General features: G+C 33.4%; 4 protein-coding genes across 5 annotated transcripts; 1 reads left to right on the plus strand and 3 right to left on the minus strand.

Moving 5' to 3' along the window:
- Positions 1-68526: 68526 nt before the first annotated feature.
- Positions 68527-96141, minus strand: LOC149417829 (uncharacterized). The gene is made up of 7 exons (XM_089639467.1): positions 96045-96141; positions 95843-95964; positions 94822-94988; positions 92509-92744; positions 77390-77577; positions 75270-75441; positions 68527-70218 (listed from the first exon to the last, which is right to left on the minus strand). Exons 1-7 carry the CDS (start codon positions 96045-96047, stop codon positions 70114-70116), a joined length of 993 nt encoding a protein of 330 aa, XP_089495593.1. The 5' UTR covers positions 96048-96141; the 3' UTR covers positions 68527-70113.
- A 3320-nt stretch (positions 96142-99461) lies between these two features.
- On the plus strand, positions 99462-114120 carry Tace (ADAM 17-like protease Tace). 2 transcript variants are annotated; one of them, XM_089639464.1, is made up of 15 exons: positions 99462-99603; positions 99680-99919; positions 100505-100626; positions 100778-100916; positions 101912-102153; positions 102751-102810; positions 103249-103383; positions 104034-104187; positions 107260-107495; positions 108992-109130; positions 109242-109311; positions 110410-110648; positions 111933-112048; positions 113223-113488; positions 113983-114120. In XM_089639464.1, exons 1-15 carry the CDS (start codon positions 99546-99548, stop codon positions 114017-114019), a joined length of 2253 nt encoding a protein of 750 aa, XP_089495590.1. In that variant the 5' UTR covers positions 99462-99545; the 3' UTR covers positions 114020-114120. The 2 variants fall into 2 exon arrangements, with proteins under 2 accessions (XP_089495590.1, XP_089495591.1); XM_089639465.1 differs by lacking the exon at positions 104034-104187 and adding an exon at positions 105172-105310.
- A 1679-nt stretch (positions 114121-115799) lies between these two features.
- Positions 115800-117367, minus strand: LOC149417831 (protein N-lysine methyltransferase METTL21D-like). The gene is made up of 3 exons (XM_089639468.1): positions 117046-117367; positions 116720-116918; positions 115800-116048 (listed from the first exon to the last, which is right to left on the minus strand). The coding sequence occupies exons 1-3, from the start codon at positions 117306-117308 to the stop codon at positions 115809-115811; spliced, it is 702 nt and encodes a 233-aa protein (XP_089495594.1). The 5' UTR covers positions 117309-117367; the 3' UTR covers positions 115800-115808.
- A 5763-nt stretch (positions 117368-123130) lies between these two features.
- On the minus strand, positions 123131-213432 carry cysu (peroxidase homolog). Its single transcript, XM_089639194.1, has 15 exons — positions 213173-213432; positions 203211-203372; positions 183331-183407; positions 176180-176270; positions 157438-157629; positions 155455-155651; positions 152349-152522; positions 139573-139651; positions 138889-139034; positions 135544-135785; positions 134038-134170; positions 132220-132382; positions 127161-127460; positions 126306-126452; positions 123131-125617 (listed from the first exon to the last, which is right to left on the minus strand). The coding sequence occupies exons 1-15, from the start codon at positions 213181-213183 to the stop codon at positions 125473-125475; spliced, it is 2259 nt and encodes a 752-aa protein (XP_089495320.1). The 5' UTR covers positions 213184-213432; the 3' UTR covers positions 123131-125472.
- Between the last annotated feature and the right edge of the window lie 74926 nt (positions 213433-288358).

Below are 288358 nucleotides of genomic sequence, written 5' to 3' on the forward strand. Positions count from 1 at the left end.
CTGTGCATGAGGCTCTGAGGAAAATAATTTTCTGTAGAAAGAAAATTATTTTGGGAATGCTATGTGGAGTGTCTTTTTGAGGAAAGGAAGAATATGCAGTTCTGTGTAATATAAATGTGTAATCTATAAATGTGTAATCTGACTTTAAATGCTGCAAAAGCACAGGTTTTCTGCTTAGAGCTTCTAGGTCTTAGCTTGTATTTTCATCCCGAACGTCATTTTCATCACGATCTATCTACATTATTTTAACCATAAAAAAAAAAATCATTTCCTCAGATGAATTATATCAATTATCACTGCTCCATATTGTCAGTCACAGAGCGATACAAATAGGTGGAGGTAGGTACCGTATGAAAATAAAAATGTGATTTTCTTTATTTAGGCACTTCACCAGGTAGGTATAATAAATAAATGTGTATGTAGTTACCTACCTAACTTCATCATTGGGTACCAATCATTCAATTCCTCAATATATTGTAATATAATATTTTTTATAGGTAATATTATAAGATTTATATATTTATTTTCTCTCACTTAGGTACCTATCCATCATTTTCTACTATTTGTTATTTTTTTACCGTTCTGTTCTATCAGAAAAGTTTCTAAAAACTCTATTTTCCTACGTTTTTCGGCCTTTCCCACATGAAAATTTATATAGTGTAACACAATGTATTAGACAAGAAAATTATGTTTTTTATCTGTTGTTGGTGTTATAAATTATTTATTAAATTTAAAAAAAAAACTAATTAAACTTTTATCAGAACGTTACACTTTTTAAAAATCTTCCTAGATATAAGTAGGTATAGCCGCTTGAAATTTCATTACGACATAATTCAACACGCAAATATGAAAGGACAGGAACAAATTTTAAGTTATTTTAACTAACAATAATTATTCCAATATAACTACTCCATTTTTGAAACATTGTCCTTTCATTCTCGCCTCTCCATCCTGCAATCTCCTATTATATTATTTCGCGGGCGTATTTTTGTAACTGCTTTTTTATGTTTCCGTCGGCCGCTCGCCGTCGGTAAAAAAAACAGACATATTTCACTACAGCTGTCAGACCGTTAGGGAGGCCGGCCAATGGGAGGCCTCCGTGGGTCTATCCAAGATGGTTCCCGCTTCGTTTTCCCGCCTTCCACCCCGACCTGTCAAAAGATAAGGCATCTGCAATGGGATATCGGTTTCATTCGATTAATTAATTATTTATTCCTTGGAACGTTGCAGGACTCCGTCTTTTTATGTTTGTTTTGTCCGCTGTATCGGGAAGTTAACATCTTTAGTTGTTTTGTATTATCTGCATCGGAATATTTATCTTTTCTGTCAACTGTTTATCAATCTAAATAATATGCCTTACTTTGTTTTTTATTATTATTTTATTCAGTCGTGAAGGTAACTCATACAGGATTTTTACATAGAAACATCGTGGGAAAGAAACTACCAACACAAGATTTTTTCTGGCACCGATTTGAGTAAAACCAACACTACAACACCCCGATCGGTGAGCTGACCATAATATTTGATTTCTGATACCAACCCTCGGAGTGAAATACGGAGAATAGGTAAATATGATTTTAGTGTCCATGTTTAAAATAGATGATTTAACTGGTCCCAAAAATCATATTATCCTATTTTTTTATCGTACGACAGATTATTCATCCAATTACAGAACAATCTTCTCATTTTGACACTCTCAACAGCTGTGAAGATACTTACACTGAGTTAATTTAAAGAGGAATTTAATACATGTAATTTTTGTCATGCTCTCTTGTGCTTAAACATATGTTCTGCCATGTGATATCATGAAAAAGTCGTGGCGATGACTACGACTGATTTAATTAATGAATGCTGTATGAGATTCATATCGTGTAGGTAGGCTACCTATGAAAATGTAATGGAACAATATCTAATTGCAGATCGATTCATAATGCATATGGACGTCGTGTGCCCGACGAGGTACCTACCTATTTACTGCAAAAAGTGCTTAAAAATTAAATAATAATTTTCTCTAAATCAGCAATTCCTACAACATGAATCAACGACTTTTACGATTTTATAAAAAAAAAACTGATTATAAAGATTAATACGTATATTATAACTACTTTTGTATATAGCCATACCATACCATCATCAGGTGTTCAATGAAACTAAACAAAACAAACGATGTTGCTTAAATCATGTATTCCATTAAAACCTTATTCAGACCTTATCTTCCAGATGTATGCTTTATATTTTGATCTTTCTGATATTGCTTTATTCATGTGTTAGTATGCATTAGGTAGCATTCTCTTATTTGTCATGTAATTTGATTTTATTCTTATTCGAAAAACAAATAATTTAAAAATTTAATTCTTAGGTACCTACCTGGACGTTTGTGTGCCTATTTAACCTACCTAAATTTATATTTTGCACCACTTACAAAGTAGGTAGATACACTGTTTTCTGAAAGAAGTAAAACCTCTACAGGTTTAGTTCCTTGTTTTAAATTTAATAAAGACGAATCACACAATAGATTTATTTCTGCAGTAACATTTAATCATTATAAAACCATATTATTATTAAAATCGTATATTTTAATTAAATTCACATTTTTCTCCAACAGATCTCCAGGAACGGGAGTTAACGCCAGTAAAATTCCTCGCGGGCAGTTGCAAGCTGCGGAGAAGGGGAGGGGAGTGGCAGTGAAACCGGTTTCGGATACCTGCGCCTGCGCCTGAGCACGAACAACAGGCCGCGCTAACAACGGCACTGTATCTCTTAAAGAAGAAGTACTATCTTTCTGCATGAAGCTGAGGTCAATGGGCGACACACATCACACATGGCTTTAAAATATAATTACATACCTACCTTATAAAGGATCTGGCAACTGTCAACCGAGTAGGGAATGGAAAAGTGATTATTAGAAAATAACATTTAACGTGGAAAATAAATTTCTAATTAACAAATAATTTTGTTACAGGGAGAAAAATGACTATTACTAATTTATTATATTTTTTTTTGGAAAAACCATTTTCACAATTTATTCTTTTAAAATACATAACATATAAAATCATTTATAATATTTTTAGAAAAATACATAGTGAATGGCAAGAGAACAAAAAATTGAGAAAATATGTTTTTAGTATTTCTACCCCAATGATGAGAACTAGCTCTTGAGTTTAGTGTAGGAGTAAAAAGTAATATTATAGAGTGTATGATAGATAGTACAAGATGTGGTAACATTATAAAATACAAATTTGGTTCGAAATGAATTTACTGCATTTAAAAAAATATATATATAAATAAATATCATAATATTATATTTTATCTACCCGTAGTCGATAATATTACCCAAAAATGCAACAGTTTAGGTAAATACAGTAAAACTGCAACTTGATACCTACATGTTGTATTTTTAATTGCCGTATTGCTTTTCCTTCTTTAATCAACGTTTCGGACTGCGTTCCAGTGTCCATCACTAGATAGAAAAATATATGTCTTTTTGAGTGAAAGATATCAGTTTTTTGTTCTGTTCTTAGCTTTTCTCGTAATAAATTAAAGAAAATAACGTAGTTTGGAATCTCCATGGAATCGTCTAGCAAGTATCTATCAAGTTTTCATACAAGCTCGTATGACAGGGGGGCAGGCAGTATAAAAGAATTGTTGTAACTTTTGCTTTCATGGCTCCCGGCAATGCTATCGGCTGCATAAAAAGAATGACTTTTTAAACCCGGCACGGGACGACATAAAGCTCTCAATGATGCTAGATAGGCCATAAACGCCTTCGCCCGAATTCTTTGGCATCCATTAATCCCCGGCCTTAATGGCGGATAATAATAACAACAATAATGATGATGGCTAAACTTATTTAATAAACGTAAAAGCTCTCGGCAGCACACTCCTTGGACTTTGCCATAAAAGGCTCCATCGGAAGTTGCGCACTTAATCCTGTTCCAATGGATTGCTTTCACTCCAAAGATGCTTATGAACATTAATTTCTTTGTTTAGTACTTATTTATATTGTTTGGAAGTAATTATGTTGCTCCAGTAAGTGCTTTTTGCAGTAAGTTAGGTATTAAGTATTCGTATTGGCGGATATAAATAATACTCTCGAGCCAGGTATATACCTACCAACTTATTTCGCACTCTTGGGCAAAATCTTTAAAGAGAAATATCCAGAAGTTTAGTAAATACCAATTATCATGTTTTTTTTAAATTTAAGTTAAATACTCCCTTCGAATAAATAAACTGCACTTTTTATTGAATACCTACCTTAAAAATAATAATAATAAACACTTCAGGATAATTGTAAATTCAGAGTTCGATTGCTACGAACTCCTTAGTCAAGTCAATATAAGAGCATAAGGACCTTTTACAATGTCACTGTTCCCAAACAAGTTAGGAAGCAAACTCTCCAATTCCTCGCAAACAAAGTTAAGCAAAACGAAAATTGGTAAAAATGTTTTCGACATTTTTAACGTAACAAATCCGACGTTTAAAATATACACTAAGCATTTTTTATGACAACATAATTTGAGATTATTATTTTTAAATTTTATCCAATTGTAAACCATGTAAAACCATTGTTAATTACTAACACCTGTGCAACTAGTAGATATAAATAAAAATTAAAGTAAAATTGGTATCATCAATCTAGTTACTAATATCTGAGTTATACTTGAAAGAGCTAAGTGAATATTAAGAGACGCGAACGCTTTGTGATTTATATAGGGGTACCTGAGTGACCCCACTTCGGATCTTACGTAATTTTTTTCCTTTATGTAGGTAAAGGTTAAGATTCGCTTATTAAAATATGTTACCTAATTGAAAAAATGTCACAATAGCTTAATATCTAGCAATTGAATTATAACTAATACCTCTACTATTAGAATACTTCATTTTCAAAAAAAATAATCTTTTAAAATAGATGCCAACGTAAGATAATAAAGACTAAATATACCATCCCTAGAGATTTGAATGGAAACAAATTATGCCACTGATATAGTGCATTTTGGTTCTAGCACATTTAGCATTCGCTCTGTCTCGCTTACCCTTGCCTGACATTGTATTTTGCCATCCCATTTGAATTTCATAATTATGCTGAAACACATTTCTGCATATGAAATTTATTTATTACATGGTAATTTTTGTGTTCTTATGTGATTATATTAGTATAATTTTTCAGTAATTTACGCCATTTACCTGAATCATAGTTCAGCTATTTTAAAAAACCTATTATCTAAATTCTACCAATTATTTTAAATCGATCGACTTATAATTATTTTCCCACAAACATTTTGAATTGAATACGATTTATGACACAAGGTTTTCATAAATCTTCCACAGTAGAAATCAGGCCATGTCCGAATCAATCTGTGTTAATTACGGGTTGCTGATTTATGTGTGGGTCTTCTGCTAACTGTGTACCTCGGCTAGACAAACCAACCCACGTAAGAGCCAGTTTAATAAAAATAATAATATTTTCATTATTGTTTTTATAAAAAATCACCTCAAGGGCCCTTACTATTTTTGTGTCAATAATTTACTACAATAGCTTATATATTGTATAATATTATCACATAATTAGGTGGATAAGTTTTTGATACGAACTAAGAAATTTAAAAAAAGGTTGTTGTGATAAAACGAGAATCTTATTCACGAAGGAATTTTTTTTATTTACTTGCCTTTTTACCGGGCTTTTTTCCTTATTTTTACAATTTTGTAGGTGGGTACCTAAAAACATTTATTCATTTCATAAGTCCGTGGTAGGTAGGTAACTATATTTCCTCCGTTCGAAATCGGAAATAGCTTTAGCCGTGTTAAGTAGCCAGATATATACCTATACTTCATGTTCCCCATCTAATCGAAATGTTGCTTAAAATAACTACTAAGCTGTGTTCACTAACCAGATCTGAATAGCAAGGTTTTTTTTCCCATCTCATTCCCCTCCAATAATCAACACCAAAGTACCCCAATTAGGGTTGCCATAGATCCACTGACTCTGCGGAGCATTTGCGACTCTTACTAGTTATCCTCGACATTTATTTAATACAAGTAAATTAAACAATAGATAAATGCGTGGTTTTGACGAATGTTAAGACGAGAGAATTCCTTAAAATAAAGCAAGAATCTTAAGTGTAATTTTATGTTCACGTAAGTGAATCATTTAATATTGAGAGGAGCAACATAAACCATAATCGAATACCTACTAATAGTTAAAAATAATTTACCTTTGCTGGAGATAGTATATCTTAAATCGAAAATAAACCGATGGTAAAAGAATAATTTCTGCCCGTGACAACGTAAATTTAATACCACTTCTAGTGATTTGGGTATGAAGTTAGTTGCAAGTGCATCATACGTTTTACAAAACAAAGCATTGTTACGAATGGACATGGCACTACCATATATAAAAGTGTCTTCAAAACGGGGGCTGGTTGAGGGTAACCGAGGGGTCGGGGTCACAAGGACTCCCCCTAAACACAAAGCATGATGATCGCATTTTTTTAGAAGAACCAAATCTGATTTTATTTTCGTGGCACATTTTTTTTAAATACCTACCTGCTTGTGGGTGATGTTCTGCTATTTTTTTAACAAAACTTAACTCAGAATAAGTACTGATTGATGTCGTGGAAGTAGATAAACAGAGAATAATTATTAAAATAAAGATTATCTAGTAGCAGTCCAATTTGCGTGCGATGAAAAACAATGTTGATGATGTAGATGTGTTTACAATTTTGCAGTCATAAAATATGGTTCCCGCATGCGCTCAGTCTTGGGCCATAACCTCACATGGTTCTCAAACCTGCTGAAAAATTGAACATCTTTTTCAAAATAAAATAAAATCGTAATATCTAAACTGCAATATCTTACTTGGTAGTTTGTTTATCGTCTGAAATCGAGAAACTTTCTTTCTCAATTTGTTCACGTATAACACAGCGTCACTGTATTGCTTTAACCATAAAAAAACCACTCACCATAGATCGATATCTTCGGACTTTTTGTATGAAACAAATTGGTCCTAAAAAACCATAGATTTTCCAATATATATATATATATATATATATATAGACAGTACAATTCTAATTTGGAGTCTACTTATTAAACTATACACCAATGAAAAACTCTGAAAGTTTATTCCATAGACTTTCAGAGTTTTTCATTGGTGGATATAGTTACGTAATCATATAACGTCACAATATTTCGGTTCCAATTTTCAATCGGAGTTATACCCACCTGGCTCTAATGTTAAAAACCTTTGCTTCTTTACCGATGTGATTTGATGTAACTCTCAGTGTCTGTGGAAATCTTAGCATAGTTTTTAACATTATTTGGTAAGCATTTAAGTTTAATAATTTTAACAATCGCATATATGGAAGCTTAGAAAAGTGGCATAGGTATTTCTTTAGTGTAATTATTGTTCATGTGTAAAATAAGAAGCTCGTATATCACCAAGTTAAAGAGATACCTATAGTTTTTTTTTTTCATAAGACTTTTTCTTTTTACGTCTCATATAAAGAATAAAGTTTAAAAAAACTAATAAATACATATACTTGTATTATTAATTTTTAAACAAATACTGTACTATTGTTTGGTACTTATTAATCGTTAAATAATAGAATTTGCTGTATTTACAGACTTGTCGTAGTTGATGACAAATATCGATAGACATTAATATAAGTTCTAAATGAATGTTCTGGGCAGGTACTTCGTTTAAAAAACAATAATATATCAATAAATAGGTAGGTACCTAGTCATTTTAAGAAGACATTTATTTTAAATAAAATATGTGACTTCGAAAACAGTTTTATTGATAAATCTAAAACATTTTATTATCTAAAAACTTTTTTAATTCTACCTACGCTTTTGTTTTTTTAATTGTGAATTCGGAGCTCAACTGTTGCAAACTTCTGAGTCTAGTCTATTTAAGAGTACCTACTAGTGCTTCAATGTTACCATTTATAAACAAATTATGTAGCAAACTCGCCTATATATTTAAGAAAATAAATTTACCTACCAATGATGTTGACATTTTAATGTAACAAATTGGATGTTTAAAAAATATCTATTTAAACAATTTTATTTGTGTCAAGATATTATTTCTGAAAATTTCAGGTAATTAATTTTTGGAATTTTATCTAGTTGTAAATCACTGTTATGTAAGAAATTATGTTTTGCAACCATTGTTTATAATTTATGTAAAAAAACATTTCAATATACCCAATGTAAAAGCCACGTGGACGTTAAAAAAATAAAAATAATCAACAATAAAAACGGCATGGAAATCTACTTACGCTTCGTAGGTAGGCACCTAATTTTGTCCTATTTTGGTTCGTGGAAAACAGAAATAGTTTGGTGAAGAAATTTGTATTCAAAAATGTTTAATTTGTGGGCGCGATGTTCTTATACAGAAGCAGAGAGATCAAGCAGTTTAAGATGCTCAGGTTAACAGTTACTTTGTATATCTTCCACGTCTCACATGTTTGCCTGTTACCTTGGAATAATAAACAATTTGCACTATGTTCATCTCACAACGTGTGCAGATGTTCCTAGACTCTGCTGCACAAGCTGTATTATGAACAGATCTGCGCTTTTGTTATTGGATCTGCTCTCTGATCATGTTCGCGTCGGAAACAGAGTATTTAATTTACAGAGTTATTTAAAACCGATTCATGTCATCCGGTGTTACAAAATTAATTTCTATTTATTTAGATTGGAACAAAGATACGTAGAGAGAGTATAAAACGAATTTGAACAAGTGCTTTAAAATTTTACAGAATAAAATTGTTGTGTTGTGTTTGAAATTCTAAAAATTCGTCGGTTTTCAGTATATTATTTTCAGATATAACTTATTATTTTTTTTTAAATCTGGTTAAATTGTTCGTTTTCCTGTTAAAATTGAAAGTGGAGGCCTGATTTGAAAAATTCCATAACAAACTCTCAGAAAAACACGAATATGTACATCACTGGTTAATGCAATGTGTAAAATGTCATTATTTGAATAAAATTGTAAAACTATTTGTTTCCCCAATAAACTAATTAAAAAAATGTTTTGAGGAAGTTGGAACACGTTTTCTTCAAAATGAAAATAGTTACGTGTCTCGTCCATTGCATTTGTTCGGACAAGGGCACCTGCGTGAACACGTGTTCAGAGATATAATTAATATTTTATTGGGAAATCTGATGATTTGTGAAATCTGACGATCACTGCATGATTGCAGTCACATTTTTAACAGTATCTTGATTTTTCTCCGGGTAGTACCTAACTACGTACATATCAATATTGTTGGAGTAAGTACCTAAGTAATTTTCAGTGGTTGGGTAGGTACCTATCCATCTATTTGAAATTTAAGTTGCTTTGTTGTACGTTGCACTTGCAATCACTTGGTTCCTACGACATATTGTAACTTACGACAAAATATGGTGATGTTTATTTTTTTAAACTATTTTCATGATTCAGACCAAACAAAATGGCGTCCTCAACAAGATGGCAGACGAACAACGTGAAGTTCTTGCAAATCCTTCAGACTTTAGATAACCCCCCTGCTTGGGACAAGTAACAGTGGACTTGTGGTACTTAGGTAGGTACTTCATTCTACTCTTTCACTGAAGCTGCAAACAAATAGGTTTTGTTTTTACGTTAGCTCTATACAAGAGGCCATAAAGAAAATAAGTTCCCTTACACGGAGAAAAATGATCCTGTTAAAAAGTGACAGCATGCCGATTTCCTGATAAAATATTAGTCATCCAGAATATTTCGGGAAATATATATCAAAACGGAGTGCGAGAATCAGTATTTCAACATAAATTTCACCCAATTCTGAAAAACTCCGCCCACTCTTACCCCTCCCCACTTCTTCCACTGTTCATTTGTAATCTATATATTTTTTTTACTTTAGTATATACTTGCTCCTGATGAGGTGAACTTTTTTCATGAAACATGTTTAGGTTATATATGTTAAAGTGATGTAAACAAAGTTATTTGTGTTTTAATATAATAAATTTTAGTATTTGTATGAATACGCGTTTTGCCGTCCTCATAAAACACTGGTTTTAACAGATACTTTGTTAGAAACTCTGTCAATTCATTTGTTAAAGGTCTGCAGTCCCGTTTTTAACACACTTTTTCCATATTAAAAAAAAATCACGTTATTTTATATCAGTAAATTTTCTCCGTGTAGGGCCTATGTCATCTTTGGGGATGCCGAGTTGAAATTATTTTAAGGAATTGAAAAAGAGGAGGCTTTAGGAAGGAAAACGGGGTAGGTAGGAATCTGGGGGCAAGTGTGTCCAAGAGTGACAGACGTACTAATCCATCCCTCCCACTGCGGTGCAAGGCATTACCTCCATGGTCGAGAGGCTGGAGAGGTGAGAGGATCTACCTCAACGGCCTCTCTCAATCCGGCCTGCCACGTTCTTGGTGAGCAGACGCTTCCGAGACCTAGACAAACCTTACCCTATGAACGCGGGCACTCCTTCTAAGTCACTAAACGTAACAAACACTTGAGGTGACCTATGACAGAGATGTATGTTATCCATGAATGATCCCGGGCTAGCGGTGCCAATACCCGCCTCCCAAATTGTAAAGCTGTAGAGGTTAACACATAACATTGCTGCTTAATCTGTTTGCAAAAAAAAAATGACAGACATTGTTATTTAAATTATAAAAATCACGTGATATTATAAATGTCAATTATGAAAAAGACAATTTAAATAATTTACCAGCCTACTTTATCGCTTATCTGAATTTGGTCAAACAAAGAGTTCCAATTTTGAAAATGAAAATAAAATTCGAAACAAATCCTAGTTCTATCTGGAGTTTATTAAACACAGGTTCAATACAATTCCGGTTCACACACAACCGAAATAAGTACCTATTTTTAATATGCAGGTAGGTACCTACCTATATATTTTTAAATTATTATATTATATTATTATATTATTTTTTAAATGATACATAAAATAATTGTTATTTGAAAACCGTTATAGTAAGTACCTACCAACCTACCTGCCTATTTGCTGGCAAAAGTTTTTCATCGATTCAGGCCAAATAAACATAATAATCAGTCTTAGATTGGCAGAAAATGTGGAAACATGCACGAAGAAAAATGAGTAGGTACCAAATTTTTTAAAGAATTTCTTCAAATTATTGGTAATCTGGTTAAGAATGGGATTTTAAACCGTTTCCTGAAAAACTTTTAGTAAATTCTTAATATATTGTTACACGTGTTCATGCACTTGCATGTGCCTTGATAAAAGTTTATCAGGAAATCCAAAAGTTTATCAGTCATTCGTTGAGGGTCTGCAATCACGTTTTTAACCGGATTAAAAATAATTTTCTTAATAAATAATAAACATTAATTTTTTTATTCATTATTTTTTACCGCCATCTTGAATGTTGAAGCTTATTCTTACTGGGCATTGAAATAGACTGTTTTTTTTCACAAAATCCACTGGGTCTTGTTGGCTGTCAAGGGAAGAGAGGAGGGTCGTGCGGTGAGCCCGGAGCCCGGCAACATTATTCTCTGACATGATTTACGAGCAATTGTAAAAAGCGAGAGAGGAGTCGATAAGCACTCCGCGGCCGAACGAGTTCCGCAGCTTTTAAGACGCTGTGTAAAACACTTAACTCACAAAGTTGCGAGATGCCCAAACCACTGGCTGATACCTACATAGAGTACATTCACGTTGACGTGCATTTAGATGCCTGGAAATAGTTTGCCAAGTTTGTAAAAATGCTCATTATATACGACAAGCTTCTGATTTTTTTATTAGAAAGTGAATTGAAAAACCTCTTTAGATTATTTTTTTTTTACATTTATATTATATGCCCATACGGTCTTTTGCTAACATTTGATATAGGATAATAGTTCGGTAGACATTATCAGGAATTAAAATGCTATTAGTTATATATAAACTCAATGCGGAAGAAAAGCATTATGCTAACCTTAACTATGAAGATTATTGAAGTATGTTATTATAGCCTTCTTGTTACTCCATCAGTTGAACACATCTATTATTTCAACTGCGTTTAAAACAGGTACAAGTGAATATCTAAATAACTCAGTCCTGATATTGTCGCAATTAAAAATAATTTTCGATTAACCGAGTTGGTATGTTGGAGGTGATTAGGCTGAATAAATCAGGTCTGTCTATAATTCCATCAACAATTTAAAAAATAAAAGTCAAGAAAAACCGAGTTTTCTATCTGAGAGTTTTAATAATTTTAATTCTTTCAAGTGGTGATAATTTATAGTTTCTATTGGTAGGCCGAGTTTACAGTTAATATATCTGAGAAGTTTATGCTGATTTTTTCAATGGAATTGGAGTGAATTTTGAAGTGAGTATGAGATAAAAGAATTATATTAGAATTGACTTATTGATTTGTATATGAAAAGTTTTCCCTTAGGCATTTGGCATTATGACGAGGCAAGGAAGCACTAGATGGGAAAAACTTGTTTACCAATGGTAGTCTTATATTCAGGTTTTTTTTATACCTAGATAGCTATCTTCACAAAGAGGCGAATTTCTACAAAATAGCTATACAAATTATCAAATCATAATTTTTTTTAGCTTCAATTGTGAATTAATGCTGTTGATGTCAGATATAATGCATATATTACTAGCTGAATTATTCTTAATTTATTTATTAACGCCCTGAAGGCTTTTTCATGTAGGTGGTACAATTTTGATTTCAAATTTTGAAACATGAGAAAGTAATAATAAAAATAAAATTACAAAATTACAAAGTTGGCCTCTCAGAAGCTGGGCGTACTGTACAGGACCCGCAGATACTTTAATAATACACAACTGCTGACCCTGTACAAATCGCAAGTGCGCCCTACTGTCGAATTTGGCAGCCATCTCTGGTCCGGAGCCCCTAAATACTTGAAAAAAACCCTTGACTCTGTGCAAAAACGGGCGGTCCGTTTGATAGATTCCCCAATCTTAACAGACGGACTGCAATCTTTAGAGCACAGGCGTCAGGTAGGTATGCTGTCCTTGTTCTATCGGTATTACAATGGAAGATGCTCTGAGGAACTAACGTCATTGATCCCTTCGGCACCGGTGCGTAGTCGGGATACACGCCAAACGCGCGCCCAACATTTGTACACAGTTGACACTTGTCACATGAGAACGGGTCGCTTCTACGATTCGTTCGTAAGTTCAACAGCTCGGCTGTGGAACGAACTGCCGGCCTCTGTGTTTCCTCCCTCCTACAACATGGGACTCTTCAAGACCCATGTTCACTCCTTCCTCTCCACAAAAAGACCCTCCACACAGCATCCCCAAAGATGACATAGGCTCTGAGGGAAATTATTTTCTTCAGGGCCTCCTGTGTGGAGTAAATATAAAAATAAAAAAATAAACATTAAAAAATTATATGTGCAAGAAACAAAAATAAAAACCAAACAAACATATTTTTTTAAATTTTAATCAGATATAGACAGTAATTTTTCCTCTTATTTTGAACATAAAAGCATCAAAATTCTGCTTTAAGGGATGGAAAAGGGGTGGGAGTGGTTTTTCTAAATCGCATATAAACAGTAACCTTCCTCCTGTTTTGAAGGTCAAGTGTGCAAAATTTCGTCAGTCAAATAAAACTGTGTGACAGCATACTCTTAGGATAATATCTACCTTTTTACGTGCCTACTGCCTATTACGTACTACCTACCTACTACCATTAGTAAAAAAATCATACTGTAAGAAATATAGCTATTTTTTTCTCGTTTTTAAAAGATCTATGTAAATTATTTATTTATAGCTATTTTTCTGATTAATTTATTTTATTATGAACATTAACTTAATGATGAATTAATTTTAACAAAACAATTTAGAAAATAAAAGCTATTCCTGACTCATTTTAGGTAGGGTTAAATGTAATATCTATCATGCTAGGTATAGAGTATTGGTAAAAATAATTGTTTATTTATTTTTTTATGGGAAAATATCTTATCTACATATCTTAAAAGAGGCACTTGTTACTTAATCACCCAATAAAAGTAATCATAGTGTATAAATTTGAAATAATTCTCCGGAAAAGTTGTCGTTTTTCACTTGTACTCTTCGTGCTTAGCTTTATAGGAATATTAATTTCCTTTGTGATGAGTTGCTATGTTTTAAAAATATCAGAAGGGAACATTTTCCGAGGTTTCATTTATCATTTATCATTTATTTATTGTTTCTTTTGTCCCCCACCCCATTCAAAACCCACCCATCCTTATTCTTACCAGAGTTTTGCAGTCGTAAAATCTCTTTTCTCATTATTTTTGTTTCTGGTTATTTTCTCCCAAGAAAGCTCTCTTACTTCTAGGTCGTTAAATTGCAATGGGAAAGTGAGGCTTTGTTCAGACCATTTCTTTTCACGTTGGTTTTATGTAGTTTTTAGGTTTTTGTAAATTACTTTTTTTATTACATAAACTTAATACATAATTTCAGTAACTGCTTTAGTATGGACGCTTCAGCATGAATTAAACATCATCATGTTGTGTAGTTCATGACATTAATAACACAAGCAGATGAAGTAGACAGATAATATCCTGCGAGTTCGAAATTATGATGGATTTATTTTTGGTTCATGTACCTAATTAACACTCATTTTATGCATAGATCGTATTCCAATTTCAACAAGTCTCACAATATTTTTGTGTATTCAAATTGTTTCCTTTTCAATTTATTGATACAACACGTGGGTACCTACCTACCTACAAGTCTACACAAATGTAAATTGCTGTAGTTATGTATCTGAATTATTCCTGTTTTTAAACTAAAATGTAGGTACCAATTATATTAAATATATACATATTTAAGTCATATTCAATCCAGTTTTGTGTCTGTATAAATGGTATCACCATTAATTATTTATTGAGTGGAAGATACTCTCGGTATCACCTTGACGAGACTTTTCACAAAACGGCGCCGTACAAATTATCCATTAGTATTATCATACATCATATCAAAAAAAAGGAAATGTCGCTTGAAATGACTTTAACCATATTTACTGACTAAATCCAGATAGCAAGATTTAGAAGGACATATCTACCAGCCTTTTTCCATCCCGTCCTCACGCCGTTTTCCCGCAGGGTTAGGCAAACAGAAAGACCGCCAAACAACTCGGTCTTGGCACACACTCCTTGCTTCAGTCACATTCATACATCGTCTCACACATATCCTCCTATTATTGTGACTCTTGACACGGCCCGACTCAAGGATTGATGAAGTTGATCTTGTCATGTCTTCTTAGACCATGCACATTCGCATAATTTTTTTTTTCTTTCATCACTCCTTTCTTTGTCCATTCGCTCTACACCCTCAAACTATGTAAGCTTCCCTTTCTTAATTGCCTGACTTTCTTACAAGATTGTGGTTTTACTGCACAAATGCCTTAGGAATCTCATCTCTATCGCATTGAGCCTAAAAACAATCCTAAAGATGGGGATCGGGGATGCGTAAGCTCCATCAGCATTTAACGCATTTTTAAGTAAAATATTTAGGTAGGTATTATTGTAATTTATTCAATGATCACTTCTTCAATAATAGCATTAATTTATTTTCATAAAATTATAATAATTATTAGATATGTAGTTTTTAAATAAAATATATTCTTCACATCTTTATAAATGAGGTGCCCTATTTTATGAACAAAAACGTGAAAAAAATCAGTCCTCAGAAAAGCAAGGTTTTTGTAAACATCACATAAGCCGAACGACAAAAAACTTCGGAACCCTCGTAAAACCAGAATTCCTCCGTACCGCTTCTGCGTGCTCCCTAAAGATTAGGTTAACGAATGTAATAAAGGAACTTTTTAATTGCCCCTCGCACTCGACCTACAGTAAAGCCTTATCTGGCGTTCAGCATTCAACGTTCAACGATTTCGGTAAATATATAACAATTTTGATAATGTAATGAGAACGCGCTTTCGGCATAATTGGCCGCGTCTGATGCGATAATATTTTAATAGGCTCTTATTGTTAAGTAAAGTAAATAAGCGGCGGCTCGTTAAGTGTGTTGATTTATCGACCTGTGAGAATTAGGCTCTATATTTGTTCAACGAACTGAACAGAAAATTCCTAGAAAGCGTCATGTACAATTCTGATTTGAAATAAAACTCCACTGAAAGCACCACACAGGCCAATAAAATTGAAGAATTTTGATATATATTGTAGATATATTCGCTTGTCTCTGGAGATTTAGAGTCAGGCGTAAATCGGGCTCCTTGATAACTTCTTTTCACATTGCAGCATCGCTTATCATTGTACATATCGTATGTTTTTTGTCTATTAGAATAATTGTAACAGATCTATACATTTTTTTCATGTGCACATTTTATCATTACGATAATGTTTTGTAAAACACCCAATCGGACGTAATAAATGTTTGTTAATTACAAACGTGCTTTACAAAAAACATGTCATGTTTATTTTTATAATTATTTTAGCGAATTTACTTTATTATCTTATTATATTACTAAAAAATACTTATCGAACTCTTTCCTAAAACTCGATTTGTCTTTATGTCTCTCATACTTTTCATGTGAACCTTTCATCGCTGTACTGATTTGGCTGTATTCTGTAAAACATCCAATCTGGCGTAATAAAGGTTTGCTGAATACAAACGTACTTAGACAACAAGATGCTCATGTTTATTTTTATAAATATCGACAAAGTTACTCCACATTACTCTGTTACTATATTCGCAAATTTTATATTATACAATCATTATTGAACTCCTTTGTACAATAGAACTCTCTATGATAACTTGTATTGTAATAATAATTATGATGATTGGATTATTTGTTTTCATGAAAAAATCAGCTCAATGGCGCTTAACAACTTAATTTATGCATTTAATCTATTCCTATAACTTAGAATTATTATTAGTAGCTTATTGCAAAGTTTAATAACTAGTTACTTATCACAAGTGGCTTATAACTAAGATTAATGTCTAGTGATTTGCAATTAAGACTTTTAATAGTGACTTAAAACTATGCACATGTTTACGACCGAGTGGGTATTTAAACAATACCGCTATACTATGACTTACAACTTCGGTTTAAACTAGAGATTTACGATTAACAAACATATTAGCGTTTACATGCGATTTCTGCGCCTGGTTTCAGTGGTAAGATATAAAAAATATTACTAAAAAAACCTACGTATATCGTTGATACTCAGTGTATAGGCATTTTACACTTCAAACAAAGTGTAAACTATAAAATAACTTTAATAGGACATTCATAGAACTCGCAAATGAACGTTGAGATTTGATGAATTATTCAAATTCTACGAAACAACACATCTTTAGTATTGTACTCCTGAAAAACTTACCTATAACAATGTATACATGTAGAAGCCTTCAAGACGTGAGTAAATAATAAATAAATTAGAAACATTACAAAATATTTGATCAATTTCACCCGAAGTAAGATAAAATCGACCTTACTTCGGGCAAACAGAAACTCTTACAACACACTTCTATCGGTTTATATCTTAAGTATTTTAAATACTCCTTTAAGTCTTTAGTAGGTATGCCTGTTTGGTACATTGAGTCGATTGTGCGGGTCGTTTTAATTGTAGGCATACATACACAGTAGAAAATTTACATACATGGGGCTTAATTACTATTTGATTTACCTATTATAGGTAATTAGATTTACATAGATTTCTAATTGAAAAGCTTGTAGGTAGGTGTAATTTGTTTTGTATATATCAAAAAATGACTTTCGTATGTGAATATCACACAAGAAAACATACCAACTTTTCCCAACAATTTGGAGTAACCCAATGTGTGTGCCATCCCCAATTCGGATTGAGGCTGAAGGTAGTGAGAGAAGGAGATGGGGAATATGAAGATAGGAATGTACCTACCTTGCTTTTGAGATCTGGTCTCCAAACACGGCTTATGCCATATATCACCCTAAGTGATTCACTACGTTTTATGACTTAGCAGGGGTTACTAGGTTCATTAAGTGAGGTTTTTCCAGGTCTTGGCGACGGATGCGTGGGAGGGATAGATTCATACGTCTGTCACTCCTGAACACACTATTCAACAGATTCCTACCCACCTCTCATAACTTTTTAATTAAAAAAAAATTCTCCTTCTTTTCCCTAAAAACACCCTCCATACAGTATCCCCAAAGATGACATAAACCCTGAAGGAAATTATTTTCTTCTGTGTGGGGTTGGTTTAAATAAAGCAACGTTTCGATTTTGAATGATGGTAACCTATCACTAATAGATACTTCATAGGAACGTAGGCTAATATGCTATATATCATATTAAATTAGTAAATTCTGTTATATCGTTGAATTTGAATCCGCGACCTCTAAATTCGAAGCCGAGAGTCGTAACCACTCAACAATGGAGACTTTCAAATGTACACATTTTGTTATTAAACACATTTTTTTATTTAAAAAAAACATTGTTTATTTTATATATAAAATGATTTAAACAGGATGTTTTATTTTAAATTATAATGTTACATCACAGTGTATCTGCTTCATCTGAAAATACATATTTTGAATTTATCGTAGAACGATTTCTGAAGTTGGACTAGAAGACATGCTCTTATTAAGTTAATCAATGTAATCGATATAGATATTAATGCTCATTAAGTAAGTATCTAGAGGTATGTGTTGGTATTATTTGAGGAAGAGGGAGGAATTTGCCTCATAAGGTTGATATAATTTGTAATACACATTGACTTGTCCATATAAACAAGACCCCTCAAAAATATAGGGGTCTTGAACATAACTAAAATGAAATGAGAAAGGAAGAAAACAATAAATAAATATATTGGAAAGGGTGTTTCATGACTAAAGGGGGATTGATCAAGGGATGATTTAATTCAATAAACATAATCAGGTTATTACCGTGCTCTATCATGGTCGTAAATACATATCAAGCATTAGGGCTGCAGGAGATAGGTTAACTTTGCTGCTAGTACATGGCTAAATTATACCTTCATATCAAAGTGAAAACAAAATTTGTTTTTTTTTTTGTTTGTGATCTTTTTGAAAAGCTTTGTGAAAAGCTTCAGTCAGGCAATAGTGCAACGCGTACCATCGGTTGAACGACGATGTAGCGCTAAAGAGCTGGACTGATGGTCCTCGTATGCAGCGCGTGGCACTACATGTCTTCATTCTTTCACATAAATCTTACCGCAAGCGACCGACGTATGCGGTACACTATTTCTAGCCCCAAAGCTTCACAACTTTCTCTAAATAGGGAAGATTTTCACTGGCTCAAATCAGTTAGGATTTATACAACATTAAATTTTCAAATATTATATTAAAGGTTCTTATTTACGGCCAATGTCCTCAAAACGTTTTAATGATACTAATTTATCTTATGTAAGTATTCTGTAAGTACCTACATATCATGATATTACAGACCTTTAACAAATTAATTGTCAAAGTTTATTCATGTCTAGCAAATTACATACCTATCCCTCGTTTCAAAATATGAAATAAATCTAAGTAGGGAACCGTGTTTGAGGAAGCGGATATAACCTTTAGGGAAAGTGGGAAAGCCTAATTCCCCTAGCCACCCCCTGTAAGAGTGTGCTCTATTTACTGAGGGGTTGAAATACAACCCCAAGGTATTAGCTGAATCCTTCTATGTACAAATTCTTGGACAGATATTCAGATAGAGTGGTAATGTACGCACAATATTATTATTATCAGTATTATTATTATAATATTATTGTCATCATCAGCTGTTCCCCGTGTTTGAGAAGCATAAAAATGTGCAGATATTTCTTACGCGGAAAACGAATACAAGATAACCCAACTGATAATCCAAGGTAAGATTAATAAAAGACGTGTTAGAGAAATGATTTCAGAAAAAGATCTAGGTATGTATGAATACATAGGCTTGTAGTTTACCTAGGTAACTAACGCAACCATAAAACATCGGGCAGGTGTATCTATAACGAGTAGATTTTCTGGAACAGAATATCTGCCTACCGATAGACCTTTATACCTGATAAGTATTTTATGTAGATTTGCCATTAAAACCGGTAATATATAGGTACTTATCTGGGTAAAGTTTTAAAGAGCTTTATTTAAAGCCTCCCTTCCAGAGCTTTTGTTTGGGTATCGCCCGTAGAATTTCCTCGTAAACTCGAAGCACCCACGTTCATGGTGTAACTGGGACTGGGGCTGTTTCAACCCTCGAGCTTTTATTACCACGATATTAACAGGGATGAGCTCGTACTATTATTTGAACATATACTTTTTCTTAACAAATTCTTATAATATATATTATATCGTCGTCAAACTTGAGCTGATTTTCAGGCAGATATTTTATCCTACTACGTTTGGGAAATAGTTGTATACTTATACACAGATGTTATATAAATTGCGCTCGTGTTTTCTGGCTGCTTATGTCAATATTTTAACTTTTTTTTATATTAAATCCTAAAAAGAGGACCTGAGGAAAATAATTGCCTCAAGGGCCTCTTTGGGGATGCTGTGTGGAGAGTCTTTCCTTTAATAAAAGGAAGGCGAGGAACTTCTGGGATGGAAAAAATGGCCTAAGGAAGGAAAAAACCCAAACGGCCACTCCCGGTCCGGTCAGCCACGCAGGCGCATCTACCACCATGACCTCAACAAACCTCACTCTATTAACCCATGCAACCCTGCAAAGTCACTAAACGTAGCAAAATACTCACGTTAAAGCAGATATTTAACCTAGATGTATTAAATATGTCATTGACACGTAAGTCACTACATTATAAAATAAATATGTCGCCGAAAGGCATCAGAAATACATTTTACAAAATAAAGGATTGGTACATTTAAAAAGTAGCTAGTTACTAATTTTCAGATTGAAAAGCACTATACCATTTTGTACTGTTCATTCAAAATAATTGCACTGTGACTTCCCATAAATTTGTAACAAAAAATATATCAACCGTAAAAAATGTCTTCGTGACACCAGCAACGCACCGATCCGCACCCAAAATCAATATAAACAATTAAATTAAGTAGTTAAAAGGGTAAAATAAAGTGTATAAATATAATTGTGAATATAATAGTGTATTTTAGCCTTTTTATCAAAGAATTAGCCCTTTTGACGGCATTACCCAGTCTTCCATGATGATATTATTTGCTTTTAGTTACTCGTGCTGAGTTATTAATTAAAAATATTCCCTGTGACAAGCAATTATTTACGCATTTATAAAAAAGCGAAAAAATATATTATCGGTCACGAATCACCTCATACATTCCTTTTACCCTTTTGCCACAAATTTATGCAGTAAAAGTAAAGGTAAATATGCGCCGCCCTTAAAAATAATAAATTATTGTTTTTATTTTCTATAAAATCAGTTAAGTTATCAGGTTAAGTTAAAGGTTAAAAGGTAAGTATGAATACACCCGTTAAAAGTATTCTAGTAGGTAGGTACCTAACCCGTTTAAAAAAAATAATAGGCAGGTACTTACCCAGTGGGCATGCACAGTAATAAATTCCTAAAAATGTTACATGATCGAAATAACATGAATATTATCTGTTAATATCTGCTTACAAAATTCATCGGGACATTTCAGAGGTGAATGTTTTTCAATCTATGAAAATAATTAAATGTTTTTTGGCAACCCTGTCCGTCCCCCAGAACGAGGTTTGCTGGAGTGTGCAGATTATATACGAGCAGGAGGGGAGGGATTGGAAGCAGAGGGCGGAAGCACGAGGAGGGAAGAGGGTGGAAAGCGGATCTGGATTTAACGAGCAGCCAGGATCCAGGATAAGCCAAAATATCTCCTCGCAAGCAACGACCCCGTTCCTTGCTCTGCGAGGCAAGGTTTTTTAAGCATGTCATCTTTTCAAACACGAAGAAATAAAAACATTGTATCGTCATTAAATGCCACCATTAGAACAATATGATAATAATACTGTAGACAAGAAATACATCACAAGATATGGATTTTTTATATTATTTTATTTTTTAATGTAAAAGTAAAAACAAATAATTTAATATATATTTTTTAAATGTCATATCATCAGATCAGATCAGATCAGATATAGACCACCTTAGAAGGGAACTATAGTGATATTACATTATCAAATAAGAGTGAAGTATTTTTGAATTAGATACATAAGTACACATTTTGGAATGTTGAGGGTGCACAACCGAAATTATATTATTTAATAACAAATGAACCAACCCATGTTTTGGAAAATATTAAATGCTGATTTGATGTGTCTTTTTCATTTACCGAATTTTTCAGGTACCTAAGCAGCTTTTATTTGATGTTTATACAAATCTACGAAATCTTGAGCTTCAAAACAGGAGGAAGGTCTGTCTTTTTATATTTTATTAGATTCTTTGATACTGTAGTCATATTTCGTATTCTAAATATTAATAAATAACTACTGAATTTGGCTGAAGCGGTTTATTATAACATCCAAAAAAATAAATAAACGTAGAAAATACAACAGAATGTTTTACGAAAGGAAGGTTCGAGAATGTTCTGAAGCGCGTCACGTAGGCGAATAATTCGAATTCGATGTCAAGGTTGCTGGTACTGTACTGTCGATTTCCTTCCCGCTTTCGCTTATATAGGTGAAAAATAAAACGTTCTCGAACATTCCAGTTGCTTGTTTGGCAAAGGCCGAAACTTCTAGAATGACGTCCGACTCAAGTAGTGGCGTAACACTACAATACCACAGAAGTAACAAACCATTATAATTATTTTATAAGCTTGTCCGTTTGCATAAAGCTAGCTTATTTTTCTCTACTTCTAGTTCTTGAGAAGAATTTCGTTTATCGAAAGTCTTTCGTGGACAGATAAATCAGGTAAATCCCGAGCAACGTTGGGCTTCAGCTAGTACATGATATATTAATTTAGTAAACGAAATTTCAGTATTTAAAATGTCTGGCGTAGATACGACTTTTTTCTCTTCTTTTTAGTCTTTTTAATAAACATATGTAGTCTTTTTTCTTTGTGCCTGTGGTTGCATTTAAGCTATTTTTGTAAGAAACTTGACTTGAAAATCCTGACTTCAGTAACAATTCGTATAAATTCAAGCCGTCGAGCGTTGGCGTCGCTCCCCTTTCTTTTGTTATGTTTGAGTTTCATTAGTTTTTTTTATAGCCAATGCTTGAGAAAGTGGAATTTGTACGAAGCATTTCATTTGCTGAAATGTCCCAACTAGGTATCTACCAAGAGCAAATAATAAGATACTTGTTTTCCTAGAGATTTGATTGGCTGAATTCATTTCATCGCCCCCTTGCAAGAATATTAATTAAAGATTTTGTCTAATGAAATAAACCAATACTCTAATACTTAATGTTGCTTGGAATGCCTGTAAGTAGAAGAAGAATATTTGTATTTTTTATGTGACACCTCATAAGAGCGCCCCTGTCTGCACAGTGTAAAGGAAGGGGAGCTATGTCGCCAACCGGTTGGGCACTGTTGTGAGGCGGATTAAGGTAGGGCTGTAGGAAGGAAAAACAGATGCCGGAAGCTCGTTCCATATATGAGTTGTCTTACACAAAAACGAGTCGTAGAACAGTTCTTAAGAAGCCAACATCAACTGTGAACGTTGTTCCACTCGTGTACGATACGATATGTACGCTTTATATATTTTATTGGGGTAAAACTACAGACATAGGAATTAATAGACGAGAAGATAATGGCGAGGGGTAAAATCAACTGTTGAAGAACGAAGGGAGTGAAGCTGACTGTGATTCGTCAATAAATCAATCTGACAGTAAATAGGCATCTCGCATTATAATATCACCATTTACTTCTTAAAAGTAAAATCTGCTTTTGAATGAATAGACATTTTTACATGGGAGCGCAAATTACTCGCCACGTTATGATCAAATTTGCGAAGTCCAAATTCGGCAAAAAAATTCGGTTCAATGTTCAGAGTAGAATATGTCGTTTAAGTATTTAGTTAAGACACTTTTATAAATGTTCATAATTAACTTCCCAGTAACCAACCAGCTTTGTGTTTCGCGTCCAGACGTTTCTCGATGTGATAGTAACAACTGATTCATATTATACGATGTGAATATGCTTAAAATAAAGTAAAATAATGCTTATATATGGAATGTAATAGGTACGACAATTGGGTTTATTCTCTTTTTCACATCTATTTTTACAAGTTTTCATAGCACAAGTCAACATTTTGCCGTGTTATTTCGTAAAATGAACCGATGATGCCTCGACCATAGTTCGCACAAGAATGATGACGTCACGTTTTCAAATTTCACTTGAGGCCATACGCGAGCACAGCCGGCTCCAATGGAACCGGTATGGGGAGTGGGGATAATACGCTTTTAATCACTTAGGGCAGGTCTACTAATATTCATATGTCTATGGGTAAAACCGACTCTTTATTCAACCTGCCTCGTGACTACTGGCTCTCTTCGCCCGGCCGCCAAAACTCTGTGTGGCATATTTGCTTCTATTTTCACTAAAATTAGCAATAGATCTACTCTAAATGATTTTTTATTTTGTAATATTTTTCATTGTGTATATTTGAGTGATAAATAAATTGTTTTACTATCAAAAATATAAGGACTGGTTACTTTCATTTTGACTGTCTACAATAAAAATCAATGGAGTTCTGGAGAGGTTCTTCGCTTTTCCGGATAGCTCTCACCCTAGAAAATGATATTCGTAGCTCTCACTCCGTACATGACAGCGTGCATTAATATTGTCTCGTAACCTCTGATCTTCCATCAATATGATAAGATGCTTCCACAGCCGTTTTGCTCACATGATGCTTATCCTTAAAAGTCGGCGATGTGTGAATGCGGTGCGGTGCAGACCATCAAACATATGGTCAACGAATATCCGCTCCCGAACTCCCAAGGGCGTAGCTATTGCATATAGGCCGATGGGGTGGGGGGGTTGAACCCTTAACCCCCTCCTTCATATACGCCCTTGCCCGCTCCCCGTCAGTCAGAATTATAAATAAGTGTATAAATTTATTAATGAAACAATGTTTATAACTTTATTTGAACCACTCTATGTTTTTCATGTACGCCCACCGGTTTCGGGACAAACATTCTTTCTTCAGGAGAAAATATACTAGATTAACATTATAAAACAATGGATATTACTAAGTGTTAAAGTTTATTGAAGCGTTACTAGGGATTAGTGAAAAATGGGGGGAGAAGAAGGAACAGACTGTGAAATAGAACATGTAAGATAATATTTTTTGTTTATTGATAATGTACTCATTATATTAAGGGATTTCTCAATCAGTTAGGTATTCATTATTTTGTTATATCGATACAATACATAATTGTTATAACAGGTAGGTAAATAACTTATTTGCAGTTATCTTAGAATAACACGAGTAATGCCTTGTTGACGTATTTCGTGATCCAAATATTTGCCCGATCGGGGCTTAAATTTCTAACACAAAACTGTGTTTTTATGAAATTCAAATGGGATGGATATCTTCGATGTCAGGCGAGTGTAAGTGAGACGCAGTACTATAGTGCTAAATGGAACCTTTATTTCCATTCAAATTTGTATGGAAATAAAATAAAAAGTCAGATTTCTTCTTTATTCTATGGCAGCAATAGACACAATAGAATGGAATTGACATGATTCCACTCAAGAACTTGATACGCCTCGTCGTGAATGCCTTTAATATTTTCATCGGAACATATCTATTTATTTATATAAAGACAAAAAGTGATATTGCTTGTTAAACTCGTCGTCGGCGCTCTAAAATAACAATTGATTAAAATCGTTTGGGAAATGAAATATATTAACTATTTTGGTACCTTCATTAAATTTGCGTGTAATCGACAACACAATAATTATATTCGGTGTTAATCATCTAAACATTATTATTTAGCTTTAATACGTATCAAAATTTGGGAGGCGGGTTTGGGTATCGCCGCCCCGGTAACCATTTATTGGATAACCAACACTTCTGTCATAGATCACCCAAAGTTGTTCGCCACGTTTGGTGCCCGGGTTCATCGCGTGAGGTGTGTTCAGGATTCGCCTGACCAGCACCTGCGTGTCGTACCAGATCGAGAGAGGCTGGGTGGGGGAAACCCTTTAACCTCTCCAACTGGTCTCTTTTGACCCATTGCGGGAGGGATACATTCATACGCCTATCACTGATCACTGATACACTGATCCCTAGATTCCCAACCACTCCTCATACCTTTTTGTATTACCAGAACTTGCTCTCCTTAAAAGATCTTCCACACAGAATTCACAAATTTTAGGCCCTGAGGGAATTTTTTCTCCCGTGTTAATGTAAAAAAAACACATCATTGCAGAGCGTAAATATTTTTTTCCATGTTAAATTAAAATTAAATTACATTAAATGTGCATATACGTTTTTAATTAATACTATTATTTAAAATAAGTTCATTCTGAATCATTGTAATATTACATAGGTCGGTATCTGTCGGTATATAATATTATTGTTTTCTGTTGGTAGCTACGCACCTACTTCTTTGAGGAAACATAAAATACAATTATTAATAAAGCATTAAAACTAATCGAAAACGGTTAAAAGCGTGAAGCATTTAAATCCGTTAGCTCAATTCTTCTTCCATTGAAATTAATCGCTGTCTTCCAGCGGCCATATTAGAGGCTTATAAAATATATTTAATTTTATATGTTAAGTCCAATCATCGAATAAAGTTAATAAAATGTACATTAAATTCAAAGTTCTATAAAATCATGGGGGCTGTATTAAACTTGCATCAATCTTATTATTTTATTATTTCACCATCCTCTTGATATCCCTATCCAAAGGATAACGTATATTTTTGATTAATTTATTTATTAACTTCTTGTCTAATATTTGGTTTAGCGCTTACTGTAGTGATAGTAGGAGATTTTCATATTAGGTTATTCGTAACCTGGAAATGTTCGTCTTCATTTAAAAAATACATGAAAAAAAAATCTCTTCAATTTATTCTAATCCGGTTAAAAACGGGATTGTAGGCTGTTTCCTGATAAACTTTATGTAAATTCCTAAAATATCGGAACAGGAGTTCATACATTTGCATTTGCCTTGATAGTGTACAGGATGTTAAGAAACGCACTTGACTTATTTTGACGGCCGGTATAGTCCAGTGGTAACGCATTGGACTGCCATTCCGAAGGTCGCGGGTTCGAACCCGGCGTGCGCAAATAAATTTTATTTGATTAATTTGTGTTATTTCACAATTAATTAATTAAAATAATATTTATTATTTTTTCGGCACGTTCCAGAGTGGAAGATACTACCAGTATCGCCAGTATCAATCAGAATTGAAACGTTGCTCCAAATGGCTTTAGCCGTGTTTAGTGACTAGATCTGAATAGCCAGGTACTTCCCCACCTTCCTCTTTCCCTTCCCCACTTACTTTCAGCCTCACAACATCCCCCAATTGGGGATGCCATAGTCTCACTGGCTCCAGACGGGAGCAGTTGGGACTCTTGTGAGGTATTCACTATAAAAAAAAATTAAAAAAAACAGTTATTATTTTGAGAAAAAAACGTAAATGAAGTTTCGGAATCCGGTGACATTTGAAAAAAAAACAATATTTATTAATAATTGGTAGGTACACGGAGAAAAATTAATGATATTGCTAATTTATTAAAAATCTTGTCAAATTATTTTTCTCCTGTTAAAAACGGGACTGGAGGCCTATAACGAATGATTTGACCAATGAGTATTTTGATTTTTTAAAAGCAGTACCTACTCATTTTTCTCCGTGTACATGCCTACCTGGTAAATGTTCTTTTTACAATGGTTTATCGCTGTTTAAAATTTATTTTAAAAAAATTAAAAAAAAAAAACAGTTGGAATTGGTTGGTAGGTGGATATAGGTACTTACCCCTAATAGTTATCTACTTGACTTAATTTTCATCAACTAGCATTGAGATTTCAAATTGATTTATGTGAATGGTAAATTGAAATCTTATTTAAGGTGCCATAAACTCGGACTGTTTAAAGAGCAGTAAACGTATTCTTATTGTTCTTTAATTTTAATACTGTGTTTAAAACTGAATAAAACTTTTCCTCTTGTATAAATGTATATAATGCTGTGTTTCAAATGGCCCGCAGCTCTTATTTATTAATAACTCATATAATTAAGAATATGACACTCTTTATTCTATATGATTATGTACTCAATCAACTGCCATACCAAATAATTTTAAAATGAATTTGGTATGTACTTGAAAATTAAATTAGATATACGGGTAGTGTGAAAAATAAAAAATATAATAAGCGGTAATTGTTGATTGAGGTACTAGTACATATTGAATTATTTGGCGGGTTGGAAATAAGCCGACATAGCTCAGTGTTTCAGAGCACCTGACCGGACATCAGAAGGCGCGGGTTCAATTCCCATTGGCAGCATTTATTTTTACTAGGGAGATATTTTCAATTTGTATTGAAATTATTACTTATATTTATTTGTTATCCCTTATTCTATGCATAAAACATTGTCTTATAAACATCAGTTTATCATTAAAAATAATTATTATTTGTAACTCCTCTAGTTTATATTTAGCTGGCACTTACATCAACGATATAAAGCAATAATATACCTTTATATATTATTAAATAAATTTTAATTTTAAATCCTTTACATAGGTAATACCTAATATTTATAGCACGTTAAAAAATATTTTCATTTAGGTAATCATTAATAAAATAGCTCTGATAGCTTTTACACAAATCACTTGCGATGCAAAGACAACAAAAGTTTTTTATGTAAATGTGGTAGATATAAAGTTACATTAAAAGGTGAGATAAGATGAAGAAAAAAATCAGAAACCAGTTTAAAATTGAAGATGGCATATCAACAATAAGAACAGCTTAAAATATAAACTATCACTCTTATGCGATGCTCCTATATAATAATGAATGCATAACAACAGCATTCAGGTATCTCTTATATTGTTTTTTTTTTACACTAAAAGCATGTTTGTGATATTTTTTCACAAAATGTTCGAATCGAATCGAACAACATATATTTAATTCTTTATTCTAAATAAATCAATTACAAATTTTTAACGATAAAAAAATGTAATTTGAATAAAACAATTTTGTTTGGTCACCATTTCTTTGAGTACCTATAAGTATAAATTAATATATAAACTATGCTCAGATTTTCATTTAAAAAAAAACTAAAATAATTACAAAAGTTCGTTGCGTAGGAAACCTGTTGGTTGGTTTATATTTTAGAGTGCAAATGCTTCTAACCATTTGGAGCCAGTGGACTATGACATTCCAAATTTTGGTATAATGAGGCAGAATTATATTGTGAGGCAGAAAGAGAAAGGTCGGCAAGTATTCAGATCTGTTCACCAAACACGGCAAAAGCCATTTCAATTCTGAAAAGTGGTCTTACACCAAGGCCATGCTTAAAGTATTTTCCACTCTGGAACGTGTCGCAAATATAGGCAGATACTACATATTATTTTGAATTAATTAATTATGAACTAACACAAATTAATAAAATAAAAATTAATTGTGGACGCCAGGATTTGAACCCGCGACCCGGGGATTTGACAATCACTAGTTGTCAGCCTTACCCCTCGACCAAAGAGGTCATTAAATATATACTTAATAAAGTGGTGTCCAAACAAAGATAATTTATTCGAATTATAATTATGTATAACCACAAAGTTATTGCAACTTAGTTAGGTACCTTTTCGCCCTTGAGGTGATTTTTTCACCAAAACGGCCCTATACAAATAATCCAACCATTATTATTATTACCTGTAAAACTTCAAATAAATATTATAGTAATTACTAGAGGTAGGTACTTTATTGCTTCTCTGAATTCTTCATTCAACGGATTTCAATTTTGAAAACGACACTTAAATTTCAGGCCAATTTGAGTTCATTGAACCAAATTTCATGGGGACAAACAACCACGCACAGACAACTGAAATTAGTGTGTTTGATAAAGATAAATTTTCTATTTCCCGATATTTTTTCAATATTTAATTAGTGTCCACCTACACAAGAAATCATATTGGAATTAATACGATTTATTATGAATTCTTTCCAAAATATTAAAACTCACATTTCTGGTTTATTCTTAACTGGCTGACTGGCTTCACACAGAGTTTTCAGATGTAGACAATGGACAAATAGTGTGCAAAATGTCATCAATTTGTACGAAAAATCAAACTTTTCTTTAAATACATATAGATATTCGTAAAACCATAAGTGCAAAAACACGTAAAAAAAATAATATTTCGTGTAGAAAATAATATTCTACAGTGGAAAATATTTTTTTTTGGAAAAAAAAACGGAATTTCAAAAAAGTAATTTTTACTTCTACCATCATGTAGAATCACCTCCCGAAGTGTGTGCACTTTACCCCCGGACACCCTGTATAAATTACCCGAGTAATTAAAAAATATTGTGGCTGGCCATTCGCCTTGAATGGAATATTATCATTCTAAGTTTGGAAAATACTAAGGACGGGTTGTTTCGGAGAATTTGAACAATTCATCAAATTTCAATGTTGATTTTCAAGTTCTGTGAAGGATTTTTTAAAGTTCTGTTTTTATTTCAGTTCTGTCAAGCAACTAATCTATAATGATATACCTACTATCTGAACGTGAATAGGACTTTCACAGATCCCGAAAATGAACGTTGAAATGTGATGAATTGTTTAAATTCTCCGAAACAACCCGTCCTAAGTGGTTTATTATATAATGTGAGACGAATTTTCACGTGTTTTATTCTTTTATGAGTGAATATTTTCAGTAATCTCACGTTTCTGATATGAAATATTGTTGATTTGTCAAAAATGTGTTCAAATTGTTCGATTTCCTGTTAAAAAAGTGACTGCAGGCCAATAGCGAATGATTTGACAAATGTAAAGTCAGTAAAGCACGAATATGTTATGAGGAAGTCGGAATAGGTACGTGTTCTTTAAAATAATAATACTTTCGCATCTCATCCATTGCTGTAACTTTGCGAATTTTGTGGATCACGTAAAAGATCTATACAAAAACTATTCCTAAATAAAAGTGTTATTTTTATAAACCAGTCAAATCGCTGTATTTTTTAATTTATGTTCTTATCCTCTTTCTTGTATTTCTGTTTCTTACATTTATTTTTTAATGAAATTTTATTTTTATTATTTCTTTCTTCTGTTAAATTGTCTGTCATCAAAATTGTACCACCTACATATAAAAGCCCTCTGGGCTTTAAATAAATAAATTACATTTATTCAGACAAAGCCGCCTGCGTGAACACGTGTTCAGATGTAGGTAATCGGAATGTCTAATATTCTCTTAGGAAATAGTAACGCAGTCACATTTTTAACAGTTTCCTGATAAATAAAATAATACTCATTTTTCTCCCAAAATACGATTTTTTGAATAAGTAGCAATTTCGGCTACGGCAATGCATATTAAAAATGACATATTTACCAATCTTATCATTGATACTCAAAAGCTGCGAGCCGCTACTGGTAGATATTCTCATTTCCTCGAACTTATTCCCTATTCAATATTGAATAGGTATTGGCGCCATCTGGTTTGGAAATATCGCCCTGACTTGGGTAATAAATTTTCCAATTTATCGCAGCTTAAAAATGAAAGACCTTCATAAGTATTCTTAAGTGCGAGTTTTTTGTTCATAAATTCTACCAAGGTACCTATACCCAAGTCATAACTTCGGCGGGAGGACTAACCCGGGTTTTAACGTTCATGAATAATTGATGTTCTCGAAATAATAATTCGTGTAAACCGACAAACTTTATTGGTAAAAGATTCCAAAAACTTAAGAAACAAATGTTATGTAGGTACGTGAAATTGAGAGTTCCATTATAACCAAGAAAAAAAAAAGAATGCTTACAAAGGAGTTTTCTAAAAGTAGGTAACTATTGCTAAAGGAAGAAACAAGTTTAAGTAGGCATGAGGTACGAGTCAAAATTATCTGTTATGAAAGATGATTGTTATTTGTTACGATTTATTTTATGCTGCGTTAGGGGTAGGTACTAATAGGGCATAAATAAATAAAAAATAATTCGTGTTTTTGAAATATCTACACTATCTACCTACCTAAATGGAAAATAAATCTTCTAATATATGTTTGCAAATTGGGGTAATTGCTGTAGCAACATAGGCAAACATTTTAAATATTTTTGTATTAAATTAAAGGGTAAATCTAATTTTTCAGGTATATTTTTCGATCCAGACAGACGAAAAGTGATTTAAGCAATGTTTCAAACCAACACGAAAGAGAAATCTTTCAATGTAACTTCAATGGGGCATCCATCTGGCGAATTCCCTTTGAAGCTTTTATTATTACGTTTCCATATTCTATATTGTGATTGTAAATGTTTGTATTTATGGTTTGCGTCTCGGCTTGAAGGAGAACTACTTTTGAACTTTTGGTTCGTAATATTTTTACAGGGTAAGTTTGGTAGTGCAACCGAGTGCCCCGTCGCAACATCAATTTCTGTTACACGAATCGCTTATGAGAAAGAGGGAGAGGTTAGAACGGATCTATCAGCGGTATGGTTGCCGCTACGATCAATAAATTTTACATTTTATCGTATGAATTGTCGTAACGGTCTCGGAATCGTATTGATCTTTTAAAGAAATATTTTAATATTGTTAGTCTACGTACCTAACTGGTCTATAAGCAAACAAAACACTATCCGATATTATTATCAAATATCCTGGAGTAATAATACTACGCTCTGCAGTAAAATATTGGCAGTATTTACCCAACATTCGCCGCTAGAGGCGTAAGTGTAGCATGTTGACTTATTGATATTCCCTCCAGAATAAAATAATAAACCATCACAGAGTAGAGGTGGGTCCTGGGAGTACTTTCCGTTACTAGGTACAGTGAGTACAGGTACAAAAATACCTGGTAAAATATCGGGTACAAAATACTTTCAAGTATTTTATACCTACTTTGAGTATCTGAGGACTGCGGACGGAGAATGACGGGGACAGGAGGCGTGCTGAGGTACAAAATACTCTTAAGTATTTTATACCTACGTTAAGTATCTCGAGACTGGGGACGGGGAGTGACGGGGACCTGAGGCGTGCTGAGTACTGAGCAGGGAAGTTAAGGCGTAGGGATGGGAGTAAAAAGTAGGAATAAAATTACTTAGAGGTTCAAATTGTCCATAAGACGTAAAGAGAGACTTTACAAAGAAACTACAAAAAACACTAGACATAAATATAAATAACCATTTTAGAGAATACAAAAATAAATAAGCTTATCACATAAAAAACACTAAAGAAAAATACTATAAAAATAAAGTTGATGATTCTGAAAACGACAGTAAGAGAATTTGAACTATAATAAATAAATCTTGGAAAATAAGCAGAAAACTAAAAATAATACAATAATGAGCATAGTACAAAACAATAATATAATAAACTGTATTGGGGAACCTAAAAAAGCAGCAAATGCATTTAATAATTTCTTCGCGAATGTCGGAAAGAATCTAGCTGAAAAAATCAAAATTCAAAAAAATATTACTGAAAACCTGTACACAGAAAATAAATTTTTCGAACTAACCAATCCGCCCAAAGTTGTACAAATTATATCAAAAATGCGAGGTGGTTCGGCCTCGGGTATCAACGGTCTTTCCGTAAAAACACTAAAAAGTATTAAAAATTACGTATCTCTCATATATCTCTCATATAACGTGCGCGAAACTCGACGGACACGAACTGAACACCCGTTCAAGGTTGACGTTGGCTTCATGAGAACGGGCCGTTTTTACGACTCGTTTTTGTGTAAGTCGGCTCGTATGTGGAACGAGCTACCGACATCTGTTTTTCCTCCCTCCTATAATCCGAGCCTCTTCAAGGCCCGCATTAACAAATCCCTTCCTACAGCCCCTACCTTACTCCGCCTCACAACGCCGCCCAACCGGGTGGTGACATAGTTCCCCTGTCTGTGCACTGCACAGGCAGGGACACTCTTGTGAGGTGTCACATAAAAAAATAAAAATAAAAAATATAATAAATAACAGCTTCAAGACAGGAATTTTCCCCAGCATCTATAAAAAGCCATAATTACTCCAATATTTAAATCCGATAGTCCAGAGGACGTTTCTAATTATATACCTATTTCACTATTATCTAATATATCGAGAATCTTTGAAAAAATTGCTAAAAAAGACTTAAGACGATGCCATACGTATAGTAATGCAAAATCATGTCTTTTTGGTTTGAAAATTTGGTCGACTAGAAATGTTTCATATGCTTTAATTAAATACTGCGAGTAGAATACATCTTGGCCTTTGAAATAATCGAGTATTTTTTAGATAAGTCTTTTTATAAGCCCAGAAAAAAATAATGTAAAGGCCTATAACTGCTTTAAAGTTCAAAATCTCCTTCTTACGAACCCATTTTCGGTTATGATTTTATTGTATAATGTGGCAAATTAAGTTATTTATAAAATGATCGAAAAAAAAATATTTATACCATGAACATCCACAAAATAACATAAAAGGCACTTTTTGGCCATGTTTTTTTCTTGCATAAATCAAAACAGTGGTGTTGAGCGGGAATTTAAACCTTATCGCCATCTGCGTAAGGGTTGTTATTGATAGCGGCTCAATTTAAAATATTATCGCCTTAATGCATTCATAAAAAAAAACTCAATCATAAACGAAAATCAATTTGGATTTACAGAGGGAAAAAGTTCTCAAGATGCCATTGCAAAAATCTCATCTAGTATTCAAAGTACCCTTGACAAATCATATAAATGTATAGGAACTTTCATTGACCTAAATAAAGCATTTGATAGCATTTCCCATGAAAGACTTGTATTAAAATTAAAAGCAAATGGCATAAACCACATAGCCCTTAAATGGATAGAAAGCTACTTAACAGAGAGACCTTAAATTTAAAAATTAAACCAAACATTTAGTACATCACTAACGAGTAAATTTGGCATTTCTCAAGGAACAGTTCTCGGTTCATTATTATTTCTAATATATGCAAATGAAGTAAGCTGTAAACTGTAAACAAAAATTTAAAAAAACTCAAATGAAACATTACATTGAAAAATCTTTATTCTATACAAAAATATTATTACAACATAAAACCTATGTAAGAGTCGTGGCTCCTTTATTAGACACAAGAACTCCTCTTTTCTGGTAAGGTATACATATCCAATGATGATCAAAAATGTAATATTTTTAAATATTTATGTATCTATATTCCTTAAAGGTATTACAATAAAAAAATTTCGTACTTTCGACTACTTCGACTAGTAAGGTAGGTTACATAATATAATATAATAAAGTAGGTCATACATAGGCACCACTTTTGGGTAGTTTTAAGTAAATATATCCATTCAAAATTAATATTGTATTTAAATGTACGGTATTTTACAATTGGGGTGTACGGAACTAGTTTTTCTCGCAGATATTAAAAAAAAAGGGTATAATTTATTTTATATGAAAAAAATACTTTTAATAAATAATATTTTTTTATAAATCATTTTTGAAACAACCTCTAGCGAGTTAAACGTATTCAACAGATAATGCGATTGAACTGAAACTTATGTATCGTAAATTATGCTTACTACCGTAGGCTGAATACTTATTACTGTCCTTTTTCTTCGTACACCTTTCTAATAGGACCGAGCAAAAAGGCATCAGTATTTTACAGTGCGACGCATCACAGCAACATACAAAGTATATCTTTCCCCCTTTCGTGGATTGAAGAGTAAATCCCGAGAGTCAGAATATTTCCATTCCACTCCACTAAAGAAATACCGTAAGCAAAAATACTTCTTCGTCCCTTTTCCCCATGCAACTTTCTAACAGACCAGAGAGAGAAGTCAGTAGTATTTTGAAGTACGAAGTACTTCAAGGCCTGTGATATTTACAAATACTTTGGAACCAGGTATTTTGGAGATTTGTCGCAAGTACAAAGTACGGCATTAAAATACCTGGTACTTTTACTGGGTACGATAAATACGCCTCTCCTCTATCACACACAGAGCGCGAGCTGCGAGGCTTACAATCCTAATAGCCTAATTTGTTTTATGCATAAGCCAAACAACAGTAAGGTCGTATGAAGGTTATCCAACATATATAATTTTTAAATCTATAATTTATTAACTTAAAATAATAATAATAATACATTTATTTCACATAAAAATCATACAATAAAACATGCGGAAACTTTGACTAGCCAACTAGGAATAAATCCTGTTTTAGGCCAGTCAAATTGGTTAAAAAGTTTAGTTCATATCATAATTTAGCACTTAAAATTTACGCTGCTAGGTATTGTAGCATACTGCCATCACTCCATCAGAATGTATGCGAAATATCAGAGACAAGCATTGTCTCTATTTTAGAGTGTTTGAAATTATGTAACTACCCACACCTATTTAATTAGTAAGAAAAATTAAGTTTCTTAGGGATGTTAATGTGAGTTGTATGGCCTCGAAGGACGTGAGGAGAACCCCCACAGTGAAAAGAACGATGATTTGAAGGGATCATTCGTCCAATCCCAGATAACATGAAGTAGCAACTACTTAACCACTCATAACTACGCGGCCAACGTATTAATTAAAGTACGATGGTTTTGGAAAATTTTCCTATTGCTGAAAATCTTCGAACAATGAATTTATGATAAAATGGAAATTACCACTGAGTGTTATCTTGATTAATTTTTGGTTTATTGTGCCGTGTTGCCCTTCCTCTCTCTTTTTTTCTGACAGCATTAACCATAGTGTCCATCAACAGGCAGATGGGTGTGTTTTATTATATCTTGTAAGCAGAGAAAAGGGGACCAATTTTGATTATTGGTAATTTATTAAGAATCTATGATTTAAGATTTTCAAGGCCAAAAGTATTTTTGCTATTTGTTATTGGGGTGGTATGCTTTATGGGCTAAAGAAGGAGTTAGCGCAACACGGCATAACACCCCAATAAAAAAATAATAAAAATATTAGGAATCTCTACAAATTATTCTTAATCCAGTTAAAAACGGAATTCCAGGCCCTTAACGAATAAATTGATCGGTTTCTTAATTTTTTTTTAGTACAAATCGAATGTATTATTACGATGTCGGAACACGAGTTCACAAAAATTCTAATATTTTCGCATTTCGTCACTGTATATTATCAAGGCAAATTCAGGTTCATGAACACAGTTCAAATATATTATGAATATACTAAAAGTTTTTCAGGAAATGGTATGCAATCATTTTTCGTTTTTAACCAGATTACTAATAAATAATCGGGAAGCACGCCAAACGCCATTTGTCTCTCGAGAACGGGTCGCTTCTACGACGGCGTTTGAGTTCAACAGTTCGGCTGTGTTTCCTCCCTACTACAGCATCAGTATCTTCAAGAAAAATGTTCACTCATTCCTCTCCTCAAAAGCAGCGTTCCCAGATATGTAATAGGCCCTGAGAGAAATAATTTAAGGGGATACATTAGAAATAAATTTAGGAGGTTTTTAGTAAATTAGCAATACTCATTTTTCTCCGTTTGTCAATTGTTGCAATTCAACCTTTTAACGATAAATTAAAATAATAATAATCTACTCTGAAATAGTATGTAAGTAGATCCTACTACATAGGTCGTAAAAAGCTTGAAGGAAAGCAGGTATCTTTATGTAATTGGTTAGAAATGCAAAAATGAGAAAAGATTTGCAACATGTAACCAATCGTTAAATTGCACTCAAAGAACTCCATGTGCAAAGTAGAATTAATTTTAACATTGCCTGATTATATTTCATCAAAAACGTTTTATTGCCCAACAAAGGTAAAAGACATAATATCTTCTACTGTTGTAGTTTGAATACTATTTCTGGGTAGGAGTAGATTTTATTGCGAGCGCATTGAAATGCCTCACACAAAGTTGGCGGTTGGTACTAAAGGCAAAAGGGTTGATGATTTATGTCTCGAAGTCGCTTGCTGTAATTCACACAATGAACCCGCCATATTGCTTTTCGTGAGAATCAAATGAAAGATACAAACTGAAATATATTGTTGTACCTACAAACATTTGAGTTTTCAGAACCTCGCGAAATAAGTGTAAATAGGTAGAAAGATACCTAACAAAGTCAAAGTTATATCTCAAGTTCGAAAAATTCCTTCGATCATAGTTCATAAATCCCAAAATCTTGGGTCTTAGCTTTATGTACGTGAAAGAACTATGTATTGGAAAAATATCATTATTCAAGTGTCATAGTGGGGGAAGGTTGCGATCATTGGATCAATGGACCGCAAGGAGGTGGCGGGTTCAAATCTCGGCGTGTGAATCTCGTTATTTCACAAATTACCTACTCATTTAAAATAATATGTCGTATCTTTGAGGTACGTTCCAGAGTGAAAGATACTCTCAATTTCGTCCTGGTGTAAGACAAACATTCAGAGTTCCTTCAAATGGCCGTGTTTGGTGATCATATCTGAATAGCCAGGTACTTCCCCACCTTCCTCTTCTTCATCTCCTTCCCTACCCACTACCTTCAGACTCACAACGTACCCCAATTGGGGAAGCTTTAGTCTCACTTGTTTCAGACGGTTGGGAGCAGTTGGAACTATTGTTCGGTATTTACATTTAAAAAAATGTAAATGGTTTTTCGAGCAATCAATAATTACAGGTACCGGTAACAAGACGACTAAGGGGGTATTTCAACACCCCCTTGATGTTTTTTTTTACTTTAACCGCACACAGGAGGCCTCGAGGAAAATAATTTTCCTAAGGGTTTTGTCATCTTTGGGGATGCTATGGGGGATCATTTTAAGAAGAGGAAATAGAGGAACTTTTGGGAAAAACAAAAATTATGAGGGGTGGGTAGTAATCGTATAAATGTATCCCTCCTGCGGCGGCGCAAGGCGATGGGTCGAAACACCAGTTAGGTCAAAGGGTCTCTCCAAACCAGACTCAGTTAGGTCAAAGGCCGGGAGAGGCTGCTTTGGAGAGACCCTGGTTCATCGGGTGATGTATGGGCAGGTGCATCCTGAACACACATCACCCGATGAACCTTGGCACCCCTGCTAAATCACCAAACGTAGCGAACCACTTGGAGTGACATATGGCAGAGGTGTTGCTCATCCAATAAATGGTTCCCGGGACTGTGTACCCAAACCCGCCTCCCAAATTGCGAATTGATAGCTCGATAGCTTAGACACAGGATAACGTACAGATATTGATAAAACTCGCAGTAGGTAGAAAACTCGGATAATTTATCCGATATCTAGCCACTATTCACGGGTTCGAGAACCGAATAATAAACTCGGACTCTATAAATAAATAAACACTATCCTATGGATAAGCTATCAAGAAGATGGTGAAATATCCCCTAAATCTAATATGTCTAAACGCTTCGGCTGGTGCTCTGACGTTATGGGTATCCACCCGAAACATTTACATTTTTACTCGGCACAGGAAAATATTTTTTTTATTGCTTTGTGGACGGTCATTTTGAGAAGATGATGTTGTTTTTGGGTGTAATCACGCATCTACCCTGATGTTGGACATCGTAACAGTATCCGAAATGTTGGATAAAAAGTAGGTAATGCAAGACCGCACAATACCCCAAAAATAAATCAAGAGAAAATACTTTTTTAACTACACATCACGTTTACCAGGTTTATGTTGTTGACCGTGGAGTGAATAATAATGTGTTTTTGGAAATTTCCGCTAAGTGGAATAAACATGCCACTTAGCAGACATTCAAAGGAAACATATCATAGGTACCCAACATGAATTATCTTATTCCTGTATATTGTTTCATGTCTGTAAATCATTTACTGTTTGTTTCTATAATATAAAAAAAACAAAAAATGGCTGTCCCTATGTTGTCCTTTAAATGTTCGACGCCTCCGTTTACATATATATTCATCACAGGACAGACATTTGTACTTATCTTATAAGATGGTAGTTAGTTATCCAAGGAATCCAGAAATATATTGTAATATATTTCTGGATTCGAAATATTGTAATAGAAATACATTGGCGTATTTTTTTTTCAAAAGGGGACAAGTAAACAACAAATCAAATCAAAACTCCCGTCAGTAGGTAATTAAAATTGCAGATTATAATGTCATGTATAATTTTTGCATACAAAAATAAAGACACACTAACTCAATATTAAAAAAACCACGATAAATGTCGCCACGAAAAATTGGCTTCACAGCACGCGGGAAATGGCGGTTTTTCCTGAAAGGATTCATAGAGCAGGACTTTGAACTTCCCTTTGCTAGGGATGGGCGGCCCGCTATCCGCTATCCAGTAGGTAGGTACCGTAGGAGGGCCTCCAGTGATGTCGTGCATGCGTGCCAAAACCTACATCATTTTTTTTAATGACGTATCCCATTCCTCGTCTAATGAAATAATACACAAAAAAATCATAAGCCGTTATAACTGCGTTAACAACACAAACATAAAATAACCACAGTTCACTATGGAGCATTTTGCATACAAATCAATTCAAAAGTTAGTAATACAAGATGGCTGCTAGGCGATTTCCCCTCACTCTAGATTTGGCTTCAATGCCATTCATACAAAATTGCACTAATACTCTGTCCAGCGACTTTTAGGTCTATGGGTGTCGTGGCAAGGCGGCAACATCGGTTCGCCAGAAAGGAAGAAAACTAGGATTATTCATGTGGCTGTGGACTCGAGGTGAAGAAGTACTTGACCACTGGGAAAGAATTTCTTTACGGACTTATTACATTATTGATGAAAACTTTGAAAATCGAATGTTGATGGTTTGCATAGCATACACGGAGAAAATTGAGTAAAGTCGATTTATGTCTCTTCAAATTATTCCTGATAAAGTGTTAGTAAATTCATAAAAAATATCGGAACAGGTGTTCATGCACCTACGTTTCTGTTAATAATATATCATGACGAAATGCCAAAATGTTAGGATTTTTTGGAACACGTGTTAAACGTGAACACCTTGACAAAACATTGTTATGTTACTTAAAGTTTATCACGATACCTATAAAATTATTTTTTAATGACCTACAATCCCGATTTAACAGGAATACGAATAATTTGAAGAGATTCTTATTAAATTAGCAATATTTTTATATCAATAAGTTTTCTACGTACCTATATGTAGGTATGTAAAAAATATCACTAACCTAATAATAAATTGACCGTTTTTGAGTTTTTTGTGTTTGAATTTTTGAGAACAGATATTGAACGTTTTTTACGGAACGAAGAAGAAGTTCTGGGAATGAAAAAGGTATCATATATAAATAAGGAAGGGGTGGGTAGGAATCTGGGGGTCAATGTGTCAAGGAGTGACGGACGTATAAATCTATCCCTCCCACTGCAGTGGGTCGAGAGAGTCTGGCTGGAGAGGTTAAAAGGTCTCCCTCAACCAGCCTTTCTCGATCCGGCCCGCCACGCAGTGGGTAAGCAAACGCATCCGCCGCCAAGACCTAGACAAACCTCAACCCATGAACTCGGCACCCCTGCTAACTCACCAAACGTAGCGAACCACTTGGGGTGACCTATGGCAGGGGTGTTGGCCGGCCTCTGTGTGTCCTCATCCTACGACGAGAGTCTCTTCAACACCCATGGTCACCCTTTCCTCTCCTAAAAAAATCCCCCTTCATAGAATCCCCAAAAATGACGTAAGTAGGTACTGAAAAAATATATTTTCTTCGGGGTCTACTACTAAAAAAAATGTTTTGCGATAAATGTTGGATACCCATGTAGGTAGGCAAAGCCGAGAAAAAGGGTAAAATCAATCTATAGGGTGACGTGGTGTGAAAAATGTGTTGGTGGCGGGGATTCATTATTCCAGGTCTTGAATTCCTTGCTAGGGCCTTACCACTAAAGTACCTTCCTACTTTTGTACGGAACTTCTTTGGTGTTACAGCTTTGCACCCTTTATTGACAACTGGCATCTGATGCTCGTTAAAAAAATAAAAGGCTATGCTTTATTTTAACAATGGTCTACTAACCCATTCACTCACAATAGATACTAAACGTAACTTTAAATTCACCTCTAAACATTAAATTTCCATCGTAAACTTATTATTGTCTGAAACTGGTGTCCATTTCAAAGATCATACCGTTTAAACAAAACTACCTCAAGGGTTTATATCCCAGAAAATTATATGGCCGTTGTATGAATGATTATCTATTGAACATTGTTATTAGTTTCGACTGAAGAAATGTTAATGTTTTATGAAAAACCCAGATGCCAAAAAATATAAAAAGAACAGCTTTAAAATTGTCCATATTTAAGAATATCAACAACGTTTTATACTCGATCAATATGCTCCATTAAGACCTCATTAAGGGGTATAATATATTAATGATTTGGAAGAATCAAACAAAAGTAGAGGAATTCTAGATTTTCACAAAGGGGACTGTGAATCTGTGTGTGACCATGGTAAGATCATCTGTAATTAGTACATTGAATTTTATAGCTAATATCAAATCTAAGATTGCGCACTTTAACAAGAGTTTAGCCAAGGTGCTGTAATAACTTACACCTATACCGCGCCCTTGAGGTTTTTATTAGCGTTAAGTGACTTTTGGCTCAGCATTGATCACTATTGTGGAGGACTCTTAAAAGGATTGTCATCATCAACATTTTTAATGTGAATACAGCAAAGAGTTTCAACTGCTGCAAACAATTCAGAACCAATAGGTTTATTGCATCCACAAATTGGTGTACCTATGCTACGAGGCTTAAGGAAGTGGGGAAGGGCTGGAAATATTGTAGAAGAAATATGGGTTGGCAAATACCTGGCTCTTCAGATCTCGTCACTAAACACGGCTAATTCCATTTTGAACAACGCTTCGATTCTGAATGGTATTGTTTCATCGGTGTGATGCGAATATCTATCACAGGTAGGTAATTATCTGCAAATAGCGCTTTAAATAAATATAATATTATAGTACCCAATATCTAGGTAGGTACCCATATATAATTATTTCATTTGTATGCTAGGTACTCCTAAGATTCAAGTGACGTGGAGGTATCCAAATGGTATCTATCGGCAACAAGAATTTCCTAAATCACCTGGATTTTATTGCCCAGACAAGGAAGGATCGCGCTTTGAATGGGAATTAAGTTTTATAGTTTCCACAAAATTACAACAAAACAAGGATATAAAACTTTTTGGTTGTAAAATGCGGATTTTGAACTGATACATCAATGGACTGACGTTATTTCTAAATCAACCGTGATACGAACACGTCAAATATTTTGACACGCGCTTTGAGTTACATTAGTCAAAGAAAATCGGTTATAATATATCGTAACGTGAAAATTTATATGTTTAGTGGTGATTTATCGTGTGAAGTGAAATTATGGAATTCGATTTATAATACTCTTTTCTCTTTTCTAAAAAGTTTTTGACAGATGGGGTGGAACAATAAAGTATCCAGAACTAGTGTTTCAGAATACGCTTCTAGGCAGCGAGCAAAATTTAGACGATTTTCCGCCATTTGTGATGTTAGTTACAAGAAGACAAAACAGAAGACGCCTGACAGATGTGAAACATCAAAATTTATTTTTATTGAAGGAATTAAAAATGAAAGAAAAACAAGTCAGTATATTTTTGATAATAAAACAATTATTTTATAAATATTCAAATATACACAAAGAAATATAGGTACTATAAATTAAAATTTCATCATAATTTAGAATAGATCTGTTACAAATTTGAGTAATAATGCACAGAGTTTTGGCGGCCGGCCGTAAATAGCTGACGAGTCACGAAACTGAAGTGTCATCCCGTCTTGCAACGCTTGCTACGCAAGGGTCGGTTCTAACCCCCTGGGGGCGACAAAAGCCTGTTTAAATAAAAGAAACATTGGTAACCTATTTTTAAAAAAGTGCTATGATTGCGTTGAAAAGTTTAGTAGTTTTAATTGCATAATATAAAATTAACATCTAAATATTCATCTACTTTCAAAAACAGTACTTTATTTTAGAATAAGTTCAAAAATGGAAAATTAGTTTGAAATTGAATGTCAAGCGGGAATATTTAATGACATTTTATTTTGTTAATTTTTGTTTTTATTTTGTCTAGACCCGGGGATTAAAATGTTACCACGGCTCACATAATAGGCATTTTTAGTATAATATATTTATATTATATATATTAAATTTTTAGCAAGGTCCTGTAATACCTAACACCTAATACAGCGCCCTTGAGGTTTTTACTAGCGTTAAGTGACTTTTGGCTCAGCGCCGCCCCTCGATTTAAAGTATTTAGTAGTGAATATTAATCCGAATTAATCTACGCGTTCCTATAGGGAGGTAAGTAAGTACAGAAAATAATTTTTTCATTGATATGCAAATATCACCGTTCGGATTTAGTATTGAATTTGACGTAGAGTGTTCACAGGGTTTGGATTATTTGCTCTTTTTCGGGCATTAGCTGCCACTGTGGGATTCTGTGATAATTTAAACAGTTTTTAATAATATGATACCCTATATTACACAACTGCTGACCCTGTACAAATCGCAAATTGGCCTCACTATTGAATTTGGCATTTGGTATGATGTCCTAAAATACTTGAAAAACCCATGACGCTGTGCAGATACGGGCGGTATAGATTCCCATATCTTATCAAATTTCAATTTTTAGAGCACATGCGTCAGGTACCTAGGTATGATGTCATTGTTTTACCGATATTGCAATAAAAGGTGCTCCTAGGAACTAGCGTCATTCATCCCTTCGGCACCGGTACATAGTCTGGAAGCACGCTAAATGTACGCCAAACATAATATACACTGTTTACATTTGTCACATAAGTAAAGATCGATTCTAAGACTCGTCGTCGCATGGAACAAACTTACTGTTATAAAAATACTTTTAATTTATTAAAAATCTGGTCAAATTATGTCAAACGGGACTGCAGGCCTATAACAAATGAATTGACAGAGTTCCTAACAATGTATCAGTCAAAACCAATTTTTTTATGAGGACGGCGGATCACGTGTTCATACAATTATTGATATTGACTTACCTACTGATATTGTCGCATTCCGTCGTGATATTTGATAGGAAAAGAACATGTGTTTTTTTCGATATATTTTGAATGACAAGTATTATATCAGGAAATTGGAATGCTAACACTTTATTAACAGGATCCGTTTTCTCAGTGTGAGTTCAAAAGCTTTGGCTGTGGAGCGATTTGCCGGCCTCTGTGTTTTCTCCTTCCTACAACCTTATATCAGGGCAAGAGGAAGGAAACAGAATGAAAACGCAGACCCATGTTCACTACTTCTTCTCCTCAAAAAGACACTCCAAAGAACATCTTTAAAAATGACATAGGCCGTGAGGTAATTTATTTTCGTCGCGGCCTATTGCGTGGAGTTAATATTAAAAAAAAACACTAAATTTTCCACAAATCCACAATTTTCTTATTGGTTGAAATCTGTGTCTTACAGTAGGAAATATTTTTTTTTCTTTCGGTGGTAGAATAATGTTAAACTTACTCAATTTTTCCCAATATAATATTACATTAAATGAAGCTACCAAAACTTTTAAAACATAATTTACATAAAAATAATTTAATATTTCAACAAAGCCATAAAAATGCCACCATTTCGGAAAAATTCTGCTTCCCCTAATCGAATGTTCTCTCAGAAACATGGTGGCTGGCCGTTATCAGCTATTTTACTGGGGGATGGGACTCTCACCCTTTGTGCGCCAATAAAACTCTATATTACAGGACGGCCATTGCAAAAGGGGCGGGTATTCCATAAAAGAAATGACGAGAACTGAGGGGGGGACCTTTCTAAAGATTGTAAGGGTAGGTTAACTTATAGGTATATAATATATATTCCATTTTGTTTTTCCCGTCAAATCAGAAATCAAAGAATTTTTCATTAATTTACTGTGGATACTTACCGGTAAATCTTTTTAAAGAGGACAAGTTGAAATATATGCACACAACGATAGAAATCGAAAATGTTTTTGAACTAGTTTGGAACACTCGCGCGCAGTCTACTCCGCATATGCCCAAAGAAAATGGGTGCGTAGCAACGTTTATTAATTCTGTTTAAATTTTGGACGGGTTGTTTCACAGAATTTTAACAATTCATCAAACATCAAAGTTGTTATTCAAGTTTTTTGGAGGTTCTATTCATGCTCTATTATTATATCAGTATTGATCAGTTACTTCACAAAAATGTAACAGTAACAGAACTTGTATAGAACATTCACAGAACTTGAAAATTAACTTTAAAATTTGATGAATTGTTCAAATTATGTGAAACAATCCGTCCTTAGACTCGCGATTCCATTCGACATTGTTCTTTCTACGTGTTTTTGGTTATTCTTCATCTTCTAACAAAAACAAATTGAATACTACTTAATTTAAACCTTAACTATAACTTTTTCCATCCAGTAAACCACTACAAAAACAAGGATATTTTAAGAAGATTTACCTTTACCTATATAGGTACAGAAAATCTTTTCAGAGCATATATCCGCCCCCTCTTAGAACACGCGCAGAAATCTGGACCCCTTTCTATCAAGCCCATATTGAAAATATCAAAACAATAAAAACAATTCAAACACAAGTTATATACACTTTTCAAAATTACATCAAATCCGTTAAATTACACAATTCTACTCCCTTCATACACGACGTTTAATTTTTTATCAAAACTTATATTTTTAAATACTGAATAATGGCGTGGACTCGCCAGAGCTCACCAATTTAATAAAAAAATCACATTCCGTCAAGATCAATACGACAAACCAATTTATTTAATTTTTGAAAAAAATCCTCAATTCACCTTAGGTGTACGCAATATAACACAAATTTTCACAATATAGTCATTTTTAACAATAACCTTCAGAAATATCAAATAGAAGTAAAGCGTACGATCGTAAATTAATACGTGATTATGGAATGTATCTCCTATCCCTATTCTATATTCATTTTCTTCTCCACTTTAAGTAAAATATTAAGCCACAATAAAACTCCATTTTCAAGCAACTTTAGCATAAGAAACTTTTTTTCCTTAACTTCAATTAACATAACATATATATTTATCTCTGTATTTTGTGTACAATCTGTTTGTTTTTTACAAATCTATAAAAATCGACATTAAAAATACTTTTAAGGGAGCTTAAAAACAAAAGATTTGATTGAGTAGACCTACTTATTCAGAAAATGATAGGTATAAATGATTACTTGATTCCTGCATGGTTTACTCAAGTTGATTGCGTTATATAAAAACAAATCACCATAGTGTTATTTCCGTGTTATCAATAATTTATTATTAAAATAATAATTTTTCTACCCGAAAATCTATAATATGTAAATAGATATAGGTAGATACATAGGTTCTTTTCTACTGATACAGGGTTTTCCAATAAGAGGTGTAATTTTTAATAGCCCGCTATTTCAGTAGATGTTACTTTTGAAGCTGTCATTTTTTTGACATTTTACAAGTAAAAACTACGTCACCAATAAAAATGGAACGATACACGCTCCAAAAATGCATTGAAATTATTAAAATTCACTTGAGTGAATCAAATGCAGATCATCTTGAGTGATGAGGCCCATTTCCACCTCGATGGCTTCGTTAACAAGCAAAGTTGTCGCATTTTAGGCTCGGAAAACCCAAGAGTTATTGTTGAAAAGCCTCTCTATCCTCAACGTGCGACCGTTTGTTGCGGTTTATGGTCCGGCGGAGTCATTTGACCTTACTTTTTCGAAAATGAGGCTGGACCAACAGTTACGGTGAATGGATTGCGCTATAGAGAGATAATTAATATTTGTTATGGCCGTAATTGGATAGTATTAATGTGGACAACGTTTACTTTCAATAAAACGGCGCTACGTGCCACACAAGCAACGAAACTATTGGTCTTTTATGATTGAATATCAAAATAACACCTCTTATTGGAAACCCTGTATTTTATTTGACTTCCATATAAACATAGAAAACCAGAATTTCTCAAAGGTAGGGACGTAACTAATATATCAACAGATTTAATTAAATTAACTACCGATACAGCAGTGACAAGCATTACAATATGACCAAATGTAGGCTGTGTACCTACATTTTTTCATATTCGGGTAGGTAATAGGTAGATAAATAATGTGAATCGAATATTTCATTTGGTAGGTAGATACTTTATTATCAACTTCCACTGATTTTTGTGGATACCTAAATAAATGAGCCAAATTTAAGGAAAAATACATTTTGAAATTTGTCACATTTTAAATATTATTCTGCTTTCTTCTTATGCTTCGGTTTTCTTAGTATAGGCAGAGTAGGCACATCTTTCCAATATTTGTGGACAGCGCGCTATTGCTATACCTACAGGTAACATTCAAAAGGTTAAACATCAACATTCTAATTTTTTTTGGTTAATTTCAATGACTAAAAGAGAAATTTTACTAGTAGATACAGAAAAGCTTTCATTCAGAAATGGTGTAGATTGATTGACCAAACAAATAAATACAATAAAAGTGTAGGCATCGTATCCCTCAGATATTACAAAATTTCTACACATTTTCAGTTTAGGTTGCTATAGGCATCTCTAAATAGTACATAACAAAGTCACTATCCGCGTCTGTCTGTTTGTGCGCTTAGTTTCTTTTAACTCCGCAACGGATTTTGATAGAGTTTTCAATATCATTTAGATAATTTCTCCCGGAAGGTTTACATATATAATACGTGCATATTATATTAAGAGAAAGTAGAGAAAAGTCAGTGTTTAAAAGTCGTAAAAAAATATTTTCGGGCGCAATATTCACAACCACAAAACCTTACACAAAACCATTCACAACCCCGAATAAGACTGGATACACGTCAGCTAGTACCTACATTGGGTGATCAAATAATTATTAGGGATTCTGTGCAAATTTTGCATATTTAAAGTTTTTTGATGAAATTAAGACAAAGATGCTCTCCTAGGTTCAGAAGGCATGTTTATGCACGACTCGCTCCTTGCCATTAAGTCGAAACTGTGACAAAATATATCCAGGACTAACAAGTGAATTTTTTCAAATGGCTTGGTAATTCGCTAGACCTCAACCCCATAGAGAATCTATACGACGATTATAAATCAAATTTCTAAATAATTTTGACAAATTTAATGAGCGCTCTATGGTCGAGCGTTGATAAAAGTTTGGCGTAGAAGGAGAGAAAATATAAAACAACTGGGCGAAATGCGCAAAAAGCATTATAGCCGCAATTATACTACCAAGAACCTACTTTTCATAATTAATTTTAAAGTAAGTAAAAGTATTTTTAAAATATATATGGGTAATTAAAATGTAGGTAACAATAAAGTGTCTTAATTTTGCATAGAAGAACTAATAACATAGTAGGTAGAAAAAAATGGTCGCGAATAGGTACCTACTTCGATTGCAATCCAAATATTCCCTCGTGAACCAAAATGCCAAGATGTTTGTTCTCCGGGGAAATAAAAGGTTTCCGCCCTTTCTAATAAAGTGCCTTATATCCGGAAACACGTACTCAATAAACATAAAAAGCTCATTTCGGTTTGTTTGCGGGAGATAAACTTAATGAGAGCCTCCATAAATTGGCAAAAAATCATATATTTTATCATTTCGTCGTGGGTGACATAGGGGAAAGTTGTTCGATAAGGTTGATTGCAAATATTGGAGAAAATGGGCAGTTAATAATACGAGGCTCTTTGCCAAAATTTATGGTAGGTAGGACCTATAAAGATCAGCAAAATAAGATTAAAAATGGAGTCATTTGATGACTCATAACGCCTCATAAATAACGCAGAAACATGGCAATATGTATTTTGCGCCTATTGTTCAGTGAGTTTGCTTCGTGAGTAGGTACCTGATAGTATCTACATATTTAACGTCAGCCATAACTATGTCTCGGCAAGCATAGCTTCAGCAAACAAGTCAGGGTAGGTAGGTACTTCCTGTAAGCTATTGAAGAATCGCCTAATTCGATTATTTAGCTTCGGGCACGGAGGAAAATGAGTATTGCTGATTTATTAAAATTCTATTCAAATCATTAGTAATCCGGTTAAAATTGGATTGCAGGCCGCTTCCTGATAAACTTCTAGAAAATTATTAACATATCGAAACCCGTGTTCATGCATCCGCATTTTCAAACCCGTATTGATGCATCCGCATTTTCCTTTATTTCTTAACATATCAAAACCCGTGTTCATGCATCCTTTTTTTTTTTTTTTACATTATTTCTGGCTTTCACCCTTCAAGGGTGTTCTTGGCCATCATATAAAATTATTGAGAAATGAAAGGTGAATTTAAATATTAATTTTATTTAAATGGGCAAATTTCAAAATTATAATGAAAATTGGAGTCGAGTTCAGACTTAGAAGAGATGAGATGTTGAATGGAGGGGAGGCAATTTTAGATAAGGCTTGATAGAAGAGAGGATATTTGTTTAGAGAGGGACAACCAAAAAATATGTGATCTAAAGTTCCCACTTCTAGACCACAGAATGTACAATCTGAGGAGTCAACGACGTGAATTTTAAAAAGATGGGAAGGAACGGAACAATGTCCGATCCTCATTCGAATGAGTGAAGAAATTTCTTTTTTGGAAAAATGAGGGAATTGCTGAAACCACGGTTTTGATGGAATAGTCCTTTGTATTGAGGCATAGCAGGCTCCCTTGGATTGACTAGCATTCATGCATCCTCTTTTTCCTTTATAATATAGATACAGTGACGAAATGCGGAAATATTAGGATTTTTACCAACACGATACATATACAGCGATAATTCGTTCGTATTTTAATAAAAGTGTGTTAGGAAACCTACCAATTAATTCGTCAAGGACCTGCAATAACGTTTTTTACTATTTTGCGAATAATTTGAAGAGATTCTTAATAAATTTGCAAAATTCAAATCATAATGCGTTAGCGGCTTCTTCTTTCCTTTCCCATAATTCGTGGTTCGACTTGTGCTTCGGTTCGCAAATTCATAGGTACGTAGAATTACATATTACGGATCGGAAAAATATTCATTGTTGTTAATTAACTTGAAGAAATAGTCGCTTCATAATAAAATACCTAATAAAGACAATGTACCTACATCTAGAATCAGTGTTGCGGATGCATGGTTTTTATCATCATGTTTGTATGGTTTTATACCTCCATGGGTTTTTAGCGGTCGCCAAAAGTATGCACTCAAAAATTGGCATTTATTTTCCGTGGCCGCGGTCGAGGGAAAACAAAAACTGTTGTGGCCCCGAACCCAATATATTTAATTTTGTCCGATGTTATAAAAACATTTGGTCGCTGGAGTCCCCACTTTATGGCTAATCAATGTACAATTATATAAAACACTAGTATCGGTATCCAGATTGTTAATTTTCTTCTAGATGGCTTCGATTTCCATCAACTATTTTTTTGTTGTGGATACCGCACAAAAGTGCCAACTCTCCGAAGCCAGTAGGACTATTGCACTCCCGAAAGGGGGAGGTTAGGAGCATTAGGAGACTGAGTCCTAATGAGAATGAGGTGGAAAACAGATGGTTAGGAAGTATCTAGCTATTTAGAACTAAAACTACATATATACTAAACACCCCTAAAGCCATTGGAAGCCACGTTTCAATTCTAAATGGTGGTCATTTGCCAAGGCGATTCTGAGAGCATACACCAGACTGGACTTTACCAAACTGGAAATAATAAAGCATATTACTGTCGATTCCTACAAACTGTTTGCCGCTGACGAATAATAAATTGCAGGTGTCATCGTTTTGATTGGCTCGTAGGTATTTAATTATTTTTATAGAAAAATTACAATAATAAAACCTTTGAACATTGATACATCAAGATGATGAACTCTTTAGATTTTACATGTTGGTTGTTATTGATAATGCGTTTTGACAAAAAAAAAAACCAACGCAAAAAGAACACGTTAACCACCCTTTTTGTTATGAAATGATGTTATTTTGCAAAGGGTAAAGACCATTGTCATTATATCTGTGTGTTTTGTTTTTTTTTTTATTTATTGCGTAGTAGGTTTTTAGTATATTGCTTTGTAGCCCAATAATTATTTCTGTGTGTTCACAACATTTTGTTTTGAAAGGTTTGTTGGTTTTTTTATGTAACAACGAATTACTTTTAGGGCCTGCGACAATAAGGTTTAACGAAGGTAGGTTAGTTACTATACTATACTGTAGCGTATCTACTTATATGTCGTAGATAAAGCCTGTATTTTTGTCTTTTAATCTTTATTGTGAATACTAGCCGTCATTTCGAAATGCAGTGAAAGTAAACGCAAATTTATGTTTTCGTTATTCATTATTCTTCTAATAAAATTAAAAAGAACGAATTTCAGGAACAGAAGATATTCGACGTTTTCAGGTATAACAGATTTTCATGTCAGATAGAAGGATCATATATTTTAAAAGAACCAAAATAATTTAACTCGATGTTTAATTTAAATTTCAAGACACAATCTAAGTCAGTAGGCACAATCCGGAACCAAATTTGTTTAAAATTGTAACAACCATTTGTGGTGCTAATAAACATTAAGTTAAATTTATTTTGGTTTTTAACCGGATTACGAAAAATTTTAAGAGATTTTTTAATAAATTAGCAATACTCATTTTTCTCCGTGTATAATTATCTATAACAACAAATAGTGGGAACACTTCCCGCAGATTTTTTGGTAACCCGGAAAATTCTGCAGAAATAACGTGCGTTTACAAAAACTTTATTCAAAGGTTTTCTGTTATACAGGATAAAATTTATTTACAGCGGTATGCAATATTTGGGTAGTATTTGGGAAATATGTTCTCTAGAAAGCAGCGTTATAAGTTTGTGAAAGTGGTGTTCTCTGCCAGCCAGCATTCCATTAATCTTAACTCATAGGGCTGAAGAAATTCATCGAATGATTTTGCCGATTGGACTGTAATTATTTAATGATATTCAAAGAGCCAGACAGAAAGATTACCGAGGATTCTGAAAGCATGAAGACCGCTTTTCCGACTTCGGATCCGTTTTGTTTCAAGTACCGGGAATATGGGTATAAAGCAGTCATCGTCGATGTTTTATCGATTTCAAAAGAAGTAAGAGAAAAGGTTTAAAACATTTCAATCCAACGTGGAATCATCGCAACCCAATATAGAACCATCGCAACACAACATCAAAAAAGGGTATGTTGTGAGGCTGAAGAACATGAGGAAGGGAAGAAGATTTGCAGGAGGGAAGATGATTATTAACTCAAAGTCATAAGGTATGCGAGTGTCATAATCTTTCCTATTAAATATGTGGACTGTGTTTTGGTAAATCCTTCTAGCCACATTTTTTGTTTCATATGGAATAGTTTTCATAGTACCTACAACATTATTTTTTTTTTAAATTTAAATTTCCGACTTTATGTCCGGGTTAAATCTTCCCCACTGGAAAAACTAAACCCTTCCACACACTTTTCCGCAAATAATCATCTAGTCAATCCACATTATGCAAGTGCATTATATAAGCAGAATAAATACAAAATAATACAAAAACAACACGTCAAATCACCAAAGATCAAAGGGAAAATAATTCACTGACTCCAGATATTTTCATATCAGAGGGTTCGGCTCGGTAGAACTTCTAATTAGACCTATAAATCCTACTGATCCCTCGATATAAACATTTAAAAAATCTTTCGTAATCCTACATGTATTTAAAATGACTGATTTTTGCACTTTTATATATAAATTCTTTGACAGATCTAATAAGCATAAATTTTGAATGAGAGAGCTAGGTATAATGCCAGTAGCCGAAATAACAAATGATAATATTTTTATAGTCTGAGAATGCCAAATTCTTTTAATTTCATTTCCTAAATCTGTGTATTTTCTTATTTCTTCAGAAACAGATTTTTGAATATTACAGGAATTTGGAATAGCGACATCAATGATATAAGTTATTTTTTACATTTTGTTATTTATTACAAGTAATTCTTTCTGATGGAATTTTTATTACTAAAGACTAAATATATACATTTTTCAGAATATTTTGAGAAAATTGTAGATGAAATTACTCAATCCTCTTAAAATTATAAACAAAATTTCAATATTTTACATTAAAATTTTTGAATACAAAAAACCACTTTCAAATAAACTTTTTAATAAATTATTTTTTAATTGGTTCTACAAATCCGTAAATATTCGTTTTTATCGTCTCGTGTGAAGTTTTCAATTAATGTCTTGAATGGTTTTACCATACCACAGTCGATATACCTACCTACCCACAAATCGAAATTAATTTTTACCTACATTTGTAACGATTCTTTTTCACAAACTAATCACAAAAGTTTTTTACTCCTTTTTAAAAAGTTTTTAACTTATTTAGCTTTCATAGAAAAGACATTACGTAAATCGTTATGTTTCAAATACTTAAATTAAATAGTTATCCTTCAACATATTCTTATTTTGTTGATCTAGGTTCTAAGTACCTACCTACCTACTATGTCCTTTATCAAAACAAACCGTGTCCTTTTCAACACTTAAATTAACTTAATAATTGTAATAATGCCATTAGAAACCAATAAAATGCTAGATATAGGTACTTAATATATAATTATCCTATGCCAATCTCTAAATAGTTTAGTCTCTATCCGTGTCAGTGTGTTTGTGCGTTGATAGGGTTTTAACCGGTCGGTGGCCGAGTTGACATCGCGTTTGGGTCCCACCCAGGCGTAGTGTGTTCAATTCCTCGGCTGGCTAAGTCCTCCATCACAACACAAGCAACATTTTCAGCTTACTGTGGTGGTAGTAGGAGATTTTCAAATATTGTCAGGTTATTCGTAACCCGGGAATGTTTGTCTTTCTTTTTAAAAATTAAATAAAAAATTAAAAACTATCATTTAGAAATTTTCTTCCGAAAGGTTTCTATATATATAAGATAAGCATATTATATTTAAAGAAAGTAGAGAAAAGTCTCCGAGCAAAGACAGGAACTCGTCATAAAAATATGAATATATTAAAGAAAAATGTCCGTTTCATTGAAACTCTCCCAGGTGTACCACGTAGGTACCTACTAAAAATATTTTTTTAAATATGTTTAGTAGCTAGGTATTTTTTAGCCATTGTTAAATTAAGTGTAGATAGATATTGATTTTATAACAAGTTTTTAAAGGTATTATACCTACTAAACATATTTAGAAGAATAGTAGGTTTTAATGTCTAGCTGACGTGTACCCTGCTAACTAAATAAATACTAACCTACAAATCAAAAAATCCAGTTTTTACTGAGCAAGTAATATCAATAAAAAATTACTTGATGATTAAAATGAAATTAAGTGAAACTTTGTAGAATTTATTTCATTATTAATGATAAATAACATTTTCATCAATACAGCACTAAATACACTTTATGATCCAATATAATCGAAACCGTTAAACGAAAAGTTTACTGCAAGGAAGAATTTTACGTTTATTTTTTCTCGAATATTTTTTTTATCGTGCGTATGGCAAAGGAAAAGCGGAGATGAAGCTTGAAAGAAACTGTAGTTGACGTAACAGCGGAGAAATATAATCTTCTATCTGTATAAATAAAATTGTAAATGATCGTTAGTTCAAAATCTTAAATATCCGAAAGTTTTTCAATGATTGCTTTGAAATTTTGACATAAGGTTGCATTCGAATACGCTTGTGTTTTTATATACCTATATTATGTAGATGTGATAGGTAAAAATATGTGTCATCTGTTGGACGTAAAATCAACACGCGCTAGTGTTTCTCTATCTGCACAGAAAGACTGAGCCACGGCAACTGCAAAGCTTAATTTATGTTTGGTTTGTAGGTAGTACCTAATTTAATATTTAGCCCTGAGGAAAATAATTTCCTTGGTGGCCCACGTTATCTTTGAGGATGCTGTATGTAAGGTTTTTAAAAACTAAATGAAGGAGATGAAATTCTTGGAAGGAAAAAGTATGAGGGGTGTGCAGGAGTTCGATGGTCAGTGTGTTTAGGAGTAACGTATGAATCCATCTCTCCCTCTACGAGGGAAGGAGGGACGGATTGCGAGAGAGTCAGGCAGGATAGGTCAAAGGGTCTCCCTCCACCTGTTTCTTCCTCCCTCCACTTCCTCTTGGGGTGACCTTTGGCAGAGGTGTTACGGGTGAAAATGATGTCGTATTTTTCAACCCTAATATTCTAGGTCACGAAAAGTCTATAACCGCCCTTGTTAGTTATCCACTGAATGGTTCCCGGGGCGACGGAATATACCCATAACCGCCTCCAAAATTGATATTTATATATTTTTAAATTTGTTTTGACTCTTAATATTTTTCTTCCGAGACTAACACTAGGAGCGCGATGTGTGGACAGGGCCAGGCAGAGCCATTGAGACGAACGCGGGATAAATTATAACAATGTTAAAAAAATCTTATGTTTTTCAATGAAAAAAATATATTTCAGAAAATTCTTTTTATATTTACTCCTGTGTAGCCACATTACCAAAAAGATGATTATAAAAGAAAATTGCAAAGGCGCATAAAACCCATTTTTATAGCTGGATCGTAAAATTCGCGTCATAAAAATGTCCTTTCGCCATTGGCCGAGGGGATCTTATGTGTAAAACTACCCTCGGAGAATGTCAACCCCCATCAAACTGGTCTTCCCTCTTTCGTCTCTCTGGCAAGGGGTACAAATAAAATATAAAAGTCCTTACGGAATTACTTATTCCCACACTACCCCGAATATTCGGCAAATTTACGACCCTCCGACGTCAAAGGCTGAAACCGGGAGACTTATATTTCATCATGAAATGGGGTGGATTCTTAATACAAGTGAAAAGGATGGCAAACAGTCTGCATTATAAGGGTGGAAGTCTGTTCTGTGGTTGGGAAAATTCGTTCATTTTTATCTTGTTCCGCACACTCGCCTATTCCTACAATATGCGGAACTAGAATGTGATGTCGTAAATTGACTTTTATTACTGTCTAATAATTCGTTCTTCTGTGAGGCGCTCGCTATTGGTTATTCGGATATTATATAGGGGTGCTTTGGAGAAGGGTAGTTATATGAGAAAATAAGAGTCAGGGTTCTGTAAAAATTGTACCAAGGTAGGTACCTACGTTTCATTTTTGTTTATATTAACTAAATAAGTTTATAATTATTTAAAAATATTTTGGTGTAATAATTTGCAACCGTGTCACCGACTCAATAATTAATGATTTGACTAAGTTTAACCTTTATAGATCAATTCCCAGAAAGTAGGTAAACACGGGTAAACAACCCAGTGAGGCCAACATTACTGAATTGAAATATGAAATATTGTAAAAAAAAAAATATATCAACAATAAAAAAAAAATAAAAAAAAAATTGTAATTTACCTTTTATGACAGTTTCTAAATCATTACCTAAAGCAACTTGCGCAGACCAACGGTAGTCTCTCTTCATATTTTTGGTAATCCGGTTGAAAACGGGATTGCAGGCCCTTTTCTGATATACTTTTATTAAATTTCTAATATATCGAAACACGTGTTCATGCACCTGCATTTGCCTTGATAACATACACGGGGAAAACTAACTGATATGAGATATTGTTAATTTATTAAACATTTGGTCAAATTACTCGTATTTCTGTTAAAAAAGAGACCGCGACAAATGATTTGACAAATTTCATAACAAACTATCAGTAAGGAAGTCGGAATATGTCTTCTTCAAAATAATCATATTTTCGCACCTTGTCCATTGTATGTATTCGGATCTGAGTTGAACACGTGTTCGGATATATTCTGAAAGACTAATATTTTATTAGGAAATGGTCATTCAGTCACATTTTTAACAGTATCTTAACGTATTGCACTCCGATAGCCAATATTCTGGCTTCTGAGGATTTGGTTGCTAGCTCCGATAGCCAAAATAGTGGCTTTCCCAGGCGGTAACTTTGAAGCTCTGTTTTCCCCATTTACCGATAACATTATGTGAATTTTATTTCACAATGGTGTACACAAAGGATTAAATATTCCTTAAAATGTATTCATAGTCAAAATACATTAAAGGATTAGCTTATATAGTGTTTCTTAGAATTTTTGGCTTTTTTGACCTACTTTGTATTTTTCTGTGTGCCGTTTTATTTGGTCAGTCTGTATCGGTACATTGTTCGCGGCGGAGCTCCTCCTACTATGGTGACCATTATTCTGTGAACGTTTCAAAACTAAAATAACAATTAAATATTTTTAAATATATTCTTATCGCCATGGATCAATTTAATGACTATTTCGAAGAAAGTAATGATAACGATGTGTTTAGTAATATTAACGAACAAAGTGAAATAATAAATCAAAGTGTAAATAATATTGAATCTTCATTGAATAATGCTTTTGAAAACATTGAAGACTTCCAACCTGACTGTGATGACGACCTTTTGATATTTGATAACGTTGACTCTATTGTGAATAATTCTATGCTAAACGGTAACGAATCAGATAGTGGAAGTGATATCGAAACGCGACCAAGTAAAAAAAGGCGAGTTGTTTTTTCTGAAAGTGAAAGTGAATCAAACAGTGATACCTGGGAAATTTTAAGTAATATTTTTCAACCAAAAATTTATGATTTTTCCATTGGTAGCAGACGCGCTGGTCCTAATATCCCATCAAATTGTAATGAGCCGCTAGATTTTTTCAAATTGTTTTTTACTGGTGAACTAATAAAATCCATAGTCAGTAATACTAATAATTACGCAAATAATATTATTTCAAAAACTCAAAATTTAAGTAAAAATTCTCTTTGGCATTCTTGGAGAGATTTGGATGAAGGAGAATTTAGAGCTTTCTTGGGAGTCATATTAAATATGGGAGTGAGACCACATCCCAATCTCCAAGATTTCTTCTCGACTGCTTTTGTCGCGTACTCCCCATTTTTCAGAAGTGTTTTTAAAAGAGATCGTTTTTTACAAATATTTTGGATGCTACATCTCAGATTCAATGAAACAGATAACAACGAAACACTTGAAAAAAGAGTTGATAAAGTAAATGGATTTATGCAACATATAGACAGTAAATGTAGAGAATATATGATACCCCGTAAAGAAATAGTGGTAGACGAATCTGTTGTCAATTTTAAAGGCAGGATTTGTTTTAAAACTTATAATCCAAACAAACCAAATAAATGGGGCATCAGGATATACATTTTGGCGGATTCGGGATCTGGTTATATTTATTCATTTGTTCCGTATTATGGTGCCGTAACCACGAATAGGTTAATTAGACCTGATCTCCCATTTACTTCAAGAATTGTTTTACACCTATACAACAATTTATTAATTTCCATTCCTGAAGCTGAAGGCTTTCACATGTTTACTGACAGGCTATATACAAGCCCGCAATTAGGAGAGGAATTGATGAAGTTAAAAACTCATCTAACTGGTACAATAATGACGACTAGAAAGCATATTCCTTTACCAATAAAAAATGCTAAATTGAAGTCAGGTGAAACGATTACATGTGTCAAAAACAATGAATTGCTTCTTGCTTGGAAGGACAAGAGAATAGTTACAGTATATACCAATCATTATTCAAACGATTTTAAAATTGTAAGAAGAATAATGAGAGGTGGCGAAGAAGAAACCATAATGAAACCAAATATGATTATAAATTATACAAAATATATGGGAGGCGTGGATACTGCAGACCAGTATACTGCAGCCTACCCATTTTTGAGGAAAACATTAAAATGGTGGCGAAAATTATTTTTTTGGGGTCTTGAAGTTTCTGTTGTTAACTCATATATTTTATATAAGGAAAAACAAAATGAAAAGAAACTTAAGGCTATGACACATCTTGAATTTGTTGACAAACTTATCATTCAATTAGTCGGAAATCACAGAGAAGGATTAAATAGTACTAAAGGCAGACACTGTCTCGATCCAGAACAAAGGTTGGATGGAAAATTACACATACTAATGCCTCAAAATGAAAAAAAATGTCGTGAGTGTATAGTGTGTTCGGATAAAAAACAACGAAAAAGGACCATATATTTTTGTAAAACTTGTGACAATAAACCTGCTATGTGCGTTGGAGTGTGTTATGAAAAATATCATACCTTAAAAATTTACAAGTGATTAATTTCAATATGACAATAGACATTTATAGTGTTAAGTTATATATATGTTTTATTTTTTTCAAATGTGTGTAAAACTGTTTATACTTGTCTCTTCAAAAACACCGTGTATCTGTTGAGATTCTTCTACCTACTGGTCCGCCTTCTTATTTTACCAGCTCCACCTCCTGGGACGATCTATCTTTTGTTTTCGGTGCCATTTTCAAGTAAGTAACACCAACTAATCCAAAACTAGAGCCAATGAATTCTTTAGGAGGGTAGGTATTCCCGGAATACAAAGACCTAGTAAACCATTGATTTACAACCTTAGCCGGACAAGCAATAGGGTGCTCACGAAAACATCCTTACAAATATATTTCAAATCTTTCGAACAAAAAATACACCTCTTTTACGAAATAAGTACCTACAATTTTGTAAGAAATATATTACTCGTAATTTAAATGGTTTACTAATTATCTTGACTTTAAATAATTGTGTTTTGTGACTTTTTTCGAATAATGTCGTTCTAATATATTATCCCGCTGCAATGGTCACCATATAGGAGAAACAGGTTGTCCAAAAAGAATGAGTAAAATAATGTATTTTTTTAATCTTCTAAAAAAAGTATGTTTATTTTTTTCAACCCCAGAGTAGACTACTGGTCATTAGTGAATCCAATAGGAGTGCAAAGTGTTAATAAAAAAATCCGTACTCATTTTTCTCCGTGTACCTCATCCTTTGCAGACCTAACCATTGCAGCCGTGGCTACTTTAAATAGGTACCTAACTACAATACACAGATAAAATGTTTGTATTACCTATATAATATATACATCCAGGGCTGTGTTAGGCATTAAGTATTATCAGCACCTTGGCTCCTTGGCGACTTGGCAAGCCGGCGCCCGGAGCGGACTGCTTCAATTGCGCTTACACCGAGCCGACCCGGTCTACATGTAAATTGTTAACATTATAAAATCACTCATTATTAATTTTCTTGCTAATAAGAAACATTTCTTGATCAGCGATGCAAAATTTTCGCAGGTTTGCCAGCTGATTCTATTTTCGTAATAACTCTATTACCTATATTTTAATATGTATACGAGTATATATTTTTTTATTATCGAGATAATGTGTTTATATATTTATAAAATAGAATATAATCTACCATAAGTAGTTTACCCAGGATAGCTAGCTAGGGAGGTATATTCAGAAAAATGATTTATTAATAGTACCTACCTATGCTTCATGATACGCTGAAACCTACATAAATATGTTCTATTTAGGTACACGGATTACTTCAGCCCAAATGCCGGTTTAGTGAAGACACGCAATACAGGTTTGTGATAATTTTTTACCTAGAGTTCAAAATAGGTGAAATTTCGACGACGAGCGACAAATTTTCACCACGCTAGAAACATTTTAAAACCCTCAAAACAAACTACTAATCTTAAGAAATTTTTGTATCTACTCAGTTCGAGATTTTGAAAATTTTATAAAATTAATCAAAACCGCCGGCCGACATGGCAGCGGCTGTAGTTAGGTACTTATTTAGTCGGTATTTGATTAACCGGACGCAAATTTATTCAATTTTAAGTACGTTTCAAAATGCTTGAAATTTTCATTTCATCAATTTTAATAAAAATCCAAAATTTTATACGATTGTGTCACTCTGACCAATAATAGAAAACCGATATGATAAAACAGCGACTTTGCATATAGAATATCATGCAGAACGCTTGCGATTTGCCAATAAATTTAATAAAATTCAAGTTTTTAAAACTCATCGAATCGTTTATAGATCATCAAGCTCATCACAAATCAAAAAAATCATATCATTTTTACCATTTGAAGTCGGAGAAAACAAGAATTCGTGTACCTTGCCCTTCAAGTTTTGAAAAAATTTTCTTGAATCGTTTGTACGCAGCAGGTAGGCATCTATCTACTAAACATCCAGAGTCTCAAAAGCTTTCTTGAATCGTTTGTACGCTTCATGCAGGTATCTATTTACTAGACATCAAGAGTCTCAAAAGCTTTCTTGAATCGTTTGTACGCAGCATGTAGGTATCTATTTACTAGACATCAAGAGTCTCAAAAGCTTTCTTGAATCGTTTGTACGCAGCATGTAGGTATCTATTTACTAGACATCAAGAGTCTCAAAAGCTTTCTTGAATCGTTTGTACGCAGCATGTAGGTATCTATTTACTAGACATCAAGAGTCTCAAAAGCTTTCTTGAATCGTTTGTACGCAGCATGTAGGTATCTATTTACTAGACATCAAGAGTCTCAAAAGCTTTCTTGAATCGTTTGTACGCAGCATGTAGGTATCTATTTACTAGACATCAAGAGTCTCAAAAGCTTTTTTAGAGCTCCTAAACTACCTAAGCCTTGTAATATTGGGTTTTCCTGACTATGTATATTGTGGAAACACAATTTTTTACGTTGATTTAAAAAAATCCCGTATGATTTTAAGCATTATGAAACTTTGTTAGCAGGCTAGAAACATTTGAAAACCCCAAAACGCTCGGACCTCAAGAATTTTAGTAGGACTTGAAACATTTCTATCAAGACTGGTCAGTGGTACAGGCGTCTTGAGTTCATACTTACACAAATACACACCAACATGGCAGATTACATGGAATATATAGATTCGGACAATCAACACTACTGTGAAAGTACAAATGATATTAACCTCTGGACCAAATTCACAAAAGAAAAACATAGAATCAATATATTACACCAAAACATTAGATCGATCAATAAAAATTTTGATGAATTTTTTATATACCTCCAACAGCTTGAAAATAATTTTGATGTCATTGTACTGACAGAATGCTGGTTGAATGACAACTACATACCAAAAACAATCAAAAACTATAATACACACCATACAAAAATACACAAAAACCAAAATGATGGTATAGTTATATACGTCAGTGATAAAAATAACACAACCATTCAAGAAATAAACATAATCGACTCCAACTGCATACAAATTACATATAGAAAAGAAACATGTATCCTAGCTATGTACAGATCTCCATCCAAAAACAACATCACAAATTTCTTAACTGATCTTAACAATACATTAAATGATCTCAACAAATACAAAAATATCATCATCATAGGAGATCTTAATATAAACACTCTACAAAACGGACACCCACAAAACATAGAATACCTAGCAATACTAGCACAACACGGACTGGAGCCAATAATAAAGGTCCCAACACGGGTCACACAAAACACTAAAAGCTGCATAGACCATATAATGATCAAGACAAAACTAAAAACCAAAACAGTAGTACTTGAAAGCACAATCACTGATCACTACATGAATATGATAGCAATAGACACCGAAAACACTACTTCGAAACAACATAAAATATTTACAAAAAAAATAATTGACTACTCAAACTTAAAAGAAAAACTCCAAAAAATAAACTGGAATACATTATACCAAATAGATAATGTCGAGGAAGCCTGGAATACATTTACAAATACGCTAACGCAAGAAATAAATAATTACACTACAGTAAAACATATAAAACTTACACACAAAGCAAAAAAAATTAAACTATGGATAACACAAGGAATATTAAACTGTATTCGTAAACGAGACAAAATTCACAAACAAACTAAACAAACACCGTATGACATGGAACAACTTAATTACTATAAAAGATATAGAAACATATGCACGAAAATTATTAGAGTAGCTAAGGAGATGTACTACAAAGAAAAACTTAAAAAAGCAAACAATTACCCAAAGGAAATATGGAAAATATTAAAGGAAGTTACATACACACAAAAATACAAACAAAAAAATACTATCGAACATCTAAATATTAACTCGAAAAAAATAGATGCCAAAACAAATATAGAAATGATGGCAAACCACGCAAATAACTTTTTTGCAACTATAGGGAAAGTTTTAGCGAATCGTAAAAAACACAGCACAAACACACTAACACAAACAAACAGATCAAACATCGATACCCAACCAACACAACACAGATTTATATTAAAAACAAGTTCGGAAATGGAAATTAACAAAATAATAAATACATTAAAAAACCAGATTGCTCCTGGATTAGATGAGATAACAACGGATTGCATTAAAATAATAAAAAATGAAATATTAAAACCTATAACACACCTAATCAACCTTAGCATAACACATGCCTGCTTTCCTAATACTCTTAAAAAAGGACTGGTAATCCCTATGTATAAATCCGGAGATAAAATGGAAATAACTAACTATAGACCAATTACTTTGTTAAACTCTCTATCAAAGATTTTCGAAAGACTATTAAAAAACCAAATAATAAAATACCTGGAAGAAAACAAATTAATCTCGGACAAACAATATGGATTTAGAGAAAAAAGAAGCACAAAAGAAGCTTTAGCAAGTACAATAGATTATATACATAGCAACTTAGATCAAGGGTTTAAATGCATAGCGATATATTTAGATTTGGCTAAAGCCTTTGATTCAATATCCCACAAAACACTTTTTAAAAAATTAGAAAATATGGGTATCAAAGACAAAGAACTACAACTATTAAAAAGCTACATGAGCGACAGAACACAACAAGTCAAAATTAATAACTATACTAGCAAACCACTGCCGATTACACACGGAGTTCCACAAGGAAGCATACTAGGGCCCGTTCTTTTCATAATTTACATAAATGAACTTTGCAGCATGGAAATAGATGGAGAAATAATTAGTTACGCAGACGACACAGTTTTATTATTTAAATCTAAGGATTGGAATAAGGTTTATAACATAGCGAATCTAGGAATCACGCAAGTGAAAAAATGGTTGGACTCAAATACACTCACACTAAACATATCGAAAACAAAATTCACAACGTACAGCATAACTAACACAGGACAGCCAAAAAACAATACAAACACCATAAAAATACACGAATGCATAAACACCAACATCTGCGATTGCCCCCCTCTAGAAAAAACAGAACAAATAAAGTATCTAGGAATCCTAATTGACCATAATCTTAGATGGACACATCACATCAAACAAATCACAAATAGACTCCTCAGAACAATACACATTTTCCTAAACATAAGAAACATATATAAAATAAAACAATTGAAAACAATATATTATGCACTATGCCAATCAATAATAGAATATGGAATAATTGCTTGGGGAGGAGCGACAAACGCAGCTATCGCTCAAATAGAAATTGCACAGAAAACGATATTAAAGGTAATACTCAAAAAACATAAACTAACCGACACAGACCAAATATTTAAAAGCTGTGACGTACTTGATATACGCCAATTATATGTTAAAACACTACTAAACTACATTTTCGACCAAAAAAACAAACCCCAACAAACACAAAATATCACTAATAGACCGGTCAGACAAGCGTACAAAGAAAACATAAAAACTCCGACGGTAAACACTACCTTTGGACAAAGACACCATAAATACCACGCTATTAAAGCATTCAACAGTCTTCCACTTGAAACAAAAATTGAGGAAAATAAAAATAAATTCAAACACAAAATAAAAAAATGGATTAAAGAACAAAAAGACATTATTACCAAAATACTATAACATAAAAGAATAAAACATATACACGCAACACAAAAAAAAATATAAAACACACAACACACACAAACACATATATCATTATAAATGCCGATTTACATTCTCTTTTGATATTTTTCTTTTAGTGTTATAATTATATTTTAATTTTTAATCTTTATTTTTTATTTTAAATTTATCTTTATTTTAATGTTGTTTTTCTTTTCTTTTATTTTTTTTAAATGTATAAATTCTTAAATTATAACATGGGGGCCTCAGCACGGGTAAACAACCCAGTGAGGCCAACATTACTAAATTGAAATATAAAATATTGTAAAAAAAATGTATCAATAATAAAAAAATAAAAATAAAAAAATTCCTCGACTGGCTCCGTCACGACATAAGCAACATTTTCTTATTTAAAATTTATTAAAAATCTCTTCAAGTTATTAGTATTCCCGTTAAAAATGAAATTGTAGGCCATTAACAAATGAATTGATAGGTATCCTGATAAACTTAAAATTAATTAAAATAAAATACCGAGCTAACTCTTTTTGATGAGCCGTATTCGTACGAGTCCCAGTAAATCGTACCACGGCTCAATTGAACAGTTACTCTTCTTTACCAGGAGATATTTAGATAATAATGGAGAAATTTTTTATTTTCTCAATAATATTATTACGGAAAAATTGGTCAAAAACATTTATTTTTTGCATATTGTGTGAAGTTTAGATATTTTCTATGATGGGAAATTTTTCTGAAAAAAATTCTTCTTGGAAAATTGGTCGGAATTTTTTTTGGAAATTTATGTAAAGTTTGGAAATCTTTTAATGTTGGAAATCCTGTAAAATTATTTCTCGGAAATATTTCTTACGATTTTCATCGGAAAAATTGAAAAATGATGGATGGAAATTGATGGAAAATGGTTCGGGATATTGCGTAAAATTTTTTGAAACTGAGACATTGTAAATTTTCTCATCAGAGATTCTGCTTTTTTACAGATCACTGTTATTTTTGGAAATAACAAAGGACGCCACTTCCGTTTACGACAATCCCAAACAGTCAAGATGTACAATTTAAGATTTAGAGCAATTTCATGACATCAGCAGCGACCTAGCAACAATTTACAATTCAGCGATGTGGCTAAAGTATATCTATAATTTTTTTTTTTTTTTTTTTTTTATTAAAACACAAATAACTTAGTTTACATCACTTTATTTCGATACAAAATCTCAACATGTTTCGTGAACCAAGTTCACATCATCAGGAGCAACAAAATTGATGTAAACTAAGTTATTTGTGTTTTAATAAAAAATAAATAATGCCATCACAAAGTGAAAAGCAGTTAGAAGAAGTTTTCTTCGAAAAATTATATCTATAATGTCGTAGGTTACAAAACATTGTTTTAAATGTGAAAATCACAATTTACACAAGAAACTCATTGGTTTTTTAATATAAAAAGCAACATCTTCAGTAACCTATTTTAACAACTTAAAACAAGATAATCACAAAATAAATCTGTTGATTCTTGAAAAATAGGTACTATTTCGTACAAATTTAGTGTTAACAAATCTCATAGGTGCTGCGCACTCAGGCAGCTAGTAGATTCCCGAGGTTTTCAGGTCTACTGCTCTGGCGCCACTAGTGTGTTTTGTACGAACCTACAAAATATGGCATAAGGTCCCATAGATGCTGATGTTCATAATACACATTTTATATACGGCATTTGTGATTCATTTCGGACTTGCTCTTGGGCAATCATAACTACCATTCGGGAAGGTAGATTTCTTAGGACGGGTTGTTTCGGAGAATCTGAACAATTCATCAAATTTCAACGTTCATTTTCAAGTTCTGTGAAAGATTTTTTCAAGTTCTGTTTTTATTTCAGTTTTGTCAAGCAACTAACCTACAATGATATAAAAACAGAACTTGAATAAGTCTTTCACAGAACCCGTAAATGAATGTTGAAATTTGATGAATTATTCAAATTCTCCGAAACAACCCGTCCTTAGTATGGAATTTGAATAGAGCGCTGTTTAAAGTTTGGTAAAATTATAATACAAGTTTGTATTATTTCTTTATATTTTTTGTGAAAGTATAAGTATTCACCAAGATGAAATATAAGCATGCACAAATTTTTGTAAAATTCTTTAGAATATGTATGATCTAATCGATATAAGTCTCTATTAACGATTATAATCCGTCTCTTTAACCTTTCCGGGAGTAAGTTACGTAATTCTGGCTGTGCTCTGGGGAGTGAGTTTTTTTACATAAATAAAGATATATATTTTTTGATTAAATTTTATGATAGTATGCAAAATAAACAACAGCCGATATCTCTGTCGATAATGATGTAAAATGTTTAAAATTGGTGTAGTCACAGGAATATGCCCATAGATGGCAATACGATGCATATTTACAGAATATGCATCGAATATGAATATGCGACCCCTGTCGTCCATATTCCTTTGGCGAAAGTGTGTACCGTCGTTCATTCGCGTCCATACTCCCGGAAAGGTTAATATTTTTATGATAGTTGCAAAAAATATTTTTTCTTACTGATCAGAGATGCGGAATGTAAAGGATGGGAACAATGTGGCTAATTTTGAGTTTTGGAGGCACTAATTCTTGACTTGTGCAGAAACCGGCGGACCGTTTGATATTCCCAATCTTACCTGACTTAACAAACGGATTGCAGCATATGGAGCACAGACATGAGGTGAGAATACTGTCCTTGTTTCTACCAGTATGTCAATGGAAGATGCTATGAGGAACATATATCAGCCTTCGGTCCCAGCAGATACGCCAAACGCAGCCCAACATTATTTGTACACAATTGGAATTCACCACGTGAGAACGGGTCGCTTCTACGACTTGTTCCTGTGTTCAACAGCTCAGCTGTGAAATGATTTGCCAGCCTTTGTGTTTCCTTTCTAGAACACTTTTCTTTTTTTTCACATAACGCCTTTTCAAGACCCAGGTTAACTCCTTCCTTTCCTCAAGAAGATCCTTCAAACATCACCCCCAAAGACTGACACATAATAAAAAGCACTTATCATGTTTATGTTTTAATTTAATACAAATATATTACATTACATTATTTTATATAGTTACAATTATCTTATTATGTCATTATTTTCTTTAATAATACATAGGACTAAAGGTGTCCCGAATGCGACTCACGGCTAAAACGCTCATCAGCATACGATAAATTAAAAACTGTACATGTTTATTTAGGTAACGATAAAAGATGGAAAAAACATTTTCAGGTAAAACTGTAAAGTTTTAATGAGAATAAATGCACAAACGAGATGACGAAATTCACCACCAAATGTAAGACTGTCTTCTTTGGATACCTACAAGATTTATGGAAGAAGAGGACCAGGAAGACGGTAAGACAGTATAGAAAATGGATGGAAGACAACAAGTGAAACAGCATGCCATAAAAAGAAATTAAGGGGCCGCAGATGTAATTTAATTTACTAGTTAGTCACTGATCATTTGATGGTCCACCTAACAAGCTATAGCTTCAAAAACAAGATGTTATCACAACACGTCTAAAAATACGAATTTTAAAATAAATACCACCAACACCAATGTTTGGAGTGCAACGGGGACTTCTCACCAAAAATGCTGTGACAAAAATGGCCAAAAAGCAAATAACCAAGAATACTGTGACAACAATGGCCACAAAGCAAAGAACCAAGAATGCTGTGACAAAAATGGTCACAAAGCAAAGAACCAAAGAAATAGCAATGCTACATATCTTGTTACGAGATAGAAAGACAAAGTAATGGATACAGAGTAAAGCAAAGATTAATGACATTACGACCACAATCTTCAACCTCAAGTCAGACTATGCTGAGCATGCGGCACGTCTAACAGATTACCATCGGATAGCGTCCTTGTTTCCACGAGAAACAGATGAGATGGGCTGACAATCTAAAAATAACCGCCGGTCTCGGTTGAATGAGAACCATCAAGAATATTAGAAACTAGAGACACGTCTAAAGCTGAACGCCAGAGTTTATACCAAGAAGAAGATTGTTAATGCTTACACTTGATGACAAAGAATGATATATCAATTTCAATTTTAGTTCTTCACTCTTGCCACGTACCCTTCAATTACGTAATGCATTCTACGTATTGTAAACAATCCATACAATATTATTTTATTGAGATCGCCAAATATTATGTATTCATTATAAATTAATCTTTCAACTCAATAACTTGAAATACTGAGCCATCTTCAATTATTTCTCTTGCGATTTACAAAATTATTTTAGAATAACTAGTTTGGCAGTAGACAATAAATTACACATTAGCTAAAATTAGTAAATATATAAAAATAAATGCTAAAGTTTTTTTTTAAATATGAACCATATTATGAAATGTGGATACAAAGAGAAAAAATAGCAGAAATTGGTATCTCTTAAAAAGTTTTTTAATAATATGTGTCATTGGATAATTTCTATAGTGCCGCTTTTGTGAAAAATCACCTCAGCAGCGCTGTATATATATGAGACTTGGGGTAACAGGTTCCGTTTTAGGTATTATAATAATTCATTTACAGGCAGTCATTGGAGGCAATCATTTGTTATTTATTAAGTCGAACCGTATGCTAGTCGATCAGAATCTTCAATGTTTAAGATTTCAGATCAAATAGGAGTAACTCCCACAGGGCAGTCGTACAAGTTGATGGATTTATCTTCCGATACGGATACCAGGCGATTGCTGTCAGGGTTGAATTTTGCACACCACACCTGGAATAAAAATACATATTAGCAATATGCTTTACTATTTCTCAATCAATATTTAACTGAGCAAGAACTGTCTCATTGTTTTGAGAACTGTCTCAATTTAACAAAACAATAAAGTAAGCAATCTGATTTTCTTTCAAAATACTTTCATTTTGAAGGATTGTTATTGGATCATTTTAGTGATAAGATTTCTAATTTGATCCTTTAAAATTATAGAACCTGTTACGTACATTTAAGAACTATTACATATCAACGATCCAAAAAGCGTTAAGAGGAACAACTGCACGGTCTTTTTTGTACAAAACTTATGTTTGGATTTGAGCACAGACTAAATTAGACTAGACACGGCATATTCATTTAAAAATAACCCCAACACAATTTTGGTTTGGTTCACGTGCACATTTATAAAAAGGCCCACGCATTGTGTCGCAATGCGAAATGGATACTGTGCGTTGTGTTTTACCTTTTGTTGGTCTAGAGTAAGCTAATTTGCTTCTCAGCTATGATGGGCAAGTTCATTTTTTCATCACAAAAATAATCCAGTTCCAAATATTTAAATTTGAATTATGTCCATATTACAACACCTCTGACAACAAATTCTTCGTGGTTTCGCTTACGAGTTTGAACGCTCGTACAAGGAGTTTAAACAGAGTTGGGTTGTTAAGTTCATCTCCATATTTGTGACGTGCGCTAGGTGGCGTTATTTTTAAAATGAATTTAACTAGACAGGGCTAATCTAGTATAATACATCAATGGATTTGAGGCCAAAATACTTAATCAGGGTGGCCACAAAAAACGGATTTCAAAATTCCCTGATAATTCCAGGTTTTCCAGGGCAGTTTCTATATTTTTCCCTGATATGTTTTATTTGATAAGGACATATCGTTCAAAATTTTATTTTTGAAACACGATTTTCATCTACGTCAGAAAATTAGAACAGATACATAAATAAAGGGAATTCCGTAATCTAAAGCATTTATTATTTCCTTGCACCACAATGATCTATTCAAAACGAAATACACTTATTACAAATTTATGATATTTCGCCTGAAGACAATTTGTGTACAAATGAAAAGACCAGACAAAAATAGACAAATAAACAAAAGTAAGTACAGTAGAACCCCGATAATTCGAAAAAACGCGTAATTCAAAATTATCGCCAAAAAAATTTCCGCAGAAAAATTTTTTCACACAAAATTTTTTTTAATTCGAAATTCGTTAATTCGTAATTCGAAATTTATTTTTTATTTTGTCCGCGCACGAAAATTTGTTCGTGAAATTCGAAAAAATTTGTTTTTTGCGAAAATAAATCATAATATTTCGTAAATCTGAATCTAAAAGTCAGCCGTGGCGGTAAAACGCCGAAAAATGTATTTTTACGTGGTTATACATCGTCCTAATTAGTATTATTATTTTGTAAATCTGAATCGATTTACACTGGAATGTTGTATTTTTTCAAATTTATTTAGAATATCCGAGTTTGAAGGGCCGAGAAAATACGTTTTACGCGGATATATGTCGTAGTTTTAAGAGTTTACTCCAAATATCTGTATTTAAAAGATCGGCCGCGAAATTTCGATTTACGCGTATATTTACGAATTTATTTCGAATATTTGAATTTAAATGGCCCGCTGCGACGGAAATCGGCCGCGAAATCTCGATTTACGCGTAAATATATCGTATTTTTACTAACTTTACTTCGAATATCCGAGTTGAAAAATACGGCGCGACGGAAATCAGCCGAAAATTTTCGATTCACGCCGAAATATGACATATTTTTACAAATTTACTTCAAATATCTGAACTTAAAAGGCCGGCCGCGACGAAAAACTGCCGATAAATTTCGATTTACGCGGAAATATTTCATATTTTTACGAATTTACATCAAACATCTTAATTTAAAGGGTCGGCCGCGACGGAAATCGGCCGCGCATTCTCGATTTGCACGGAAATATATCGTATTCGACGGAAATCGGCCGCGCATTCTCGATTAAACGGAAATATATCGTATTTTTGCGAATTTTTTTCGAATCTGAATTTTAAGAGCCGGCCGCGACGGATTACGGCCGCGAATTCTCGTTTAACGCGGAAATATATCGTATTTTTACGAATTTAAATTCAGATATTTGAAATAATGGGCCGGCTGCGACGGAAAATTACTGCGAAATCTCGATTTACGCGGAAATATATCGTATTTTTACGAATATCTCAATTTAAAGGGTAGGCCGCGACCGAAATCGGCAGCGAAATCTCGATTTACGCGTAAAAATATAGCATTTTTACGAATTTATTGCGAATATCTGAATTTAAAGGGCCCGGCGCTGCGGTAATCGGCCGCGAAAATATATTAATAATAATTGGTATCAATACGAATTTACAACTAAAATACCACCCGGATTTGAAGAGGCGGCCGAGAAAATCGATTTTCGGCATATTTTTTTTTTTTTCATAAAAATTCGAATTACGTGGGAATGTTAATTCGAAATTTGATTTTTGATGTCCCGTGGATTTCGAATTAACGAGGTTCTACTGTATTGACACTTTGTAAAAATGTTGATGATGATGATCTTTAAATTTTATTACGACCGTACTGGGTGTCCGACCCTTTTGACACTTTGTTGTAACTTTGCTAGCTTTTTCTTTACAGATTTCGCACCAACAGTATAGGGGAAAAACCAAGGCGGGTGGTTTACAACATGATTGTGTTGCAAGAGCTATTTACGAAAATAATAATAAAAAAATACCTACTTATCTAGTTTGTCTTTGTCGGCATATCTTTTGTTACACACGCCGCAAGTAAAAGTAATAAAATACAACTTTGGGACTTCACAAATCGTAAATAACGAATTTCGTTTTATTTTTGGAATTCCCTGATATTTTAAGAATATTTTTAAATTCCCTGACATTTCCCTGATAATTCCCGGTTCGGTAAAATTCCCTGATAATTCCCGGTTTTCCCGGTTTTCCAGGTCTGTGGCCACCCTGTTAATACATACCGAACTGAATAATTATTTTTTTAAACAAAAGGTATAGCAAATATCTAGTTTTATTTTAAATAGTAAAAAAATGCCATTAAATAATTCAATTTTTCGCTATTTTAGAGGCAACTATGAAAATTTTTTGTTAGTTGATAGTAATCCTCCTAAAATCGCAAAAAATCGATTTATTTAATAGCTTATATTTTATAATTTGAAACACAAATAAATAAAGCAGAACATATTCGTACTAGATATGCTATACCTTTTGATAAAAACATATTTTGACCCCAAATCCAAATTTTAATTTTGTACGAAAAAGGCCACGAAGCGTTCCCCTTAAAAGAATCCAATCATTTAATTGATGTCTTTTATTGTTTATTGTTGTTGTTATACGCCCATAGGGGCTTTTACATAGATTATAAATAAGTTTTACATAAGTTATCGAGTTAGAATTTATACTAAGAGTTATAAAAGTGAAGAATTTTAAAAAAATATACAAGTAGTTTTTGAAGAATATGGCGTAAAGAAACATTTTAAACAACATAATATTTAACAATAACAAAGAACAAAATATAATATAAAACATTACAATAACATATCTAATCGTTAAATCTATTACAATAATTTGTATGATTCCACAAAGTGTTGGTTTAATTTGAATTTAAGATTATAAAGGGAATCATGGAATATATCTATAATACCACCAAACTTGTTGCCCAAATCATGCATCCTATTGGTAAGTGAGTTTGACTGATAGTTGGTTTTATATGTGTCGCAAAAGAATGTTGTATTTTGTCTAGTATTTCTTGTCGGTACATAGAGTTTAATAGCAGCAACGATGGCAGGGCTGTCAATAAGGTTGTTCATGACTCTGTATAATAAAATTAGGTCTGAAATGGTTCTTCTGTCAGACAGCGTAATTAAATTAAGTCCATTCATCAAATTTACATAATTAATGTTTTCTATTGGAATTTTAAGCTTGAAATTTAAGTACCTAAGAAATTTGTGTTGAACCCGTTCTAATTTGTTAGAGTGTACTTTATAGAAAGGAGACCAAATAGGTGAATTATATTCCACTTGGCTTCTAACTAGTGAAATGTAGAGTGTTTTCATGCAATCCAATGACTTAAAATCAGTTAGGGTTCTACAAAGGAAGCCAAGAATCTTTAAAGCCTTATTAGTTATATCATCTATATGCGCTGTGAATGTTAAGTTTGATTCGAATATAACTCCCAAGTCACGAATTTGTGATACTGGTGTTAATTTAACATTATTTAAATTATATTCATGTAAGATATGAGAATGAGTTCTGGAAAATCGTATTACTTGACATTTCTCAATGTTCAAAAATAACATATTTTGTTCGCACCATTTAAAAAATTTATCTAAATTAGCTTGTAAAATTAGGCAATCATATATATTTCGTATTCTTTTAAACAATTTTAGATCATCTGCAAAAAGTAGGACTTGTACATCTTTAAATATGTTTACAATGTCATTAATGAATATTAAGAATAATATTGGGCTTTGTTTCATTATGTATTTTATTTAACACTAACTTAATGAACTCTTACAAGTAATAATAAAAATGCCTAGTGTCCGGGTAAAGAGTTTTAAAAGATTATTTACGTAAAGTTTCAGTTTCGGCTAAAAATACAATTGAAACTGAACATCAGTTTCGGTTTCGGTTTTGAATGAAAGTCTAGTTTCGGTTGGTCAAAATTTGGTAAAACTTCAAAATTATTTCCTGAACAGATAATCGATTTCATTAGCCTGTTTGAGGCCTAGGAGTCAAAAGTTCTTATGTAAATTAGTGACACCAGTTTTCTTTCAAATCGGTATAAACCAACCCTGTGCAGGTGCAATTGGAGCAGTCCACTCCGGGCGCCGATTTGCCAAGGCGCTAATAAGACCTAACACCTAACAAAGCGACCTTGAGGTTTTTACCAGCGCCAGGCTCCGTTTGGCTCTGGGCCAGCCCTCCCAACACGGAACAGATAATATCAAGTATTATCTGTTCCGTACATTCAATTCATTACATTAAAAAACAATGTACATTATAAATGATGTATATACCTGATCAGTGTGTTCGCTGAATGTCTGTATGCATTTCTTGGAGCCAACCTCCCAAATCTTCACGGTTTTATCGGAACTGCAAGAAGCAAAATGCTTTCCATCCGGACTAAAGGCCACGGATAGCACCCACGAGGCATGACCAGAGAGAGTTCCCGCTACGTTGGCGTGTTGTCTGCAAAATAACATGTTTCATTAATCACAAACACCTAATATTTTATGAAAACCGCAACAGTTCTACTAGCAATTTATAGATGGTAGCACTTCTGTTCATATCTAGCATGTGGAGCGAGTGTGTACGAAAGTCGGCAACAGTTCTACTAGCAAATTAAAGATGGTAGCACTTCTGTTCATATCTAGCATGTGGAGCGAGTGTGTACGAAAGTCGGCAACAGTTTTACTAGCAAATTAAAGATGGTAGCACTTCTGTTCATATCTAGCATGTGGAACGAGTGTGTACGAAAGTCGGCAACAGTTTTACTAGCAAATTAAAGATGGTAGCACTTCTGTTCATATCTAGCATGTGGAGCGAGTGTGTACGAAAGTCGGCAACAGTTCTACTAGCAAATTAAAAATGGTAGCACTTCTGTTCATATCTAGCATGTGGAGCGAGTGTGTACGAAAGTCGGCAACAGTTTTACTAGCAAATTAAAGATGGTAGCACTTCTGTTCATATCTAGCATGTGGAGCGAGTGTGTACGAAAGTCGGCATCAGTTCTACTAGCAAATTAAAGATGGTAGCACTTCTGTTCATATCTAGCATGTAGAGCGAGTGTGTACGAAAGTCGGCAACAGTTCTACTAGCAAATTAAAGATGGTAGCACTTCTGTTCATATCTAGCATGTGGAGCGAGTGTGTACGAAAGTCGGCAACAGTTTTACTAGCAAATTAAAGATGGTAGCACTTCTGTTCATATCTAGCATGTGGAGCGAGTGTGTACGAAAGTCGGCAACAGTTTTACTAGCAAATTAAAGATGGTAGCACTTCTGTTCATATCTAGCATGTGGAGCGAGTGTGTACGAAAGTCGGCAACAGTTCTACTAGCAAATTAAAGATGGTAGCACTTCTGTTCATATCTAGCATGTGGAGCGAGTGTGTACGAAAGTCGGCAACAGTTTTACTAGCAAATTAAAGATGGTAGCACTTCTGTTCATATCTAGCATGTGGAGCGAGTGTGTACGAAAGTCGGCAACAGTTCTACTAGCAAATTAAAGATGGTAGCACTTCTGTTCATATCTAGCATGTAGAGCGAGTGTGTACGAAAGTCGGCAACAGTTCTACTAGCAAATTAAAGATGGTAGCACTTCTGTTCATATCTAGCATGTGGAGCGAGTGTGTACGAAAGTCGGCAACAGTTTTACTAGCAAATTAAAGATGGCAGCACTTCTGTTCATATCTAGCATGTGGAGCGAGTGTGTACGAAAGTCGGCAACAGTTCTACTAGCAAATTAAAGATGGTAGCACTTCTGTTCATATCTAGCATGTGGAGCGAGTGTGTACGAAAGTCGGCAACAGTTCTACTAGCAAATTAAAGATGGTAGCACTTCTGTTCATATCTAGCATGTGGAGCGAGTGTGTACGAAAGTCGGCAACAGTTCTACTAGCAAATTAAAGATGGTAGCACTTCTGTTCATATCTAGCACGTGGAGCGAGTGTGTACGAAAGTCGGCAACAGTTCTACTAGCAAATTAAAGATGGTAGCACTTCTGTTCATATCTAGCATGTGGAGCGAGTGTGTACGAAAGTCGGCAACAGTTTTACTAGCAAATTAAAGATGGTAGCACTTCTGTTCATATCTAGCATGTGGATCGAGGGTGTACGAAAGTCGTTGGATACAATAGATTTTAAGTCATTCTAAAATAGATTTTATTACATTAACAGCCTTACTAATGAACCTTTTTTAAATTTGTACACAACTGATAAACAACCGTTTACTATACATAAATGGTTTTGTTATCAGATGTGTAAAATTTATAACACGTTTATTAGTAAGGCTGTTTAATCCAGTAGGCCGCCCCAGACAAAATTTGGGAAATCAACTTTCTTTCATAAAATATGACTTTTAGTTTTGGTTTGTGATATGTTGATACTAATTGATGATGGAGAAATTATCAATGACTTACACATCGTAAAGCTTGATGTGGCCATCGTCAGAAGCGGTGCAGAGCAGCTGTGAGTCGGGTGAGAAGCAGAGACCCCGGATGGGCATGGCATGGCCTTCCAGCGTGTGCACCAGCTTGCCCTGAGCTACGTCGAAGATGTTGATGATGCCGTCGATGGCGCCACTCGCAATGTATTTTCCATCTGGACTCTGAAAGACAATGGCAAAAGCATAGATACATATTATATGGAGATTTATTTATTTATTAATTTACGGACAATATGTCCATTAAAACCATAATATTGACACAAATAAGAAAGAAAAAAAAGATGACAGTGAATGGAGAGTACATGAATGTGAAGGGCAAAGACAATGTAAAATAGAAAATGTTCATATAGAAAATAACTACAAGTCATAGCATCAATAACGATTAAGTTGTGAAAAATTACACATTACGTATCGCTTTTTGAAAGTCATTTAGACTTACACCAAAAAATTCAATGCTCTGACTTGAGTTTACAAGTCTCGACATTCTAGACAAAGAAGAATGGTACCCATAGTTAGTTGAGTGGTGATTGAGGAACAACAATTCATTATTTCGGAGTCTACGGGATGGGGTGTTGAATTGAATGAGTTGTAGCAGTTCAGGTGAGTCGGTTATACTGTTGATTATTTTAAATATGCAAATTAGATCGGAGTCTTTTCTACGTTTTTCTAATGAAGATAGGTTTAAAGTCTGTTCAATTTCCTCATATGAGTAATCGCCTCTTTCAAGTCCTAACCTCCAAGCAATTCGCCGTAGGAAGCGATGTTGGACAGATTCGATGTGACTAATGTGGACAGCATAGAAAGGAGACCAAATGACACTGGCATATTCAAGGTGAGGACGAACCAACGAACAATATAGAGTTTTAAGTGTTCTTATATGTTTAAATTCTGAGGTAATTCTATGAATGAACCCGAGTAGCTTCAGTGATTTATTTACGATGTTATTTATATGATTTCGAAAAGAGAGATTGCAATCAAGAGTGACCCCAAGGTCCTTGATGGATGTGACAGTTGATAGACAAGCACCATTTAGTTTATACTCAAACTGAATAGGTTTATTGGCTCTGTAAAAGGACAAAACTTTACATTTATCAACATTGAGTTCCAAGCAGTTTAGTTTGCACCAATCGTTAAATGAATCAATATCAAGTTGAAATAGTAAACAGTCATGAAAGGATTTAATTATCTTAAGGATCTTATTATCATCAGCAAAAAGCCAGAAGCGTGTGTGCGAAAAAACTTTAGTTAAGTCGTTAATAAAAAGGTTAAAAAGAAGCGGTGCCAAATGGGCTCCTTGGGGAACACCGGAAGTTACATCAATGTTAAAGGATTCAAAGTTATTTATTTTAACTCTTTGTTTTCTGTCACTCAAGTAAGATTGAAAAAATGATAACATAGGGTTTCTAATACCTATGGCATAAAGTTTGGCCATGAGTATTGAGTGATTTACTTTGTCAAAGGCTTTAGAGAAGTCGGTGTAAAGGACATCAGCCTGAGAGTTGTCTTCTAAAGCTTTAACAATGATGTTTGTAAAAGACAGTAAATTAGTTGTTGTAGATTTCGCTGATCTAAATCCATGCTGTTCCTCAATCAGAACATTTTTGAAAATAGGAGTGATTTTCTTTGTAATTGTTGATTCAAATATTTTCGGAACATTAGATATACAGTGAAACCTCTATCTATCGTTCCTCGAATAATCGTTTTCCCGGATGTATCATTTATTTCTTCTAGTCCGAATTCATTTCATACAAAAATAGATCGCATCGATCGTTTCTATGTCCACCATTTTCCCGCATTCATCGTAGGAATTACGTCACGTATTTGACATATTTTGTCTGTGTTGAAACGGCGCCAGACGGCACTCGTTACGATGCGCGAAACTTTTCAGAGAGAAAGAGAAAGAATAACAGTTTGTCGCCGCCATCAGTAGCTAGTTGTCGTCACTCGTCAGTTGTTGCTAGATACCCGAACTTAGTGGAGTGTGTGCAGTTATCCTTTTTGAACTTTTAAACTATCTTCGAAATGAGCCGTTCGATAAAAAAAGTACGTACTCTTCAAGAAAGATTGAAAATTATCAAAGAGGTGGAAAAAAACCCCGCTGAAAAACGTGTCGATATAGCCAAGCGTTTAGGAATCGCGGCATCCACGTTAAATTCTATTTTCTTGAAAAAAAACCAAATTCGGGAGCAAATTCAAAAGTGCGGAAAATCTTCGAAAACTAGAAAAACCAAGAATCAAAGTTTAGCGAATTGGAAAAAATTCTTTTCTCTTGGTACCAACAATCTCGTGCCGTTAACATTCCGATTGATGGGAGCATTGTTCGAGAAAAGGTAAAACAAATTGCGGAGAGACTCGGCATTAACGATTTTGCAGCATCGAACGGGTGGATAAGTCGTTTTAAAGATCGCCACGGTCTTGTGTACAAGAAGCTCGCAGGAGAGTCCGCATCCGTAGATCTGGAAAGAACTTCGCTATGGATAAATGAGCTTCCAAAACTGTTGGAAAATTACGAGCCTCGGAATATTTACAATGCTGATGAAACAGGACTCTTTTATAATTGTCTGCCCGACGGCACACTCACGATAAAGGGTGAGTCCTGCCATGGTGGTAAGGGGTCGAAAGAGAGGATCTCTGTGTTATTTTGCGTTAACAGTGATGGAAGTGACATGCGCGAGCCACTCGTTATTGGCAAATCGTTAAAGCCTAGGTGTTTTTAAAACACAAAAACTTTACCAGTAAAATATTACGCGAACAAAAAGGCATGGATGACCACAAACATTTTTAATTTGTTTTTAAGGGACCTTGATGCGGAAATGCGCGTAAAGCAACGAAACATTTTATTGTTCATAGACAACTGTGCAGCGCACCCAACTGAGACGAAATTTTTGAAGAATGTAAAAGTTATTTTTTATCCTGCAAACTGTACGAGCGTTTTGCAACCATTAGATATGGGAATTATCAAATGTTTCAAAGGATTTTATCGGAAACAACTTGTGCGGAAGGCTGTGTGTTTGATGGATTCGGGCACTTCAGTAAATAAGGCCACTTTAAAGATTGACATTCTACAAGCGTTGCATTTCACATTGACTGCTTGGCGTCAGGTCAAACAGACAACAGTTGTAAACTGTTTCAACAAATGCGGTTACAATAGAGTGTCAGAATCTTTAGATGAACAACTAGAACACGTTGAGGTTTCTGAAGATGATTGGCTTAGATTAGATACTCAGACAAATTTTAACAATTTTGTTACTTTCGACGACAATATTCCAACGTGTGGGATAGAAACTATCGAAAGCTTGTGTGACGCAAGATTGACGGAGACAACAAAAGAGGTGGATATTGATGAAGAGGAGCCGCTGCCTGTACCTTCATTTTCAGAAGCATGCACACTCTTTGAAAGATTGAAAACTTTCTACTACGCACACTCAATATCTAATGCTGAAAAAAATATCATTTGCAAAGCTGAAAATATACTGTTGACTTGCGGAAATAAAACAGTAAAAAAACAAATGTCGATGAAAGATTATGTATTTACAATGCAATAAACTTTAAACAAATTTTGGTTCTGTTTAGCTTTGTATTTTTTTAAAATAAATACATTTATTTAAATCTAAAACTTATTTTCTTCTTATAATTTTAATCTACCAACGGTTATGCAGATTGGGAGGAAGGTATCTTTACTGGATCGTATCTCCTTGTGTTTTGTCCTCTTAATCCCGCATTCATTGTTTTCCCGCATTCATCGTTTATTTCAATAGGTCCCTTTAAAACCAATAGATAGAGGTTTCACTGTAATTGATATTGGTCTGTAATTTCCAATATTTGATTTGTTCCCAGACTTGAAAATGGGTCGAATATACGAAATTTTCCATGAGTCTGCAAAAGTTCCAGATGATAGTGATAAGTTGTACAACATACAAATTGGGTTAGATAAAGTATATTTACATTCTTTTAGTAAGATTTCTGGAATGCCATCAGGTCCGGAAGTTTTTTTATGAGAAAGATTATTTAAGGCTTGGTATACCTCTACAAGTGATATTTGGCAATCATTCAAGTCAATATTTTGGTCATAGTTAAGTGGAGGGATGGTGCATGACGCATCAGAATATACAGAGGAGAAATGTTTTGCAAAAAGGTTGGCGATGTCATGACTATTAGTAGCATGAGTTTCATTAAAATACATACTTGAGGGGAGATCATTATCAGCACGCTTTTGCGCAACAAATTGCCAAAATTGTTTAGGATTTTTGAGTAGTTTTGTCTCTGTATCTTCAACAAAGGATTTATAGCATTTGGCTGATTCAATTTTGGACAATTCCCTTAGCTGAGAGAATTTTTGATAAAAGTTTAAGTTTCCAGTCACTTTAAATAACTTATGGGTTTTCTTTTTTTCAATTATATTGTTTAAGTGTCGAGCTAAACCAATTAGGAAACTTGGGTTGACAGTATAATCCCTTAGGAATAAACAAATCAATAGCACGTGATAAACATTCATTAAATTTATATACAGCGTCATTAATATCAGAATTTAAAAAATAGTGTTGACCAGTTAATCTGAGAAAGATAATTGTTAAAATTTGAATAATCACCATCGAGAAATTTGTAGTGATATGAGACATTTGGTTTCAATGAAGCGAGTTTGAAAAAATTTGAGATGTTAATCGAGAGAGGTGGATGATATCTATCAATTGGTAATAAGGAGATATCAGCTTCACTTACTATGACATTTTGTATACTAGTGAAAATTAAATCCAGGCAAGAACCCTAACAGTTAGTGACAGCATTTACTTGAAACATATTCAAATAGGCAAAACAATTAACAATTTCAATAGCTTGTGAGGAAAGATTACTAGTTAGAGTGTTGACACCTTTATTGTCATTTAGCCACAATATTTTAGGCAAATTATAATCACCACAAATAAACAATGAACCAGCGTTTCTAGATACATGCTCAACTAAAGCAGTATGTGACTTGTAGACTTCTAACGAGGAAGACGGGGGAATGTAAACACAACCAAGTACAAGTTTTTTGGTGCCAAATAGAACACACAAGAATAATTGATCACAAACATTGTTGGATGATTCTAGAATATGGCAAGGGTATTTTTTGTTTACACATATCATCACTCCACCTCCTTTTGACTTCCCAGAAGTAGTAGAACGGTCACTACGAAAAATATTATAATCAAACAGTCCAAGTTCAGCAGATGCGACATTATCAGAGAGCCATGTTTCGGTAAAGAATAAAAAGTCATAATGACATACACTGACGTTACAGCGAATAGTGTTTATTTTTGTATTTAGGCCACGGACATTTTGGTAGTACGTCGAGAAAGAATTTTTCACGGAATGATTGTTCAGGTTCAACCTAAAAAATTTGTCCTAGAAAGTTCACGTCTCTCTGCAGCTTGGCGGGCGGGGCAGTCTTGAGCTCCAGTGTTGTGGGAAGCCGGTTTTCTAAAGAAAGTACAGGTGGCACATACAGGAGATTTCTCCTTTTTGGGGCAGGCATCTCGATTGTGGCCAACTTTGGCACAGTGAGGACAGGTGGGTAAGTCTGCTTGGCACTTCGAGGCAATGTGACCATACAGTTGACAGTGGCCACACTTCAAACTATCTACCCAGTCTCTTACCCGGTGTAGCTGCCAGTCAATGGCAAGTTTAGTGCGAGATATCAACGAGTGGCGCACAGATGGAGGAACTCTGAAAATGTGGATGCAATTTCCTGTGCGGGGGCCAGATTTATGAGAAAATGTCATATTCTCCTTTAAACATTCTAAAGATAGACCTGTATCGTTGGTGGAATGATGATAAACGGCACTTATAATTTCATCAGGCGAAATATTTTGAGGAAGGTCGTGGATAGCAATGCGAGGGAGGCGGTTTGGGGCGATGGTTGCTTTTAGGCCCGCTTCAGATAGCGCTGGAGCATTTGCCAATTTTTTCGCTTCGGCTGAAGTGCTAGGGTGGATTAACACCCCACCACTTTTTAACTCACGCAACCCCGTCACTTGAATGCCCAGGGTGGCAGGATTTATGGCATTTTTCAGTGTTTTTAGGGTAGCTACAGAGGTGGACTGTGAATTTTCAGCTGGAAAAACTAAAACTGAAGGTCTAGCAGGGCCAGGAGGAGCATTGTTCCTGGTTATAGGTGGCAAGCGGGGAAGTTGGCTACTTGACTGAGAGTGGGTAGCAGCAACAGTATTCCAGGCACCTTGTGGTCTTTGATCTACTTCCGACAATTTGACTTCCAGGCACTTTATTTGACTGTCCTTTGGGGTCTCGAAAGACAGACACTGAGTTTTATTGAATTAAATGAGTTTTATTGCCATAAAAAGATATTTCAGTTTAGTTATGCACTTATCAGTTAACCTTATATAGTGACACGGAGAGCACACTCAATTTTACGCTTAACACAATTTAATATTTTACAGTATTTTTAAACAGTGAAACTAACAAGTTAACGAGTCATTGAGAGACTGCAAGTTTAATGAAGTCGGAGAGCAATCCTGCTGGTTCCTAAATTCATAACTGAGTGAGCATTGTCAATATAATTAAAAGTCAAAACATTAAGTATTATTGTCACCCAAACTACTACCGCGCGGCTGGGTCCCTAGTATCTACTTCAAATCACTCCACCTTAAATACAGGCTGACCCATCCTCCATTTTTCCAAAAAAAAAAAAAAAATTTTTAAGTTAATAAAATGGATTCCCAAGGATTCATCAATCTGGCGAGAAACGCGGTTGAGGCCCTCACTGAATTAATAATTGACCCAACAAGCAAATTAAACAAAGATCAAATTGCAAAAATGGTACCAAAAACAAATGCTATTCTCGGAACCATTGCTCAAATGGCTGCCAAAATGGCAGCACTCGAGGGTGAGCTGTCAGCTTTTAAAGCATTATCCAATAAACCTAACTCAGTAGTATCTACTTGTGAAGCAGCCGACGAACTCGAAGAATGAAAAAAAAGAGCAAATAATCTAATAATCATAAATATTCCTGAAAGCTCTAAGCTCAACCAAATAGAAAAAATACAAGATGACAAAATACAAATTACAAATATCTTGAATAAGATTGATAGTAACATTGAAATTAACTCTATCAACACTTTACGCCTTGGAGCAGTGAGGCCGGATAAACCTAGGCCCGTTAAGGTTATTCTAAAGAACTCCACTGAAGCAATAAATATCCTCAGGAGAAAGAACTTTTATCTGACCAACTCCACTGTTAAAATCTTTTCCGACCAAACACCGAACCAACGAAAATTCTTGTCGGACCTCCGCCAAGAATTGGAAACTCGGATAAAGGGAGGAGAAGTTGGGTTAACAATAAAATATATGAATAACAAGCCCACAATAATAAGGTCAACTTCAAAAAACTCAAACACATCATCGGATACGGCCAAAATATCCGAGGCTGCCGTACCAAACTCATAGAGCTACAAACTACTCTTCCACTACTCCAACACATTGAAGTTTTTCTTCTTACCGAAACTTGGCTTGATCCTGATATTCACACCGAGGAACTTGGATTTTCATCTTACAACACCTACCGCCTTGACAGAAATCCAGCCACTAGTACTAAAACCAGAGGAGGAGGAGTTCTTATATCCGTTACAAAATTACTGCCATCCACTCGATTAATTTGTAAACATCTGGACGTGGAACAGGTATTCGTTTTACTAAAAACTAAATCAGGCAAAATTCTACTGGGATGTGTCTACATTCCTCCTGGATCCAATATCACAGTCTACAGAAACCACATAGATGACCTCGAAACCTTTAAAAATAAATACCCTGATGCCAGAACAATTTTATTTGGTGACTATAATACCCCTTGCATTGATTGGATGAATAAGGACTCTTATCACAACTTAAGCCTACCAGAAAATGCCCGCGAAATAATAGATATGACGAACTTACTCTCTCTACATCAAGTCAATCAAGTCTACAATAGCAATAATCGGCTGCTGGATTTAGTATTCTGCAGTGATACCTCAGTCCATATTGCAAAATCAGTTGACGAGCTTCTCCCCCTAGACTGCCACCACCCCGCCCTAAGCATAACCATCACTACTAATAACTCACTAGATGACACAACTGTTCTTCCTAACCTTACTTATAATTTCTCCAAAGCTGACTATTCTAACATGAATCAATATCTTGCAAATGAAGACTGGTCATTTCTTCACCATAATAATACTATTAACTATAATCTTGAATTATTTTACAAAATTATTAATAAGGCCATTGAAAACTTTGTACCACTTTCACACTTCAAGGAAGCGAAGTTCCCAAAATGGTTCAGTGGCGAGCTAATTAACCTAGTTATCTGTAAAAAAATTGCACACAAAAACTTTAAAGAATCGAACTCTCTTATCGACTACAAGATATTTCACAACTATAGAACTCAATGTAAAAAACTATCAAGAAATTCATATTTCAATTATATAAATGGAATCGAAAACTCTATACCTTCTAATATACAAAACTTTTTCACTCACGTTAACTCTCTTAGAAAAAACAAACAAGGTTTACCCCTTTCAATGCACTTCAAAGAAAAGAGTAGTACTGACATGAATGTAAAAGTTAACTATTATGCTGATTATTTTAAAAGCGTCTATGACGAAGATATCCCAGACAATTATATACCACCTTCGTCGCTTAACGAGAGCATACATATCCCTGCCATACACATCAACATAAACGATGTTATAAGTAAAATCAAATCCTTAGACAAAAACAAAAAGGCTGGACCTGATAATGTACATCCCAATATCCTGATAAATTGCATTACTTCACTGGCTGAGCCGATTTTTCTATTGTTTAATCAATCCCTTGACACAGGGTGCTTCCCTGATATTTGGAAACGTTGTTATCTAACTCCTATATTTAAAAAGGGTAATAAAAGTGATGTTACTAACTATAGACCAATATGTAAGCTATCTGTAATTCCTACACTTTTTGAAAAACTATTACTTGATAAAATTTCACCATGTATTAACCATCTCATTGTTCCGAATCAACACGGATTTTTGTCAGGTAGATCAACTCTGAGAAATCTCTCGTTATATGAAAACTATATATCAAACGCATTAGCTAACAGAACTCAAGTCGATTCCATATATACGGACTTTATCAAGGCCTTTGACAAAGTATGCCATAAAATTCTCCTGATCAAACTACGTAAGCTCGGTATTGGCGGAAAACTTTTAGAATGGTTTGCTAGCTATCTAACTAATAGAGTTTTACTTGTAAAAATCAATTTGTTCATTTCCAATCAATTTATAGCTACCAGTGGTATACCACAGGGGTCTCATTTAGGCCCAATATTATTTTTACTGTTCATAAATGATATTGTAAATATATTTGATGAAGATATTAATACGTTACTTTTCGCAGATGATTTAAAAATATTTAAAATAATCAAAAGTGCTGAAGATTGTATCTGTCTACAAAATAATTTGAACAGGTTAATTAATTGGTGTTCTCTTAACAAACTTCATCTGAACATAAATAAGTGTTATTCAATTAAATTTTACAGAATAAATCAACCAATTATTCATTCATATAAACTCAATAACTCAATCCTTACCTCTGTCGAAGAAATTAATGACCTGGGGATAACTTTCGACTCTAAATTAAACTTCATATTGCATATAAATAATATTAATAATAAAGGAATGAAAATGCTAGGCTTCATTCCTCGAAATTCCAGAGGTTTCAAGAATATTTCAACATTAAAAATTTTGTATACATCCCTGGTTCGTAGTCAAGTCGAATATAACTCCTCGATCTGGTCCCCCCACTACAAATTACATTCAGATTCAATCGAAAAAATTCAACATAAATTCCTAAGACACATTAATTTTAAACTCGGTATTCCCATTGAAAATATAAATTATAATTACTGATGAAAAATCTAAATTTATTAAAACTCTCAGATCGAAGAATTATATCCGACTTAATATTTATGTTCAAAATTGTAAATGGTAGTATAGACAGTCCTGATTTAATTAACCTCATTGAATTTCATATATCCACGAGAGCTACTCGTTCTAAAATTTTGTTTAAATGCAACAATATCAGGACTGAGTATTCCAAACACTCGCTTGTACCTAGGTTGCATGAAGTTAGTAATAGATACGCAGATGTGGCAGATCTATTTAACTGCACGCAAGGTAGGTACAAGAGGGCTATGCTATCAAATCTTTTCAATCAATATTAATTTAATCTAATTCTACCTTATTTGCACTATACAAACTTATGTACTTGAATCTCTTGTTTACTTACTTACCTACTTACTCTCTAATATCATTTCACAATCAAATGCCACATATATTTGTAATTCTTTTTTTAAAATATTTTAACTGTGACATGTTATCATTGTTTATGGTATATTTATACCGTTGATATTAAATAAATAAATTATTGTCAAAAGTTATCCTCCGTACACTGTCAAATTTTTAGAGATAAATCACTTTTTTTAGCATTAATCGGTAGATATCGAGAAGACAAAGATACCGGGCGACAGCCCGAGAAAAACTCTACACTTCAACACAAATTCGCTTCGATTTTACACTGTTATAATGATTTTTTTTCTTAAAAAACGGGAGCAACAGAAAAAGCGACAATTTATCAAAGTTCTTAACCTTACTATCTAAGATAAACAAGTCTCAAAATATGTCGAAGTAAACATGAAGATTAGGAAATCTTAAGAATTATAAAGAAACAACAACACCTACAGTCAACAAACATGAAGATAAGGAAATTGACAAACATGAAAATGAGGCCTACAAACATGAAGATGATGAAATCAACAAACACGAAGATGAGCTTGACAAACACGAAGATGAGGAAATCATGATGTAACACCAACACAACTTGGTAGTTGACTTCAGGTACAGTCCGCCTCCGAACAGGAAATCCAAGTGAAGAGGACTGTAAATAATTTACTACTATACTTTGTATTTTAATAGTCGTTAATAAAAAAATAATATGTATTAATTACAATTACCCAAAAAAAAAATTATGTTAAACTGCACAAGAGTCACAACTGCTCCCAACCGTCTGGAGCCAGTAAGACTATGCATCCCCACTGGGGTATGTTGGGGGGCAGAAGGTAGTGGGGAGGGGAAGGAGATGGGGAAGAGAATGGTGGGGAATTACCTTGCTATTCAGATCTGGTCACCAAACACGGCCAAAGCCATTTCAAGCAATGTTTCAATTCTAAATGGTGGTTCACACCAGGGTGATTCACGGTGACAATTTGGATGGGTACATTGGGTAGGTGGGACAATTGCAGGATTTAATATTGAGATTTCCCATCCACCAAGTCTTTGCGAGAGTATTTTCCACTCTGGAACGTGCCGCGGCCTGTACTACATATTATTTTAAATTAATAAATTGTGAAATAACACAAATTCATTAAATAAAATTTACTTGCGCACGCCGAAATTTGAACCCACGACCCTCGGATTGCAAGTCGAGAGCCTTAACCCTCAACCACACAGGCCATCGAGTATACCTAAATGAAAACAGAAATCTGTTTTTGACATATCAAATATTGTCCATGAGCATTGATGAAACATCTCACTCAAAAAAAATATTACGATATTTGCCGTAATTCGCATTCCCCTTGTAGTTTTTAAATTATTGTTTCGATTGAAAATATCTGAATAACAAATATAGACTGCTACGAGAAAACTTTGCGAGTCATTTATATCAACTTTTATTGTTGACAACATGCTCGTCAACATGCATGCATGCAAGCAGGGAAGCGATCTAAAAATAAGTTGGTTAATAGGTATGCTTTGTTTGTGCTAAAAAATTAAGTTATTTTACCCTAGAGTGCTTCACTGGTTTTGCCCCAGTTTTACCGTGTCCTAGTAATTAGGTATATCGTACATGGTGGCAGCATTATTTATATTTAAATGGGCCTCGCTTAACACAGTGATGTCCGGTAATGTTTCTAGAAGATTTAATTTTAGTACAAACTCGTCCAGGTTTTTATGTAAACTTGGAATGTTTTGGTGTAGAAAAACAAATGCAGTTGGGACTTTATTTAATAAGTATTGTGTTCCCACAAACAGTTCTCCAACTCGTCGCGGAAGGAGATTTTAAATAATTGGTTCTTTATGTTAAATCAGGGATTTATTAATACTTCGCGTATTACAATGGTGACTCGATAGTCGACCTAACTAGGAGCTGGCTAAATGAGATCTGAAAACACCAAATGTGTCTGGGAGCATTCTAACTGGTCCTGGCGACTACTGGCTATTAGCTGCCATCTTGCGGACTTCCAAACAAGCTCTATGCACTGCCTTTTATGAGTGCATCTATGAAGCTCTTACTTCCCAGCATCAAGTTATTACATTGTTTTGATTCATCGCAAATGAACTAAGAAATATCTGTTAATTTGTCAATTTTCTCGGTTAGAAACTCATATTCCATTCATAGACGATTCTCTGTTGTGCTATGATGGGCATTATTTTTCGGTAATGGCATTTTTCACTATTTGCACCATGTTCAGTATAATTATTGTTTGTCTCAAATGCATTGTTTCTTTCGCAGTTATAGCATTCTACGATTTGTTTGGCTTTTTCTCATTCACTAAAATAATCATTTTTTGCAGTGTATGCATCTGGGCTTGTTCAGGCATTTTAGGGAAGTATGTCCGAAACCAAGGCAGTGGTAACATTGCATTAGGGGATTGCAATCTTCTATATGCGCTTGGACAAAACCTATATTATCCCTTTGTTTATCACGTTAATATGTTTCAGATTGGGCCTGTTGTTTCCATTATTACATTGTGTCACTTTTTCTATTTTTCAAAATTTTTGTTAATTTAATAGATTCGTTTAGGGCATCATTTAGTTCATTGTTTTGCAGAAAAAGATCGTTAAGAAAATTATCTTCATTGTACTCCCCTCCTGCACCTTTAATGATGATGCACCATATGTTGCAGATGGTTCCATGATAACTCAACACAGTGACAATTCAACACACTTTTAAAGTGATATAAAGTCATTAGAAACAATGAAAAAAAAAATAAAACTAACCTAACATAACCTACTTATCCCAGTTAATAAAGTTTTTGTTTCATCACTTTCAATGACTTTATATAACTTTTTAAAGATGTGATGAATTATCATTTTGATGAGTTATCCGGTCACCGTTGCGGATATGTATTCTGATTTTATTTTTATTTATTTCTGTTTTATTTTTATTTTTGGGGTCTTCTTTTTTCAAGCAAGTCTTAATTATTTTATTGTTTGATGCTTTTTTGTTCCCATTTATACACTAATTCCTATGTTAGGTTCTTTGATTGTTTTAGTAATAATGCTCCCTATGTCCTCAGATGTTTCCTTGCCTTCAGCAGTAATCATGACGGCACATTTGGGATCTTCGATTTGTATTATTCTTTCTTTTAGTACCATTGCGTAGGATTTTGGTATTTTTTTTTTGTTTAGGGATTTCTCTTTTTTTGGAGATCAATAATTTGTTCCTGGAAATTGTTTCGAGGTTTCTTCTAACAAGTTTATTGTTAAATCAAGATTCATTCATAGTGACTTTGTAGCTAGTTGGAACTGTGTGTTCAGAATTTGGTTTTTTATCATTTTAAAATCAATAATTACGAATGTAATAACACGTTTTTAGTATGACGATAAATGGAAAAAATTAAATTTATTATCTTCCGCAAATTTTTTGGAGTATTCTTAGGGTCTGAAAATACCCCATTTCACTTCTTCAGACCTAAATGGAAATGCCAGAGTTCCAAAAGTTCCAAACAGTCAGAACTCTACAGTGCAGTATCAGACAAAAGAAAATATTAAAAACCTAGTATGTACACCTGCTTTCCCACTACCTAAAAAATATTATTTTAAGTACCATATTATTCAATATGAAGCTCGACGATTTGAGATTTGACTAGCATTAAACCTCTGTAACTCTTCATAAAAAGTCACAGATAGAAATTAAATCTTAAAATGCCAGAAGGCCTCGGCACAAAATACTGGCGGCAACTTCAGAGGGAAAACTTCTAGTCGGTCGCTTGAGACAGAGTAAAAGAAAAGTAACTCCAGAGGCTGTGCGTAGAGACGCTGGCTCTGCAATAGACAGAGGCTGCTGAAGTAACCCAGGACAGGGACGCCTGGAGGAGCCTTGTCGAATTAATGGGTTTAGCATAGATGGCTCTGGTGCTAGTAGTTTATAGAGTTTTACAAGAGATGTCTCTAGTGTATAGGATTGCCCCATCATGTTCAGAACTGAGGTGGGCTAGCAGTTAGTTTCTAGCAACAGAGAGATTTTGAGAGCCTAATAGAGAGGATTTTGGCCCCCGGGCCACCTAACATAACCTAACCTAACACCCTTTTAAAAAAATTGCTGCTCGCAACAATCTGGAGCCAGTGAGACTATGGCACCTCCAATTAGGGTATTTTGCGAGGCTGAATGTAATGAGGAAGATGAAGGCAGGGAAGTAACTGGCTATTCAGATCTGGTCACCAAACACGGCCAAAGCCATTTCAAGCAACGTTTCAATTCTGAATGGTGGTCTTACACAAGGGCGATACTGAGAGTATATTCCACTCTGGAACGTGCCGCAAATAAACAGTATATTAATTTAAACGAGTAATTGTGAAACGCCACAAGTTAATCAAATAAAATTTAACTACGCATGCTTAGTTTTTTTACCCGCGACCTCCGGCTTGCTAGTCAAGAGCCTTACCCCTCAACCACGGAAGCCGCCCTTAATAAAAAAAGGTGTTATTAATTTTACACAACTGGTAAACAACCATATACCATACATTAATGGTTGCTTGACAGTTATGTAAAATTTAAAACACCTTTATTAGTAAGAACCAAAGTGTTTTATTGTGAAGAATGCATTATTCTTAACAAGAATATATTCACAACAGTAAGATGATGATGATGTTATTTTGGTGACTGGATAACTTATCAAAATGACAATTCAACAGATCTTAAAAAGTGATAAAGTCATGAAAAGTAATGAAACAAAAACTAGATCAAATAGATTACGTAGGTAAAGTTTACATGTTAGTAACCGTTATTGTATATTATTTAACTTACGTAAGCTATGCTCAACGTGAACTTTCCGCTAGTATCCAAGGTCTGCTCCTGCTTTCCACTTTCCACGCCGTACATGGAAATCTTTCCAGCGTGGCTGCCGGATATGACGTGCTTGTCGTCAGGGGAGAATTCCACGGTCCAGACGTCCACTGGACCCGTATCCATCGTCGTCAGCTTGTCTCCGCTCGTTACATCCCAGATCATGAGCGAGGAGTCTAGCGAACTGCTGGCAATGGCTGAAAAATTTTGTATTAGAATGAAACTATCTTACAAGTTTTTCCAGGGGACCGAAAAAAAAAAACTTGTATGTGGGATAAATTAGACCATTTTTAATTTAATGCTTCCACTGACCAAAAAATCAAAACTTCTTTTGTTGGAACTTATTAACTAGATTTAACATTAAAGCAAACATAATCAGTTTAGCTGAAAATACCTTTGTATTATTTCAAGAAGAAAACTCGACGGAAACATTTTATGTGGCTGAACAAGGGCTTGGTACACTTCAAAATTGGCTGAAAATTAACTTGTTTATCCTTAATATAAGCAAAATTTAATATATAACATTTTCAATGAACTCAAGGGGCCAACCAGAAAAATCACTTGAACTAAAATTACAAAAATGCCAGAGAAATAATGTTCAATGTCACTGCCCAGTTATAGAAAAATCTCAAAGCATAAAATATCTCGGGGTTGTTGGAACCTACATATCAAAGGTGTCACGGAAAAACTCACAAAACTCATACAGGGTGTCCGGGGGTAAAGTGCACTAACTTCGAGAGGTGATTCTACAAGATTTTAGAAGTATGTAGTTGAATGGTTTGTATGGGAAAATATTTTAATAATAATAACATGGCATTTATATAGAGCAGTTTAGTGTCTTTTCACTTCTCATTTCATTGTGGTTCACTTGTTTGGTGACTCAGCAGGGGTACCCGGGATCATGGGTTCAGGTTTATCTAAGTCTTGGCGGCGAATGCGTTTGCTCACCTACTGAGTGGCGGGTTGCATCGGGAGAGACTCGTTGAGGAGAGCTTTTGACTTCTCCAGCTGGACTCTCTCTCAACCCATCACTTTGCACCGCAGTGGAAGGGATGGATTCCTACGTCCGTCACTCCTGGACACATTGACCTCCAGATTCCTAATCACCCCTTGTATCTTTTTTCTTCCTAGAACTTTCTCTCTTTCCTTTCCCTAAAATGCTCTCCACACAGCATCCCCAAAGATTACATAGACCCTGAGGGAAACTCTTCTCAGAGCCTCCTGTGTGGAGCAAAAAAAAATACAGTGTGTGGCAAGCCTACGCACGACGGAAGTGAAACTTTTAGTATTCTTCTCTCTCTCTTTTCATTTCATTCTCTCTTTTTTTCTGTCTATTGACATATTTATAAGTAGCATGTGATAAAAAAAAATTAAAAGTTATAAAAATATGGGATTCGAACCCGGGTCCTGCATAACGAGTGTCGAACGCTCTGCCTCTAGACCGCGAGGAGAGATATTTCGCGCGACGCGGCGTTATCGGCCTTGATTAGTAATTTTAATGATTCAAAATAAAAATAATTAATCAAAATACCGAGCGACTCTACCGGCACGATTTGTAAGCTATATTTCGACCAAAATATCATATAGGTACCGTAAATTAAAGTAAAGGTAAATTAACAAATTTATGTAATTTTTTACTACATTATTACAAATTGTTGATAAATAAAAATAATTAATCAAAATACCGAGCGACTCTACCGTCTCGATTTGTAAGCTATATTTCTCGACCAAAATATCATATAGGTACCGTAAAGTAAATTAAATTTAAATTAACAAATTTATCTAATTTTTTACTACATTATTACAAATCGTTAATAAAAAAATTTTTAAAGTTATAAAAATATGGGATTCGAACCCGGGTCCTGCATAACGAGTGTCGAACGCTCTGCCTCTAGACTGCGGTTATTACGTATTCGACCAAAATATCATATAGTCAAAATATCTAAAAGTCGCAGCACGAGAGCATTTTATCACTTTAAAAAAAATTATTATTAAAAAAATCACAAAAAGAAAAAAAAAAAAATAGTTAAAGGGGGGATCGAACCTCGGTTCTTCACGACGACAATCGGGCGCTTTGCCTCTAGACCGCGAAGCTGAGTTTGGAGAGCGACCGAAAGTAGGTATATAATATTGGCTAGGCTTCTATAGCGAAATGATCACGGTTTTTGATGACGGTCATGAGTTGGTTTTACTCCGGTCCTCGAAATTGCATAACGCGCGTAAAGAAGTTTCACTTCAAAAAAATTAAATAACTAAACTATAATGAAACCTTACTTCTTCCAGTGGAGTTCACAGCAATAGATACAACTCCAAGAGAATGTCCTTCTAACTTGTGCCTCAGTTCCAATTTATCATTTCTGACTTGCCAAACTCTGACGAGATCATCCAGTCCCCCGGTGATCACATAGTCTGTTACTCCTTCAACAGAAGCATTGGAATCTCTGGAAAATAAATCAAAGGTAAAATTCAAATGGATATTTTTGAGACATCATAAACAAAATGGTTCAGGTCAAACAACAGTAATGCTTAGAACGAAACTATTTATTTTTGTTATTTATTTAAGATTTTCACATCACATCCTTGTCATACTCTTGTTTCTCTCAACGTTTTGGAATCCTACAACACACTTCAGCCAGTAAAGGTAGTTCTACCTGTTCGGTCGATTGATGGTTAATGGCTAGAAGGGTAGATCTATGTTTTGCGCCGGCCTCATTTCAATGGCAGAAAAGACGGAATTATTCAATGTTTTAATATGAATATTGTATACCAATCTCTTTGTAAAGGTACCATCTATGTGTGCATAGTTATCGAATCGTAATGAAATTCTTCTTTTTATACTTATCCTCGAGCCTTTCGTTTACATCGGTATTTCAACAAAAGGATGGTATATAATTATATATATATATTTGTTATTTTAATAATTCAATTGCTGGAATGACGGTTTTTATGACCGTGAAAACCAATTCGAATTTCTAACTCTGTTCCGCCTCACTCAACTCCTATGTGCAAACGAGCGAGGGATGTCGTGCGAATTTAAAGAAAGCAGGTATGGGCAAATACCGTTAGGCGGACAGTAATAAACATATTACAAGGTTAATTGAGTTGCATTTCTTTACTCTATCTCTATTTTTACTGTTTTCTGACATGTTAGCAATAAAAGTTTAGGATATGACACAAGAGAATATTATGTATGAATCAAACGAGCAAATACCAAACATGAAATAGATTATAATATAAATCAAAAATAAAAATGTATCAATTTAGGCAATAATAATATTGTTAGATATTATCTAACCTCCTTGAAGAACTTTCGCTATCTCTGTCCTTATCTTTGCTAGATTTCTCCCCGACTCTACTCCAAGCACAACTCCAAATTGCGTCTTCGTGGGCATTATCCTTCTTGTGCAAAAGGGCATACTGAAACCAAACATTATATTAGAATACCGTACGAGCACTTACTGATAATAGATATATTTTTACCGGCCTTCCGCACTTACCATTCTATTATTTATGTTTTGCTAAAAGTAAACTCAACCATTAAGTTTCAAACCAAAAACGTGAAACACCGGGCTTTTTTGACAACTTGGCCATAGAACTCTAAGGTTTGAAGAAGGGGGTTGACAGAACCAAACTATGCATTCAGTACTTAGTACTTACCGCGCCGGTACGACTATACTTTTTCGCCTTTTGCTTGCTCAGGGTAATTATTTACTTAACCGCCGCACCTTTGGGCACAGATCATATAAATTTTACTTTGTTTCAACAATTTCTACAATAAACAACTATTTTCATGCACAACATAGGTTATTAGGTTCTTAGTTTGGGATAGTTAAGTTATTTTTTCATATTTAGATTAAAACGAAACTTTAAGTATTTAAAAATTCCAAAGGGATCGTTTTATATGGTAAATCTTGAACTTTTAATAAAAATGGAATTATAATGTAACTTTTGCCATTTATCCCGACATAATTTTTTGTTTCTTGTAGTAATTAAGTTGAAACAAATTGTAATTTTCATAATAAAAAAAGCTAAAAGCCCTGCTTTTAGGAAAAAAATACCTTTTTCAGTTTTAATAAAAAAATATATTTTGCAGTCAGATGAGGTAAAAGAGAGTTTTCATAATTGCATTTTATATATATGCACTTTTAAAAGTCATAAATAATACACACCACAGAGTGACAGTGCTGAATAGGATTGCCAATTTAATTGGGAATGCCACAAACTGAGGATTTTCAAAGATTTTTCAAGAATTGGGTATTTTGCAAGGAGAACAATTTGTCGGGGAAATGCAGAAATTTTTGGCAATTGATTAACCAACCGTATTGAAAAATAATATTCACAATAATTAAATTGTGAGAATGTAAGGGCCGTCTGTTTCAACGCTAGCTATAGTAAAAGTAAGAGTAAAAGTAAATGCTAAAGTTAAATTTCACCAAAATGCGTTTTTCAATCAATTTAACTCCTGGTTTTACGTCACTATTAACTTTTGTTTTAACTTCCCGAAATCCGAGAGTTACTCGCGAGTTATTGGCGATTCTCGAGTTACTCCGCCATTTTGACATATTTGACAGTTCTATACGTAAGGTTCTTCTGTTGAGTGTTGTTACGAAACGATTATTAATCATAATTAATATTATCGAAGATGACAGTAGTGAAGATGAATTCGTCAAGCAAAATGTTTTACAGTGAAAGCCAAAAACATTTCGACCCCGTGTTAATAATATGGTCATTTGGGATGATTCCGAATTTTTGGCACGGTATCGCATGTCGAAAGAGCTTGCAAAAGCTTGTGACGGATCAAATTGAGGGAGATATTACGACTACTGGAAAGTAAATTATATTTTTTCCGTGTAATATCGTATATATTATAATAGGTCGTCATTTATTTTTAAATACCACAGAAATATTTTTCTAGGAACAAAACAATGTAATAAAAGTATATCTTTTTTCATAAACTTTGGTATAAAACTTATTATTATATTAAACCCTGTATATAATGTTTCAATATACATATTATAATTGAAAAGAAACTATGTAATAAATATATAACTTTTTTTACAAAGTTTGGTTGGAATTATTAATCAAAGGAAACTAGCCCCTCCAATACTCTCAAGAAATTATTCCTAAAACTATAAATCGATCTTCATCATGTAAGTAAAAATTAAATTCTGAAATAAAAAATTCGAACACAATAACAAACAAGAAGTCGGAAGAGGTTATAATGACGCACAACAAACTTCTGTATTTTGACACTATTTGACAGTCACTTAACCAGAGATCATATTTAATCTTCGGTGTGGCCGTACCAAAAAATAATGCCGTGCGTTTTTCCACGTAATTTCGAGGAATATTCTGCTTTTTAGACTGGCCACACTAGTAACTGTTACTTTTGCATAAAGGCACTTGAAACAGCGCGCGGTCCGATTTAACATCCTTGTTACTTTAACTGACAGTTAAATTTTTAACTTAGCTCACGATTTAGCATTCTGTTGAAACAGACGGCCCTAATAAAATTTAAAAAATAACTTTTTATGCATCGTGAACGAAAGAAAAAAACCCGAAAATGACTAGTAAAAAATGATTATTTCCATAGAATTTTGTTTAATTTTGAAGGTAAATGAACTTGTGCGGATTTTGAACATCTATTGTGGGTATTTTTGAACATATGCGTTGGCAACCCTTGTCCTGACAGTTCCCAGTGTTGCCAATTCAGCTCCTTTAGAGCTAGATCTGGCTCTAAATCGACGTCGTCAGCTCCAAAAAGAGTCATTTAGCTTCTTAGCTCGTTTTTCTGATTTTTCAGCTCTTATTCACGTGCAATAATATTAAAAAATATATATATTTGCAGTAATATTCCAAAATAACGAGGACTTCCCAAAAAAAGAGATTCCCCGAACTCCTGCACAAGTAAACAGTTACTAAAAATAGCGCCGTTTACACGCACACTTCGGAGCGACCGAGTCCCGCGACCATAAATGAACCACTCACACACGACACTTCAGGCCGCCGCGCAAGTCTCACAGTGAACTACGCTGTAAACCTATCGATCTTTACTTTTCTGCGAAAGCATCGCACCTCTGATGAACGGAACGGGCATTTCTGCAGATATCATTGCAAAAGCTGAAGTCCAATGGTTCAAGATCTCTCTAATACCTTGGAGAAGCACATCAAGCACAGTCAAGTTTTGAGCTGAGGTTCTAAAGTATCGTGATGCCGCTGATGAAAATCCTTTCCACGAAATCAGCTCTTTCGCAGTTTCGGTACTTGCTCTGCCGTGGTCAAACGGAGAAGTGGAACGAGTTTTTAGCCAGTTAAATATAGTCAAAAATAAAACTACAAATAGACTTGGCAATGACATGGTTAATTTGATTTTAACAATTCGATCGGGGCTCAGGCGACACAACAAATGTTGCGAGGATTATGAACTTCCCCCAGAAGTTCAAAAAAAAAAATTGAAACAATGGCTGTATATGAAAAAAATTCTGATGAAGCCGGTCCTAGCAGTGCGATGGTACAGGAACTGGAACCGGATGACTGCTTAGATTTTTTAGAGGACTAGTCGCTGCCTAACAAAAAAAAAATTATAAAAAAAACAATAAAAATATCCTGAAGACTTCGATATTATCAAAAATAATTGTTGTTTGAAAATTATAAAAACAAACAAGTGTATTGTTGAGTGTTTGTTATGAGTTGTTCAAAAGCAGCCAACAAGAAGGACAAAAGGTAAGTTTTTTTTTGTCAAAAATTCTGCAATTCCCCGAATTTTTCTCCTCTGAAATCTAACAACCCCCCCCCCCATGCTTTATGTCACTTTCAAAATTTTAGCTCCTTTTTGGCTCTTTTTTGGGTTTCGCCTAGCTCTACTTTAAAATTCGAGTTGGCAACACTGACAGTTCCTTTGTAATGACATTTCATCGGGCGCAATTGGGCGGTATTGATTATGTGTAGTGGGGTGACTTGTTTCTTTTTAAATAAAAGATAATATTCACAATTCAATCATGCTGTGTCTACATTTTATGCTTTTTATTGTGTTCACCCTTTCGATTCAGATTAATGGTGGGATTTATATGGTTTCTGTACTTGATAATGACATTACCTTAACACACCTATATAAAACGATTGTTTATTTTAGGTTCTATTCACAAAAACCTGAAGTATTTTGAAATGCTGGATCCCTCAGCCCTTAATCATCACGTGGTAAAAAGAGGAGCCAAGCCCTCAAGTCATCCCTTTAATACAATTAAAGAAGTTAAGTTCAGGACCCTTGGCAGAGACTTCAGATTAATACTACACCCCCATCACACTGTGTTACATTCTAAATTTAAGGCATATGCGGTTGATGGAGACGGACAAGAAACAAATATCCATCTAGGTTTGTAATTTCAATCTTTCCTGAAATTATTAATTGCTGGTGCTAAGAACTCTGGGTAATCTTTTAGAATCACTGGCCACGCTTAGTACGATTTCTTTTTTGGTAAATATTTCCATAACCGCTGCACTTTTCATAGAATTTTTTTAGTGAGGAGAAATTATTTAAAAATGTTTTTATCTTTTTATGTACTGTATACCTTTTAAAACGATCCCTTTGCCACCATGTTGTCATCTTAATATACATATATTACTCAATTAACCTAAACTAAGAACCTAATAACTTATTTTGTTCATGAAAATAGTTGTTTATGTAGTAATTTGGGTTATGGGAATAATTACCTTTTTTTGAAATAACAGTGTAATTCAACTTAATTATAAAAGACCACTATTCACATCCGGGAAGTGGAAAATACCACATTTTGTTACTTTTTGAAGTACATAATTAAATTGGAACAAAGTGTTATTTCAATGATTTTTTGCATAAACCAAAGCGGAATTCTAGAATTTTACTTGAATATTTTTTCTACATTCATATATTATGGGTTTATAATATTTACACATATCTTTTAACTTCTTTTAACACCAGATCGTGAAAACTTTTACTCTGGGCGAGTTTTTGGGGAAACTACATCAGATGTGAGAGTTCATTTAGAGGACGGAGTGATGACAGCTTCCATACATCTACCAGATGAAACATATCATGTTGAGGTATTTAATCTACACAAAAGTACCCCCCTCTTTCATAACAAATCTCACCTTTTGAAATTTCATAACAAATCTCAACTAGACTTTGAATTCAAATTTGTAATCTCAGAACTCTTTATCATTACTAATTATTGACTGTTCATTTTTCTGTTAGCCATCTTGGAGACATCTTCCCGAGATGAATAACAAGTCTATGATAGCTTATCGAGCATCAGACATCAAGTTGAGTTGGGAGGACCGAGTGGAGGATGGTATTGCACCCAGAACATGTGGATATATCAAAGAGGGACAAGGTAACAAATGATAGATACATTTCCAGGTAAAAAATAACCTGACCTACTCCCACCATTATAAACGTAAAATGGGGTTTGTACAGTAATGGAGGACTTAGCTAGTAGAGAATTGAATCAGAGCCGGATGCTAAGGATGGGATGTTTCACAGACTTTTAACAGTTCATCAAATTTCAATGTTAATATTCAAGTTCTGCAAAAGTCCTATTCAAGTTCTGTTATTATAAAAGTACTACAAAACAACCGGCCTATGATGAAATAATAACAGAACTTTAAAAAAGCTTTCAAATAACCAATTATAATGAATATTAACTTTGAAATTTGATGAATTGTTCAGTCTGCGAAAAAACCTGTCCTAAGGTTGAAATTTAACACTTTGGACCACTCATCTACTAACTGGTAATCTGTTTGTCACAAAAACTATCAAATGTTCTATGAGCACATGGCTCAGATTCACATTTCTTTACATGACGGATTTTAACATTCGCCAATATAATTAAGGCCCTTGAAAAACAACATACGAGAATAACCTATGCATCACAAAATATTCGCAGTTTTCAATATTTTTTTTACTATAAAGCGGACATCTGATTGCCCGAGGTATTAAAATTCCTGCCCTCTGAAATTTGTTCAGCATTTCTTGTTCAATTTTATTTTTATGATGAGCTATGGAACTTTTAAAATAATCTATTTAACTTGTCATAATATATTACTAGAAACTGTTTTGTTTATTCCTTGTTATTTTTCAACTGTTCCAAGAGTGTTGAAACTCATGTGAAGTCATTTAGTAATTACTAGAAAAAGCTAATTATTCAACAAGTCTTTAACTTAAGCATATGTGACCCATGATCGTCCATACCTTTACGCTGATATCATATATAATATGATCCATGAAGTTTCACTGAACAAACATTGAAATATATTTCATTGAATCGGCAAGCATTGTAAAGGATAAAGAGATTTCTATAATTGACAAACATTATTTTCACATATCTAGAACTTGAAACTGACGAAGATGACGATTTGGAGACTGAGCAAGAACAGTCGGAGAAAGATAAGTACAAGGAGAGTGCTGGCGGGGAACCAGAATTGTTGGCTGTTAAATCGAGGCCCAAAAGACAAATAGACCAGTATGAATATACCCCAACTAAAACAAGATGCCCTTTGCTTCTTGTTGCTGACTACAGATTTTTTCAAGAAATGGGCGCTAGCAATACGAAAACTACTATCAATTATTTGGTGAGTAAGATTTTTCAGCATTTTTTAAATACATATATAAATTTTATCTATAATATTATTACTATCTCTCCTAATTTTTTCATTATGCATGTATATTCCCCCTTACTTATAATCATGGTGTAAATATTTATGACGAAATAGTAAAACACTTGACTTATTACAACGGTGTAGGTATCGTTAATACGACCTTAAACTGGACTTAAGGATAATTTTATTATACCGAAAAAGGCGCGTAAAAACCTTATAAGTTCGACGAATTATTACCATGTTAAATTTATTGATTTCGATATCACAAAACTTATATGTGGTGTGGTGAATTTCGCCTGAAACTCCATTCGACGTAGGATGGATGCGTGAACAACGTTGTGTGCTCTATGTACTTATTTATCAAATAGCTGCAGTGTCAAAAAGTGATTTTTCAATTTTCAAAGTAAAAAATTCAAGATAGTAAAATTCAATTTATAGTTGGTTGGAAGTCAAAAACCGTTTATAGAAAATATTCATAATAAGCAAATCCTTGAGTTGTAGAGACATGTTATATGAAGCTTAGAATGTAGTATTTTTGTATTAAAACTACATCTTATTTAATGTTTTCAGATCAGCCTTATTGACCGAGTGCATAAAATATACAATGACACCATTTGGCAAGACAGACAGGTAAACTTACAAGGCATTTTACCATCAGATATTTATGAGTGTTCCTTACCTTAACTACTGTAAAACCGTTTTGTAAGGCATGATTTAAGATTCTCACGGCCAGAAGTATTAAGCCGATTTATTTCTTCGTCATTTAGTCAACGTTTCCAATAGTCTTGCAATGTCCATCACCAGGGCGCATGTCGGGGCAAATCAGCTCTGATGACAGGCACTGCAAGACTGCAAAATAGGAGGAAGAACAACATCCCCATTATTATCCCAAAAATTAATCATAATTTTTACAAGTTTCATAAAATTTTTATAAGCTTTTTAGCCATTTTTATTTGGGTGAACAAGCAAACAGTTCATCATACCGGTATTACGTACAATAATCTGATTTTCTTAAGCGTTAATTTTTTGGTCTTGTCTTTATAATTTTATGATTAATATTCTTTCCAGGAACAAGACGGTTTCAAAGGAATGGGTTTCGTCATTAAAAAAATAGTTGTTCACTCAGAGCCTAGCCGAGTGCGGGGAGGAGAAGCACATTATAACATGATCAGAGAGAAGTGGGATGTCAGGAATCTACTGGAGGTTTGCAAGATTTAATGCTACCAGCTTTACCAAGAAACATCTTTCAGTTTTCCAATTGTCGTAAACTATAAAATATCCAACATTTTCTCACCAATGTCCTTCCCATTGAAAAGAAGAATTATGCAATAACTTTTCTAGTTGGCTTATTATATTTTATTACAACAACTGTCAGTTGATTACTGTTTTGTAAAGTAGAATACTTTTTGAGATTCAAATTTTAAATAGCTTTCTAAAACCTACCTGAAAGTATTTGAATCAAATAGTATTTGATGTGGAAAATTCCATTGGTGTAGCGTGTGCCTTGATTGTATTTTTGATTTTCCAGCACAAAAAAAAAACCTGGTACAATTTTGTTTTTGCACATTATGTGATTTCCAAAGCCTTCTTCATATGTATAAACTTATAGAAAATAATCTTTTTTCAAAGATTTTTTTTTTCAGAAAAATCTCAATAAGCAAAAAAGTTTCAGCACACCACTTTGCCAAGGAATGTTAATTTCATTGCATGTCTTTGATGGTGAAAGAAAAGTAAATAATGGGGTATTTATTTTGTCTTGTGTTTTAAGCGTTAGAATTAATGTGTTGTACACCTTTCGATTCATAATATTTATTGCATACCATTACATTCAACGGTGCATCCCATGTAAACAGATATTCTCTCGCAACGTGGACAATCATGACTTTTGCCTGTCCCACTTGTTCACACACCAGACCTTTGTTAGCAAGCGAAGCACCATCCTCGGGCTGGCCTATATCGCCTCGCCGAGACTCAACTCCCACGGAGGCATCTGCTCCAACACACACGGTTCTCTTCACCATCATTTCTTTCTAACTAACTCTACTCACCTACTGTAAAATTAACAGAGAGATCTTAACATTAGTAGTTAGGTTAAACCTACGATGTTTCCGACGAGTCTACAACTCTTTACAGTTTTTATTTACATATAACACAATATAATTATTTTTAGTAAATGAGTCGTCTCTTGCATGAATTTTCAACTGGCTTTGAAAAATTCAAGTGAATGTAATACTATTTAAATTCTTGATATCAATAGAGTGATAATCTTCATTCTCTTGTGGTTTCACTGAGCTAGGTCTCGTAAGATACTTTTTAGCAGGCGGTTCACATAGCTATTTCATTTCTATACACATATCCTTATAACGGTGCTACATTTTTTGTTTGATCAGTATGAATATAACGTGTCTTGTATTTTTTAATTTCTTTGCTTTAATCAGCGTTTTTAGCTTGTGACTATTTTAAAGCTGACTGTGAATTTGGCGATTTTAGCTAGCTATTGTTTTAAGAATTTGTAAACTAAGCTTTTCCAAATTATTTCTGCAAAAATATACTATTATAATAAATTTATTCGATTTAAAAAATATATATAACTCAGTTTCGGTTATGTAATTTGACAGTTTATTGACAACTTTAATTATTTAAAAATTTTGGGGTTTTTGAAATTTGCATTACTGTTTTAAGGACCTACAGGATCACTTTCATATTTAATAAAATTACCTATCAAAAATGTAATATTTTCAAACATATGAACCTACTTCTATCAAAAAGTTTTCAATACTCAGTCTTAGAAATGGTTCCTACTCTGAAAAAAAGACTACGCAAGAGGATGATCGCATGTGCAGGAAATACATAAACAGGTGGCAGGTGTAAAAGTGGTGGTCAAGCAATGTCGTAATTAACCGCATCCGTATATAATCTGAGAATAAATGAATGTAGATTTAATATGTTACTAACCCTCTTTATGTACACTTTATCTTCCTATTAACAAAGGTATTTAGCCGGGAGTATTCTCACAAAGACTTCTGTCTAGCCCACTTGTTCACCGACCTCAAGTTTGAAGGAGGCATCTTGGGGTTGGCTTATGTCGGATCTCCGAGAAGGAATTCCGTTGGTGGAATTTGCACACCAGGTAGTTAACCTTGAAAGACTTCGTCCGTCCAATTTTATTACCTTTTTTGTAATGTTTCATCCATTCAATTTTATATTAGGTTTTGTTATTACATATTATTTCAAATTTAATACAGTCTGTGCAATTTTATGTTTGTTGTTGTTATAAGTCAAACATCAAGATTTGTTGTATTTTATTTTTACTCTCTAATTTTTCTCAATTCTAGTCAAGATTGTTCGTAGCTTATTATGTAATATTATTATAAATTCCTTTTTATGTTATTTATTTATGTTTATTTATTTCAGTTTCTGGTGATGGATTAATGATCGTTGTGAGTTATTTATTTTGCTTTTAGATTGTCCTAACCACTCGAGCGATGGAGATTTCCAGGTGTTCGGTTTTTGATTCAGCCATTCGATTTAATTAATATCATACCTCCAAATATGAATACGAAAACATATGACCTGCTTAGTGCGATTTAAAACCAATGAATTCAAATAGATCTCACCTTATATCCAATATTTTTGGTGTTTATAAAAATAAATATTTTTATTAATTCATAAAAATCACCTACCCAAATTTGGGTACCTATCGCTCGAGTGTATTTGTGTTTTTCCCGCATTCCTTAGATCTGTTTATTTCTCCCATTTCACTATTAGTTTTTCTACTTTTTTATTGATGTACACGACAGACAGGGGTTAACAAAAGAAATTACAAAAATTGACAAGTACCAACAGTCCAATAACGGTATACAATAATATGTAAATATAAAACAATAATGTGTAAAACAACAATCATAAAAAACAAGAGAAAATAAAGTTTAAATCAAGTGAAGTCAAGTTAAAACGGTTAAAATTTTGTTAAGTTCTGAGGGCTATCGCTAAATATACCTGGAATCTTGCCACTGCATTGAATGTCAAATAGTCGACACATTCTCGAAAGAAATATAGAAAGTTTCCAGGTTTCTTAATAGGCGGCGATTGGTATTGATTTTAATTGTGGCCAAAAGAGAATATTCTACATGGTTACTTGTAATTTTGAAAAGAAATTTGATGTCATTTTTATCACAAATTTCGTTGAAAGTTTGTAATTTGAAATTTTATGTTAGTTTATTTTGGGTGAGCCACGTTGTGCTGCTCAAACAACAAACAGTCAAACTTAATAAAATTAAATAAATTTGTGAACAACACACTTGTTTGCAAAAATATAAAGTTACAACTCTCTAATAGACAAAACATGAAAATTATAATAGTAATTTAATATTCAACCCTTCATTCTGTTACAAGCCTATAATAGAAAAAACTTGAAACATTAATAGTAATTTAATATTCAACTCTTCACCCAGTTTCATGCCTTTAATAAACAAAACTTGAACCAATAATAGTAATTTAATATTCAACTCTTCACCGGTTAGTGGGAAATCACAGAGTTCTAATCCCAGTCATGGAAATAACAATTCTCTTTTCATATGATTTGCTTATAAATTTTCTTTCCAATATTTAAAACCTAAAAACAATTCACTTAACTTCTTGATCACCAATGCAAAATTTTCCCCGTGCGCCAGCTGATTCTATTTTTGTAATAACTTACTTGTTTTTTGCAAAATGTTTTTTTTGTAAATTTTACCAGATAATTTGTTTATACATCTATAAAATTAGTGAATAATCTACCATAAGTAGTTTCCCCAGAATAGCTATTATATTCAGAGAAATTATATTATAATAGTATCAAACCAGATGTTAAGCTGAATTGTCTTGAATAATAATTATGTTGAATTTTGCAACAATTTCTTTTTCAGATTACCTAAAGTTTATTAAAGTTAAGTTAAAATTCAAATAACTGATCCAAAAAGATTTACGTAGGATTAAAACTAATCCAGATAAAAATTTCTCCTTGATATGATCCATTTTAATAGAATTACAACTAAACGAATGAATAATAATCATTATAACCTTTTTTGTGTGAAACAGAATACTTTAAGAATGGCTATACTCTCTACTTAAACTCTGGACTGAGTTCGAGTCGTAATCACTACGGTCAAAGAGTAATCACAAGAGAGGCAGACCTGGTGACGGCTCACGAGTTTGGCCACAACTGGGGGTCTGAACATGACCCTGATATACCCGAGTGCTCTCCCTCTGCTAGTCAGGGCGGAAGCTACCTCATGTACACTTATAGTGTTAGTGGATATGATGTCAATAACAAGGTAAACTCACTTCTTGCAAGATTATGTATTTAACATAATATTATGATAAGACATAATTTTATGGGGTTTTTTTTATTTATTTTTATTTTATTTTTATATTAACTCCACACAGGAGGCCCTGAAGAAAATAATTTCCCTCAGGGCCTATGTCATCTTTGGGGATGCTGTGTGGAGGATCTTTTTGTGGAGAGGAAGGAGTGAACATGGGTCTTGAAGAGTACCATGTTGTAGGAGGGAGGAAACACAAAGGCCGGCAGCTGTTCAAAGCTGTTGAACCTAAGAACGAATCGTAGAAGCGACCCGTTCTCATGTGACAAATGTCAACCGTGTACAAATGTTGGGCGCGCGTTTGGCGTGTATCCCGACTATGCACCGGTGCCGAAGGAATCAATGACGCTAGTTCCTCAGAGCATCTTCCATTGTAATACCGATAGAACAAGGACAGCATACCTACCTGACGCCTGTGCTCTAAAGATTGCAGTCCGTTTGTTAAGATTGGGGAATCTATCAAACGGACCGCCCGTTTCTGCACAGAGTCAAGGGTTTTTTTCAGGTATTTAGGGGCTCCGGACCAGAGATGGCTGCCAAATTCGACAGTAGGGCGCACTTGCGATTTGTACAGGGTCAGCAGTTGTGTACTATTAAAGTATCTGCGGGCCCTGTACAGTATTCCCAGCTTCTGAGAGGCCAACTTTACTCTGGCTTCGATGGAGCCCCCGTACCTGAGCTGGTCACTTATAGTTACACCAAGCATATCAATGGAAGGCCTGTTCGGAAGATTGCTTCCGTTGAAGGAGACTAGATTATCATTTGGAGTACAGCTAGTATTAAAAGTAATGTACGTATTAGTCTGAAGATGTCTGTAGCAGAATGATAGTAGTCCATTGAGCAGAATGATAGTAGTTTGACGGCCGGCATAGTCCAGTGGTAACGCATTGGACTGCCATTCCGAAGGTCGCGGGTTCGAACCCGGCGTGCGCAAATAAATTTTATTTGATTGATTTGTGTTATTTCACAATTAATTAATTAAAATAATATGTAGTATATTTGCGGCACGTTCCAGAGTGGAAGATACTACCAGTATCGCCCTGGTGTAAGACCACCATTCAGAATTGAAACGTTGCTCCAAATGGCTTTAGCCGTGTTTAGTGACTAGATCTGAATAACCAGGTACTTCCCCACCTTCCTCTTTCCCTTCCCCACTTACCTTCAGCCTCACAACATCCCCCAATCGGGGATGCCATAGTCTCACTGGCTCCAGACGGGAGCAGTTGGGACTCTTGTGAGGTATTCACTATAAAAAAAAAATTAAAAAAAAAGTCCAGTCCCAAATAAATAGACCGAAGGTACATTTTTTAAATTTAAGAATTCCACCACAAATTAACAGTATTAAAATATTTATATTACATAATATATGTTTGGCATCTTATTCAATTACTCCTTTTGAACATTGATGTAAGCGAGTTTGACCAATTGAAATGTGTTTCATTTTTCAGAGATTCTCCCCTTGTAGTCTTCGGTCCATTAGGAAAGTTCTTCAGGCCAAGTCAGGAAGATGTTTTTCAGAACCAGAAGAGAGTTTCTGTGGTAATCTTCGCGTTGAAGGAGATGAAGAATGTGATGCCGGTTTGCTTGGTAATTATTTGAATTAAATGTAGTAAATTATTGTATTTTAATTTTAAATTAACCTAATAATTATTATTATCGATTATCATTATAAATTGAATAATTTAGTTTTCTTATCAGGTACTGAAGACAATGATGCTTGTTGTGATAAGAATTGCAAACTGAGAAGAAACCAAGGAGCAGTTTGCAGGTATGTAATTTTAAATTTTTACCCTAAAAGATGTCTTGCCTGTATTCTTTATCAGGAAGGCTCTTCATACACAAAGATCCTTACAAGTTACGTGACTGTAACACAATAACAAGTAGCCTACCGATATGCTACTCTTTAAAGCTGGTTTCCGTACACTGCGCTACCCGAGTTATACTGAACTTGATCATTTTTTCAAGTGGAGCCGTTGAATTAATACGATGTCAAGTGACTCTACCGACGATGGCGTTTCACCCATACAACCAAATTAATGTTTATCGTAGAGCATTCGTCGCCGCCAAGAAACTACATGAAAATAATGTTAAATGGACTCTTCTTTCTAAACTCAATCCACTTCTTCTTCGCTAAATCCTCTATTAAGTATTCCGGTAAATGATACTTATATAAACATGGATATTTTCCCACCTCCAGAACAAATTTAACATTCAAATCATGTTCGGATTTCATTTCTGTCAAACAAGTAGTAGTTTAAGTGAAATGACACTAAACTGCGCTACATAAATGCTATGTTATTATGCTCTAAAAATGCTATGTTACAGTGCTACCAGCACTGTCAGTAGCGTGCATCTGACGTCAAACCCGTAGTAAACGCGTCGCGTCGTGTACGAACACCAGCTAAATAGTATGGTAGATACTCATGAGTGGCACGTCTGTTACGCGCATAAAACTTGAGTTGCTTGTAAGTATCTCAGTATAATGGTTGAAGGATCACGGGTCACGTTCAAGCTTAATTAAAATTGATTTCAGTCAAGTACATATGTTGTCAACTGAATATTATGTGATGGTGATGACTATCTCTTATTGCCATTTTAAAAATATTTTACAAAAAGTCTAATGCCAAACAAGTTAAGCTACCTTTATATTCAAATTTAGCGATCAAACGCACAATCTTGGTGTCACCAACACAAAGACAATTTAGAGGTACATGTGTGCTAAATTAAATGAAAATTGCACTCTTCTACATTGGTGACAAAGAGATAATAATTTTGAGCCACATATTTACAAATTACAAAAAAATGAAGGCCGAAAATAACGAAAGCAGCCGCGAATCACTTAATTTATTCCAACTTCCCATTTTAGCGACAAGAACTCCCCCTGCTGTCTGGGATGCGCCTTTGTGGCGGCGGGGGCTGTCTGTCGCGAGGCAGCCTATGCCTCTTGCGAGCGCGAGGCGCGCTGCTCAGGCGCAGCAGCCGCATGCCCCCGGGCGCCCCCCGTGGCTGACGGGGCCGCCTGTGCCGAGCGGGGGCGCTGCCGAAGGGGTAGGTGTGTCCCGTACTGCGAGACGCAGGGCATGCAGAGCTGCATGTGTGATGTTGGTGAGTAACCTCAGTCAATTTAATTGGGTTATAAGGCTAGCTTTAGACTTGCAAGTTTTTTCGTAAATTTACGACTTCTAGCCAATGGGCATATTGCATTTTGAAAATCCAATATGCCCATTGGCTAGAAGTCGTAAATTTACGAAAAAACTTACAAGTCTAAAGCTAGCCTAAGACTAGCAGCCTTATTAAAAAACGTGGTGTAAATATTATGCGGCGCGTAAGGTCAGAATAGTGAAAAATGGTCTTAAACTAGATCGAGGCCTGATTTACCACACCAACGTTGAACGTATGTGTAAGAATCTAATTAGTAAGACGGTTAATGTTTTCTGTTATATAATATATGGACACAAATAAAATTTAAAAAAACATTATTGCATTAATGTTTTTTTAAATAAAAACGTTTGTGCATTAATTTTTAAAAGAAAAAAGTTTCCTGTATTAATTTTCTTTGAATTATAAGAAATAATATTTCATAATTTTTTTTTTCACTGTTTCTCTTGCCCCAGTCACATTTAAAAATGAAACTATTTGGAACTATTTGAAGAACGAATTGAGCTCAATTTTTCCTTACTACAACTGAAATTGGTCAAACATTTTCAAATCTTAACTTCGTATCTCATTCCATTGCAGAGATAATGCGTTAAGTCTTCCTCAGACGTCCACGACTTTTTCTATCATTCAAATCACTCTCTAAACACTCCTGGCACTGATAAGAACAAACTAAACCAGTAGTTTTTGAGTCTATAGGGGACAAACAAACAAGCATTCATTTATATATATATCAGACTAATCTTCCATATATATATATATGGAAGATGAGTCCTGCTGCTGAGTGTTCTGTTATAACCTCTATTTGTTAAAATTTTATTCATTATCTTCTTCCCCTTGTCCTATTCAACATGGCACCTACAGGAATTCCGGTTTTTATTACTTTCATTAAAATTGTATGTCTATCTCGATTCGCCGTCGACTATATCCACTGACGTGGTGTCGATCTTCAGCCTGGGGAATTCATCACGTCCACCAACTGTGTCGAGCGTCGGTTTGAATTCATAGCAGCAATAAACACTGACTTCAATAAACACTGATACCACAACTCCTTTCATTTGTATCACCTTACCATCCTCAAACAATCTATGAATTCGTAATTGTAAAAAAAAACTGTTATTTAAGTTAGAAGGTGATTGAACATTCGAATTCCTTATTGAGGCTTGCTTAAAAATGCTGTTCAATATGAATCCCACATTCTCTAACTTCAATTCATGGTAATTTTGTCTGTAGTTGCGGATGCTTGTAAACGATGCTGCCGCATGAGTATGAATGAGACTTGCTTCCCTGTGGACCAGCAAGACATCCTTCCTGATGGAACTCCGTGTATTCAAGGCTTCTGCAATAAGGTGAATTAAAAAACCAAGTACTTTGAATATATTATTTATTTCCTTTACTGGCGCAATAAAATAAGTTGACAGAAATCTGTAATAAAGGGGATTTTCAAAGGCATTTCTCAATCTCGATATGAGTTTGTAATTCATAATGCATTTGACAATTTCATGGAATGTATGTATTTGTTTAACTGCTTTACGTGGTTTTATCATGCTTATAATTAACTAGGAACACATTAAAATTTAACAACACTTTTTTAACTCAACCCCTAGAAAACATGAATTTTAAAATTATTCAGAAGAAACAACAATAAATATTTTAATTAAATGAAAGTATTAAGTATTCCCAAACAGAGCTCGTATCCACCTCATCAAAAGCATTCAAAAGGAATGTACGGCGTAACTTGCTTCTTATAAAATTTATATGCATATACATATATAATTTTTATACCTATGTGAATCCTGTGCGAATTTTATTACCACTGTGTGCGTCTTATGAAATAAAGCTTAAATATTATTTTGCTTGTTTTTATATCTGGCAATACCATAATATGTAGTTATACAATTCAAAAGAAGCATACATTCGCGAAGTGTCTATAGGAATATTAATATTTGTAGTGGTTAATTAATATTTCTAGATTTCTTTGGGGTGGAAAAGGAATATTATTAAAGACATTCTAGTATCTTCTGTCTTTTTCGTTTTCATACAATACATGTGAGAGGTAAGGTTTTTTTTGAACGGCTTGTACGACGATGATTGATGACGTGGATACGATTCTCCCTGGGACTAGTAAAGACGTGTTTCTATAAAAGTCATGAATTTTATAATTTTGAAATTCCCTTGAGAATTCCAACCTTACACATATTGAACTGCAATTGTAAACAGTGGCAGTCTAGGGGTTAATTTTATTCAAATAAAATAACACATAGGCGGTTGTGTCCGCAATTTCATTTTATAAACTTGGCGTTTAGCTACATATATTTAATAATTTCAATTATTTAAGAAATTGGTATTTAGCTACATAAATATAATAATTTTGATTGTTAACAAATTGGCATTTAGCTAGGTATAAAGAGTTAATAATTTTGATTGTTAACAAATTGGCATTTAGCTAGGTATAAAGAGTTAATAATTTTGATTGTTTTAACATTTGACTAAATAGCTTTATTAATTAATTTAATATTTCAGGGCCTTTGCGAGAAGACAATCCAAGATGTGGTTGAACGCTTTTGGGATATAATAGAAGATATAAATATCAATAAAGTGCTGCTCTTTCTAAGAGATAATATAGTTGGCACAGTCATTTTGGTCACAGCGATTATTTGGATCCCGGTCAGCTGTGTGATTAGCTACTTCGATAGGAGAAAGATGAGAGAAGATGATAAACATTATATTTGGAATAGAAAGGAAGATCTTATTCACCCGTCTCAACCAAGGAGGGTCATCACTACCAGGTTACTCTTCTAAATATTCATTTTTATGAAACACTATAACTTTGTGAACACCACTTTAATGAATAACCAAAAGTCAAACTGATATTACGCTGCCCTAATGAAGGCCCGGTTGTGTTTGAAGCTACAAGTTGTTGGCCTGCTGTTATTGATTTAAGTGATGTACACAAAATTATAGTTTTGCATTTAGTAATCAATTTAAATGTAACACTACAACTTTACCTACGTCCCTTTTATGAATAACATGAAGCCGACTGTTATTATGTTGCCATGATGAAGGCATGGTTGTGTTAAATGGTTCGCGTGTTGTTATCAATCTTAGTGGTGTACACAAAGTTATAGTGTTTCATTTAGTAAAGCTCCATCACAAAGTTAGTAATTTTACACACTATTGTGCGTAAAATTCTGGTCATTATTATTCATAATAAATCTTAGCATCTAATAAATGTATATTTTTTCAAACTACTTGATACTTTAACTAATATTTTTTTTTTCAGGGTTTTAAGGCAAAGATTTAACGTACCTAGTACGTAATTACCAGTGGGAGCCTAAAAATTGCTGTAAAGTTCAATTTGTATTATTAGTTTTAAACAGTGAACTATTATTAAAACATTACAAATCGAATGCACAGTGCGGCCATCATAAAGAATACAAAATACAACAGTCTTTAAGATTGTGATTTTAATAAACTGTTGGAATTCCAAATGGCATTAGATTTATACAAACACTATTTACAAGTTTGTTTATTTAATCAAATTATTATCCGTGATTTTAATTTGCCTGACAGGGTTTTTATCAATTTTGAGTTTTTTATACATGGACATCTACAAAATAATTAAACGTTTTATATGTTAGTTTATAAATAGCGTATTGCTAGAGACCTGAAAATTTTGTATTTGCTATAATGCAATTTTTTTTACAAATTTAGCCATGGTTTTGTTATTCTGGTATTTTAAAATAATATTATACTTTCTGAATATTTATTTGTCTATAGGTTTGACATGTTTAAATGGCCATAAAATGAGCTCACTTTCGTGAATTCCTTTTCGATTTTGTAAAAAAAAAAAAATGGCATTCCACCATTTTTTTGCTGCAATATAATAAAAAGAGTTAACATGACATAACTTTTATTGCATTTTACTACCTCTTTTGCAAAAAAGTAACACCGTTTTACTCATAAATTTCACAAAACAAACATAATGCGAATTTTCCCCAAAAACAAAACATTTTTTTCAGGTCCCTGTGTATTACACATACTTACCCACCCATCTTCTAAAAAAATATTAGTTAATTATTTTCTTCTTCCTATCAATGTAAATAGATATATAATTGTGTATAAATGATTGTTACCAAATAAAGATACATACCATAATGTTATGTTAGGAATTGGAGTGTACCTTGCTTTAATTATTATTTGTGCTTTGTTAATACTGTTTTTATAAACAATGCATCAAAGATAGTTTTCTTTGACTGATTTATAATACATATGGCTATGTATCTTCAAACGTAATAAAAGTTAGGTGCATGACAAGTCAAAGATTTAATAAGTCGGCATTAATGATTTTATGAATGCTACTTTTCAAAATCACTAAATGTTAAAATAAATGCTGTGATTTCACCCAAAAGTCATTACTTGTACATTTGTCACAATTTGTTGTTAATATTGGGTAAAAATGCATAAGATTACAACACATGGTGGTAAAACACTGATTCATTATGTGACTGTCCCGCCTTGATAGAAAAAAATGCTCAGATGCCCTCACGGCCCGTTTGTGGCACCAGGAGACATCACCAAACATCCAACGACAACCACTTGTGAACATGTTAAAAGGACTGGGCTATTGTAAGTAAATACAGTGAGTTATAGGAAATAGCACAGTAAGACGGCTTTGAATCAATTTTATTGGAATAACTTTTGAAGGTTATAGCCATTAATTATACTACATATTTAATTGTTTATTTTTAATTAGGTTTACTAAAAGTTAACTAAAGTTTTAAATAAGGCAATATGTTCGGGTCCTCTTTACGATTTGATCAACTAGACATCTTATGCATATTTACAAAATATTGTTAGGACATCAAAAAAACATTAATTTAAAGTTACCATAAAATGTGTCGTAATTATTCATTGTTTATTAAAAAAAATGTTTCAAAAACAATAATATATAAAAGATATCTGAAGACTGTTTTGTTATTATGAATGTAATTATCACAGAAAAAACATGAGGATGAAAACTATTGTACGATAGTATGGCTATGAGAAAGCATCTCTTATTATTGTGTTAAATACATCGATTACCTAAAGTTCTGAAGGCTTCTGGCTTTATGTCTCTTCCTTCCTGGTGCATTCAAGAATGAGTATATCATCACTGAAGTACTGCGGGTGTTGTTCACTCGGTGGCACTTCTGTTATGTGATAGGACTGCTCCAGCCTTTCGTAAAAAGTCTTCCAGAGAGTCTTCTGAACATCTGAGTCCCTCAGCTCTTGGGCAATGAGCAACTTGGGTTTGTGTGGCACGGACTGGTTGATGTGACAAATGGTCAGCATCAATGGATCAATGGACTGAAATAGGATTTGACCAAATGAATCTCAAATCTTCTCGATGCAATAAGCTCTTCAGCGATATCTATAAGGTATCAATCATAACAAAGACAACAGAACGAAATGCCTTTGATAATCTTTGGCATGTTTCATTCTCTTGTGTACTGTACTTACTCGATGACAGAAAGATTTAACTTTGTGACATACAATTTATTTATTAAATTTAAAAACATTACAAAATTGTTAATTTTGATGCATTTTTAAATAAATTCATTAAGGAAAATTCTTACATAAATATAGACAGTGATTATATCGACTATACTAGTAACATAGCTTGCCTTTTAAAGGCAACGTCATTGATGCTAAAAATGTGGATATCCGAATTGATTCTGTTCAACAACAAGATTGCTCTCCCCACCGGCATGACCATAGGCAAGTTAGTCCTGCAGGCCGGGAGAACAGTCTATGCTGTCGGTGATGGAGATAATCACCAGGAACATAGAAATGAATGCTCTCCATGATAGCCGAGTTTTCAAACCTTCCACAAATCAGTCTGAAGAAATGTGCAGCAATATGCAATGAAATGCATTATCCCTGCTCTATGAGTACCGATGAATTAATATTATGAAATCAATATTGTGATGTAACACCGAGTATATTTATAGCATGCAGAAGGAATAAAAGACACAAACCTCTTCATAATATACACAGTCCGCCATAACAACGTAATCAAACGTCATATCTTTAATGATATCCGAGTCAATGTCTCCCCATGAGAGAGATTCAGAGGTAGCAAAACCTCCCTGGCTCCCAAGGATACCCTTGTTCTCAGTTATATTGCATCTAAGTAGTGGGAGCGTGTCCGGTAAATCCGTCAGTATGACCTCCGCTCTACGGTAAAATCAATACATTCTAAGAGTTTTTGTTTACATACGGATATAAATACTTAATAATGACCTTTTTTCAGCCAATGCTTAGCGCAAATGTATTAATGCTTGGTTATATTCAATGAACATACCCTAAAGTGGCTGCAGTTAATCCCACGCAGCCAACTCCAGCTCCTAATTCCAAGATTTTGAGACCATTGAGCAAATTTTCGGTCTTTTGACTCTTAACCTCCAAATACTTCGAAAGTACTATAGAGGCGTCCCAGACCACACAGCTTACATCACCCTCCAATTTTTGGTAGAGAGTTAATGCTTTTGAACACACTTCGATATCCAGAATTCTGGGATATAATTCCCCGTGAGAAACACTTTTTTGAGTTTTATAAACCGACATAATGACGTCGTTTCAACACAAGTTTTATGATGTTTATGAAGATGAAATGACGTTCGTTTGTGACGTTTTGTTTATGTCGGATGTCCACCAACATCTATGGAATGGAATTGACTTCTCTATGGCTGAAAAAAATGTTACTAGACAATCAAATTATCAACGATTTTTGCGGTGCTTGCGTACATTGCCCAACAAATTAATAATGGCGCATTGCGTTTGCTCTCAGCCAGAATTATTGAAACCATTTTTTTTTTCAATTATGTTTTTTATTTATGAAATACGCAGCACTTCGCGGTTGTGTAATCATGACCGGGACAAGAGTTCCAGGTTGCAGCCTCTGGTGAAATTTGACCTGATAATGGTTAACCTCCGATAACAGCAATATGAAAAGTTATTCATAAAAAAATGTTGGATCCTTGAGTTTTTGTAATAAATATCCACAGACATTTATTACTCTCCCAAGTGCCTGAGTGTCAATTAAAAACTTCAAAAGTATATATTGTCTTTTACGGATTCACAGTTGGGATTCGCATAGGGTTGGCAGCTGGCACTAATGTTAATTTGTTTCCTGACAGTGAAAGGAATAAAACTGGGTCGTAAATGAATAAACGAGTTAGTTTAAATTACTTTATTTCTAAAATTATACAAAACATAACGGTTATCTAACTATTTAATAATTTTGACAAACTGTAGATGTATTCTGGTAGTATTTTTTTTAAAGTTAGGTATGCTATTAGCATTGATAGCAAATAATTTCTATTTATATATTAATTAATTACGGTCATCGTATATTGTATTTGGTCGATGAATACAGAATTCAAAATATGTCAGATATCTGAAAGTATTGATAATAATAACAATCTTGTAATCCACAGCATTGATAATTATTATTGAGAACTACATTTCAATTTATGACAGTGGTACTGTCACAAACTTCACGTTCTAAAATGGTTTCGCATACGGCACGGCGTCAAAGATGTGCACGAACATTTTCCGTACATACGCAATATGAATATGAATAAGTAGTTTTGTTCGTTTAAAAACTCAATCCTTTCGAGAAAGACATACAAATACAATATTGTACCCATGATTCAATTCAAAAACCGTTTTTAACCAACGCCATCTATGAATACGTAGAATATAACGAGCATCGCGTTTAACTTATGTTTCAACTTCAAAACTCACAAAGCACTCTTTTCAGGGTGAAATGCCTAAAACCAAAAAAAAAACTTCAAAACATAAATGGTTACTTTTTTAAATAACAGAGGACGCCACTTCCGTATACATCAGTCAAAACTGTACAAGCAGTCAGATACTTATACTATTAGATTACACTTTATGCTCATGCGTCCTCCTGGTAAATTTTTCATATTTTAGGTGGTAAAAAATCGACAATAATTTATTTTGACGTTTTTAATATATGTTCTGCAAAGTATAAGGTAGGCGACACAATACGCTATACGCATCATAGCTTTGTCTATTTCTTCATATCTCTCACTATACATAACCAATGCGAATGTATGGCGATCGATACGCTGAAATTAATAATATGCCAATCCATGAAAATATAGCGCGCTTATACAGACCTAAGGTAAGCGACAAATTACGCTGTACGCATCATGGCTTGGCCTATTTCAGCATTATGTACGCCAGGCATAGTTTAAAATAATATTTTACCTCTTCAGGTTCATGTGCTCCAGGTAGATTTTACCAAATTTTAAATATATTCAGTGGTTGGTTCTTGTATATCAATGTCTTCTTGTATGTCAATCGAAAATAATTTTACATCGACGCCTTTTTAGATGTGATTCTGCTAATACTGAGATTTGAAGATTGCAAACTTGAAATACGCCAGGCGTAATTTAATAAAATTTTACATCGTCACGTTAATGTGCTCCTCGTAGATTAGAAAAATATTTAATGCCTTTTTACATTCGGCCGTGGTATTTTAGAGTTGTGAGAATTGCATACTCATAATATACCAGACGTACGTTTTAATAATATTTTAACTTTTCACGTAATATTATATACCTCAATGGCTCCTGCGAGATTTTTCTAGTGACAAAAAGAATTAGATATTTTTCATGTTTCGTTTGAAGTACTTTTAATGTTACTTCTTTTGCAATTGCCACCTGGCAATAGTCCAGTCTACACGTAATTCTATTTGAACTTCATATTATTTGAAGTGTTACTAAACTAATTAAATTACTAAATAAATAGTTTTATAGCACATTCCCGTCTCCACTTAAAAGTATATTCTGGAAAATAATATTTTCCACTATAGTGCTAACGTCTTGTTTGAATAATCAGGTAACTTCCCGGGCAGTGAGTATCATTTATGTTGTGATAAACAGTGTTGCCACAATGATTCTTAAAATCTTTTACGTTAAAGATATTGATTTTAAAAATAATATTTCCTCCAAATGTTGTGGTACACACGTCTAAATGTTTTTTAATAGAAGAGTATCTATTCCTCATTTTATTTTGATTGCTTCTGACACAACATGATCATAAAATTTGTAAGAATTACTAGGTTTATCATTTGAACTAATTTAAATCGTTTATAAAGGGTTTCTAAAAACAGAAAACATTAAGAAACGAGGAAAATTTTTAATAGAACACAACATGCCATTAATAATTTTGATTTTTCAGTCTTTCAGCTAACATATTCTTTCACAAGGTCACTGATGTCTTTTTCGTCATGGGGATTATTTTTCAAAACCTTACTATTATTTCGTCTTTTGTTTTTAGTTCGTACTTTCTTTATATTATCATTTTCTTTGGCAAGATGTATTATTACCGGAGAGACTTTTGTGTCCGTTCTTTCGTGCTCATTTTCATCAATATTTTCTTCGTTATGATCTTCCTCCTTTTTATTTTCATCATGTTGGGATTTCTTCTCACTACTCTCGTCGTTAGTATTTATTTCATTGACATTTTCAGTGTCATTATGTCTTCTATTCTTTTTTTTAGAATTACGATTGTTTCTTCGCTTTTTGTTTTTGCGACTTTTGTAGCGACGGTTCAATAAGTATTTATTCTTGTCGTCATTTCTTGTACTGTCATTTCTTGTTTCTTTTACATCGGTTTCATCTTTTGTATTTGTCTCGTCATCATTATCCTCATTTTCGTCTTCCAGATTTTTACCATACCGAATTCTGATGTTAGAATTTTCCAGACTAATGTCCCCTGATAAATTTTCATCCGGATTATAATTTTCATCCGTCCTATTATTTTTTTGAGAATTACGATTGTTTCTTCGCTTTTTGTTTTTGCGACTTTTGTAGCGACGGTTCAATACGTTTTTATTATTGTCGTGATTTATTACATTGTCATTTCTTGTTTCTTTTACATCGGTTTCATCTTTTTTATTTTTCTTGTCATTATTATCCTCATTTTTGTCTTCAAATTTTTTACGATACTGAATTCTGATGTTCGGATTTTCCAGACTAATGTCCCCTGATGAATTTTCATCCGGTTTATAATTTTCATCTGTCCTATTATTTTTTTGAGAATTGCGATTGTTTCTTCGCTTTTTGTTTTTGCGGCTTTTGTAGCGACGGTTCAATAAGTTTTTATTATTGTCGTCATTTATTACATGGTCACTTCTTGTTTCTTTTACATCGGTTTCATCTTTTTTATTTGTCTCGTCATCATTATCCTCATTTTCGTCTTCCAGATTTTTATCATACCGAATTCTGATATTCGAATTTTCCAGACTAATGTCCCCTGATGAATTTTCATCCGGATTATAATTTTCATCCGTCCTATTATTTTTTTGAGAATTGCGATTGTTTCTTCGCTTTTTGTTTTTGCGTCTTTTGTAGCGACGGTTCAATAAGTTGTTATTATTGTTGTCATTTATTACATTGTCACTTCTTGTTTCTTTTACATCGGCTTCATCTTTTTTATTTGTCTCGTCGTCATTATCCTCATTTTCGTCTTCCAGATTTTTACCATACCGAAGTCTGATATTCGGATTCTCCAGACTAATGTCCCCTGATGGATTTTCATCCGGATTATAATTTTCTTCAAAGTCGGGCGCGTGACTCTCATATTCTTCATGCACATCTGTGTCGGAACTACGTTTATAGGGATTAAATCTACCATAGTAATGACCACCGTCTTCTTCTTCTTTGTCTTCTACTTCGTCTTCTACTTCGTCTTCTATTTCGTCTTCTTCTTCGTCTTCTTCTTCGTCTTCTTCTACGTCTTCTTCATCATCATCCTCATTTTCGTCCTTGTCTACATGTACATAATCAGATGGTTTCCCTCTTTTATTCATCCTCCGTAAACTGTCGAAATAATTATGGTTATAAACTTCAAAAATAATTTTAGGAAGGTTAATTTCTGGGAGGCTAACACTAGTATCGCCTAAATTTAGTTTAGGCAATACAATTTTTTGATCTTCGAATCGAGATTTGAGATTTTGTTTTTTATTTTCTTGAACTTTGTCATGATTGTAATCTAAAGGCACATGTTCAAATTGTTCTTTTACATTTTCAGACTCAAGATTTTGTTTTTCTGATGCTTTTTTCTCAAATTGATCTTCTTCCTCTATATCTTCATCTTCGCGTTCGCCTTCTTGATCATCTTCGTATTCATTCTCCTGTTCATCCCCGTGTTCATCTTCATATTCGTCACCGTGTTTATCGCCTTGTTCATCTTTCTGTCCATCTCCATCTTCTTGAAAATCTTTTTCTTTTGTATTTAGACGTTCCATGCTTGAACTACCAGTTTTACGAATCCCCTTAGTAAGTTTTGCATTACGCCCAGAGCCATTGACACCACTGGTGGCACCATCGGGACCTCTGGCACCAGTTCTAAACCGTCGCTCTGGATCACCGTTGGAATGTCGTTCTTTAACTCTGCGGTCGAACTCGTCGGATTCGTCGGCAAATGTACCTGGAAAATGTGGTTGGTACGCTCTGTCTTTGCCAAATCCCATGCTGTGTTTTCCAAAGCGCTCTTTGTTATAATTATTTTTCTTCCAGACGTGGTTGTTGAACTCTTTGGTAATTGGTTGGCTTCCCTCTTCTTTTGTAATCTTGCCATTTTCTTCTGTATCTGGAATAAACTTGTAATCAGTATCCACATTTATATTGTGATTGACAAGTTTTAAATGTTCTCGTGGGCTTTTCTGACTTACCTGTTGTTTGTCGTCAAATTTGTTTTGGAAGTACCTATTTCTAAAACCAGGGTCTGAATTAGTATCTGTTCGTAATGTAAACGTTTGTGGAGCTGTTTCATCTCTTTGGTCGTTTGGAACAGTGGTTTCTGGCAAATGTTCGTTTCCCGTATTGTGGCTCCCAGTCACCTCAGTCACTGTGATAGCCGCCACTTCCGAGTCGGTAATAACGTCGGTATGTTTGGTCGTGTCAGTAGTATTAGAAGTATTTATAATGTCATTAGTTTTGTTTGTATTATTGACGGTCTCTTCAAATGTGCTATTAGTATTAAATTTTAGGGTGCCACGTCTTTTCCGGCGTAACGAATTTTTGTAATGTCCCGATGATTTAGGTTTTATTAATTCTAGTAGGTTTATAGTAGTTTTATTCCCGGTATCATCTGCAGTGGTGTTGTCTGGGGTCGTTATATTTGGATAGGTGACTTGTGTTTCTCTTTCCTAAAAAAATCAAGAAATTATGAGTTATCGGTTCAAATAATTAAATCATTTTGTGCACCATCTTTATATAATTATACTTACAAATACTACGTGATGTTGATGATTTGGTGTAGGGTGTAAACCAATAAATTACATTATTTCTACATAAGTGTAACGGGCATAAGTGAGGACATAATAAAACAAACATTTTCTTGTATAAAATATATGTATATTAGATATATTTACATTTTACGTAAAATAATGTACATTGCAGGTTTTAATTAATTAAAAAAAAAGTACCTGCACAAATTTTGCAAGTGGCAGAGATGGGCAAAATATACTGAGAAAGTATTACTTTTAAAATATTTTTAATACACATTTCAAATAAAAGCTGTCATTTGAGAGATGTATTTTTTTCTGCCCACCTCTATCTATGTTCAGTGACTTTGCAGATCAAAATATTAAATGCAAAAAATGGCAGCAACGTATATTTATACATGTTTATTATCTAAGATGAATCGACAAAGCAATGGTTGTGAATGGTTTCTACAATACAAATGAAACTTAAAACTACTTTATAAATAAATGATACATAATGAATAGAGTTTTCCAATAAACCTTTACAATAATAATCTTCTATTTATCTTTATGGTAAAAATTGCATTTATTGAATAAAAATGCAAACAATGGCAGTTTTTTTTAAGACTTCGTCTCAATTACATATTTATCGAAAAACATTATGTAATGGTGAACCAATGAGTACAATGAATGATTATCAAAAAATGACACATGTGAATGAAGTTTAAATAAGAAATAAAGAGGTAGAAAGGGCACAACATAAGAGAATACGGGTGCGGAAAAATGCGAAAAAGTAGAAAGTGAACCTTATAATGATGATTGTTGTGAAAAGGTTTTGTGCACCGGAAAGACATAATAATAAAACGTAGACAGGCCGCAAATATTATGTTTTAAACTATTGTATTTGAATATCCAAAGAGAAGTAAAATTAATGTTAAAGTGAATTAATAATATAACAGAGTTTAAACTAACCAAATAGGAAAATAACATTTCAAACAAAGGTACGGCATGTCTTTCATTATAATATTATTATTGTTTGGTAGATTGAGCGATTTTTTTGTGTGTGTTAGAAGAAAGGTGAAGTGCAGTGATATGAATGAAGTGGTGAAGAAGCAGCATTTCTACTTGAATAAATTTAGATTCTCAGCTTCATCCTCAACTACTTGCTGTAAAGAAAGAAAGCTTGTACAATGTGGCATGACATATGAAAAAATTGAGAAACATGCAGAGATAATGTGAACTTTAGACTACAAAAATAGTACGGCCCGGTATATCAGTCTGTCCGTATCTTCGCAATGTGCGACATTTCTCGCGAAAATTGAATTGGTAAGCTGCAGAATAGTTCTCTCTTTAGACACCGAGGCGCTAGCAGAAACAAATGTCAAATTTGACGTTTACGTACTCAAATGTCATCGAAATATATGCAAATTGGATAAGTTTATCAGTATATACTGTTACATGGGGGGATGTTGATGTTTTTAATTGATAATCAATCTAAAATATACAAATAATCTGGTAAGGTTTTATGTGAGGAATTTTTCATGAATAGTGCATTGACCACAGCAAGACAAATATTATTTAACATTAGTATATTGGCGTATGTTAGAAGAATAGATATACCACTTACGCAGCATAGAGAATCAAATACTTTCCTCTAATAAAATCATAGACAATACGTGTAATATTGCTGATATCTAGGCTTCCGACCTATGTACGGTAATGTTCCAAGCCGTGCTAAGCTCAACATTCCAACCAAGCCAAGCTTATAATCCTGATATACCGGGCCTAAGTGAAATATGGAGGGTGCTGTAAAAACTTTAGTGTTTATTTAAAAACTACGGTGATAATTTATTAAAAAAAACTAAAATGCTTGGGATAGAAAATCGAGACTAAACAAATTTATGGCATGAAAGAGAAAGATTCTTTGGGATAATAAATTATTTTTGTGGGTTTTACGGAATTTTTAGAATTAGTGATGAAGAGAAAAGAGTATGATGAGAAGTAGATGGCGGAATTGGGAGAAAGAAATAGATTTTCTTGTATAAAATGAAGATTTACAAACTAAATGACTTTTTAACCTATGATGAAATTCATAATACATTATATTAATTATTGTCAACTGGAAGATATTGATTCCAATACAATTTTTAATATAACTGTGCAAATTGTTTTTAAATGCTGTTGAGTGGTAGAATTGAAATGTTTAGCAAAACTTCGATGACAAAGTCAACAATTTTCAAAAGATTTAGAACATATTTGAATATATCTTTTGGAAACTGCTATTAAATGCAAACCAATTAAAAAGTGGCGCAAAACATTGAATGATAAACGTAAATGAAAGTTTCTGAATAATCCTTGGTAATTTTAAGAAGTACTGATAATAAGATATAGCTACAGGTAAAAATGGATAATTCCTTTGAACTGACATACGAAGTACACTGTTTCTAATTAAATACGAGCCTTACGAAGAGTAAGGAGGAAGCCCTATTTCTTGCCATGACTGAAGGGATTCTGGCCAAAGTTACTCACGTAGGGGTTGGATGGTATATTTTGTTGGCCTCCGTAATCCGCCCACTTGGTGAAGTCCATGGAAGGCATTATTCCACTTCTGCAGGGTACTCTTGGATTGCTAAATAAACAGTCAAGTAATGTTATACAAAAGTTCTCCTTCTGCTGGTACTCTCGGATTTCAATAAATCTTAGTTGTAAGTTTTTAGTTAGATGTCTATTTATTAAATAAATAAAGTCATAAAGCGCCCTTGAGATGATTTTCACACAAAAACAGAGCTTTCAAAAAAAAAATCAAATCATAAGTATTACTGGTTAATATAAACCCCGTATTAAAAAAATAGTAAAAAAAGAGTTTGCGAAATCCTGTTTTGGAAGGTAAAAATAAACAATTATGAAATACCTACCTCAAACAAAACATTACGATGCCTAAAGTGAAAGCCAAGATATTAACAAAACATGGTTTTTGGTGCGAGCAAACTGTATAAGTTAGCAACGACATTAATCTCTAAAAATGACGAAGTTATGAGTTTTCAAAGTGAACATTGGTAAAAAGTATGCAATAGTGTCCCGTGAAGTCACACGCAGGACAGTTCATTATTGATAATTCACATGGTAGTGCTGCAGTACCGCCGCGCAAGTCACATGCTTTTCGGCCGGCCGCAAAAATCTACATTTTGACAACTAATATCTGACAATTCGGAATTTTCCAAAAATTCTTTCTTCTGCATCATCTCACTTTATACATCACATTTGTAAAAAAAAACACGAAATTCGTTGTAGGAGACAACCTCAAAGTAATAACTTACATTTCATGATCCGGCAGCACCATAGGATACACCTGAACAGTGTCGATGATGTCAGTGTTATCACAGATGACTCTGGAGAGGCGAGCCTTCTTCAGCTCGGCGAGCTGCTCGGGGGTGAAAGATGAAGGTTGATTGGGGAGTTCGTACCTGGTCAGGAAAATACGTGATAAAAATAATTTATTTGAAAAGGTTAACTACGCAGGTTTAAAAACTAACATGTTTGGTTTGGTGAGCAAGAAACTATTTTGAGATTATGTAGGTCTCAAAGACTGCCAGGTGGTACTTTTTACACCGATAATCTTCACTAAAAGAATTTCCTAGGATAAGCCCCCTATAGGCAGACCAACAAATGGGTGTTCTGAATACGTGGAAGAGGATTGAATCAAGGTGGAAGAGTCTTAGAACTGGACGTGAATTACTAGGGACTGATAATATTTATGGAAGTAGCTAAATTTCACCTTGGTGAAAGTTATTTAGTATTTTTACTTAGAAAGCAGTAAATGTTATTAGGATTGACGAAAAAATCCAGGATTCAATTTGAAGGAGTCAAAAGTCTAAGCATTTGACGTCACCAAAAAGTTTTTATTTCGCGAAAGATTATTTCAATGGTGACCTTTTGGGTCTTGTAAGTATTCTCTCTTGTTGTTTAGAATCTAGATGTCTCTGAAGGCGCCATTACAATCGTGCTAGGAATTATTACAGTGTCAATGCAACAGCGAAAACTAACTTTTAAAACAATATATGTTGAAGTATTTAAAATGTAATAATTTCAGAACCTACCCACATTATTTTTTCCCCAACTTTCTCGGGGACAAAATATACAAGTACGCTTGTCATACGTTTAAATTAACTTACCAGAAACGATCTCCTCGTCTTGAATAGGAGAACTGCGTAGCAATGACGCAGGCGAATGTGGGCCCGAGCATGGAGCCTGGCAGTGGCCTCTCTGAGACTCCGCCCGACCAGAGGTCCACGTCGCTGGGGTGCTCGAAGATGGACTCGTATCTCTGGATGGTCTCATTGGGCATGGATCCGAACAATTCCTGGAAGGAGTTGGCACCGGGGAGGCCGCAGAACTTGCGGAACTCCATGTAGCCGGGCAGGCCAAACTCGCGGCCGCGCTGCATGTTGAAAGATACTAGATCCATACCGAATCTAATAAGGCAAAAAAATTACGTCAATTCATTATATTAATTTTAGGGTATCTACTACCTACATATTAATTTTTACTTTTAGAAAGGTTTGGGTACATACAATGGTGACAGAAATCATTAATAAACGAAATCTCTTTAAAAAAGTTGAACAGCGATTATAAATCTTAATCGTGTTTAGACTGATTAGTTAGTTTTATTTGTTTATCAACATTTCTTAAATATACTAAAAACTTTCTGGGTGAAGGTCGGCAGACCAAATCTTCGTTGGTTTCATTCACGTACCCACTAACGGTAGATATAGGTAGATAGTATTTTTTACTCTATTAATCGACCCTACGAGTATAACAAAACATTTGGGTTCGTGTTTCTTATGTCTTCATTTAGCGATAAAAAGTAGTTCACTTGAGTGTTCTGTGACACTCTACAGACTGCACAGAGGCAAACTGTTTTTTTAAGATTACCTACGGCTGGAAATAGTGAGATGCATAGTGTCACGCGCTGCGTACGAGGCCCTTTGGTCCAGGGTATCGATTCTCCAATCTAGTCGGCTCGCAATCGCCGTTGAAAGTACATACATTGGTTTTTTTTATTTTATTTTTTTTTTATTCTAGATATAAGAAAATTACATTTTCACTTATTTAACTAGAAATAACATATATATTACACATAAATATATTACACACCGATATTATTCACTTTCATTGTTTTGTTGATTGAGCATAAAACTTAACAATTTTTTTTTAAATGTACCTACCTATACTTTTGTTCATGTTTAATTTCGTCTGGGAGGCAATTATATATGTTACTTCCCTCGAAACCAATGGATTGCTTGCCATAATGAGTATATATGGTGTTTAAATGTATTTTATCGTGTTGCCGTGTAAAGTGTGTGTGTACTTGGGACGTTTTAATGAGTTCTGTATTTGTATGTATGAGTTTATTATTTATTTTGTAAATAAGGAGACATGTATTATATTCATATAATTTTTTTAATTTTAATAGTTTTGTTTCAATATATAATTTTTTTGTTGATGTTCTAGGTTTGAAGTGAAATAGCTTTTTGATTACTTTGTTTTGTGTTACCTGTTGTTCGTTTATATATGTTTCAGATGTATTTCCCCAGATTTCAACCAAGTAGTTTAAATGTGAGTGTACGAGGCTATAATATAGACCTTTTTTAATTTTATTTGGTAACAGATATGATATCCGGCTGAATACGCTAATTAAGGGGGTGATTTTATCTTTAATATCTTGAATATGCTGTTTAAAAGTTAGGTGTTTATTAATGCACAGCCATTATAAGATATTTCTCCTGTATCAGGATTTGCAGGTTGTTATTTTCAATTTTTAAGGGTACATGAGGAGGAATTATTTTACGAGTTGAGCTTAAAATCATGTATCCTGTTTTTTTTTACATTCATTGTTAATATATTTGATTGGAGCCAACTGTTAATTTTGTCTAAGTCACTCTGTGCATTTTCTAGTAAGATGTTTAAATCTTTACCCCAGTAGAAAATTGCAGTATCATCTGCATATAAAAAAATATCACCGTTTAAATCTAATTGGGAGATATCATTTATATACATTTGGAACAGAAGTGGTCCTAGTATGGATCCTTGCGGAACTCCGTAGTTTATTGGTAGGTGGTTGCTATTTTGATTATTGATGCTAACGAATTGCTTTCTGTTGCTAAGATATGATTTGAATAGATTAAGAGCAGGACCAACTACACCAATTTTCTCGAGTTTCTTGAGAAGTATGTCATGGCTTACTGTATCGAAGGCTTTTTGAAGTTCAATTAGTATGGATAAAATATAATTTCCACCATAAATGCTGCTTCTAAGTTTACTGATTAAGTCATTTATTGCCGCAAGTGTGTTTGATTTTTTCCTAAAGCCATATTGTTTTTTATATATTATAAGAACGATTTTTTTTTTGATAGAAAGTTGTTTAATCTCTCGTAGATTACACGTTAAAAGGTTAACGTTCTTATTCTTGAGTTTTGTCTAAGGTACATACTTAAATACGCCAAACGTCAAAATTCATTCCACTCGAACAACGAGTGGGTTGAACTACTCGTTGTTCGAGTGAAATGACTTCGTCGAGAATCGGGGCCCAGGGACTTATGACGTTTGGCATACGTACGTGTGTATCTTCGACGAGACTCAAGAATAAGAATTTCGACCAATTTATGTAATTTTGACGGCAATTACGAGCGGCCTGGATGGGAGAATCGATACCCAGCTCGTCAGCGCTACGTCGTCGGTCGACTGGCGGTAGGCGTGTCACTAGCTTAGAGTCGTGCTTGGTAGGCTCGTAGTCCATAGTTACAGTATTCCATGAAAGCACGACTAATATTTTTTGATCTTATAGTTTATGGTGCATGGTCAAAGACAATAATAGTTATTTTTTATCGCAGACAATCGAAATTTCCTTGAAATTCTTTTATAATATGAACAGATATTATAAAAAACGTACTAGGTACTTGTTTTTGTATGCATTTCTTTCCACATTACTAGGTCAGGTGTCTTACAATGTCCTTGTCACCGGCCAAAACAACGAAGTTTCAGAACAAGTTCCAGAGTCCGAGGTAACGAATGCAACGAGATCAACAAGGACGTTGCATAATAAATAATAACCCAGAAAATAACCTGTATCCAGCCGACCATGAATGGGCGAGGACTTGCAGGAATGGCATTGAACGTCCAATCGAATAATGTATAAATGTTTACCTGACGAAACAATGCAGAATTATAATAATGAAATGGACTTAATAAATCGCTAATACAACAATGCTACAGCTGCTAAAGGAGAAAAGATCGACCTTATTCGTATATTTTATCTCGTTTATTTTAATAGTGTTTCTTAAAACCTGCAACAATCTGTAAACAACATATTAATAATCTTTTTAGGTAGGTACTACCGCTTACCATGAGACAATTTTTTTAACATTAACTCCATACAGGATGCCCTGAGGAAAAAAATACCCTCAGGGCCAGGAGAGGAAGTTCCGAGAAGGAAAAAGGTATGTGGGGTGGGTAAGAATCTAGGGGTAAATTTGTCCAGAAGTGACATACGTATGAATCCATCCCTATACGGGCCTTACTAATAAACGTGTTTTAATTTTTTACTGATGAATTTTAACTGATAAACAACCATTAATGTAGGGTAATTTTTTTTCTGTCTTCAGCCTTACTAATAAGCGTGTTTTAAATTTTAAACGACTGATAAGCAAATATCAATGTAGGGAAAATGGTTATTTATAAGTGGTATAAAATTTAAAATACGTTTATTAATAAGGAATATTTGTTTAAAAGTACATGCATTTATTTATTTATAAATTATCTCTTAGGACGGTACAATATACAAAAACATAATTTTGCAAAAAAACACACAGCTTAGGGGTTTAGTAATTATTTTTTCAAATGCGAAATGATTAGTAATTAGTAGATAGGTATTTAACTTAAACGGGAAAATTAGGAACATACTTTTTTGGACGTAAAGTCTACACTGTTTACTCAACTACTAATATCTACATCATCATATGTACTACTAAGGTTAGTTTATTTATTGGTTGCAATTTGTTCCAACTAGCTTAAAATTTACACTTATTTTAACAAACTGAAAAAATATTAAACATTTAAAAAATATCAAACATGGATTAAAGTAATGTTTAGTAATGTCCAGCCATGCAGTCAAGACAAGGATGGTCGCTGATAAGGATTGTGATAGACCAGAGGTTCCCAACCTTTTTTTCCTCGTAGACCACTTGCCAAATTTTTTTTCCGTAGACCCCCTGCCTGCCGAATATTGAATTTTCCTGAGGCAGGGCACCCTTGTGAGGTATTACACCAAAAAAAATGAAGCAGGATAAGCAACGGGAATTTCTTTCTGTAGCAAGCCCTACAGAACTGCCCCTTAAGTTATTTGTCTAATTCCGGTCAGTTCTTCTTGTCACATGATATCCGATTCTTCAATGTTGCATTTCCATAGTCAAAATGTCCTCAAACTTATAACGTAGACTCTATTTATATACTTCAATTAACAACTTTACGAAATATAAAAATACAATTATCAAATAAGTAATTTCTCAGTCTATTATATTTGTGTTAGGTCTAATGTAAATACACGTAACCAATATACCAATATAATTTCTCAGTCTATTATATTTGTGTTAGGTCTAATGTAAATACACGTAAACGATAACAACAATTCAAATACAAAATAAAATATAAGAATCATTAATTTTATATAAACCCCTTTGTAACTACGTCCTCCAACTAAATGCATTTATATTACACATATATCTACAATATTGTAGTACCTGTACCTACTCTTTCTATTATCTATCTATTGAATCCATAGTTTATAATGTATACAACTTTGTAATTTGTATTTTGATTTTGATTTAGTCATGCATGTAAATATTCTTTAAGTATCTGAATACGTCTGTCTCGACACAGGTGTACCCTAGTGAGACAGATGTCGATAAATACAAGTAAAAAACTTTATATTTATAGATAAATAAAATAAAAAAAATGTGTCATTTACGGAACTCCTAAATGTTGACTTGAGGTAAATGGGGGTTCACTCGTATGTACCCCCATTTGAATCTCGTGGACCCTCAATTTTTTTCCCCGCTGACATAGACCCCCAGCATGCCGATATCGACCCCTGGGGGTCCATATAGACCACTTTGGGAACCTCTGTGATAGACAATGCAAAATTTGGATAAACTATGTATTTGGTTAATAGTTTACCTCGCTCCAGGCTTCTTGAAGAGATGATTGGTGACCTCCTGAGTAATGGAGTCATCCATGGCCTGAGCCACTTGGTTCATGAGACCCATCAGGTACTCGTCGAAGATACCGGCGCGGTACAGATCGAAGGGACGACGAATCAGATCAGACAGGCGCTTGGAAGCTGAAACAATTATTATTTTTATATTAAAAGGGCATATTCATATTAACAGAGGAAATCAAAACTATACAATACAGAATACGTATGTATATGAAACTGCTTGTAATCCTACTAATTATATAATACGTATATATATTTCTAAATTATTTTAAAACATAAATTTTACTCGTGTGGGAACTTGTTTATTTAAATATTTTGAATAGATATATTTTAATACCATATTTTTATTTTCTTTATTCGGTAGGTACCTACCTATTATCTTATTCACTTTATTTTATTTTATATATTATTTTTAGTCTTGTTATTTTTCTCTTTTAATTTAATAGTTGTACCTATAATGTATATATCTGATATGATAAAAAAATGTAAAATATATTATGGTTTATAATTAAGTACCTAAGTAGGTGTTTACGTACCTACTTACAAAAATTTAAGAGGAAATTTTGGTTTTAATTTTAAATAAAAAAAATTAAAAACACACATTTTTGGAAACGAAGGTTCAGAGAACTACTGGTTTTAATTATTCCCTAGACCGGAAAAATCCCATTTGAATTCTATGTATAAACAAATGAATTTCGCAGAGATTTAAATTTGTGACTTGAGCCTACACGGATAAAAATGAGTGTTGCTGATTTATTAAAAATATCTTCACATTATTCGAAATACAGTTAAAATAGGGATCGCAGGCCGTTTCCTATTAAACTGTTAGTACATTCCTAATATACCGGAACACGTCTTCATGCACCTGCACTAAGCCTTGATAATATATAATGACGAAATGGGTAAATATTATAATTTTTATGAACACGTGTTCCAACATCGCGATAATCTAACTGAAAGTCTAACAGGAAACAGTCCCGATTTTAACCGGATTACGATTAATTTAAAGAGATTCTTAAGCCCCCGCAACCAACTCTTTATGTTTGGAAGTTCCAAAAAAATAAAATTACTTTTGAAGATAATAACGTTAATTATATGAAATTCCCTCGTTAAAAAAATAGCAAAGTAAGTTCCGAAAATTATTAAAAACACGTTTTGATTCATAAGTCATTTAATATGATATGGGCATGAAAAAATACACAGTGTATCTTTAAATGCAACTAAAGCATTTGTAGAAAGATTTTCCTCTATTTCAAACTAGTCGTGTTTTATTAAATATTTTCTCCATTTTCGTTTAATTATTATCGTTTTTTTAATATTAGCTCGCTCCCTCTAACATTCGTATTTACACATCTCCCTTTCAAACCATCTTTGAACGCTTACTACGGGGCCTTAATATTTTTTATCAGTAAGTTTTCTCCGTGTAGAGCAACAGCTCACACCACTCTGCAACGAAACTTGCCAATGACGACGAGATAATTGTAATAACATGTCTACATAAAATAATGAATGGTCACTTACCAAAGATATTAGAAGAACGAGATATGCTATGTTGGCCGCCGGACCGTAGCCGGAGTACTACCTAATTAGGGTACTTTGAACGGTATCGGGACGTGTACGCACAGAAATCTGTTCTATGTATTAGTGCGGATACCTTAGCGCAAGCGAAGGTGTGCAGTAGTATTGGTGAACAAAACCGGCGACACTCGGCAAAACAATTCCACTCAGTACGAACTGCGCATAGCACATCTCGTTCTTCTAATATCTTTGTCACTTACAGATAAATTTGTGGGCCTTTGACCATCTCTCGACGGCCGTTGGCAGCAGAGAGTGACCGAATCTGAAGGCGGCGGCAGAGAAAGCGTCGATTACACTTGGGTTGACGTTCTCATCGTAACCATCCCAGTGACCCTACAGACAATACAACTCATTATAAACACAATACAATCAATCAAAATTAACACAAAACATCCAATTACAAAAGGTCTTAGAAATGCGCCGGGACTTATTTTCCTGCTTCAAGTTTTTTCACAACAGAAAGCTTAAGGCGAAACTTATTGCTAAATCACTATTTTGATTAATCTTTATATCGAATTGGTGTATATTATGAATACAAAAAAATATGTTTTATATAAATTGAAGGTTTTACTATCGTTTCACTTGAGTAGAATATAAATAAAATACTCAATAAAAAATATAAACGTAAACTACTAAAAAAAATATTTTTTCAATAGAAATGTATGAACGCATAAAGGAAACAACATAGAAAAAATACAGTATTATAGCTAAGATTATCTATGACAGTTTCACTTGATTAGCTTTTTTGCTTTCTAATAAAATTATTTACAAAATAAATAAAAACTAGTTTTGTGCTTGAATCGAACTCGAGCAATTTTAATGCCTATTACTTACAATATAAGGTACATCAAGAATATAGACATTTTTGGCTTGTAGCTTCCTCTTAAGTTGTTATTATGTACAGCATAAATATTCAAACTTTCTATCAAGGAAAAGACTGAACTTTTACATACGTAGCTAAACTGTAGCTAAAATATTTTTAAAAAAAGTCTCCATACTACTTCCTTGGAACAATAGTCGTAGTCGCCTTTTAGTATCTACGTTGTTTTAATTTCTACAGGACCGTGGTCTATTGAAAAAGTTGTTATGTCACATATCACGTAAATTTACGAAACGCTGGAATTATGCTTGAAGATCCAACATATACAAAAATTCAATTAAATACATTTGTTTATTGAAACCGTTTCAGAAGCCGGAAAATTTAAAGGAGATGCAGAGATTAGATATTTATGCCCGCTTACTACGTAGGTATTTAGGGCAAAAATTGTTTACATAACTTGAACAATTCATCAAATTTCAAAATTATTTTTCAAGATCTAAAAGTTCGATTCAAGTTCTGTTAAACAACTGGCCAATGGATAACAGAACTTGAATCGAACTTTTACAGAACTCAAATATTGAAAATTGATGAATATTTCAAGTTTTGTGAAACTACTGGCTAAAGAAGCACTAGCTTAGCTAAAGTAGCGCTGATGGAAAAACCATAGCGTGTCTTTATTTCGGGCTGCATTAAAATAATTCAAGATGTCGTCCAAGCAACATGAAAACTAAAAAAAATAAGTTTTAGTACGTATAATCGCTTAAAAATATGAATTGCCTACCAAAAATTGTAATATTGAAGAGCCAATGCAAAAAATGATTACAAAAGTTTCACTGTATTGAATGTTTAAGTAAGTAATCATTTTATAATAAATGTATTCATCTACCTCCTTGTTCAGCAGTAGTCCGAACTTCTCCATGACTTCCTTCCCCAGTAGGATGGGCAGGAACTCGTTGTAAGTGATGTGCTGAATCTCAGCGATGATGATCCTTCGGGACTCCTGGAAGACGGTCTCGTCGTCCCAGTGAGGGTTGACCTCCCCCAGTCCCCTGGCCACCCTGTTGTGTTCTCTAGCCATCAGGGTATGCATGCAGGTGAGGACCAACTGCTCGTTTACTCGGATCTCACCTGGGAAAAAAAGATTTAATGAATCGTATTATATGTTAGACCAGTCTAGGAGGGAAGATAAGAGAAGAACATGAAGATTAATTATCACTAGCATCTGGGAAAATGATATCCATGGCTCTCCATCTGTAACAGGATCATGCGAGGAACCTTTTTCACCAGAGCAATTAGAATGGACGTCACTCTCCTTAATCCCCAGCAGTGAGGCAGAGACTCGAAAATAACACTGGCATCATTTGGAAACACTAGAATACTTACAAATTTAAACCCATCTCAAACTTTATAACTACTCCTATACGAGGTATAAAGGGAACAAGACAGAAACAGTATATATTTCTTTTCCAATTTTTCACGCAACCTATTTCGTGCCACTATCGATGATGCTAATATTGAAGTCAGTCATAGAAAAAACAAAAACCTTTATTATAATATGAACTTAGCGTATTTTTAAATTTAAAAAAAAAACAAAAAAAAAACTAGTCATTTCTGAATGGTTATCGCACAAAAAATATTATGTGAGCTCGGCATCGGATCGCCACCTCCTCGCCTCATTTCACTAGCTTGTCCGAGGCGAGACGAGGTGAGCCGATCCATTACGATCCCTGATTCACTGCGTTGAAGTATCAGTTTAATACAAAGAACTGAACTGAACTGAATACTGATCTGGTGTCCAGGTGATATGTGTGCGATAACTTTTAATACATACCTTCTTATTGCGCAATAATTGTCCTTTTTCCACTTGTTGACACTCTACTACTAGCGTAACTTTTTTTGTTGTTGTTTGAGATATTAATTTCACACGCGAGGATATGAAGTACACCTCGGGGTCTGTCATAATTAGGGATGCTCTGCGGACGACAGAAGGAAGGGGTTCCTTCAAATTAGAGTAGCGTTGGTAAATTAATTTTAATGTTTTGTCTTATATGTAGTATTGTTGTAATTTTTTTTTTAATTTATGTTAATCTAATATTGCTTCACATATAGTTATTTTTTTAAAATTATTTTTAATATTTTCTCATTATACTTGTAATCACAATTATACAATTTTGTATTTTGTACCTATTTTAAAATGGATTACATCTATTTACTGTCAGTATCTCCCGTATAATACAGATATTCTCATCTTTTTAAAGTATATATAAATAATTAAATAAATTGGTGAAAATTGGTCTTAAAGAGACCTATGTTGCAGGAGGGAGAAAGCACAAAGCCACCAAATCATCCCACAATCAAACTTTTAAGCAATCGGAAAAAATCTAGACTTTATTTTTTGATGAAGAATAAGTTCAAATATGCCAGGGTCGAGAATAGGTTTTCAAGAAAAAACTAAAAATATATTTAAAAAACCCAGCCGAAATCATTGCATAGTAGCAAAACTTCCATTTCCTCATACTCATATGTATAGTGCATAATTTTATTTCAAATGATTCTACTATACTTTGTTGAAATGTAAGTTGTAATTAAGTACCTACTATTGTTGGCTTGTATTTATAACAAAATCATCAATCATTTAACAATATCTATAAAACACTAATAAGTATTTACATACTTTTGTAATTTTGGTATTCATGTTTTCATATATTTATTACATTAGTTGATATTTTTAAAAATTTTATTAAGACTGTTATATTTGTTTTCATTGAACTTTTTTTTTATATCGAGCACTTATTTTAAGCACGAGCACCGGTTTACACAATGAAAAAAATATTGCGAAAAATTGTATTTTGAAAACTGTTATTTCATATAACAGTTTTCTATTATATATATATATATATAATAAAAATACTACCTAATAAAAGAGGTAGTTGGGTTAGGTTAGGTTGTAGTAATGCCGATGAATCTACGTTTATTGAAATATATATTTTAAAATTTTGATACAAAAACAAAAAATAATGCTAGTTGGTATACCGTAATAGATTTTATATATAATGTAATTGTTTGACATATACTGGAATATACATTAAAAATTTTTTATTGTAATGTTATTACTTAGGTACCCTCTTATCATAAAGGCAGGGAAAATGTCGGTATACATTGAACACTATTTAGACATTTATTTTATGGTACCTATAATTAATAATGTACCATTTTTGTATTCGGCATTTAATAAAAACATTCATTTTATCGTACGTTTTTCAGCATTTTGATATTGGACATTAAAATAGCACACAAAGTTAAGCAATTATTCCAATTAGATTTCAATAAAAAAATCACGGAACTTTCGGAATACTCGCTCCGCAATACGTTTGTAATGCATTGCACAAAGCACAAAGACATTTGAGTGATTTGATATGCAAATTCTCTAGAATCTCTCCATACGTAATGGTAATAATTACAATCATTAAACCTCCCAGACGGATCGTGAAATAGGCAGGCAATGAAATAATAACATCACGTAAACGTGGGTTCACTTGTCTTATAGAGAGAAGAGAGAAAAAAGAGATTAAATGAATATAAGATTGGTTAGACTCATGAATTTTCTTAGTTATAATTTGAGTCCACACCCACATACTTGATTTTCGACTTTACATGAACGCTTTCATTAATAATTTCCATAAAAAAATTAAATCAGCAACGATTTGTAGAACCAAAAAGCATTATAGTTTGTTGTATACCTTATATCGTAAAGTTATTACCTAATGCTAGGTATATAATTGTAATGAACGGAGGTCTAAATTATGAAAAGATAGCATGATTATGACGTCTCGTATAAATGGTATGTCTGCTTTTGTTTCATCTCTTTTTACCAGTAGCTTCCTTCAATGTAACATTTATAAAGTGTAAATAATGTACCTAAATTATGTATTATTCTAAGTCAACCCATCATTATATTATACAAAGATCATCCACTAATCTCTAAGAGAAGAACCACAACAAGCTGGTGCAGTCAAGTTTCAAGATCACCACAGTAATGTATTTTGAAACAGTAGTACTTATGAAATTTTAAGAAGCGTAATTATCTAATACTATATTACCATGATATGCCCAGAATTAATGTAAGCAGGTACTTACTTATTATTTCTTGATCGTACGCGTCAACTGCTAAGATGCAATATATCATGTATGAATTATATATACTATAAGTAGAAAATGTATTTATGCTTACCAGCTTCGAAGCAATACATGGACTTGTTAGGTCTGGTGCATCCTTCATCAGGGATGTCCAACTTCAGGGGAAGAAGGTCTTTAAGGCCATACTCTTCAAATACAGGGTTCATGCGCAGCAGGCCTCCAACTCCTGAACGAAGCTTCCTGCAAGGTCAAAGAGGAATTCATTTTTAAATATTTTTTTTGTAATTATAAAGTTTTTATATTACATATCAAATAAGAGCACCCATGCATAAGGAGTAAAGGTAGTGGAACTATGCTACGGCGCGTTTGGGCAGCGTTGTGAGATGGGTTAAGGTAGGGGCGGGATTTTTTAAATGCGGCTCTTGAGCCAAACGGAGAGTGACGCAGTTAAGAACCTCAAGGGCGATGTATTAGGTTTTAGGTATTATCAGCCTCTTCGCTCCTTGAAATCGGCGCAAGGAGCGAACTGCTCCAATTGCGCCTGCACAGGGCCGGCCCTGTAAAACCTCTAGAATTATATATATAAAAGATTTTTGTAACAATGCCAAAATATCTTATTTAATAGCTGTGGTCCTGCCGCTGAGAGCCCCGTTGTTATTTTCCACCCAATTTTACGAGAAAGAGGCAAAGGTTAGAATGGAGGTATCAGTGTTATCCTTTTATCTACTTACGTACAATTATCATTTTAGTGTCACGGGGTATAGAAATGTTTTCTTACCTAGAGAACTTCTCGTTTACTCCGTATACGGTGTTGCCGTCCAAAACTCCGGTCAGCGTGTTGAACTGTTGACGAGAACCTGTGTGAAAAGATGTATAAATTAGTTGCATTCAAGAAGATTCCAAAATAGTTGGTTTAAGACAACTACCGTATCATAGAGGACAAGCTTTGTCCATTGCTAAACTATCAGCTATAATGATATAACAGTCTTCAAACCAAACGTTGTTTATAACTGCCCCTGTCTTCCAATGACCACCACTTCCAATGACAAACGTCTATGACTTTTTTTTTTAATAAATTAAAAAGTATCGTACAAAAGATACGGTTTTGCAAGACATCACACCATTCTTGTTTTAACTGGACCCCTATGAATTTCGTATGTCTGTTAAATTGTTTATGCGTTCGTTTACATTTCAAGATGGTGGCCGTTTTAATGTTTCAGTAAAGATTTTATTTTCAAATATGAAATATAATATTTATTTGGCAATTTTTTTTTCAATGTTACAGTACCTACCTGTCTGAAGAAAGTTTGAAAAAAAAAATATTGTCATTGGGATAGTGACGTTTTTTGGACAAACTGTAAAAATCTTTTTTTAAATTAAAAAAAAAATACATAAAATATATTGTTTATAATGAATTAGTTTAGTATTTAAGTACCTTCTTACGAATCTTATGTTTTCAGAACTAATTTCGGTTTTTGTTTGGGTGATTTTGGCATATTATGCCGAGTTTGAAAAACGTCTTGAGTGATCGCACACCATTATATGCCATTTTTGACTCGCACAAATCACACATTTAAGATTTTTTTATAAATCCTAAAAATATCGGATAAACAGTAAAATATAAGTGAATTCATTTTTTATATTGCAATATAATCAGTTTATATTTCTTCGTATTCAAATTTAGAGATATGATTTTTTTTAATTTGGCGAGAATTCGAACGCCAATAACTCATTTCCAGTTATTGACGCGAGCACTCGAGTGGGGAGGAGAACATTAGACACATACGTTTTTGGACGCGAGATCTACTGTTCAAATAACTGCAAGTTTTAACAATATAAACACATATTCATTTCGTAATTGTAAAAAGCATTCACTTTGTGGCTCATCATAATTTACAATAAAAACACATAAATTTGTTTTTGACCACTATAGTTTTATTTTCACTCTACCGGTTTCGGAAGAACCCTTCCTTCGTCAGGAGAATATTAAAAACTGATCTACTACACAAAATTTTGACATATATACACAAAAATGTTAAGTGTTTGAGGGAGGGGTGGACAAAGTGGAAGGGGTAATTACGGGAATTCCAGGAAGAACAGAGCGGTTAACTGGAAATATGTCTAGAATAGGACTATAAGACAGATTAATTTGGTTATTTATTATACTGGAGTTATTATTGAGGGATTTTCTGATTTCAAGTGCTTCTAAATTATCTAATTTTTGCCTTTATTACTACGGTGAAGAATTTTAACCCCTGTATCTTTACTAAAAGTATGATCGGTGGAAATTAGATGATTGGCAAACTCTGAAAAAATAATAACAATAATTTTTCATCACAATAACAAATAAAACAATTACTTGTAGAAATTAATAAAAACATTATTAAATTTTATTTACATAAAATTTTGATTTTATTACATTGTAATTTATTCTGACAAGCCACAAAGTTATTTAATTTTAGATTTTATCTGTTTCAGATTAGAGAGAAGGATGATAATTGCTACGAAATATTGACATACTTGTTACTCCATATTTTAACAATTCCTTATTTCATCACTTTCGTATATTAATTTGGTAAACCCTTTAAAATATCAACATATCGAGCCAGATTTAAGGTTAGTTAGTAAGTTTGTTATCTACGTAACATTACATTACAAAATCGAAAAAATATTAAGATTAAAATCAAACGTTACACCTGCAATGGTTCGAACGAAAATAAATTATACATATTGCATTAGTAAGCATATATAGGCGAAGGAATTGGGATTAAATAATATATGCGGCTTTGTAAATTATTGCACATAAAATTTGCATTTGCAACAGATCGTAAAATCGACAAACAAATTCAAATAACTCAAATCTAAATTGATAATGAGAACCATTGATTTAAATGGATCATTTAAATTTATGGCACACCTCATTTTTTTGATCGATCGAAACGAGCGAATGCATTAAAATTCATATTTTATATGTTGATAGATTGGTAAATAAGTGCAGTATTTCTAAGTGCAACCGTATTCATTATATATGATGCACTTATAAAGCAGAATGAATTTAATCGCAAAAGGCTATTTCGATAGGAATAATATACTCAACTGCGGTCGTGTTTGAAAACTGCTTCGGGCCTAAAATACGATCTGAGAAGAAACCAATTATTGATCTCGAGGCGGTTTTTCGCCTAAGAATAATCAGGTTGCTACATAATTTATACGACTTGCTTATATTCGTGAGTTGTATCATATCGGAACATTGGAACTTGGTTATAATGACTTTTTAAAAATATGCATACCGTAGACGAGTCCCATATGCTCCCAACCATCTGCAGCCAGTGAGGCTATGGCACCCCCAATTGGGGCATGTTGTGAGACTGAAGGTTGTGGGGAGGGGAAGCAGAAGGGGTAGAGGAAGGAGGGAGGAGTACCTGGCTATTCAAATCTGGTCACCAAACACGGCTAAACCCATTTCAAGCAACGTTTCAATACTGAATGGTGGTCTTACACCAGGGCGATACTGAGAGTATCTTCCACTATGGAACCTGCCGAAAGTATACTGTATATTATTTTAAATGAATAAATTGTGAAATAACACAAATTAAACAAATAAAATTTACTTGCGCACGCCGGGATTTGAACTCGCGACGTTCGCCTTGCTAGTCGAGAGGTCGAGAGCCTTACCCCTCGACCACTACGCCTATAACTAGATCACAGTTGTCACGGAAAAAATAACTCAAAGAACTGCCAATCAACATCCCGCTAAACTTGTATTGCTTACAAGGAAAATATTATACATCGCAAAAGGAGCCCCCAATTCTTGGAATAATACGCAAACATGAATTGCTATTATCTGTCTAATATCTCTGATTGCAGATTGATTCAGGTGATGACAAAATTGAGATTCGGCATACACTTTTCTTTAGGCTGCGTTAAATTGGCGTTAGTAGCGGTTGCCTAATTGATTGCGTTATATTGGACAAATTCAACCACTCTACATTCTAGATATCCAGGCATTTTTATAATCATCATAAATATCTTATCACTCAAGATTATTGAAAGATGAAATCTATGAATAATGTTATTCATCGCGGATAAAGCGACAAATTGTTATTTCGACATCCCACATTGCTTGTTATAACTTATATTATGAAAGTATCATTAATATTATAACATACACTCGCATACATGCGTAATAATATTACCATTAGGGAGAGCTGAGTCTATGTACGTTGATATTCGAGCAACAGATTTTTTCCCATGCCTGGCTTTTAGCATCTAGTATTTAATGACTGATTATTAGAAATTTTCTAGAATTCAGTTAATAACGATTACCAATTATTTGTACACAACTTGGCAAACTTTGAAGGCAGCTGCATGCAATAGATTTACTCTCAAAACCCATATAGAGCTTAAGAGACCTTTAATTAATTGTCTCGCCTTATAATTTTTAACGACCGAGAATTCTCACATGGCTACTAGTTATTCGCTCGCCGCTCGTATGATTATGCAGATTAGTGGAGCTATCAAAAATGTCCCTATTGCAAAATACTGAAAGGTTCAATCCGGTACTACGAAGGGCAAACCTTCATGGCAAACCGCAACAGGTTCTACTGGCGTTATTGAAGAATTCTTATTTCCCTTACATGGTTAAAATACATGCCTACCCACTTATTTGGCGCTATGCGATCATTTAAAACTTGCAGTTACGAATAATAACACATGAATTCAAATTTGGTATCTGATTGTTGCCTAAGAAGCTAAGTTTGAATTTAGAAAAGTTTGTACCGCATTTCTTGGAATTTATTTTTACAACTAGAAGTCTAGATTTTGCCAAACTTATTTGTCTGACTGCCCTATTTATAATGGAGTTTTCTTTATTCAGCGAATTCCACCAAACTAATAAATCTGTTTATTAAAATTAAGGTTAAATATGAATAATAATAAAATATATATTTATTTAAGAAAGTTTGCACATTACAACTAAAAATGCATATTATGATGTATATTGTACATTGATTTGCAACTTCTTTTTAAGGTTATAAAATTAACAGAAAAATACAAGTAAAAACTTAAACTAGACGAATATGAAGAAAAAAACAAAAGCAAAGAATTATTGATTAAACAACTTCAAGCAGAAAATAAAGAAATAAAACTACATATTAATAAAATGGAGCAAAATGAAAAACAAAATAACGTCGAAATACAGGGTGTTCCTTTGAAGGAAAATGAAAATATCACAAAAGTATTTAATAATATATTGGAAACACTCAAATGTGATAAAGAAACTATTAAAGTGGCAAATATTTTCAGAAGCAAAAATAAAAACCCGAACAAAAATCCTCCCATAGTAGTTTGTCTACAAAACAAAGATAGTAAAGACGTAATCATAACACATAAAAAGAAATATGGTATTTTATGTGCAAAAAACATAAATTTTGAAGAAAACAACACAATATATATTAACAAACAACTGACCCAATACAATAAACATCTACTTTACCTTGCTAAATCTTCAAGGCTTGGGTACAAATTTATTTGGGCAAATAACGAAAAAAATTTTTGGGAAAAATTTGGATGAGAAAAAATGAAAAATCTCCCATCATACAAATAAACAGCACAGAAGACATCCCCTCCGAATAAATAATAATAACACCACATAGCAAACACCAATCAACCTTTAACATGGCTGAAGAAAACCATATACATGAAAATTATAAATGTACAAACCCAAATGAACTAAATCTACTTTGAAAAAATGTTAATTACTCTATTTTAAATATGAATATTAGAAGTTTAAGGAAACACTTCGATGAGCTCTGTATCCTTATTAATAACCTAGATTTTTCTCCAAGAGTAATTGTTTTGACTGAAACACAAATGAAAGATGTTATTCCATATAACTTATCAGAATATACCACAATTTCCTCTGCCTGTAAGCATACTGGTCATGATGGAGTCACTGTCTTCTTTCATAATACTCTGAAAAATGTTGCCACTGAATTTATTGAATTTAAGTCAGCCAATGCAATAAAATTAACCTTTTTTCAAAACAACTATAAATATCACGTACTAGCCATATACAGATCCCCATCATTAAATGATTTTTTATTTGTAAAAGAACTAAAAACTTTTGTTAGAAATCTTGACAGAAACAATTTTACTTTTTCCATTTTGACAGGTGACATTAATATAAATATTAATGATAACAATATAAATGTAAATTGTCAAAATGAGTATCTAGATTGTTTATCAAGCTCTGGATATACGTCATATATTAGCTCACCAACTAGAGTAACCTTAAGTAACTCTGCATGTTTAGACCACATATTTGTCAAGTCGCACAAGGCGACCAATATTATCTCTTCAATTCTTGAAACTAATATCACAGATCATTACCCGACCTTTTATGGACACCATTTCAAAAATACACCTCTAAACCAAAATTCTGTAACTCTAGAAAAAGTAGACATTGATTATAAAACTCTAAACTCTTTACTTCAGTCAGAAAACTGGGAAAATGTAATATCAATAGAAAATCCACATTTAGCATTAGAGAATTTCTATAATACTCTTAGAGAGTATATTCTAAAAAGTGAAAGTAAAATAGTTGTCACTAACAGAAAATATAAAAAAATTAAACCTTGGATTACAGTTGGATTAATTATATCAATTAAACAAAGGGAAAAAATTATATAGAGAAATGATAAAATATCAAATGGATTGCCAAAATAATAATCTCAGAACAATGCCTTATCTGAAAACAAAATATCTAATGTACCGAAACTTACTAAATAGACTGATACGAAACTGCAAAAAGAAATACTATTGTGAACAAATTGAAAATGCTAAAAATAATACTAAAAAAACTTGGAATATTATAAATGAAATTGCCAACAAAAAAATTATGTCTTCAAATATTGTAAATGAGGTTAAAATAAATAATGAAATAATAACTAACAAATCGACCATTGCAGAATGTTTTAATAACTTCTTTACAAATATAGTAGACGAGGTACTTCAATCTTCCGGCATTAATGTTAATCATGATTATATGGAGACATCTCCTCAATTAGACTCTAATAACGATTCAATTAACTCAATAGAATATTTTTCTCCTATTACATTTAATGAAATTGAAAAATATATTGATAACCTAAAACCATCCAACTCTAAGGGAAATGATGGCCTATCATGTGATACATTAAAAAAATAAAACAACATGTATTAACGCCATTACAACATATCTTTAATATATGCCTCAAAGATGGTCATTTTCCAGAACAGTTTAAAATCTCCACTATAATACCTATTCATAAATCTGGGGATACGCAAAAATTAGACAATTACAGACCAATATCCCTTGTTGCAAACCTATCAAAAATATTCATCAATGCATCAAATTTAGAGTCATTGAACACTTAGAAAAATATAAAATTCTATCGATAAACCAATACGGCTTTCGTAAAGATCTAAGCACTGAGGATGCCATATATGAATTGACAAAAAATATTTATACATCTATCGATAAAAAAAAGAAATGTCTTGCCATATTCCTAGATTTAAGAAAAGCTTTCGACACCGTTAATCATAATTTACTCATTAAAAAAATAACTCAACTGGGCTTCAAAAAACACACACTAAAATTACTATCAAACTATCTTAAAGACAGAACACAAAAAACAAAAATTGGGAATAATTATAGTTCAGAAACACAGATAAAAAACGGAGTTCCGCAGGGAACTGTTCTTGGCCCGATTTTATTCTTAATTTATATTAATGATTTATGTAATTTTGTAATCCCTGGTAAAATTGTTTCTTACGCCGATGACACGGCAATAATAGTGGATGGTAATAATTGGACAGAAACTTTTTCGAATGCAACTGTATGTATTTCACTTGTTTCAAAATGGTTAAAATACAACAAACTTGTCTTAAACTACAGCAAAACATTTTACTTACCTTTTTATAAAAACATCAAAAACAAACCAAAAGACAACCTTAAAATTAGAATCCATAATACAACTTGCAATCAAGAAATGTGCTTCCTGTGCAACGAACTCGCTAATGTCAAAAATATAAAATATTTAGGAGTATCAATAGATATTAATCTTAATTGGAAATCTCATATTAATCAAACCACTTCAAAACTAAGATATCTAACCTACATATTTTATAGACTCAAGGAAATTTTAAACGCTGAAAAATTGAAAATGATCTACTTCTCCCTGGTGCAATCTGCAATCACTTATGGCATAATAGGATGGGGTGGTGCACCTGATACATTTATTAAGCCTCTACAAATAATTCAAAAGCACATAATTAAAGTCATATATAACAAAAATAAAACATTTTCGACCGACCTATTATACAAGGAACCTAAATTATTTAACATTCGTAAATTATTTATATTACAAACTATGAAATATCTATTTAAAAACAAAAACAATTTCAAAATAAATGAAAACAGAATGAGCAAAAGAACAAATAATATATTTTACACCCCCCAAACCAATACTAAATTAATGCAGACGCATAGCAGTTTCATTGGTCCTCGTACATTTAACCTTCTACCACTACAAACTCAAATGATAAATAAAAAGATAGAATATATTAAAGAGGTAAAATTATGGCTGATTGACGCAGATATTGAAACGCTATTACTATAAATTTATTTATCCTTTCTACAACTCACTTGCTGAAACTTTATAAATTATTGTACATAATGTTTTTCTCTTTACTTTTTATAATAACTATAAACAAAAAAAAACTTTTTCTACTAATGTATATTATACTTTAGGTACTTGAAATATAGTAATCGTTTTATATTACCCACACTCAGGCAGTCAGTGCCTTAGTGGGTTTTCATTTCTTTTGTAAACTATTTGGTATTATATATTATGTTATTTTATACTATCTATTAATATGTATAATATGTGTAAAGAAATGAAAATAAATAAAGTAAAAAAAAAAATTAAAAAAATATGATGAAGGTAAAAAAAAATAAAAGTACAGTTAGTTGAGGTTTCTCAAATACCGCCTCACTAGGCTAGCCTGTGTTGAGGCAGAATTTTTAAAGTTACTTCCTAATACCTTTGAACATATCTATACTTGTATTAAGATGTATTTGTTCAATCATGTGGTTACTTCAATAACTTCGGATCTGTGTGAATGCACCGGGAAAGGCCCTATTCTTATTTTTGATCCAAGTTTTTACATTGTCTTTAAAATTTTTTTGTGAATCACATTGTTTTATATTGTCTGCAAGAATGTTGTAGAATCTTGTCGCAAAGTAGGTATTTAAAGTTTCGTTGACCAAAACTAGTATGCGTTATCGGTATTTGTAGTAAGTTTTTGTTGTTGCTTCGAGTACATCGTGTATTTGAACTTTTTTCGTAATAATTATGTATATTTGTGTAGAGATGAGTTAGGATAGTTTTTTTGCATAAAGCTGCCGAAGATCAAAGATATTCATAATATTAATGATTAGGTTCGAGTCTGTAATTATAGGTAAAATAGAATTTTTTTAAAAACTGTTTTCCGAGCCTTAATGATTGGGTCTACTGCAGATGAAGTGCCACCTCCCCATGCTATGATACCGTACTCAATAATAGATTGGCAAACTGCAAAATAAATCATTTTCAGGTGTTGTAAGCAGAGAAATTTTCATGTGATTCTGAAAAAGTGGATGGTTTTTCTTATTTTGTTTGCAATTATTTGAGTATTAAGATTCCATTTGAGATATGGATCAATGGTGAGGCCGAGGTACTTCATCTGAGTAGAGCGCTCAATGTAGGGGCACTGACAACATTCATCGGAATTCAAACATGAGTGTATTCTAATGGAGGCATCGTCAAGAGGTTCACCAGTAATATTAATGCTTGATGTGACATATTTAGTTTTTTCGATGTTCAGTGTGAGCGTATTTATATTCAAACACTTTTTTACCATGCTTGTCCGTTTCAGATTTTTCATAGACTGCTAGCCAAGTGTCAGTTTCAAAAACTAAGACGGTGTCATCGGCAAAACTAACGATTTCCCCCTGAATATTAATGTTGCATAAGTCGTTAATATACAAGGAACAAAGACGGACCTAATATGCTTCCTTGTGGTATACCGTAGTTAGATGAACAAGTGTTACTAAGTATATTAAAAGTGCATTCGTAGTCCAAGACCTGGGGTCTTGAAAATCGATTGCTTTTAATGTGCGTGTTATTCCTTCGATATCAGCCACCGATCGGGATTGATAATCGGTGTATGTGACTTTGCATAATTTCAGAAGCGTCAAGGCTTTCTAATTTTTGTCCCTTTAATTTAAATAATTAATTTAAAAATGAATTGATTAACTCTAATTCATGCTTTTCGAGGTATTTTGAATGAAAAAAAAAACAACTAAATGGGCAAAACTTTCTTTATTTTGGGCAATTTTGTTTATCTTTAATTTGATATCGTTACGTAATTTTGCCATAAACCAAAGTAACGTAACATTAAGTTTGTTTGCCCGAAAAACAGAATAATTCACACTAAAAGGCGTGAGATCTAAGCAGTCAATCAATCATTAATTAAAAATCATGAAAGCAATCGTTTTGTTGGATTGATTTGGATTTGAACAATCAACTTGAAATTCTTAGTAGAACATTGCAATATGATTTCAGTGATAACGGTTATATTAAGCTTCCCACGAGAAGAGATAAACCGATGGTTTCAAATGTTTCGCAAGCGATATCGCCTAGTTTGAGAACACAATAACAACCTGGTGATGTCACAAGAGTTACTGTTTGTCACACCGTCAAAATTAATGGATTCGGATCACGTAGAACAAATAGCTCTGATCAGTGACGTAACGGTAAACACCGTGGCCCCATGGCAGGATTCTGAACCACTCGCAATCCTGGAGAATTATTGCAAATATGAAGAATGTTGATAAGTTATTCTATTTTTTTAATATTCCATAAATGTGTGATTTTTTAAACTTCTCCCACCGCTCCACATAAAATAATTTTTTTTAAATTTTGATTGAAATAAACTCATCCCGAAAAGAATTTAGGATTTTAATTACGGTCGTGACTGTCTGTACCTTCTTGTGACTCTTTCTGTAATTTTTTGGCATATTATTCCAAGTTTGCAAAAACGTTTTGATCAATCGTTTGCCATAGTGTGTCAAATTTATAAGGGAAAAAATAAATATATGGGATAAACAGTAAAATCCATGTGGATTGTTTGGCTTTAAACTGCAGTAAGCAGTTTTATGTTTCCATGTGAATATTTTGAGGAATGGTATTAAATAAAAAAATATGATAAATGTAAATATATATAACACCAATCGCTCGAGCGGATAATGTATATTAGGGTGTATCGATTTTTAACTTTTTTTTTGTTCAAATTCCAAGTTGAGAAAAGGTTGCTACTAGGTACCACAACTTACCACAAAAAGTTTTGGACTTTTAAAAAAATGTTTAGGTCTCCCGCACAAGGCTTAAAGTTTTAATTTTTTTCAAAAAATATAAAAAAAAATTTAATTTAAAAAATAAAATCGTAACTTTTGTGTTCTGAACTCATTTTATGCCTTCTGTAAGAAAATTAAAATTAATTCCTGTGGTGTAAACTTAAAAAAAAAAACATGGTTCATATATGTACACAAAATTACAAAATTTCATCTAAATTAACAAACTTTAGGGCTTGTGCGGGAGACCTAAAATCCATTTTTTATAAAAAAAATCGTTTCTTACTTATTTTTATGCCCTAATATTACTGTTTTTTAACATGGAATAAACACAAAAGTTACGATTTTATTTTTTAAAAATTGGATATTTTTTGAAAAAAATAAAACTTTAGGCCTTGTGCGGGAGACCTAAACATTTTTTTAAAAATCCAAAACTTTTTGTGGTAAGTTGTGGTACCTAGTAGCAACTTTTTCTCAACTTGGAATTTGAAACCAAAAAAAAAGTTAAAAATCGATACACCCTAATGTATATACGTAAGGAACTATCACAGAATTATTTACAGTTCTGGTTTTATGCTGCCTCTGAGCGGACTCATTTAAGGTCCGCCCCGGATGGTTGCGCAGGTAGTCCCTACGCCACTGGAAGCAGATAATGTAGTAACCGGTGAAAATTGTGCCGATTGGCCAAGATAAAATGGACAGTAATTGGTCAAGGACGTCCGTCTGTAAGATTCTATCTCGTTGAAATTAGAATGGTCCGATTTAAACACGGAATTAATTTGCCAGATGGAAAAACTATCTGATACATGTATTTAATTCGTTTAAAAAGTATGAAAAGCAAATTTTGAAAAAATCTGTTGAAATTTTACTCTACGTTGGTCAACTCACATAAAATATACAGAGCAAGAATAAACGGAATGCATAATACAAAGTAATTCACGATATTATATTGTGAAAACGAAATACTGAAAAGTATTTAAACGCTGCAAAAAGTTAACCTAACGTAGTCCCCGAAACACATAAAAATATCTGTCTTACCTCGTATGGTAATAAATTAAACGTGTATTCGAAATACGTGTTTTATTTCATTCATATGTGCTAAAATCTGAATGGGATAGTCAGTAGTTATAAAGTCGGGTTGCTTTTTTTTATGAATTCATTCATCGATTCCATTTAATTTAATATACGGTTAAAATAAATGTCCGTAGCACCAGCCTTGAGCTAAATAGCACTTTTTGGAGTTTGCATTAAAAACAAAACTTTTAATAACGTAAAAAGCGATATGTTATGCTGTTAAGCTCAGCCTCTTTCTACCATTGTTTTGCTGTTCTATTCACAAATAATGCTTGTCATTATTACCTATATGCACTTGTCAATCGGACTTTAACCCTTTACCCACGTGTAAACAAGAATTATAGTACTATGCATTGGTAAATCAAGCAAGTGCAAGTGGATAGGAAGCCGACTTATTTACTAATCGACAAGTCCCCACCATAATTCTATTAAGACACTTGTCGTTTGAAAAATCGTGTGTCTAGTGTTTAGTGACAATTTGTATTTGAACACCAACTTGTGAATTATTGCTTGTCACTTGTTACCCAGCAATTTAGTACAAATGATAAGTTCTAAATACAAGCAATAAGTTTAAGAAAATATATTGTAATAAAGTTTAATTTTTAGAATTACATTTTGTTAAAAAAAATACTAAATATGTGTAAACTATAGACAGGTTAGATTATTTATGTTATGTATGCATATCGACTACGGCTTGGTAAAACCCTTTAAGCCACAGAATGAAAACTTTACAGGAGATGATAAAAAACAATATTTACGGATTCATAAAACTAATTACAAAACCTCGATTTGTTTTTCAAAATGTTGATGAAAAGTATTGCAATTCTTTTTATAATTTTTAGGGTAGATTAATTTCATAGTTAATTTTATCGAAATAACCTAAAACACATATTACGCATAAATTCGGCTTTTAGTATCAAAAATGAGTTAGTAAGCAAAAAATTCTTTACAATAAAACTATTCTATAAGAAACTACTGAAAAGTAATATTCCCAAAAAATGAATACACGTTCGTAAAATTTATTTTTATTTGGTTCAATTTCTTACCAAGTCTGCACCCAGCTCTTGGCGATGGGAATCCCCTCACAAAGTCAATGCATTTGACGTTGAAGAGGCGGTAGAAGTAATCGTCATCAGGTATCCTCAACTCGTTGCAATAGGGGTGCTTCCTGTGAGGGGGTCTGTTGCAACACTCTTCGGGGTCGTTACGGTTACGGGGATCTAAAAAATACATACACGTCACTTATAATAATTGTGAAATTAATGTTAACAATGCTAAATTATATGAATTTTTTTAATGTTTACTCAATCAATAAAATGTGTTAAAAACAGATGTCAAATCTACAATGTATACATCGCAGACCGCAGAGTGGCGAAACCAAGTAAAACGTATTTTATTTTTATTTATTTTATGTTATAGAAACAAACAGTACATGATTTACAGAGATGAAACAATATACAGGAATAAGATACTTCATGTTGGGTACCTATGATATGTTTCCTTGTAATGTCCGCTAAGTGGTATGTTTATTCCTTAATTACCAGGTGACGGGTGTAGTATATAGGTATTTGTGTGACGTGTGTAATGTATGTGTGAGTGTTTGTGTGTGTATCTGTATGTATGCGCACTGAACAGTTTAAATTATTGACATGATGCCACGTTTGAATTTGGTCTGTGAATCCGAAAAAATATCAATGTTAGAGTTAAGACAAATATTATTTAAAGTATGAAGAGCTCGTATTAATTATTGTTTCTACTAATTATTTTCTATTTTATTTTTTTAATTACTTGTGATGCATACGACCTTTACAACCAACTACTATAAAGCTCGTTAATTATTCATTAATATGACTTATTACTCCTTAAGAGTGATGTTTCTGGCCTTTAATATCCCTCTGTGCGTTAATAAGATAACAAAGAGGTTATTAATGTACATGTTGCAATGCACAGTCCACGCAAATATTTAGGCCATTACTTTGCCGAGTAGATATAGTCGAGAGCAGTAAAGAAGAAAAAAGATTTTTAAGTTTCCAAAAAAAAATTAACCGAACGTAGGTGTATGAAAAAATGTTACTAATGAATTCTTGTAGTAAATATGACATAATATTTGAATGCTTTTATTACTAAAGAATGTAGCTATTTATTTTTTGCAAGGAAATTGAGTTAGTAGTATCCGCTGAACAAAAAATCAATGATTTAGATTTATAGATCGTGTCAGCGTTTGAATGAACAAGGCTGCTGTAAAGGCCTTGCGTTTTTTTGTGCTTAGAAATATAGATAAGATGTCCTCCAAAACAAGATTTGGATCGTTCTATATAATAACATTTAGAATGACACGCATTTTTAATTAATCAAAGCTGTAGATTAAAGCCCATCTTCGTTTCTAATGGATTTTATCTTTCAATATGCAATTTAGTCGTGAATCAGATCAATTTGACCAATATAATTTTTATTTGTTCATTTCTATGCTCGTAGTTTACAGGTAAGTAGATGATAAGTGCAGGTAATACAACAAATATTACCGATTTAAAGTATTCTCGCTAGGAGAACCCGTGCTGACGTGTTGACATATTTTACATTAAGTGTTGCTATATTATGTATAAATCAAAGAACATCGTAATACAGGGATTTCCAATAAGAGGTGTTATTTTGATATTCAATCGTAAAAGATCAACGATTTCGTTGCTTGTGTCGCACGTAGCGCCATCTTGTTGAAAGTAAACGTTGTCCAAATCAATACCATCAAATTCCGGCCATAAAAAATCATTAATCATCTCTCGATAGCGCAATCCATTCACCGTAACTGTTGCTCCAGCCTCATTTTCGAAAAAGTAAGGTCCAACGACTCCGCCGGACCATAAACCGCACCAAACAGTCACACGTTGAGGATAGAGAGGCTTTTCAACAATAACTCTTGGGTTTTCCGAGCCCCAGATGCGACAATTTTGCTTGTTGACGAAGCCACCGAGGTGGAAATGGGCCTCATCACTCAAGATGATTTGCATTTGATTCACTCCAGTGAATGTAATTTCAATGCGTTGTTGAAGCGTGTATTGTTCCATTTTTATCAATGGCGTAGTTTCTACTTGTCAAATGTAAAAAAATGATAGCTTCAAAAGTAACATTTACTGAAATAGCGGGCTATTCAAAATAACACCTCTTATTGGAAAACCTCTTATTTTAAAATACCAGTACTAATTTATTAACACAGCACTAATATCTTATCATAATAATCTCTTTTTAGAGTAAATCTTATTCTCTAATTTAAATACTAATAAAGTTATGTATTATGTTTGATTTGGGGTAGTGTAAAAATATTCAGATTTTCATGAACACGTGTTACAACATCGTGATGACATATTCGTAATTTACTAAAAGCTTAGCAGGAAACGTGTTAATTGATTCATAAGGCTAAAATTCCGTTTTTAACCGGAATTACCAATTATTTGAAGAGAAATTTAATTAATTATCATTAGTCATTTTTTTCCGTGAACGTTTTTGAAAATTGTAAAGGTTTTTTTTATTTAATAAATATGATGATTGACACATTTTCTTTTGGCTATCACACTAGGCTAATGCCCGTGTTTTGGTAGTCAATGATAATGCATTGGTTCTCTCTTGCTTTGCTTTCAAAGTAAGAAAAGATTATTTGATTTCAACAAGAGCTGTGTAATACTATTATCTAGATCTTTGTTGTATTAAATTTATTATTAAAAAAATATTATTTAAAATAAATCCGATAGTTTATAATTGTAATCTAAGTAGTACTTGTAGTAACTAGGTACTCGCATTTCTTTCAATCGTTCGATTTTTTCATTTCTATTAGAATGATTCATTTTACTTTTCATATTTTGAGGATTTATCTTCAAAAATAGTCGATTGTACTTAATTGTAAAATTTTTTGTAATTTCAGAAAATTCAATTCGATTTAATGTCGTAAAATTAATGACGACGATATTGTAATAGTGAGAGATAAGGCGAAAATAATCTAATTAAATTTTTTATGTACATTATTTATATAAATCGTGAAATGTGAAGGCATAAGATGAAATAAGTCGTTAATAGAAATTAATCATCAATCACCTTCAGTGTGCCTCTTATATTTCAAATTGACAATATTAACGATGATTCTTGAATTATTATTGTATTTACCCAGAGGAGTTCCGGTCAGGGTGTAATCGTGGTCCATGAACTGTCCCCATGCAATGACCATCACGGTTCCGGCGTGGTCGTGGAAGCCATCATCAGGGTGCATGGTTCTGGAAACCACTCTGGATAGGGGTAGGTCCCTCCCTGTCACGGACACCCTGGGGGCGTTGATTCCGTCAGCGTAGAGGGGTGCAATCAATCTGGAATAAAAACATCATAAGATATGTATACTTACCGAATACACTTGATTAAAAAGAAGATAAGGCACAGTTTCCCGTTTTACAATTTATAAATGATTTTTTTTTTAATTACTCAAAATGCATAGCGCTCCATGGTGGTTTTATTAAGATAACATTACAAGTACGTCAATAATTTCACAAACATAATTTTCATAATTAGGTAATTATTGTAAAAACTCTGCGTGTCTGAAGGCTGTCGAAATAGCTCAGTGATTTGAGCAGTTGTCCGGATACAAAAGTACCCGGCGCTTAATTTTAATTTTGTTTACTTAACTTTATTGATGTATTGCATGTATTTTTAAACAATTTTTTTCCTCTCAATTCTATTATGTTTTTCTTACATTATTTATTAAAAAAGAATTTAAACAGAAACTTTACGGGTTTATTCAACTCAGTAACCGTGTAATTTATGTAAAATGTGTATACATGTAGAGTTGTTTGTTACCCGATTAAAGTAAAAAATAAAATTAATTGTTTTTTTTTTTCATTTTCATTAATTAACTAATTTTTGAATCCGTGTTGTTATCAAGTTAAAAACGCACTCTTGTTAAAGAACCAGTTTTGTGCAATAAAAATTCTCGAGACAAGGTCAAAACAGTTCATGGATATTGTTTGACTTGAGGCTACTAGACGTCTGGTCTCAATAACACAAGAATCATATGAGAAATTTATGGTGTAATTTAATAAATTGTGATTTGTATAATTAATTAAAACGAATGTAATTCGCAGATACACGGATAAAAATGAAGTTGTGAAAAAGTGACAGCATGCAAACTTCCTGATAAAATATTAGTCATTCAGAATATGTGATTCACGTGTTCTATTCCTAATACATACCATGACGAAATGCGATGCATATCAGTACGTACCACATTTAACAGGAAAACGAATAATTTGACCAGAATTTTAATAAATCAACAATATTTCGTTTCAGTAAGTTTTCTCTGTGTATCTACATATACGGATATACCTACTATAGGTTAATATACAGCTTTCAACAACGTTTAAGAAACCTTTATTCTTAATGAAAAGGGGATTTAAGTTCTTGTCTTATTTTTTACCGCTGGAAAGTGTACTTTCCTTTGGTACATAGCTCCTGAGGAAATATGAAAGGCAAACTGGTGAAATTAAGGAGAAAAACATTGACTAGATATGGGTGCTATCTTTCGTACGCCATTACCAGATTTGAATTTTTTACTACCAACAGTCCAGATAGACGGTTTTAACTACTTCGGCTCGCTATTTTTGTCGTATTAATATTGATAATGTGATGACACAAATGCTATCTAAAGATGGATATATACGGAGAAAAATGACTGCGGTTCATTTATTAAAATTCTGGTAAAAACGTGATGGCAAACCAATTCCTAATATAATATTAGTTCATTCAGAATACATCGGAACACGTGTTCATGCAGCTGCGCTTATTCCGTTAAATATAATGACGAATTGCGACAATATTAGAATTTTTCCGAACACATGTTCCAACATCCTCATAAGACATATGTGTCGTTTATTGAAATTTTGTTAGGAAATCTGTCACTTCATTCTTAAAATGCCTGCAGTCCCGTTTTTAACAGAAATACGTATAATTTCACCAGATTTTTACTAATTTAGCAATATTTTATGTCAGTAAGTTTTCTTCGTGTAATCGTCAAAAAGTGACATTTATTCGTGACACATGAAATAGAGGTAGTATATTTGTTACAATGTTGATATTTATATGCCTAGGGTTGTATTTGCTTACCTCTGGAAAGGTGTCATGGACGCTCCCCACGTGGGGTGGGCGAGGTTGGTGCAGAGTCCATCGAACCTCCTGTATTTGCCAGCCCGGCACTCCACGTGGGAGAGGAAGGGCGGGCACACCTCCCTAATTAGAGTCTTGGTGGTGTCGATCAGGGGGAGACCCTTCTCAATATCCTCGTAGGTCAGACCGTACCTGAAAAAAAAACACAATATGATAAGTCAAGTAAATTTTGGACATTGAAACTTAGAATAATGTTGAGCTTATATACTTTTAGCAGAATGTCCGGAACACCTGACTAACTATTAAGGCATATATAGAAAGTATTATTAAAAATAGATAAATATATCTAGTGTGGATTTCTCATGTTGTGATGGCCATTTTTATAACAACATCGTACATTTCCCATAATTTGCGGATCGGTCATAGCACGGTCTTGGTATGCTCCGGTTATGTGGGCTGACTACTTTAACGGACGGGGTATCAGACTTAGTTGGGGGTACCTATCTTCCTCATTTCAGGGCGCCTGCAGACGGGAGATTTTAGTTGCCAACGGTTACGGTATAAGGAAGTACGCACAAAAAAGTTTTCTTAGAATTTGTATAAATTTTTAAATAGTTTTCCGACTGTCTCCGCCACTACAGTCTCTCGTTTGCAGCGCACTTAGTTTTCATCTTATCTATTTTGTTGTTAGGCACTAGCTATAAACTTTGTTGCATTGTTTGTTAAACAAAGTAAATTGTAATGCTTGCGCACAAATCTCTAATTACAAATAAATGTAAAATTTTGCATCATAATCTGACATTTATTTTCAGGTAGTTAGTCCAGTTGTGTCAACCAAGTATGTACATTATCTGTGTGATTATTGCAAACATTTAAAACAGGATTTTGATCATTGCATTATTGGAACAAGTTTTGTTTCTGCTAATTGCATAATATCTGTCTTAAATAGTAACCCACGTAATTCCTTTGATGGTTTGTAAAATTTTGTCACGCGGAGAAAGGCAAATAAAGCCATTTAATTAATCTAATCAAACGTTAGTGTGCAATTATTGATATTAATAAACCTGTACTGAATACCACGTAATATGAAATTAATGGGTTTGATCTTCAGGAATTCGAAGACAAAAATGAGTGAGGAGTATGGACTAATAATTTGGTATGCTTTTCAGAATCCTTAAAATTATTTTATATTATATTTTTTATTAATTTTAATGGTAATTAACTGTTTATGAGTTGGGTAAAGTGCTAAACTAAAGGTATGTTAGACCAAATTCGTTTAGCTAGCTACTTGAAAGTAATAATAATCGTGACTGCAATTCTAAATGTAAAAGGTAATAGTGTAGACTTACGTACGTACCTGAACACGGAAACTGACCAATGATAAATATTATAAATTATATAACACATAATTTTTTTAAAAATTATTTATAGGTAGTAGGTAGTATCCTAGTGTGATTAAAAATATGAATTTAAATAAGAGGGATGGAATAAATATTGCAAAGGTTAAAAAATATATTATTACGGGGAACGGGCTGCGCTGCTTTTTTCATACAAAACATAATTTTGGTTTTGAGGGCAAAATAGTTTATACAAAAAAAATTAAAAGTGTTAGCAAGTATCTATATACTATATTTATTTTGTGTTTTGAATTATAAAATATAGGCCATTAAAGAATTCATTTTTCTTGATTTTAGTGGCAACTTTGGCAATTATTTGTGAGTTAACGTTAATTATCAAAAAATATATTATTCAGTACTTTTACTATGCGAACATAATAAAATATAAAAAAACTGGATGAAATATAAATACAAAACTAAAATTATTTTTAAATTAGTTTAATTTTCTTTTTATTATTTTAAAACATTGGGTAAGGTATGATTATTTAAAAAAAATAGAATTAACTCGAAATAATGCCAAAGTAGCCTCTAAAAACCGTTCAATATTGAATTCTTTATTATATATTGAATATCGTACTTTAAAACTCAAATAAATAAAGTGTCACATATCCGTATCCATATATTTGCTATACCTTTTGTTAATTTTTTTTTGATTCAGATTAGTTTTGTATTTTCAAATCTAATCTGTAAGCCACCCATTTAATCTTGTTGAACAAACAAAGAAAAATTTTAAAGGTAATTATAAATAATTGCAAAGGGTAACAAATCCGTTCAAGTGGGTGTTTATCGTAACTTACCATAGTTATTTTTAATTTAAATAAAATTACCACCAGAAAATGATTAGAAAAATTTAATCCAAGTATTTACCTGTGTTTTATTGTCAAATCGTTTCAATTTGAATGTGTATTTGTGTGCACTTTATAATTTGGCTCTTGCCGAGAGCTACAAAAACTGAAAATTGTTTGAGTTAAAAATACTCAACAATCATATCAAAGATATACACGAAAAGCCTTTTATTATTGCAAAGATTAAAATTTGATTAATGAGCTTTACGTTGAGCTTTGAGATTGCATAATATTTATTTCTTTTGATTAAATCAATGCATTAAAATGTTACAAAGAACACATAATCTTAATTATTTTAAACTTTACGAATAACATAATTTCCATAATTATTTTCAGCCTTGATTTTGATTGCAAAGTTTACTTGTTCAATATTATAAAAACTGGTTCGAATGCGAAATGCTGCAATATTTTAAAGGATAAAAGATCAAAAATTTTAATCGCTGACCTTTTTACAGGTGGTTCGTGTTACAGTTATGTCTTACATGTCCCACATCTGACCTAAAAGGCATTAAATGTGTTCTAAAATTTTCATAGCCATGGTTTATTTGTTTGGTAATATTCGATTGTTTTGCGGAATGAGTCAAATCATTTTAAGTCGTGTTGATTGGCATATGGAACAGATAAACATTACTCGGTTCAACATTCTGCACTGCCACTGCAAATGGTGATACCTACGTTATCACAGGTATTCTATTTTTTCTGGTATTTGAATACATTATATTTAACTCGTTAATGATGGAAACATAATTTTAAAAACTTCCATTATATATTATATTTTCACAAATCATCATGTTTATCACACAGGGACTATACACTAGCGCAGACCGGTTAAAATCACGGATAGTCTGAATTCCAGAAAAATCATATCCAATTTTGAAAGAGGCCATAAAAAATAATTTTGTTAATAATTGTTTATTACAGGTAGGTACCGCTTCTCAGAATTTTCCAAACAAACACTTCCAATTTTGAAAATGAACTTAAATTTAAAGCAAACGTTCTTGAGTGTATTAAACTGGTGTTCCAGACAGACAGATGGTTTTAATAATAGTAATAATCATGATGACATCGGGGATGAATATTTTGAACTGGGATTTTTTTTTATTAATTACCAAATTACGTTCGTACCATTGATTTCCAATGGACGAATCTACGAAAAAATATGGATGAATTTCAATTTTCTCATTTGTTCTTTAAAATATTGCATTTATTCTCATATTAAGTCATTGGTCCTAATTCTAATTAATCTTAAGATTTTTTTGTTGCTGTTTATATTATTGATGTTTGACTCCTCTCATATCTCTTTCATATCATTTTTGTATTATATATTTCATTTTAACCGTTTAATTCCTTTTTAGGATAGGATCATTAAATTAAATGATGGAATTTCATCAACTTCGGCATTAGAGCATTGAGAAGATAAATTGGCACTAACATCAAAATACAGTTTATTGCACTTCAATTCACGAACGAAGATACCGCCGATTGCAGAATCAGTACCTGTTAATCGGTAGGTAGGTACTTGCGATTGTGTAAAGTGTATTAAAGATTCCTCGGCGTATTGATTTGCACCGCTTTGATGGCAAGAAAGTTTTGTGCTACTTTAGTTTTCTAAGATTTTTTTGCGTAAAAGATCGTAAAATTCGCTACAATTAAAACAATTCTAAAGAAATCATTGAAATTTCATTGCGATGTAAAATGCCATGGGAATAAATACACGGTGTTTTGACATGTACCTAACTATGGCTCGCATGAGCTTCATGGCTACCTATAGGTATATGATACGTTGGATGGATGCGTTGATGGATACGTTTCACGTAATACCGTGCAATAAACCGCGTAAAATAGCATACTAAAAAATAACGGTGGATAAAAATAAATTCAGAAATTCAAAAAAATCGTAACAAACATTATTCATTATCACATCTATTCGTCATCACTCGAGATATCCTGAACTTGTTGTATATTTCTTTTAAATTTTATGGGTTTACTAGATTTAAACAAAAAATCCGTTATGTGTGACTGTTTTTGGTGAGTTCTCTGTATGACTGGAAAACGAGCCATACATTCCGAGCTTATTAGTCCTATAACAGCGTATTCAAGGATTGCATACGCTGTTAATGATTCTCCTTCGTCCCGCTTTCCGCATGCTTACCGCTCTGTGCGTAGTACATACTAAGAAGTAAGTACATGCAAGGAATGTAGCACCGCGTTATTTCAAAACCGTGTAAAAAGGAGTCCAGTTTTAACGGAGAAACATGAGTATTGCTGATTTATTAAAATCGTAATGGCAAGCAATTTCCTAATAAAATGTGAGTACATTCAAAATATATAGGAAGACGTGTTCATGCAGCTGCGCTTGTCCTGATAAATTCAATGACGAAATACGACAATATTAGAAATTTTTTGACGGCCTCCGTGGTCGAGGGGTAAGGCTCTCGACTAGCAAGCTGGAGGTCGCGGGTTCAAACGCAAATAAATTTTATCTGATTAATTTGTGTTATTTCAAAAATTACTCATTTAAAATAATATATAGTATATTTGCGGCACGTTCCACTATGGAAGATACTCTCAGTATCGCCCTGGTGTAAGACCACCGTTCAGAATAGAAACGAAGTTAAACGAAGGTTAGAAACGAACACCGTTCAGAAAAGAAGTGGTTTGAAATGGCTTTAGCCGTATTTGATGAACAGATCAGAATAGCCAGGTGCTTTCCCATCTTCCTATTGTCCATATCCTTCCTCTCCCCACTACCTTCAGCCTCACAACATACCCAAATTAAGGATGCCATAGTCTCACTGGCTCCAGACGGTTGGGAGCAGTTGGGACTCTTGCGACTTCTGACTTCTTCACATAATTAAAAACAATCAAAAAAGAATTCCTACATCCTCATAACACATTTGTGTTTTACTGATTGTTTGTTAATAAATCTGACAATTCATTCGTTAAAGGCCTGTAGTCCCGTTTTTAACAGAAATACGAATAATTTGACCAGATTTTAACAAATTATCAATATTTTATATCAGTAAGTTTTCTCCGTGCATTTTGTTACAGTAGTTTGAGAAGTACAGCAGATAGTAAAGTACAGTAGTATATTACAGTGAACTTCGCGTCCAAAAAAGCTTGTTTATAATCTTCTCTAATTTAATTAGATGCTTTAAGTAGGAAACTAGGAGATAGGCCAGTTTTCATAGAGTAGTTATCGGGCTTTGCATAATTTGATTTATACGTTTCTCAGGTGTGTTACAGCATTCGCTCATCTGAATATATCCAGCTACTGCATGTAGGTACGTTCATCCAACGCCAAGAAAGTGAATGTGGATATAGGAAATGCTTCGCACAGCACTGAGCGCCAATAAAAATAATGAACTGCCCTTTGTATACTGCTTTCACTTGGAGCATGTATAATGTATGAGACGTCGCATCGGTGCAATATCGTTTCTTGAATGCAAAATGAACACTGGCAAAAAGATAATCTTTTTTAAGTAAAGTAATAATTAGTAAATCTTTATGTGCAACATCGCTAAAAAAAATAATATTGGTGGTGTGTCTCTGTGTAACTCCGGATCAACGGCCTCTAGAACTGAGATTTGCTTTGATTTTAAAAATTGGTACTGATTTTCGGAAAGATTCAGATAAGTGATAAATTAGGTACCAACATTATTTTAGTAATTTATAATTCTACATTCGAAGTAGGTATTTCTTTTATTAAAATTTTTGAGAGATATTGTGTTTTTCAAGTTGACTAACGGTGTTTATTCTAAAAATGCAATGATCCTGATGCAATTTTTTTTATAAATACCGTCATCTCTACGAAACCTTCAATTTTAGTACATCAATAAAAACTAAATTAAAAAAACATGGTAATTAAAGTAATAATACTACTACCCGGTTTCGCCAGAGCGACAACACTTTGACTAAACATTTGTTAAATATGAAATAAATGTTTTAGACGCCTTGTCTATATTTTATCTTTGAAATTAATACTTCAAAGCTCCGTAGCTGACAGATAACTCGAACTAGAAATTTGTGACAAAAAACTGACTGCATTTTCACTAGGACCTGATTAACCTTCTAGTTTTTTTCAGCGTTATTATATCAGCTTTCTGCTTTATAGACACGTGACTGAAAACATTCTAAATTCTTGTCCGAGTCCTTTTATAAGAAATACAATTTATTATTAACAGTACTATTGTTAATACAACATACCACTAGGAATTAAAAATAACCGATAAATTAATTTTAATCTTTCACATCTTAAAACTGATGTGTGACTTGTGTCGGCTTGCATTCACACAGCAATATAATAATATTATTTTCATAGTGCATTTCAAGGGTCAAAGGTCTTTCAACCACAAGAACTGATTGGAAGTGAGATTATTCTAGACTCAAAGGAAATCATGGCACATATCTCACATTGTGTTACTCGTAATCCAATATTGCCTACTTTGTAAAACATGTATGTTTCCTGAATCCACAATCTAGGATCAGAATTATGCAGGTACTATGGCCAAGTATAATTCTACCCGAATTTCAATAGTTTTACTTTATTTACTACATTGGCACATTTTGTCAATTCAGTACATCATAGCCAATTGACAGCGGAATCAACCACAATCTTTACTTTTCTCCACCTTTTTTGTTCCGTTTGTAAATGATAAATAATCTCAGTATCGCCCTGATGAAAGGACCACCATTCAAAATTGAAACGTTTAATGATCAGATCTTAATAGCCAGGTAACACATCCGCCTCTCCCCCATCTCTTCCCCTCCCCCGTTCTATTCAGCCTCACAACCTAAGCCTACCCCAATTGGGGATGTCATCCCACTGGCTTAGAAAAGATGGGAAAAGTTGGGACTCTTGTGCGGTAATTCACACAAGCTAATAAAAACACGCATATATATGTGTAATTGAAATTATCTTTCAAAGAAAGACAGACATTTCCTGGTTACGAATAGCCTGACAATATTTTAAAATTTCCTACTACCACCACAGTAAGCGGAAAATGTTGCTTTTTTATGATGAAGGATTTAGCCAGCCGAGGAATTGAACACACTACCCCTGGGTGGGACCCCTAACGCGACGCCAACCCAGGCACTGACTCATCGTACATTAAATACATATTTTTTTAATGATACCTAAAGAAATATTTATTTGAAGAAATGATTTTAAACGATCATTCTCCTTTTATTGCGTTTTTATGGATCATTATTTCAGCTATTCCCAAGGATTTATTTTATTACATACAATAAAATTTTGCCCCATATCTGCAGAAACCGGTTCTGCCCATTCAACACCAACTGTTTTATTGGCGAAATAATCCGCAAGGGGTAATATATGAACCGCTCGTGAATTGGATTATTTCGTGCTTACAAATTGTGTAATATTTAACAGCTTCTGGATCGAATGTCTTACGGTTACGATATAACTTTCTAGCTTTAGCGTGAAGGTATTATAATACATCTAGATTTTTTTAATGCAAATATATATTTTTCGAAATGAACCATACTTTATATCCCTTTCGGTTAGTTATAAAGGTGACACAAATTAGCTTAGGTATGTCACAGTCTATGTAGCATAAAAATCAACTAAGCAATGAACTTTAAGTTCAGAGGTTACGCGATTCTCACCGCGCGTAAAATAATAATATGTATTCCAATTTGACGAGCTTGAAATGATTTTCGATGTGAAACATCGTTTGGCGCGCTAAGGGAATAAAACCTACTCTTGCGTACACGGAGAAAAATTGTTATTGCAAATTTATTAAAAATCCCTTCAAATTATTGGTAATCCGGTTAAAAGGGCCTGCAGGCCCATAACGATTGAATTGATACAAAAACCTTCAATTCGATGATCTTTTAATTATTTTAGTTTTGTTTAATTTTTTTGCTATTTACATATATGTATTTCTGTCGTGTACATATTTTGTTTCTAATGATACTGCTCTTTTTTATTTTTTTTTTACAAATGCACTTACTAGAAACATTGTAAATAATTTGATGTATATGATTGCACTAACCTGCATACGTTCCGGAATAAAGACCGTATACAAAATTATAATAATAATAACCCTTTTCCAAGATTCCAACAAGTCCAGTAACCTACTGTGAAAATAATAATTATCAATTGTATTGCAAAAGCATGTTTTTCCAATTCCATCTCTAAATGTAATTAGGGCAAACTAAATCGTTTTTTATTCAAAAGTTATCAAGTGCCCACGTACCTATAGCGTTAAACGAAACCAAACAAATTATTAACTAAAAGTGACAACGACTGTGAAAAATATAATTTAAAAATAAAATCAGTGAATATTAACGTTGAAAACGTGAATACAAAATAAATTATGCATTAAAAATGTATATTCGGCCAGAATTTGAAAAGCTTTTACTTATTCGATCCCTATCGTTATAGCGGGGCTACCAACATAATTGGCATCGTTCAGTTTGTGAAAATAATTGGCCCACAGCGACGGAAAACTGACCGCTAATATTATTAAAGCAACAACGGACGACAGGCCTTGGTAATGGGGCCTAATTATTTACTATGACCTTTAAAAGAACCTAACCGTGACTCATATTTTATTTCTTGATAGGCGCTACTGTGAATAGATAAAAACAAATAACAGAAAAATTGAAAGATTTCTGAAATTTTTATACAAACGTATTTTCTATACAGTATTTTATTTGAACAAAATATGTGTTGGCCGACAACCTTATTCCGGAGGACCCAAGTGTTTCATCTGTATTTAAGTGAGTATTAAATCGCGATCTCAAATTGGGTACATAACTTTATAACGATTAAGTTTTTCAAAGTTAGGTAAAGATTTGGCTTGGATTGTCGAAAAGTTTGTATTTCCGGATATTAGTCATTCGTGGCATCTGGTTTCAGGATTACGATTTTGGAAAAGTATCCCTTTGGTGTCGTGATCTGAATGCGTACAAATTCTGCATTGATTCAGCAAGGATTCATTTTTCATATAACTTAAAGGCGATCTTAATCACTTCTGATGAAGAAATACGATCCCATTTTAAAAACAAAATTCTTCTTAAAACCGTAGTATTCGGTAGAATTGTCTACGTCACGTTAACGTAAAAGAAAATTTAGCCTGCATAAAACCTTGTCTTATAAACATTAGTTTATCATTAAAAAATAATAATATTTGACAAGTCAAAAATATTTTACCAATAAATGAAGATATTATATGTTTCGACGCCATCTAGTGAGAAATTTAGCACTAAAAAAGCCTTTCGTACAAAAATAAAGTTGGTTGTTTACAGGTGGAAAAAATATAATAAGCAGTAATTGTTGATTGAGAGTACATATTGAATCATTTGGCGGGTTGGAAATAAGCCGACATAGCTCAGTGGTTTCAGAGCACCTGACCGGACATCAGAAGGCATGGGTTCAATTCCCGTTGGTGGCAGTTATTTTTACACGGGAGATATTTTAAATTTGTTTTGATATTTCAGGCGACTAATTATTGCTTATAATTATTTGTTATCCTTTATGCTATGCATAAAACCTTGTCTTATAAACATTAGTTTATTATTAAAAATAATTAGTTTCGAAGAGATTATCAAACATCTAAATTATTTGTACTTTACTAAACTTAACGATTTGAAAACTTTGACAGCACTCCGCAAAATTTGTTAGAGGCATATTGAAATGTTAAATAATTTAAATATACTCAGGTACCTATCAATACAACGAGGTATTAAATGCAATATTCACATGCCCACGTTACGTCATAGAATAATAATTGAACCTTTCTATTTCAATTCAAAGTCAATGATCTTACATATCCGTATCAAGGAACAGGAAATAAAAATGATTAAACAAAATCAGAAATCGTGCAATAATGCCATAACATATTGCTTTACCAAAGGTAGTTGGTACTTGCGCGTCCTAATATCAGCCAGTAAGTAGGATTTTCAAATAGGCTTTCATGGAGGCTTGCAAGGAGGCTCGAATCACGTGCTTTATTCATACTTCTAGAATCACGTGAGCGCGTGTCACGTCTCTTCTCTACAGCTTTTGAATCGGATTTAATGTGTCAAGGTTCTTGCGGATCATCACCGATATGTCTCTAGCCAGGCAGATGCTGGTTGCTGATATCATGCATTATGAGAGACAAAGTAATTACTCTAATATTGGACAACATTTACAACATCTTGAAACCGTATTTAGCCACGGATACGCAATTATTACCACTATTTCAATATCACCTTCTCGTCGAATCACGTTTTTTTTGTATCGGTGTGAAAATACCTGTCGCAAATTAATAAATCAACCTACGTAAAACACCAGTTTTATCGTATAGCAATTGAGATTCTCAATCAAGTTCAGTCGAACACATGTGTTAATTAAAGCCTTTTAATTGGCAGTAATTTGTTTTGGCACACCGAAGATGATTCTTGAAAATTGCGAAATTTTTCAGTTGTGTAAGAACCGGTAGTACTCGTATATGATCCATTCGTCTGGTCAGCGATAGCGAAAAAATCCAAATAGACAAAATTTTGTAGGAACACATTTTCACATCATTATCTGCCCGAGATGGTTCCACACTCACGGGGCAAAGTTTGGAAACATAATTGACATGTAAGAAGCTGATTATTTTGTATTTATTTATTTTGGGAAGAGAAAGTTGGACTACGGAAACCCCAAAATGGGAAATGTTGTATGGTTGATGGAGTAAAAATAAGAACATTAAAAAGTTCTTGACTATTACAAAGTACTCACTATAGGTAGGAGCCAATTATAGCAGCGTTTTGATTCTTCTAGCTGTGGTAAATAGGATTAGGACAACAGCCAGATATAGTAAAATCTAGGCATTCTTAAATCGAGCAATGTTGCGAGAGTGAAGGAAGTAGAAAAGTAATTTTGTAAAATTCCTGTCTATTCAGATTTAAATACATATGACTACACAAAACTGTTGTCACTTTAAGCAACATTTTAAAAATGAGTGGTAGTCTTTCACAAGAACGATGGGCTATAATTTTCACTCTGATGGTGATATTCAACAACTCTTCGTATATTCTAGATATTGTTCAATACCACATATTATATTTCATGCATGTCAATTTTGGCATGGATGGAGTTACAAAATTGAATTTTGCAAGCAGCACCAAGTCATAGGTCGATGAAGTAGGTTATATTGTCCACATCACTTATCCGCTAATTATCCTATTTGAAAGGAGATGAGCTCTGTGCCAAGGGTACGCCGCGGCCGGTGTAACGTGTAATGTCTTATGGTAATCATCAACAAATCATGCCTTTTAGCGCATTGAGAAATTAGTTACTACAACGTTGTGAATTAATAAGCCACAGCTGTGACTTAAACTATAAAAATAAAACGTACGACCTCTTAGATAACATTATGATATACGCAGCGGATTTGTTGAAACATCGCGTATATTCGCTAAGAAAGGTATACTAATACATAATACGTAATATCTAAGCCAATAAAACATATTTTGTAGATGGAGAGTATTTTGATTATTTCGAAATACGTATATAGCAGGTGTTTATATTTAAAAGTTTTCATTTTGTTGAAATGGACGGAAAATGTAGGAAAACTATGAAATAAAAAAATAAATGTTTCTGTAAATTTTTACTGTTTAATTTTGGTGGTTAATTAAAAAATAACTGTTAAGAATTTTTGTTAGCGGAAGTTAAAAATTATATTTCACCGATTGAAGGAAAAATAATTAAGCGTCCTGGGTGCGAGTTTATCTAAAGACGCTGTCTAGATTTGCATTTAGTTCAGGTTGAATCTTGCAATCATATATAAAGATAGTTGCCAATAAAAATGTGCGGTGAGTAAAATTAAGACAATGTTGATAGTTCTTATTCAAAGTATGATACAGTTAAATATGACCGAAGGAGATAGGGTCCCATTAGCTCAGTTGGTAGAGCAGTGCCCCGGCAAGGCAAGGGTCCTGGATTCGAGTTCTAGATGTGACCCTATATTTTTCTGATTTTTCTGTTTCAGATTTTCGTTTATGAATCGCTAATATTGTCTTCAATAATTAAAAATAATTAACAGAAAACTGTTGGTTAAGCAAACAACAGACCGTGAATGGAGTGAATCTTATTGACCGGTACTGTGTTCCGAAGAGCGAATTTTAAAACCGCCATATTTCGAGTCAACGTCAAATTCTTATACCACTAAGCTAATGCACAGCAATGATATAGACGCCTACATTTTTTACAATTACGTTGTTATGATGTTTTGATGACACAAATTTCTATTGCGACCAGTGGCGGCTCGTAACTTTTGGGTGAACTACAGTGCTAATATTACAAAAAATGGCATTATTGATATTGTTGTAGCTGAAAACAACTTTTTTTTTAAATAAAGTTTTTTGTATGAAGATTTTCAGGAAATCCGTGCGGCGCACGGCCAAACTGAAGTATTCTAAAAATCTGCATACTAAAAATCAATTTTAAGAAAAAAATAAAAATAAAGTTTTGCATTGAATAAAGTCGAATTTTTAAAACTTAGCACACATAAAAGGTATAACGGCTTCAGATCCATCTCAGTAATTATAATCTTATTATTTAAACATTATCATCAACAGAACATCGTTGCTCATCGGTAAACTGGCTATTGAATTGGTTTTTTTTTATTGTGTAATTAATTTCATCATTGGTAATTTTTATATTTTCCTCATTAGGTACCTACCTTCAATTTTTCACACTATTTAAAAAAATCTTATTCCTTGGCAGGTAAAATTAAATTTTACTATAAATGTTGCATGAAAAAAAATAAGTATTGCTAATTTATTAAAATCTTTTCAAATTATTGGTAATCCGGTTAAAACGGGATTGCAAACCCTTAACGAATACAATAGGTTAAAATCCTAATATGTTTGCCTTTCGTCATTATATATTATCAAGGTAAATGCAGGTGCACGAACACGTGTTCCGATTTATTGGTTCTGTTATACCAATCTTTAAAGCCGGAAATAAAGCGGATATAAGTAACTATAGACCGATAACAATATTGAATAATCTTTCAAAAATAGTAGAGAAAGTTATTAAGAAACAGCTCACTCAATATCTTGAAAAAAACCGCATACTATCTGAAAATCAATACGGCTTTAGAAAAAATATGGGAACTTCCGATGCCATCGCTTCTATTGTAAAAAGTATAAAACATAGTCTCGATAATGGTAATAAGTGTATCGGAATATTTTCAGATCTATGTAAAGCTTTCGATACAATTGATCATACATATCTACTAGAAAAACTCAAAAAGATTGGAATCGTAGGTCGTGAACTGAATCTCATTCAAAGCTATATGTCAGAAAGGTCACAACTAGTCAGGATTAAAAATGAATCAAGTCAACCAATACCAATTCAATACGGAGTTCCACAAGGCAGTGTCTTAGGGCCGATTTTATTCCTGATATATATAAATGATCTATGTAATCTAAGCTGTCACGGCTCAGTAATTAGTTTCGCAGACGACACAGTTCTTCTCTTCCATGGAAAGTCGTGGGAGACTGTATTCGTAAAAGCTGAAGAAGGGATGAATCAGGTAAAACAATGGCTTGATACAAATTCACTAACATTAAATGATACAAAAACTAAATATATTAAATTCAAAATTTACAACAAACAGACAGATAAAGTCAATTCAAACCTAAACATAAAAATTCATAAAAATTGTTTAACCGCGAACCATGAAATTCCTTGCAACTGCCCAAAATTGATTGAAATTCAAACAATAACCTTATACCTTGGGATAATTATTGATCAAAACTTAAATTGGAACCCCCAAATTGAAAATGTGAGCAACAAATTAAAAAAAATAACCTATTTCTTCAAAACAATAAGAAAAATTTTAGATAAAGAACAATTAATTCAAATCTACTACGCATTAGCCCAATCTCAACTACAATATGGTCTTATCGGATGGGGAAGCTCATGCGATTCCACTATAAAACCAGTCCTCATAACACAAAAGGCAATTCTAAAAATTATACTTAGGACCCCCATCAGAACTCCTACCGACTATGTTTTTAAAACCCTGAATGTAATGACACCAAAACAATTATACGCAAAAGATATACTAATTTACGCATTCAAAAACCAGGACAACTTCAGACAAAGACACAGACAAACTCAGACAGACTCACAAGATCCACATTACAACACATGTTACACCAACCTACAACTAAAACAACTTTTGGACAAAGAAATATGCAGTATTATTCTATAAAATTATTTAATGTCCTCCCTTTTGAAATAAAAAAATTAAAAAAATAACTGACTTCAAAAGAAACATTAAGAAATGGATTATGGATAAGGGAAGGAAAAATATAGATATAATTTTGCAACCCAACAAAGACTAAAGCTTATTATGTTTTATTTTTTCTCTAAATATTGTTTTTTAATTTTCTATGTAGTATTTTAACATATGTACTTATACTATTTCAAACATATAACCATGTACAATGTGACCTTAGAACGGGGTACCCCAGTAAGGACACATTATTTTATATAAAAAATTGTTAAAAAAAAAATAAAAAAAATAAGGAATTTACTAAAAGTTTATCAGGAAACTGCCTGAAATCCCGTTTTTAACCGAATTACCAATAATTTGAAAAGATTTTAATAAATCAGCAATACTCATTTTTCTCCGTCTGGTATTTGAAAGCGTGCAAGTATTTTGAAGTATTACTCTGAGAGTAGGTACCCTGTTTTTATCCTAAATTTCATAGAAATGTACGACAATGATCCATTCAATAACGATACTTCGGGACATTTTGTCCTCTCAGTAGTTATACGAGTACATATTGCTTATCTTTGTTTATTTATGTAATTAATTGGTCTGCTCTTTCAATTGACGACCTTATCTTTAAATAATGGTTGCAACATAAATCACTTTGTCTCAATCTTTTATGTGATGGTTTGGAAATATAAGGAAAACTATTTAATCATTTCAGACAGCAGATTATATAAACGATGACCTTCGTGAATTCACGAGTTTAAACCAGATTAGCAAGGAAGAATCGCATCATTTCACTGGATGTCAACATTATTGTTTATGAAGTTTGTTGGAATCGAGATCTAGGCTCCCACGATGAACTAAATTGTACCTATCATTGAAATTCGGAATAATTTATCTTATTGATATTTAGATCATGCATATTCATTGTGATAGAGATTAATTTACTTTTCAACTTTTTTATGAGTCAGGTTTTGAAGTAATAAACATTTTGAAACAACGAAATATTACTTTTAAAGACGAATTAAATTAATTAGAACAGTAAAAACATGATGTATATTTTCCGTTGACCTTCAAATTGATTCCAAGGAAAGGGGAACAAACCAAATTGAGGGGGCGTGACCTTCTCCTTTTCTGTGATTTGTTATTAAATTAATCTCACATTTTATAACCCTCGAATATCAAATCTGGGATTTTACCACTATTATAGGTGCTTAAAACTTGAGTATTAACTTTTAAATTTGATTTATTGTTCAAATTACGTGAAACAACCCATCCTAAATAATTATGTTTACTTCTGTGGGCTATAGAGCAAGCAGGAAAATACAACAAAAACAAATCTCCTGATTTATGAAATTTTATTCGAAAATAACGTGCTATAGGTATTTTTTCCATATCTTTAGAAAAAAAATCCTGCAGCAAATTTACAGTAGGAAAGTAGAGTAATTTTCGTAATTTTTTAAAATAAAAATTTGCCAGATATCACAAAAGATGCCAGAAAGAAATGAAGAATTGCGATTAAAAAATATTTAAAAAATCATCTTTAGCTAGCTCAAACGACCCTAAAATGGAAAAAAATCAACGCATAAAGAACCTTCAGTACTCCCATATAATTTATATATAATATTTATGGAGTACGAGAAGGATGCTGGTATTTACAAACGTAGTTTGTTATCAACCATAGAAGACTTTAAGCACTTTTCACCGGGGGTTCTCTTGAGCTTCTAGAAAAGCAACAACAACATTGTTATAAAGACTATTCTCTGAAGTGATACTCACGGATACGAGCTAAATTAGCACAGGAAGTAAGACTCATACGATATTGACATATTATTTATAATATGTATTCTCCCTAAACATACAGAAGTCAGTAATATACTGCAACATTGCAATAATATACATTGTAGTGGTATTCAATTCATCAACATTAATTCAATAAGGTTCATCTTGTCTTAACTAGTGTCATTGGCACGAGATGATACATGTTTATACAAAGCTGATGACTTCATAATTAATTCAAAAGAGAATTGTTTAAGGTCAACAAGTAGTATGTAGGTACGTAGTAATAACTAACTAAGGGCATTTACACGTACATATCAAGAAAACATCAATAAATCTTTTTTAAACAGATGAAGATGCTGCTACGAATGTCATTTTATGAGATTTAATTAAGGCATCGTGATGCAAACACTTGCATAATAATTAAAATAAATGAATTGGCCGTGTCTTATCATTGAATATTTAGGGCAGTGATAAATTTACTGTGCAAAACGATGATGCGATTTTTATTAGTCGATAAACGTGAAGTAGATACTAATTTATTGATATTTAGGTACCGTATTCTAAGTAAATTAAATTTTATAGGTGTCGTGAGATTCAGCATCATATTCTAACATACTTATCTTTTGCTATATAAAGTAGAAAATCTAATTGAATGGATCAGGAAAATCTCTAAGGCTATTTGTAAGGGGTCATAAAATTTACGAAACTTATTTTTTTGGGATTTTCTATGTATGTATTGATTAAAGTCAAATCAGCTAATAAGATTAATTTTAAAGGATGATTTAAAATTTTTGATTCATATTTATTTATCCATTTTAAGTATATTATTATGATAAATTGGTTGTTTACATAGCTGTGAATTTTAAAATTTGTTCAAAGAGTCACTTTATTTAATTGCAATTTAGTTGTCTTTTAAGAAAAACTTTGCGAAATGAGGTGTTGAAAAGATGAACAATCTCTAGGCGATGATTTTTTGAAAATACATTGATAAGGAGCCAGAAACCTGCTTTCATCATTTAACCTTTAAAATCAAAGATTTTACTCTAAATTGAGTGTTAATATTATACATTATATAAAATAATAAAAGAACTCAGATGGCGGACATAAAAAATGTATGATTTGATCAAACGTGCTTAATTTCTAATAAATATTAACCATTAAACTTCAGTATAAAAAAGATATGTATTTACTAGAATGTTCTATATTTTAATCAGTAAGGTTGCTGAAATTTCATTCAATATCATTAAATGCATTCTGATTGTTTATATTTATTGCTACTTTGATAATACTATAAGCTTACATGATTCGTATTAACATTTAATTATAATCCTAAATGCGTTTTCATTGAGTGCTTCTTAGATTGAACTGATTGATATCTTGTTCAATCAAGAATCACGCTGCACGAAACTATTAACTAAATCGGGTTCACGATCTTATGGGATTATAGAACAAATGATTCCTTACGTTCACGAATTATTACTCAAAAACATCCCACATTAACACATACCTCCTCGTCTCATATGTTATGAAGCCTATTTATCATTTTTTAAGGTTGTAAAATTGAAGGAAAAACAAAGTCACGTAAAATAAAGAATATCCGGGCTAAAGAACCTCCGAGTATACTATTATATATAATTACCTATGGTAATGGTATACCTTGTTGTAATAATGTCTTCTTTGCTGAGAAGAGTTTTCATAAATGCAAAATCATGTGTTTTTGGTTTGAAAATTTGGTCGCCTAGAAGTGTTTCAGATGCTTTAAATAAATACCGCAAGTATAATACATTTTGGTTTTTGAAATAATCGAGTATTTTTTACCTAAGTCTTTTTATAAGCCCAGAAAAAAAAATTTATAAGGCCTATGAAAACTGCTTTAAAGTTCAAAATTTTCTACTTACGAACCCATTTTCGGTTATGGTTTTATTGTATAATGTGGCAAATTAAGTTATTTATAAAATGATCGGAAAACATTTAAATATTTATGCCCGAACATCCACAAAATAAAATAAAAGGCACTTTTTGTCCATGTTTTTTTCTAGCCTAAATCAAAACAGCGAGATGGTGTTAAGCGGAAATTTAAGCCTTATCGCCATCTACGTAAGGAGTGTTATTGATGGCTGCTCGATTCAAAATATTACACGACGAGGTGCATCGCCTTAAAGCTTTTTTTACAATATTTATACTATACCATCAAAGTTAAGTCTCCTTATTTTTCATCATCAGGGCAATCTTCACCTTACAGACTCCAGTCACGGAATGCTTTAAAACCAGGAGGCTAGTATATGTTTAGTAAGTAGATTTGAATAGCTAAACACTTCTTGACCTTTATATTCCGTTTTCTTCTTCCCTTCCCAGTTTACTTCCGTTTTACAACGTCACCCAACGTAATATATGATTCAACCACTGGTTCAACGTTTGACAGATTTAGGGTAGCGTAATTATTGAAACTAAAAAAATATTAATAATAAATTTTAAGAAGACTTACGTGCGGGCAAGATTGATCGAGATGTCAAGCATCAATTCTCCGACGCTGGCGATATCTTCTGTCTTCCAATCTCCCTTTGGTGTCGCCACATCTGAAAAATACAACCATTAGAACATGGAAACAATGTAAACCATCGAGACTCATCGGAGTTTATATATTACACATGTCTCTATAGGCAAGGATAGGTTAGTAAGAGGTGAAGGTACCAATGTGTTATGCGATGTTTATATTTCATAAGTTCAATATAATATCTTAAATTTACGAGTCATCTAGTCAACACAAAAGGGGACAAGAACTTAACTACGATTGCACAACGTAATCCCAGAATTATTATATGATACTCGTAAGATGCATAACATTTTTACAAACAATGGATGGAAACAATAAACTGATAAATGACACTAGTTAATTTTTTCAATCAACATAAGCCTCTTTGTAGAAGATTGTAGTAGTGTAGATCGAGGTACGTATCCCAATTAGCTGAGAGAAATGAGATATAAGAGAGAGAAAAGAACGCAAGGACTTCTTGCCATGTTTAAACGTACAAAATTTTTTTTAAACTTAAATAGTTTCTCTTTATGAGAACTGCTTATATTGTATTGTTATGTATTTCTCTTATTTTATTTGGTATTAAATTGTGTATGTCGCTATTTTACTGATAATATAACTGATTAATTCACAACAAATTCCTAACACTGTAAAATATTAATATATAAGACTGTTTATAATAACATTGAAAAAAAAAACACAGAAAATAAAATATTAACAGTCTCAGAATTGAACACAGATTCTCTGTCTTACCGTACGGAGAAAAAATAGTGTTGCTAATTTAATAAGAAACTCTTCAAATTATTGGTAATCCGGTAAAAATTGGGACTGCAGGCCGTTTCCTAATTTTTTTTTTTGTAAATTCCTAATATATCGAAACACGCATTCCTACACCTGCATTTGCCTTCAAAATTTATTATTTTTGATGATTTTTATGAACACGTGTTCGTAAAATGAATACGTATTTTTCTAAAAGTTTATCAGGAAACCTATTAATTCATTCGTTAAGGGCCTGCAATCAAGATTTTAATCGGATTACCTAATAATTTAAAGATTCTTCAAAAATTAGCAAAACTGGGTATTCTCTGTGCGGGACAACACTCTCCCAAAGGAGCTACTGAGACTAAGGACGGGATGTTTCACGGAATGTGAACAATTCATCAAATTTCAAAAATGATTTGTAATTTCTGTGAAGGTTCTATTCAAGTTCTATTATTATATCATTATTGTCCAGTTGCTTCACAAAACTGAAATTACGACATAATTTGAAAAGAGCCTGCACAGAACTTGAAAATCAACTTTGAAATTTGACGAATTGTTCAAATTCTGTGAAAAAAAACTGTACTTAGTTATTTTCGGTAATTTTTACTAATCTCACATTTCACTTAAGGAATTACTGGTTATATAATTTATTATAATGTCATAACTTTTTTCGTCGGTACTTGTCATTTTGAAGCAAAAAATACATGAATTTATCATAGGTGTATTATTATTCATTAAATTTATTCGACCGTTTAGTTAGGCGTGACATTAATTCCATCATAACCCATTGTAATTTTTTTTATTCCATCACGCCATTTGTCGAAGATGTGAGACATGGTGACAGCATCAATCATCATAACATTCCCATTTGGGCCAGGTGTGATGATTTTTTTTTTTGCCGAACAGTGTTTCACGCACTGTTGGTAAGTTAGTACTGCTATCTAATAACGGTACACGAATCATTGAACAATATGTTAAAGTGAAATCGAAACAAATGTAAAATGTAATGGCGATGAAACTTAATTTGTTAGTCGAACGTGCGTTTGGAAAACATGTAAGCTTCAATTATTCATTTCACACAACAGCACCAATCAAGTATAGTATGGAATAACTTGAAATAACATTAATAATGACATTTAAAAAAACCTTACGTTTTGGATTAAGTCAGAAGGTTGTCGCAGTGATTAGAATGCTTACTTACTTCCATACTAACCATCACACCGTTTCCCCGCAGGGATAGGCAGAGAGGACGGACCGCCAAACAACTCGGTCTTCACACACACTCCTTGCCTCATTCACATTCATACATACTCTTCTATTGTTCTGACTCTTGACATGGCCTGACTCAAGTACCTGATTCACTTGATCGTGCCATATCTTCCTCGGGCGTCCCCGGCTTCTGCTACCATTCGCATTTGCGTCATATAATCTCCTTACACTCCTTTCTTCCCAAACCATCTAAGCGTCCCTTTATTAATCTTACTCATTACGCTTACATCAGCCTTACACTCTTTGCGGATCTCCACATTTCTCACACGATCATGCACGGATTTACCACACGTACGCCACAGGGATCTCATTTCAACAGCATTCAGTCTACTTTCATTCTTTCTCTGCCAGTTCCATGCCTCACTTCCATAAATCAGGGTAGATACCAGCACTCCATTGTAGACTGCTAACTTCGCTTCTTTGCACTAATTGGACTAGATGATATGAAAATGATTCCCGCGTAAAAAAATTGTGTTTTTCTGATACCTACAGTTTATTGTTTACATTTGTTTCAATAAGTACATGTTTAAAAAAATTGTGTACTGAAACGACACGGAAAGGTTGGAGGTGTAGTTTAGTGGTAATGATGTCGAGAAACGCATCAGCAAGGATGCCAACGCGCTACAGTCGCAGTCGATACCAACAGGGCTTTCGGTAATAAAAATTAAAAAACATATTTTCTCAACTTTCCCATTTTTTTGCATCCGTTGTCGAGGGTAAGGCTCTCAACTAGCAATCCAAAGTTAACGGGTTCTAATCACAATTTATTAATTATAATAATATAAATTGTCTCTTTAATAATCAGAAGTTCACTTTGTATAAAGTTATTTATTTAATTTAAATATAAATTGTATTTACGGCATATTCCAAATGCAAGAAACTCTGACACGGGGAAAAATTACTAATATTGAATATTGTTAATTTATTAAGAATCTCTCAAAATTATTCGTAATCCGGTTAAAAACATCACTCACACACACATTAAGATTCCCACTTTGTTTTATAGATTTGCTAGGGCAAATACAACTGTAAATCTGTCCAATACAAGGGCATCGCGTCGCATATTTATGCGCATGGCTTCTTCACTTACGTAATTCTGACTTTATTTGAGGGTATTGTCTCATCTTAAAAACCGTAACGAACAATTGTTATAATATACCGATAACAATATATTTACAAAAAACATAGTCCGATGAGACAAATTGACATTTTAACATTGATCAGAGAATTATAAAAGTTGTTTTATAAAAAATACAGTTATAGTAAACTGCAAACAAAAAAATAAAGTACTACCTTCTGAATTTCAGTAAAATAATTATTTTTCCCACGCTTTTTTTTTGCTATTAGAGATCTGCCATTGAACCTGTTGTTTATAAACAACCTTGATTTTTTTTATTAACATGTGTATTATAGACATCAAATCATTATTCATCGTAGAGAAAATATACCTATTTAAAAATAAATAAAACATGACGTGCATTTCACTGGAAGTAAGAGACCAAATAGCAAATGAAAATAATTTTTATTTCTTGTCAGGTTTCTTTCACACAAATTTATGAATGGCAAATTTTTTCATACGGTTGATTCTTCTTTGGTTTATTTATTTTTTAAACTTTTTTAATTCCACCCTCCGATTCCAGGAATATGGCATCCCCGAAGGCGAATTTTCTGACAGCGTATGGATGTAGGGGAGGGGAAGGTGCAAAGAAAAAAATTACTGATAAAAAATATACCTAATTTAAAATTCTTAATTTTTTCATGATCCGGTCAAAAACAGAACTCCAGGCCCTTAACGAAAGAATTTAAGGGTTTCCTGATAAAATTTTTGTAGAATAGAAATGTATTGTAACGATTTCGGAACATGTGTTCATAAAAATTATCACATTCTCTCATTTCGTCATTATATATTATCAAGACAAACGCAGGTGCATGAACACGTGTTCCGTTATTATTACACATTTCTCAGGAAACGGCCTTGCAAATCCCGTTTTTAACCAGATTACCAATAATTTGAAGATGTTTTTAATAAATTAGCAATACTCATTTTTCCGTGATATTGATGAATTAACAATTTATAGCTAAAGCCATTTCAAGCAACGTTTCTCTTTTCACGACACACCAGAGAATCTCTCTTCCTGGAATATGCACGTGTACCAATTCTCTATACAAGTTTATTCTCTATTAATGTCAACTTTTATTTGCATTCTCCAGGATTTGTGAACCTGCGATCTTTGAACCCACAACCAAAGGATCCTGCCACACTGCCACGAAGGTCGTCATGAAAACTAGATCACTTTTTAATGCCCGCGGTCATAAAAAGTCTTAGGGGCTTGCTAATTCAATTCAAATTCCCAAGTTTCGTATAATAAATAGAGATAAAATCTGATAAAAACGTTTTAACGATCCTCTACAGTAAATATGTTGACCTAGGTTTCTGTAATAACTCCTTATAGAAAATAACTCATAACTGGTACTTAAATTGGTTTGAAATAATGAAACTTGTATTAACCATCGATTGGGATCTTTAAACCGGTGCCATAAACCATTTTAATTATTTTGAAATGCATAAATAAGAAGAACTTTAGTATGTTAAATGGTAGTTAAAAGTTTATCATTAGTTCAATAATATTAACTTCTATTTTATGACTTCTAACCGGTTAAAATATTTAGGTAACTATTTCAATTTTATTCAATATAATGATCATTGCATAAGTAACACATGGGATTTCTATCAGTTCCACCTGTTCCTAAGTTAGTAGTAAGAAACTCGTTTGGTCTCGAACCAATACTTTATGCTAATTGATTGTCTCTAAATTGTTAGAATTGAGAAAGCAATTGATTGTGATTAATGCGCAGCATAAGCCAAAGTATTGCAAAATTAGCCTAACCTGACAGAGAAATTACACCTCTGGTAACCTTGTGAAAACACAATATGCCAATGTAGGCAACGTTTCTTCAAAAACTAATACACAATAATTAACTGGTCAGGTGAGGCTATAATTTATAGTGATCATCACACCTTAATTTCAGCGTGTTCGCACTTTTTTCGTACTAATAACCTATTAATTGATAATTTTGCTTGTAAATAATGATTGCTAAGTTGTATTATTAGACGTTTATATTGCATGCTTAAAATTTAAATTCCAATCAATAAGCAATGATTTGAAATGTGAAATATTGCCAGTAGCCTAGAGGGTGGAAATCATTGTAACAGTTGAATATTTTCTAATAATGCAATAAAATTCTAAATAGTCGTTTTTACGAAACTGATTTTTTAGTAGCAGTAAGTGAGGTAACGGCCACATGACAGCGCGGTATTTTTTTACTATATACAAAGCGATCGCATATAACTAGCTAAACCATTTTTAATGATATTAGGTATCATTGGTTTTCTCGACATTAGTAAAATTATTTTAACCATGCACTCACATCATCGCAGCCTGAAAAAATGTTTGCCCATTTTTTCAGAATTACATATCACCATAGTAAAACTAACTTGGTTTTATAATCTTTTACACAGTTATCGTATATTATACGCCATATTGCGTAATTGAATATCTACAAGAAAAAAATTGGTTTTGCGTGCAATTTGGCTCCTATTAAGAGAAAAACTAATTCATAAAAAGCGTACGAGTTCCACCTTTTTATGTCTGAATTGCTCTACCAGTTCGCCATAAATCTATCAATCTAAAGCAGTTACACAAGTATTAATTACCAATTTACATTCAAAATAATCCCTTTATGAGTTGTTACTATTGCAATCTACCAGTAAATTATTCATTAATCTGTAATTCATTCACGTAGTTCCCGTGAGCACTTAGGCCATAGGCCCATTGTGCTATCTCTCATTTTACATCATTCCTTTAACAACAACCCAGTCCCTTTAATAAAGTTCACCAGGGTTGGCATTGGGTATGTGGCTATGTCTTCTGGTTCTACTGTATGTCTCCCCAGGTATCTGAGCCTAGTTCCAACCAGGGCAGGACATTGGCAACATAGGTGAATTGGAGTCTCTTCATCCTCTTCACATTTCCTGCATCTATTGGTGTTTTCTACTCCCAATATCTGCATGTATCTCCTGAGATGGCAGTGTCCCGTTAGTAGTCCTACCAGTTCTCTCAGTGAGTTTCTGTCCATATCGAGTAGTTTCTTGGTTCGTCTAGGATTCGCATATTAAGTATTATTGATCTCTCGGTTTGTAACGTGACTTAGATTCGTAATTTAATATCTGCATCTAAAAGCGGATACAATACTGTAACAGCATAGTTGTTTATGCCTTTAAAAAGCTTACGTTAACCTATAAACGTAGTTAGGTAGCGGATTAAGAGGCGTTTATTCAATATTCACGTAACTGCTTTCTGTTGTTGCCTGAGTACCGTAACGATTAGCAATGTTAAACAATTTATAATGTTAGACATGAAAACTTTATCTCGAACAATTTCATGCAAGCTTTTATAATCCTGACTTACCTAAATGATTTATGCTTCAATAAATTATATCATATGATCTAGTTCAGTCACTTTAGACATAATTCAAAGGTGAAAAGCCCAAGAAAACTGACCTACTGGATATTAATTAGCAAAATGCGTTGAAATAATTTACTTCTTATGGCATACTATAAATGGCATAATCCTGACGGAAGGAGCTCAAATGTTTAGAGTTTTTGAGAAAGTTATACCTACAAACACTTTGTAATGGCAAGTAGCACATAAGCTGCTCAACAGATACATTTGAAATCCTCATGTTCTGGAGCGTATTACGTTTTATGTCCCCAATAACTTCCCAGAGCTAGGCAACACAGGCTTTTTATTTTTCCTGGAATCAAGACCAACCTACCAATGGGGAGAATGACTACGTTTTTAAACCAACTTCCTTAACATGTTTCAGTCAAACCACAATGAAATCAAGATTTTTTAATACGATGCTGCATTGCAACTTATATAATAAATGTACATAATTGATTAATGTACTTGTAGGTGTATTATTGATCGTAAATGTTGTGAAATGTAATTGGAATCACTGCTTTTCACAAAAAAACTATCAATTATTTATTATAAATGATAATAACTTACTTATTCTCTTCCTGGCATCAATGTAGGCAGCATTGACAGCATCATAGGTAATGCAGGTGTGCTGTCCTTCATAGTGTCTGAAAAGAAAGAAATAAATAAATAAAATTATTAAAAATGTTTTTTTCTCGTCATCCCAGAAAAAGTCTATTGGACTGTTCTTAAAACAAGTACATTAAGTAATAACAATCTTATAATCATAATAATAAAGTGATCCATTTAAGGATTATTGCATATCTGCATGTATATGTACTTTTTAAAGAAAGCAATATTATTAAAATTAATTATATCGACAGAGCAAGTTTCATTCCCAAAACAATGCAATCTTTGTGAACAAGAATTTTACATAAAACAAAATTAGTGCGAGAAGCAACCACGTGAAACGGAGCACTGAGTCTAGTGTTGTATTTATTTGCTATAACTACATGTGTATTTTTTTTCTAATATTTTATTCCAAATACATGAAAACGGGACTCTAAATACGTGAAAAGCGTAACCTATTCAATTGCATGTTTCGATAAATAGTTCATCATTGACTTGTCTTCAGAGCAATGTATACAAAACAACAACAACATAACCACATTGCCTATTTGTTTGTTATACTGAAGTATTCGAAAGTAATTGATTTTAGGCACAAATAAAGTGGCGTATTCAAAGATACATTATTACATTTTCACGTCAATGTTTCACTACAAAGTTGCTTATTTTCAATTTAAAAAGCAAGGTGTTACTGCTTCCAATAATTCAAGGAAAAACCTCTAACTGCATCGCAATAAATAAGATCTCAAGTGGTCAGGAGGTCTATAAAACCACCATTCATTACATGTGAGTCACGACATCGCATTCTTGCGATTTTGAAAAAATATTTACGACCTGCGCACACGACTCTAATCTTACCTCCAAGTTGCGCATCACAGTACGTTAAAACATTGCATCAGTTTAATTACTATCATAGATTTACGCTTTGTACACGTTCATGCCTAAAATACCGAGACTATTACTTTACGGATTACTTACGCACACATTCTATACACACTGCGACCTTGTCTTACTTAAATCATGTGACTTAGTGAGCCCGCTCTGGGGACTGCAAGAATGCGTATTTACGATATCGAAATGCATAATTACCAACAAATGACAATCTCATTAATTGTGCTTGTTAATATTGTATCACATCCTGGAAGTCGGTAGTAGTATATTGACTTAAAATTGCCTAAACACCTGAAGCCTTTATTCTAATTTTATATTTTTTGCCAGTCAAAAAATTATTAACACCTTAATAATCTACAAGATATTTATTCGTTGTAAATAGTGAAAAGTAGGCAGCAATTTTACTTTCACTTGAAAACTATGAAAATATTATATTATTTCTTTCACTTCGGCATTCTACCTATTGTTGTAGGCTGCGTTAATAAACCACACCTATTCAAAAGGTTTAAAATATTTCCAGTTAAATTATAGATCGCTAGGCTAAGTAGGCTTTTCGACAGTATTTATTTTATTCTGCACTAAAATATGCCTGTAAAGCCAAATGCATGAAATTTTAATGTAGATATAATAATAAGACTGTTAGCAACGCGTTTATAATACGGGTTTTCCAATAAGAGGTGTTATTTTCATATTCAATCGTAAAAGATCAATGGTTTCGTTACTTGTGTGGCACGTAGCGCCGTCTTATTGAAAGTAAACGTTTTCCAGAACAATACCATTCAATTTCGGCCATAAAAAATCATTAATCAACTCTCGATAGCGCAATCCATCCACCGTAACTGTTGCTCCAGCCTCATTTTCGAAAAAGTAAGGTCCAATGACTCCAATGAAATTGAGGATAGAGATGCTTTTCAACAATGAATCTTGGGTTTTCCGAGCCCCAGATGCGACAATTTTGCTTGTTGACAAAGCCACCGAGGTGAAAATGGGCCTCATCACTCAAGATGATTAGCATTTGATTTACTCAAGTGAATTTTAATAATTTCAATGCATTGTTGAAGCGTGTATCGTTCCATTTTTATTAATGACGTAGTTTTTACTTGTCAAATGTCAAAAAATGACAGCTTCAAAAGTATCGTCTACCAAAATATTCAAAATAACACCTCTTATTTGAATACCCTCTACTATATACCTAATGCACAGAGAAAAATTACTAACATGGAATATCGGTTATTTATTAAGAATGTCTTCAAATTATGTGGAGTTGATAGGTTTCTTAATATTTTGTCATTGTATTTTACCAAGGCAAGCAGGTGAATAAATACTTGTTCCGATATATTAGAAATTTACTAAAAGTTTATCAGGAAACGAGATGCAATTGCGGACTTTTTTATAAATTAATTTTCTACGTGTGTATATGGTAACAACTCATTCTATCGAAAATTCAGTTTCAAAAATAGAAAAGTAACAATTTCTTTACACACATAAGGTTGTTATCTTCCGAAACACTTGGAACGAAAATATTATATCATTGTAAACATGTAAGCTATTATTATTAGGTTTTAATTAACACAATATATAATATGAAACATTCCGCTCCCTTTATTTCATGATATCATCGATCTAGATAATTATCACAACCATAATCAGTGGGCCCTATCATTATAAGTGAACCTATTCATTAATTAGAAGCCATACCTTAAATAACTGCATTTCCATTTATAAATTGGTAAATAGTCAACTTGCAATACAAAATATTACCTCCATGGGTCAGTTTTACAAACGCAGAGAAAAATCTATGTGTGTGTAGGTTCTAGGTTATAGATTAAGGTTTTATGGGTTGATAAAGTCATGTTCTAGGCGTATCATTTGGTGATTTCATAAGTCATGTGTTTACAACTACTGTCAATTGAAGAAACTTGTTCCAAATTGGAAACGTGGGAACGTTTTTAAAAATGGTCAAATTTAGTAATAGTTGCGGAGCTTACGGACATAAATTAATTTTACATGAAAATTATGAATTTTATCGTGAATACAAATCGTTTACATATATAATAAGTACTACACGTACATATACTAAAAAATTTACAAATATAAAAAAATTGTCTTTTTCTGTTTTATTTGTCGTTTAGATTTATTAATTGTATCTTCCCAAGGTATTAAATTCTTCAATGATTAAATACTTCATTGATGTGTTTATTGGGATTTTCACGAGTACCTGCTCCGACACCATGATGATGTATTCGTAATTTACTAAAACTTTATCGGAAAACCTGTTTGATTCGTTCGTAAGGCCTGCAATCCCGTTTTAAACCGGAATTACCAATAACTTGAAGAGATTCTTAATAAATTATCAATAGTTATTTTTCTGCGTGTAGGAAGTAGATTGTTTTCTATTAAAATTATACATTTACACACAATCAATTTCATATCGGTAGTGAACTTTTATAGGTGCATCGTCTCGGGCTTGCATGAAAATTCAAAGTATGAACGTAATGTGTAAAATATAATTATCTTGACGATACCGGTATGAAAATTCTAGTGGAATATTTAAGCTATTTATGCTACGCCAAATATGTTGTATTATATGATATATTATTTTTTGATGCATTCTCATTAGAAGACTGCGTTAATAATTAAGAATCGTATTATCACGAATATTTAAGATTTTTCGAGAGTTCGTGAAGATTTCTCTTGAAGTTCTAGAACGTGCATAATAATTACAAATGACAATTTCTTTCCTGCAGTGGCGTGTGGTTCACAGAAACGGATCATAAAATCTTTGACGGGGTAATAAAGAATAATTCGATCTGAAATTTGAAATAATTATAAGCAATAAGTCCCCTGAAATATCAATACAAATTGTAAAATATTTCCAGAGTAAAAATAAATGTCGCCAACGGGAATTGAACCCGTGCCCTCTGATGTCCGGTCAGGTGCTCTCAAACCACTGAGCTATGTAGGCTTATTTCCAACCCGCCAAATAATTCAATGTTTACTAGTACCTCAATCAACAATTACTTCCTATTATATTTTTTCCACCTGTAAACAATCAGCTTTATTTTTTTTTGAAAGTTTTGTTAGTGCTAAATTTCTCACTAGATGGTGTCGAGACATATTATATCTTCGTTTTTTGGTGAAATATTTTTGACTTATCAAATATTATTATTTTTTTTTAATGATAAACATTAGTTTATCATTAAAAAAATGAATTGACATCATAATATTGAGGCAAATAATAAAAATTCCTACATTACTGCTTACTTATATATAGTATATATTATATATTATACAGCTATGAAAACAATAATGAAAAAATATAGATATAAGCGTCTCTTTTTGTTTTCAAGAACATCGACATCTCTATTAATGTTTAATGTATCTAAACGGCCTCAGTAGTTGAGTGTTTACCTTACTCGGTTACGAATCCGGAGGTCACTGGTTCAAATCCCTGGTCAAAAATAAGTAAATTTTATTTAATGAAATTGTGTTATTTTATAAATCAGTAATTTAAAACGACATGTAGTATATTTATTTATTTATTGCATCTCACTATACACAAAACACTTTTTTCACATAAAAATCAACCTCACTAGCACTGAGCCTGTATCGAGGTTATATTTGCAGCACGTTCCAAGGTTGTGAATACTGCCAGTACTAACCTGGTAAACGACCACTATTCAGAATTAAAACCATGCTTGAAATAATTTTAGCCGTGTTTGATGACTAGATCTGATTAGACAGGTACTTCAACACCTTCCTCCTACCCATCTCCATCCCCTCTTAGCTACCCCCAGCCTCACAACATACTCCAATTAGAGATCCATAGTCTCACTGATTCCAGACGATTGGAAGCAGTTACGATTTTGCAGTTCGCACAAAATATATGTACATATATCTAAACAAACACACACGTAAACTTTTAAAAAATAAACTGATTTTGATTTTTGACACCTTTTTATGTTATTCTCTGTTTTTTTTAAAAATATTATTTCAACTTGAATATTATTATCCAATAGTTAATGTGACCGCACGTCTCTGGTTTTTACGGGTACCTAACATCAAATATAACCAAACTCCTCTTGTATAGTGTTAGAAGGTGTATACTGGTAGATAATTACTCTAAAGGTATGGTGTGCCTTCGCCTGCAAAACCCATTTCTTGCTTTTATAACCTGTTGTGTAACTTTCTCTCTCGATATCACCTTAGGGCAGGTTAACTCATCTCAGGCAAGCTAATAACGGTGCTACATATCTTCAAGTTATTATGCCACAGTCATCTGTGTGGCTCCCTCTAAGCCCGAGGAAGAACCAATACCAAACCAAAACAGTTATCTTCACCACACGTAAAAAGGGATAACACTTTCCTAAAAATATCGAAATCACACTGCGACATTTTCAGTAAGTGATCTTAGTAATCTCCGAAAACGATAAACCTACACTATCTACATACGTTAAAGTTTTTAAAATGGGCATACTTATTCCAAGACGAGCAAAACCACAGTGGGATACACTTTATTTCCTAAGATTAAAAATTCAAGTAGTTTAATAGTAGTATGGCAATTTTTTATCAGGCTTAAGAATAATGTCTTAAATTAAGATACGAAGGTTTTTAAGTTATTTGAACAATAGTATTGTAAGCATAACTGTAAATATATATTTAGCAATTGGTTATACGTTTGTTATTGTTTTTACGTCGCTTATGGACAAATCAATGTTTTAAATTTGATTCTTAATGTTTAATTTCCAAAATGTGCTGGACATAAATTTAAAAAAAAACTTACGAAAGATTTATTAAATGTTTATATTGAGCGATCATTAGGATATATAGGTCCAGTTAGGAGTTTTACCGAGCCGAACCCTTTGATATAAAAATATCTGGAGTCGGTGAATTATTTTCCTTGTTGTATTTGTATTATTTTGAATTTATTATGCTTACATAATGCACTTGCATAATGTGGATTGACTAGATGATCATTTGTGGAAAAGTGTGCGGAAGGGTTTAGTTTTTCCTGTGAGGAAGATTTTACCCGTACTACTTTTTGTATTAGTACTTTTGGTTATTTTTATGTATAAAACTGTCAATTTTTCTTTGCCTCAAATGTCTCGTGATCAATGAGTATAAAAAACGCGGTATTCTCGTACAATGTAATTTCATGAACCATTTTTTTATAATTTTTTTCCGGCAATTTTTTGCATCAGATGCAAGTATCTATCTATTACGAAGTGTCAATTATTTCCCCAAACTTTTTGCATAATTTTAAGAATTTTTCAATTTTAAAATTAATTTCATATTCCAAACGACCAAAACCAAGTTACACAATTTTTAATGTACCTATTTTAATACGCACAATAATAACATTATATTATTTCCTTTTCATTATTATCTAGTCTTCACTTTTGAAAGGGTATAACAAGATTACAAGATGGTGTATCTAAATGACAAATGCGTGAAAAATGGTTCGAATTACGTTACAACTTTCCAATTCAATTTAATTCTTTTATCAACCGTATTGGCAATGAATAATGCTGTCTAGTACTCAAATACGAAGTTATTTGTACTTCACTGAGCGTAGGTAAAATTTATTAAAATCACAATGCAAATAATGATACGGTTTATCACTCTGAAATAAATATTAAACCATTTGATACGCGTTAGATACAAGTAATTTGGATTCTGAAATATAGGCACAGCTCGAAAGTGCTGCGGAAGAGATGGAGTGGATTATAAATGTTAGCTATGAATAAGAAAAAGGGAACATAGTATAAAACAGCAAAAAATCACGAATAGTGAGCTCTAGTGTCATAAAATTTGTATGGATATTTAGATAGGTGTATGACGTACTAATGATTGAATGAATGATGTATTGAGTTTGACCGGTTAGTGGCTGAGTCGGCATCGCGGTTGGTTCCACCCAGGCGTCATGAGTTCAATTTATTGGGTGGCTAAGTCCTCCATTGCGACAAAAGCAACATTTTCCGCTGACTGATAGAAGTAAAGGATTTTCAAATATTATTATTCAGATTATTCGTATGACGGGAATGATTTTCTTTTTTTAAAATGAAAATATTTAAAAACGAAAATGTGTAAAAAAAAGTGTTATACTCAACCGATGCTGGGTTGTAAAATAAAATAAGAAAAAAAAATTGACACTTAAATTATTTAATAACGTAGCTTGCAACAAAATTTAGGTATATCTCGATCAAATAATACCATATTTTTACCGGACTATTTTTAAATTCTGCCGGAATGTCAGAAGTTTTTGTTTGTTTGTACATTCACACGACGCGGAAGTCACCGATATTACACATTTATTTTTATTAAATTACACATATATTGAGACGTAACGTTTGTTTTACCGGTGATTCGGTTATCTGGTTTTACGAGTTTACGCAATAAACACATCTTTACTGTGCAATAACGTAATAATATGTAGGTATGCCAGCGTATTATTTTTTTGTCTACATAACTTAATGCAAGCTTAAGCAAACTTGAAAAGGAAAATTTGCATCTGCAGCTAATTTCATGCCAATATATTCTTTGATGCTCTTCTTTATACAAGAAAGACCTAAAATATTATCTTTAAGTATACCTACGTAATTAAATATTTGAACTCTTCATAATTTTTAATTTCGTCAAAAACTCCATACAACGCACGCGCGTCGTCCCCAACAAGAAAAAATGATAATTAAGAATTGAAAAGAACAAAATAATTTTTATGAAATGAATACCTATAATAATGCATTTAGGCCTTCAGTATTCAATATTTATTAACTTACTTTAAGTGTAGTTGGGAACGTGTTCGTAAAGCGCCCCGGAGACGGTCAATATCAATTGACATTGTATTTAAGTTTTTGACAATTGCAATTAAATTGCAACTTCAATCAAACAATTAATATGTTCATCTTGGTTATTTTGTGGACGTCTGCAAAAACAGCTGGTTGGTGAGAGTGCAAATACAGTGATAATTTTTTTATTTTACTTTCTATAACTCTGGACAACCACAATATGATGAAATCATAAGTAAAATAAAATCTCATTTAGCGATGAATCTGAGTTCCGAAAGGCTCGATAGATCCGAACGATTGTCAATCGCACAGCGAAAAAATCAATCCGGTGAATGATCTCAATTAAAATACCTACTCATTATTCCCCCCTCAGTGGGAAGTCAGCAATTATTGTCAATCACCTCAATTTCCTCGGTAAACAATCAATAGGTAAGTATTGTCAATCGGATCAATCACGTGAATTGACGTAACCATTGACTATCAATTCACCATTGTTCAGGTAGGTACCTACCAATATTATTTTGGGTAAAAACTATTAATAATGCCTTATTTACAAGTTCATCAATTGTCTCCGTATGATTATAGGCATGAGCAATAACAACAATAATTAACTCCAGCTCCCGTATAAAGTTTCCCACAGCGCGGCCAAGGTTTAAGTACCGCAGAATGTAACATCAACGCCTGGGAACATTACAAACCTTCCTGATTGCTGTCATTACCGTGTCACTGAATCAACTATTTCGCAATGCACGTCACTAGTCACTAGTCGCTACATCTTGACATCCACTTTGATAAAACATTGTTACGCTGGGGAATTTGATGAAGAAATTTCGACAAAATGACGGTTCATGTTTTAAACGGGTTCTAAATCACAGTGGCGTGCGTTTAGACGTCATGTTGCAGATTTAAACATTGTCCGGGATGTATTTTCATAGCCTATTTTTGATTTCTTGTTGAAATATTTTGTCAGAAGATCGCTTTTTTAGGAAAGAAAGTAGGTAGTGTGGGACTTATTCAAAATTTATTTAAAACATTAATACGCATCTCACAATGAAATCATTTAATGACTTTGAAATGAGTAGATAATATCTGTATGATTTTAGGAAAAATGAGTATTGCTAATTTATTAAAAATGTCTTCAAATTATTGGTCCTTCTTAACCGAATCATGAATAATTTGAAATTTTTTTTGAAAATTTGTTTTTAATTACCTATGCCTTAATTAATTTGCCTTCTAAGGTAAATTACAATAATTAGTAAATGGCAGTCGATTCAGTCGTCACAAGGCCCAGTTGTTTCGCAGAAATTCAAATGTAACATTGTCATCAAATGGCTATTCAGTGCCATTTTGCTTTTTGACAAGTTCCATGTCAGGTCAAATGTCGATTCTGAAGTCTTTTTCAGGTTTTGAACAAATTTTGATAAGCAAAAGAGGACAACTATCATGTTGTTAAGCTTTAAACAATTCGATAGAAAACTGAAATGCACCTAGAATCGGTGTTTAACGGGGACCTTTTATATGACAGTGATGAATTTGAATTTCTGTGAACAACTGGGCCTTAGTATCTACTTCTAATGTTATAACAACAAATTCTTGTCGGATAGACGTTCTGTATTTATAATTCAACATTATTCAGGAAAGTAAGTGAACAATGTCAGATTTAATTATAGCAAACACACCGACACTTTTGTTAAATATGCGGTCTTTGAATAATTAGTTCGACATTGCAGTAATTAAAATGATATTAATTTTATGAATTTGAAAGCAAAATATTATATTGAGTAATTAATAATCGCTTATTACAGCTCAAGATCTGTTTGTTTTAACTGAATCAAATAAACTACGTGGATAATCTCTCGATCAGCTAATTACTCAGTTGTGATTGTTATGAATAACAACAATGAAAATGTTGCACTTGCCTGGGTTAAAGAATTCCATCACGGTCATTTGGTATCAACGACACAAGACTATAATAAACACACAATAAAATTCTGATGAAATCTTTTAATTTCACATATATCAAATAGTTTATCAAACTTTGAGAAACATTGGTCCCGATGAAAATAATTTTAACTATAAAATCTGGGTGTTTTTGTTCTCATTATCTCTAGATATGATCTCTAGAGATTTCACGGTCAAAAGTATTATCGAGTTAAATTTTTGGGTTATTTGTCTTGTTGCCCTTCCTCCTTCTTTAGCTAACAAAAACGTTAAAATTTGTTAAAAAACGAATCTTACAAAAGGTTGTCCGCGATGAAGTTAGGTTTTAAGTATAGGTACCTAAGTTATTAAATTTACTCTCAATTTCAAACGTGGAGGTTTTTTTTAAAACTTTTTGTCCATCAAGCATAAATTAAAAATATGTTGGTTTAAAAAGGTTTTCGGACCTTTTAAAGATTGTAAAATTATGTGCTTGACAAAGTTTTTTTGTCTGTTGTAAATGTTACAACAAATATTTTATGAAATCAAACAATTTCTTTAATTTTTTAATACACCTTTTCGCGTAAAATTAAATCGTAACACTTTGTGAGTAATTCTTATGAACATGACCACAGAATGGGGTAACAAAATCATTATTTTTAAGTTTATTACATTAAAGCGCATTTGAAGTGAAACAACGCAAAAATGCGCTATAAAAATGTCATTATACTAATTAGTGTTTGTATTATTTGAAACCTAGCTTGAAATGACTTTAGCCGTGTTTAGTGACCAGATCTGAATAGCCAAGTACTCTCCCATCTCCTTCATCTCACCACTCTCTTCAGCCTAACAAAATACCCCAATTACTTAGGAGCAGTATGAACTCTTATGCGGTTTTCACATTAAAAAAAAACTAGAGATTCAAGGAAAAATTTCTCAAATTTTTCTTATTTTTTAAGTGGGTAAAATTGCTTGTTCGGGAACTCTTTCTCTTGAGATGCAATCTTTCGATAATGTTGGTGTGAATATCCGACGGATGAATGTAAAAGTCTATAACTGTGTCATAAATACTGATCCGAGATGAGTTATATTTTCCCATAGAAAAAAAAGTAGGAAATGCAACTCGCACGTCTTGAAACTACTCCGGAAGAAAACTGCATCTTGTTTTCATCGGTCTCTTCGCAAGTTGTTACGGTAGTAGATATATTCAAACCAGATTATTGTAACCACTAACGAGAAAATCTCTTAGTACGTCCTAACAAAAACTCTCGAACGCACATTCTATGTCCGTCACTCCTGGACAAACCAGACAGATCCCTAGATTCCTAGCCATCCATCGTATATTTTTCCTTTCATAGAACTTCCTCTCTTTAATAATACCCCTCTACGCAGCATCCCCAAAGATGAAATAGGTACTGAGGTAAATTATTTTTCTCAGTGCCTACTGTGTGGGTTAAATGTAAAATAACGCTATTTGTTAATAACAAACTAATCATCACTCCGTTTCCACCCAGGTGTAGGCAGAGGACGAAACGATAACAACTCGGTCTTAGCACACATTCCCTACCTCATTCACATTCATACATCGTCTCATGCATACTCTTCTATTATTCTCTGACTGTTCTGACTCTTGACACGGCCCGACTCAAGTACCTACCTGATTCACTTGATCATTTCATGTCTTTCTTCTTTCATCCTCGACTGCTTCTACCATTCACCTTAATCCATCTGACAGTCCCTTTCTTAATCTTACAATCGTGTGTAAATCGTAGAAATTATTATTATAAAATACAAATACATGTTTTGTACGATGTTTAATTTTTTTTATTTTAACACAGTAGATTCGGCAAAAAAATTTTATAATTAGTATTATTCCTAAAATTCTCATTACAATCTTGAAAATTCAAATTATTTAATGGCCAATATATTGTAATTTAAAAAACAAATAAATGAATACTTCTACATGTTGGTTTTTAAAATTTTTCTGTTTGGTAAGTTTTTAAGCTTCAAATCCATGATTAAGTTTTTTATGAAAAAAAGCCGCGCAGCCTTTCCTCTTATAGGTACGTTGGATCCTTTTTGCTAAGACTTCCTATGAATGATGATAGCGGAAGAATTGAATAAACAACGCAACCAGTTTTCCTTTACTTAAGAATTCCAAGCTTTCAATATATTTAACCTTCCGTGAAATGGTATGTATTTATAATTTACTACAAGCCGAGGTAAAATTGAACTTTTTACACGGCACGCAGTAAATGTAAACGTGTTATAAATTACATGCTTATGCACGCTGAATTTTGCTATGTAGGTAATGCATTAGCAATTTGCAAGTGTTTGTATTTTAAAGACTATTATCTCATACATCGTGACCTGATTAGTTACAAAATTTGTGGTCAGGCGAAAGATAATTTGAATAATATTATGTTAATACGGTGTTAATATTATATTTAGTTTGGGTTCGTATGTATTTAAGTATTTCACATTACCTGCATATTTTACAATATGTTACCTTTAAATGTATTTACCTCTAATATTTTTGAAAACATTTTTTATAATAAAATGTATTTAAAATTATTAACATTATCTTCTTTTTTAATAATAAATATAGGGTAGCCTTCAAAGTTTTTACAATCAAATTTAATATTCATTTGGACTTTTAGAAAATGTCAATAGTTATCCCATATAAATAAAAATCAGATATATTTTACAAGTTAAACGTAAATTCTTCAAAACTTTGTAACCTTTCAAAAAGATAGCAGACAAAAATATGAGAATAAATTTGTTGAAAAAAAATATATTTATTTCTGAATTCGAAATATGAGATCGACAATAATTTCGTAAAATAATTAGGTCCAATGGCCAAGTGATTAGAGGCGTCATACCGCTAAGACAGAGATTCTGGGTTTGATTCACAGTAACCTTTACCTTTACCGTTACTTTTTTATTTTTCTGTATATTGTGTTTTGTTTCGTTTAGATTTATTATGACTATTTTCTTCTTCAATGGTAGATTATTTATTTCTATCATTGAAATCATTTTAGGTATCTAAAATCACTATATGGAAGAAAACTATTTGACCCAATAAAAAATAATTGCATTAAAACGTCCACTTTTAAAAATCAAAATTTAGAAAATTAAGCGAAACAGCATTTTTATACCTTACTTTATCCAAATTTGTTTTATACGAACAAATTATTCTTTAGAAAAACATGTTTGTATATGTTACTCCTTTTTTGCAACTGCTTCACTTTTTCAGTGACACAATATTTAAAGCGTATGTTTTTAACATTCTGCCTTATAAGTCCGGCAATGTAATTTAAATCATAACGGGTTGCAAGTGCTAAATTAAAATTCTTTACAGGCAAAGCGGGTTTGTCACACCGGCAAGAACGCGAACCATTTGTTGGCATATTGCTGAGATTTTTTAAATGACGTTCTTTTATATGGAATTAAGATTATTGACGTTCAGATTAACCAATTAATAAGTGAAAAACTAATTAAGTGTACAGTTATTAAGTAAATAAATAAATGGGTTTACAAGAATATTTTTTTCTAATGATAAAATTTAGCGCAGTTGGTAGAGGAGCGCCCGGCAACGCGAAGGTCTTGGGTTCAAATCATAGATGCAATCGTATCTTTTACAGACTTTTCTGTTTCATGTTTAATCTTTAATATATTTTTATTGTTTTCAATAATTAGATAAAATTTAAATTGTTTCGTTTTTAAATACATCTATTTGAATTAGAATTTAGTTTTCGTGAAAGAAAGATCGAGCTGAAACTCAGTATATAAACTCGATGTCAATGTTTGGTAGCAATCACGCACACACAAGCAATTCTGTGAAATTGTATGATTTTAAAGCTGTTAATATACGAAACAAATGTCGGTCCTACCCAATCAGAATTTGGCGTAGTTGTTAGGGCGGTTGACTTCAGTACCTGGGAAGGAAGGTTCAGCCCTCAGTCAAACCAAAAAAAAAATCTTTGAAATTGGTTACTAGCCAGCCCAAAAGATATTATAGTAAAAAAAAACTATTTTTACGAGTTGATTTTTTTTTTTAATTATAATTTTTGTACAAAGATAAATAATTTAAAATACTATACCAATATGGGTAGGTTACATAGTATTTACTACTCTTGCAAGAGTGGATAATGCTCTCAGAATCGTCTTGGTGAGAAACGACCATTCATGAACGCAACATTGCTTGAAATTTTTTATAGCTACGTTTTAACCAAAACTATAGACCAGGTAAAATGAGAACGTTAATCTCACTCGTTTCTTTCTCCTTTATGTTTTCGGTTACAAAACAATCAAAAATTAGGGATGACATCGATAGCCGACCTGTTGGGACACTGGTGGTCAATTTTTTTTCGGAAAACTTAGAAATTTTTTTACAAAATAAATCTTATAACTTTATAACTTAAAAAAACCAACCTGTTTGGGCTCGACCGGGATGAGATAAAAGAGATTTAAAAAGGTAACAATGTTTCATTTTTTTTTATTTCCATGTAATATTATGATTCTAATTTTTTCAATATAAATAAAAGTGTAAATGTTCGTTTGTTCAAAATGTTGAATCTCAGAAAATTCTTCACCGATTGCTTTGAAATTTTGACACAACTTTGCATTCGAATACGCCTGTGTTTTTTTATATATCTGTATTATATAGATGTCACCTTTGACAGGTAAAGACAGGGCGCCATCTGCTGGACAAACATGCTTTTCTGAAAATCTGCCAGTTGTAAATGCAACACTCGCTATTGTTTCTATCTGCACAGAAAGATTGAGCCACTACAACGCGGAGTACAGCCAGTATGTTATAAAATTGTTAATTCTGACGTATAATAATTAGATCCCAATGGTCGAGTGGATAAAGACCTTTTCCCGATAAGACAGAGATCATGGGTTCGATTCCCAGTTGAGACCGTTTTATTTTATTTTTTTTTGTCTTGTTCTGTTTCATGTTTCCTTTAGATATGTTTGTCTTATCTTCTTCTTCAATGATGTATATTAAAGCAATACATTATAATAGTTTATATTAATGTTATAATATAAACTATGTACGATTGCCATGAAAAGGGTGTGAAGCTGGTATAGTGAAATAAACAATAAATTGAAGTTTGTAAAATTGAGAAAATAAAAAAATAGTACCTATTCATATTTTACGAATATTTTTTAAATCTTAAATCTCATATTTAAAAATATTGCACATTTAAAAGACGGTTTTTTTCGATAACACCTTTTTTATTTGTGTTTTTGTAATTTCTTTTTATTATCCTGTATTTTATATATCCTGTATTTTATTATCCTGTATTTTATAATGTATTAAATATTTTTCAATAAAAAATAAAAAATTATAAGAGCAAATTTTTTTAACGGAAATTCACTTTTTTAAATATTTATATTCTATTCTGTCATAGTTTATTGCTAGTTTCACTGAGTAAGATGGTACACTTTCTTTATTTGTTAACATTTTGATTTATGAAAGACATCTAACAAAATGAACATCGTTTTAAAAATACGGCATAAAAGGAACGGAAAGTATTCACGTGGTAAACCTTGTATTGCGGTTTATTTTCGAGTTCGGTTGAATATGGCCAGTGATACATATATACCTAGTAGTAATTCATACATATTCATTATGTGTTATACGTACGACCTACATTGTAGCCACGTTATTAAATGAACTCAGAACATTAAATGTTCGTGTTGTATAATACATATTTTTATTAAACGCGTAAGCGATGGGTCTTTTGATGTTTTGGTTAATCTAAAATCTTTAACGGTGTATTTTACGCACGATACTTGATATAAAACGTCACATCACTTTTGTTAAATTGTTATAAGTTAACTGAGGATTTGTAGGGCAAGTGCAATTAGATACAAATTAATTCAAGGTTAGGATAAGTCCTAAAGGTTTTCAAGGGAATTTGGTGTTTCAGTTGACTTTATAAAAAACAGTGCGGTGGTACGTTGAAGCGCGCTTGTTCTAAGTTTGGAGAAACAAAATTAATTACGCTCGTTAGAATTTTTATAGATTACGACTCCGTAAATAATAAGGCAGATAAGATGCATGTATGTATTAAGGTTTGAAAGGGAGATATGTAAATTCGAATGCTAGAGGGAGCGCGTTAATATTACAAAACGATAATAATTAAGCGAAAATGGTGAAATTTTTTAGTAAAACCCTGCTCGTTTGAAAAAGAGCAAAAATATCTCAACTAATGATTTAGTTGTATTTTAAGATAAGTGAATTTTTTCATGCCTGTAACAAATTAAATAACAGAATAATACGTGTTTTTACTTGAGCTTACTTTGCAATTTTTTTCTATCTAGGGAACTTCATATAACTAACATTTTGGCATAAAAAATGTATAAATATTATCTTAAAAAATAACATATATATATTTTACGAAACTTAAAAACTTAAAGAGTTACCGAGAAACTTGTTAGAAATCGGTTGAAATGGGGTATGCAGGGGCTTAAGACATATTTTCGTTATACGTATAAACCTCGTACATGGTTTAGTCACTTTTCTCTTTCTCATGGATGTATCATATCGACAACATCATGCTTTCTTTCGTCCTTTCAATCCATGTTTTTTCTTCACTATTAAACGTCATATCGCCACGTCACTGATTCAGTATTTTTCAAATATTTTAGCACACAATTAGCAACGCAAACTTAACAAATTGATCGAATGAATCACTGCTCATACCTTACTATAAATAAGTGTTCTTGTATCATCTTCTGACTTAGGAATGAGTTACTCGTGATTACATAATTAATTCTGCAATCATTCATTCTAGATACGAGAGATTGCAGATCTTCCGTAAAAACTTACGTTTTTAAATTCTTTTAAATAGGTTGAGCAGTAATAATTTATTTTCTTTAAATGTAGTCCCATCTTTGTATGAGAAATCAGGAAAATAAATTCTAATACACATCAACTTGAAGACAATCAAGGCTGTGAATAGAATGGAATGTGATTCTCTAAAGATAAAATAAAATACGAAATAATGCGTTTTTATAATTGAAAATACGGAAGTCGGTACTAGGAACTTGAATTCTAATGGTGTGAAATAATTGTAAATATATTATTTATTTGCACTTGGCTCTTGCTAAAATTGACGCAAGGCCTTTTAAATATAAAAGTTATAAATAGCAACAATAACGTAACTGTAAAACCATAGTACACGGAGAAAACTTAAAAAATATTTCTAATTTATTAACAATCTCCACAAATTATTTCTAATCTGGTTAAAAACGGGATTGAAGGCCCTTTAAGAATGAATTTATACGTATCTTGTTAACATTTAAAAAAAATAAGGAATGTACAATCAAGATTTTGGAAAACATGTTCTTAAAAATCGTTATATTGTATCAAGGCAAACCGCCCAACCGATTTCAATGAAATTTTTTTTAATATGTATGGTTGGATCCAGCTTGCAGTATAGGATAGTTTTGAACCCGATAGGTGGCGTTTATGTCAAGATCTAAAAGAAGAAAGAAAAAATATTTCAACGAAATATCCAAAAATACATACAACCACAAATTTAAACTTCCCTTCATAAAATGCGGTCTGTGGCGGGACAACGTCTACCCGGGCCATTATAACCAGATTATAAGGTGAAGGGCACGTTGCGCGCCAATTATAACAGGTTATGTGGTGACATAGTGTAGAAAATAAAAGAATGGAGGAAATGATTCCAAGATATAATATTTATTTCTACAACTTTAAATAACATAAGAACTCTTTAAAACAATAGCAAATATCTCAGGGGTGTGCATCAACCGAAGGTTTAAATGCACGGTTGGAAATTTAAAGTTACATTGAGAGATGACAATAAGGTTGGTGACATTAAAATTTAACTGACCTGATACACGGTAAAAAGGGCGCCAAGCAGTGCCATCCGGCAAAGCTAAAATTTTAATATGTAGAACGATGGATGACCAAGGTAAAAATAGCTAATCTGCGTCGTCATCGTAGCTCGATATAATATCGTGTCGGACCATGAGGTGGTTCGTGTCTTCTCTGTCACAACGCTCTACAATAGGCAGATCAGAAGATCAGCAAAATAATATACTTCAGTCAGCTCATGTCAAAAGCCAGTATACCAGAAGAGAACATAATAGGATAAGGATAGGACAAGGATAGGATAAGGATAGGATAAGGATAGGATAAGGATAGGATAAGGATAGGATAAGGATATGATAAGGATAGGATAAGGATAGGATAAGGATACGAGATGCTCTCAATAAGTTCTACACTCATTACTATTCAATTTAATTGTTCGATATTTCTAAAGCTTATTGTTAAGAATGTCGATATTGTAAAAAAATATGTTATTATGTGCACATATACAGAGAATTGAAGAAACTATGACAATGTGCGGAGCTAAAAGAAGCTAAATACAAAGTTGAGCTGCATTCCGTTCTCTCTTCCCACCTTTTTGCGATGTTTTGTTTGATCAATTGAGTTGCATGAATCAATTTGACATAAGCTTCTTATTTTTAAACTATTCATCATACAAGTCTTACAAAACGTCGTAAATGTGGGTGTTTAGGTTCTCATTTAAATAATTGATGACCACTCTCTGCTAGTGTATAATTTGTATCTTTCTTCACTAAAGCATCATCAACAAAGACCTCATTCCCGAACAACAACAAAAAAATCACAATTTTGCGAAACCCAAACAATGGAGCACGTCGACTTGTTACAGTTGTGCTCAGAGAACAGAGCAGCGGTGACCGATGATGTGTTGAAACCAGCTAATGTATGGAAACGCGGTGATTTGTGTGAAAACAATAAATTGCCCGAGAAGAAACATTGGGCAATGGTTTATGTGAATTGCAAGAATCCCACTAGAATAAGTGACTTCCATATTCGTCTGAAACAGACATCAGAAACGGTAGGAAACAAGCAACCATTAACCTGATGTAAGTGTGCAATATTATGCGAGGAGAAATCAAAATAAGGCTTTTAATGTGGAAATTGAATTGGGGATACACGAAATAACCGGAAAGATACGTAATATGAATGATGCATTAAACTTTATAGATCTGTATTTAATCTGAGAATCGGCGATTTAAAAACGTCTGCAATAACTTTGTTGGAACTGCAATTTGTTCTACGTCACGAAGTTCTGAAATGTATTTAATACTTGTTTTACCATCCGTCTTCATCTACGATTTGAAATCTGATGTGGATTGATTTGATAAGTACATATATTTCTGAGTGGATTTGAACGATAATAACATATTATTCTATCAAAGAAATCAAGCACTTCGTGGCTTGATATTATAATTAAATGAAAAGTTAGTTTGTTTTTAACCACTCTATTATAATTTAAACAATAATTTAACTGGTTTTGGTCAGGTATTTGTTAATTTTCTTCGGGACAAGAAGAAGATTTCGATATACCCAACAGAAACTGGTTGACATAATGCAAAATAAATTATAATAACGTGTTTAAAAACAAAGTGAATTTTCATTTAACAATAATAGTAACATGTTTGTACTTTGCTTTTTTAAATAGATCTATTTGAATTTCACTTTTGTTTTCAAGAATAAATGAATGAACAAATGAATGCAAATCTTGAAAGTGGAAATTAACCCACTTTCCAACATCCAGACACGTTGTAAATGACAATGCATCCTATCAACTTTAAATTTTAATTTTGAAATTAAACCACCCACCGATCGATCACGTACACATATGGAAATACACGCATTTCTCTGAATTCTGATAATATTACAGCAATATAAGTAATATACAAAATAAATTTCGGTCCGACCCGATCAGAATTTGGATAGTTGGTATAGTTGTCTACTCCAGTTCGTGGGTAGGAAAGTTTAAATCTCAATTTCTAAATCTCAATCAAAACATTTTTTAAATTTTATTTGAATGCATTTTAAAATATATGTATTATAGTATCGTAAAGATTTTTAACATGCATATTTGTACTGTATTCGTTAAAAAATGTAGTAATTCGTTGAAAAATTACCAAAACCATATTGGTCACGTTAGAACATAGGTAGATTATTATTTTTAATTGCTTATTTTTTACAATTTGTGCTTTCCAGAGTTTTATGAAACATTGGCATGCCTACTATACATTGAAAACCAATTTCGTAAAATTAAAATCATAATGTAACGTGTTATTGTTAATATTGGGTTAGGTTAGCACAGGGCAGGTTACTTCCAGGTTAGGCTAGGTTAAGATAAACAAATGAGTACTTACAATGCTCCTCTCAGCAGATTCAGGTTGTAGTCGAAGGCACTAGACCTCCCAGGGCCCGTAAGGTAAAGGGCACAATCATTATCATCCCCTGCGCTGGAGACGGGGAGGATTTGAGCCCTCGCGCAAGTCACCACGATAAAGAGCGCCAGTATTGAGGCCCGTCTGAAAAATAATACAACACGCAATATTAATAATTTTGTTTACACTTTTCTGAGAAACCCACAGAATTTCAAGGCGTAATCATCAATTTATGATCATATTTGCAAGTGGTTGGAGACCCGCTGGGTAAGAAGCTTTTGCCAAAACAGTCGGGTGGAGTTCAATACTCACAGTGGCTACTTAACTGCTTTAAAAAAAACGCTACAAAAATAAATTTTCAATAATACTTAACCTAACCTACCTTCAAATCTTTGGATTTATAATTTCTTTAAACGTGGAAAACATTAGACTAATTTCAGTTCCTGTGCTGGGCATTAGTTGGTACTGCGTGAAATCAGGTTCAATGAACTCAAATTTTATTTGATTTTGAGTGATATTTTGTAAAAAATTTAATCTGATTTTTGGAAGAATTCAAACAAGCGATAAAGTACCAACCTATAATATTAAATGCATTTACAACAGTAAATTATTTTTGCCATTTTTAAAATTGGAACTGATTTGAAGATAATTCAGACTATCGTGATTTTCACAGGTTTCGTTTGAGGATCTGCCTATCTGTGTATTGCCGATTCAATGAAATTGGATTTGTTTTGAATTTAAGTGTCATTTCCAAAATTGGAACTGATCGTGTGACGAATTCGGACTTAAGAAATTTGTATTAACTGTCAATGTTACAATTGAAACTGATGTGTTAAGAATTCAGACTATTCTGTAATTTTTCACGGGTTTGTACTTGTATTACTAATAAAGAAATTCTCTGAATGCTTAAGAATTAAGGATTTGGATTGAAATAGATTTTTGTTCGCTTTATTATCGTAATATTATATGTTGTCGAATCATACAAGTCCGTGGACTATGGATGTATTGCATAGAGCAACTGTGATAACGAATAAATAATACTATTTGGGCTCCCGCGATATTGCGGCACTTCTCGCTGAAGGTCGTATAAATATACGATTTTACCTCCTGACTGAGGCACCGGGTCGCCGGTCTCAAGCAAATGCGCAAGGGCAATAACTCCAAAATGTAACCGTTATTCAGCATCAAAATATCATAACAACCAAAGGTATTGAATAGGTAAGTGCAAAAGTGATTTTGGTGAATAATTTAGAAAGATACTATCTTACATTTCAATGTTGTAAATTAACATACAATGCTGCAGTTAGAATACTTTGCTCGTAGATCTATTATAATATGTGATTAACCACCATTTGCATGTCCATCAACAATCGTCTTAAATGAACACTTGACATAGATAAATGGAACAGTGTTTTCTGATGCACTATTGAGTAATGCTATCCAATAAAAATTGTTGTACTAGTTCTACTATTAATTTTATTATTTTTGATCGGGTCATCGTTATAAAATGCTATGCCATATTCATTTGAGAATCGAATAGGTATAAATAAAGAAGATTAATCTCTTATTCAGGATAATTTGTTTGCTTTTGGAAACAAATCATATGGTCTCCCAGAAATCGTTGTGTCTCCCTTACTCTCGTGGTGAGAAATATGATCTAAACGACGTAAGAAAGAGAAAATACGACGCTTTATATTAAATGTGCACCTTTATGAAACTAAAGGTTCCGACCGCAATTTGAAAAAATCTCATCAGATTTTGTGTCTTTAACGTTTGTAATTCATTTGTCTAATAGAATAAGCGTGTTTTGTAGTTACAAAAAACGTAAATTGAGTTAATTTTTTTATGTTTGCGTTCAAATATATAGCACTTTTTGTAATTGTAATTTTTATTTTTTATTTTTTTTTATTTATTTATCTATCAATATAAAGTTTTTTACTTGTATTTATCGACATCTGTTTCACTAGAGTACACCTGTGTCGAAACATACGTAATACATTTGTCTAATAGAATAAGCGCGTTTTGTAGTTACAAAAAAAAAGGAAATTGAGTCATTTTGGTTTTTTTTATGTTTGCGTTCAAATATATAGATAGTACTTTTCGTAGTTTCGTAGTAGGACATGTGTTTTATATGTAAAAAATATTTTTTGATTGTTGAACATACTCACCAATATTATTTTAGTCACCTAGATATCTTATATAATGTAATTTTATGTATTTATCTTTTTTTCTTAAAATGTAATTGTAAATGTTTTTTTTATATTTTCCTACTAGATGTATGAAAAAATATGCGTACATCTAAATAAAGATTCAAAAACAAACAAATATGTTTATTAATAATAAAAAAAATGTATTTCACCATTGAAAAGCAGTATTCAGTTTTCAGATAAGTTCATAATTATTCCGTTTATTTGGATTTTATTGCTAAGGTTTGAGGAGTTAAAATGATCAAAAATAAAACAAATGCAAAAACAAAATTCAAATAAATATAAAAGTAGCCCATAACACATTATTTGAAAAGTAGTGTATTGCGATTATAGTTCCAGCCTTTTAAATAACATGTATGTTTGATGATCGTAATATGTTCCAAGGTTGTTAATCATTTATCATTTTAATTGATGATCGAATCAAATCGGGATGTTGGCATTGGTGGAGAACTATTTATAACAAGTTTGCTGACCGCTCGTAAATCAATCACACAGAAGATGCATACTTCTGCCGAATTTGATTTAACACACATGTTTTTAGATGTACAAGTTTTAGCATTACGATCTGGGGTAAGGTCGGAGATTCGTTCATGCTCATACACTTTCTCATCCATCAAGATTAAAGAATAAACGTGTTCGGGAGATGACTACTAATGCAGCGACGTTGTCTATGGCGAAATATCTACTGCTCGTGGTGGAAAATGTCTTGTTTTTTTCTTTGAATAGGAGTAAGATATAATAAAACGTATATACTGCTTTGCAATATTGGTGCTATGTATAAGAAAATGATTTAATTTCAAATTTGAGTAGTGTTTTGCTTTGAAAACAGATTTGTACTTCACTTAAATTAAATAAGCCTAAAATCAACCAAACATGCCAGGTTTTACAGTACAATTAATTATTTTTCACGACGGTCTAACACCAAACCGAACTTTGATCTTGTTTAAAAAGTGATAGCATGCTAATTTCCTTATAAAATATTAGTAATTCAGAATGTATCAAGATCAAGTGTTCCTTCCCTAATAAAATCTAATGACGGAATGCGAAAATATCAGTATGTCAATATCAATATATGTACGAACGCGTGTTCTACCGTCCTAATAAAGCATTCGCTTTTGACTGATACTTTGTTAGTGTAAGTATTCATTTGCGAACCGACACGCGAACTGTACCACGAATTACAGGAAAGGAACGAATCAACTTCAAGCGGCGTTTCGCGCCATTTGCGGTTGCTTCGTTTCTTTCCCATAAGTTGAGGTTCAGTTTGGAAGTTCGGCTCGCAGATGTAAACATAGCATAACTGTTACAAACTCTGTCAATTCATTCGATGAAAGCCTGAAGTCCCTTTTTAACAGGAAAACGAATAGTTTGACCGGATGTTTAATACATTAACAGTTTTTCTTATCAGTAAGATTTCTTCGTGTATTTAGCTCATCATAGCTGTTCTAAAGGTCGCTTCAGTTTAGTGGTTTAGAGCAATTGCCCGGTTATCAAACGGAATTCAAATTTCCTTTTTTCTCTTGTTATTTTGTTTGGTAACTATAATATTACAAATAATCCCAAATAGAAAGTAATCGTTTCACCCGCAATCTGACCCTACGTAATCAATCAAGCTTTTTATAAATGACTCTGACTGAAACAAGTTAATTAACGAAAGTGCTTATATGCCCACTTGAGAATGAACTCAATTTTTTTCCCTTATGATAATCACTGATCTAATCCAATAATCTATGCACCTATCTTAAAAGCCATTATTATCTATGAATTTTTCGATGCAAATCCAACTTACAGTTCAATGGTCTAGGTCTAGACTCTAGAGTGAAGGATATTGTCTTTAGAGTTCACCATCAAAAATGTGAAATGTTGTTTAAAATGGCTTAAGCATTGGTGGAAATGAAACAATATAATGAACTCCCACCTCTCCCCCAATTCTTCAAAACCAAAAACGACGATCCACAAATCGGATTTCAAAGTAAGGAACAAATTTTTGAAATCCCATGTTTTTGCAATTCCGTAGTCATTAGATTATTTTGCGTACTACATTGATGTTACAAATTGTGTATGAACTTAATTCGTATAAGGGCAAGCAAGTGTAAATTAAGCTTGAAAATATGATGTTTGGCATTCCTGAAACTTTTCTGATAAAAAAACCTGCTAGATTTTGAAATTTTTCAGCCGAAAGAGATAGTTCCACTCCGGGTAATCGAAAATGTTGTGTGGTAAGTACATATACTTTTTTTACACTGAAAAATATGTATAATGTTGAATAATAAACACTTTGTGTCGTTATTTTAATACGAATAAAATAAATAAGTTTAGATTTTCTTTTTTTTTATAAATTTATCCTGACGAAGAATTCATTGGTTATGAAACATGCCGATCCTTTTTTGGATTAAATAGTGGTGTAAACAAAGTTATTTATTTTTTTTAATAATTAATAAATGCTAATTTTAGTCTAATCTTCATTTAATTAGAGAAGATTTTTGTAACATGTTGTTTTTTTTTAAATTTTTAAACAATAATACTCCGTCCGCCCGGTCTATACTAGAGAAAGGTAGGAGTATTGCAAATGAAGATACAATAATTATTACGAGGAAACCATGTTTACCGCCATATTAAGGCAAAACTTGAAACACATTAGTCAATTTTCAAAATTGCACTGCTGGATCGTTTATATTGCATCAGGCAATTGCAATAGTATAGCACAGAATATTACACCTATGTAATAAATATAATGCTAAGAAATGGAAACGAAATGTTTCAAATTCGGTTTTATTGCAACCACATAAATAATAAAACTATTATATTACTTCATGCTTGAATGACTAAGGTGTGATGTTGTGTGGTATTGCTGTGATGCAACATGTCTTGCAGTTTCTTTGGTGCAATAAAATAAAATTTATAACATATTGTAAATCCCATTTGCATCACGTGCATCATCTTGCAAAAACTGTAAAGTTACAAAAGTAAAATATAATTTTGAATAGGTAAATGAAACGTTTCCATTCACCTATAAACCGTCTGCGGAATATCAAATAGTTTTAATGTCTCAATGTTAGCAAACAGATAAATGTGTGCATGTTGTGTGGAAATATTAATCCGTGATTAAATAGTATGAGATTAGATTATCATGTTGATTAAAGAACCATGTAAAATGTTAAGGGAATGTTACAACCTAACATATGACTTATTTAACGTAAAAAAAGTTTTATTTCGAAACTTATAGTTCTTAATATGACAGTATGTCACAAGCCTAAATATTATGCGAAGCATTGCTGACTTACTCGGAACACTTCTTTATCTATTAACGTGACACATATCAAATTTGAATGACATTGTATTACAGGCAGGAATGTCGTTTAAGTTCACTGTTAACCAGTTTAACGAGAGCTTGTTGCTTGCCAGTTGAAAGACTAGCCGACAAAAATCCTCAATTTACATTACACGTCTATTAAGTTAGATTGCTTATTAGCACATTTAATTTAAATTTTATTGGTAAGAAAAACACTCATGAATAAATTAATCCTCAAGTTAAAGTTATTTATCGTTATAAATTAAACGTTATCGATATTTCATATTCAAAATGATGTGAAACCATCTAGTTTTGCATCACATTGCTGTTTCCTACAACAGTCTAACTATCAACAAATAAATACCGTAACTCAGATAGCCATTAAATAGAGTATCTAATTCTCAGCATTCGCTATTCTTTTGCGAATCGTGTTGCGAAATAATTTAAATCGCAAACTTGTAACGGTGTAATCTATTTAGGATTTTATATATTAAAGAACAATATTTTAATTGCTAATCTGAATTCCACTACTTAACTAAATGCGAAATATTATGCTCTCTGAATTTATTAATTATTATAGCTAAACATTAGACATATTCAGTAATATCATCAATATTATTTTATTACAAAACTTAAGACAGTTAAGAATTAATGCGCTTTTAAATACGGCACACTAATCTTTTAACAGATCACTTATATATATAAGCTTTATAAACTCTCAAAGTGCAATCTGCATTATGAATATTGTTTACATAATTCTATTTGGAATTTATGAGCATTTACTTACAACGTGAAACGTCAAATTCTTCTAAATGTCAAACTTTTGTTTGTTCCGAATAAAAGATTTAATTGTTTATTTAATACATAAAAATATATTTTTGTTAAAGCCAACACGAAGACAAAATCATAATTGATAAAGTTACATGTTGTGTTTAACAAACCCAGTAGAAGAAATAACCAAAGGGAAATCTAAAAGGTAGACACTGCAATTGCAGTTCTTTGTAATGTGCGTGGGCACACACACTCCTAAGGGTTAATAGGTTTTAAAATATGTTTAGCAATACCGGGTGATAAAACTAGACGTCAAGATCTAATGTTATTTGTTGTATTCCCTTCATATATATTTTTTATATATTTAACAGTAAAAAAACCCTACTAGAATCTCTTAAGTAGCGACGCGACATATTTCAATGGAACACATAACCTCCCGTTTTAATAATATCAATTGCATTGCCGAATTTGCTATAGAGGTGATTAAAATAATAACTTTATTTTAAATATTATTGTGTGTTAAAATAAAATATTATCCAAGTAACCTAGTAGCTTCTCATATTTTATATGGCAATGAATTATATTTAATTATCTTTTTAAAAATCCAACAGTTTCAATTATTATTATCTGAGTTCAAATCGATAATGTTTGGGGTTTAGGTCGTTCGAGTTATTGATGGAGATATTATTGAGTTGGCTTTGAAATTATCTGCGAAGGTAACACACACAGGTCAGCGGGAGATGAAGGTGAATTTATTTCTCCATGGAGCCTAGGGCACCAACAGATTACTTACGGCACAAAATATTGTTTTTGTTTTATTCAATTTGGTTTTTTGCTTCGACAGCTTTATGCTCGTGGAATATTAATTATTATATACATTTTTATTCGATTTTATTTGCATTGGCTAAATTGTTTTTACATCATTCAAAAAATGAATAGATAGGTACACGTTTTATTTGATTTTAAACGTCATGATTATTGTGATATTAAAATATAGATAGATATTGTCAGTATCATTAAAATGTAATTTTTTTGTAACCTAATTCTTCAGTGATATTTTTTTGTCGATGTTCCCTTCGAAAACTGTCATTTTTGTATGGTTTGTCAAACCAAAACAAAACACGATTTACATACTAACAGCGCCCAATACTACTGTAAAAATACTACATTATTTTTAGATAAGATACGAAGCAAATAAATGGTTCTACTAAGTTCGTAGTAAAAACCCCAGCAAATTACTGAAATCCTCTTTTGTGTAAAGAATTCAGACCATCGATAAAATACATTTCTAGAATATTACTTTTCAGAACAGAACGTAAATTTAATTTTACAAGTCATTTTCAAAATTGGAACTGATTGTGTGAAGAATATAGACAATCGATAAAGTACCTTTCTACAATATTTCTTTAAAGAACAGAAGATGAATTTAATTTTACAAGTCATTTTCAAAATTGGAACTGATTGTGTGAAGAATTCGTACAATCGATAATATGTCCATTTATAATACTTAAAAAAATTAATTCTTTATTTGAGATTTGAATTTCTTATGGTTATTCTTGACTAGTGAAATAAGATTTCGCGATTTTCAAGGGTCTGCGGTTTTTCGCTAAAATGCAATTATCAATCCTACAGTTATAATAACCCATGATTTTCACGGGTCTGAGCTAGTATTCTTCCAATTTATAATAGTGAAAGTCAAGTTACTTTCTCAAGCAATAAGGATTAGCTTCGCGAAGAGTACCGCGGAAGTGGAACATTTACTAACGCGTCTGGAATCAAAATGTCTTTATTGACCCACTGAGGCACCCATGTGATTATTAATTGAGCCAAAACCTAGTCTCATTCAGCACGTGATTAAATTTCCTTGTCACCGAGTTGCTGAGACTGACCATTCAGACCTGATACTGGGAACACAACTAATAACTACCAGCCATGTATGTACCTTGCTTAGAAAGGCCAACTAAATTGCTTCGGAACGAAGTAATTAAATAGTTAAAAGATAATATTTGTAATACTTTCATAAAAAAATCATTTAAGGCTCCGTAGTAAGCGTTCAAAAGAAGAAGGTTTGAAAGGGAGATATGTTAATACGGATGTAAGAAGGAGCGCACGTATATTAAAAATATATATGTAATTAATTGGTGTCAGTGAAAATATTATTATTAAAGCTAGACTTATGAGAATTATATTCAGAATGCATAATGTCCTTATTTTATTACGCATATCACCTCATTATGAAATATAAGATAAAATAATACATTTAATATATAATCTTGTGTGTTTGTGAGTGATGTGTGTTTATATTGGTTTTGTGTGTTACGTGTAGGTTTTATTTTATGCTTTATCATTTTGGTAAAATTGTCTTTTTTGTTCTTTAATCCATTTTGTAATTTTGTGTGTGAATTTAATTTTATCTTCCTCAATTTTAATTTCAATTTTTAGACTGTTGAAAGCTTTTATAGCATGGTATTAGTAGTGTCTTTGTCCAAAGCTTGAATTTACTGTCGGAGTTTTTATGTTTTCTTTGTACGCTTGTCTAACTGGTCTGTTAGTGTTATTTTGTGTATATTGAAATTTATTTTTTTGTTAAAAATGTAGTTTAGTAATGTTTTATCGTATAATTGGCGTATATCTAGTACGTCACAGCTGTTGAATATTTGGTCTGTATCAGTCAGTCTATGTTTTTGTTTTTTTAGTATTACCTTTAAGATCGTTTTCTGTACGGTTTCTATGTAATTTATAGCCGAGTTTGTTGCTCCTTTTTTTTGCTCCTTTTCTGCTTATACTATTAGTTTCCGGACACCGTGTATATAATCATCTCTATGGATCAAAAGTATAACTGATCCAACTCTGTGAAATCCCGTCAAAAAATAATAAGATATTTTTCGCAAAACTTAACAACCTCAAAAACTATTTGTACCTATATTACTTAACTTATAACTTCCAACCATAACAGCTTATTTGTTTAACCATTCAGTAAAAATAAGATGAAAAACCGTGTGAAAAAGCTTTTCTGTAGCGATCACGATAAAATGTGTAAAAAATTAAGTCAGGTGAAAAAGTATCGTAAGTAATGGTAAAAGTTTTTTACCCACAGTTCGTGTACCGGCGTAATTCTGCACACCATAATAACAAGTCGTACTACGTGCTAAGACGTATTTAACCAAATTATTGAAACACATCAAAAATGATGTAGTTAATTTTTTTTTTAATCTCCTATCTTAGAAATGTTAAATCTGTTTGGTAATAATGAACAATTACTGATACATCACAAAAAACTCTTGTAATTAAATCTACTTGCTATTTTAAAGAAAGTCGTTCTTGCATTCTTTCTTTTTTATATTTTTCGGTTCAATGAATCAAAAAACCAAGGGGTTTATGTATGAAACATAACACCACATCGAAACTTCTCTGAACGAAACTTTCATCCGCAAACTTTTCAAATTTCTGTTTTCACAGCATCCAACAGAAAATAGTATCAAATTACATCAACGCCGGTCAGGCGCCAAACCCGTTTTCAGAACGCAACAATGACCGATTGAAATACTACAAGTACAGCTGTATTCATCACAACTTGTTTCGCTAGTACTTATTATTTATAACAGCCTCTTCGGTCATCTTCACTTTCTTTTCGAACGATTAACGGTATATTCAACACGGGTCAATTTTCTCACCTCGTAATCATGATGGATGATTTAAAAAAAGGCACTTTTAAATAAATGTTTCTCTCTGCACTGTGTTTATGATTAAGTTATCCACTTAATTCACTGGTAATGTCTTAATTTTGTCCGTTCACAACAACAAAAATAAAAAAATTAACTCACAAAATAATTTTTTGAAAAAAAAAAATTAAAGATTATTTTTATTATATATTTTTTCGTAATTTAACAACATCTTGTTTTGGAGAAGTAAGTGCTTATAAGGTGACTGCGTATATCGGGTACCGGCATACGACTGACTGGAGCAGATAAGACCGTTTCCATGAAGAGTTCCGCCTTGAAGTCCTCTCCCCACTGAAAGTGACAGTGGCACACTGCTGGGGGAGTCTGACCACGTGAGAATCGCCATCGAACACAAAAGTGAAAGGTAATAAAGGAGCACTTCGCCAAAAAATGCCACCTTAACTGCACTCATTCATATTTGAGCACACTATTGAAAAACACCCTTTTTAAGATATTACTCTTACTTTTAAGAAGCAAAAATTATAATTAAGGCGCTGATCTACATATAAACATAGCTAGTTAAAAATGGTTTCAGCCACAGAAAACTAATTTTTCGTTTCTTCAGCTTTCCTTTGTCCTATAAAATAAATATTGTAATACCTGTATCACGTGCATTTGGCAGCTGCTTGTATCATTATTACTCATGTAGAGCTCTTAGCAACAGCTTTATATGTACCTATATTCAGATGAACATTGCACAGCATACTTCATTATCTAATTATCTATCTATTTAACTATATAAATAAAAATGTAAATGTTCGTTTGTTAAAAATCTAAAATCTCCGAAAGTGATTTAATAATTTCTTTTGAAATTTGGACATAACGTTGCATTCAAATACGCGTGTGTTTTTATATACCTATATTATACAGGTGTCACTTGCGATAGGTGAAAACATTATTTTTGAATAACTACGCCATCTGTTGGACAAACATGATTTTCTTGAAAAACAGCACCATATATTGGAAAATTATGAATTTTTTTGAAAAACAGTAACATCTGCTGGACGTTAGCGCAACGCAATTGTTTCTCTGTATGCACAGATAGACTGAGCCACAGTAGGGCGTGGCGGGGTACAGCAAGTAACCTAGTATAACTCATAGATCACGATACTATGTTCAAAACAATCAAAACCATAAAGTAATTCTAAAGCTGGATTCAAGTACATTATCTCATTAAATACAGGTACCTACTTAATGCAGCTTATGAAGACATTTCCAGATGCTTTTTTACCAACTTTTAGATTTATATGGATTTCAAAAAATATTACATTCAAACAACCTCCGTGTGTAGGCATACATATTCTATTAAGACGTTATAAGATTACGGTGAAGATTTTATTAAATAATAATAATAATTTTTTAAATATTTATGTTGAGGGATCAGTAGGATTTATAGGCCCTGTTAGAAGTTCTACCGAGCCGAACCCTCTGATATGAAAATATCTGGAGTTGGTGAATTATTTTCCCATTTGATCTCTGGTGAGTTGACGTGTTGTTCTTGTATTGTTTTGTATTTATTTAGCTTATATAATGCATTTGCATAATGTTGATTGACTAGATGATCATTTGTGGAAAAGTGTGTGGAAGGGTTTAGTTTTTCCTATGTGGAAGATCTAACCCGGACAATAAAATCGGAAGTCCTAATTAAGGAGCCAGTGAGACTATGGCATCCCCAATTGGGGTATGGTGTGAAGCTGAAGGCAATGAGGAAGGGAAGGATATGGAGAAGAGGAAGGTGGGGAAGTACCTGCCTATTCAAATATGGTAACCAAACACGGCTAAAGCTATTTCAAGAAACTTTTCAATTCTAAATGGTAGTCGTTCACCAAGGCTACTCTTGACCGTACCGCAAATATTTATGTTTGCGTTAAATCGTTACTGTATATTTATTTACATTAGTTCCATACTGATGCTGTTTGGAGGGTATTTTTCAAGGAAATAAAGGAGTATAAGTTCTGGGAAGGAAAATGGTATGAGGGGTGGTTAACGTTTCAATTGTGAATGGTGGTCTTATACTGGGGATACTAAGAGTATATTCCACTCTGGAACGTGCCTCAAACATACATTGTGTTATTTTTAATGATTATAACGCAAATAAATCAAATTCAAAACGAAAAATCAAATTAAAAAAAAAACGAAACCCGCGACCTCCGGATTACCAGTCGAGAGCCTCATCCCTGCCTCAACTGAAAATACCGTAAACGTTGAAATCGTTTCGACGTTACATCCGAATGATATATTGCATTCCGCAAAATATCTTCTTGTATATTTGGACAAACCACCGTTGCATATTTCCGAAATGGACTCTCGTTGGAATGCATTTAGCAATCAGCGTACAGAAAGGAAATATTGCACTTTGTTACATAAAGTATTTTTTATCCACTTCTATTTTCTTGAGTCGACACAATAAATGATGGTTTTATTTGTTGGGGTCATCAAAATACGTAATTAAGGTATATGAGTAATAGTACCAACATATTTATTTATTCGTTTTCGAGAAATCGACAGTTTAAATTTTATCAGTTCGTACATGTGTAATATAAAATAAAGTATGGATTTCCTCCTTGTGACTTTACCACTAAAAGAAAACAATAAAATAAAAATAATGAAATTTGTAAGAAAATTACATAAAACAAAAAATCTTTCAATACAAATAAGAATAGTGTTTAGTTTGTGATGATTATTCTGGAGGTAATTGAAGACGTCGTACGCCATATTTTTTAAAATATGAAAGGATGAAACGTTACTAATTCAATACAGAATTATATAAAACAACAACAACAATAAAAATCACTCACGACAAGAATAAATAATTTAATAAACAAATATTCTAATTTAGCAAATATTATTTTAAGGCACCGTAGTAAGCGTTCAAAGATGGCTTGAAAGGGAGATATGTAAATACGAATATTAGAGGGAGCCCAATAATAAATAAGCAAAATGGTGTAAATATTTACCCGTTTCAAGTAGAGCAAAAATCTCTTGACAAATGCTTTAGTTGCATTTAAAGATACACTGTGAATGTCTTTATTTTTCATGCCTATAATATATTAAATAACAGAAAAAAACCGGTTCTTAATAATTTTTGTATCTTATTTTCCTATAATTACCGTTTCGATTTAACTAACTAACTTACCAACCATCACGCCGTTTCCCCGCAGGGGTAGGCAGAGAGAACGGACCGCCAAACAACTCGGTCTTGGCACACACTCCTTGCCTCATTCACATTCATACATCGTCTCATACATACTCATCTATTATTCTGACTCTTGACATGGCCCGACTCGAGTATCTGATTCACTTGATCGTGCCATGTCTTCCTCGGGCGTCCCCGACTTCTGTTACCAGTCGCATTTGCATCATATATCCTCCTTACACTCCTTTCAACATGCCAAAACCATCTAAGAGTCCCTTTCCTAATCTTTATCATTACGCTTACATCAGCCTTGCACTCTTTGCGGATCTCAACATTCCTCACACGATCATTCATAGTTTTACCACACACGCCTTCGCAAATGTACATTATATTATCTTGAAAAATATTTTATTTTTATTTTGAATCTTGAAAACCAAAGAGTTGAAAATAAAATGTTATAAATCGGTAGAAATTGGGTATGTGGGGGCTTAACGAGGAACACGTTCTCGTAACTCAATTAACTGAACAAAAGCGTACCGCTAAGAGATCCGTTGTAACCTTATCCTCTTTCTTATAAATAATTGGCGCTTGTAATCGAACGATAGAGTACAACGGATTTCTCAGAAGAAGGAAAATAATTATCATTTTTTGTTGTCAATTACCGTATCTTCGTAGGTAACAACTTTTCAATTAGGTACGTGTATAAAAGAATTGATCACATCAATTGTTTTAATTACATACCGACATGGTTTGTTGTTGTTTTTTTTTCCTTTAATTATTCAAATTTTTTTCTCTCGATTCGGCAATGTAAATCAATTAAGGAGATTAAAATAATCTCAATTATGTATGCACATAATCAACACACCTGCGTCTGCGTGCCTCACATATAGATTCTCTATCCACTTTCAAACTCCTGTTTCGGAGGCCTTTATTCGGAGTAATGATACCCAATTATTATTACTCTGCAAGTACCTACGTAGATAGTAAAAGGATAGTGGTTGGCAAGATGGAGAGAGTATGTTGAAATGTCAGATACAAATAATTATAAGATACTGCTTTCAAAGCAAATTTAAGTAATAGACGGTTAAATATATGTTCTTAATTCACTAGGATATGAACGATATAACAAGAACTTAAAGTTGGCAGAATATCAATAATTTTAATGTCTATGATTCGTTATGTTTTTCAAATCTGAATAAAATCTCTGAATGAATTAAATAAATTGTATACTTATCTTTCTTTTTGACTCCACTGTCATTTTTTTAAAATGTTAATACTTCACAAGAGTCCCAACCACTCCGTGCTAGCTGAACCAGTGAGTATGGCATCCCCAATCGGGATAAGTTATGAGGCTGAAGGTATCGGGAAAGGGAGGAGGTGGTGGTAGGAAGATGGGAAATTTTCTATTTTACATTAACTTACAACTAAAACGCAGGAGGCCCTGAAGAAAATGATTTCTCTCAGGGCGTGATATTTGGGGTTGCGGTATGGAAGGTATTTAAAAACTCGATGGAGAGGAAGTTCTGGGAATGATGGGTGAGTAGGTATCTGGGTTTTTGTACCCAGTAGTAACGAGTGTGTGCACCCATCCCTCCCACTGGTGTGCAAGGCGGTGGATCGAGACAGTCCGGCTGGAGAGGTCAAAGGGTCTCTCTCAACGTAGAGAACCACTTGGAGTGACCTATGGCAGAGATGTTGGTTATCCAATCAATAGTTTCCGGGATGGCGGTATCCCTACCGGTCTGCCATAGCTATTTAGGTCACCAAACACGGCGAAAACCATTTTGAACAACATTTCGATTCTGGATGGTGGTCTTTCACAAGGGCGATTCTGAGAGTATCTAAGGTCTGTGGGGATAATCTCAGTAACCACAAGTATATATAAATACTCGTAGATACTGAGAGTATGTATGTATTTACCACTCTGTGTACTAGTCAGTGCAGACGGTTCCATTGCAATTCAACACACTTTTTTTCATCACTTTTCATTATTTTATACCACTTTCCAAGTATGTGCAGAATTGCCACTGTCCTGAGTTTCCCGGTTACCGAAATGGTGTACAGGTAAATTCAACAATTTTGTAATGTTTTTGAAATGAATAAACAGAAAAAAATTGAAAATAAAAAAAACATACGTCTCTAAATACTAAATTTACAAAAGTTACTCACTACAAGCTGGCCTATTGAATAATTGTATTATATTATTTTCATCAATGGACTTACTTTCCAAAATCGTATCCTGTTTGCTTGCTAGATTCTCAAATAAATTCACGCAATCTGTCGTTCGCAAAAAATAAAACAAATATTCATTCAAAGATAATTTGATTCATTCCTTTCATTTCTCATCTCACTCTCCACTGTAATCATCTTACAATACCTGCAAACTAGTTCACCGGTCCGCGTAATGAATATTTATTTACGAAATTGCTGGTCAACCCACAAGCCTCGATGGCTTTGCTTTAAGCAACCGCAATATCAATATTATTTATTGCGATAGGTAAGGTTATTTAACCGCAGTTGTGTTTAGACAATCGTTGTTCCCCGTGGGGTAGTTATTTAAATGTTAACCGACCATATTAAATAACACTTAAATTATGTGGAATTATTCTAAACCTAACCAGATGGCAGATAAAATTACGATAAATTATTTGTGTGTGTAGGTAGGTATGTAGATACTTCAAAATTCTTGTCTGAGTAATGGTGACAGGTGACTTTTTGTGCTGGAGGGCTAAGGGCCGGAATTATAAGACTGATCTCTGATTGCAAGGATAGGCAGAGGACGCATTGAAAAACCAATCTTTGCCTCATTCACATTCATACATTGGCTCATACGTATTCTGAAATACATCTATTAATCAAAATGGATATATTATAGTAAAAAAGTATTGTTTTTAACGGGTTTATTTTTATTAATTATTTACAGCTCAACTTTACGAGTGTTAAAATTGTCTTCAAAAAATCCTGATTCGCTTCAAACATTGTGATGTTTGGTAATAAGTTGGGTATTCAAGCGATAGATGGCACCAGTCATAAAGCTTACTTCAGAATCCAACAGATGTCGCTAGAGTGTAGCAATTGCCTGTGGGATATTATTGTCAGACAACAAGCTTCTAAAAACAGAGAATTACCAACCCTTGGGTAATGAACAGTGTAGCTAAATCCAAACCTATTTATTGTAACGTAAATAAACGCAATTATAGTAAAAAAACTTTTTACTTTTCACAACAGTTCCCAACACTAAATCTGCAAGTAAAAGAAGAGATATAACAAAACAGTAAATTTCGCCAACATCGCTTCTTCTGCCATATATCTGCTCAAATGACTACTGACCACACTTAACATTAATGCTATGTTAAATACCTACAAGTAAACAAATATGTTTACTTGTAGGTATTTATACACAACTTTTTAAAATACCGTTTAATTAAATCTCTTGACAAAAAATAATACGTTCATTGTTTAATGCCGAGGGCATTTTTTTATCAGTTTCTTAAGTGATATTCAAATGAGCGTTTTCAATTAAGTAAATAATAAATTGAAATGTGATTGATTGGTTTATTGAATCGTGTGTTTATGTAATGGAGAAAATAAATTAAGTAACTATTTTACATTAACTTACAACTAAAACGCAGGAGGCCCTGAAGAAAATGATTTCTCTCAGGGCGTGATATTTGGGGTTGCGGTATGGAAGGTATTTAAAAACTCGATGGAGAGGAAGTTCTGGGAATGATGGGTGAGTAGGTATCTGGGTTTTTGTACCCAGTAGTAACGAGTGTGTGCACCCATCCCTCCCACTGGTGTGCAAGGCGGTGGATCGAGACAGTCCGGCTGGAGAGGTCAAAGGGTCTCTCTCAACGTAGAGAACCACTTGGAGTGACCTATGGCAGAGATGTTGGTTATCCAATCAATAGTTTCCGGGATGGCGGTATCCCTACCGGTCTGCCATAGCTATTTAGGTCACCAAACACGGCGAAAACCATTTTGAACAACATTTCGATTCTGGATGGTGGTCTTTCACAAGGGCGATTCTGAGAGTATCTAAGGTCTGTGGGGATAATCTCAGTAACCACAAGTATATATAAATACTCGTAGATACTGAGAGTATGTATGTATTTACCACTCTGTGTACTAGTCAGTGCAGACGGTTCCATTGCAATTCAACACACTTTTTTTCATCACTTTTCATTATTTTATACCACTTTCCAAGTATGTGCAGAATTGCCACTGTCCTGAGTTTCCCGGTTACCGAAATGGTGTACAGGTAAATTCAACAATTTTGTAATGTTTTTGAAATGAATAAACAGAAAAAAATTGAAAATAAAAAAAACATACGTCTCTAAATACTAAATTTACAAAAGTTACTCACTACAAGCTGGCCTATTGAATAATTGTATTATATTATTTTCATCAATGGACTTACTTTCCAAAATCGTATCCTGTTTGCTTGCTAGATTCTCAAATAAATTCACGCAATCTGTCGTTCGCAAAAAATAAAACAAATATTCATTCAAAGATAATTTGATTCATTCCTTTCATTTCTCATCTCACTCTCCACTGTAATCATCTTACAATACCTGCAAACTAGTTCACCGGTCCGCGTAATGAATATTTATTTACGAAATTGCTGGTCAACCCACAAGCCTCGATGGCTTTGCTTTAAGCAACCGCAATATCAATATTATTTATTGCGATAGGTAAGGTTATTTAACCGCAGTTGTGTTTAGACAATCGTTGTTCCCCGTGGGGTAGTTATTTAAATGTTAACCGACCATATTAAATAACACTTAAATTATGTGGAATTATTCTAAACCTAACCAGATGGCAGATAAAATTACGATAAATTATTTGTGTGTGTAGGTAGGTATGTAGATACTTCAAAATTCTTGTCTGAGTAATGGTGACAGGTGACTTTTTGTGCTGGAGGGCTAAGGGCCGGAATTATAAGACTGATCTCTGATTGCAAGGATAGGCAGAGGACGCATTGAAAAACCAATCTTTGCCTCATTCACATTCATACATTGGCTCATACGTATTCTGAAATACATCTATTAATCAAAATGGATATATTATAGTAAAAAAGTATTGTTTTTAACGGGTTTATTTTTATTAATTATTTACAGCTCAACTTTACGAGTGTTAAAATTGTCTTCAAAAAATCCTGATTCGCTTCAAACATTGTGATGTTTGGTAATAAGTTGGGTATTCAAGCGATAGATGGCACCAGTCATAAAGCTTACTTCAGAATCCAACAGATGTCGCTAGAGTGTAGCAATTGCCTGTGGGATATTATTGTCAGACAACAAGCTTCTAAAAACAGAGAATTACCAACCCTTGGGTAATGAACAGTGTAGCTAAATCCAAACCTATTTATTGTAACGTAAATAAACGCAATTATAGTAAAAAAACTTTTTACTTTTCACAACAGTTCCCAACACTAAATCTGCAAGTAAAAGAAGAGATATAACAAAACAGTAAATTTCGCCAACATCGCTTCTTCTGCCATATATCTGCTCAAATGACTACTGACCACACTTAACATTAATGCTATGTTTAAATTCAGCAATTTTCTCCCCGAAAATATAAACACTTTTACGAAATTACTTCGTATTCACCGCGCATAAACTTCCTAGAAAAGATAAAAATAACGTTCTTCAGTCACGTCACGGCTCAGAGGCCTCCGGTACTGCTCTACTAACGTCCACAGTCTGTGTGCCCCCTGACTGCAAATTAATTCCTCTTTCTCGATTTGTCTTCCCAATTAAATTAGGACTTCGATTATGCAATACCGTACTTGTTTTCTTTAAATTCTACCAGTCTACTATTCGTATATTCTGACCTGATGAGAACATCTTTTAAATTATGTACTGTCGCAATTTTTCGTGTCTCAGTCTAGTTTCAAAGGCAGAATGAAAATAATTGATTTTATGATTGAATAATAAATTTAGAACACTGTTGGTGTTCGAATGATTGGATATTTTATAAAACCTCAATTTTTTTCGAGTTGCAGCAAATAACTTATTTTTATAGTTGCATTACGAGTATTTTGTTACAAGCGGATATAATATTATTTTATTCTGTTAGATAGGTGTTTAGCTATGTAAATTAAGAGATTGTAAAATAAACATATTGAACATAAATCAAATAACTAGAAAAACTAGCAAAAAGAGTTTGTCCACTTTTTAAACTATAATTATTACTTAATTACTTCCGATGACGATAAACTATTAAATTCTAAAAAGCTATGATATTTAGTGAAGCGGAACAACCAGCTTCCGGTTGTTCGAATGTCATCTTCGTCATCGTCTAAAAGAAAATGGAACATAATATTTGCTTTCAGGAAATGCAAACCATAAAAATATTTTTATCACGCTGGTCGATAAATCAAAGCGTCCCTTTCGCAATTTGTTCCTTGCGATTAGATCAAACTTGCATTATTTTTGAATCTGCTCATATGTGTGGAGTGGATCTTATACAACCTTCGACCTTAATTTTTTCTACTATTTTCGTAAACTCTGATTCAATTTTATTAGGATGGATTGTTTCACAGAATTTGATCAATAAATCAAATTTCCAAGATAATATTCAAGTTCTGTGAAAGTTCTATTCAAGTTTTGTTACTATTTGAGTACTGCGAAACAATCGGCCCATGATAATATAATAACAGAACTTTAATTTTAACTTTAAAATTTGATGAATTGTTCAAATTCTGTGAAACAACCCGTCCTTAGGGTTCCTGATAGATGGAATATGATTTCCGTAGAGGATTTAGAAAGAAAATACTTATGTAAATGTAAAATATTCTTTGAACAACCTAACCGTTAGGTTGTTTTTTTTTTATTGGCTGTGGAATTTTTTATGGTATTCTTTGAATGATGGGCTTAAAAAGAATTCGAAAGTAATAATGTACAAGTTTGTACTTTCTGTTTTTTCGAATACTTAACACGGCACGGCTTAAGAATTTGATTGACGAGGGACACCAACTACTTATTCCGTCTACTTTGTTTTGACACTCCTTTCTAAGGAAGTGTACGATGAATATTGTAAAGAGTAAAGAACATAATTCATATTGAAGGGAATGGAAGGCAAATGAAAGGCGAATAATATTATATAACGCTTTATAGCGAAGGAGCTATAAACATCAAGACGTGTTCTCATAGAAGTAGGACTTAGAGTGCTATGAATTTATTTCTACAGCTATGAAAAGCACATTCTAACACACGATCATCGATTATATTGAGACTAACGACTCACGAATTAGTTCTTTATAAGAATCTATTTCCCCAGATCAGAGTTTCTCAAACAAATCTGTCTCATCGCCCCTTCCTAAACATATAAAGCGCCCCTCTTCCTCCCCCCAACTCTTTCCAGCTTCTTCGGTCACTACTTATATTTAAATGCCTATTTATTGCACTTACACTGTATCAAATTGTTAAAAATACTTCTGTGACACAATAATCTAAAAAAATATCATTGCTTCTCAGTTTTTTTGTATGGTACAAAGAAAACTCTCAACTGCACCCATTTCAATATACCTTCTGTTGTGATACTTTGCATTTTGTTAGTTTTCTGACAAAATAAAGCACGTTGAAACAATATATGAACGCTTCGTATGTATGATTACTGCAACCATATATACATTTTTTTTACATCCAGCATCCACCACTACCCCTCCCATAGTTTTCCCCAGAAGGGGCGATATATTCCAATTTGGAAAGCACTGCTCGTGATAATGCATTTTAAATTTGTATTTAAAAAACTACATACAATTGGATTAATATTCTTTCTTTTATTTATTAATACCGTACAAAAGTGCCAATCATCTGGAGCAGGTATACGATGTTACATATTATATTTTAATTCGAGTCTTTTAAAATTTATTATATTATCTACTTAATTTTATCGCCTATTCCAATTTATTCTATACGCATAAAACAAATTGAACTCATATAAAGGATAGTGATAATGTGCCTACGTGTATAATTTGATTTTGTAAATAAAATAAGTATGCAGATCACGATCAGGTTAAATAACTGAAATCATTTAGTGATTACGTAATCATCACCAGTCTACAATTAAAATAATAATAGACGGATTAACGAACGTTCAAAAAATATCTTGTATTTGTTACGTAATTCCAAATAAAATTATTAGGAGCGATCACATATTATCGATAAATCTGACGTGTGACATGTTAGAACGAATCCATATTATTGGTTTTAATTAAATAATTACATCTTTCGTTTGGTTTTGTTGGAAGCAAGTGACAATACTGTAATTTATTTGTAACACATGCATATTTAAATATACATCTGCGTTGAGTTCTCACATAAACATGATAAAATATTTTTTTTTACCTAGAAGTTATTTACAAAAAAATGTATGCTAAGTTTTTAGATCAATAATTGTATAAAGAGCCTATGAATTTATATGGCGACCGGATAAATCATCACATTTTTAAAAAGTTATATTAAGTCATGGAAAGCGATAAAATAAAAACTTTATTAACTGGGTTAAGTAGGTTAGGTTAGGTTAGGTTTAAATTTTTTTTCATCGTTTCTAATGACTTTATATCACTTTTTAAAAGTGTGTTGAATTTTCACTGTGTTGAGTTATCATTGAACCGAATTTCTATATATTTGTTGCTTTAATGGGCTGAGTGTATTTTTACAAAACAGTTATTTTTTACAATGAAACTATTTTGATCTGTCATCTCAATAAGTACCAGGTAAGTCCCAATAAGGACGGCCTCAGTGGTCCAGGCCCCAGGGGTAAGGCTCTCGACTAGCAAGCTGGACGTCGTGGGATCAAATCCCGGCGTGCGCATGTAAATTTTATTTGATTAATTTGTGTTATTTCACAATTTACTCACTTAGAAATATATATTTTAAAGTTGGCCTCTCAGAAGCTGGGCGTACTGTACATGGCCCGCAGACACTTTAATAGTACACAACTGCTGACCCTGTACAAATCGCAAGTGCGCCCTACTGTCGAATTTGGCAGCCATCTCTGGTCCGGAGCCCCTAAATACCTGAAAAAAACCCTCGACTCTGTGCAAAAACGGGCGGTCCGTTTGATAGATTCCCCAATCTTAACAAACGGAATGCAATCTTTAGAGCACAGGCGTCAGATAGGTATGCTGTCCTTGTTCTATCGGTATTACAATGGAAGATGCTCTGAGGAACTAGCGTCATCGATCCCTTCGGCACCGGTGCGTAGTCGAGAAAAACGCCAAACGCGCGCCCAACATTTGTACACGGTTGACATTTGTCACATGAGAACGGGTTGCTTCTACGATTCGTTCTTAAGTTCAACAGCTTGGCTGTGGAACGAACTGCCGGCCTCTTTGTTTCCTACCTCCTACAACATGGGACTCTTCAAGACCCATGTTCAATCCTTCCTCTCCACAAAAAGACCCTCCACACAGCATCCCCAAAGATGACATAGGCCCTGTGGGAAATTATTTTCTTCAGGGCCTCCTGTGTCGAGTTAATATAAAAAAAATAGAGCAAATTTGCGACATGTTCCAGAGTGGAAGATACTCTTAGTTTCACCCTGGTGTAAGACCATCATTCAGGATTGAAACATTGCTTGAAAAGATGTGATTAGCCGGGTACTTCCCCACCTTCCTCTTCCTCATCCCCACTACCTTCAGCCTCACAACATATTCCGATTGGGGATGCCATAATCTCACTTGCTCCAGACTGTTGGGACTCTTATTCGGTTTCACATAAAAAAGGATGTTTTTACTTTACAATATTTGGATCTGTAAAATTATTTTGCATTTTTTTCTGAGATCGGCAAATTGGTAACTACCGGCTTTTGCAGTTGCTGACATTGCCGTCATAATTTTCATATTTAGTGGTTATTATGCACTTTTAAGCACGATTAACACAACCCTTGTACTTTCACTCGGATGGCGTCCTTTGTTGGAAAAAAATATAGAGGTCGCCCGTAGGCTATATGAACCGATGACATAAAGCTACATATCTGACTGATTCGGAATCAATAAAACTACGAATTAATGATTATTTACAATACGTTCAAGTATATTTAAATACACAGAATAAATCATTTTTATCAAAAATATCACGAAAATGTACTATTATGATTCAAATTAAATTAAATTTTACATTATGATTCAAATAAAATAAAATTTACTATTTTGATTAAAATTTAGTAGTATGCTTCAAATTAACTAAAATTTACTATTATGATTCAAATTAACTAAATTTTACTATTATGATTCAAATTTACTAGTATGATTCAAATTTACTATTATGATTCAAAATAACGAAATTTTACTATTATGATTCAAATTGACTAAAACTTACTATTATGATTCAAATTAACTAAAATTTATTATTTTGTTTCAAATTTACTAGTATGACTGAAATTAACTAAACTTACTATTATGATTCAAATTGACTAGTATGATTCAAATTAGCTAAAATTTAAAATGAGACTAGGTATATAAAAATGTCTGAAACTCTTTTATTTATAGGTATGTGAAAAATATTTCAATAATAGTTTTGTAAGTTTTTTCGGTGTTATTAAAAATATCTGCTACGTTTGCATATTGGTTAACCAAGCTGTGTATGCGTGGTACAAGAAATTTTATAAACCAATTGGTATTAACATTATTGTTAATTATGTCTTAAGCTAGACGACAGTGAACTTTATAAAAAGTAAGAGAAATAGTTGAGTAACATGTAGTCTTATTTTCACGAGTTTATACACAAACAAATATGTTTACTTGTAGGTATTTATACACAACTTTTTAAAATACCGTTTAATTAAATCTCTTGACAAAAAATAATACGTTCATTGTTTAATGCCGAGGGCATTTTTTTATCAGTTTCTTAAGTGATATTCAAATGAGCGTTTTCAATTAAGTAAATAATAAATTGAAATGTGATTGATTGGTTTATTGAATCGTGTGTTTATGTAATGGAGAAAATAAAGAAAGGTGCATAAATGGGAGGCTACAATTAAAATTCAATCATTTATAACATATTAGTATGGAAAAAAACATACTTTAATAACCATCACGACGTTTCACCGTAAAAGTAGACAGATAGGACTAACCACAAAACAACCATATATTTCCTGGCACATACTACTTTGCTCATTCACATTCATACATACTCTTCTGTTATTTTGACTCTTCTGTTATTTATCGACTCAAGTATCTGATTCACTTGATCGTGCCATGTCTTCCTCGGACGACCCCGACTTTTTTTACCATTCACATTCGCATAATATATTCTCTTTACACTCCTTTCTTCATTCATTTGCTCTACATGCCCAAACCAGCTAAGCGTTTGTTTCTTAATCTTACTCATTACGCTTACACAAGGCTTGCATTCTTTGGGAATCTCCACATTTCTCACACGATCATCAGTAGGTACATGGTTTTACCACACATGCCTCAGGGATCTTACTTTTAAAGTATTCAATCTGCTTTCTTCCATCCTCTGCCAGCTTCGTGCCTCACTGTCATACATCAGGGTGGATACCAGCACTCCGTTGTGGACTGCTAGCTTTGCTCCTTTGGATAATTTTAGAGTTTCCTGCATTTACCCTTTTTTCAATATCACCCTTTCCATCTTTCGTAAAACATAGGTAATTATATTACGTAAAATAGTTCATATAAATATCACACAACAATACAGGTGATAAAGATAAAGCTAATTACAATAGATATTTAAAAACACAAATTAAAGTTAATAAATTTGATTTTTTTTAAATTTAATCTTGTGATATTGACTGGGCCATAATGTATTTTATTTTATTTTATTTGGGAAACAAACAGTTATACAAATATATTTTAATACAAATCATTTTTACCAAGTTGCATAAACCAGTAAAGTTTCCACAGAAGATTCATTGGTAGAAAAACATATGAATATAAATAATACAATACAATATAAATACTAACTAGTAGAAAAGGAAAATCTCCAAAAAAATTCACACCTGTACTGCAGCTAATGTACTTACGTATATTTTTTTTCTTGGCTTTGATCTATGTGCTTATAATTTTCTTGTGTCAAATGTATCCAACAAATAAAAACTTAACAAAAAATTAAAAGTAAAAATTTAAAGTGTGATCTACACGGATTTTAATAAAAAAAACTTATGTCCCCAATTTACCTACAAATATATATAAAAATTAAAAATTAAGAATGTCGATTATTTTGATTAAATAGTGGTGTTTACAAAGTTATTTATTTTATTTCAATTAAAATTACGTCACAAAGTGAATTTGCAATTATTGAAGAATAAATTAATTGGTTTTTATTTAAAACCATTATTTTTATAAATAGATTGATTAAATTCAAGTGATAAAATTTTTGAGTGACACACTGTCAGCAAGTGGTAAATTACGTAACAGTATTTATAAATATAAAAAGCATTGTAATAACAGTAAGAACAATACTTGTTTTCGACTGACGGGTAATAGTCACGAGTAGTAAAGTCGATTATAAAATATACTTAGATTCTATTTATGTTTTGGTAGGTTACATGATAACTCAACACAACGACAATTCAACAGACGTTTTAAAAGTGATATGAAGTCATTAAAATGAGATGAAACAAAAACTAACTTGTAAACCTAACCTACGCAATCTGTTTAACATAGTTTTGGTTTCATCACTTTTCATGACTTTATATACGGAGAATAGTTAGTGTTGCTAACTTATGAAGAATCTCATCAAATTATTGCTAATCCGGTTAAAAACGGGATTGCAGGTCGTTAACGATTGAATTAACAGGTTTCCTGATGAACTTTTAGAAAATTTCGAATACATTATCACGATGTTGGATCACGTGCCTGCAATCCCATTTTTAACCGGATTACCAATAATTTGAATCTTAATAAATTAACAATACTCATTTTTCTCGGTGTATAATTTTTTTTAAGGTGTTTTGAATTGTCGTTATGTTGAGTTATCATTTTGAAACGTCTTATGTGGAGCACTTTCGAAAAACTACTGTCACATCAATTCATATGAAGAAACACTTTGATTCGACCATCTTATAATTTCCATGGCCTTTGACACAACTATGGCAAAAACTCTGAATAATATTTATAGATCACCCAATTCTTATCCTTGAAAAACTGATTAAAATCGTTAAAAAGTTATTGTAAAACACTGTGTTCCCATCAATTCGATTGGCAAATTTATTTGCAAAAGGTTCTTCGAGCTCATTATACAATCTGCACTACAAACGTAATCCACTTTAATAACGTAAACAAATCAAACCATTGCAAAAGCAATCATTTGTGATTACATTTCACAGTCATTCAGCAAGGAAATATTGCGGCCTTTATGGTCAGGTTGTTGGATTATTTAAATGACAGTGGTTATGCAGATCTGGGTTCAAGTATTATGACAACCTGTCGAGGAATTAATTTTAATTTACGATCTGAATTATTAATGGATTCTTGTTATCCAATTAACTAGCTTTATTTCAGAAGAAGAGTTATGTTGTTAGATGTATGAAGACTTCTAACATTTATGTTTCAAGATATTTTTAATGGAAAACAGGTCGAAATGGATGTAAATACGAATTGATCGATAATTGGTATTTACATACCAATTTTCGATCGATTCGTATGGTATTTATTTATCTAATTGGGAAATTCACAACAGAAAAGTTCACAACAGAAATAGGGTTTACAAAAAATTATGTAAAACAACAACAACAAAAAAGAAGAGACAATAAAGTTTGAGTTAAGTGAAGTCAAGTGAAAACTTAGCACTACAGTAGATAGTATATACCTAGATAAACCTCTTTCTGTTTATAATATTCACAACAACAAAAAGGGTTAACAAAAAAGAAATTTTATAAAAAATCGTCAATTTATTTTAATTTCATATATGGCTGTGCAGGTGCAGAAGGTAAGATTGCCTAGTATACAATGGACAGCATGGGTCGCAAATGAGCAGGTGTGATGGAAACATTGAGGAGAGAGAGTTCATAAAAAAACAATGAAAACAGAAGCAGTCTTACTCAAAATTCCTAATTAAATTGTAGCAGGTTGATGAATGTAGGAGGTAAGAGAATTTCGTGATTAAGAACACCTGTGATTGGACATGTGTTCATGGTTTGGAGAAGCTGTTTCAATCTATTGACAATTAGAAGAAACTTACAAGGATCACTGCCAATATTGTTAGGGTAGATAGGTAAAGAAGTTTTATAGCAGCGACTGCCTTTTGCACAAACTTTGTCGCACTTTTATTGATTTCACAGAATATTCAAATCGTAAATTAAATAATTATTTAACAGTCAATTATGTGGCTAAAAATTATCATGATATAGTAAGTAACTTTGGTGTTTACTTCAAAACGTTCTGGATAATTCAGACAATGAACAGCTGCCACGAATACAATTCCGTACCTACATAATTCGTGATAAACGTTCCAATTTAAATATTAGTGAAAGTAAAATAAATTAATCAAAATTTTAGGTCGATGTCAAACAATTATTGATCAAAATTAAACATACCTTCGAGTACCTTACATCATATCTAATAACTAATAACCACCGTGTACTTACACTAACACACATATTATTTTACTGGTTAATTTTAATAATTTTGTATGATTTTTAATAATTTGGCATGATTTTTAATAATCAGTACTTATTGTAATGTTTTTTTCCACCCAATTATTAAATGCAATATTTTTCTGTTTTATATTACAGAAACAAACAGTACACGATTTTCAGTGATGAAACAATATACAGGAATTAGATACTTCATTTTGGGTACCTATGATACTCGTATGTTGCCTCGTATTGTCTGCTAAGTTGTATGTTAATTCTTAATTACCAAGTGACGTGTGTAGTATATAGGTATTTGTGTGTATGTAAGGTATGTATGCGCATTGAACAGTTTATATTACTGACATGATGCCACGTTTGAATTTGGGCAGTGATTCCGAAAAAATGTCAATGTTAGAGTTTAGACAAATATTATTTAGAGTAAAGTAAAGCTAATATATGGTTTATAGATCTATATATATATGAATGGTAGGCACTTGATGTGAAGCATTAAATAACGTAATTCAAAGAATTACCCCCCCTCCCCCCAATGGATTTAAAAAAATCTAATTATATATTTTTTAATAACTAATTTGTCTTTATCACTTATTTTGAAGGTTATACCCATCAATGTAATATATCATTAAAGAAGAAGATAATACTAATCAATCTAAACGAAACATGAAACAGAGTAAGACACAGAAAAATAAAAAGATAACGGTCATAACTAGGAATTGAACCCAGAATTTTTTGTCTTGCCGGGACAGGCATCTCAAACCACTCAACGATTGGACTTATTTTTGACAGTATTTGGTTTAAATAATCAGCAGTGATGATTTTTTAGCATTTTATATTAGCCCGTGACTATAAAAAGTAATGTTTTTCTCTAGAATTTAAGTTACCTACTTTAAGGAAAATACCATTTTGTAGAACAAAGAGTTAAAGGAACATATTATGTTCCGTTGGGAGGAATGATACAGGTGTTACATGTTTCCTCAGTAAACCAGTAGAGGAGTTCTTAAAAATTTTTACACTATCTTAATATAGTTGAACTGCTATAACTACGTGGCGTAGCTACTTGCAAATTGATGGTACCCAAGATAAAGAAAAACTTTGCGTTAATTGTTGATGGTAACCAAGAAAAAGAAAAACATTGTATTAATTGTTAAAATTGTGCATTTATTTAATCCCTTTACAAATGGGAATTTTCGTATTTTTCTCACGATATTCTGATAGGTAAAGGAAAGCCATATTATAGATCTAAATATTAGTTTGTAATCGGTTTTGCAAACTTGAATACCAACAACGTGGAACTCAGGTAACTTCAGACAAAACGTTACAAAAATTAAAATAAATTACGTAACGCCACTTGTTGCTGAAAAATGATACCAAAAAGCGAAGATTACATAACTTTTATTGCAAAATAACAAAACTTTTCCAGAAAATAACGCGAATTTCGCCAAAGATAAAACCACTTTTCACAAAATTACGCGAAACTTTCAGGTCCCTACTTATACAACGTTATACCTTCACTTTTCATTTAACTTATACATATATATCCCAGGTACCTACCTCAATGTTGCTTCGAGATTTGCTTCGTTGTGTAAAACTACATTTTAGCGTAAATTAATAAAATAGCTGTCTTTAATATTTCTCATCAACTTTTATTATAGTATTTTGACTTAATAATAATATCTTCGCTCTTCGTCCAAGAGTTGGCGATCCCTTTCATGTGGTGAATGTGACCTAAATAACGTCCACCTTTTTGCCAACGATTGGCGACAATGTCCGCCGCATAACCGTCCATTTAACCGTCCATTATTATATAAACAATCATAATGTTTGCATAAATCTCAAAGACAGTACGTTTCCTCATTTGCTAACACTAGTCCAATGGTGGCCGATTTTGTTGACCGAAATCTCTGAGATAAAATATACTGGAAGAGCCCTGTACTGCTTATATTAGATATAACTACTTATTTTAAGTTCACCGCTGCAAAAGCGCTTTGATAGGCATTGTGTGTTTCAAATATTACATAGATTGCCTCCGTTGCTCAGTTGTTTGGAGTGGCTACTCAGTTTGTAACTATTATCCAGGTTCTAATTTTTTATGCCATGATAAAGAACGCAATAATTAAAAAAAAAAAAAAAGCTACGCTAATAATACTAGAGCTAAGAATGTTACTAACTTACAAACCATCACATCCCCGCAGGGTAGGTAAAGAGGACGGACCGCTAAACAACTTGGTCTTGGCACACACTCCTTGCCTCATTCACATTCATACATCCTAGCATACATACTCTTCTTTTATTCTGACTCTTAACAAAGCCCTACTCAAGTATCTGCTTCACTTGGTCGTGCCATGTCCCCTACTTCTGCTACCATTCACATGTGTATCATATATTCTCCTTAAACTATTTTCTTCGCTTATTCGCTCTACATACCCAAACCATCTAAGCGTCCCTTTATTGATCTTACTCATTACGCTTACATCAGCCTTTCACTCTTTGCGGATCTCCACGTTTCTCACACGATCAGACATGGTTTTACCACACATACACTTCAAGGATCTCATTTCTACAGCATTCAGTCTATTTTCATCCTTTCTCTGCCAGTTACATGCCTCACTTACATCAGGGTAGCTATAAGCACTCCATTGTAGACTCCTAGCTTCGTTTCTTTTGACATTTTTTTATTAGCGCCAACTGCGTTCAGTCCTCTATTAACGGAGTTACCTGCATTTACCCTTCTTTCGATATCTCTGTCAGCCTTCCCATCTCTCTAGAACATACTTCCTAAATACACAAACTCATCCACCTGCTCCAAGTATTCCTCATTCACAACTGTAGACTGTAGACAAGAATGTAGACTGGTAAAAAGAAAAAAGAGTTTATTCTCAACTGAGTAAAAAAAAAGTTTCAAATTATGTGATACCAAATAAATTAAAAAGAAAATTAAACGAATAAATTGTCAAATTTCCTAATAAACTATCAGTAAAACACGAATATATTATAGATATTGGAATATGTGTTCATAAAAATTCTAATATTTTCGCATTTCATCATTATATAATAACCGGATAAACGGAGTTTACGGTAGTTTAAGTACTAATATTTTATGAGGAAATCAGCATTTTAAATAAAACTTTAACTAACTATTCTTTCTTATTGAACAATTGTAAGATGTTAGGAAACAATATGACGCTTGCTTATTTTTAAGATAAATTGATTTTCACAAAAATATTTGTAGAAAAAAAAAAATAATTTCACGATACCAGAGATCAACGTTTTTTTTTTCAGTGTAGATTATTGTTACAAAAGTTTTTCTTGTGTATTGTTTCTCAATGGTTTTAAAGAAAGTTTGATAATATTGGCGAACGTAATATAAAGTCGATCAGTAAAGAAATTTAACCCCGATCCAAGTGCCTCTTGACCATTTTATGTCTGTGGGGGAATATTTATGAATGCAATTGACATAATATACACTAGAGTGACTTTGCTGTAACAACTCAGGTTTTTGGTGTACACGTTGACATCATCATTTTGATTTCAACCACCAGCCTCCGTGGTCGAGGTGTAAGGCTCTCGACTTCGAATCCGGAGGTTCGGTCTCAAATCGAACTTGAGCTATTTAATTAATTCAATTTACAAAATGGAAGATACCTCAGTATTGTCTTGGTCAATAACCATCATTTGAAATTGAAACATTCCATGAAATGTCTTTAGCCGTGTTCGGTAACCAGATCTTAATCACCAGGTACTTCAGCGCGTTCCTCTTTCCTATCTCATTTCCCTCCCCACATTCTTTAGCCTCACAACATACCGCAATCGGGGATGCCATAGTCCCACCGGTTCCAGACGATTAAGATCAGTTGATCAAGATCTAAGTTCTAAGTTTTACGGGTACGGGTAAGTCTGTAAAATTAGTAAAGTTCGGTTGTATTTGGATATTTGTTAGTTGTACTTTATACGAAACCTAAATAGAATTCTAAAATTGAAATTTGTGCAACGATTGATCGGCACTTTTCTTGTAATTTATCCTCTTTTCTATTTTTTTATATAAAATGTGCCTCCCCTCTATTGAACAATAAATCTCTCCTAAATCAGAACTCGATTCAATATTCGACATTATTTTGAAAATTTTTATTGTTTATTCTACAATATAAACACCCGCTAAATTGTCAAAGCAGTTTGTCAGCAGGTCATGTTTGCAATATTGATTATATAACAAGATATATATAACGATAAGCCACAATCAAATAGATACAGAAGAATAACATTTTAACTACAATAATCTTTTCATAAAAATTTGCATTCCGTTTCTCCATCTATTGAAATCACCCTTGAAAGGAGAAAACTAGAATCATTGGAGAAAGAAGATCCTAAATCTTAAAAATTACACATCAAATGCCAAAGGCCTGCCTGCACCAACAATTAATTAAAAATATTATCATTGCATTATAAAATATATTCCCAAAATTATTAGTAGGGCCACTCTAGTACATTATTTTCCCGCTATAATCTCTGAATGCCATATTATGCAACTCAATAACCATAACGTAGACGATATTGAATATGAAAACAAAAGGACTTTATTCAAAGTGAAGTTTTTTGTTTGAACACCTCATCCATTCATTATATTTATATTATTTAACCGTAACAAAAAATTAAGTATCCGATAAGAAATAGTATGATCGACAATGGAAGACGCTTTTTTACATTATTTGTTTAATGTTATCATAAAAAGTAACCTGTATTTGGCAAACTACAATCTAAATCTAAATAATAGAGTTATGTGAATCGGTCAATTCTATTACTGACATTACAATGATTGCTCCGGGGAATTTCCGTGATTAGTTCCTTAGATCCGGTCGGTGGTGTGGAGACCTGTATAACGCGTGCTTAATGTTTTATTATAATAATTTTATCGGTCTAAAGAAGATAATATATTTTATTAGTTATTTAATACTTTGTTTTATGTCACACTCTCTCTACAATTGTACCTATAGATGGATTTAGTGTGATTTTAATTTTTTTTAATTTGGGAGGAGGGTACCACCGCCCCGGTTACCATTAATTGGATAATCAACACCTTTGACTTAGGTCACCCTTAATGGTTCGCTACGTTTGGTGACTTAGCAGGGGTGCTCAGGTTCATGGGGTTACGATTGTCTAGGTCTTGGCGGCGGGCGCGTACCAACAGGACTCTCTCGACCCATCGCTTTGGGCCGAAGTGGGAGGAATGAATTCAAATGTCCGTCACTCTTGGACACACTGACCCCCAGATTCCTACTCGCCTCTCATACCCTTATACCCCTCATATCTTTCCTCTCCTTCCTTTCCTTTAAATAACTCCTTCACTTATCATCCTCAAAGATGACATAGGCCATGAGGGATGTTTTTCCTCGGGGCCTCCAGTGTGGAGCTAATGTAAAAAAATCATGATTCGTAATTTTTTTTTTAATTAACAATTTTTCATCCTTAAACATTCCTATTCTGTTTTCTTTCTAAATAGGCCCCTCGCCCCTTATCACAAGATTACAAGAATCATCAGTCAAAATTTTAACAACCGTTTTTTTTCGTTTGGTAGGTAGGTACTGCTTTTTGTTTAGTTTATTTTAGATTTCATTCCAAATGGATTTGGTTAATATTGCCTACTCAATATAGAAATAAAAATTACACTTAAAGAAAATTTAAATTGTAGACTTTTGCCAATTTTCCATGATATTGATTTTTTTAGTACCTACTTCAAATAGTAATAATGAAAGGCTAGTTACATATTTCTGGAACAAAATGTTAGACGAATGTTTATAAAAATAAATAAGTTTTGGTAGTTACTACCCGTCATTGGACGAGTTACAACGACCTTTTTCTTATTATACAGTTGTAAAATGTGCCGCAATTACGAGGTTATACAGGGTGTCCGGGGGTAAAGTGCGCTAACTTCTAAGTATTTTTGAATTTTCAATGTTTATTTTCCCATATAAAAATATTTTCCCGTACAAAAATATTTTCCCATTCAAATAATTTTACTTCTTAACCTAAAAACTACCTTAAAACCAGTGGCGGTTTTCTCTAAAGTGCGCTTGTGCGGCGAACCCCCATTAAAAAGATGAGAAAATAAAACAAACTTGTTTTATAATAATATAAGCACATTATAGATAGCACGCTATTAAAATTTCGCCTTCAAAACCCGCGCCACCGAAAAATACGATACATATTCCAAGTATGTGCGAGTTGTAATCCGCGCCAAACTATTCATACAAAAGAATTTTAGCCGGTACAAACCCTATGACGGTGACATATACAAAATTTGGTCTTTCTTTGCAAAACTAAGACAAATTGTGTGCGCCGAACACGCGTTGTGATATCACGTGACCTCCGAACATTGACGAATGTAACCGAAGAAACCCGAGCACTTCGCGGACTGACTGGTCGACGTTTGACCTTTGAACCATAGGGAAGCAAGTGTTATTTTTATGTTATATTATGGTATTTAACTTTGTAGTCATTTTTGTACATATTTTTGTTTTCTTGTTTCTGCATTTCTCCAACCGTTTGCTTATGGCATTTGTAAATCTACTACCTATTGAAGTAGACCGATTTTGATTTCTGTTTTCGTATTTTTTTTTTTAGATAAGTCGTTATATTCCTTAATTATATTTGCGAAAGTTTCGGCAAACGCCCCATTGTCGTCGCTAGTTATGCAATTTTGTGTTTGGTCCAGTTCTCCATCTCCAGTATTCTTTCGGATTTCAAATTGAAAGCGTTTGCGTATATGTTTATTTATGCGTTTGCGTATATGTTTTTTTATGCGTTTGCGTTTATTGATTGTCGCGAATATTTTGTCATAATTTTTTTATACAATGGCGGAATACAGTGTTGTCTATATAAAAAATAATGCCAATACTTATGAAAAAGGTTGGAAATTAAAAATAAAGGGCCTCCGCGTCCTGACCTCTCATTAAAGCAGGTTTGTGCCGCGAAAACCGAGAAATTCACTCGAGTTTTTAAACGTGATTGGTACGCGAGCTGTACTTGGTTATGTGGTTGCGAGGAAACCAATCGGTTATTTTGCTTCCCCTGTTTAGTTTTTGGAGGCGACCCATCGTGGTGTAAAATTGGAGTAAACGATCTTTCCTTTATTAATAATTATAAATATAATTTAATTCCTATAAAACTTTTCGCATTATCTAATAATTGTGTCTAGTGTAAAGTGATTTAAAAACAATAATATGTAGGTACCCCTCCCACTAACTTTATTTAAGTTGTGTGACTGCTGCCGTATTCGACTATTTGACGAAGGACAACAGTAAGTAAATTTTAATTAGATATGTTTATCTTCTCTTGAATTTCCGAACCCCCTGTTAAAAAGACCACGAACCGACACTGCTTAAAACCTTGAAACTACGAAAGAAGTTATTTATATTTGTTTTACTTATACTATCAAGGAAAATCACCCTTCGAAGTTAGCTCACTTTATAAAGTTTGAAATTAAACAAAATAGAGTGCCATCCTTCACAAGCGAATACGGGGCGATTTGTTTCACAAAGGCAAAAGATTTTTTTTAATCATGTACCTCATTAAGAACTCTGGCATTGAAAGGGTTAATATTGATAAATATGATAACTAGCCCCCTTTTACAGACGACAGTTAACATACGTAATAAAACCATTTCACTCAATGTTATTCAAAGGTACTTTGAAAGCAAAACGTTGACATTGACGTGCAAAAATAATTATTGCTATTTTTTCATACACGAAAAAATAACATTACTATTTAAAACCAATAACATGGTACAACAGGTAGGTCATTTATGCAAAAAACTTGCGAAATATGGTCATATATTCCACTTGTTATTTTGAATGTTAATTGACAGGAAAGAAATGATTTATTGTTTGTCTTGTTTCATTTTTGCCCGAAAGATTTCTCCCATACGAATTTTGGTCAGTAGCGAATTCATACGACCACGCGCAATAATGATTTACGATCTCAACTGAGATGGCATCATAGATAATTTCATGTGTCAAACTAACGAAGCATATATTTTTTTAACTAATTGAGTGGAAAGCACTGAATATATCAACTCAACAACATTTGTACTAAATCTCGAAAAAAATTATAATAATTATCAAACACGAGATAGGAAACATTATTGTCGAAACTGGAATTTAAACTCGGGATCTTCTGGTATCCTTCTCTATCTGATGTTTGATATATTGCGTTAATTCTCAGAGCAACTGTGTTACACCGATATCTGTGGGTGGTGGAGGAGGAGAAGGATATGAGAGAGGATAGTTGGGAAGGACCTGCCTATTCAGATCAGATCTCTAAACACGATTATTGCAGTTAAAATTCTGAATGGGTCTTTCACGAGAGCGATACATAGAGTAGAATTCTACAATATATATTTTTAAATTTAAATAAAACAAGGTGGTTTAAAAGCTGATGTAGCTAGGTGGTGGAGTGAAATTTGTTCGCGATTTCTAGCAGACTTAAAAAAATGTCTACATTATTTATTATTATCCACTCGATTAAAGGGTGTTTGGTTTGGCCATTCCTAAAAATATTAAATAGAAACATTATATTTAAACACTACTTACTGCGACTTAAAGACAATGAATCCATTTTTAGAACCAATTTTTAGGTTCAATTTGGAACATAATGGCAAGTGATCGCTCAAGACGATTTTGCAAACTTGCGATTAATGCCACAAATCGTGTTTTCACGAATGAAACGATATAGAGTTTTATAAATCTAACTGTAGGTTCCTTTAGAAAAGAAAGGAAATTTATTCAAACTTTTGCTTGGTGAAAAATTCGTATACATAATTACTTTCCCACGCAAGGTGATAAGAAATCGGTAATAATAACATATTATTATTAGAGATTTATGGCTCAATCGACTTCTTTACAGTAAACAATCTGATATTGTTCTAGAAGAAAGAATCTCTCGGTTGGATACTTGGATTTTAAAAATAATTTCATACAAAATCTAAAATGAGCTTGAAAACTCTTTCTAAAGTATATATTCTTAATAGTACCTGCTAGAAAAATGATATTCACTGGTTTCCCGCTTGTACTACGAGGGAATATATACCGTGTCACAGACATATACATAACCTGCCAACGGTTTAACGAGTTGTATTTGCACTAAAACGCACCATCAGTTATCGGTTGTCTCAACCATTGACATATTCCTTTAATCTCACCACACGCGTGGCAGAATAATATTATTTAAAACCAGTTACTTCAATAGTATATAATAACGTTGTATAATAATTAAGATATTTAAAATAATTCAACATTACAAGTCCACAATATCACTAAGTCTAGCTGATGTGGTTAACTCGTACGGTTAAATAAATCACATTAATATACCATTAAACTAATATTGTATTTAATGGTGTCAGTTTATTCCAACAACCCGTTCGTCAGGTGTTTCACAGGTGGGCAAAATGGGTAAACCTTTTCATTGATTGACCAACGGATGTTCATTCTAGGCAAATTATATTTTTACTATTCTAAAATATTTTTCTTCAACTAAAGCTTTCGTTATGTTTTCATTAATTATGGTCGTATTCTGATATTTTTGGTTTACTTTTTAAGACGATCTCATATTCCAGATGTCCTTCGAATTCGGAAGGGGCGCGGCCTATTGGCATGGGTTATAAAAAACTTGAGAACCAATAAAAGAAAGCCGAACCCCAGACTTATATTTAACCAATTACGCCCATAAACGAACACTGGTAAAATTTGTAAAAAATCCGGTATAATATAATATCGGCATAATGCATAACTCTTCCATTTATCATATAAGGAGATGCACTACGTCGTGTCATATTTTAAATTGAGCCGCTACCAATAACAACCCTTACTTAGATGGCGATAAAGTTTAAATTCCCGCTTAACACCATCCGCCTGTTTTGATTTATGCAAGAAAAAAACATGGCCAAAAAGTGCCTTTTATTTTATTTTGAGGATGTTCAGGCATGAATATTTGATTTTTTTTAATCATTTTATAAATAACTTCATTTGCCACATTATACAATAAAATCATGTGCAAAAATAAGTTCGTGAGTAGGAGATTTTGATCTTTAAAGCAGTTTTCATAGACCTCATACATTATTTTTTTCTGGGCTTATAAAAAGATTGATCTAAAAAATACTCGATTATTTCAAAATTCAAGATGTATTCTACTCGCAGTATTTAATTAAAGCATCTGAAAATCAAGAATCAAATAAAAGTGATATGTTTTATAGAAATGAAACGTTTTCTTCTATTGAGTTGTCAGTAGACATGGACATATTTATTTTAGGTCGTGTGGCTTTTATATTGCCTTTTCTGACCTTGTCGACGAACGGTTCAATATTAGCAATATCTTACGCTATTCGTTTTATAATGAGGGACAACCACTATCATGCGGTTAGGTTGTGCAGAATCGGGTAATGTTATTTGATGAAAAATATTTTAGGAAACATATTATACAAACAAAATAGCACGTGGTGCCGATTCTTAATCGTTATATATGTAGTAAACTGTGAAAAAAAAAAAAATACATACCTGCATCTGAAATTAAGTAGAGACTACATTATCGGAAAATCCTCCCGTATAACTAAGGACTAACGATGTCGGTGGCATGGTTATTCCTTAACACTTATAGATGTTGACATTTTGCATTGAAATTGTTTGACTTTTTTAACCTAGATTTCTACTCTGTATATTGCATTAAATACCAGTCTCTGTGTACGAAATTTAGATTACACCATTCGTTGAAGTTTTTAGCTATTTATTGACAAAGTTTTTTTATACAAAGGAAAAAAAATTAAAAGGTATATTAATGTCCATCTGTGGAACCAGCAAATTTGCCTTAGTAATAGAGTAATTCAAGAATTTGAAAACAGGTATGCCTCGCGCCAATCTGCATTATTTTCTTAATTTATTTTAACATCGCTCTCTTTGTGTCAGATTGAAGATTGTCATTATTTATTTTGTGGATGGATTTCTTTCGCGTACCATTTTTTTATTGGTAAGTATAGCCACGGGCATACGTATAAGTACTGTGATAACATCAATTTAAAACTTTCTCTAATGTGTGTGTTTTATTTAAGTAAGTTTGAAGCTTTAAATTGCATATTGTTTTTTTTGTTCACAGATAGCTTTAACGATATGATAGAGCTGTAAGCTGCTTGGTTCTGAACATGGAAATCGGGCATGGCATGCCTCACCTTTAGATCATGCTTCAATCTATCGTCCAATTCTAAATAAAAGTTGAATGTCTTTCTGCAGCACCCCTGACTATGTACCTGATTTTACCTCTATTTTCTCAATTTTTCCTTTTCTTAATCATATTTTTACGTTGGCATCGGCCTTGTATCATTTTCAGCTATCCTCGTGGGTTATACAGTACTATAAAAATTAATAATTATAACACACATACGCCTCAGGCAATCATGAATCTCATTTTCACCGCATTCAATCCACCGTCGTCCTTCCTCTAGTAGTTTCATTCCTCTATTATGGACTACTGGTCTGACTTTCGTTGACAACTCTTTAATAGCGATTAAAACACAATAATAAATTATAAAAACTCATCTAATGAATCTGCATGGGTTTTTTCACTAACAACTTATGTAGAATATACGGACGTGGGCAGATTATTACACTTAAATGATTTTTTTTTTAGTTTTTCAAACTTTAATGACATAACCAAATTACTTTAATTACATGAATGGCTAATAGTATAGTAGTGATTTAGCTAATGGTAGTTATTTAGTGAACATTCCTTTGTTGCAAGTTTAAGCGAGACAGGAACATTTGTTTCCATTCAAATTTGGATGGAAGACTCTTTTAGTTATCTTCTTTATTTTGTGGTAAATAATCTTTCAGAATCAAAATGTTATTTTAAAAAGTTTCCCAACGATTCAAATAGCAGGTATCCCAACCATCCTTTCATCTTCTCCTCTCCACGCTACACCAGACTCGCAAAATTCTAGATACTCCAGGTGTGATAGTTGTCACATAAAAAATCAATATCTACGTATGGGTACATTCTGCACGCAATTTTGCAAGTTGTTAAAACATGAATGCAAATATTTATTGAGTACTGTTCAAATATTAAATAAGATATTATTTTTGTTAAGGCCTCGCAGTAACCGTTCAAAAATGGTTTGAAAGAGAAATATGTAAATACGATTGTTAGAGGGAGCGCGCTAATATTAAAAAACGATAATAATTAAGCGAAAATGCTGAAAATGTTTAATAAAATACTACTCGTTTGAAATAGAGCAAAATTCTCTCGACAAATGCTTTAGTTGCATTTAAAGATACACTGTGAATTTTCATGCCTATAACATATTAAAAACATGTTTTTAATAATTTTCGGAGCTTACTTTACGATTTGTTTCTTTTTTCGGAACTAAAGCAAAAAATGTGTATATTCTTGGTATACCTTATATTGTCGGTAATAGGCATTAAAATCGCTTAACAAACGGAGTGTATGAACGTTCGATTTCAAGCACAAAACTGGTTTTTATTTATTTTGTAAATAATGTTATAAGAAAGCAAAAAAGTAAATCAAGTGAAACTTACACAGATAATATTAGCTATAGTACTGTATTTTTTAAAAGTTGTTTCCTTTGCGCGTTCATACAAAAATATTGTAAAAACATTTTTTTATTAGCTTATTTTTATAGTTTTTATTGAGTAATTTATTATTTTATTTGTATTCTACTCAAACGAAACGATAGGAAAACCTTCAATTTATCTAAAACATATTTTTTGGTATCCATAATGTACACCAATTCGTTATAAAGATTAATCATAATAGTGATTAGCATTATGCTTCGCCTTAATGAGAAACTTGTTACTTGTTAAATCGGTAGAAATTGGGTAGGCAAGGGTATTTCTTCAGCGCACGAGAGACCACCAGTGTCGATGTGTTTTGAAAGAAAGATTGTGGGTGCGATATTAAGCGAATGAAATATAATTGAACTTAAGAACTGAGATATTTGATAGGTTTCTTTTTGATAGGTAAATTTATACGCCGTTTTAGATTATTAGAAACATTATACTTACTATTATTAATTGTGGATAAATATTGAGGATAATCTTTTCCTACGCTAAAAAATTACGACATTAAACATGAAAGAAACACGTATTTAGTAAAAGAAAAAAAACGTATTGTTTTCATAAAGAAAATTGTCTAGTTTCGACAAATTCAGAAATACGTAGATTTTTCTTACTTATACTTAGTAGTTAATTTTTCCTTTTCCGTGTAGTAAGCCAGTTTATTTAAGCCTATTTTGTCTTTTTTCAGACAAAAGTTACCAAAACAAAAGTACAGGTTATAGATACTTTCTATAAATTTAAAAGTTAAAAAATGTTACTGAAATATTAAAATTCGGTTTTAAAGTTGATGCAACGGAAATTTCAAATAAAACAATAGAAAAAAATAAAGGCTTATAAAAAATAAAAAGGAAACGGTCATAATTGGGAATTGAACCCAGGATCTCCATCTTACCGGGACAACGCCTCTAACTACTCGGCCGTTGAGACCTTAGTTATTTACTTCATCATAGTCGATTTCATATTTCAAATTTGGAGTTAACAATATTATCGTCAACTAATTTTTCCCATATTTTCGGCTGCTTTCTTTACCTGGTAACCCATAATTAACAGGTAATTCGGAATTAAAAAAATTATCGTCAACTAATTTTTCCCATATTTTGGGCTGCTTTCTTTGCCTGGTAACCCAGGTAAATAAAAATCGGATGTTTTTATCCGAAATACTATCTAGGTTAAAATTAAATTAAAAATTAATAAAATACTTCGTTTTAACCACTTTTATTGTTTATTACCAACATGTTTCATGAGCAACGCTCACTTCTTCAGGGTTTTTAATAAAACTCAAGTGGTTAAAACGAAGTATTTTATTAATTTTTAATTAAAATGGTGCCACAAAATAAGTTTGCTGAGTTAGAAGAAGTAAAATTAAATGGTTTTAGAACTTTGAAATCATACAAAAAGATCAGCCAAAAATATGGGGAAAAACAAAATTGTTAAAAGTTGAAGATAATTCTGATAAAGACGTAAAATTATGAGGTCCTAATTGCCGAGTGATTAGAGGCGTTGTTCCGGTAAAATTGAGGTCCTGGGTTTGATTCCCAGTTGAGACCGTTAGCTTTTTATTTTTCTATGTCTTATTCTGTTTCATCTTTCGTTTAGATTTATTATCATTATCTTCTTCTTCAATGATATTAACATTATAATAATGATAATAACATTAACATGATATTAACATTAACCTTTAAAAGTTATTAACAGAAGTTATTCCAATAAAATTGCACATGAATAAGATTATTTCTCTACAATTCGAATTTGGATATCTCAAAACTTGTGCAAGTGCATTAGTGCACTCTTTCCTGAATCGTGAAAAGGGAATAAACAGTTAAGCAGGTAGGTAGGTACCTACCTAATCCACAGTCTTCTTACAAGAAAAATCCAACCGTTTTCCTGACACAAGTCGTGTTCACGGTAGCATTTATTTATTTTCATCGCAAATTATATCACTCGCCGACTTGCTCCATCATTCGTAATATTTTTTTTACTCTCAGATGTGAAAGAGAAACCACAGAGTTTCGTGACTCGAAACATTAAGTTAGACTCGGAGATAGATTCAGTATAGTCCGAATTGGAAGTTTTCCTTTTCGGACATTGTGAAAACAAGTGAGTGAGGGCGACCACTCAACAGTCTATACAAGTTCCAAAGAAAGCGCCAACGGCAGAAGTGTCCAACCAACGGTCTACAATAATTACAATAATTAAAATCACAACATTGATATTTTATTTTAGGTGAGTAGGTACGGCACAAGAGGCCTAACTATTCACAACCGTCTGGAGCCATTGAAACTATGGCATCCCCAATTGGGGTGTGTTGTGAGTGAGGTAGTGGGTAGGGGAAGGTAGTAGGAAGGGGAAGTAGATAGAGAAGATGAGTTGGAGAAATATCTGGTCAAAAACACAGCGAAAACCATTTCAAGCATCTACTGGTATATATATCATTTTATGCATAGGTACCTACATCTATTTATAAAAAAAGTGTATGTGACCTGTGGCGGACGGGCGGACATGGATTTGATTTTTATTCAGTTTTCCATAGTTTTATAAAGTTTTATTCCGAGATTGATGAAATTTTGCACACTTGACTTTCAAAACAAGAGGAAGGTCACTGTCTACATGCGACTTTGAAAAACCACCCTACACCCTTTCCCACCTATTAAAATAAAATTTTGACACTTAAATGTGCAATATAGCTGTGAATGAGGAATACTTGGAGCGGGTGGATGAGTTTGTGTATTTAGGAAGCATGTTTACGAGAGATGTGAAGGCTGACAGAGATATTGAAAGAAGAGTAAATGCAGGTAACTCCATTAATGGAGGACTGAACGCAGTTGGCGCTAGCAAAAAATTGTCCAAAAAAGCGAAGTCAGCACTCCACAATGGAGTGCTGGTATCTACCCTGATATATGGAAGTGAGGTATGGAACTGGCAAAGAAAGGATGAAAGTAGATTGAATGCTGTTGAAATGAGATCCATGAGGCGTATGTGTGGTAAAACCATGTATGATCGTGTGAGGAATGTGGAGATCCGCAAAGAGTGCAAGGCTGATGTAAGTGTAATGAGTAAGATCAAGAAAGGGACGCTTAGATGGTTTGGGCATGTAGAGCGAATGAGCGAAGAAAGGAGTGTAAGGAGAATATACGATGCAAATGTGAATGGTAGCCCGACGCCCGAGGAATACATGGCACGACCAAGTGAATCAGATACTTTAGTCGGGCCATGTCAAGAGTCAGAACAATAGAAGAGTATGTATGAGACGATGTATGAATGTGAATGAGGCAAGGAGTGTGTGCCAAGACCGAGTTGTTTGGCGGTCCGTTCTCTCTGCCTACCCCTGCGGAGAAACGGCGTGATGGTTAGTTAGTTAGTTAGTTAGTTTTGTTTTCAAAATATGAGGAAAATTACAGTTCTTCTGATTTCGTAAAACACGGCGTAAGCCCCGGGCAACGTCGGGAACTTAAGCTGGTTTACCACAATAATAATTATTTACGACGGGGACATCACAAAAAAATTTTTTTTTCAGAATATTTTTACACGCGCACGATGACAAAAATCAGATTATTATTATCAAAACTTCCATCAAAGAAGACATTGTAACATAAAAGATAATTAATTAAACTGAAAGGTTGAACACCAATGGGCCATAGTGAGCTTCATAAAAAATAGAGCGTATGTACCTACGTTATATACATAAGAAATAATTATATATTAATAATAATAATTTTGAGAGCTGCAAAAGATTTCAATAATTTAGGAACATTTATTATGTTATATAAAACCCTTGTCAAATGCCAACTTGAGTATAACTCTACGTTATGGTCTCCATTTTTCAATATTCATTCAGATAACATTGAAAAGATTCAACGGAAGTTTCTAAGGTTTATAAATTGCATATTCCTATACAAAACATAAATTACAATTACCTCTTGGATAATTGTAATTTATCATTAATACTGTTACAAAGAATACTACATTTTAAAATTGACTTTCCTGAATTACTTCAATGTATCAATATCCATGTTCCCAAAAAATTATGCCGACATTTCTTACCTTTTTACTTCAATAACACCATGACACGAGCTTACCAAAATTCTCCGATTCCGAGACTTCACAATCTCGGAAACAAATATTCTGATCTGGGTGATATATTTCATTTGAAAACTAATCAGTATAAATGTTGTATATTCTATCACTTTTATTCTTCTAGACACAAATAGACCTACGTACCCATATAACTTCTCCTCTTCTACTATTTTGTTTTGTTGAATCTTTTAAATTCAATTATATGCGTGAGGATTCATTTTTGCCATTATGTTTACATTCTTCTTTATTGTATTAATTTTTAAGTGTTTTCTCTGATACAAAATGCTTGTATTTTATTTAAAGAAAAGCCCACCAGGGCGTGTAATAAATAAATAACCAATGAACGTTATGAATCGAAGTAAATATCTTTATCACGTTACAATGTAGGTAGGTATATAATATCTTCCCTGGAGAACACATACCTGCAAAGGTGCAAAGTGTTAAAACTATGAATGGAATGAATATGTTGCATAAAAAGTAGGTAAGTATACCTACTTTCATAACGGGGTACAATGTTGAACTGCTTGACGAAAATTTATTTTATTTTGTTGATGTGGATAAATTCATGTTAAAGGGATAAACAAATATATTTTAGTGCATTTAAATTGTAGCATCCTCCTAAAAATACTTATTAAGTTAATAGTAGTATATATTCCATTAAATCAATAATATTTATCGAGGATAGATCTACAGTATCTTGACAAACAGAACGACTTAATGAGAATGAAAGATAAGAAGGAGTCTCTTTTTTATAAATTTGTACGACAAATTAATCAACCATTTACAATATTAAATGTTTTTTTTTCGTAACATTATTTGGAAGATGGTATGCAAAAAAGTTTTCAGATGATTTAAATATAAATCATCACTGTAGAAAGCAATCACATTGTAGTTTGACATATTTAATAAAAACAAAACAGTTATTTTGTTTAAAACCACGATTTTTTTCTAAATTTATTGACCGACCGGTTTCGTTTAACTCAAACATCACCAGGGTGCAAATTAATACTATTCATAAAACCAGTATTAATTTGCACCCTGATGATGCTTGAGCAAAACGAAACTGGGCGGTCAGTAAATTAATAAAAAATCGTTGTTTTAAGCAAAATAACTGTTTTATTTTTATTAGATATAAATTAATTACACCTACTCTTATAGAAATTTAATTCAATAGCACCACTCTTCTTGTCATGAGTGGTATTGTCACATAAAGATTATGTGACTAGTGCAGTTCTTGCCTATTTGGGTTATTTTGTCTATGGTGTTTTTTTTTAAGTTTGGCAATTTTTTTGGGGTAGACAAATAGTTTTTGTTTATGGTCACTTCCTCCCGGACAGCCATCGGCTGGCTGTACGCGAATTAGTCACTCACCATGGAGGTGTTTTAATCTGGGTAAATCATGTGAATACAATTTGTTTTTATCTTTAAAAAGGGCGCGGGGTGTTTTTTCCTAACACGAATAGTTCGTGTAGGTTTTTATTTTTAGTGGAGGTTATGTGAATCCCACTTTTTCGGTGTTGGCAGGTGGCCATTTTTGTGAAATTTGTTTTTTGGACTTGAAATTGTAAAGAGTTTGGTCCTGGGTGTGGCTAGAATATTATGTCTGTTTAACCCCGCTTCGCTAAGTCACGGATTGCTGTTGGTTCTTCTTAAGTCCGTAAGTCTTGGAGACTGGTTGGACCACGTGCTTCTCGGATGGAGATTCTTGAGACGCTCTTTAAAGGTGTAGCGCCCTTCCTCCCTAAAGTAAAGGATGACCTTGGTTCCCTGGATTACACGCCGTCCCCGGTAGATCCGTTGTCTCGTCACGGGTCCGTTCCCCTCTACCAGAACCAGCCTGAGGCTAGAGACGCTCTTTGAAGGTGTAGCGCCCTTCCTCCTCAAAGTGAAGGATGACCTTGGTTCCCTGGATTCCACGCCGTTCCCGGTCGATCCGTGGTCCCGTCACGGGTCCGTTCCCCTCTAACAGAATCAAGTTTTCGTTCGCCATCCGTTGTTTTCCTACGATACTCGGCCACGTTTAGTTAGCATAGTGTGTTCAGGAGTCCATCTGATATGTTTAGGTTTGATATTCCTAATGTTACATTGGTATACTTTGAACTCCCATATATTGTTTTTTTGATGGTTACATTATAGTTTTATAAAGTTCATTCTCTTTTATTTTCTGATTTCCTACCTACTTGACAGAAAACTAATCCCATAATCCTGAGTTGTGATCTCTGCTCTGCCGTATAAATTCCACTACTTTGATCCTGATTATCTCACCATTACATTGGAATATCTTACCATAACAGTATCTTGAACTAGTCGTGGTGGCGATTACGGCTAATATATATAGATTATTCTAGATTATGTATCATATGTCTATGTGACATTACATCCACTCTGCCTACCTCTGCTTGGTTTACGCCATGACATGACATGACATGTTATTGGTTCAAAATTGTACATTCACATTATTTTTTTATTAAAAACTTACCGGTCTGATCAGTTTATAGTCCGATAGAGCCCTATGTCAATACGGTATTGATGAAACCCATCGTCAGTTAGCGATATTTGCGAGCACGGTCAGAATATGATTCCAACAGTCGGTAGACAAAATTCGCTACTTTTAGCGCGGCCTCCAAAGTGTCGGATAAGCTGTCAATATGCACAAATGTTTGGATAATATCGTTCGTTATTCAAAATAATAATAATATGACGTATTATTGAATGGGGGTGAACTAACTAACCGCTTAGAACTGAAAGAATTCGGATACACGTTCCACTGACTTAATTAATTATTTTAAGACGCGGTCGATTGATTCCATTCCAACTTGGAGAAACAGAAGTTCTTAGTTATAACTAAAGACCTAGAGAACTAATTAATTATCTTTTTAGTGTCAAAAAGTAGATGCAGACCGCCAATGTATATTAAAGTTATTATTTCAATTCAACATTGTCAATATATTAGTATTTTAACTTTTACCGTCTGACGTTTAGGAATATCAATTCATAGAGAGATGCACCAGTGTTGCCAGCGTATATCATATTCTGATTTATTACCTTATCAATATCGGTCTGGATATCAACAGTACGACCGTGCTCGGGAAATCATCAGTAGTTACGCCTATCGATCCGATATTGTGAAGATATCGATTTCACTGTGCTACAACCCCTAAATTGATTAATGAATGCGGATGAAGCAAGGAGTGTGTGCCTATACAGCGTTCCATCATGGTTGGTGAGTTTGATTTCAGGAAAACGTTTAAGAAACAGCTTATCCGACATCCGGTGTTAACCAAAAGTTAACAACCGGTTGTGACTAACTGATAAAAGAGTAGTTAATTTTGGTTAATCACGATCAGGCAATAATTAATCCTATTATTGGGTAACTTCTGTGATTGAAGTCTGCACTGCGTAGGCAGGTGCGCAATATACTAAAAACTGTTAATTAACTGGCAGTGTAACTTTATGTGTGAATTAAAGATCGACTAGATAACAACTAATGAAATAACGCTGATGAAACGGTGTATTTAGTTAAATACTAGCGCAGAGCTGTGAAAAATCACCGAATTAATAATAAAACTGCCGAATAAAAAAAGGTAAATTAAAATTTTACTTTTAAATTAAAAATAAATTAATGAAAGCTTTTTTTAAATAAAAGATCATTTTTTTAATGTCACGACCGAGAATCGAACTTCGATCAACCATTTTGTAGGCAACTATGCTGAACTTTACACTACCAACGATTTTACTAATGGTGGCTTAAATTTTCATTATAAAAATATTAGAATTATAACTCAGAATTGTGTAAATCTCGGAGAGTCTGAATTCTCGCCAAATCAGTTCCAATTTTGTTTACTGTTAAAAATCTTATATTATAAGCAGGAACTTTATCTTCACAAGCACTTTTGAAAATTAAACTTATATTCAAAGCAAAAGTTCAATGAACCCGTAAAATAAATAAGGTACCGTCTCACTAACACTCTCTTGAAATTGTGGATCTCCATCTCATTTGAACTTGTGAAAACACAGATTTTAATATAAATATATGCCCAATTTTGAATCACGAAACACGCCCACAAGGCATTTCTTGTATTATTCTTTATTCTATGATTGAACCGGAGTTACAGACAGGGTCGATCGAAAATAGTAGTTTTAATTATAATTAATAACTACGTAGGTAACTTATAATTAATTTTGTGATTAAAAGGAGTTTTAATTAATTTAGAATACACACAAATACAAAATCGGTGGTGTGAATTATGTTTTATTAAACTATTAGAGTTATTACTCTAGAAAATACTTCATTCAAAGTGTGTCATTCACTGTTCCGTCCCTAAAAACGAAGTAAACGAAGGCGCCGAATTGTCAAGGTGCTGATAATACACGGAGAAAAATGAGTATTGCTAATTTATTAAAAATTATTGGTAATTTTGTTAAAACGGGACTGCAGGCCGTTTACTGATAAACTTTTAGTAAATTCCTAACATATCGGAACACGTGTGCAACACAATGACGAAATTCGTAAATATTATAATTTTTACAAACACGTGTTTCGACGTAGTGATAATTAGGTAATACGTTCGTATTTTACAAAAAGTTTATTACGAAAACTTTCAATTTATTAAGGGCCAGTAATCCCGTTTTAAACCAGATTACGAATAATTTGATGGGATTGTTAATAAATTAGCAAAAAAAAATATCGGTAGTTTTCGTCCGTGTACCTAATACGTGTACCTAATATCTCTCTTGAGATTATTTTTCATAAAAACGGCGCTACACAAGAATACAAACTATCCAAAGATTATTGATTTCAGTAATCACCCACCTAGGTGTCTACTGGTATTACAGGGGGCACCAAAATTTTACTGGCGCCAGTAAAATTTTGGTGCCCCCTGACTTTTGACGGCCGGCATAGTCCAGTGGTAACGCATTGGACTACCATTCCGAAGGTCGCGGGTTCGAACCCGGCGTGCGCAAATAAATTTTATTTGATTAATTTGTGTTATTTCACAATTAATTAATTAAAATAATATATAGTATATTTGCGGCACGTTCCAGAGTGGAAGATACTACCAGTATCGCCCTGGTGTAAGACCACCATTCAGAATTGAAACGTTGCTCCAAATGGCTTTAGCCGTGTTTAGTGACTAGATCTGAATAGCCAGGTACTTCCCCACCTTCCTCTTTCCCTTCCCCACTTACCTTCAGCCTCACAACATCCCCCAATTGGGGATGCCATAGTTTCACTGGCTCCAGACGGGAGCAGTTGTGACTCTTGTGAGGTATTCACTATAAAAAAAATATAAAAAAAGGCGCCGTTTGCCTCAGGGCCAGCCCTGGACGAAAGCAATAGCTGAGATGAAGGTACGACAGATTATACGAGAGAATTGAATCAATCACTGGAACAATCGGTACGCGTAATTACGTTTTACATAGTACTTGTGTTCCTACAGCAATTTACAGTGTTTCTTTTAATGTTCCAAAATTGGTTAAGAAAAATGTGAAACTTTAACAAAACATTATGTTATTTGGAATTTATCTCAGTCTCACAATGAGTTATGTCTTCTTTACCGTTGAAATTGCATCACAGAGATTGCGCTGTTCTATACATGACTGACAGCGCGATAGCAATCAAGAGATTCGAATATACAGGTGTTTTGTATCTCTCCTACCGGTATTTAACAAATCAATTAACGAAGTGTTACGTATATTTCACCCACATGCTGTTTGTGCACTTTTTGTGGTACGCGTGCCAACACTGCTTATATTCTTTTTTTTTACATCGGTGCGATTGAGTTTTTCCACAACACCTAATTTGGCAAACTGACGACGGTCTTTTCTACTAGCAAACTTAGGTGATTTTTTTAATTTTTCGACTCCATTGTAATATCCATACCTGACCGCACAATATAAAGTATTTTAAAAGCTTTGAATCTTATAGGAATCCCAAACTTTTTACAGACATACTGTACATACATCACGGTACCGGTGCATAGTCAAGAAACACGCCATACGCAGGTTCAATATTTGTACACGGTTGACATTGGTCAGTTGAGAACGGGTCGTTTCTTGTGTTCAGCTATCTATGTTTCCTCCATCTTACAGACCAAACTCAATCACGTGAATTTTGATACAGCTGATATCAATATATAATTAAAAGCCAACTTGTAATTGATTTTTATCCCTAGTAATTGTTTAGTAAAATATATCGGTAGATAACAACAATAGGTAACCTACCTAAGTATGTGTAATAATTAAGTGGAAATTTAGCGTTCAAATGTTCAAAACCGATTACATTGGAGCAATACTTAAGAATTTATCTTTTTCTGTTAGAACGGTGACGTTATGCACACGAGGATGCAAATGATTTGATTTTATTAAGATTAGTTTTATCTTGGCCTGATTTCATAAAGACATTTATTACGCTCTGAGAAAGCGATGTTTTATTACACCCAAACGTAGGTACTTTGCGAAACAAGCGTAATAAAATAAATTAATTCTATCATCCAATATATATTATTATTTCACATTCAATTCGCCGCGGACACTAAAAATGTCGATCGACTTAATTTCGAGCACTAGTGAAAAAATATTTAATACGATAATTCAGAACATCGTAAGCACATAGTTAGGTAGAAATACCTGCATTATTCACACTACTAAACAAGCTCGATTATAGATCACTTGAGGCTACAACTTAACCCTTTCAATACCAGAGTTCTTCCTCAGGAACATGAAGAAAAACGTTTATATCTCTTGATTTTGTAAAACAAATCGCCCCGTATTTTGCGTATAGTTTGTGAAGAATATTCCTCGTGGCGTCTATTATCCGCTACCTTGCAATCTTTCATAACAACGTATCCAGTTTCGACGTATCTTGGTGATTAAATATTATTTTTATGTTTTTTTGTTATTGTAAATTAATATATTTTAAAATTAAATAGGAGCATTCGTAAAATATTTTTTTTTTCCTCGCTGAAAAAATAACCCTTTGACACCTAAAAATAATAAAAAAATTTAACTTAGTACTAATTTTTCTTAACATTCAGCAATATTGGTAAAAAATTTCCAAGTGCCAAAAAATGAAGACATCTATAAAAAAGATTCAATATAACAACATTCAAAGATAATACATTGAAAGAATTAAAACTTAATCAAATTAAAACATTTTTTTTTTAATAGAAGATACAATATAATAAAATAATACATAACAATCTTAATTAACTAATTACAATTCCCGGTCAATGGAGAATTATGGTCTAGTCTAACTGGGTAGTTAGTCAATTTACTACTTTTTTTTTAATATTATAAATATTTATTTTAATGTTCTCCCATAATAAGCAATTGCTTGTGTGTATGGGATGAGGTGTTAAGTAAATATAACATCTAAATTTCTATATTTTCTACACAACAATTATATTTACAAAGGGATAAAATATTCCTAAAAGAATTAAAAGTATGTAATATTAGTAGGTACTAATTTTCAAATAAATATATGAGATGTTAGGAAGCATAAAATATGGTCTACGTGTGGAAACATGTTTTTACTTGCGGTTCTGAAAGGGTTAAGCGCTGACTGATACTGACCACTTTTTTGACTAATTCAATAAATTACGCGTTTTATAAACCTCATATACAGTTTGCAAATTTCTTTCTCAATTTGTAATAAATTTGCAATCAGCGTGTTGTTTATACTTCTTTATCCATGGCGCAATCTTTTGGAAGGAAATAAAGAAATTTGTGGATAGTTTACGAGAAAACTAAATGGAATCAACTCATTAAGATAAACTGCATACCTAAATGTAATTAAACTAATTGATTAATTAATTAAATTAAACTGCCACAAGCATTGATGTATATTTGGTCTATGGCCACAAGCAACATTTACATAATTCTTTAAAAAATAAACACCTAAAACATTATAAGTTATATCTTTATGAATGCTTTTTTAATAAAACTGCGACGGTTTAATTATTTTATTTATTTATGCATTTGTTTATTGTGAGAAACATTGAATATAATTCTATATCTTTCAACATACGTTTTCATTCGAAAGGTAAAATCTCCGTTCGTTTCTAAAAATGTCATTTTTTAAATACATCTATTTGATTTTTGATTTCGTTTTCTTTAACGAATGTATGAGCGTTATCCCGATATCTGATCGAGATGAAACAATGCATTCTATCAACTTATGTGGCAATAGCTCATACGCACGAGAACACATACTATTTTTTAAAAATTGAATGACATTACAACAGATCATATTCGAAATATATGTCGGTCCTACCTAATTGGGATTTGTTTCAGTAGCAGTGTGGTTGACTCAGTCCCTGTGGAGAAAGATTTAATAAAAGACAAACAAATGAGAATTATTTTCAGGTTCTAAATTTTTTACGGAACTGCGCTTGTATTATTTCTAATAGTTATTATGACAGATTTTAAAAATATACAAATAAACAAAAAAATTTTACACTAGCCCCACACAAGAGGTCCTTAGAAAAAAATCCCCTATGGCCTATGTCAGCTTTGGGAATGCTGTATGGAGGGGAAAGGAAGAGAGGGAGTTCTGGAAGGAAAAAAGTATTAGGGGTGGGTAGGAATCTGGGGCACAATGTGTCCGGGAGTGACGGACCTATGGATTTCATTCCTTCCACTGCAGTGCAAATCGATGGGTCGAGAGAGCCTGGATGGAGAAGTCAAAGGGTCTCCGTACCAGTGTCTTCCGATCTTGCCGCCACGCGGTAGGTGGGCAAATGCATCCGCCGCCAAGACCTAAACAAAACTCACCCCATGAACCCGGGCACCCCTGCTAAGTCACCAAACATAGCGAACTACTCGGGATGATGGTTAACCGATAAATGGTTCTCAGGACGGCGGTACTCATACCCGCTTGCTTCCCGAGCTATTTGTTTTCAACAATATTCCGCCCATTTCAGAAGAGAAATCAATATTTTTCTCGTTTTCGAGTTTGAGAGTAGTGCCATTACAGTTTTAAATTAAATGTGTAATATACGAGTAGTGTGTGTCTGTATGCGCATGCGCAACTCTTACGGCATCGACCTACCAACATAATATTTAGTACCTTTGGGCAGGCGCTAAGGTATGCACTTAAAGTAATGACTCGAGTGGGACAAAGTAGGTGCAAAGTATCATAGAATCACGTGACCCAAATCTCAGTCACTTCGGGCGAATTATATCACACGCGGATAAATATTCAACGAGGCGGTCCGGCGTAATATTCAATATGATTCAGTACCGTATTCTTGTGTAAAAGAGTTTTTATTACCTTATGAAGTCTCCCATACACAATACGGAGGCGGCGAAAAAACATGCAATATTTTTTTAAGGTTCGAAAATTTGCAAGTTTAATATTTATTCATAATAATAATATCTGTATATTTTCTAGATATTAATGTATTGCATTAATTTTGTTGTCGAAGTATGAATTTGAGGTGATTTTGCACAAAAACGGCGCCATATAAATCATCCAAATATTATGATTGTTACAATAAAAAAGTATTTTAAAAAATATTTATGGATTTTAAAGAATATTTATGGATATTTAGGATATTTTTGGATATTTATGGAAATTAACGATATTTATGGATATTAAGGAAATTTATGGATATTAAGGATATTTATGGATATTAAGGCTATTTATGGATATTAATGACATTTATGGATAAGGATATTTATGGATATTAAGGATATTTATGGATATTTATGGATAAGGATATTTATGGATAAGGATATTTACGGATATTAAGGATATTTATGTATATTAAGGATATTTATGGATATTAAGGATATTTATGGATATTAAGGATATTTATGGATATTAAGGATATGTATGGTTATTATGGATACTAAGGATATTTTTGATTATTTATGAATATTTATTTTTATTTTTTTTATTTTTTATTGTTATTAAGTTTAATTTGTAGAACTCCATTTTATTTATTTATTTTTTTATGTATACAATAATATTATTATTGGGTTTATAAAAACAGTTTATATTTAAACAAGTTCTGCTGTGTAATTATTATTACGCGTGACAGGTGTTTCGCCCTCTAAAGGCATTATCAAACAGTTTGATAATGCCTTTAGAGGGCGAAACAGCTGTCACGCGTAATAATAATTACACAGCAGAACTTGTTTAAATATAAACTGTTTTTATAAACCCAATAATAATATTATTGTATACATAAAAAAAAAAAAAAAATAAAAAAATAAAAAAATGAATATTTAAGTAGATTAATATGTATATATACGGATGATGTAATTTACATTGAGAGAAATTGATTTTTGCCCTCACGATAAATTAACATGCATTACTAATAAAATTTTAATTTCAAAATAATCACGAAAATGCAAAGAATTTTCGTTTTAATGCAAAAATATTCGGTTTACCATGAACACGTGCTCCGACATCATGATAATATATTATATATTCGTAAATTTTGAAAGTTTATTATTGCAGGCTTTACGAATGAATTGAAAGGAAACATGTTAATTCATTCGTAAGGCCTGCCATCCCGTTTTTAACCAGAATATAATCTAAAGAAATTCTTAACAAATTTTGAATTTTTAGGATATTTACTAATATTTACGGATAAACGGACATTTATGAACATTTATACAATAAGGTATGTACTAAAGAAAACGTTTAACATTTTTTTTCCAGCCAATTTAAATTTGTATATTCATTATATACTGGCTAGTTTTTCCCAATATTTGGAATAAAAACTAAAAAGTAGTGTCGTGTTTTTTTTACAGCCAATCGATAAATTTTGTGATCAGCTTTTTGCGGCTCCAAGAAACTAATTTTCTTTAACGTAGGTAATGTAAGATATTTCTTTCCACTAGAGACTTGCAACGATTCTTTTCCGATTTGTCAGCACAAAATTAGAATTTCGAAACATACTCCACATGAAACACAAGAAAAAATCTTCGAGCGAACCATAAAAGGAAAAATTCCCAAAGAGGAATCTCCTTTGATACTGTAGGATATTGGTTAAAAAATGTAACTTTATTATTTAATGTAAATAAGTTATTGAAATGTGTGGTCAGCTTTACATTACGGGGCGTGTCGCATGTCACGCATGCAATGGTATTTTCTGTATGTTAATATTTTGTAACTTAATAGTTCGGAATGGGAACAATTATTATTATTTTCACGACAGAAATGCAATCGATTCGTGGCAATGGAAATTTATGTGAATTATTCTCGTTGATCATTACTTTCAAAAATATTTTTACACCGGTCCCTTTTCTTAGGAACAGGCGTAAATTTAAAATTGGACCTACAAAATGATGGCTAATTTTAATGAATGTACGGGTACTAAGTTGTGTAAAATCTGAAAGATTATGAAGATAGTGTAAGAATAATGTGGTAAGCAATTAAAGAAATGTTCGTTGCAGTCATAAATAAATCACTCACTTTTCATTTGAGACTAAATACGGAATGTCCAGAAATATTGTTGTTGCAATAAATTGAAACACATTATTATACCGACGGCCTAAGTGGTTGAGAGGTTACGACCCTCGACTATAAATCCGGAGTTCGCGAGTTAATCCCGGTGGGCGCAAGTAAATATTATTCAATTAATTTGTGTTCTTTCACAATTAAGTTATTTGAAATTGAATGTAGTATATTTGCGGTATGTTCCAGAGTGTTAGATACTTTGAATATCGCCCTGGTGAAAGAGCGCCAGTCAGAATGGAACTTTGCTTGAAATGGCTTTGGTATTGTTTAGTGATCAGATCATTTGCTTTCCCTCTCCACTACATTTAGCCTGACAATATACCTACCCCAATTGTGGAATGTGCATGCCATGTTTTTACTGCCTTTGGCCGGTTGGAACCAGGACTTTTGTGCCGTATAAACGATAATAACCTGTTTATAGCACATTATCTTTACATCTCCATATTTATTTATATAAAGGAGAGTGTCATTGTGGTGGGAGGGTGGATACCTGGCAGGTGGCGTTTGTTTGATTCTAATACAAATCTGCAGTTTTGATTAGATGAAATTTTGCACACTTGACCTTTAAAACAAGCGGAAGGTCACTGTCTATATAAAACATTGAAAAACTCTGTATAAAGCCCGAATAATGCCGAGTACTTCAGGTATTTCAATATGAAACAAACCTGTTGACACATGAAATTCATAAGCAAGTTCACTTTTGTTACAAATTACCTACATTACAAGCACTTAACTTATTGGGTCGTTTAACACGTCGATCTTGAAATTGCCCACTTAACTTTTATTAGGAGTTTCGTAAACTGAATCGTAATCTCCAATGTAGTATGAAAAATACTTGGGCGTAAAGGGTCACTTAATCATTATTTGGTCAATCAAATTTGTACACAGTAGTACGGCTGCTTGCTACGCCTGTATTTATTCAAATGGGTATTGAAATGGGTGTTATAAATAATTTTAAACCGGAGCGGAGCCCTGATTAAATTAGTTAGCACGTGTAAAACGGAGGCCGATTTGTTGACTCCTTCGTCAGAAACCTCCAATGATATTTGAGGGGTTAATTTTATTTTTTGACTGAACCATAGACATTCAAATTGATAGGATAGGTAGGCAGCGTGACTCTCTCTTTATGCGATTTGTCATTATATGAATCTGACAGTATCAATATTAGTCCTTGAAAATAAATCTGCTTACTAATTACTAGTCTTTTCTACAATGGCGCTCAAATTGCAGGATGTGTAAAAAATTAACTACAAATCCCAAATCGGGTAAACAAAAGGTTGGGCTCATTTCCAAAATGTAGTATTTTGTTACACTATTTAGTTAAACACTTTTATAAATGTGTTATAATTTTCCTACCTCAGAGATTTTTTTTTGATCGCTTCGCCAAGCGACTTCGTTTAAAAATGAACATTCAGATCCTGCGTAGAAAATATTTACAATGGACAGCGCTGCAAAAATTTGCCTTATTTTAGCGAACTTTACTTTCTAGTCTGTTTTTTTCAGTGTGCGCTCTTCGGCAGTCAATATACAACTGATGTCGTAGTTAATTCAAAGCATTCTAGAACCCTCCTGGAGCTAAAAATATGTTCATGTGGTTTGCTTCCAGCTCGGCAAAATGATACCCAGATTTCATGTTAAGCAAGTCCATCAATTTGGATGTCTATGGACTGAACCTTCTGATCCCTCTATAAATATTCCAAACAGGTATAACACAATTTAATAGTATCGCAATAACCTTCAGAATTAACGATCCTAAGAAATACGTACGTTCACAAATAATTAATTCCATCCTTATCATTTTTTTAAAATATTATATTTTCATCTTCTTCTGCCATTTATCTTATTATTAGTTTTAATGCAAAATAAAACACATATCTCTAATCAAAATTAGCATATGGAAAGGACTTAACCTCGATTAACCTCGTGAATATTTATTTACCTTTGCATTATGTATAAAATATTTTTGTTTTTTTTTTAAACAATATATCAGAAAGTGTAACCTGAGAAATTGACAAAAACATTATTAAAGCTAATCTTCCAAAAGCCCCAACTCAACCAGATGGCACATGTAGTAGTTTGAATATTTGCACCTAATGGATTGTAAACAAAAAAATCTAGTAGGTACCGAACAATAATCATACCTTCGCTATAATATTTCATGTGGACCCACGCAAGGAGCTTGTTTCTTGGCAGACTGTGTGATAATACTCTATATCCAATTAAATTAATTATTTTTTTCAGTTGTAGGTACCTATAGTATTATCCAGTGGCAGCTCGTGCACTTCAACAGGGGGGTATAACTCCGATCGAAAAATGGAACCGATTATGACGTCATATGATTGCCTAACTATATCCACCAATAAAAAACTCTGAAAGTCTATGGAACAAACTTACAGAGTTTTTCACTGGTGTATAATACAATAAGTAGGCTAAGAATGAAAATTTAACTGTCTATATAGATGTTTTCAATGGAAATCTTGGAAGCCCTAACAAGTGCCCAGGGTAATTTATTATGACAATGCACCACTAACATAATCACCAGGAACAAGTGTACAAGGAGATGGACTTGCCGAACGTCACAGATGTGCGGCTAAGGTTTGTTATCTATGTGAGGATATTGTGTCAGCGCTCTATTAGAGCAGACACATACCTGGACGGATGACGAACCTCGTGCGGGCACTGTTGGTGGGCACGGTGTACTCTTTCGCTGCAGCAGCTGGTCCAGTTTCCTCACCACCAAGGATTCTTGCTGCAGAGTCTCCATCCTCTACCTTCGTCGAATGTCACAGCGGTGCTGCCAAGGTCTGGAATCCATGAGAGGACATTGTGTCAGCGCTCTATTAGCAGCAGACACATACCTGGACGGATGACGAACCTCGTGCTGGCACTGTTGGTGGGCACGGTGTACTCTTTCGCTGCAGCAGCTGGTCCAGTTTCCTCACCACCAAGGATTCTTGCTGCAGAGTCTCCATCCTCTACCTTCGTCGAATGTCACAGCGGTGCTGCCAAGGTCTGGAATCCATGAGAGGACATTGTGTCAGCGCTCTATTAGCAGCAGACACATACCTGGATGGATGACGAACCTCGTGCTGGCACTGTTGGTGGACGCGGTGCACTTTCTTGCTGCAGCAGCTGGTCCAGTTTCCTCACCACATAGGATTCTTGCAGCAGATTCTCCATCTTCGTGTCACCTGTTTCTGTACTTCATTTTATTTAACTTAATTTCAATTTCAATTTGTAATATTTATATTTTTTTGTAATATCTGCATTAACTGTTAAGCGCCCCTGAGGTGATATCTCACAAAAGCGGCGCTATATAAATCATCCAATAAATAAAATAAATAAATAAATATTGACTTATCTATGGTTTGTTTGGATCAATTTGTTTCACACAAAAAGCCCGGAGATATTGATCTAGTAAGTGGTTTATACATGAAGAATATATAAAATTTCTCAAAAATATGTTCATGGGCAAGTTATGTGCCTAATAGTGTGTTTAAATACAAATTAAATTAAAATCTCTAAATGAAGGACCTATATACCTACCTATGCAAGAGTAGTAAAATAAAAATAAAATAAATCTTTGCAAAACACCCTGATTCTTCATCAAAGTACTCTGACGATTCGATTCGCATTCCTAGTCCCAATAATTTCAAAGAAAAAGCCTCGCAGAATAATCTCGAAGCGATCGCATATCGCTTTTGTATCTCAACTATCGAAATTGAAAATTATCCGAAATCCTTTTTTATTATAGTGTCTGCAAATGTTAATTGCTTTTATGTTTAAATATTTTATTTTAGTACGTTTCGAGAATATATGGCACTGAATTGTTCCCATTATCCATCTGTGTAACCGTCCCCTCGGTCTAATCGAGAGGGACCTAGACGCTAGTGCTGCCGCCTATTCAGCGTAGTCATGGTAGCTCACAAACTAACTTTAAATCAGGATAGAGTTACGTGTTCCATTCCAACACGACGAAAAATATAACTGACACACTTCGATCCAACACCAATTCCATGAAAAATTCAGATTGCAAAAATTATATAAGACTTACGAATATGATCACCTCATAAATCTTCAGCAAAAAAAAACAATTAATTCTAACAATAGTCATAAACCAACCTATTCATTTTAGTGGGGCATGAGTAAGTCAGTCACGTCACCTTGTCATAATAACTAACAGCTAACAGCCGAAGTGGTGGCGTTAATATCAAAGCTCTCTCGATGGCCATTATTATACGGAGACTTGTGAAATCGAAAACAATGCGACTACCATTTTAATTTAGTGTCACGATTCAATTGATTTTACTTATGCCCACATTCTCTCCGTGGGGGCATACTGGACCCTTAGTTACATAACTGCAACAAAGCTTAAAGCCAGACCAATAACTAAATATTATTAATTTATTTTATTGATTTATAATGATACACGATATTTGATATAGACATATACATATAATATATGCCACACTAGGTGGCTGGCTGTTTCATGGTGACCAATGGAACAGTTTTTTTTAGAATTAAATATATAAACATGCTGAAAGTGGAAATACTTAAATAGAAAATACATGCATAAGGATTAGATTACATACATATATGTACATTAACATACGTATATATGTTCACACACATACACATATGTATACATACACACATATATAATACATATGCACATACAAATATATATATACATACATACACACATATTCACATATACATTACATATGGCTGTGTTTCGAATAAAATACCACGAACTCACTCAATAAAAGAACTCGAAAACCCCTCAATAAGCGAAACGCGACACTGTCAACAATTCTCCCACACTCAAACAAAAATGCCTACTTACTACACAAGTTACAACTTATGTAGTACATATTTCCTATTTCTAAAACTACTTTATCACTCTCATTAGTCTCATTACGTTTAATTTTGTTTGTAAATTTTGCTGAAAACCTTTTCATTATAGTATCTGTACAAAATTTTACAGTTATTTGATCATTGCCTTAGTAATTAATATCTGAACCTTATGTGCAATAAAGAATTGTTTACATATTGATAGGGACTACGGACTCGTGATATTCAAGATGGAAAGTACAAGAAAGAATGATCCTTTTTTTATCTGAAGTTTCTAGGAAAAATATTTTCTATGATAAATGAAACAATATTACTTTGTTCGAATCACTATAAATGTAATCAAAGTTGACAGGTTTCGTAACAACCCTTCCTTCCTCGGCATAATATATACTAACATAACAATACAAAATACTGGGTTAACATATATAATTATGTGTTGAAGTGGGGGTGGAGGTTGGCCAGGGATCAGTGAATGGGGGAAGGAGATGGAAAGGACTTTGAATGAGAAAATATCTAAGGGACAGTTAGACAATTGTTTTTTTTAATTGAAAATAGACTCATATTGATGGATTTTTTAATTTCTAAAGCTTCTAAGTTATCGAAGCGTTTTTCATTATTGGTTATTTATATTTAAATTAATAATAATTTGTTAATAAGTGATAATGATTGAATTAATATTTTTTTTAGTTATTTTTCTTATTTAATATAACCATATAATGCCAAATAATCAAAGTTTGGATTAAAAAAATAAAGGGATAAATACGTCTAAGCGATTCAAATCGGAAAAAAGTTATTGATACTCAACCAAACCCGATACAGAATTACAAAATCATGAATTTGTAATACAATCATATACCGGCTAGTCTACAACAACCTCCATACATAAATTATTACTATTATTTCCAAAAAGAATTCATCACACTCTCAGTTTCAATATTCCCGTCCAAATAAAGCTTTAGGCAAAGTAAAGCAAGGTGTTGCCGTAAATACAAAATTGAAAGTACGTAATAATGCACGACACACAAACATAAAAATTATTTATAAAAATGGTGTATTCATACCTTGAGGCATTCGGGAAAGGGATAGTCGAATTGAATATCTACTCACAAATAACTCATTTTGACCATTATTTTTTTGTTGAATCCGTGAAATAGATTTGTATTAGGTCAATTTCATGCACTAAATATGTAACATTTCAGAGTGAAAGATTACTCGAACAATTGTTTTAACTTTGAAACTGATGTAGTGGTCATTTTGACCGCTCGCGGCATTGGAACGCACTCCCTCGCCTTGCTTGTTAAGGCATGATCGTGTATTTTTAGTATTTATGTTTTCGTGTATTGTACTGTAATAGTGATTTTTTGGTTCAAAGGTCTAAAGTTACAACTCAAGTGTGCCTAGAACCGTTGCATTCGATTTATCTCTGAAAGCAGTTAAATCGTATGAAGTTAGTATCGAAAATTCGTCGCCTACATAGTAAAGAATATTCAAATAATATCGACATTTTTACATGTGTTTTACCTAAATTAAACTTTTATGGGAAGATAATACTTCAAAAATGTTTAATATATTACACCTTTTTAAATTTTATTCGATTGTAAGCCATTTTTTATTGTTACTAATTTACCCTTGTAAAATATTGTAACCATATGCACCCAATGTTAAACCCTATGGACGTATTAAATATCTAAATACCTTGAAAGTTGTAGAAGTGTCCTTTAGGCAATAGCATACCCTCAGCTAGTCCCATTAAGTTGCTGGGTTTTGTGTCCAAAGCTAAGATGAGGGCAGTGCAGTATGTTTAAAAAAATATTTTTTGGCATAATTATCCACACGAGTAGTTTTCGGCATATTTTTCCGAGTTTTCAAAACGTCTTATCATACGCCATAAAATGTCATTTTGGACTCTCAAAATTTGGTCATTTACAATATAGGATATTTAAAAATTTAGGATAAACGGTAAAATATAGGTAAATTCATGGACTATATAGAACTATAATCAGTTTATATGTCTCCGTATTCAAATTCAGAGGTATGATTTTTTTAAATGAGTGCGAGAAATTTGAAAAAAAAAATCCCAATCATTCAACTCATATTCCAGGTTTTGACGCGAGCAATCGAGTGGTAATGACTCAAAATAAAGATATCCACACGCGATTAAACCTACGCACCTTAATGGCTATTGATTTTATATTTATAATTTCATATATGTATTTTCAAATTTTCATAATTATTAGATGAATAACTGTAAACGATTGGACAATTAGGCACTCGTATTTATAAAATTCACCGTTGATTATTGTGCCAAAAAGTCCGATCATTGCACGGTCATTACAGTGATGACCGACCAGTGAGGCACGGTTTAGAAAGCTTAGTGGAATGTGAGAAAATATAATTAAAAAAATTGTCCGTAAAACTCGTCTAAATGTTCGTGACTTGTTATTTCACCTGCTCTTCAGACTGTTCTCATTTCTCATACAACTCACGCGTTCTCGACTCTTTACTCTGCAAAGGTCGTCTTAATTGACATTACATACTCTCATATGCTTTTTACACGATGTTTTTTTCATATCGACCCCATATGGAAACTATAACTGAACCCATATGAAATATCTTTGCTATGTATGATCATTTAAAAAAAAGTAATTATGACAAAGTCCTCCTCACCAGGAATTCCTGTTCTGAGGCGGACTGTAGGTTGTTGTATGGGTGTGGATTTCGTGTATGTTGATTTCTTCATGTTTGGTGACTGGATTATTCATTATTTAAAATTTTATTGAGATTGCCATTAGAGACATATGGGAGAAATATTTTGGTACTGTACTTAATTCTAAAAAATAGAAACTTTAAACTAACTTTGCCATGGATCACATGGAAGCATCTCTTATTTGCCTTTGCCGCCAACAATTCGTCGAAATACACGCTTAATCACAATACCGAATAGAAAAACACATTCACAGTCAGTAAGAAACACAGTAGTTTAAATATAAAACGAAATAAATATGCAACATTTTCACATAATATTGTTACATAAAACAGTGACAAACAACAAATGTCAAATAATGTCCGTCATCTTAAACTACATATATGAATTTTTGTTGTTTGTTTTTGGGGTGTTATGCCGTGTTGCGCTAACTCCTTCTTTAGCCGACGTTTCGGACAGCGTTGCAGTGTAAAAAAAAAAAAATTTACACATCTTCGGATCTACCGGATCTGCCCTGATGATGGACACTGCAACGCTGTCCGAAACGTCGGCTAAAGAAGGAGTTAGCGCAACACGGCATAACACCCCAAAAACAAACAACAAAAATGCTTTTGGCCGTGAGAATCTAAAAACTTACCTACATATATGAAAATCGATACCAAGTGCTTTTTTGTGAAAAGACGATACATTTTGAAATTTGGCCAAAAAAGCATCGTGTGAAACGCCCAGCAGACTGGAAAAATTAAACCTGAATAATTTTAAACACTACGCAGAAATATTTAGTTATATTTCACTCGTATGAAAATAAAATATTAGCTCTGGATTCTAAATATGTTTCATGGTGTTATCTTTTATCTTAGAAATAATATTACTTTTGCAGTAATTTAATTCATTCAAACCGCGCATGCATCAATTAAATCTTAATCTAGATGTCAAAATCTAACCTGTGGAAAAGCAATCTATAATTATTTTAATGTTGTAAAATTGAACACTGTGTTTATCCACTTAAGAAATTGTATCAAAAACTACAATAATTTGTTTGGCGCCAGAACTCTTAATTGGGGTGGAAAAAATGTGAAACTTGTAGAATTTAATTAATAATATAAAATTAAAATACTCTCATATGTTGTTAATAAGTAAGACGATTATTATAGTTTTGTAATTTGTGTTTAATGTAGGTACCTCTATGGCCCGATATATCAGATGACATTAAGCTCGGCTTGGTAGGACTGTCGAGCTTAGCACGGCTTGGAACTTAATCAGTATATAGGTCGTAAGCCTATTTATCAGCAATATTACATTATACAGGAACGTGTATAATTTTTTTTGTAAAACCAAAATACTTTCTACGTGAATGGTATATCTATGCTCTCTAATCTCATCGCAAACTTTCTAAATGTCACCAACAGCGGTCTTTTTGGCCGGCGTAATTTACGAATTGATTTTTAAGTTCACTTAAATCAGCATGGTGCTGTATGCGAGGATACAGCTGTTTTGCTGCAGATGTGCACTCTTCGTTAAATTATGACGAACTGAAAAACAAACTGTGAAAACCGTGAAAACCATTCTTATAACATTTTATCAGACTCTTTAAGATTAATTATTAATTAATAACTCATTGCTCGAAGAGAGCAATATAGAAAAGGGAAATATTCTACCGCTTATCAAGGTTTGAGCCGCAGATTTAGCCCGATTAAATTTGAGCAAGGAATGTCGTACATTGCGAGGATACAGACTGACTGATATTATAACGGCCCAATAAGGTTGTTGTAAGATTATTAAGTTACATAGGAAAACTAAAAACAATAAATATTAATAATGTTCTTTGGTCTGAAGTAAGTGATTTATTATGAGACCGTTATCAGGTGGGTTAAGCAAGGTTATTTCTTATCGTTCATCGTTGGAGTATTTTCAATTTACTTTGAAAACTCCTACATTATTTTATGGAAACAATCAACTGCTTTATTATCATTTCTGTATCGTGAAAATTAGATTAGTTTCTATTCCCTGGGAAACCAGATAAATATTAAATCAATTGTATTCAACTGAAAGTTGGATTATTATTAAGTCCAAACACAGATTATTCCGCACAATACAATGTTGTACCTGTCGTGATTATAAGAACATTGTATTTTGTTGTTGGTCAATTTATATGGTGCCGTTTAGTGGTTAAATTAAATAGCTTGAATTGTATTTCAAAGTAGTACATTTAAAATATAGGTAGACACGAGCTTGAATTATTTGATTGGTGAACTTACACATTTCCGAATTTATTATAACATAACTAACTAACCATCACGCCGTTTCCCCGCAGGGGTAGGCAGAGAGGACGGACCGCCAAACAACTCGGTCTTGGCACACACTTCTTGCCTCATTCACATTCATACATCGTCTCATACATACTCTTCTATTGTTCTGACTCTTGACATGGCCCGACTCAAGTATCTGATTCACTTGGTCGTGCCATGTCTTCCTCGGGCGTCCCCGACTTCTGCTACCATTCAAATTTGCATCATATATTCTCCTTACACTCCTTTCTTCGCTCATTCGCTCTACATGCCCAAACCATCTAAGCGTCCCTTTCTTGATCTTACTCATTACGCTTACATCAGCCTTGCACTCTTTGCGGATATCCTCATTCCTCACACGATCATACATGGTTTTACCACACATACGCCTCAGGGATCTCATTTCAACAGCATTCAATCTACTTTCATCCTTTCTTTGCCAGTTCCATGCCTCACTTCCATACATCAGGGTAGGTACCAGCCCTCCATTGTGGAGACTGCTAACTTCGCTTCTTTGGACAATTTTTTGTTAGTGTCAACTGCGTTCAGTCCTCCATTAATGGAGTTACCTGCATTTACATTATTTTATTATAACATACCTACTTAAATCATACTTACTAATTATTTGGTCATGTTTACATAATACACTTGGCGTCATAAAAATCGCACCTATTGCGGAATCTTATGAAACAATAAAGCGATCGTCTCTTTCGAATGTACAGCATAAAACACGCATTGAGTCACGCCTCCTGACGAAGCCATCGGTCTTTTGAAACTGTTGGAAAACGCATCGAATGCAAAACGGCTTAAGCTTAGGGCTTATCATACTGTCGCATCCCTGATTGCAGTAGTGCCACCACTTGCGTTTTTCTCAGCAGTGGTGTCCATTTTAAGGGGTTGTTTTCTTATGCTAATTATTGACGTGTGTCCTCTTCAACATTAATATGGTAAATGACTTATATTTGACTTAATATGTTTATTTTAGGGACCAGGTAGGTGATTTAAGTTGTGGCACCGGCAAAAAGTATATTTGCAACATTTTTTAACGTCCCGTACTCGGAAAATTTGTATCGTTTATGAAATGAATCTGTCATCTGATAAGAGTTCGTTGGATGTGCTTTCAATTGATATAAATATTTTTTGGGTTAGATGTGTGCTAGGAGAAACTATATATTTTCTAAAATGTGTGATTTTTGTGACGCCGATGTGTGCTAGGAAAAACTATATATTTTCTAAAATGTGTGATTTTTGTGACGCCGAGTGTAGTTACGTAAACTCATCTAATGAAAATGACAAAGAAATACTACACAGGGTACAAAAAAAATATCATCATAATCACCCCTTACTGCGAACAAAATTATAATTTCTAACCATAATATATAATTTCGGCCCACCTTCTGCGTGGCGGGCCGGTTGGGAGATGCTGGTTGAGGGAGACCCTTTACAACCGGTTACCGCTGTCCGGGCCGCTCGATAGTACAGGGGCCCGACCCTCAGGCTCACGACTAAGGGTGGGCTGCCCCATCAGCGAGTGAAAAAACCCCGCCACTGCTGTTGTGCCGGTTCGTGACCGGAGGGGACCCAGCAGCAGCGTTTGGGGCGCATTGGATGCCCTCTCCAGCCGGACTCTCCCAGCCTATCGCCTAGCACCGCAGTGGGTGGGCTGGAACCAAACGCTCATCACTCCTGGACAGCCTGAACCCCAGATTCCTACCCACCCCTCATATTTTTCCTTTCCAGACCTTTTCTTTCACCTCCTACCCTTATAAAAAAAAAAAAATTCATGAACATACAACACAACAATTTTAACATCGTTACAGCGGCGAGTAGCAGGCGTCCCCGGTGCGGGCCAAAACTGTTGGAAAATTTTGCCAAAATTCGCGGCCTGCACACAAATTTAAATTCCGTCCATCACCATCTTTTGTCCCAACGTCCCAACCTTCTTTTCCTATCCGAAACTCAGATAGCCGAGCCGCCAGACTCCTCCTATCTGGACTGCCCGGGCTTTACCCTCGCAAGCAAATTCCGACTGAAAGGAGGAGTCTGCCTCTATAGTCGAGCTGACGTCAACTGTGTGCGACTATTGAGTCTGGAAAACTCCAGATTCGACGTAATGTGGGTGCGCGTCAATCTTGCCAGTACGGCAAGATTCTACGCATGTCTATACCGCTCACCGAACCATAGCGAATCAGACACATCCGAGCTCTTCAAACATTTGAGCGATACTATTGATGATCTCTTGCCCCGCTACCCTTCGGCCGAGTTTGTTGTTCTGGGGGACTTCAACGTTCATAACGAACCATGGTTGAAGTTCTCAGGCCCAACGGACTCGGCTGGCCGACAGGCGGAATCCTTTGCCATTTGCTACGGATTAGAGCAATTGGTTCAGGAGCCTACAAGGGTTCCTGATGTCCAGACTCACCGCTCCAATCTGTTAGACCTATTATTAACTACTGTGCCACACGGTTATAAGATTGACGTCACAGCGCCTCTGGGATCATCTGACCACTGCCTAGTGACGACATCAATCCCCGTTAGCCTCAGACCAACCAATGAGAGGCTGAGGAGAAAAGTGTGGCACTATAGGTCAGCAGATTGGTTCGTTATGCGGGCCCATTTCAACGCTTTTCCGTGGTCAGCTGTTTGTTTTCGGACTTCGGACCCTTCAAGATGTGCCCAGAAGATTGGTGAAGTCATCAAATCGGCGATGGATGGCTTCATATAATCGACTACTAAAGAAACTGGTGTGGGCTCAAAGCCGTGGTTCAGTCGACAATGCTCCGAAGCAGTCCGACGAAAAAACGCGGCTTACCGAGCCTACAACACATCTCGAACGCCCGAAAGCAGATCAGCATACAACAAATCGGCAAAGGAATGCAAGAGAATCATCAATAGGTCGAAATTTTTGCAAACCCAGTTTGCCACCTCTTACCAGACCTGACGGCTCACTAGCAAACACCGCCACCGAAAAGGCTAACTTATTAGGGAAAATGTTTGCGGAAAACTCGACCCTCGACGACGGGGGTGCTGTTCCGCCGTCGGTTCCTCACTGCGGCTTCTATATGAAAAAGCTGAGGATCCGGCATCGGGATGTACTCCACGTCATACGGGGGCTCGATGTTAACAAAGCTAGTGGACCTGATGGAATACCTGCCCTGGTATTGCAGAGGTGTGCTGCGGAAATAGTTCCAGTTTTGACAAAGCTCTTCAAAATGTCCCTGAAGTGTGGCACTGTGCCCTCTGGTTGGAAAAAAGCGGTAATTCACCCTATTCCCAAGAAAGGTGACCGCTCCAACCCGGCCAACTACCGCCCCATAGCGATCACATCAGTTCTGTCCAAAGTGATGGAACGTGTGATCAACGACAAACTGCTCACATACCTCGAGAAGAACAAAATTATCAACGACCGTCAATACGGATTCCGGCGGAACCGCTCGTGCGGTGATCTTCTCGCGTATGTGACGCATGTTTGGGGGCGGTGCCTGGAACGTCACGGTGAGACCCAAACGGTCGCACTAGACATATCCAAGGCCTTTGACCGGGTCTGGCACCGAGGACTTGTCAACAAATTGCATTCTTACGGACTTCCCGCATCCCTGTGTTCGTGGATTGCTGACTTTTTAAGGGATATGTCGATTCAGGCGGTTGCTGACGGTTTCACCTCTTCCTCGCACTCCATAAATGCTGGCGTCCCACAGGGATCGGTTCTGTCTCCGACTTTGTTTTTGTTGCACATCAATGACCTTTTGACATGTGCACCGATTCATTGTTACGCGGATGACAGTACAGTTCATGATAGCTTTTTGTTTGACAAGCCCCCAAAGGGCACACAAACTCCAACGGCTCGGAGGGCTTTGAAGCAGAGAATGGACGGTTATCTCGAGAGTATTTCCTCCTGGGGTAAAAATAATCTCGTCGAATTTAATGTTTCAAAGACCCAATCCTGTCTGATTACGTCTAAAAGGGATCCAAATGATAATCTAGTCTCCTTCAACGGAAGCAATCTTCCGAACAGGCCTTCCATTGATATGCTTGGTGTAACTATAAGTGACCAGCTCAGGTACGGGGGCTCCATCGAAGCCAGAGTAAAGTTGGCCTCTCAGAAGCTGGGCCTACTGTACAGGGCCCGCAGATACTTTAATAGTACACAACTGCTCACCCTGTACAAATCGCAAGTGCGCCCTACTGTCGAATTTGGCAGCCATCTCTGGTCTGGAGCCCCAAAATACCTGAAAAAAACCCTTGACTCTGTGCAGAAACGGGCGGTCCGTTTGATAGATTCCCCAATCTTAACAAACGGACTGCAATCTTTAGAGCACAGGCGTCAGGTAGGTATGCTGTCCTTGTTCTATCGGTATTACAATGGAAGATGCTCTGAGGAACTAGCGTCATTGATCCCTTCGGCACCGGTGCGTAGTCGGGATACACGCCAAACGCGCGCCCAACATTTGTACACAGTTGACACTTGTCACATGAGAACGGGTCGCTTCTACGATTCGTCAACAGCTCGGCTGTGGAACGAACTGCCGGCCTCTGTGTTTCCTCCCTCCTACAACATGGGACTCTTCAAGACCCATGTTCACTCCTTCCTCTCCAAAAAAAGACCCTCCACACAGCATCCCCAAAGATGACATAGGCCTCGAGGGAAATTATTTTCTTCAGGGCCTCCTGTGTGGAGTAAATATAAAAAATATATATATATATAAATAAAACTGAAATAAATCAATAAGAATTTTGGGATATTGGGGAATTCTTAGACAAATAACCTACATTTGATTGTCCCAAAATCAAGACATTGAGAATACATCTATTATTAATAAATTACACAGTTTAGAAAAGTCGTTGTTGTAATGGCTCTATGAAGATTTAGCCAAATGTTCACTCTTGTTTAGATATAATTAATGCAACTAAATACAAGGCATGCACATACTAATTTTTTTTCAAAAAGTAGTTTTTACCTTTCGACATTCAGCACCAGAATAAGACAAATATTCGAATTAGCGACGCTTCGACGAGTAACTAATAAAAACATTTTAGAATATTATTTTCCAATTATTCCGTTGTAAAACCCTGACTAATTAGCCAAGTCTAATCGCATCTACACTTTACACTCCAAACAAACGCTTTCTAATTGATAGTAGTCACGGGTTTATACTGAACTCTGTATTGGTGTTTAAATACTAAGACTTATTGTTTATTATATAATGAAACTTCCTTAAAAAATACTAAAGCGTCAATTTTTAACTATGATAACTTTTTTTAATTGCATCTTACTATACGCATAACGAGTACCGAGTACTAATAGTATCTGCGGGAATATCTTGCAGAGGATTTTTTAAGAAGAGGAAAATGTAATCATTTTAAATACATATAATAAATAGCCTAAGAACGAGTGGACGTGTGAACGTGGGAGCTGGCACCCGTATTGGGGCAGCCGTATCGGGGGAGCTGTAGCGGGGGAGCTGTATTGGAAGAGCTGTATTGGGGGAGTTGTATTGGGGGAGCTGTATTGGGGGAGCTGTATCGAGGCAGCCGTATCGGGGGAGCTGTATCGGGGGAGCTGTATCGGGGGAGCTGTATTGGAAGAGCTGTATTGGGGGATTTGTATTGGGGGAGCTGTATTGGGGGAGCTGTATCGGGGCAGCCGTATCGGGGCAGCCGTATCGGGGGAGCAGTATTGGGGGAGCTGTATCGGGGCAGCCGTATCGGGGGAGCTGTATCGGGGGAGCTGTATTGGGGGAGCTGTATCGGGGCAGCCGTATCGGGGGAGCTGTATCGGGGGAGCTTTATTGGGGGAGCTGTATCGGGGCAGTGGGGGAGCTGTATCTGGGCAGCCGTATCGGGGGAGCTGTATCGGGGGAGCAGTATTGGGGGAGCTGTATCGGGGCAGCCGTATCGGGGGAGCTGTACAATATTCTCATTGTTCGTACGCTCTAAGCTCAAGGCTCCCGTTCAATAGAGCCGTCGGTCAATTGAGTCGACTCTTTGAGCCGTACCTAAAATTGAGCTGGTACCTTGGCTCTCGCTCTTAAGATTCGTGTGAACCCTCTAATAATAACATCGTTGTTCGGTTTGCTATAGAGGTAATCTTTAGGAATAAAGAAAGAAGAATACATAATATATTATTACTGACTGACAATATATTTAAAGAGCCTTTAACTTAAAGGTGGAGTGATGGGATGTGTTTAGACTCGTCGAATTAGAATAATTACTTAGTTTCAGGTTCCAGGTGCGCTGCTCCTGCATGGACCAGTATCTTGGTAATTTTGTTTTAATACTGATAATAATGTTGTTGCTTCTACTAACGTGCTTTGTCCTACTAACTGTATGTATGATTTTTTATGAGTGTACTCATTGCCTTGCTAACATATAATAGATTATAACATCTTTGCTTTTATTTTTTTCTTTCAGGAATGACACTGGACGTCTATATTGTTACACTCTCCCTATAAGGGAGTGGAATAGCCCTTTTTCCCTGCCTGGTACAGGAGGTGTTTGAATTGCCTATCTTTTGTAAGCGCTTAGCTTCCTGCACTGTCCACTGCGCCACTGTGCGAAGGTTCCTATTGACCATGTTCTACAGTTTCTTGGTGTTCCTGTCGGATGGAGTGAGTTACTTTGTCCCCAGGGTCCTTTGAAAGTCTCTTTTCCACTATCTTCATAGGGGTCATGTCTGACCACTATGCTGCCGGGGGAGGTGAGAAGGGATCGAGTAATCTTCTTGCCATCCCACTCGTCACTGTCTCTCATCAGAACTGCCGGTGGCTTGCCAGGATTACGCTGCTATGGGAACGTATTTAAATTAATTAGTGTTTTTTTTGTCATAAATATTAATTGTCGAGTCTTCGGACTCACATAACATTGTCAATAAAATCTCTAATATTCTTAATGGCACTTAGTCCTTTATTTAAGAATTTACTTTCAATTGTTTTACAATTTACGTAATCCAACAAATTTTATGATTCTTGATATGGCGTAGAACTCAGTTGAAGCTGTGTAGGGTTAGAGGTCATCAAAGTTGCCATTGAATATTGTTCATATTTAATGCAATTCGTTAAAGTATTTAAATTTTTCACATGTCGAGAATATCGGAGAAACAGAGAGGCCCATCGAATACAATATTCTTCCCATTAGCACATGTCTGTGTTTTAATCTAAAAATGGTTCTCGTTTCTGATCTTTTCGGATTAACTTCAATGAACCGTGGTCTTTCTACACCGTTCTCCCTTATTGGTGGACAAAGCCTCAAATTGACCATTCCACATAATATTATTACACATCAAATTTAATGTGTTATTCCTATCTTTGTTTCCTTTGTAATGTATATTCCATTTTATGAATGATGTCTCTCCACTAGCTTCAAGAACAAGAACTAACTGCCTTAGATGAAGCTTCGATTAAATATAAAAAGTAGAGTCATGACGTGAGAACCGATAGATAGACCCATCTGGTCCTTATATATATATTTTTCCAATTGTACGTCGGTATCCATTTTTTAAGTCAGATCAATCTCAAATTACTCATAAACTTCTTTAGTTCAGTGGTCAAATCTTAAGCACCTCATACCTTTCTATATGCAATAGTAATAAAAATAGATTAGTTGAAGACTTAATAATCATATAATTAAATTTATTAGTTACAGCTTAATCAATTCAGCACAGTGCACATGTTCGCCAATAATTACTTCATCACGACAGGTTGGAGGTGACCTCCAAGGAGGAAGAGTATATTGCGTAACGAAAGGTCTCATTTTAAACTTAATATCTATGTTATGTTATTATTGCTACAAGAGTAGAATTTTTATAATTAGATTTTAAATTCAGTAAATTTCAAAGATATTCGAATTATAATTTTACTAAGGTTCGAAATATCTAAGTGATAAATTTGATTAACCTCAGTTTTGATAAAGAAATTGGAATTAATATTTTATATTTTAATAGCAATGTAGAAAAAGAAAAACTAGATAATCCGATAGCATCCGAAAATAGAAATCTTCTTATTTTTCTTAAACTTCTTCTATGAATGAGTGTTGGTAATTTATTAAGAATCTCTTCAATTATTGGTAATTCGGTTAAAAACGGGTTTGCAGGCCTTAACGAATGAATTAACAGGTTTCCTGGTAAACTTTTAGTAAATTATGAATTGAGTATCACTATACCGGAATACGTGTTTATGAAAATCCAAATATTTCGCATTTCGTCATGATATATGTGTGTAAAAATTCAAGTAAACATGCTTTGATAATACAGGGTGTCCGAGGGAAAAGTGCACTTAATTTTGGGGGTGATTCTACACGATTTTAGAAGTAGAAAAGAAAAGTAGCTTTATCTCGAAATTCCAATGGTTTAAGGTAATTTTTAGGTAAAAAAGTTTTGTATGGGAAAATATTTTTGTACCAGTAGAGCTCAGAGGAGCTTCACTAGTACCAGTCACGAAGTAATGAAGCGAATTGCGGCGGCTTGCTGTACCTGTACCTACAAGTATACAAATAAATCTTCCTTTGGACTATTTATCAGTTGGGCAAACTTTTATTGATCGCCTCTTGTTGAGAAGATTGAGTTTCGATTTTTTCCAGAACTAATATGTTAACTTTTGAAACTTAAGACTCATGTTTTCACAAATATGTATTTTTAACAAAACATATTATTAGCAATAGCAAAAAGGTAAATAGGTACATATTTATTGTATACGTATTACTGTATTTTTTTATTTTGGTGAGGTCATTTTTGACTGGTAATTTGTTTAGAGCCAATACAGACCTATTGCATAAACTCTTAAACTGTAAGAACTTAATGGATTTGTTCCAGAACTGGACGATGGCGATGTACAAGTTCCGTTTCTATTTATCATGAGTAATTGGTTAAGTTCACGAACATTGTTCATTTAAAATAGATTACCTATATTGAAGTACCGTTTTGGCGTTGTTGCAAACTTTCAAATTAACACGAATTTTGCAATGTGGTGTTCATTTCGTTTGCTCCATTTTTGGAATACATTGGTAATATTCTTATAAAATTAAAATCATTTTTATCTTGTATTTTTTAAACATTTTTAATTTAAACCTTAAAACCATGAAATACGTATTTTATTTCGACTTGGAACTTAGATGATGAACAAGATTAGAGATAGATAACTTTTAATAAAAAAACTAAACACCAGCCATAATTTCCTTCTGAGATTGTTGGGTATAGAGCCAGAGAATAGGGTGAACGTGGAATAACTAACATAAGCATTTGAATATTCACTTTTGTAATGCTAGCAATCCGCGTAAGTATGTGTATGCACTATGCCTTATTTCCTCAGTTAAACTCAAAATTAATTCTAATTGTTTTTGTTTACGCAATTATTAATCTTCTTTTAACATTGTGTTTGCATTTCCTATCCTTTTTACCTACAAGTACCTATCATTATTTGACTTTACCCACGTGTATGTGTGATATTTTACAACAATAAAAGTGGCTGTCAAGGCAGTTTATTGATGGAGCTTGTTTGATGAACATCTATTCGTGATCAGTGCAGTTATTATCAACTCATGGTAGAAGTCCTGTGCAGTGAACATATTCGGTTCCCACAGTGAGTTTTGTATCCAAACTGGATGTTATGGAAGCTTGTTCGTGAATTCATATCTCCTGTGAGTGAAATCATACCATCATTATCTTTAAAGAGCATCAAAGGGGTAAGTCGGATTCCTTCCTTACTCCATGTTCACCATCTCCAACCATAGTTGTGTCAACTTCAAAGTTCACAATTAATATTTTACAGTCCACCCTTGATTCGTCCATTGCGATCACAGTTTTTGTGCCCACAATGAAACGAATCAATTTAGGTTGACTTGAGATGCGATAGCTAAAATGTTAAAGGAATTAAATTAGCTAATAGTGAAACAGATGCGGACCTTGAACGCGATGATATTTATACATACAATAATAAACAACCCATTACCAAAATACTTTTCAAACAAAATTATATACAATAAGGACATTCACAGACATAACACAAGAACGTGCAATGAAATTAGGCTACCAAAAAAGGACAATGCCATTAAACACAAAATATTTTACTATAGGTACTCAGGAATGCAATATTATAAAGCTCTTCTGGAAACCATAAACTCTGCACAAATTGATAGATTGAAACTGAACTGTACGAGCCATATTAATCAAAAAAAAATATCATAAAGTATAATATAATTATGTAATAAAATATAAATTAGACATTTGTAAACTTGGATGTACAAATGGCTAAAATAAAACATGACAAAAGAAAAATCTAAGGCACTGTTGTTGCCTTAGGAACCAAGAACGCAGCGGACTTACGCATAGACCTAATATTCTCGATTATTTTTTATGAAAGCATACTAACCCCACACAAATATTGGCAGCGAGATTAAGTTATCAAATTAACTAATAAAACTTTTTTTATGTAATGGCTTAAGCAAAACTTTTGCTTTTATTAAATGAACCCTGGGCCACTTGCGCTATCAAAACATATTGATTGATTGCTACCGCAGGTGCTATGCAGTGCTGGATCTACCATAAATATGCGTAAATAGAACGATAAACCAAGCATAAAATGTAATAAAGCGCAAAGAATCCAATTTTTTTCGAAAATTTCTTTGTTCCAAAAAGTGCCCGAAAAGATAATCATTGTGAATTTTTATAGCGGAACAACTTATTGAGTAAAATCTCAAATTGTAGAATTTAATCATTGAAGACAACATGAACCTTTCTCAAACGAAAAATGTGAAACCGAGAAGGCAGAAAATGATTCGGTCCTATCTAGGAATTGAGCTCTTGACCTCCTCCTTGGCTGGGCGTTGCTCTGATCACTATCTATATGTTAACGCAGCATCAGTTTCATTGGTCAAATCCATTTTACATACTAATATAAATTTGCATTATTCTCTTGAGAGCCAGCGTATCTTTAAGGATACGTTACAAAAATCTTTTGTCTTAATATAACTAGCTATTCTGGGAAAACTAAATTTGAAAGAATATATAAGTTTTATCTAAATATATAAACACATTATCTGGTAAGACGCAACAATTTACAAAAACATAATTTTGCTAAAAACAAGTAAGTTATGACATGACGAAAATAGAATCAAATGGCGCACGGTTCTTTAGCCAAAAGTGATTATACTATATTGTCTACAGTTCAAAATTATATAGAGCTTTGGAAAACAAAATTATACAGTAACCTTGAAGTGATTTTTCACAAAAATTTCTTTATACGAACAATCACGTAAAAATGTAATTATTATTACTATTGTAGATCCGGTCCTGGTGCTTTGATTATTTATTTAACCCACGACCTTTCGATTTACAAGCAAGATTTCTCCCACCAATTGATTGGCCAGATGTACATTGTATCTCCCACTGAGTATTAGTCTGAATAAATGTGAATTTTACCCTGGAGCTATGATAGACAATCAACTAGAGCTATGATAGACAACTTGGTATATAATTACGACGCAATGCCTCTGCTTTGTTTCAGTAGTAATATCGAATCAGATTAAATAAATACATTTAGATTATCCATATTGATTCAGATGTGCGTAGGCTTTTCTCTCTGGCACGGGATTAGGTTCAATTATTCGTCCAATAATAATGGGCTTCGGATAAATATATATGAAATACGGATATTAAGACCTTTTTGAAATATTGTAATTTATGTAATCTTTCATAGCTTACAATGGGAATAATTTTGCCAGTTGTTAATAGAAAAAAAAGGTGCAAACATATTTTGATGTTCTACTTTAATTCAAGATAAGATTACACATCTGCCCTTATGATGGACACTGTAACGTTGTCCGAAACGTTGGCTAAAGAAGGAGTTAACGCAACACGGCATAACACCCCAAAAACAAATAACAAAAAAAAGATAAGATTAACCGAAAATGCGAAATTATGGGAACATAAATAATCACGAACAGAAATAAGTCTTCGTAAATGTATTTATTTTAGTTTTATACTAGAGAAGTAATGAAGTAACGGAAAGCGATAATGATTTTATTGGGATGTTATTCAAACCTTCACAACTTTCAAATTATACTAAAACGAAACAATAAACTCAGTGATGATGATACGTTCAGCTGTGCAATAAATAATTTGCTCATCAGATTAGCGTAGGGTTACACTTTTTAACTTTTGATTAAAAAATGCAAAACACTAATTTTTCTAATTTTTACAAAATTAAATTTACGATTGTGAGCTTTGTTTTTGACTCTTTCTGATAGTCGTACATGAGAAAAGAGGAGAGGTTACAACGCATCTATCGGCGGTATGCCTTCATTAAATCTCGATTTCAATAAAGAATTGATGGTATTGAATAACTGGGTATACGAGTTTACAAATAAAAGATCTTGCCGAAATTTACTACCCTTTTATTTTTACAACACCAGGACACTGTCTTATCAAAATTCCCCAATTCCAAGACTTCACAGTCTCGGAAATAAATACTCTGATCTGGGAGATATATTTCATCTTAAAAATAATCAATATAAATATTGTTTATTTCAATTCTTTTATAGATCGAGACACAAATAGACATCTATAATTTCCGCAATATATATATTTTTATTTTTATTTTGAATATCTATTTATGTGAGACTTCTTATCATTTTTACTAATGTATCTTATTTTATTATATGCTTTTGTTGTAACATTTAATATTTTTTCTTTTTTCGTTGTATTATGTTTCCTTTATTGTTTTAATTTTGTAGAATCTATAATAACTGTGATACTTCTACTATTAAACTTTGTAGTGTGTAAAAGCCCATTAGGGCGTGTAATAATAATAAATTAAATTAGTACAAATAACTGTTGTAAACAAATTGAACACTTACTTGCTAGGCAAATTATAAAGTGGTTTCCCATCAGTGATTTTCAGTATAAAAAAACTACATTGCTTATTGAATCCACTCCTATTTACAGTCAGAAACGCCTCAACATAAAATTCGAAGATGTGCACCAGAAAAGTAATGTTGGAAAGTTGGTTCCCATCGATGATTTAAACTATTAAAAGATGATATAATTTCTAGTTGCAGTAAAAAATAAATTCGAGACGTGCACTAAAATGTCTAACAATTCAATGAATTCATTATTTGAATGTTGACAATTTCGTTTAATTGAAATAGCTTAGGTAATGTGTAGCAATGCTAAATCGATTGTTCGCTTCGTCGCTTCAAAAGGTAAAATCACAGGGCGTTACATCTGCGTAACTTTCAGAGAAAAAACCGTTAAATTATATAAAAAGGGCAGTTTCAAATAATTACAGATTTTACAAAGGTAATACAAAAAATGTGTTGATTCATTTCAATTAACTATATCTCTTGGTGTGATAAAGCAACAGATTAAAGTTAAAAATAAAGAGAATTTCCAACACATTGTGTTTAGTGTGTTAGCAGGAAAAAAGTCTCCTAAAAGTCGGAGCCAGTGGATGTACGTATAGCATCTCCACTTTGAATAATTTTGTGTGGCTGAAAGAAGTAAGATAGGACGAGGAGAAAGAAAAGCAAGAGGTTTGGGGGTACATAGCTATTCAGATCAGGTCAAAAAACATAACCAACGAATTGAAGAAAACCCTAAAAAAAAACACTCGCCAATCTCAACATCAACTTAATTAATTAATTAATAATTAATTCATGAACAAAATTTCATCGGAAAAAAATCGTTAAATCGTCATGTTTAGAGTTGATTTGAGATTTTCCCGGCGAAAAGTATTATAGTTATTTGTTTTGGGGGTATTATGCCGTGTTTCGCTACCTTCTTCTTTAGCCAACGTTTTGGACAGCATTGTAGTGTCCATCACACATCTGCGCATAATTGAAGCGCGAGTCTCGGTCGCACATTTATTTTCCTTTTACTTTGTTTATTTCATACTATTTGCATTCGTTTCAATAAGAAACAAAATATTTCCATAATTTCCTTTTGGTGATCGCTTCGTAATTCTGCCCATAGAAAGTTGTTCTGTCAAATGGCCCGTGATGACCAAAGTCACAGTAATACTATCTTTTTTATTTGGGAACCACAGAAGAAAACCCTTTCCCTCATTTCACAGCGATTGTAAAATATATCTGGTTAGATGTGAATTTAGATAATTACGTGACTTGATCAACACCAGATCGTTATTGTTATTATAAATAACTTCCTTGTCTGAGATTGATTGACCGGTATCCAGGTTTAGATAAGATACTATAATAGTTCATTGTGCCCTGTTAAATTGGTTAATTAATTAAATTGGTTTCCAAAGCTTTCATGTCCCGATTTCCGTATTGCACTGCAAGTTATATTGGGGCTATTAGGTATTTGACATAATTGCACCTATAAGTACACCATATTTCAGATGATTCCATGATAACTCAACACTATGACAATACACCACACATTTAAAAAGTGATAAAAAAACTAACCTGTTAACCTAACCTACGTATTTAACCTAGTTTTTTTTCATCACTTTAAATAACGTATCACTTTTTAAAGGTGTGTTGAATTGTAATTGTGTTGATCAATCCTGTGCCTTTTCAGATTGGTATCGCGATGCATCAGGAGGTTATTTTTATTTCAAAAGATTTTTCAAAGGAGCAATATTCCAAAAAAATAATATATATATATATTTATTAATCGTAATTTTGATGATTTTAATTTAATTCATAGGGTAGGTACTACCGTGATGTTTTTCTAACAGAAATAATTCTAAACGAAATATGAAACAGAACAAGAGATAGAAAAATAAAAACGTAACGGTCTCAACTGGGAATCGAACTCTGGATCTCTGTCTTACCGGGACAACGTATCTAATAAACTTGATTTACTTTAACTAGTGATTCCTGACATTATTTGGAGTAAAAAATATAGGAGAAAATTTTGTCTTCCACGTGTCACTCTTGTGATGTTTTGGACACTCACATAAAATAAACGAAACGAACGTGCTCAAAAAAAAAATTTTGTTTAGACAACGACGGGAGATTTATTGACAGACAGGCCTTAAGTGAACACATTCCACAGGAAGGGATAAAATACAGGCAGTCGAGTTTTGAACTTGGGTGCATTGACAGCCCCGAGAAAGGGATACAAATCAGAAGTGTTGTTTGAAATTGCAGTTAATTATTGAATTCAAATGGTATTAGAGAATATTGCGGAATATTGAATTAAAGTGAAAGATTATTGATCCGGTGTTTGTGTGAAGTGAAAGTGGTTCGACTCAGTGGGAAAACAATTAATAATAATGACAATAATAATAATTGGATAATTTGTAGAGCGCCGTTTTGTAAAAACCCACCTCAGGGGCGCCAGGTGTTGTGCAATCGCGATTGTGTTATAAAGTTGTGTTGATTTAAACGTGATTTCGTATACAGTTCGAACTAGATTGCTTGTCTTAAAAACATGAAAATAATAAAAATATTGATTGCGTTTTAAAATAGAGTGAATGTACTTAAAGGCAGGAAGTGTTTAATCGGGCTAAGTTATTGATTTGGCGAGATGGCATTCTATCCACGGAGACCGAAAACCAGAGAATCAAATAGATTATTAACTGTGGGTTCGAATCCTAACAGATTAGGGAGGTACAATTTTATTTACAGGAATATTTAATTACCCTTTTATAAGCGTAGGGAGGAGGTCGAAAATAAAAGTGATTTAGCTATATAGTGTAACCAGGTAAGTTTCACACGAGGATTTGGAGGTGACTAACAGGGTGAGTTTTTTTATATTATTTATTAAATTTCAGAGGACCCTTTTAATAATAGGATACAACCGAGGTACAGGAACCGAGTTTGCAACGCCTGCAACCCAAATAATCTTCCCATAAGAAGGGATATGCTAGACGCATTGTCAATCAGCTGTGAGCGAGAGACGAGTCAACGACCTTTTCATATATAGGACAAGACGCGGAGTACAGTCAGTCAAAGGGGAAGTTTTGCTAGCGTATGCCGTCCCAAATTGAAAGCGATCGGATGCAACCAGACGGAACAAAATGAAAACTTTTCTTCTGTTATTTGACTTTCTAATTTAATACTTTTCATCTATTATTTGACTTTCTAAGTTACGAATTGGGATGCACAAAAACAAATCTAAAGTCGAAAGAGGGAGATGGTAATCTCCGAAATAAAACTACCAACCGAACAACTTTTCTCAACAGGTATCTTTCGAGAGGTAGGCACCCTCTTTAAATTAAATGCAAAAAATCAAACCAATTATCCGTTTATACCTTACCTGAGAGGATAGGTATTCAGTAGAAGTTACCCATACCTAATACACGAGGATGCTAGTAACCTCATAAAATAAATACTGGAACCAAATATTAAAATACAGACAGTCCTCATCCCAAATTTGGCATTTCGAGTAGACCTTACATATATCTCACATGATAATTGGCTGAATGGGTAGGCACACAACCTATCGTTAATAAGCAGGCAAAATGTCGACAAGATTGTCGTGTGTTATCTATGTATTGACCTAGAAAGGGATGTAAATCCCCGACGGCGTGGGAGTTACAACGTTTTCTGGAGGTGGCACGTAACTTAGGACCTTGCGTGTCACATTTTCGCGACTAGATTCGTGACAAGGGATGTCATGGTTTTCCCCTTCTACACTCAGTAAAGTAGATTTTCCTGGAGGTGTTTGAGATTGGGGCAATTCTGAAATTGGTGATGAGACCTGGTTTTCTTTATTCTGGCGTGAAGGTTGCCGATTTGGAACAAGGGGAGACCCGGCCGGTTGTGATATCCAGACACGCAGATATCGATCGCCTTGCTCAAATTATCATCCATCAGTTTTGTTTGGTAAGAGGAGGAGTCAATCTTAGCTTGAAAAAAATTCATTTCCTTTCCTCTCCTTCCCCTCCCAAAATATATACATGGATGGCGCCGACAACTAACACCATAAACTTATCGTATGTATATCACATATATAAAATCTAACACTTTATTATATTCACATTACCCTACGATAGGTGGAATCGAGTAGCTAGGGGGGGGGGGAGCAGGCGACTTAGAAGATAAGGTTTATGAAATGGTTTTAAAACACAGCGGTAATGGATTCAACTCACTCTATCTCAAAAGAACCAAGGGATACCACACATACATAAATAACTAGGTTTCTAAACCGAGAAACAAAAACCCAACACAACGTTCGGTGAAGCCTTTTTATACTGAACCGTCACGTGAAATGAGTACGTTCAAGGTCGTACGTCACGTAGACAAACTAGGATGTACAATCTTGAAGGGGTGTGTAATAAAGAAAAGACGGCAGGGAGGACCTTCCCTCCCCGGATATATATATATATATAACCAAAGCCTTATGGAAAAGTTACCTACGGGACTTAAGGAAAATTATCGTAGAAAGAAGAGAAGGAAAAGTTTGAAGTAGAAAGGGCAGATCATGACACTCTTCACTCAGCCAAGTAACCGTCCAAATCCTGAATTCAATCCTAGTTGTCTAATACCTACCGATTTTATATGTTTTACTTAAAAACGTCACTGTCACTGGAGACTAAAATATCAATCGGAATCACTGGTTAAAGGAAGTCAAGTACGTCTCTCAACACCCTGTATATATATTTGTAAAATGGGCTCAAATATGCAACATTCGCCCTTGAGGTGTTTTTGCACAAAAACGGCGCTATACAAGTCATCCAAGTATTATTATTATTATTATTACCGTGCTTCCTTACTCGACCGTTCCCAATAATTCTCCCTTTATAACTGGCCGATCTGAAAGTGCGGTTTTACTATTGAGAAGTTTCAAGGAAAAAACTTATATGGTAGCGTTTGCAACTACTCACCTCATTATTGGCAGCTTTTTATATTATATTAACCAGCTCATGTTATTCGTATTATGGTGTATAATCTAGTCTAATAAAAGTGCCCCAGGCTCCCAGACATGCAAGCCGCTAATATTTCAACCGTCAATCAATCAAATAAGAATAATGTTAACAAGTTTGTAGTTATTTGAAAAGGTAGAAGAAACAGCAGAATATTTTTTTAATAGATCCATATTGAAGGATGATAGGTACTCATAACGGGTCAGATACTCATACTCATCGTTGGATGATACTTATAACAGGTCAGATACTTACACTAATCCAGGGATGATACGACAAATCATAACGGGTCAAGTACTCATAATCATCGGAGGATGATACTCCGGGATAGATACTCATAATCATCAAGGAATGATACTAATAATAAGTCAGATTCTCATTCTCATCAAAGGATGATACTCATAACTGGACAGATACTCATACTCATCGAATGATCAGATAATCACAACGGGTCGATTCATATAATCATCGAAGGGTAATGCTCTTGTTAGATACTAATCAAAGAGTGATACGATACTCGATACGATAAAGTGTCAGCTATTTATAATGATCGAAAAGTGATACTCATATTCATCGAAGAACGATACTTTTAACGGGTCAGATACACATACTCATCGAAGTTTGATACTCATAACGAGTCGATTCATATCAAAGTATGTATGATACTGATACTCATCGGGGGATAATTCCCAAGTCAGGTCAGATACTCAAGTAAATCGAAGTGTGATACTGATAACAGGTTAGATCTTACAGATATGTCTCCTACTTCCCCTCCCCACTTCCTTCAAACTCGCTACATATATACCCACAAGTTGGGGATATATGTTTCGGATATCATAAGATGTGCGAAATGACAGTCATGTAGTTCGCTAGTTAGTTTAAAAAATATTTCAGTTGTGTATGCCGTTTTATCAGTTTTTTTTTATTATTTTCTTTTATTAACGCAGTCTTAACTCTATTCATAAAAAAACGACGCTTAACAAATTAGCTAATTATTTTCACCATTTGTTGCATTGAGAATCATTCTTTATCAGACAAGTCATTAAGTCACAAGTCATGTTTATTATTTATCCATGCATTAAATTTAAAGCCGTACCACCAGTACCTACCTACTTTTCTAGAAAAGATTTTAATAAAAAAAACATTTGTTACCGATTTGGCTATAGATAATCATGCCACGGTCAAGATAAAATACTGCCAGGGTCAGATATGAACCATACTTATTGCATAAAAAATAAACAAAGAAATTCAATTATCTTAAATCTTTCTCTCGAAATTTATTAGACTTAAATATCATTGAAAACTAGTTAAACATAATCAATATATTATAAAAGTACTTCTGTTATATCAAAAACGATTATTCTGTAATAAATTTACCTAATGATAGGTAATGCTCGATTATTATTTACAACTGCCCATGGTGCTATACAGGGTGTTAAAGAACGTACTTGGCTTACTTTAACCAGTGATTCCTGTCATTATTTGGAGTAAAAAATTTTAACAAAATTTCGGTCTCCGGTGACTTTAATGTTTTTTTTTAATATATTTTTTTAAATACTTCCACTTATCGTCACTAGTCACTCAAGAAAGTAACCACCAACCTCTCACATT

The sequence above is a fragment of the Hesperophylax consimilis genome, chromosome 14, assembly GCF_061612785.1.
Source record: "Hesperophylax consimilis isolate HC1 chromosome 14, BYU_Hcon_1.0, whole genome shotgun sequence".
Taxonomy (NCBI): Eukaryota; Metazoa; Arthropoda; class Insecta; order Trichoptera; family Limnephilidae; genus Hesperophylax; species Hesperophylax consimilis.

Bases quoted from the DNA above. Each gene is read 5' to 3' on its own strand.
- Tace (XM_089639464.1), top strand. From the start codon at position 99,546: ATGCTGTGTCTACATTTTATGCTTTTTATTGTGTTCACCCTTTCGATT. The intron at 102,811-103,248 runs GTAAACTTACAA...TATTCTTTCCAG, and splicing joins CCATTTGGCAAGACAGACAG to GAACAAGACGGTTTCAAAGG. The intron at 110,649-111,932 runs GTGAGTAACCTC...TTTTGTCTGTAG, and splicing joins GAGCTGCATGTGTGATGTTG to TTGCGGATGCTTGTAAACGA.
- LOC149417829 (XM_089639467.1), bottom strand. The intron at 94,989-95,842 runs GTTAGATAATAT...TTTATTTTCCAG, and splicing joins AGCGAAAGTTCTTCAAGGAG to AGATTCCAATGCTTCTGTTG. The intron at 70,219-75,269 runs GTATATACATCA...TTTTTATTCCAG, and splicing joins TCAGCGAACACACTGATCAG to GTGTGGTGTGCAAAATTCAA.
- cysu (XM_089639194.1), bottom strand. The intron at 152,523-155,454 runs GTAAATACAATA...TGTATTTTTTAG, and splicing joins CCTGACCGGAACTCCTCTGG to ATCCCCGTAACCGTAACGAC. The intron at 139,652-152,348 runs GTAAGAAATTGA...CTTTTCACACAG, and splicing joins AAGAGCTGGGTGCAGACTTG to GTTCTCGTCAACAGTTCAAC.
- LOC149417831 (XM_089639468.1), bottom strand. From the start codon at position 117,308: ATGTCGGTTTATAAAACTCAAAAAAGTGTTTCTCACGGGGAATTATAT. The intron at 116,919-117,045 runs GTATGTTCATTG...ATTTTACCGTAG, and splicing joins TTAACTGCAGCCACTTTAGG to AGCGGAGGTCATACTGACGG. The intron at 116,049-116,719 runs GTTTGTGTCTTT...ATCCTATTTCAG, and splicing joins ACTGTGTATATTATGAAGAG to TCCATTGATCCATTGATGCT.